General features: G+C 36.7%; 1 protein-coding gene across 2 annotated transcripts; it reads right to left on the bottom strand.

Moving 5' to 3' along the window:
* Positions 1-5,884: 5,884 nt before the first annotated feature.
* On the bottom strand, positions 5,885-141,707 carry LRP12 (LDL receptor related protein 12). Of its 2 annotated transcripts, XM_043974746.1 has the most exons (7): positions 141,500-141,707; positions 88,682-88,738; positions 37,007-37,142; positions 24,707-24,909; positions 19,737-20,841; positions 18,409-18,541; positions 5,885-14,660 (listed from the first exon to the last, which is right to left on the bottom strand). In XM_043974746.1, exons 1-7 carry the CDS (start codon positions 141,576-141,578, stop codon positions 13,797-13,799), a joined length of 2,577 nt encoding a protein of 858 aa, XP_043830681.1. In that variant the 5' UTR covers positions 141,579-141,707; the 3' UTR covers positions 5,885-13,796. The 2 variants fall into 2 exon arrangements, with proteins under 2 accessions (XP_043830681.1, XP_043830690.1); XM_043974755.1 differs by lacking the exon at positions 88,682-88,738.
* Between the last annotated feature and the right edge of the window lie 102,086 nt (positions 141,708-243,793).

Below are 243,793 nucleotides of genomic sequence, written 5' to 3'. Positions count from 1 at the left end.
AACTATGGTAGTTTGGGATCTCCATTTACCCCTTTCTCAACCAGACGGATTTAACAAGATAAACAAGAAAGAAGGTAAATACCTGAATACAATTTTGGAAATTTAGATATGATAAGTCTTTGGCAGTTTCCAAAAGAAAATAAAAAAGAAATAGACATATTGTTCATTGTTGAATGACATCTTTACAAAACCTGATTATGTTCCAAGGCATAAAAATTCACAAAAAATAAAAAAAATATTAGATATATCCTTTAGTAATGACAACAGAGTAAATATTATAGTCACTAGAGTACATTTGAAGAAAATGTTCAAATTTCTAGCCCCACTCTGGGGAATATAATCAGTAATATTATTCGTATGTAACAGATAAGGAAACTAAACTTAGAGAAATGAAAATGCAAGATCACCTAGTTTGGATGTGGCTGAAGCATCATATGTATAATACCATTTCAGCTGTATCATGCATTTAGCTTACTTAGTAAGCCTGTTAATTCATCCTTTAGGGTAGAATGACAATTTTTCTATAACTTAGTCTTGAGGGCCATATAACTAGTCAGAGGCAGAACTTGAATCCAAGTTTCCTCTTAAGACTGAGTCTCTATCCATTATATCATTTACTAGAGAGAAGTGAATAGACATTTATTAAGTCCATAACATGTGCCAGGTACTGTGCTAAATGCCTTACAAATATTATCTCATTTGATCTTCACAATAACCCTGAGGTAGGTGCTATTATTATCCCCATTTTACCATTGAGGAACCTGAGGCAGAAAGAAGTTCAATAAATTGCCCTGGGTCACACAGCTAGTATCTGAGGTAAAATTTGAACTCAGATCTTCCTGACTCTAGATCCAGCTCTATATCTACTGTGTCATCCTCTATTTTATTAGAATAAAATCTAATATACAGGCATTTAGGCTGATCATTTTCCTTTTGGAATCATCCTTCATGTATAGGGGTTCTTAACATGAGGTCTGTGAACTTGGTCTTTTAATATTTTGATAACTATTTCAACATAATCAGTTTCCTTTCTAATCTGATGTATTTTGTGCACTTTGAAACATTATTCTAAGAAAGGGTCTATAGTTGATTAGACTGCCAAAGGGATGTATGGCATAGAAAGGTTAAAAATTCCTGTTTTAGTGCATAGTTGTAAATCATTTAAAAGAAAAAACTTTGAGAATTGTTGGATGTTCTTTTTGGACTACAAGAGACTAAGGAAAACAAACAAACTATGTCCTTCCCCAGACCAGTTGGGAACAGAGGCCCCAAGACAAAGAAGGATGAGAACCATAGAAAAGCTAATGGGATACTGACTTTGGCTTACTTGCTACAATAGTGGCATAAGACCCATCACAGTTTTTCTGAACCAAAGTCATGTTCAGCATTACCACATTATGATTAGACATTATCTCTATGGGAAAATGTATTCTATGTTCTAAATTGGAACTTAGAATTAGAAATACCTTTCACCCTACTTTGACTCTGGCAGCAAAAGTGAATACTTCTACACCAATCCCAGCAGTGAGAGGAGAGCAAAGTTTTCAGTACTAATAATGGTAAGAAGATGTATCATGTTGTGGGGAATGTTCTCAGAGGATGAGGTATCCCTTCTCTTTGTCAAACCAAACATCTCCTCTTTAACCTCCCTTTATTAGTTATTACCCTTACCTCTTTCTCTTTGTCTTTGCCCTATATATGCTTAGGTCTTCACTAGCCTAAAAACTGGAGCCAGGAGGACCTGAGTTCAAATCTGACACTAGCTGTGTGACCCTGGGGAAGTCACTTAATCCCAACTGCCTTAAACACCCAGGGCCATTACCAATCATCCTGATGTATATCTTGCCATTGGACCCAGATGGCTCTGGAGGAGAGAATGAGCTTGGTGACTTTGCACAGTCTTCCCTCACTTGAATTCAATTCATTGCAAGTCATGACATCTGCCATGGTCCTCTTTGAGAATGAAGAACAAATAACAACAGCCAGAAAAACAAAACTACATCCAAAACATCAACAGTCCCTAAAACTCTACTACCCAATCAGGCTGTTTTCCTACCCATTTCCTCTCCTTCATTTCTCTAATATGCTCATTTTTGACCTCCTGAAACATGGCTTCCACCACAACAGTATGCCGGAGTCAGTACAGAGGAAGCATAGGGATTAGTAAAAGCCCAGAGATGGGAAAGCTCAGTCTTCTGGAGGTAGAGAGCTTAATGAGAATGTAGGATATGAGAACAGAAGGAGAATGACTCAAGTTTGGAGACATAGGGTAGTTGTTAAGTTGTGTCTAACTCTTCAGGACCAATACTGTCCATGGAGCTTTCTTGGCAAAAGCACTGAAGTGGTTTGACATTTCCTTCTCCAGCTCATTTTATAGAGAAGGAAACTGAGGCAAATGGGGTTAAGTGACTTGCCCAGGGTCACTCAGGTTGTGTCTGATGCTGAATTTGAACTCAGGTCTTGCCAACTCCAGGCCCAGTGCTCTATCCACTGAGCCACCTAGTTACCTTTTGACCAGTTTAGGGTAGTGCTATATTTAAAAATCAACTATCGTTGATTACTTTCTTAATCATCTCCTTCTCCTGCATTCATCTAATCAGATGCCAACTCTCAAAGGTTCTACCTCCACAATCTCAGTAATCTTTCCTCTCCTTTCCTCTGACACTGGCACCACCCTAGCTTGGGCCTTCATCACTTCTCACCTAGATGACTATAGCAAGAGGAGCTTTAAAGTTTACAAAGGCCTTTCCTCACAGAGTAGAAACATTATTACCCATATTTTTCAGGTGAGAAAACTGAGGTTCAGGAAAGTTGTGATTGATTCATTGTGTGACTAGTAAATATTGGAGATAGGATATTTTTTTTTAAAGTTTTATCAATGGATTTTGCTTTTACATTGAAATAGACTACCCCCATTTAGTGAGAGATATGTAATAAAATAATTAAACAAAACTAAAAATCTAATGATTTTATGAGAAATTACATACAATATTCCACTTTGGTAGCTTCTTTACAACCTTTTTATTTAAAATATTAAAAAAAATAATGAAAGTCCATTTTTTCCCCTCCAGTTCATTGAAAAAAAGAGAAAAATAAATTCCTTGTAGCAAATATACATGGTCAAGACAAATTCCTTCCTTTGCTCTGTGCACACACGTGTGTGTATGTGCCTGTGTGTGTTTGGCCTTCTTTTGACTAGTTTAGATGGAAGTGACATTCAAATAATGCCTACCGCCCCAAATTTTCCCATGTCTGTAGTTTTACTTGCACAACCTCATCATGTGTGTTAACAAGTTTCCCCATCTTTCTTTCCTCCAATTTTCCCCAATATATCCTTGACTCCTTTTCTTTTCTTTTTCTTATATCTTCAAAACATAAAAGTATTTGTAGGTCTTCTGTATCAATTGATTACCTCTTGTTACATAAAAGATCCCTTTTAACATCTCCACCATTAGAATATAAACAGCTCATCTTTATGAAGTCCCTTCTAATTTTTCACTTGTATTTATAATTTTATTTTCTTCTTGATTCCCATATTTATATTTTAGTTCTAGCTGTCCATTGGGAATGAAATCCAGGTCTCTCAGATCTTCAAGTACAGTCTGGGTTCCTTTTCACACCAGTCTTCCTCCTATCTCTCTGACCTCCAATTCATTCTTCACTGTTACTTGGATAACCTTTGGAATACTTTAACTACGTTTATTTCAATATCCTTATCTCCCTGATAAGATAAACCTTCAGTAACACATCTTGGCCTACTGAATATGATCTAAACTTCTTAACACTGGAATTCCTCCACAATTGATTTAAACCACCTTTCCAGTGATTGCATATGCAATACTCATTCTTTCAGCAGCTAGGTGTCAGAGTGGAGAGGGCACTGACCTTGGGGTCAAGAAAACCAGTGTCAAAATTCTGCCTCAGACCCTTTCTAGCAGCAAAATCTTGGATAGGTCACTTAATGTGTCTGAGCCTCAGTTCACTCATCTTTAGAACGTGGATAATAACAGCATCAAGAATTGGTATAAGGGCCAATGAGATCATATAGGTAAAGCACTTTGCAAAACTTTAAAGTCATCCATACTATAGCCAAAGTGTGCTATTTAGATTCCCCCATTCTCATCCTACTCTATCCATGTATACCTTGCTCATTGTTCTTTGTGTCTATGATTGGTTACTTTAATTCCGTAAATAGATACCTGTTGAACTTTTCTCTTAATGTCCAACTCAGGGGTCACTTCATTTATAAAACTATCTGTATACTCTCCAGTTGGAAATGATGTCTCCCTTCTCAAAGTTCCCTAGCTTGCTGGAACTGTCTTATTTGTATGATAATTTATTTGTTCACCTAACAGTCAACTTACTTTAGATTACAAAATCTTGGTGTGGGACTATGTAATTATTTAACCTTTCCCACTCTATTCCTTGCATAGGGATTTGTTTGTAGTAGGCAATCTATAAATATTGAATTGAATCTGTTACAGTTTGGTACTGTAAGGACATGGTTCTTAATTTCAAGGGATTTATAATTTAGCTGGAAAGACAAAACAATCGTGTAAGGAACTTTTTTTCAAAAAATCAGGTTAAAGTCAAGCCAGTCTATGCCTCTATATCTATAAATAATTTTAAAATAATCCACAAAATTATAGAATTTAACAGGAGAGCAGAGCAGTCTGTAAAACATTGCTACTTAGGAAAAAGTAAAAGGTAAACATTAGGTGTAATGATTGGAATGACGCCACCTACTGGAGACTTGCTGTGGAAAGCTCCACCATGAGGAAAATGCTTCAGAGGCATTGTGGCTTTTCCTTGGCGTCAGGAAATGACGTTTGCTCATGGGTGCTGTCTATCAAGGCTACCAGCCAATCAACTTGAGGAGCCTCCTATGGTCTGGGAGGAGACAGGAAGGAGGAAAGGGAGCCTGCGCAGAGAGCGCTGGCCTTTTTGGTTTCCTGACTTGATGGTGGTGGCAGCAGAGGACTTCACAGGAAATTTGAGGAAAGATAGGAATGCCAGGCTGTTAGAATTCTGTTCTCAATCCTTTTCTTTCTATTTTCCAATAAACCCTTAAAAACCTAAACTCGTTTTATCAGTGATTTTTAGTCAGTTTCCCCCAAACTGGGGGAACAGATTAGAATCCACATTTAGAATCTTAAATTACACATAGGTTAACTTTCCTTAAATCATCAGTGATGAGAATTATTGAACAAAAGCATAAATTACTGTCAGTCCCATCACCCTGCTATGCCAGTAGCTAATGCAAATCTTCTTCCCTACCCATTTTCATTGGGTATAACTAAGTCAGGAGTTTTGAGTTGTATGAACTTAAGTGAAATATTGTTAAAGAAGACTGTTGGGGAATGCTTCCTAACTATTAGAAAGGTTTCTTGCAAAACTGAAGAAATCTGATTTACAAAGGAACAGAAAGTCACAACAGATACTTCATTTAAAGTAGTACTTTTCACTTTGAGTTATGCTGTGACCTGAGATTTTGAACATAGTTAACACTTACCTTGGTTCCATTATAGCAAAAGTGATCCACATCTAAAATATTCTAGACAAACTAAGGGGGAGGGGATGATTAATACCTTGATTGAGTCATATTCTTGAGATATATTTATGGATCCATAATTTCACAGGTTTTTGCACTAGTAGGGGCCCTAGAGGTCTTTTAATTCAACACTTGACTTTTGTAGATGAGCAAACCGAGGCCACAGAGACTAAGTTCTTTGCCTAAGATCACATCTGTAATAAGTAGGTAGCAGAACAGCATTCTTTCCCATTGTACCAGAATCCTATAAACACTAGTTCAGAAAGGGAACAGAGATCTAAGGATATAGATATCTCTACAGGATAAAAAGGGTCAGAGGAATTATAAAGAAAATAAAGTAAATTCAGTTTATTTTCTTACAAAAGTGCTAAACATTTTATACATGATTTTGTATTTAATATTTCAGAGGAAAAGTATTGCTAGCATCATTTTTCTTTCATGGACATTATTTATATTACATGGAATATTGTTTGAGAAATAGCCAAGAGGTGAGAAGTAGACTGAACTTTGTGAAAAACACAGCATATTCATTCCTAGTAAAAATGTGCTTAAAAAAGAAGTGTTGTTTTTTTTCCCTTTAAGGCTTTGACTAAGAACTAATGAATGTCAAAAGATAAGAAATTCTAGATCCACAGTAGGAAAATGAGAAATTTGCTGTGGTATTATGTATGGTTCTTAATGTAAGACTAGATGAGCATGGGGAAACCCTGTTTTTTAAGTTTTCACTCAGGCTATGAGATTTTTTTCCAGTTTCTAACAATTCAAATTGAGAAAGTGAATAACTTTTAGTGTAGAAATAACCTACCCCCAAAATATAATTGGTGAAGCATTAGATCAAAAAAGAAACTTGGTAAAGATCACTTCTGGTTTCCCTGGCCTTCTTCAAAACTCAACTCATTCCTACCTTTTATGAGGCATTTTTTTTCATGTCTTCCTTCTGATTACCTTCAATTTATACCGCATATGCTATTTTGTTGTTTCCCTTATTAAAATATGAGTTCCTTGAGGTCAGGGACTATGATTTTGTTTCTCCAGAATTAGCATGGTGCCCATCACATAGTATACACTCAAATGCTTGTTGACTTAACAGACCTTATTGTAATTCTTCTAACTAGACCTAAAATAGAAACTAACACTTTCCAGGCCAGGACCCACCAAAGCTTAAGTTATTTTCTGGCTGTCTAAAGTATGAATAGCAAGGTATAAGTGCTGAAAGGCTCCCTAATCCCTTTATAATGAAGGAATGGTTAATTTAAAAAATGAAAACACCCAATGTACACAAGCTTTACTTATACATTGATTGTAATAGTGTGTAAATCTGAAGACGATTACTAATTACACTTACTTTTTTCATGGTTAAATTTAAATTGAAAAGCTCCAACAACTTAACTGGGGAAAACTGGTAGTTTTCATATGATCTAATGATCTATTATTAGGTAAATTGAAATGACAGGAAGTCAGGAGATCTAGCCTTGTGTCCTTACTCTGTTATTAACTAGATGGGTGAACTTGAGGAAGTGACAACCTTAGGTCCCTTAACTAAAAATAAAGGATTTGGGATATTTCAGGTTCATTTAATCGCTAATATTCAAGAAATGACTACTACCATCTACTTGGCTAGAAAATAGAAATCTTGGTTTTCATGGGAATAACTAATGAATAGCTCTTTTGTTGTGTTTCCTTCTGAACACTACAGATAGACATTCAATGAAATCTTATAGGGGCAGCTAGGTGGCGCAGTGGATAGGGCACCGGTCTTGGAGTCAGGAGTACCTGAGTTCAAATCCGGCCTCAGACACTAAACACTTACTAGCTGTGTGACCCTGGGCAAGTCACTTAACCCCAATTGCCTCACTAAAACAAAACAAAAACAAATACAAAATGTTATAAGCAACCATACGTACAGTACTTTTACATGGATGTTAGATGGTTAAGCAATTCTAACTGATTTATGAAAAAATAATGAGTGATTGTGAAAGAGGTTGGCCTAGAATGAGCAAAACCTGTCATAAACATCTGAATGGGATTAGATAAGCACATGTATACTGTGCAAAAACAGAACCTGACATCACCACACAATAAACTAAGTGGGGATAAAGCTCTAAACATTCTGATTGTATGAAAGAGCTTCAGGATCATCAGATAGAAAAGACAACTAAGGTATTAAGTCATAGATGGAAAGATTTACCCAGCCCACCTGTCCTAGGCAACTAACATTTTTTGGTTAATTGAACAGATGCATTTGTTAAGTTTTTTAGGTAGGTTGGCTGGTGGAAATCCCCACGGGGTGTGGTGAGATCTAACTACTATAGGAAAATTCAGGCTTCCTATTTTTAGCCCTGGAAGGGATTTTTCACAATCTGTCTAGCAGCAGGTACATAGGCCCCCCTGAATTGTCAAAACAAGGTGAGCTGGTTGACATATCAAAAAGCATTTCTTTCATTCTTATAGGGTCCTTGTGAGAAAGGAAGTCAGGGAGGCTTCCCATTTTATAGAGATACAAACACGAAAAAGATAAAAGACTGACATTCTTATCAAAGCAATTTCATCAACTGAAGTTTTTTTTTTTCCATTACTGGAAATGAAAAATGAACAGGGAAAGTCACAGTCATGGAGACTGAAGCAATTGTAATCTCCCTCAGGAAGGAGATTTGTTTATACTTCTTGCTATTATTGACATTATCTTTCACTTAGTAGGTACTCTATTCAATACTAGTTTGGCAAATTGTAGCAACAATTGTGTAGGCCTAAAACTGTTTTGCCAATCAATACTCAACAATTACTATATTCCAGGCACTGTGCTGGGCACCTTGTTTACAAGGAATGAAACAATTCTTCCTTTTAGGGAGCTTATATTCTAATAAGGGTTACTTATAAGCACATCTGTAACATATACACCACAAATATAAAGTGAATAAATATAATTACATGCAAATTAGCTAAATATAAGGTAGTTTGGGAAGGATTCCACTAATACTTTGGGGGAGGGACAGGGATTAGGAAAGGCTTCATGCAGAAGATGATGCTTGAGTTGTCTTAAAGAGGCTTTACAAATATTATTTCATTTTATCCTTACAACAACCCTGGGAGGGAGGTGCTATTATTTCCATTTTAGAAAAGAGGAAATCAAGGCAGATAGAATTTAAATGACTTGCCCATAGTCACACAGCTTGTAAATACTTGAGGTAAAATTTGAACTCAGGTCTTCTTGACTGTGGGTTTGATAGTCTATCTATTGTGTCAATTAGCTGCCTCTATGAATTGGAGTTAAGAAAGGAATATATTCTAGGCATATGGGATGGTCAAGGTAAAGGAAGAAGGAGTGTCATATGTGAGGAACAGAGTTAAATGACAGAGTTTAAGATTAGGAAGTAATACCCCATGTAGCTCGACAGTTTGGGGCTAGGTTGTATAGGGCTTTAAAAGTTAAACACAAAAGTTTACATTTTACCATAGAGCCACTGGAGTTGGCTGAGTAGGGGAGCCACATGATTAAGATTTACATTTAAGGAAATTATTTTCACAGCTGTGTGGAGGATGAAATGGAGTGGGAAGAGAATTAAGAGGTGGTCCACTTCTAAGTGAGAAGTGATAAGGGCCTGAGGTATGGTGATAGCTATATGAGTGGCATGAAGAGATATGAGAGATATTGTGAAGATAGAAAAGACAAGATCTGGAAACTGATTGTTCAGGGTAAAGGAAAGGGAGGAGTCCAGGATAATGTTAAGATCATGAACCTGGGAGACTGGAAGGACGGTAGTGCCAGAAATAGGGAATTAATCTATCAACTAGCATTTATTTAGTCCTTTTATGTGCCAGGAATTGTGCTAAGTGCTGGGGATAAAAAGAAAGGCAAAAAACACACCCTGCTCTCAAGAGGCTCACAGTCAAATGGGAGTAGACAACACACAATTAATTATGCATGAACAAGATATATACAGAATAAATGGGAGGGGGGAGGTAATCTCAGAGGGAAAGCATTGAGATTGAGGACTGGGAAAGGCTTCCTGCAGAAAGTGAGACTTTAGCTGAAACTTGAAGGAAGGCGGCAGAGCTAAGAGGCCAAGACAAAAAAAGAAAGAGTTCCAGGCATGGGGGACATTCAGTGAAAACGTTCAGATTTGGGAGATTGAGTGTTATGTACAAGGAAGATCAAAGACAGTATTATTGGATCATAGACTACATGGAAGGGAATAACATGTCAAATCACTAAAAGGTAGGAGGAAGGTGACAGGTTTAAAATTAAAAAGTCAGATGATTTTATATTTGATCCTACAGGCAACAGGGAATCACTGGAATTAGCTGAATAAAGGAATTTGTTCTTCAGGAAGATGTTAGACTGCTGAATAGCAAATGGTCTGGGAATGGGGAGAGACTAGAGGCAGGAAGAACCAATCTGGACACTATAGTCTAGATGGGAGATGATGAGGGAATGCATCATGGTGGTGGTAGTGTCTGGGAAGTCTGGAAGACAGTCGAGTCTATGGTCAATTTTTGACAGATTCGGGTTTAAGACTGAATATCTCTGGAACATCCAGTTTGCAGGGTTAATATAGATAGAAACCAGTGGAGATTGGGAGTAGATATACACAGAGTGTCTCAAAAGGTTTTAGTGATTTTAAGCTGAAGCTTGCTATGACTTTATTATCCATGTATGCATGCTTATGTGTGTGTACATGTAATGCACATATATACATATCATTATATTAAATGTTATTTGCATGGAACTCATTTTCTTGGGAATTCATGAAGTTATCTGGAGAGAGTGTGTAGAGGGAGAACTTAGTACAAAAATCTGGGGAACACCCAGAGTTAAGGGACTTCATATGGATGACAAGTCAGCAAAGGAGCAGTCAAGTAAGAGAAACATGAGAGCAATATTATGTAAATCCAGTGTCCCGGAGCAGATAGAAAGAGAAGGTGGTCAACAGAGTCAAAGGCAGCCAATCGATTGAGAAGGATGAGAACTGAGAAAAGACCATCAGTCTTGGCAGTTATCACTAGTAATTTTCCTAAATATGTAAATGATTAGTGCCATGCATGACTAAATTAAACTCCTTGTATTAGAGCTACAGACAGTGGGGCCAAAACCAATTAGGCTTCTAATCTTTTTCTCAAGCTACCACACATTGTTATCCATAATTTTTTTAATACCAGTAATTTTAATTACCTGAGTCTTCTTATTATAGAAACCTCCCCATATAAAATAACTATAACTATATATATGTGAAATTCATATATATTCAATTTTAAACTAAACATATATATGCATATGTTAGTAATAGTGCTTTTAAATTTTAGCATAAATACAAAAACACATTCAGTTTAAGCTTGTCATTCTGTTTCAACTATTGATAATAACACTTCTCAAAGCTGTTTCACTTTAAGAAGTTTAAGAATAGAAAATGGAGCTCTGATTTCACTAGTACAGGGAATTCCCATTTAAGGAAACTTTTTTTTTTAACCATTGTATATCAGCACTTTCTCTGAAACTCATTGTTATACATAGGAAAAGGTCTGGCCCCACACATGAATACAACTCAGTGAGAAGGCACCTTTTCCCCATCAGATTCCTTTAAAAAGTTAAGATTTTTGGTTTGTTTTATTAAAACACAAAAGCCATAATACAAAAATACTAAAATGACATCTGAAAAAAATTACATCAGAAACTGGGAGGCAACTTGTCATGGGATGAGCATGGAAGTCGGAAGTCCTAGATTCAAAGCCTTGTTCCATTTACTGTTTGTATGAACTTGGACTTAATTTCTTTGCATCTTAAGTCTCCTTCCCCCCAAAATGAGGTGTATGGGTTCAATGATCTCTGTCAATATTTAGCTCTAAATCTATTATGTATAAACACATACGCATATTGCATTTTCTTAGGGCAAAATCCACACCCTTATGCACCCTTAAATATAAGCTGTGGAAATCAAGGCAATTCTTCCATCAACTTTAAGTGAGGGAGTGACCTCAACTATGTGCTGCCTTTTAAAGCCTCATTATAAAGTAGCTGTTGTCCTTTAAACTTTTAAAGTACTGCTGCTTTTCTAAAAAAGTCCAACTTCGTCCATTCACATAGAGGTAAAGTAAGAGCCTTTCTACATCAGGATTAGTTCTCTCATTGCCCTGTCTATTTCCAGGCTGCCTTGTATAAATCAAGCTGTATTGATTCTTCTATGAGTTGTGATGGTACCACCTAATTGCACTAGCTCTCTCCACTTTATTTCAGGGTGAACTATTTAGAAGACTACTATCAGTACAATCAGCATTGATGAATATGTATAATATATGTAAAATATTCATCTATATGAATAATAAGTATGAATAGTAGTAACCATAACTAGTCAGTGATGGTATAAAAACAATTAACTTAAAATATTTTATTATTTTATTTGCTAAATTTAAGTATGTAGTTTTGCTGTCAACTTTTTGTGGGGCAAACAGCTGTTTATTAGACTGAAATAAGGTGTCGCTTCTTTACACCTGAAATTGAATGTTAGGACTGATAACTATATTATAGACTAACCAAACTTTAAATGAATGTAGTTATGTTTTGAGGGAATATTCTAGTCCATCAATTGTACTAAATCTCACTATATTTTTGACTTAATATTTATGTGAATTAGAGGGAAATGGCCATTCAATTTAATTTTTCTTCTAGGCAAATTGTGCATTTTACAGATTATACTTTTGTGTGCACCAATTCTAAGCAAAAACAAAGAACAATTTTGATTTAAAAAGTACCTCAAGGCATAACAAAAAGTCATTTTAATTTTGATACATATTAAAACATTTTAGTCAGTTCTGCCTGACAGCATAACACGACAAATGCACAAGACCTTAAACATGCTTTAAAATGACATTCAGCAAAGTATTTAAAATTTAATAAATAGCATAGTCACACACAAATACATTTTTTCATACTGAATCATTAAGCTACTAAAACAGATTGGCAAAGAATAAATAAACAGTAGTTGACAATTAAAAAAAGGATGTAGGGTCTTGTAATCTCTTATACTCTAGTAGCCGTACCAACCTTCTTATCACAAAATTTGAAACACTGATTTTCCCACTTATTTTTCTCCAATAAGAAAATTACAAAACCCTGCTCCCCAAACGAAAAACATATACTGAAAAACCCATTTTTCTTACAACCAGATAATTCAGTCTTTAAATACAATAAATAAATAGAGAACCAGCAAAGCAATTTAAATTGTAATAAAAATGCAACACCCCAAGAAAAGAGCTATGGAAATATATATTCATTGCAGTATTAGCGAATAATAGTATTTAAAGTGATAGTGCTTGTGCACTAAGCTCATTTGAGACCTTGATATGATTTTAGTGCAAATCCCTTCGGTCCAATACAAGCAGACCCCGTATATACCAGGGAAAGACATTACCAGCTGTAACTTATCTCGTACAGTATTTGTACATATTTTATAAAGTTCAAGAATTAATGCATAGTAGAATATCTTCGGCCACTTTATTCTGTCCCCATACAGAGATGAAGAAAAATGACTTGGGATTTTACATACCATTTGGTTTGTACCATGTTAGAGAGTACTGTATTAAAGTCAATGTTATAAAATCTATAAAAGGATTTTGTATTTGCCATCAGTTTATCTAAGTATACCTAAATTTCACACACCACTGCATGTTTAACTTAAGAAAAAAGATTTAGAGAAATTTTTCCTCCCTCTGATAAGTTCATATTATTAAGATGAAATTCAAGAATATTTAGACAAATGTTCTGTAAGTCAAAAATAAGGAAAAAAATGTGAATTTTTGCACATTAACAACTATAACAGCATTTAGTATATTAAGTTACAGGGTATGTGTTGGCAATAACACAACAGATTTAGTTTCTAAGGAAAAATATCACTCTGTACAAATAAATCTCTTAACATAGGATAAATAACCTGACAGTCAAATGAGTTTCCAGCAGCCACATTTCTACTGTGAACTACAGTACCAGGATAAACAAATTATAAACTAATGGGATGGACATTGGTTACTTAACAGTATGGACACATGATGTATTTGTAGCTGCTAAAATGTTCACTCTAGCAGTTCATAGAGTTGGAAGTGTTTATTGAACCATGCAGGCTAACACATCAGAATATGAATTTGCCCTGGACTTTTTTTTTTTTTAAACTAAAACTAGTTTTCTTAACTGTAAAGTACAAAACAATGACTGGATATTGCTCCAACTTGTATACAATCTTCCCTATTCAAATCGTACCTAACAAAGTAACAAAGCCTCATCGTCACTTGTTTCGCTTTTTAGTACTGGTTCTAAGCATGAGTCAGGTATCTGGGCAGTGTGAACAATACCACAGTGCTCACAAGGACCATCTCGATTACAAGGCCTTACTCCATGGTGCGTTGCACTGTAAGGTTGTCTAAGCCCTTGTCCTTGATCTGAAGCAAGATCAAGAAGAGGTCTGGAACAGTCATTCACATCAAAGTCTGATGCTGCATCAGAAACAGGAATGAGCATTTCAACATCATCATCGTCTTCTCTGCCACTCACCCCATTATCAAGCTGTCTCAAAGGACTCTGGTTCTGACTGACAGAGCTTGATCTCCCTAATGTAAAGCGCACCCAGCGTAAGCCTTGAGTCACTCGGCTTAGTGCACTAGTGAGCTGATGGCGAGCTGGACTCACACTTGGAGGCTCGGCACTGGTTGCTTCCCTTCCATTATCTGTGCTGCCACTGCGGGCACTCTGACTTGAGGAATTTCCACATGCTCCTACTGCTGCTTCTATGGCTGTTGTGGGAGGCACCTTCTGAGGCAAAGGGGCTGCGACTCCACCAACTGCTCCAGCAGCATCTCTTCTCTCATTCTCTGTGTCTGTGTCATCAGACTCAACTGAGAAGAGGTTTCTATGAGCAGTATTCCTTTCAGATTCTCTACTAGAATTTTGACTAGGAACATCATCTCCATCTGCTGAGACCAGAGCTAGCGATCCTGAATGACGTGATCTTGCAAAATTAAAAATACGATTCCAAATGTTGCTGGATCTGCCTGCTATTGGGAGCCTGATTGAGGTAAATCCAAGCTGAGATCGCACAGCTAGCCTTAGGTTTTCCAAAACTGAAGCCTGCAACAAGAGAAAAGGAAAAACATGTAAACTGTAATACTATATATGCTTATTAATGCTTACTAATAGTAAATATTAGAAAATGTTCTTCATGTATAACTTTTAATTTAAACATATCTTGAAGGCTTTTAAAACATTATAAACCAATATGAGGCAGTAAGACTAAATTATAATCATCCCTTCCAACAATGTGTATGGGAGAATATAAATACGACCAATCAGTCCTGTTACTGTTTGAGGAAAAGAATCAAATTTTCTTACTGAGAAAACCTACTAAGGATTTTTATATATAGATTTCTCTATTTTACACATTAGTCTCTAATTCACATTTTAGAAAATTTAGCTGTTTTGAGACAGCCTTAAAACTTATCTCTATTTTATTGATATAATTTAAGCAGAGAGAAAGGTGGCCTTGCAGTCAAAAAGACCTAGATCCAAATCCTGCCTCTGACGTGTACTGGCTTTGGAACACTACATAAGTCACTTAAAATCTCTGTGCTCTAGGAAATTCTCTAAGATTCTAAATGGCAGAGAAAGTGCTGATGTACACAGCTTGAGAGTTTCTTTCTCTGTTAGTTCTCTATACTAATGAAACCACAGATCTAGTTCCTATCATATTAAAGGTTATATACAAACATAAGAATAAACTTTTAATTTATTTTTAAAAAATCCCAGGACTCCTCTTCCATTACCCTGGATTTCCCATCAGCAAATCAATTAACTTAACGTATTGTCAAAACTGGAAAATTCAATTTCAAATCAGGAATATAAGGTATAACCCATTTAATGATGTATTGTTTCATAAACACTAGGCTTTTTTTTTTAAATGCAAACTGTTAAACTTTATAAGCAGGAAGTAGACGCCTGGTGACAAAGTTGTGATCTGCATGGGTGAAAGGCATATGAAAAAGATGAAATCACAGATCCAGAAGTACTGAAGAAGTGGGCAATAACAAAAGAATTGATCAATGCAAATAAACAAACAGAACTTCTCTTCATCCAGAATTGATATAACCATAGATTATAAATATCTATGATTTTTCATGGTATCACATCATAATAATTATTATTCATTAAAGATTACTCTGAGGTATTTGGACATGTGAATCATCAGATATTAAAATCATAATGTGGTTAATACTACTAATTGCCAATTCTGAAATGCTGTATTTATAAAATCTCATTTTATCTTTGTTATGATGATGTAGAGTGTATATTTCTCTATTTATTAGGGAAATGAAGTCTTGAGAGGACAATTTATTCAATATCCCACCCCTAGAAAATGACAGGGATTCAACTTGAATAAAGATATTCTGCTTCCAACATGGCTTTTTCCATCATACCACAGCTATCTAATTATATTCTATTTTTAAAAAAATAATTGTTAGTCCTTTATTGAATATATGTGGTAATGAATTACATAAAATTAACACACCATTCTCTAACCACTGTAGGTAAATGGGAGTTTGCTATATTTTATTTTCAAAACTCAACTTCCATGTACATAAACTACAGGCTCGAATCGCCACCTGGTGGCTAAGGAAAGCAACATTACAACTTCACACTTAAGAAGTTCACTTAAGAAAATCCTCCATATTCACAAATTTGTCATTTGTGGTTTCAAATATAACAAAGAATATAGTCTTTCCTTCTCTCCAAGTAATGACAGAATATCTCCTTCTCAAACTCTTGCACTTCATATGAAGGATAAAATGGGAGGAAGAAGGGAAAAGAAAGGTGATTATATGTCCACACCTAAGGAGGCTACTTTGTTTTCTCCCTCTCTATTCTAAGGACAATACAATATTCTGGATTTCTATGTATTTTCCATGGAAAATTCTCTCTACATCCAGAAAAAAAGAACTGTGGAATCTAGATGCAGATTGAACCATACTGTTTCTACTTTTTTGTTTTTATTTTCTCTTTTTGGAAGTTTTCCCCTTTTGTTCTGATTCTTCTTTCACAACATGACTAATGCAGAAATAGGTTTAATGTGACTGTACATATATAACCTATATGAGATTGCTTGCTGTCTTGGGGAGGGGGGAAGGAAGGGATAGGTAGGGAGAAAAATTTGGAACTAGAAATCTTATAAAAACAAATGTTGAAAACTATCTCTACATGTAACTAGAAAATAATAAAACGCTTTTATGATAAAAAAGAATAAATTAGAGGACTTAAAAAACTGTCACTTAAACTTAGTAGTACTATTGAAGATATCTGAACTTTTCAAGCTCAGAAACTTAAGATTTAATTAATTTAATATGTTTACCTGAAATTCTGAAGATTTAAACTACTTAAAACTATCTTTTGGTGGAGCCGTAATGACCCAGCCAATAAGGAAGTTTCTTTGACTGTCAAGTTGCCCCACAACAGAAATAAAATCCTTCTGAATGTGGGGCCACATTAACCAGAGGAAAAATTCTTTAGCATGAAATCCAGCTGTTTTCTTCAGAGGTATTGAACAGGAAAAACAGTAAAGTCATTATTTGAATTTGTGCCCCCCGCCCTCCCCGAGATACAATTAATGCCATTCTTTAAAACTCTTTAGGTTGTTGATTCCACCCTAAAAAACTGCTGTGAAGTCGTCATCCTACTATAAGATTTAGAAATAAAAGGGGCTTTTAAGTAAGGGAAGAAGCATGGCATAGTAGAAAGAACACTGGACAAGGCTAGAGACTTAAGCCCATCTCTGACACTCAGTAGTTGTAGAACAAGCCACTAATTCTGAGCATTAAATTAATCTGTAAGATAGCATATAAATTTTATAAAATCAAATCAATGAAGGTTCACAGCAAATATATCACCAGTCTTTATTTACTATCAGTCTTTCACTATATTCTCTCACATTCAGATGCGAAAAAAATCTTTTCTCCCGAATAGGTGAAAATGTCATCTTCATAGCCATTATTCTATCGGTTAATCTAGTATAGAATGACTAACAGATTAACTTTATTATTAATTTCTAGACAGATCATTAAAAAGAGCTGTTTGCTAAGCAAACAGCTTAACTCCTGAGCTTTATTTTTTTTAGTTTTACCTCAACAAATTATTCTAGCAGAGTACTCAAGAAACTCCTCCTTGATAACAAATAATTACAATAATTTAAGTCACTAGAAATACTGTTAATTTTATAAGATGCAACACTTATCTTAATAGGCATTATTTAAAATGTATTTTAAAGTATAAAAGCTACCAAAGCCTCATAAACAATAGCTTATTTAAATAGAAAAAAAAATAAAGTGATTTAAAAGATTACTGTAAAAGGGTCACTGTACAGATTTCTACAGGGTGAGCCAAAAGTCACAATGTTTTAATAACTTTTTGAAAATTATTTTTTCTTTATTTTTCACCACTTACGAGATTTGATTTTTCACATGTAATATAAATTTATTTCCTACATATACTGTATATGATGCTATAGTAATGTGAATTAAAAACAAAAAATAAAGGAGTTATTAAATACTGAAACCCCTTTGTGACTTTTGGCCCAATAACTTTATCTAATTTGTATGTGTCATGTTGTTATTCGTTTGTTTCTAACTCTTTTTGACCCCATATGGGGTCTTCTTGGTAAAGATACTGGAGTGGTTTGCCATTTCTTTTTCCAGCTCATTTTATAGATGAGGAAATTGCCCAGGATCACAGAGTAAGTGTCTGAGGCTACTGTGTCACCTAGCTGCCCCATATGTGTGTCTAACAGAGTATTTTTGATCATTTGATTTCACAATTATCAGATAAACCGTACCTGGTTAGGTGAACAAACAGGGAAATCTTCAACTGGGGGAATCAATCCTTGGGCTATCAATTGTCCATAAGAAGGAGGAGCTTCTCTTCTTAGTAATTCTGCTTCAACTCTTGACAACTGTGTTTCAAATGATCTTTTAAATGTAGAAAGGGAAAGATGAAAACAAGTTAATCCTACATGTATCAACAAATACCTTTTATTCTATTTTAGTGCATTTTACATTTGTTTTGAATGCTATTATAAAGGTGAAAATTTTTTTCCATTCTAAACTTTAAGGATCTCAACTAGGTTTGCTTTCTATTTCAGTGACTTTTGTACATTCTCTAAAGGACACAGTAAGAAATCTCTCATTGACTGTAACTTAACTAATTGCAGGTATTTAAAAAGTATCACTGACAAAGTGATGGGTTTCTGAATGTTCTTGTTTATGCAGCAGTATGGGGAAAGTTATTTTAGCCCATTTATTTATTATATGTGTAAAGATTGGGTCACTCAAAGTTTATTCTTTTACGATATTATATGTTTGTGTAATCACATATATACAATAGTGCCTGGAAATAAAGGGCACAAAATTGTTTAAAATTTCATTTGTAGCTTTTCTATAATCAAATATTTTGACATATATAAAATCTACATTATAAGAGAATATTAAAAGACAACTTGACTAGGTAGCACAGTGGATTCAAGTGGCCCTGAGTTCAAATCTGACCTCAGACACTTGACACTTACTAGCTGTGTGATCCTAGGCACTTAACCCTCACTGCCCTGCCTCCCACCCTCAAAAAAAAAAACCAAAAACTTGAAAACTTCAGCTCATACAATACAGTTCCTGCCCTCCCCCAATAAATAAAAATAGGAACTGTTGGCCATAGATGATTTTTTCAATAGTTTTTGGTAATACTTCTTTTGGGTTCTACTCTTTCATTTCTTGGGGGGCCCTCTGACATTCCAGGAAAAGTTGACATAATAAAGTCTATAAAGTTCATAATGCACATAAGCTCATTTAGTACTCACAATAATCTTAAGAGGCATTACTGAAGATATTAACACAATTTTATAGAAAAGGAAATTTATTCTCAGAAAAGTTAAGTGGTCCATGGTCACATAGCTAGTAAATGCTGGAGATGCATTCCAAGTCTAGTGTTCTCTTCACTCTACCACCATAGGCAACATCTACTGTTTTTCTATCTTTTCCAGGCCTTCCAATAAAACAACCCAAAATATTTACCATTATTAAGAGCCGTATTCTATTAGGGATAAATATTTAGCTAAGATTTTACTGTACAGAGTATAAATGCTGTAGGGTTAATTTGATACTGGGTACTGACCTTCGTTCAAACATTCTTAAAGAGTAGAGCTTACAAGTACACCCCAATGCAATGACGAGTAACAGTCCACAGATGAGACTCCCAATGACTGCTGCTGTTATTACTCTGGTAGGCACAATTACTGGACAGTTCTCCTCATCACTACCATCACCACAGTCATCTTGAGAATCACATACCCAGCTTTCAAACACACATCGGTTATTTTTGCAATGAAAATTTCCGGGCTGGCAAAAAAAGCAGTTTTTTTCATCAGAGCCATTGGGGCAGTGATTCTGGTAGTTGCAGCGGTCAGAGCGAGGATAACAGACACCATTTCTTGAACAGGGAAATTCTTCTTTTTGGCACATGGTACAATTGATTTCATCCCTTCCATTTGGGCAATGCCAGTACCCATCACAACGCTGCTGCTCAGTATAACAACCCCAATTACCCCCACAGGGTATTTCCCAGGGCAAGCAGAAGCCATCTACTTGATAAGTAGCATTAAAACCCCTGGCAGCATTCACTTTATCAGCACAAAAATGCACTCTTATCTGCCCAGAAGAAGAAACAACTGTAAGAGGTGCATGAGAGTCAAAAGCAGTTAATACACGTAAAAGCTTGTGTGGATTTTCTTCTAATCCATCATATATTTTGACATAATCGCCATAACCAGTACCATCAAGCTTAAAGTCAGTGAAGCGCAAAATTACTTTGCGATGATCACCAGTGTCTATTAGCCAGGTGCAATTGCTTCCTGGAGGATAAAAGTCTGGATAATTGGGAGAATTAAAAGTACCATAAAAGTATTTTAGCCACTGTCCACATGTTTGTACGTCACAGTCTATTTCATCTCCCAGGTCAAGACAGTCAATGTTCCCATCACATTTTAAGGATTCAGGAAGACAAGTGTAAACTTTGGTAAATCGAGATAGGCATTGGAATTGGTTGTAAGCACAGGGTTGAAAAGAGGAAGCCGTTGGAGGGTCAGCTTCTTTGGCACATATCTCTTCATCAGAATTGTCTCCGCATTCATCCATGTTATTACATTTCCAAGTTTCGGGAATGCATTTTCCATTACCACAACGAAATTGATCACATGCACAATTTGGTTCATCAGATTTTCCTGGAAGAGTAACAGGGTGAGAATATATATATATATATTTTTTACACATGTAAAATGCCATTTCAAAGATAAAAGCAAATGTAATTTTAATAATTATAAAATAATTTTATATTATTTGAACAAAAAGCTAAAATGGATGACCTGAGATGCTTTACATGAGGATGTTTTATGACTTAAAATTTAGTAAAAATGTCATAAAATGTCTTCAGTAAAAGGGCCTTTAGGTTACACTGTATGTTTAGGAATTTACACAGAGGTTTATATGAGACCGATAATAACATTAGAAGTTCTTCAATATTATGCCATTTACGCAACTGTCAAATGTTTGCATTTTCTTAACATATTCTTTACTTCTCCATGGATGATGTGTTATATTTGGCAGTTCTCTCATTAAAGGTCCAGTTCCTTCTTCTGAGTAATAGGAAGGGGTCACCTAATAGTTGGATAGACTTTCTTTGGGAAGTGGTAATCACAAAATTCTGTTAAGATAGACCCAATACTGGTTTCCGTATTAAGCAACTTATTCATTAATTGCATATAATACGTATAATTAATAAGGAACTGTCAAACTGAATTGGTATAGTTGACAGAAAACAGATTTCACAAGCAAATGCTTAAGTTAAACATCACAGAAAGCACATCATTTCAATAGTTAGGAGAATTATACTGATGGCCGAAGTTTAGTTATCTGCCTATGTTAAAAATCACATAAAATATTAAGAATTTGCATAGTATTTGCTAACTATATAAAAATAGAGGTTCATATTGACTGGACAGTTGTATTCTTACTAAAAGTTGCATCAACTCTGTCTAGAGAAAACTGAGTGTGAAATAAAAATTAGGTTCATTCATCATGTTACATGCTAGTATATATTCTCCTGGATGAGGCTACCATCAAAACTGAAATACAGTAGCATTCTTAATTTAGTTCCCATAAGGCACAAAGTATCATTCACAGTTACTTAAAACCTGAAACACTTCAGTTACTACAGGGAATAAGGCTTACTTACTCAAGTCTTTTGGTAAAACTGAAAAGTGCAACTGAGGTGAAGTAACTGTCAATCATGCTATTAAAACAATAAGGAAAGTCTGAAACATTTTGGTTATAACTGTTGGGTTAGAAGAAACAATATATGAAATATTTTATGGGACTCAACTTTTCATTTAATAATCAAGATCTGGGGTCAACCAAGTAACCTAAAAATAATAACATTAAGATTAATTCTAGTTGAAAAGATCCCACTTACTAATAAGATTACATTTTACCTATTTATTTGCAACCACAGGAAACTGAAGATTCATTATCTCCTCAATTTGTATTTCACATCTGCTCAATTTAATGTTTTCTTTTGTTGCACTTCATTTAAAGTCAGATATTTGTAAAAACTGCAATCAACTTATTATTTTAGACCTTCTTTCTTTTTATTATTAAATACTAAATTCCAATTAAAAGATGACAGCTTGTTTATTTCTCTGCATAGCAGCTATGAAATAGACACTCAACTGGAGCTAATTAAGTACTTCTTACAAATGGAGAGAGATTATATTGAATAAACTGAATGGTTACAAACTAGATAACCTCTACTTGGAGAGGCAGATTCAACAGTCAGAAAAGAGTTGTGCACATGCTCTGTCTATGAGGTTTGGGGATGGGAACAGAGCTGAACAATATGAGCATGGAAAACTCAGCACCATCTCTAGTTAAGTTGCTTTGCATAGGATCTGGTTCATGTGTGGTTTGAATCTCTACTTTATTGCTCCCTTCTTCCTTTTCTTCATTTACTTAAGACTCTTTCTTTCTTTCTTTCTTCATTCATTCATTCATTCATTCATTCATTCATTCATTTATTTATTTTGGTGAGGCAATTGGGGTTAAGTGACTTGCCCAGGGTCACACAGCTAGTAAGTGTCAAGTGTCTGAGGCTGGATTTGAACTCAGGTCCTCCTGAATCCATGGCTAGTGTTTTATCCACTGCGCCACCTAGCTGCCCCAAGACTCTTTATTACTGATTTCTTATCCTCCTGTCCTGCTTACTCTTTCTTCCTTGTGTCCAACAAAGAAAACACCTTTTCCCACCATGATTTAACGGGCTTTAGCCCCAGTGAGTTACTCTTATGTAGCTATTAAGCTATGACATTGTTAAATACAAACTGAAAAACTGGTAATAACTGAATATTAATTTTCTAAAGGGTTCAGAAAATGGTCTACCAACTACATACATGCAAAATAGGAAAAATGTGAGAAGAGAGAAGGAAAGGAAAGAGAGAAGAGAGAAAGAAGGAGAGGAAAAGAAGGGGAGAGAGAAAAAAGTGGGGGAGAGACAAAGAGAGTACAATCTTTCTATTCTTCCCATTCATTTGTTTGCTCTTCTACCTCTATAAACAACTTGGGCTTAAGTAACAACAAGAAGGCAAAAAGAAGTGGGGAAAAAAAGACATAAAAGATAAAAATTATGGCACAATAATATTATCCTTATCCTCGAATCATTTTTTCTCATGAATTCTCCAGGGTCTCTTCATCAAAAACATACACACAATATATAGAAAACATGTCCCGGTCCCTCCTGTAATTCAGTGTTTAGAGATAAAGAAGTCTTATTCTCCAAACTCTCTTTGTTTTGTTTTTTAATGGGGGGGATCAATTATTTCACTTTTTTTGAGATGAGTTCTGTTTAAAGGCCAAAGATTTGCAAGGGGAGAAGGGAAAGATAGAGTAAAGGTATGTAAGAAATAGATCTTAGATATTTAAAGAGATTTTTGATCATGACAGTACACTAAATTTATTCTTCTTCTGGAATTATATATATATATATAGCATGTCAACACTCCTACTCCAACTCTAGTAGCTCACTATTTCCTCTATAAGCAAGTATAAACATCCTTTGCATGGCTTCTAAATTCCTTTATGATGTAGCCCCCAACCTATCTTCCCAGACTCATTGTCTATTACCTTCATTCAGACACTCTGCAATCTAGTCAGACTGGCTTTTCTCTCTGTTCCTTATGTAGGTAGGGTACTTATCTCCCATCTTTGTGCTTTTGTATAACTCCCTATGCATGGAATACATTCCCTCCTACCTGGACCTCACAGAATCCCTCTTTCCCCTCAAAACACAGCTTAAGCACAGCTCTCCAAATTCCATCTAATGCTAGCACCCTCCCTAACATGTATTTAATTATTTCGTAAATATTTTACTTGTGTTCATTCTCCTTAAATGTATTCTATATGTATTTATACTTTTTTTTTTTTTTGCTGTCTCCCCTATTAGACTGTAAAGTCCTTGAGAGGATGTTTGTATTCCCTGTTCAAACTGCATCTCAGACACTTACCAGCTGTGTGCTCCTAGATTAGGCACTTAACCTTTGTGTGCCTCATTTTTCCCAACTGTAAAATAGGAATAATAATTGCACCTACCTTGCAGGATTGTTGTGAGGATCAAATAAGATAATATTTAGCACAGTGTCTGGTACATAGCAGACATATAATAAATCCTCCCTCCTTTTCTTTCTCATTCCTTCCTCTTGCCCTCCCTCCTCTTTATTGAGCATCTAGAGCAGCTGAATTAGTTTCAATCAGGCAAGGGATCCAGCCCCATAATGTCTTTGACTATGTAAATATCCCAAATGAATAAGAAGGTTCAGAGCTATCGTATCTGATCTCTAACAGCTTACAACACCCCCAAGCCCCAACAACCCCTGCTAATGTCAGATTCAATCTAAGGGAATGCTCCAAACAATTGTGCCACCTTCTGAAGCTAGGATTCAATTAACCTTTATGTGAAAGGACACGGTTAATCCTGTTGCCCTCTAGTCAAATAATAGCTCAATCTCTAAAGTTTGACATCTTTTCTTTTTAAAAACACACCTGAAAAATATGCCAGTCTGAATCCTTTCCTAGAGATGCTGTCATCAGAATGAAATTTGATCCAAACATGGTCCTGTGAAGAAATGTATGGTGGTGGAATGGTGGAGCCACAGGCTCTGTAACTTTCAACATTCTTGAAAGCTTCTATCGTTAACCAGTCCAAATTGCATCGCCTTGATCCCTGAATATCAAAATCCTGAAAACTGCAAAAAAGTAAGTCAGACAAAGATATTAAAGTGGAGCCAATTATAAATTAAATCAGTTTGAATTACTTTTAAAATATGATGGTAGTTCCAGTATTCCATAAATACAAATTGAAGAACATTTCTCCAAAGAAACATTCCATTCTTCTTTCAGGCTTACTATATACAGGATATAATACTATGATTTTTTTCTGTATATTTACCAACTGCCAACCTCAAATTACATTAGGGGAAACCACAGAATCACTGATTGAGGACAACAATCAATTTTTTATATTCTTTTTTTTTTTTTTTAGTGAGGCAATTGGGGTTAAGTGACTTGCCCAGGGTCACACAGCTAGTAAGTGTTAAGTGTCTGAGGCCAGATTTGAACTCAGGAACTCCTGATTCCAGCGCCAGTGCTCTATCCACTGTGCCACCTAGCTGCCCCAACAATCAATTTTTAAAAAAATTAATGTCTCAATTCCAAAGGACTCATAATGGAAAATGCTCTCCACATCCAGAAAAAAGAATTGTAGAATCTGAATGCAGATTGATCCATACTATTTCTACTTTTTTTTTTTTTACGTTTTTCCCTTTTGTTCTGATTCTTCTTTCACAACATGACTAATGTGGGAATATGTTTAATGTGATTGTATATCTATAAACCTACATAAGATTGCTTTCTGTCTTGGGGAGTGGGGAGGGAAGCGAGAAAAATCTGGAACTCAAAATCTTATAAAAACGAATGCTGAAAACTATCTTTACATGTAACTGGAAAAAAATGAAATACTAATAAGACTGAAAAATCTAAAAAGAAAAATAATGTCTCAGGGTAGCTAAGTGGTACAGTGGATAGAACGCTGCCCTGGAGTCAGGAGGACCTGAGTTCAAATCTGGCTTCAGATCTAACCACAAAATAAATAAGAAAGAAGTTAAAGGGGTAAATAGAATTTTAGAAAAGTTAGATATGACAGACCTCTGGAGAAAACCAAATGGAGACAGAAAGGAATATACCTTTTTCTCAGTGGTACATGGTATATACACAAAAACTGACCATGTATTAAGGCTCAAAAACCTCACCATAAAATGTAGAAATAGTAAATGCATCCTTTTCAGGTCATAATGCAATAAAAGTTACATGTAAAAAAAAGTTACATGTAATAAAGTGCCATGGAAAGATAAGACTGAAAATTAATTGGAAACTAAATAATCTCATCCTAAAGAATGAATGGGTCAAACAACAAATCATAGAAATAATCAATAACTTCACCAAAGAGAATGACAGCAATGAGACAACATAACAAAATTTATGGGATGCAGTCAAAGCAGTTCTTTTGGGAAATTTTTATGTCTCTAAATGCTTATGTGAATAAAATAGAGAAAGAAGAGATCAATGAATTAGGCATGCAACAAGTAAGGCCTCAGAAATTTACTAGATCTGCAACCCTGGGCAAATCACTTAACCACAATTGCCTCCCCTCACCCCCAAATTAATGTCTTACAAAAGCAAATATTGTTAGACCAGATAAAATTAATTTGAGAATCAGAACAAATGGTATTTATAATAGCTAACAGTACTCAAATGGTGTGATTATAATAACCTCAGACTTTTAATTGAGATGAAGGGTTTCTTAAAAAAAAAAAAAGAATTTATTTCCTTAGAGGAAATTCCTTAATGCTTTTAAACTTCACTGGTGATCCAATAATATTCCATACTATTCAAAATCTTTCTAGAGTAAAGGAAGTTGTGTATTGGAAAATTTCATTAAAAAAACCCTCTCTATATTAATAGATTCAGTTATACTGCAGATCAAATCAGGCAAGTACTTTATAGATAGATAGATAGATGTATAGTATCTCTTCTTTTGTTTTTGGCAGGGCAATGAGAGTTAAGTGACTTGCTCAGGGTTACACAGCTAGTAAGGGTCAAATGTCTGAGGTCACATTTGAACTCAGGTCTTCCTGAATCCAGGATCACTGCTTTAGCCACTGTGCCACCTAGATGCCCCATGATGCATAGTTTCTCTCTCATTACAACATTTACAGATGACTACTATAACACAATAAGGTTTTTTCCCCTTTATTTCCTTATAGTACTCTACAAATAACAGTGATTTAAAAAATTTATTGATCTCTATAAAGGAAAAAAATACTTGAACCAATATTAATAGTAGACAAGAATGTGTAATTCTACTAAATTATGTAAGTTAACAAGTTCTCATGAGAAGTTAAGAAACCCCTCACAGGCTTGCAACACAGGAGTCATCCTGAATTCCTCATTATTTCTCACTTCCTATATCCAAGCTGTTGCCAAGGACTGTTGATTTTACCTTGACAATGTCTCTCCAATATGCCCCCTTCTCTCCTCTGACACTGCCACCTCTCTGGTACTAGTCTTCATCACCTTATGCCTTGATTAGTGCAGTAGCCTGCTAGTGAGTGTGCCTGCCTCAAGTCTTTCCCTGCTTCTCCAATCCATCCTCCTTCAGTCATTAAAATGATTTCCTAAACCATAGGTTTGCTTATATCAACCTTGCCCTGCTCTCTCCTCTTCCCCCATCCCCACTCAATAAACTCCAGTGGCTTCCTATTGCTTCAGAAGCAAATACAAAATGCTCTATTTGGCAATTAATCCAATTTGACAAATGGCAGAATAACTGTTGTTGGATTATATTGTTCCAAATATATGTCTAACTCCTCTCCCTCAATAGCTCAAGCAAAACAGTATCACTTTTGGAGGAATATAATCATTAATTGTTTAAAACTTTACTGAGACTTCATAGCCATCCTTTATAAGTAGCAGAGCAGGTGCTAACCTGAATTGATACAATAAATTCTCCATAACGAATGAATCCCTCTTTCTCAAATACCAAATAACAGTGTCAACACACTAAATCTAGAATGTGGTACAATAAGGATGAAAATGATTTTGTTTCTAAATAAAACATATGAGGAAGAAAATTAGAAAAAAGACATCTCCATATAACACTACCTATGAAGATGTTCCTTGGTGACACAGTTATATTTTATGGGAATCACAGGTCTATAGCTGGAAGGTATGACCTCAGAAGTCATCTGGTTCAACTCTTCCATTTTATCCATGAGGAAACTGAAGCTTCTAGAAGTTAGGTGACTTTCCTAGGATCACAGAGTTTGTATCTGAAGTACAATTCGAACTCTGAGAGCCCAGAGCTCTATTCAATATGCCATCAGTGGCCATAGCTCCAGAGCTACAGACCGTGCTGCCTCTCCAACTGCAAAACTCTAGTTCTTTGGAAGATCTGGATCACCACTTGACATAACGACATAGTCTCAAGGATTAATTTTATATTATATAAATCAAAAGAGGTAAACATAATCAAATATATTATAAGCTTTAGAATATGATGTAAATAAAATGGGAATCCTGCTACTTGGGGAAGCTAGGTGATACAATAGATGGAGTACTGGCTATGGAATCAAGAAGATCTGAGTTCAAATCCTGCTTCAGGCACTTATTAGTAACTTAGCTCTGGACAAGTCACTTAACCTCTATAGCCTCAGGTTCTTCAATTGTAAGATAAGGATAATGACAGCATACAAGGATCAAATGAGATAATATTTATAAAAGGCCTAGCACATACTAGGCACTACATAAATGCTAGCTGCTGCTGCTATAACTACTAAGATCACTACTACTATCTGAACTGAAAACCCAAAACAAAACGAAACAAACCCTGGCCCACCCCCAAAATTCTGACATTACAAGAATAATAGTGTTTTGCAGATACTAAAAAAAAAAAATCTGAAGAGCAGCTAGGTGGTACACTACATAGAACGCCAGGCCTGGAGGAAGGAAGACTCATCTTCCTGAGTTCAAATCTGAACTCAGACAGTGACTACCTATGTGACCCTGGGCAAGTCACTTAATCCTGTTTGCTTTAGTTTCCTCGTCTGTAAAATGAGATAGAACTAGAAAATGACAAATAACTCCAGTATCTTTGTCAGGAAAATCCAAAGTGGGATCGTGAAGAGTCAGACACAACTGAAAAATTACTGAACAACAACAATAATTGAAATATATTGACTGAAAAATTTTAATTTAATAAATAAAGCATCATTAGGCAGCCAATATGTACCAGGCATTATCCTAAGTGCTGGGGTTACAAATTTAAATATGAAAAAGCTCCCCTCTTTGGGGAACTTACATTCTCTTAAGGAAGTCAACATGTACATAGTTAAACATAGTGAGGGAGGGAAGTGAGGTAAACCAATAAAAATCCAGTCAGTCAATATAAGAAATGACCAAATTCACTTTCCAATCCACCATTTTACCAGCAAAAATGAGAAAAAATGTCAAAGTATGTGAATTTGTACATATTTTCTTATCCACTTTTCATGTTATTACTCTCATGTTTTCATGCTTGTTATGCTCTCCCTCTTCAACTATTTCTTATGGAACACCAATCTCCATTTTTTTTTTTTTTTGTGGGGCAATGAGGGTTGTGACTTGCCCAGGGTCACAGAGCTAGTAAGTGTCAAGTGTTTGAGGCTGGATTTGAACTCAGGTCCTCATGAATCCAGGGCCAGTGCTTTATCCACTGCACCATCTAGCTGCCCTGCCCTATCTCCATTTAAAGCTCAGTTCATGACAACTTCTACAAGAGGATTTTCTGATTTTTCCATTTGATTTCTCAGAATAGTCTAAAAAATGTTTGTAGTTATTTTGTATGATTCTCAAATCTACCTTTCCTGCTCTCTGCTGACCTCTAGTCTCACATCTTCAAATGCCTTTTAGACATATCAACCTGCATGTCCAGTAGACACCTTAAACTCAATATGTCAAAAACAGAACTCATTATTTTTCCCTTCAAAACTCTTCTGACTTCCTACTTTCCCTGTTACTATACAGGATAACACCATGCTCCCAGGCCTGAGGCTCACAACCTAGGTAGGAGTTATCCTGGACTCCTCACTAATCTCACCCACCCCATATCCAAGCTGTTGCCAAGGCCTGCCAATTTTACTTTTGCAACATTTCTTGAATATGTCCCCTTCTCTTCTGACAATGCTACCTTCTCTGGCATAGACACTCATTATCTCTTGCCTGGATGACCGCAACAGTCTGCTGTTGGATCTGCCCACCACATGTCTGCCCACTCCAATCCTGCCTTCATTAAGCCACTAAAGTGATTTTCCTAAAGCCTAGATCCTACCATGTCATTACCTTCCTCAATAGATTCTAGTGGCTTCCAAATGCTTCCAGGAGCACACACAAAATGTTGTTTTGGCTTTATAACCTAGCCCCCTCCTACCTTTGTAGTTTCCCCCCAATATGTCCTCTTTGATCCAGTAACCCTCGTGTCTCCTGGCTGTTCCACAAACAAGACATACCAGCTCTCGGCTTTGGGCATTCTCTCTGGCTGTCCTTCATGCCTAGAATGCTCTTCCTCCTCCACTGTGACTACTGACCTCCCTGACTTCCTTGAAGACGCAACTAAAATCCTAACTTCCACAGGGAGCCTTCGCCAACTCCTCAATTCCAGTGCTTTTCTTCTATTGTTTCCAATTTATCCTATATGCAGCTCACCTTCCATGTATTTGTTGATATGCTGTCTCCCCCATTAGCCTGTAAGCTCCTTGAGGACAGATACTGTCTTCTGCCTGTTTTTGTAACCCCAGTGCTTAGCACTATGCTTGACACACAGTAGACACTTAATAAATGTTTACCAATTAATTATCCATGAACATGTTCCCCTATCCCTCCCCCCAGTAGGATGGAAGCTCCTTTAGAAAGGAACTTTTCTTTCTTGGCTCTGTATCCTTAGCACTTACCACACCACAGTACCTGGCATTCAATCAATAACCATTTATTAAGCCTTTGCTTTTATGTACTAGGCAATATCCTAAGTCCTAGGGATATAAAGAAAGGCAAAAATCGTCCCTACTCTCAAGGAGCTTTTAGTCTAATAGGTAAAAACACTATATACATAGAAGCAAGGTAATTAGAAAATTGCCTTGGGGGAAGGTACTGTTATTTGGGGGAATCAGGAGAGGTTACCTCTAAGAAGTGGGGCTTGAGTTGAGTCTTGAATGAAGCCAGAACTTTTTTTTTTTTTTTTTTTTTTGGTGAGGCAATTGGGGTTAAGTGACTTGCCCAAGGTCACACAGCTAGTAAGTATTAAGTGTCTGAGGCTGGCTTTGAACTCAGGTCCTCCTGACTCCAGGGCCAGTGTTCTATCCACTGCGCCACCTAGCTGCCCCAAAGCCAGAACTTCTTAAGAAGCAAAGATGAGAAGGGAGATCATTCTATGCACAGAGGACAGCCAGGACAAAGACACAAAAATGGGAAGTGGAGTGTCATGTGTGCAGAACAGCAAGCAGGTCTATGTAGCTGGATTATGTACTTGGAGAGGAGTAATGTGTAGGGGAAAAAAGTAAGAATTTTTGTTTAATATGTAGGCAAAAATCAGAAAGGGTCAGGCTGGAAGGGCTTTAAATGCCAAACAGAAGAGTTTATATTAGATCCCCCGGATAGGAGGGAGCCAGTGAAGTTTTATTGAGAGACAGACAGACAGACAGACAGACAGAGAAGGAGGAGGATCAGACTTAAACTTTAGGAAAATCAATGGAAGCTGAATGGAGGATTAGCGTACGTGTCCAACTGAAAGACTGTTAAAATGGTCTAGATAAGTGTTTACTTAGTTCAGAACTAGAATGGTGGTTGTCTAAGTGGAGAGAAGAAAATATGTGTGAGATATGTTGTAAAGGAAGAAATAATAACCTTTGGCAAATGATGATATGTGAAGTAAGTCACAAGAATTGAGAAGACTGAGGTTACAAGCCTGGGTGACTTGGAAATATACTAGTGCTTGATAGTAATAGGGTAGTTTGGAAGAAGGGAGCATTTTGGGGGTTGGGAGAAGACAAGTTCTGTTTTGGATATATTGAGTTTGAGATGCCTAGTCAAATATCTAATAGGTTACTGATGATGGATAGTCAGTACTGAAGCTCTAGAAAGAGACTAGGACTGGATAAGAAAGAAGCTTTAGAATTTATCTACATAGATATAACAGATGAACCTATGGAAGCTGATTAGATCCATAATTGACGAATTATAGACAAAAAAAGAATATCACTAAGGACAGGAGACATCATCCACAGTTAGGAGGAGTGACATGGATGGAGAAAAAGCAAAGAAGAACAGCGAGACACACAGAAGAAGCAAGGGCAAGTGATCACAAAAACCTTAAGGGAAAGTATCCAAGAGAAGATGTTCTACAGATTAAAAGGCTACAGAGATCAAGAAGGATTACAATTAGAAAAGGCCATTTCATTTGACAATTAAGACATCATTAATACCTGTGGGGAGAGAAGTTTTAGTTGAATGCCAAGGTCAGAAGGTATATAGCAAAAGGTTAAGAAGTCAGTGAAAGCAGAGGAAGTGCTCAGTTTAGTTGAGAAAGGGAGAAAAGATGTAGCATAATCTCTGGTGTGAGATTAAAATTGGATATTAGATCATAAATCTCCCCTACTTAACCTTTCCCTTAATTTATCTCCCAGACTAGTAAATGGAAGAAGCTTCTGGTTTTCTAGATAGAGCCTTTATTGTATGGTAGTCACAAGGTGATGTTGATTAGAAGGATAGGAAAGTAGAAATACAATACAAATCATCTTAAGTCTAGGTTTAGTCTATATTCTGTACAAAACTCACCAAAACCCAAGGCCACTTTTGAGGAGAGAGACCGAGTCAAGCACGTGCTGTTAAACCGAGAGCCGGGCCGAGTCAAACTCCAGTCCGTGTCTGTCTGTGCAGTGCAGCCAGGAGACCAGCGGAGCAGGAAAAAAGCCCCACTTCCGTTCTCTCCTTGCCTTTTCAGCTTGCACCCCGGAAGTCAAGTGCATAGCAGGCAGTCTGACATGCACAGCAGGCGCACTGGCGTGCGTAGCTTATGCCATTGGTTTCCTCCCCAAAAGGGTGGTCCTTAAAGAAAAACTGGCGTCTTTCAGTTATCCTAACCGACTGTTAAAAAACTTTCATATTTTTTTACCACACTGGCAAAGAATATTTTAAGGGTGGGGAGAACTTGAACATACTTCTAGGTAGCAGGGATGGAATCAATAGAGAGAAATTAAAGATTAAAAATAGTAAGGATAATGATCTGTGCAATTTGCTGGAGAAGACAGGCAGAGATGGAATGGGATGAAAGCGTGGATCTGGGCAAAAAGAAGGACAACTGGAATAAAGGAAACAGTGAAGAATAATGTCAGAGGTATCTGAGATAAGGAGGAGAGAAATTCTTGGCAAATGGTTCAAATATTTTCAGTAATTTATATGGCTGCAACACATAACCAATGAGGAACTCTAATAAAGAAGAGGAATAAAGGATGAAATCAAGGAACTTTACGACAGAGAGAAAATGAGTTAGTCATATGGCAGGGGTTAGGTAAGACTGATGGGTCGTCAGGGTGCTACACTGTGATATCAAGAGGAAGCAAGGAAGTCCTCTAGCATGTTGAGTAGAACCCCCATAGCACACTTTTGGAAGGTCATGGATAAAAGTTGCACAGGATGGGCAGGAATGGATGATTTATAATTTATTTTGCTGCCAAGAACTCCAAAACTGATGAGACACAGATACATTTGAATATTTTAGATACATGTTTAATTTTTTTTAAAATAATAAACATTTTAATTTAAAGTTTTGAGTTCCAAATCAGATCCCTTCTCCCCTCCCTGAGGTAGCAAGCAATCAGATATAGGTTATACATGTGTAATTATATAAAACATTACCATATTAGCCTTTTTGTGTAAGAAAACTTGAACAAAAGAAAAAAATGAAAGAAAGTAAAAAGTAGCATGCTTTAGTCTGTGTTCAATCAATAAGCAGTTCAGTTTTTGGAGATGGATAGTATGCTTTATCATTAATCCTTTGGGATTGTTTTGGTACACTGTATTTCTGAGAAAAGCTAAGTCAATTAACACTTTTTCATCAAACAATATTGCTGTCACTATGCACAATGTTCTGTTTCTGCCCATTTCACTGTACAAGTCTTTCTACGTCTTTCTGAAATCGTCCTGTCACTTCTTATAGCATATTAATATTCCATCATAATCATATACCATAGCTTGTTTAGCCATTTCCCACACTGATAGGCATTCCTTTGATTTCCAATTCTTAGTCACCAGCTCTTTTTGAGCTGCTAGATATATGCTTTTTTTTGGGGGGAGGGGGGAAGGGCAGGGCAATGAGGGTTAAGTGACTTGCCCAGGGTCACATAGCTTGTGTCAAGTGTCTGAGGCCAGATTTGAACTCAGGTCCTCCTGAATCCAGGGCTGGTGCTTTATCCACTGCACCACCTAGCTGCCCCCTAGATATACGCTTTTAAAAATAAGAAATAATAGAGTTGTAACAAGTTAAGTGAATGAGGAAATGCAGATTTCTTAAAAGGAAAACACTTTTCTCAAGAAATAATTATATTAAGATGATGCTTAAATTCATGAAGACAATACTTAGACTACATACTTACACATATATACACATACAAACACATATGTACATATAAAATTCAGAAAAGCTTACCTTCAGTTTATTTGATTTATTTTTCTGCTTTTAGACAAAACTGCACTTAAGCCAAACCTTTGAGAATCCAACCTACTCTAGGAACTATTCAAATGTTTAACTGCCAGAAAAGTAACGAATTTCTTCCCTGTATCTTACCCAAATCCTTCAGTTGCAATTTAAGCATATTTTCTTTCTTTCCTTTTTTCCTATTCTACATGGAGATACAGAATAGCTATTCACTATCCTCTGGGTAAGAGTCTGTCGAATGAGACCATTATTAAATCAATTCCCAGTCTTCTATAGGTTGAATTGGTCCAATTTCATTAACTTTTCTTTATAAATCTTATTTTCGATCCCTTTATTAATTTTTTGGCCTTATACTGAATCTTTTCCAAGCTTTTCACATCCTTCTTCAGTTGTGAAGCTCAGAGCTAGACAGCCATAATCCTGTTCTCCATTCCAGTACTGTGAATGCCTCATAGTAAGTATGTTTTGTTCATTTGATTTAGTTTTTCTTGATCTAAGAGATGTATCCCTGAATCAGGAAAGCTCCATATAACATCCTGTCTGTCAAGAATCTGTGAATTTACATAACCATATAAGTTAGAAAAGGGGTTTAATTTATTTTTTTTTAAGTTAAAATTTAGAATTTATTGGGCTATAGATTTCTTCATTTAAAATTTTTTTCCATTAATTTTGGGAGGAAAATTACATTATATATATGTGTGTGTGTGTATATATATATATGTATATATATATATATATATATATAAATTTAATTATACTATTACAAAAATTTAGACAATTCTTTTAGGATCTCATCACAGACAGTGGGGAAGGAATTCATAAAAGCCCTGAAGTAACCTTCAATGACAACCACAAGTTTTATACAGGGCTATCTTGCGGAAATATAATCAAAACACTGTACAAATAGGTAGAAGAGCAGGCTAGGACTGTTCCCGAGTACGGTCCTTTGGAAGGATATAGCCTGGGATAGGAGGCTATCATACGGTAGAGTAAGTCAAAGGGCCTATCAATCCATAGGTTATACTCAATGACTTCCATAGATGTCCTCTTTGCAAAGGCAAAACCAGGTGGGTACATTTCTCTCTTGGGAGCAGCTAGCCCATTAACTTGAATTCAAAAGAGGCTAGAAGTTATAAAAAGAACCTATTCACCCTCAGAGGAAGATGTTAAAAGCTTCCAAGAAAAATATGAATTGGTCTCAAGCCACAGAGGGACTCAAAAAGGACTTTGAAGATAAAGTGAAAGAGATAGGGGAAAAATGGAAAGAGAAATGAGGGGGACGCAGGAAAGACATGAGAAAAAAGTCAACAGCTTGAAAAGCCAAATTGGCCAAATGGAAAAGGAGGTACAAAAGCTCTCTGATGAAAATAATTGCCGAAGAATTAGGATTGAACAAATGGAAGCCAGGGACTTTATGAGAAACCAAGACACAATAAAGCAAATCCAAATGAATAAAAAAATAGACGGTAATGTGAAATATCTTCTTGGAAAAACAGGTCCAGGAGAGATAATTTGAAAATTATTGGTCTACCTGAAATAAGGAAATAGATGATTTAAAAAAGAGTTGGAAAGGCTTATATGAACTGATGCAGTGAGCAAACTATAACATCAATAAAATGAGCAGAAGCAGGAGAATAATTATACAATGACAACAACACTGTAAAAACAAATGACTTTGCAAGGTGTAAGAACTATGATCAATACAATGACCATTTTATACTTCATTATGCATATTTGTTATGAGAAATCTATTTTTTTCTTTTTTTCCAATGGAGTGGGGAGGGGGAGAGACAGACAGATTTCTTTTGATTAAAAAAACCTGAGACTTATGGGATGCTACAGATAGATATGAAATGTATATACTTTCAGATGAGGTCAGTGTATTATTAATTTTGCTTAATTGTTTTACGTTTCTGACTAGAAACCTCTGATTAAGTGGGAACAATCTATAAATGCATGTAATGTAAAAACCAAACAGATCAATAAAACTGAAACCAAAGAAGGGGGTTAGGGAAGGAGAAAAAGATTCATATAAGTGCCTTGCAAAGAAGTGGCACTTTCAATCTGTGTTGAACTGAATGCTTATTTATTGAAAGAAAAATGAAAACATTATCTCATAAGTTGGTTAATTCAGTGGGTTAGGAGTCTGTTAATAAGACTAAATGAACCCATTGTTGATGAGCCATTTTGTGATTCTGTAGCCAAAGGACACCTCCGCCTTCTGCCAGCAGTCTTACATATGAGTTTCTGTGGCCACAAGGGAACAAGTGGAGTCTGCATAACTCAATACAAACCTATCACCAAAATAATTTCCTATATTCAATGCATGCGCTAATGGAGATGGGTTAGAAGCATTATCTTTTTGTATAAAGGGAAATTCACCTTATCAGTGTTAGATGAATAAAAAAAGACTGAACAGCAATGTTTAATTTTAAAAGTAAAAGTAACTAATGCTATTACATTATTAAATGTTGAGCAGAGAAATTTGGTAATGGAATGTACAATAAAAGTTACATATTAATATGATAAAACATCAAAATTACCTTATAGTAATGATTTCCCCTGGGTTTGCCCGTATATACCAGCTACAGTTGATTCTGGCAGGATATTCAAAAGGCCACCCTGGACTTGTGATTATCCCGCTTGGTCCTCTAATTTGTTCTGGAGTCTCTCCACAAGCTGAAAAATAATGAAAACAAGCATAACTGATTATATTTTAAAACTATATTTAAGTGACTAGAATTTCTATTTTTAAAAAATCTTCAGACATCAAATTGTGCATAACAAAGCAATAATCCATTTTCCAAAGAATTACAAAATCTTGAGACAGAGATCACCTAGTTTAAGCCCTGTCTTATCTTTTACATGTAGCAATCAATACCTATTGTGACAGGAAATTCATGCTCTAACAAGGCAACTTTTAAAAAAAATTTTATTCCATTCTGGAATAATTATTAGGAAATTGAACCTTATCCTGGGATGAAATCTGGCTCTTCATGATTTCCATCTCCTAGTGCTAGTTCTCCATTTTAGAACCATTCACAACTTCTATCTATGAAGCAGGTTTGGTTCCTTCACTTAACTATCCACACGTTGATTTCTATTCCCTCATCATTTTTGCTGCCTTTCCCTGGACAAGGATCAATTTGTTAATAACCTTCCTTAAATGTGGGACCAAGAACTGAACATAGTATTTCAGATGTAGTTTTAGTAATATAGAATACAATGAGTTTATAACCTCCTTTATTTAGGACAATATTTTTAGTAATGCAAACTAATACTGTATTAAGCTTTTTTAAGTAGATACATAACAATAGTGAATAATATGCATGACAAATACAGAGAAACAAGGACAAACTTTAATAAACCGAAGTAAACTGTAAGTATGGGCAGGAAAACAATATATACACTCACTACAATAATATAAATGGAAAGAACCAACACTACAAAACAAGAGGAACCAGAGGCTTTGAAATTGCAAATAATCTTTGCAGAAAGGAAGAGATGAGAAAACACTTCCTGCTCCTCCTTTAAAAAGAGTGTCCAATACAGCTAGGTGGCACAGTGAATAAAGCACTGGTCCTGGATTCAGGAGGACCTGAGTTCAAATCCAGCCTCAGACACTTGACACTTGCTACCTGTGTGACCCTGGGCAAGTCACTTAATCCTCATTGCTCTGAAAAAAAAAAAAAAAAGGTGTCCACAATTGGGACCAAGTGACCTGCCCAGGGTCACCCAGCTAGCAAGTGTCAAATGTCTGAGGCTGGATTTGAACTCAGGTCCTTCTGAATCCAGGGCTGGCGCTTTATCTACTGTGCCACCTTAGCTGCCCCTTGATTTTGTTTTAATGAAATTTTCTCCTATTCTTCCTTCCTTCCTTCCAACTTTCTTTGTTATAAGAAATAGCTCTCTGAGAAGTAAAAAGTGAAGAATACAGGGGGAAATCTTGGTTATATAAGACCAACATATCAATAACTATCAATTACAAAAAATTGTTTTCCTTAAACTTCTGTGTATATATGATCTAATCCAGCTGCTCTTCTACTCTTGTTTTCTTTAGCACCAATTCTATTTCCTTATATGGTTCATCTGGGCCTGTGATGTTAGAATCTAAATGTAGTAGATCTAATGTCACTAATGGAACAATGAGTTTATTAATGGAAAAATCCTGTTGATGTTTAGCTTTTTGTCTATCATCCTTAAATGCCTTCAGGATGAATGTGCGGAGACAGGTCTTTTTCTAAGATTTCTTTAAATTTGTTTTCTCTCCAATGCTTCTTGTTGTTTCATGAGGTTATACTATTTCCAATCTTCCAGCATCTGGATTTTACAAATGAGTCTATATTCCAAACAAGTGCTATTTTTAGCTGTCATAGCTCTCTGCATGGAAAGAAGATCACATTTTCTCTGGCTAAAACATTTTCTAGGCTCTTTAGTCCTCCTCGAGGAGACAAATTTATATTAGTTAAACAGTCAGTATTAATGTGTGCTATTCTATTAATTTTTTCAGTGGCTAACAGATTGCTGAAAGAAAAGGTTTGAGAGAAGGCAGCTAGGTGGTGAAGTGGATAAAGCACCAGCCATGGATTCAGGAGGACCTAAGTTCAAATCCAGCCTCAGACACTTGACACTACCTGTGTGACCCTGGGCAAGTCACTTAATCCTCATTGCCCTGCACACCCCCTCCCCCAAATTGGAGAGATTTCATGCTACATATTCTCCTTTTGATTATTTTTAATTTGGTATTGATTTTTATCTTTGTTCTAACAAGCCAATATTCTTAGAATAGACAGATAATTGATTTTGAAATGATTCCCACATTGGCCACTCAAAATCTGTTAAAATACAAAGATTTTCTTTCTAATATTATTTGGTGATTGCCATGTTCAGCACCTCCTAATTCTCTTCTTAAGGAAAGCATTTAAAAATATATTTGGGTGTGTATGTATATGTGTGTATTTGAGATTTCTATATTTTTAAAAAAGATATTTGTTGATATCTTTTGTATTTACATCTACATTTTCCACTGTATCCCTTTCTTTCCTTTCTCATAGCAATCCCTTATAACAGACCACAAAAAATTTGAAGAGAAAAAAAATTCAGTAAAACTTATTAAAAAACAAAACAAAACAAAACCTGAAGATGGCAAAGTAGCTGAGTTTTCCCAAATTAACCTCCAAAAATTGTTTAAAAAAAAAAAACAACTCAAAATGAATTCTGGAGTGGCAGAACCAAAAAAAAGATGGGATGAAACAATTTTCCAACCTAACTACACTTGGAAAGCCAGCAAGAAAGGTCTAAAAAGGTCTATCCCACTGGGGTGAGAGTAGCGCTCAGTCCAACAGAAGCCACTTTTAGCCAGCAACAGGTTTTAGGGGTAATTGAATTAGTGGTGATAGCAGTGGCTTTTGAAGCTCTCAGCCCACAGAGAGTAAGGAGATCAAGTCAACTGGTGAGAAGATTACAGAGAATCCTTTGTTAGCACTGGTAGAACTCTGTTACATTGCCCATACACAGTTCCCAGACACAGTCCCAGGCCAAGGAGGGGTATTAGCAGGAGTGGCAGCCCTGTAAGTTCCAGGATGGAAAAGAGTATTTGTGGTCATTCACAGACAAGATACTGGACCAGAAAAGCAATGATCACTCCTCTCCTTAGATCATGCCACCTGGGATGAAGTGAGAGCTTACAGACCCCATAGCTTGCTCTCATAAGAATGGCTCAAAAAACCTGAAGTTTGGGACATTTCCCCTTCTACCCTCGGATAAGTCAAACTGTAACATAAAGTTAAAAGTCAAGAAATAATTTGGAAAAACAAACAAAACAAAAACAAAAACAGAACCTGACAATAGAAAGTTACTATGGTGACAACCTCAGAAAAAGATAATGAAATCAAAATATACAAAGCCTCAAAGAAAAATGTGAATTGGTCTCAGGCCCTGGAACAGCACAAAAAGGATCTTTAAAAAAAATTAAATAAGTAGAGGGAACATGGGGAAAAGAAACAAGAATGAAACAAGAAAACCAAGGGGAAAAAACAAAACAAGGAATAAAAAGTCAACTGCTTGGTAAAGGAGGCACCAAAAAATCCGAAACCAAATCAAACCAACCAACCAAGCAAACAAACAAAAAAAAACCCCACCTTATAGAAGAGACTAGGTCAAAATTGTAAAAGAGGCATAACATCTGCAGAGAAGAACTCCTTAAAAAGCAAAATTAGCCAAATGGAAAAAAGATATACAAAAATTCACTGAAGAAATTACTTACTTAAAAATTAGAATTGGCAAGTGGAAGCTAATGACTCCAAGACTTCAAGAAACAATAAACAAAATCAAAAGAACAAAACAAAACAAAAAAAGAAAATGTGAAAAATCTTATTGGAAAAACAACTGACCTGGAATATAGATGAAGGTGAGATGATTTAAGAATTACTGGATTACCTAAAAGTTATGATTAAAAAAGGGCTCAGATATCATTTTTCAAGAAATTATAAAGGAAAACTAATCTGATATCCCAGAAGCAAAGGGTAAAATAGAAATTGAAAGAACCCATCAATCACCTCTTGAAAGAAATCCCCAAGTGAAAACTTCCAAGATTATAATAGCCAAATTATAGAGCTCCCAGGTCAAGGAGAAAATATTCCAAAAAGTGAAAAAGAAACAATTCAAATATCTATCATGGAATCACAAACAGGATAATACAAGATCTAGTAGCTTCTACATTAAAGAATCAAAGGGCTTGGAATATGATATTCTGGAGGGGAGAGGAGCTAGAATTAAAACCAAAAATGACCTACCAAGCAAAACTGAATATAATCATTGAAGGAAAAAGAATAGAAAGTTAACGAAATTGAAGATTTTCAAGCATTCCTGATGAAAACCAGAAGTGAATAGAAAATTTGACTTTCAAATAAAAAACTCAAGAAAAGCATAAAAAGGTAAACACAAAAGAGAAATCATAAGGGATTCAATAAGGTTAAACTACATGAGAAGATGATAATTGTAACTCCTAAGAATTTTATTATTAAGTCAATTTTAGGAGTATCCATAGAGGTGATAGGTATGGGTTGAATATGAGTAGATGATTTCAAAAAAATAAGGGATGATAAAGAGGGATGCATAGGGAGAAGGGGGAAGGGATAAATAGAATGGACTAAATAAAAGAGATGCAACAAAAGACCTTTTAGAGTGGAGAACAAGAGGGGATGGGAGCAGTGGGAAACACTTGAGCCTTACTTTCATTGGAATTGGCTCAAAGAGGGAATTAACACATTAATTTGGGTACAGAAATCTATTTTACCTTGTAGTACACTAGAAAGGGAGGGAGATAAAAGACAGGGTAAAGGGGGGCAGATTGGGGAAGTCAGTGGTCAGAAGCAAAGCACTTTTGAGGAGGGACAAGGTGATAGGAAAGAGAAAAAGGATAAACAGTGGAAAAAAGGATGGAGAGAAAGAAATACAGTTAGTAATCACAACTATGAATGTGTATGGGATGAACTCACCCATAAAACAAAAGCAGATAGAGTAGATTTAAAAACAGAATCCTACAATTTATTGTTTACAAGAAATACACTTGAAGTAGAAAGACACAAACAAATTAAAAATAAGGGGTTAGAACAGAATCTACTACACCTCAGCTGACATAAAAAAAAGCAGAGGTAACAATCATGATATTGGACAGAGAAAAAGCAAAATAAGACCTAATTAAAAGAGATAAGGAAGAAAAATATATTTTGCTAAAAGGTACTATAGATAATGAAGTAATAGTTATAATAATCATAAATGCACCAAATGGCATAGCACCCAAATTTTTAAAGGAAAAATTAAATGAGTTACAGGAGGAAATAGTAAAACTACACTACTGGGGGACCTCAAGTTTCCCCTCTCAGAACTAGATTAATCTAACCAAAAAGTAAACAAAAAGTTAAGATGAATGGAATTTTATAAAAGTTGGATATGACCCTCTGGAGAAAACTGAAATGAATTAGAAAGGAATATATCTTTTTCTCAGCAGTACATGGAATCTACATAAAAACTGACCATGTATTATGGTATCAAAAACCTCACAATCAAATGAAGAAAGCAGAAATATTAAATGTATAATTTTTAGATCATAATGCAATAAAAATTACATTAAAATGGGCAGCAGTTAGTTATTAAAAACTGAAAACTGGGGGCATCTAGGTGGAGCAGTGGATAAAGCACTGGCCCTGGATTCAGGAGGACCTGAGTTCAAATCCAGCCTCAGACACTTGATACTTACTAGCTGTATGACCCTGGGCAAGTCACTTAAACCTCATTGCCCCCCACCAACAAAAATAAATAAATGAAAATTGGAAACTAGATAATCTAATCCTAAAAAAGTGCATGGGTAAAAGAATAAATTATAAAAACAAAGAATAATTTCTTTACAGAAAATGACAACAGTGAGACAACATTCCAAAATGTATAGAATTCAGCAAAAGCAATGCTTAGAGGGAAAATGTATTATCTCTAAACACATTACACCAACACAAACAAGAAAGAGCAGATCAATGAACTATACATGCAACTTAAAAAAAAAAAACAACCTAAAAAAAAACAACCCAGTAAAAATCCCCAATTAAACACCAAATTTGAAATCCCTAAAGTCAAAGGAGAGATTAACAAAATTGAAAGTAAGAAAACCATTAAACTAATAAATAAAAGTAGGAACTGGTCTTATGAAAAAAAGAATAAAATTGAAAAACCATTGATTATTTTGATTTTTTTTAAAGAAGAAAAACAAATTACCAGTATCAAAAATGAAAAGGGTGAATTTACCGTCAATGAAGATAAAGTTACAGCAATTATTAGGAGCTATTTTGTCCAATTATATGTAACAATTGTCCAAGAAATCTAATAATGTAAATGAAACTGATGAATATTTACATAAATGTTATTCCAGATTAACAGAAGAAATAGAATACTTAAATAATCATATCTTAGAAAAAGAAATTGAACAAGTCATCAATGAGCTCTATGAGAAAAAAAATTCCCAGGGTCAGATAAATTCACAAGTGTATTCTGTTAAAAAATTAAAAAACAATGAATTCCAATACTATATAAATTATTTGGAAAATAGGCAAAGAAGTCTTACCAAATTCCTTTCACAACACAAATACAGTTCTGATACCTAAATCAGGAACAGTAAAAATAGAGAAAGAAAACTACAGAACAATTTCCCTAATAAATATTGATGCAAAACATTTTAAATAAAATACTAGCAAGGAGGTTTCAGCAATATATCACAAAGATCATACACTATGACCAGATGAGATTCATACCAGGAATGCAAGGCTGGTTCAGTATTAGAAAAACTATCAGTATAACTGACCACATCGAGAACAAAATCAACAGAAATCATATCAATAAATGCAAAAAAAAAAGAGCTTTTGACAAAATACAATATTCATTCTGATTAAAAATAATAGAATGTATAGGAATAAATGGAGCTTTCAAAGAGCCATCTAAAACCACTGGCAAGCATTATTATGGGGTAAGATAAAAGTAAGGGTGAAGCAAGGATGCCCATTGTCATTACTATTGTTTAATATTATAGTAGAAATGCTAGCTATAGCAATAAGAAAAGAAAAAGAAATTGAAAGAATTAGTATAGGTAATGGGGAAACAAAACTATCTCTTTGCAGATTATATAATGGTATTCTTGGAGAACCCTAGAGAATCAACTAAAAAACTAGCTGAGATGATCAATAACTTCAGAGAAGTTACAGAATACAAAATAAACTCATATAAATCATCTGCATTTCTATATATTACCAACAAAGTCCAGCAGCAAAAGATGAATTCCATTTCAAATCACTGTAGACAATATATAATACTTAGCAGCCTACCTGCCAAGACAAACCCAGGAACTATATGAACCCAATTACACAACACTTTTCACACTAAGATCTAAACAACTGGAAAAATATTCACTATTTATAGGTAGATCAAGTCAATATAACAAAAATGACAATTCTACCTAAATTAAGTTACTTATTCAGTGCCACAGTCATCAATCTATATTTTATAAAGCTAGAAAAAAAACAAAATTCATCTGGAAAAACAAAAAGTTAAGACTATCAAGGTAGTCAATGAAAAAAAAATGTGAAGGAAGTCTCATAGTACCAGATTTCAAACCATATTACAAAGTGGTAATCATCAAAACTATCTGGTACTAAGAAATAGAGTGGTGGATCAATGGAATAGATTATGTACATAAAACACAACAGTAAATGACTACAGTAATCTAGTGTTTGATATACCCAAAGATCCAAGCTTTCAGGACAAGAATTCATTATTTAACAAAAACTGCTGGGAAAACTCAGAAGCAGTTTGGCAGAAACTAGGTACAAACCAACATCTCACACCATATACCAAGATAACGTCAAAACAGATACATGATTTAGACATAAAGGGTGATATCATAAGCAAGTTAGTGGAGCAGGAAATAGTTTACCTGTCATATCCATAAATAAGAGAGGAATTTATGACCAAACAAAATATAAGAGAATTACAGGATACAAAATGGATAATTTTGATTATATTAAATTAAAAAAGCTTTTGCACAAATAAAAACAGGAAAAACTTGGGGGATAATTTTACAGTAGTTTCAGTAGAAAAATTTAATGAATCCAATGTATAAGAATAAAAGTTATTCCCCGACGGTCAAAGAACATGAACAGGCAGATTTCAGATAAAGAAATCTAAGCTATCTATAATCATATGAAAAAAATACTCAATCATTATTGATTAGAAAAATGCAAATTAAAACAACTCTGAGTTACCATCCTATAACCTATCAGATTGGCTAATATGACACAAAAGAAATATGATAAATGTTGGAGGGGAAGTGGGAAAATTGGGACACTAATGGTGTGTCTGTTCTGAACTGATCCAGCCATTCTGGAAAGTAATTTGGAACGATGCCCAAAGGGTTATAAAACTGTGTGCAGCCTTTGACCCAGGAATACCCTTACTAAGTCTGTATTCCAAAAAGAACAAGAAAAAGGAAAAGGACCTATGTGTACAAACTATTTGTAGGGCTCTTTTTGTGGTGGCAAGGAACTGGAAATTGGAGGGACGCCCATCAATTGGGGAATAGCTGAACAAGTTGTGGTGGAAGATTGTCATAGAATACTAATGTGCTATAAGAAATGATGAGCAGGATGCTTTCAGAAAAACCTGGAAAGACTTACATGAACTGATACAAAGTGAAGTGAACAGAACCAAAAGAGCATTGCACACATTAATAGCAATATTATAAGGATGATCAACTGTGAATGACTTAGCTATTCTCAGCAATACAATGATCTAAGACAGTTCCAAAGGACTGATGATGAAAAATGCTATTCACTTTAAGAGAAAGAACTGGTGGAGTCTGAATGCAGATTGAAGCTTACTTTTTTAAAAAAATATCATTTTTCTTTTCTTTTTCTTTTACTTTTTTGGGGGCATATGTTTTCTTTCACAACATGACTAATTTGAAAATGTTTTACATGATTGCACATGAATATGTCAAATTGCTTGCCTTCTCAATGAGGAGGGAAAGAAGGGAAGGAAGGAGAGAATCTGGAACTCAAAATTTTAAATAACAAATATAAAAAATGCTTTATATGTAATTGGAAAAAATTGATGTTATAGGCAACACACCCTAACCTCAGCTAAGAAGCAGAGGGAGATATATTTCATATTTCTCCTGTTTTTCTTACTGTAACAGAGTACTGGTAGTTCTGAATGCTTCCAATTTCTCTCCACTCCAGCCCACCCTCCATTCAGTCACCAGTGATTTTCCTAAAATTCAAGTCTGATCATGACATCTGAAGGCTCCCTGTTTTTCCCAGGATACAATTAAAAATGCTCTGTTTGAAATTCAAAACTCTTCTTAATCTAGCCCCCTCCTAACTTTCCTGTCTTTTTACATAACACACTCTTTCATCTAGTGACAATGGCCTCTTTGGTTTTGCAAGTACAAGATGCTGCATCTCTTGGTTCTGAGCATTTTATCTCGCTAGCTCCAAGGCTTAGAATGTTCTCCTTCCTCAACTCCACCAACTGACTTCCCTGCTTTCCTTAAGGTCCCAACTAAAATCCCATCTTTTACATAAAACCTTTCCCAAGCCATCTCAATTCTAATGCATTTCCTCTGTTATTTCCTATTTATCCTGCATAAAGCTTGCTTTGAATATCTGTTTGTATGTTGTTTCTCATTAGATTGTAAGCTCTTTGAAGGCAAGGACTGTCTTCTTCCTGTTTTTGTATACCAATGCTTAGTACAGTGCTTGGCATGGAGCAGGCACTTAAATGTTACTGATTGTTTTTTTATAATTTCACAACATTCAGTTTTGATTACTTTGTGATTTGGTCTTTCCATGCAATGTTGTTGTAGTTGTTGTTTTGATGGCTCTGCTACTTCACTATGCATCAATTTGTCTAAATCTTTGCATCAGTTTCTTTATCCCAGATAGTATACTGAAACTGCTCTTTCCAAAGTTACCAATGATCTCTAAATTGCCAAATTGAATGGTCTTTTCTCCTTTTAAAAATAATTATGCTTTATTAATTTATTTTAACAGTTAAAAAATTTTGACTTCCAAATTCTCTCTCCCTTCCCAGCCCCTCCCCTCCCCATTGAAAAGGTAACCAATATCAGTTACACATGTGAAGTGTAATTTTTTTGCAAAACAGAAAAACGGCAAGAAAAATAAAATGAAAAAAGTATGCTTCTATATGCACTCAGTTTACCAGTTCTCTCTATATTGAGGTAGATAGCATTTAAAAAAATTATGAGTCCTTTCAAATTGTCTTGGATCACTGTACTGATTAGAGTAGCAAAGTTCATCATCCTTACAATATTGCTGTTACTGTGTACAATGTTCTGGTTCTACTCACTGCACTCCCAGGTTTTTCTGAAACTATCCCCTTGTCATTTACTGTACAATAGTACTCCATCACAACATAGAGTACGATTTGTTCAGTTCAAATAGCCTTTTCTCAATGCTCATCCTCATTGACCTCTCTCTATATATTAGACAGTACTGATCACTTTCTTGATCCTCTCTTTTTTCTTGGCTTTCATGACATTGCTCTTCCCTGATACTCCTACCTGTCTGACCTCTCCTCAGTCCTATGGTGGATCTCATCTAGGTCAAGTCCATTAAGTGTTGGTTTTCCCTCATATTCTACCTTGGGGCCCTCTTCTCTCCTTCTATACTATTTCACTGGATGATCTCATTAGCTCTCATGGAGTCAATTTTCTTCTCCAGGCTAATGATTTTCAAATCTATTCTTACCTTTTGCTGATGTCCAATATCACATCTCCAACTGCCTATTAAACGTCTTGAACTGGATGTCCCATGGACATCTTTAAACTCAACACATCCAAAAGTGAATTAATTTTCTTTACCCCTAAACTCTCCCCTCTTCCTAACTTTCCTCTTACTGTTGAAGGCACCAGCATCCTTTCAGTCATTCATGACCACAACCTAGGTGTTCTCAACTCCTCACACTCACCACCTATATCCAATCAACTACCAAGTCTTGTCATTTCTACCTCTCCCAATATCTCTTTTGGACACACTCTTTTTTAGCCAAGACCCTGCCATAGACCCTCCTCATCTTACACCCGGTTCATTGCAATAGCCTGCTGATCTTCCTGTTTCAAGCCTCTCCCCATTCTATCATCTACCTGGCTGTCAAACTGATCTTCTAAAAGCATAAGTCTGACCATTTTACTCCACTACTCAGTCAACTCCAGTGTCTCCCTATTACCTCCAGGATCAAATATAAAATCCTCTATTTGCCTTTTTAAAGCCCTCAATAACCTGGCCCCTTCCTACCTTTAGTATTTTTATACCTTATACCCTGGCATGTACTTTGTGATCCATTGAAACTGACATTTCCATTCTTTGTATTAGGCACTCCATCTCTCAACTCTAGTCATTTTCACTTGCTATCCTCCCTTCCTGGACCTCCCTATTGCCCTTATCTTCACCCCTCTCCCCAAGCTTCCTTCAAATATTAGCTAAAATCACACGTTCTTTAAGAAGGCTCTTCCAATCCCTTCTAATGCTAAAGCCTTTCCTTTGTACATTACCTCTAGTTTACCCTAGAAAGCAAGCACTATCTTTTGACTTCCCTTGGATCCATGGTGCTTACCATGGAGTACAGGCTTGATAAATAATAATTTGCTGACTGACAACTATTCTTCTCATTTTTCATAACTAATATTTCAGAACATTCATAACACAATTTATTTCTAGCTTTTTTCATACAACAAAAATGTTGCTACATATTTGGCAGATTTGGAGCCTCAGTCACTTTATTTGCATAATTCCAAATTGCTTTCTAAAATATAATACCAATTTACAGCTAACTAATTAGTATGGCCATCTTTCCAGAATCCCTCCAACACAGATTTTCCCATCTTACCTATTGTGTTGAGTATGAGGTACAACCTCATGTTGTACTGATTTATATGGGGCATTCATTCATAAGGCTGTTAATGATTTGGAATTCTTTTGCTTGCTCATATCCTTTAATCCCTCCTCTACTGGGAAAACCTTTTAGTTCTATATTTGTGTGTATATATAGCTTGGATGTGTGATGTTTAAAATCTAAATGTGTGGTCGCCTTAAATTAGAAGCTTTAGTACCAGTCTTTGGGCATTAAGCATTTATTAAAGCATACTAGGTATTAGAGAAAAAAGAACATGTGGAGTTAAGAAAAGGTCTATCTAGCCTAGAGTTCCAGCCTGGTCTGGTCTTCCTCTCAAGTCCTCTGCCACGAGCCAGCTTCAACCACAAATTCAGCAACTGAGTATGGAAGCTTTTTATAGGTCTGGGGTAGAGGTGGTCCTTACACACTGTTTCAAGCTGATTGGTTGGCATCATCCAAATCCATTGGTTCACTGGACTTGAAGGTAGTCTCAAATTGAGTTCAAAGTCCTTAGCTTATGAGAACAATACCTCTTTAAGGGACAGCCAGGTGTGGTTACAATCTAATTAACTTGAAGTGGGCTAATCAGCAAAGTCAATCACTCTCACTTAATTCAATCAGTTTAGATTAATCTCCAGGTGAGCCTTTGAATATCTGCCAAATCCCATTATTTTCTCACAGATGTCAACTCCTTATAAAAGATCTTTGACACAACCCCCCCCCAACCACTCCCCTTCTTACCCTAGATATATTAAATTATGTAAAAGGTTTTTAAATTCATGTAATCAAAACTATCTACTATATTTTTTGTAATTCCTCTATCCCTTATTTGGTTACGAATTTAACATCTCACCCCACCCCCAATAGCTGTGAAAAGTATATAATCTGTTTATCTCTTAAAACTTTCTACAATGTAGTCTTTAATATTCAGCTCATGTGATAATGTGGTTTAAGTCTAATTTCTGCCAGACTTCTTTTCAGTTTTCACAGTAGCTCTTATCAAATAGGGACTTTTTTCCTAGGTAATTTATGTTTTGTGGTTTATTGAATAGTAACCTGTCATTTCTCCCTTTTCTAGTATGTTTTATGATCTATTTTCCTATTTTTAAAAACCAATATTAAATATGTTTGATGATTACTATTGAATAGAAAAGCATAAGGTCTAGAAGTGTTACTCCCCCTTCATTCTCACCTTTTTTCATTATTTCCCTTGGTAGTCTGGATTTCTGCCCTGCCAAATGAATTGTTATTATTTTATCTAGCTCCCTCTGGTAGTTTGCTTGGCATCTCATTAAATCAGTAAATTAACTGGTAGAATTTTTATTTAGCCATGAGCTTTGAATAATCCTCTATTTAAGTTGTTCTTGAATGAGGAACATTTAAGGAACATTTTGTAATTGAAACTCTCCAGATATTGAGTGTACTTTGGCAATTTATTTCCAAATATTTTACATAATTTATAGTTATTCTGAATAAGGCTGACCTTTTTTATTATTGTCTCTTTTCTGCCCCTTTCAGACATTAGTTCAAAATTTCCCCTTCTCCTCTCCAAGTTTTTATTTGTAAGATTATTTTGCTTTCTTTTTTTTAACCTGTGCCTTTTTCTAAGAAGGTTTTCTTTATCTTGTTCTCTTCATTGATTTATTTCCTTTCTGTTCTGAAGTTTTATTTTATTTTTTTTAGTGAGGCAATTGGGGTTAAGTGACTTGCCCACGGTCACACAGCTAGTAAGTGTCAAGTGTCTGAGGCCGGATTTGAACTCAGGTACTCCTGAATCCAGGGCTGGTGCTTTAACCACTGCGCCATCTAGCTGCCCCGAAGTTTTATTTTTTTAATTAATGGTATACATGGCTATTCCTTCTTTAGTCACTTTGTGGGGTGCATGGGGTATTCAAGAGGACTAGCACCTCTGGTGTGAGGGTTTGACAAGCCCTTTTTAGGCCTCCTCACCTACCTTTGGCGTCTACTTGATTCACCCAACTCTCACCTGTGGCTCCAAGAAGCTGTGGCATATGCAGCAGCTATAGCCCAGTAAACTGTCTCAGGAGATGGGCTAAATCAGGTTGAGGGTAACTAACAGGCCTCAAACCTGTTGATGTGTTACTTCCAAGGATATGAAGACTTCCCTAGGCAGAATGTGTAATCCTGCCTCATTTAAATCCAATTCATGCACAAATCATCATCCAGTGATGCCAATGGTCTTCAAAAATGAAGGGCAGACAATATTCCTTATGGAATTTCTGAAATATCAAGTTTGAACTATTTCTTTTTTGTTTGTTTGTTTGTTTGTTTGTTTGTTTTTCTTTTTTTGTGGGGCAATGGGTGTTAAGTGACTTGCCTGGGGTCACACAGCTAGTAAGGGTCACGTGTTTGAGGCCACATTTGAACTCAGGTCTGCCTGAATCCAGGGCCGGTGTTTTATCCACTGTGCCACCTAGCTTCCCAAGTTTGAACTACTTCTAAGCAATCTCTTTGTTAATGTCTTCTTAGATCTTGTTCCACTTTCCTTTTTTTTTTTTCCCTGTTATGCCTCACCCTTAGAGGCATCAATTTATGAGAGAAGTAATAGTTAATAGAAAAATTGTCCCACGACAGTAATTATCATATGTCCCAAATGTGTGGTCTAGTTCTACTCTCTGCCCTCAGTATAATTATTCCCCTTCCTATGTGCTAAATAATCTCACAGGCAGCTAGGCGGAACAATAAACAGAGTACTGGACTTGAGTCAGGAAGACTTTAGTTCAAATTTGGCCTGAGGAACTGGTTTGTATACTTGTGTTTCCCTTAGTCTCCTTATCATTATCATTATGAGGATAATAATGTCTCCGAGGGTTGTTGGGAGGATAAAACTAGATAATATTTGCTATATCATAGTGTTTTACAAACTTTAAAGCATTACATAAATGCTAGCTATTATTGTTATTTCATCTCTAGGTCCTTGTCTCCCCACCCTTCTGAGTATTAACTGTCCTCTATAGCTCACATTTCCATTCTCCTAAGGCAGGATTATGTTTATAAAGACTCTCCAATTTAGTTCCAAAAATACACTAATTCCCTTGTAAGGGGGATGTGGGGCTTAGTCCATGTTTTAGGTCTGTTTCCCTAACATCACTTCTCCTATTTCTTTAAATTCCCTCATTCTTTGTTTCTTACCTTGTGTACTTTTAAAGAAACTCTTTATAGTTCCTCTGTTGTTATTTTTTAAAATGATAGGTCTTTAAAAAAAACCCTAAAGGTACAGCCATTTGTTTCATTATTTATTCTTAGTAGGCATGTTTATGCTTTTTCTGTGATTCTACTGGGGGAAAGAAGGGATTGCTAGTTGAATGATCCACTCACTTCTGTTTATATAATATATATATATATATACACACACACACACACACACACACACACACACACACACACACACACACACATATTTTGCAGGAATGTTTCAAATGACTCTTTTGTTAGATGTCTTTTTTTTTTAATGATTCATGATTATGTTCAGGTTTGCAGAGTATGCCATTTTTGGTTTACAGAGGCAGAATTGATGATCAATTGTAGTATGAAGGAGAATTATTTTCAACTGTGGTGGACAAAAGGGTTTAATTTTTTTCTGAAGTACCAAAAGGATCTCATCCTAACAAACTACTTGTGTATCCACAACAGAACTCATGGAAACATTATGTGAGGATCTGGTTTAATGAACCATGTAATATATATACTACTTAAATTTGCTCACAAAACATTTTCAACATTATTATTATATTCTTTTAAGAACTACATCTTTATGATTCAACTATCTCTTCCTTTTTCCTTCATTATTATCTCCCACCAGGAAATACGGTAGATGTTACAACTATTAAAGGTCTTAGGTAGAAGGGACTTTAGAGATTAATCATTTAATAAATTAGATTTATTTTGAATTGAAATTAAAATTTTTTATTTGGTAGATGAGAAAACTGAAGGTCAGAGAGATAAAATGGTAACAAAAATATCAAGTAATAAAGCCAGGATTCAAATTGTAGACTCCATGAGTACAAATCCTACTGTCTCCTTAGGCTTCAGCTTCCTTACCTATAAAATGACACACCATTGAGCTCTAGATCTATGAGTTTATGAATTAATTTTTTTAATGTAGCAGAGCAACTAAAATGTATGCTTTGTGATTTAAATATGGTTGAGAACATGCTAACTTTTTAATATAGGTTTTGAGAATAATTCTAAGAAAAACAGAAAGGAATTTATCAGTTGTTGATCTCAAAAGAACCCTATACCACAACATGAAATTGTAGGTCCTAATTTCTTGGAAGCCCTATAGGTGGCACTCTGTATTAAGAAATAAAGATACTACTTTTGTGTGGAAACCCAGAAGCACATAGTATGAATATTTTATTTTAATATTACTATACAAGAATAAGACACAATGGTTAGTGGGACATAGTTAATCTTAAGACTCACTTTTATTTTTCAACTTGGATCATCTATTGACTACATTTTCCAAAATAAGTGTTTTTTCCTTATTTGAAACATGACTGACAGGTTCAGGGTTTTGTTCCAGATTTGGTCAAAGACTTTTAGCTAACAAATTATGTATATACAATATATACATCATAGAGAGTTGATACAAATAATAGCATAATAGAATTAACATACCACATTCTTTATGTATCTTAGAAATGGAAAATATTAATTAAAAAACCAAAGAAGCCAAGTGCAACAATAAAAATCATTTTCCTTTTCTTCAGAGGATAGGGCAGCCTGGACCTTATTTACCTATATCAGTTTAATTAATTATATTAATGATTCTCATAAATTGGGATTAGTGAAATTATATGGAAAATATATATAAAATTTTATTTAACTGGTGGAAAAGTTTGTTTTGGGTTATATGAAAGGATATAGCTATGGATATCTACCTAAAAATGTGTCTCATTTATAAATATACTAATTTCTATCAGCGGCCATTTAGTTCAGCTCCCTCATTTTATAGATGAAGAAACAGAATGCCAGGGAATTTAAGTCATTTCTTCAAGGTCACACAGGTAGAATTTGTCATAGGTGGGCTTTTAACCCTGTTCCTCTGATTCTAAAGTCAGTCTTCTTTCTACTGTACCATACTACCATGTTTAGTGACCTGATTATTATCAAGGGGAAAGTTTGTTCATCAAAGGTATTTCTCACTTCCATGAAGAATGTCCAATACAGAGTTCAAATAGAAAAGGGATTCCTTATAGCTGGTGTATTCCTCCAGATGCTATTTGCAAATGACATTACCTTAATCAAATCAAGAACAAAAACACTAATGAACCTTGAAATTTACTACCACTCAAAAGATTTTAGCCTGATAATTTACATAAGAAAAATTAAACACACAAAGAATGTGTAATGTCCTGACTAGATCATGTAGTTGGATGGAAAAGTCTCTTGAGCTGGTCTATCATTATATCTTGTTGAATAGACAATGAGCCGGACCCAGAAACAAAATTTTAAAAGGAGGAGGAGGAAGAGGAGGAGGAGGAGGAGGAGGAAGATGAAGAAGAGGAAGAAGAAGAAAAGAAGAAGAAAAGAAGAAGAAGAAGAAGAGGAAGAGGAAGAGGAAGAAGAAGAAGAAGAAGAAGAAGAAGAAGAAGAAGAAGAAGAAGAAGAAGAAGAAGAAGAAGAAGAAGAAGAAAGAAGAAAGAAGAGGAGGAGGAGATCAGGCTTAATTGCATTTGGTTTTTTGGTTTTTGTTTTTCTGGGGCAGTGGGGGTTAAGTGACTTGCCCAGGGTCACACAGCTAGTAAGTGTCAAGTGTCCGAGGCCGGATTTGAACTCAGGTCCTCCTTAATCCAGGGCCGGTGCTTTATCCACTGTGCCACCTAGCTGCCCCCCTTAATTGCATTTGGGAAACTATAGAGTGCTTTTCCTGATCATTAGTTTGTACCTAAAACAGAAAGCCTTATTTTTAACACCAATAATCTTAGGGAATAGATTGACGAATCTACTATCAGGAAATCCTGCTTCTGATGTTTACTATCTATAACTTCAGGATGAGCAATTCTTCATAACAAGAAGTTATTGATGGGTTATAATCAACATTGGTCAAGAAGTTCGCATATTAGGGGCAGCTAGGTGGTACAGTAGATAGAGTGCCAGCCATGGAGTCAGGAGGACTTGAGTTCAAATCCGGCCTCAGACACTTGACACTTACTAGCTGTGTGACCCTGGGCAAGTCACTTAAGTCCAATTCCCTCACCAAAAAAAAAAAAAAAAAAAAAAAAGCTTCACATATTGGAATTTCCCAAACCCAATAAAAGTCCATGAGGTGTTATATTGATGTAATATAACCTACAGCCATAGGACAGAATACCCAATACTTGAAAAAAGCAAAATCGCAGGTCACCTAAAGGGTAATAAAAAGACATGCAATGTTTATAGACTATAGCAAATTACCAATGACACAGTCTATGCAAGGAGTTGTGAAAATGACATCAAAGAGACTTTTACCTGGAAAAGGATTGCGGCCAACATTAAGCAAAGGATAGCTAGCCAGTATACTACAATGGTACCTACAGAAAAGCTCCAGAATGTTAAGTTGGATCTATGGATGATTTACATTGGGATACAGGCCAAAGTCTCACTGAATAAAAAATAGATAGATTGTAAAGGACAAGTGATGATCAATGAGAATATAGATCCAATAAAGTATTCAGTAAATAAGCATACTAAGTTTGCCCCTTTAAAACTTCTTCTAGTTCTAATATTCTGAGATTTGGTTATAAATTTCATGATTTCTACTAGGGCTTTGTCTTTTCAAATTGAAAAGTTTAAATCTTTTTCAATATAGTTTCACATGATAGCTTGCCCATCTTCTTTATCATTTTATTTGCCCTTCTCTCGAAGTGGTTTACACACAGTAAGTGCTCAATATTTAGTGGTGTAAAAAATTTAGACCTTTCTATGATCCACTATTTTTTTTTTTTTAGTGAGGCAATTGGGGTTAAGTGACTTGCCCAGGGTCACACAGCTAGTAAGTGTTAAGTGTGTGAGGCCGGATTTGAACTCAGGTACTCCTGACTCCAGGGCCGGTGCTCTATCCACTGTGCCACCTAGCTGCCCCTATGATCCACTATTTTCCTGGAACTTTTTTGAATAAAAATACATAACATAATGGGAACTCTAAAGCTTTTAACATCTTTTATAGGGACTGCTATACATAGACTTTTATTATAATTAACACATTTTTCAAATGCTTATCATGCACATTTATACATCACTTTATACTTTACATTCTTTTTTTTTTTTTTTGGTTTGGCCTCCAAACGACTGTGTAAAGTAAGTAGTATAGTCTAACAATCTTATGAGGTAGATATATTTTATAAATGAAGAAATAATAGCTCAGAAATGTACCAAGACTGACTCATGGTTACACGAACAGTAACTAACAGAACCAAGACTTTAACCCAGGCTGTTTGACTCTAATCCTAGGTTTCTTTTTACATCATAAGTATTCATCATTATTAGCTTGGATAGAAACTTATGTTGGTTCCTTAGTACTATATTCACAACAAACAAGCTGAGATATTAACCAAATAGAGAAATGACTGCACATTTATAAAAAGGCAATATTTAACATAAGACTGATCAAAGCCTTTGTTATGACCACTGAGTTTTACATTTATACACTTGGAATTCTATATATGATGAATGGAATTAAAATATGACAGTGAATGGAGAATAGACAAAAGTGCTAAAGGTGAAGAGAAAGAAAATGTAAAGAAAGTAAAAAGGGATACACATGGTAGGGAAAAAGTAGCTGTTAATAGAAACTGCTACCAGTACTTATCAGCATCAATACTTATGGCAATGGAAAGATGGTGATGCTCACATTATCATCTTCCCTCTTTAAATTCTAAATTACTTCTTTCTAGTTGTTTGATATGAGTTTAAAAAGTTTTGTTAGGATTATAGAATATGGAAGGTAGAAAGAGTTACAGATAGATAGAGGGAAATTGCATATCAGCATAGTTAAACTATACAAATTATAGCTTCAGCTTTCCCAGCTAGTCCACAATTTTAATTTTGATAGTAAACTGACAAGTGAGAATTGGTTTGTAAATAGCACACAGTGTGATGTATTTTAGGATTAAAAAGTGACTATTACTTAAGAAATAAAGAAAACAAAAGTAATAAAATCCATAAACCCTATATAGGCTACAGCTACCAGGGGATGGAAACAGCTTTGTGATATAGTGCCCATCACTAACTAGGGATAGCTCTAGATGGTAATGATCCTTTAACATACTACTCCAGGGGGTAGAGGAAGGGCTTTAAGAGTTTGTATCATATTGAAGCCACTCAGGTGGCTGTGATAATTCCAAGCAGAAAACTGGGGTCAGCTTGTATTTAGTGACATAGATCATTATGATTACACAAATATGAGATTAAATATAATAATATCTTTAAATTGCTTTGAAGTCCTATATAAATTTAGGTATTATTATTGTTACAGATTGTGATTCAAGGATTGTTAGGTATTATTATTATTATAGAATGTGATTCAGCCTGTCTTAATTAAAAAAAATGACTAGTAATAGAAATGTTGAGCCCTGAGGTCTTCTAGAAATATCCTATCAAAAACAAGTTGTTTTTAAATCTGAGTGGTAACACATTAAGCCATTTACAGAAAAGCAATACAGTCCCTGCTCTCAAGGGAAAAAACACATATAGGAGATTTCAGTTGCAAGTCATAATGAAAAGTAATTCTTAGAGCACAGTAGCAAAACAGGTTGCAATGTACCTTTTAAAATATTATTTTAATTGATAAAATCATATCCATTTCTGCTTTTTTAGTGCTTGACAATGCCAAGGACTTTGGTGGCAAGAACTCTTTTCTGGGTCTTCAAAAACTGTTAATGCTAAGGAAGAGGAGTTCTGATTTGGACTTGGTGAGTTTAAGATGTCCATTTTGAGATGTCTGAAAGGCATGTCACTCCTTTATTCAATAAACTCCCCATCTCCAATCAAGTCCCCATGGCTTTCAGGATAAAATACAAAATCTTGTTTTACATTCAAAGCCCTTTATAAACCCAGCTCTGTCCTACCTTGCCAATCTTGTTACACCTTACTCCCTGATGCATACTCTTCAATCCAGTAATACTAGCATTCCTTGTTATGGCAGGAACAAGACAATCCATCTTTCCGCTGTCCCCCATCCCTGGAATGTTCTTCCTCAACTCCACTGACTTACTTCCTTAGCTTTGTTTCAGTTTTAACTAAAGTGCTTTCTTTATAGAAAACCTTTCCCAACCTACCTTAATTATAATGCTTTCTTTCTGTGATTTCCTATTTATCCTGTAGCACTCTCTATACATCTGTTTGTAGTATATTGTAAGCTCCTTGAGGGCAAGGATTGTCTTTTGCCTTTTTTGTATCTGCAGTATCTGGCACATAGTAGGCACTTAAAAATGTTGATTGATTGAATGGTCACTGAGCACAAAGTATATATTGATTTGGTATGAAGAAGCAAAGCAAATTTAATGTTCAAAGGGCATAGGGCTTTCTCCAGGATCGTAGATTTAGATCTGCAAAAGAGCTTAAAGGTCATCTAGCTCAAATCCTTCATTTTGCAGATGAGAAAACTGAGGTTTAGAGAGGTGATATTATTTGTTCCAGGTTAGACAGGATCAAGTGACAGAGCTAGAATATGAATCCAAGTCCTCTGATTCCACTACACTACAGGTTTTTATATCTATGTCTGCATCTACATCTATATCTATATATAAGGGGCAGCTAGGTGATGCAGTAGATAAAGTACCAGCCCTGGATTCAGGAGGATCTAAGTTCAAATCTGGCCTCAGACACTTGACACTAGCTGTGTGACCCTGGGCAAGTAACTTAACCCTCACTGCCCTGCAAAAAAAAAAAAAATTTAAAAAAAATCCTCCCAGAGATACTATACAATTTTTAATTTTGGAATATCACCTCCTTTGAGGAATCAGAGTTGTAGATGACCCAAAGAGTAACGGAGAGATGCATAATGGGTATAAATAGTTTGCAGCATATTTCCAATTATGACAAAACACAAGAATTGGTATAAGGTCAACACAGTGTCATGTAAGTCTATGATCTGGTCATTTAGTCACCTTTGTCTTCCAACTTTGTGAAGACTGGACTGAGTAGATAAATTCTGAAGAACAAAAAGCTAAGTGATTTATCCAGGGCTATAGAGCTAGTAAATATCAAAGGTAGGATTTGAATTTAGGTCTTCCTGACTTCCAAGCCCAAGACTCTATTTCCTATATCACACTTCCTCTATTATAAAAGATATCCTCTAGAAAATGTATGATCCACAATGATCTAGTAAATGGTCAGCAAGAAGGATAACAGATAGGCAGCCCAAGTACATTCCACCAATAATCATAAAGGATAAAAAGATCTACAGTAGGAGTTAGTAACATTTTTTTGTGTGTTATGCACCCCTTTGGCAGTCTGGTGAAGCCTATGCCTTTCTCAGAACAATGTCTTAAATGCATAAAATAAATAGGATTACACAAGAAACCAGGTATATCGAAAGTTATAAAAATATTAAGTAAACAAATTCAAGGACACCAGGCTAAGAACTTCTTATCTAAAGGAAGATATCCTGCAAACTGGGGAGATACTTTGCAGAGAACATATTGAATAAATGGACAGATAAAGCATTATTACATACTTACTGTATGCCAGACACCATCCTAAGAGCTGGGAATATAAAACACAAGCCAAAAGACAATCCTTGCCCTTAAGGAGTTTATACTTTTTAAAAAATCTTAATAGTATTTTATTTTTTTCCAAGTACATGTAAAGATAGTGTTCAACATTTGTTTTTATAAAATTTTGAGTTCCAGGTTTTTCGCCCTCCCTCCCTTCTCTCCCCAAGACAGAAAGCAATTTGATATATGTTGTATATGTATAATCACATTAAACATATTTCTGCTTTAGTCATATTGTGAAAGAATCAGAAAAAAAGGGAAAAAACTCAAAAAACAAAAGGACAAAAACAAAAACAAAACAACCAAAAAGTAGAAATAGTATGGTTCAATCTGCACTCAGATCCCACAGTTCTTTTTTCTGGATGTAGAGAGAATTTTCCATCATGAGTCCTTTGGAATTGTCTTGGATAATTATTTCTGAGAAGAGGTAAAAGTCTATCACAGTTGAACAATGTATGTTCTCCTGGTTTTGTTCACTTCACTCAGCATCAGCCCACTTAAGTCTTTCCAGGTTTTTCTGAAATCTGCCTGCACATCATTTCTTACATTCATATACCACAACTTGTTCAGCCATTCCCCAGGGAATTTACTTTTTAAAGTGGGAAAACAACAATATCAATTATCTTGCTAAGTTTTTCATTGATCTGATTCTCTCCCTGACTCAATGGCCTCTCTAATTGGACAGTTCCTCCTAGAACCTCTCTTTGAAAAGGGCACCTTGGCCAGCTACATCCCAGCCTAGACTGCACTTGGACTCCTACCATGCTTCTGTGCCAGTACCCTATTTGACCTTCCCTATTTCTTTCTTTCTTTCTTTCATTTTTTTTGCAGGGCAATGGGGGTTAAGTGACTTGCTCAGGGTTACACAGCTAGTAAGTGTCAAGTATCTGAGGCCGAATTTGAACTCAGGTCCTCCTGAGTCCAGGGCTGGTGCTTTATCCACCCCCCCCCCCACACACCTCCCTATTTCTTTCAAGGATACCAGCATTCTTTTACCTATCCAGGTTCACAAACTCAGTCTTCTTTGACTCCTCAGTCTCCCTCATTCCACATATTCAATCAGTTGTTAAATTTTGCCAATTCTTCCTCCATATCTCTTTTAAGTATTCTTTTCTTTCATGAGTCACCAAGATCATTCTCTCCTAATCACCTCTTAAACTATTATAAAAGGCTCCTAATTGTTCCCTTTACTTCCCAGTCTCTCCCCCTCCAAACTACCTTCTACACAGCTGTCAAACTGATACTCCTAAAGCACAGGTCTAATCATGTCACTCTGGCTCAAGAAGCTTCAGCATCTCCCTACTATTAGTACAGTACACAAGTACCTATCTAGAGCTCTACATTTTTTGGCTTTCAGTATTTATTAAAATTAAGATTCTTTGTTGTTTGTGACTTCCGCTGGCTACTCATTATTAAAATCCTACTGTCCTCTACCTTCTGTTTTTATTTTCTCTCTTCCTTTTTCCTCCACCTGACTTAATTTCCCTTTCATTTTCCTTTCTAATTTTCTAGACCAACTTCTTATTACATATCCTCAAGCCTGCCACTTTCCAGCAAAAATGACCTACTGATACTCCCAGTATATAACATTCCATCTTACTCATTTGTGCCTTTGCACATTTTCACCTTAGACACCCTAGTTCCCTTCAAATCTCAGCTCATGTGCCACTCCTAAAAGAGTCATTTCCTTATCTTCTTACTTGTCCAGTATTCTCCCCTTTCTTGGAAGTTACATGTATTTTGTATTTACTCATTTGTGTTTGTGTGGTTTTCTCACAGAAATCTAAGTTCTTTGAAGTCAGAGATTATTTTGTTTTGGTTTTCATGACACTAGTGCTTACCTTAACGAGTTGAACATAGTAGGTCTTTAATAAATATTGAATTGAATTGCACATCAGCAATTATGATTTCATATAAGAAATGGAATAAAAGATATCAAATACATATATGACTAGAAAAATAGATGGGCTAGTAACAAAAGAAAGATGAAGAGAAAAAAGATGGCTACATTTGAGTGCTACACTGTAACTATTCAAATTATTAAAAGAGAAAGAGGAAAACTTGTAGAAGGTTAAATGGATTCACTATGGTAGATTTATAGTGGATTTAGGGCATGTCTAAAAAAAGCATAGAATGAGAAGGCTTTGAGGGTGGATGGGGAATAAACCAATGAAATCACAGTACTATCAAAATAAAGTACCCCTGAAACATTTTTATTATATTCTTTAAGAGGCCAAAAGCTTGGACTCTTTTGTAAAAAGTGTTTTTGTCACTCTCTTCCTAGTAAGCTCACTGTTGTCTCTTAATAAAACTTATAGAATTCGAAAAGAACCTTTTAAAGGTTAAACATAAAGTAGAACTGGATAATAAATCTGAGTTTACATTTCCCCCTACTCTTTAGATGTTTTCCAAGGTCTATATTATTCAATATCCACTCCCACCCCACCTCCTGTTACTTGTTTGATCTCTCAGGACTCAGATACCTCTGTGGAAAGTAGGAAATTTATAATAGATTATGCTCTGTTTATCTTTATCAACATCAATTCTCCCCTCCTTCAGCACAGACAAATCAAGAGTTGACCATAAGATTTTGCAAGCACTAGAGCTTGTTATTTTTTGTTATTAAAGATCAATGATGCACAGAAAGAAAAAAAAACATTTTAATTGAAAACCACACAAAAATAAAAAGTAAAACTAAGTTCATGAGACATATACAGTGTTAAATGTGTCAAATTTTAAAACTAAAAAATCTGAAACATAAAAATGTATTTGATAAACACAGCAAGCATTTAAGAATATACTTTAATTCATAATATGGTGAGTTAAAAGGTCAGAGGAAAGGGAAAGTAAGGCAGGTGGAGGAAGAAGGAAGAGAGAAAACATCTGGCTAAAAACAGAAGATGGGGGCAAGAGGATTCTAATAGACTTTTTTTTGGTGGGGCAATGAGGGTTAAGTGACTTGCCCAAGGTCACACAGCTAGTATGTCAAGTGTCTGAGGCCAGATTTGAACTCAGGTCCTCCTGAATCCAGGGCCAGTGCTTTATCCCCTGTGCCACCTAGCTGCCCCTCAGCAGTAGGATTTTAATAATGAGTAGCCAGTGGAAGTCACAAACAACAAAGGATTTTAATTTTAATAAATATTGAAAGGTCACAGAATTTAAAGCAAGACGGGATCTCAGAAAATCTTTAGTTCACACCAATTTGTAAATGAAGAAAAAACAAAGAGGTAATTGCAAGGTTACTCAGTAAGTATCAGAGCAGGGATCTGAATCTGGTGCCTTTGGATTCTCTATCAAGTGCTCTTTCACTGCTTCCCCAAGGCAACTGTTCTCATGAACATAAAGACTGTGCCATGTTTATGTTCCTGTCATTGGCAATCAAAAAGTATGTGTGTGCTAAGTAAAAAATCCCTTGTTATGGAAGAAGTGTTATGTTGAAGTGGCTGGAGGACAAGACCTCCAGGCTTTCCCGTATATCAGGAGAGAAAACATGACTAGTAGTACAGAAAACTGACTCAAAAGTAAACAATATGTCTACAGAGACTTTTAAGGATATGAATGGTGGGACATAAAGGTCAAGAGATTATAAGGTGGAAGAATGTGATATGAGAGAAAACAGGAAGAAGAAAGATCTCTGAGTTTCTGGAGATAAAAACAAATCAATCAACAAGCAATTGTTGAGGGTTTATTTTCTGTCAGGAACTGTAGTTGGCACTAGGGATGCAAAAATGTAAGTAAAACAATAATTGATCTCAAGGAGTTTCCACAATAATAAGGGAAAGCAATATGTAATTATTTAAGTATGTAAGTAATATAATAGATACAAATATGTGTGTATATAACATGTATATATTATATGTAAAATAACATATGCAGAATATAACATGTAACATAATATAATATATACCAAATAAAGAAGGCAGATTTGGAAAGGAATGGACTAACAATGAGCAGTATCAGGAAAGATCACGTAAAAGGTGACACTTAAGCGTGGTCATGAAAGAAACCATGCAGAGATGAGGAGGGAGTACATCCTAGGCATGAGAGATAGCCATTGCAAAAGCACAGAGATAGAGTGTGATGTTGGCAGGCAGCAAGGAATCAATAAAGACTGACAAGTCTAGGTAGGGGTTGGGGGAGACTAAGGAAGAAATTTCTTGGAGAGGATAGTGTGTAGAAGGATTGGCCATAGAGAGAAGAACTACCTTTTCAGCAAAGATTGGAATAAAGGAGAAAATGGTGAGCTGTTAGATGAAGAAGAGGGGAATACATAGAGGTTTTGGTGAGTAACCTTGATCTTCCTGGTCACATATGGGAGAGGCTCAGGAAAAAGGGTGGAAAGATGGAGTCCTTAGAAAGGTCTGAAGAGAGAAGAGGACTGGAACAGCCTTTGTAGAGCATGGGACAGAGAATCCATTAAGAAGAGATTAACTTAATGCAGTGAGAGCCTAGTTAATATATTATAACAAATTTTTTGAGGTTCTAATTAGTAAGACATCTAGTTCTATTCAGTAGTCATAATGGAGGCAGATGATATAAGAGTAATGGTAGTGGAAATGAAAAGAAAGATTCAAGAGATATCAAGAAGGCAGAACTGACAAGAAACTGATTGGATTTGGGAGTGAAAGAGAGAGAACATCAAAGTTTCAAACCTAGGGAGTTCTTGTGTCATCAATGGAAAACAGGGAAGTTGGAAGGAAGTTTATGTTTGTTTTTGTTTTGAGGGGCAGGATGAGTTCAATATGCACACAGCAAAATCCAGTGAAGTAAAATTTCTTTATCCATTTATTTTAAAAATACATAGCAAAAGGCATTTTATTTTATTTTTAAAGATTTAGGGATGACAAAGAATAGATGGAATGAGGAGTAAAATTTTCAAGTCTCATTTGGGGGTAATTATCTAACGAACAACTTCTTCAGCAGTTGAAAGACTAATCCCTGGAGGTAAAATAGCTTACTGGGTTTTTCAAACATTTTCAAAGAATTCTAATACTTGAGAATTCTAAGGAAGGAGGGAGAAGCAGTGGAGAGCAGACAGAGAACTTTCCCCCAATCAGTTCTGTTCTTTATGGCTATGAACTCTCTGTCCCCTTGGATAGATGTAAAAATCAGTAGTGAAATACGTGATATATACATACATAAGAATCACCCCAACTGTCAAAACAGAATTTTAACACTATTTTTGTAGCAGATGGTTCAGACTAAATATTAGTGTTTTCCCAGATTATTATGACATACTTTAATTTTTTTTTTTACAGGGCAATGAAGGTTAAGTGACTTGCCCAGGGTCACACAGCTAGTAATTGTCAAGTGTCTGAGGCTGGATTTGAATTCAGGTCCTCCTGAATCCAGGGCCGGTGCTCTATCCACTGTATCACCTAGCTGCCCCGTTAAGACATACTTTATACAATTAAGAGCTGTGTCAAAAACTGTAGAAACATTATGCAGTAAATTTACTGTCTCAATATGTTCTCCCCCTGTCCTCAGGTTGAATGTTGCTTTAAAAATCTATCAGAAAAACTTAAAATGCTAAAAAATATGTGGTATTACAATATCCCTACAATATCAATATTTTCCAATCCAAATCTCTCTTTACAGTTAGTTTCATCTGGATTACCATTTATTTTGGAATATTTGAAAAGAAAATCAGAATACCATGAAAGAATTAAACTGTGTGTGTGTGTGTGTGTGTGTGTGTGTGTGTGTACACACAAGAAGGAGGAAAACAACACAGAACCTCAGAAACCATAAAAGGGTTCTACATAAACTGGAAGGAAAAAGAAAATGCCTTTATGAAGATGTCTAGTCCAGCTGCCACTCTGTAATTGCCAAATAACAAGAGGAGCTTTGATGTTTATTAGTGAAGCAGAAGACAGGAGTTGGGAAAATTCTTCACCAGCTGTAACTAGTTTGAGTTTAAGTGAAAGACTAATAACTATTTCCTGACTTTTCCCAGACCCCTTAAATATGTAGGATTCAAGATTATAGGCAAGAAACAACTTTTTAAGTGAGACATCACATTCTATCAAAAGATCAATTATCAAATCAGAGCTTAAAGTGACTATAGGTCATCTACAGAGGAAGAAAAGGAAGCCCAGAGAGTGACATGCCCAGGTTTACAGAAGTTATTCAAAATTACCACTACCCTTTTCCATTTGTATATAAGTATGGGAATGATGATAATGGTAATGAATAAGTGCTTCAAAGAATCACAAAATCTCAGAGTTGCAAGGGACCTCAGAAGCTATCTAATCTAAGCTGTACCGCCCCCCCCCCAAGAATTCCTTCTATAAGCTAACAAGTGGTTCTTTTCTTTCTTTCTTTCTTTCTTTTTTTTTTTGGTTGGGCAATGAGGGTTAAGTGACTTGCCCAAGGTCACACAGCTAGTAAGTGTCAAGTATCTGAGGTCACATTTGAACTCAGGTCCTGCTGACTTCTGGGCCAGTGCTCTATACAATGCACCACCTAGCTGCGCCCCCCCCCCCCAACAAGTGGTTGGGGTAGTTCTAATCATTAGAAAGATTTTCCTTAAGTAGAGGGGTTGGCTATGGAAACAACATTTTGTGCCTTCACAAATGTGCTTTTCAAACAAATACAATCATTATTTGATTATCATAGCCTTTCAAATACTTAAAGACAGCCATCTAACATGTCCCTCATAAATCTTCTCTAGGCTAAACTTTCTTAATTCTTTCAACCAACCTCATTTGGCACAATTTCATAGCCCTTTACCATTCTGAGCAACCTACTCTAGGTGTTTTCCAGCTTATTTTCCTTCCTTCCTTCCTATTATGTGGCACCCATAATAGATACTACAAATGTGGTCTAATCACGACTAAGTACAAGGGGATTATCACCTACCCAGTCCTGAATGTTACATACACATACACAACCTAAAATTATATTAGTTTTTTGACTGTCATATCAGACTACTGACTCATTAAGTGTGCAGTTAATTAAAACCAGACTATTTTTTCCACACACTGCTACTCTTATAGGAGGCAATTTTTAAAAAGTGTTTGAATTTTTATTTGCCACTATGAAATTTCATTATAACAGAGAGAGAGACAGAGAGAGACAGAGAGAGAAAGAGACAGAGACAGAGAGAGAGAGAGAGAGAGAGACAGAGACAGAGAGAGAGAGAGACACAGAGAGAGAGAGAGAGAGATCACAGACTTACAACTGGAAGATACCTCAAAGGCCATGCAGTCAACCCCACATTTTATAAATGAGCAAACTGAGGCCCTAAGATATTGACTTGTCCAAAGTCACAGTAAGCATCAGAATTTGGATGTGAATCCAAATCCTCTAACTTCAGAGTCAGTGTTCTTTCCATTTTACCCACATTAGATTCAACACACTGTTCTCACCTTCAGAAACCTTTTTGGCTACTTTATTTTTTTAAGATTTGTTCTAAATTGAAAATCACTCTTCCATTATAGTGAACAAATAAAAAAGTAGTTAGTACAGTTATTCTAAAAACTGATTACAAAACCAATGTGGCAGGTCCAGGTATCAGGGGTATGAGATGCAAAGGAAACAGGATATAGTAAGATACATTTGATGTAATCTAGAGGCACTTCACTAACAAAAAATAGATCAAAGTCTTTAAAATATATAGCAGGATATTCTCCTCTACCCTTTAGTGTAGTGTATACCTTTGGTGCAGCTTGAGATCTCTACTACCATGAGGAAAAATTTCATTTCAATAGATACTGACAACATTCAGTCTAGGAGAAGGATCTTTTGTGAAAGTAAAAAACAAAACAAAACCAAACCCAAACCAAACAAACAAACAAACCACTAGTAAACATTTGGGCAGAAATCCAATGTCCCAGAACCCATTTTGCTTAGGTCAGGGAAGATACATAACCCAAAGAAGACTTTATGATTTGTTAAAATACCATCATGATTATATTCAACTTCTTTTGCTCCCACTGGAATGACTGCAGCTCCCTGAGAGGGCACATGGGGCTAACTAGAGCAACTGCTTCTTTCACTTCCCACATTAGGTACTTCTTAGCATGCCCCAATCCCTAATCCCTAACCTGTTCTTTTTTTTGTTTTTGTTTTTTGGTGGGGCAATGAGGGTTAAGTGACTTGCCCAGGGTCACACAGCTGGTAAGTGTCAAGTGTCTAAGGCTGAATTTGAACTCAGGTCTTCCTGAATCCAGGGTCGGTGCTCTATCCACTGCGCCACCTAGCTGCCCCCCTAAGCTGTTCTTTACCGAGCCAAATCACAAAGTGGAATATCTTGATTAATGTGGTTGAGAGGAGAGGTCACAGGAAAGAATCAGACTGGTCTGAAATAGGAAAAAAAAAGAAAGAAAGAACAGGAACCATCAAATTCCCACCTAAAACTGTGTGTTGTGATTTCTAAGGAGATAGTGTAAGGTGAAGGCAAGGGAGAAACATGGCAGGGACAGGGGAATGGGTAGAAGTTGTCTATTACTTAACTGTAAGGGCAGCCTGCTTTTACTTCTTGGCTCTGCCTTGGACTACCACGGTCTCTATGACTTTGTGCAATAATATCTTCCCTAGAAACTACATGGGCTTAATGGGTTTCATATTATATGAAGAATATCTCATATTCTTGTCCAAATCATACTTGATGAGAATGCTAATAGACAAATTTATTTACATGAAGGCTTATTCAGATAGACCCTCAAGAAGTTTTACAATCCTGTAAAGGCTACTGCAAAGGGCTGTAATCAGAATAACTTTTTAATTTGAGAGATTATTTCCTTATTTCAGAAGGGTAGAGCCTGGGCAATTTTGTCTTTCCAGTTCTCGTGTGCATGGGGTGGCAGTAGGGCACTTGATCCTTAGTAATAGCTACATATGATGTGGTCCTTATTAATATTGTTCTAGAAGTGGTAGTCAACCACCACAGGACTTGGTGGCATCCTATCCTTCCATTATTCAACGTGTTTGCTAACTCACCTGGCTTTCTGCCATCTACAAATGTCATACCACTTATGTGTTTATCTAAGCCATCAATAAAAATATTAAATGACATTTTTCATATGAAATGCCAAATGCTAACATCTAAGTAAATGATATCTACAGGAAGTCTCTGATATACCAGTCAGGTAACCCTGGCAAAAAACTGAAAAGTCTGGCATCACCTGTTTTTGGATGAAGGTAGTTTCTCTGAAGGATCAGCTCAAGTGCTACCTTATATTTAAAAAAAAAAACAAAAACAAAAACAAAAAAACCTTTCTGAATGCTATATCTACTCCCCCCTCTCCTCAAAAAAAATTATCTTGGATCTACAGTTTTACCTCTTCAGTCTTCTTATCCTTTACCATCCTGCACTAACTCTACAGACTAGCACTACCCGCCTTCTTGCCTTCCAGGGCTACCTCCCCTCCCAAATCTATGCCTTTTCTCTTTACTTCCCTGGTTTCCAGACATAATAGATACTACAAATGTGGTCTAATCATGACTAAGTACAAGGGGATTATCACCTACCCAGTCCTGAATGTTACATACATATACACAATCTAAATTATATTAGTTTTTTGACTGTCATATCAGACTATTGACTCATTAAGTGTGCAGTTAATTAAAACCAGCTCAAATCAAACCTCCTGCATGAATCCACCCTAACTAAAAACCAAAACCAAAAAAAAAAAAAAACCCAAAAACCCCACTCTCTTTTAGATTGTATCTTGTATGTACATAGTTATGGCCATGTTTTCTCCCCTATTAGAATATGAACTCCTTGAGAGAAGAGACCATGAATTTGCCTTTCTCTGTATCCCAGCCTTTAGCACAGTGTCTGGCATGTGTTAAGTACTTAGGAAATATTTACTAAGTCAAAAAGATGAGAAAATAATGACTAAGGAGAATCAGCCTTGAGGCCAACTTAATATCCAGTTATTCACTTTCCAATTATGCCCATCTAATCTGAGGCCTGTGTCTTAGATTGGCAACAGTGATGAAAATACCACCTGTGTACCTAAGATTTTCAGTTTCTTGCCTAAGACTTCTTAAGCCTTAAGCATTGCTTTCTTGAATGTTCAGGGGAAGTTGAGCCCCTGGAATGGTCACTGACTCCATGGGAAAAGGGGAATATATGGCAGATATAAACTTTTGAAGACATGGTCCTTGTTGGCAGTGGGCAGTAGGACATGACAACAACCAGTAAAACAAAAAAAATTGTCAAAGGGGTCCATTTATTTCTGAGGCAAATCACAGAATTCTTTCTGACTTTATTACTGACAGCAGTCATATTACTAAAGCAATGGCACTTGCTTACACTCTATAACATTCCACTTTTGAATATCTCACTATTCCCTTGATCAAAAATCTTTTTATGTACTCTTGTAAGGGCCTAAAATTCTAGCTATGATGTCCAAAATCTAACGAGTGATCACCTTAAATTAGAAGCTTTAGCAAGAGTTTAGACTTTTAAATATTTATTAAAGTGCATCAGAAGTGAGGAGAGAGAGAGAGAGAGAGAGAGAGAGAGAGAGAGGTAAAAAGTAAACTTCATCTAATTATCTCTAAGAGAGCCCAGCATCTGTTTTTCCGCCAAGCCCAAGTCAGGAACCAAAAGAGCCAAGATCCTCCCCCTTCTCCCAGAAGCCACCTGTCAAACAGGAAGCAGGGCTGTCCTTGCACACAGCTCCAAGTTAATTGCCTGGTAACTTTGATTGACACACTAACAGGCTTCCGGATGCAAAGGTCACATGGTTTCTTTTCAGGCCAGAGCTCACAATGTTCCCCTCAGCAGGGGGTATCATTCCAATTCTCACACTCTTATGTATACAATTCAAAGACAATTTCAAAACTGATTTAAATAATATTATGTAATGTTTAATTTAATTGGGGAATACTTCAGGGCTGTCTCTATGAGGTATGTAATTGATCTTGGCTTTTCTTTAAACATCAGCAGTTACTGACCTATGTTTGCTTTCTTATTCATATAGATATTTATGAGAATAATCTACACATGCATTGAGGGAATTTTTAACAAAGATATTAGAAGAGACTAAGTGGGGCAGCTAGGTGGCACAGTGGATAAAGCACTGGCCCTGGATTCAGGAGGACCTGAGTTAAAATCACTCCTCAGACACTTGATTGACACTTGCTAGTTGTGTGACCTTGGGCAAGTCACTTAACCCTCATTGCCTACAAAAAAAAATTAAAAAAAAAAAAAAGAAGACACTAAGCAAGATTTCACAAATGATATTCCCTATGACCTCATACCTTTAACTGAATGAAAGATGTAAACACAACATCCCAATGGTACTTAATTACTACTAATGTATATTTGCTGAAGTTACAAAGTCCAAAAAAATAATAATGATATTAAATAATGATGTCATGATAATAAACCAAGCATTATTAAGGTTTAGAGGGCACTTTACAAATATTCAGATTTTATCCTCATAATAAACATGGGAGGTAGGTGCTATTAGTATCCTCACTTTATAGATGAGCAAACTGAGGCAGATTAAGTTTCAGTGACTTGCCCAGAGTTATATAGCTACTAAATGTCTGGTGTCTGATTTGAACCTAACTCTTTCTGACTCCAGGCCTAGTGCCCTATCCATTAAGCCACCTAGCTATCTATAGTAGAAAAGGAATTCTCTACAGAAGGGACTTTTATATTGAGTGAGATTTTATATCATTTATACTACATATTTACCACTTCTAAGGCTTTTAATTATTATGAGTTTGAATCCTAGCTCTTCCACTTACTTCTTGTATTGCCTTGGTCAAATTATCTATCAGGTTTTAGTTTCTTCATCTATAAAATGAAAAGGCTGGGCTAGATCAGGGCTTCTTTTTCATTTGCAACCCCTTTTTACCTGTGAAATTTTTACATATAAAATAGATAAACATAGCCTTTTCCTGTTGCCTAACTTTTCACGACCCCCACATTCAGTTATATGACCCCATATGGGGTTGCAACCCACAGTTTAAGAAGCTTTGGACTAGATGACTTTTTTTGGGGGGAGGGGGCAATGAGGGTTAAGTGACTTGCCCAGGGTCACAGAGCTAGTAAGTGTTAAGTGTCTGAGGCCAAATTTGAACTCAGGTCCTCCTGAATCCAGGGCCAGTGCTTTATCCACTGTGCCACCTAGATGCCCCCTGAACTAGATGACTTTTAAGGTCCCTTCAAGCTCTAAATCTATGATCCTATGATCTTAAATATTTAATACAAAAATTTCTCTAATTAAAACCAAGCAGGATAAATCTCATTACAAAAAACTGTAAAACATATTTTCATTTTTATTTAATAGAATTTTTGTTATAAACACAAATCTGCCAAGGGATGAAGTTTTTAAAGAAGTGGCAAGTCTCTGGTTTCCTCCTCTCCTCTTTATAGTTCTGCAGGCTAATATCAGTAACTAGCAGCATAGGGTTTTATGGGGTTCAAATGAGTTGACATATGTAAAAAACATTTTGGAAATCTTAAAACATCAGTATCATTTACAAGGTTTCAGAAAGAACAAAATGTAAGATTACCTAACCACTTTAGAAAGGCAACTTGAATAAGACTCTTGGTTACATTTTAAAAGGAATGAACTCCATTTCCCAATAAACAAGAGATAAGTGGTTAAAAGATAGGAACAAACAGTTCTCAACAGAACTGAAAAGTATTAATTACATGAATTATTAATCATTAATGATAAGAGAAATGAAAAAACAGTTCTGAACTTTCATCTCATACTTTGACAACTGGCAAAGATATTATAGGCACACTAATAAACTGTGGGCCTGTGAAATGGCACCACTATTTTGGAAATCAATTTGTAATTATTCAAATAAAGTGGCTAAAATGTCCATATTCTCTTACAAGGAAGCTTAATTATTACGTTACACTTCTATTTTTGATGTCTATGGCTAATGGTCATAAACTCAACAACTTAGTGCAAAACCAAAAAAAAAAAAATGGAAGGAATGCATTCAAGTAAAAAGAGTCTTCAGATACACCAAAATATTTATGGCAGTACTTTTTGTAATAGCAAAGAATTAGAAACAAAGTACATTTCCATGAATTGGGGAGATGGCTTGACAAATTGTGGTACATGAATATAGTAATAGAGTATTACTGTGCTTTAAGAAATTATAATTGTTGACAAATAAAGAGCAACATAGAATGATCTACATGAACTGATAGTGAAGTAAGCAGATACAAAAAAGAATATGACAAAATAGATACAAAATAAATGGAAAAACACAAAAATTAAAACTTAATTACCCAGAAATACCACTATTAGGTCTTTTCCCCAAAGAGATCATAAAAAAGGGAAAAGGACCCACATGTACAAAAATATTAATAGCTGCTCTTTTTGTGGTGGCAAGGAATTGGAAATTGAGGGATTTCGCATCAACTGGGGAATGGCTGAACAAGTTGTAGTATATGAATGTAATAGAACACTATTGAGCTGTAAGAAACGATGAGCAGGAAGATTTCAGAGAAACCTGGAAGGACTTGCATTGACTGATGATGAATGAGATGAGCAGAACCAGGAGAACACTGTACACAGTATCAACAACATTATGTGTTGATCAACTATGACAAACTTGATTCTTCTCAGCAATATGATGGTCCAAGATAGTTCCAAAGGATTCATGATGGAAAATGCTCTCCAAATCCAGAAAAAAAGAACTGTGGAATCTAGATGCAGATAGAACCATACTATTTCTATTGTTTTATGTTGTTTTTCTTTTTTGAGATTTTTCCTCTTTGCTCTGATTCTTCTTTCACAGCATGACTAATGGAGAAATATGTTTAATGTGATTATACATATATAACCTATATCAGATTACTTGCTGTCTTGGGGAGGGGGGAGGGAAGGCAGGGAGAGAGAAAAATTTGAAACTAGAAATCTTATAAAAACAAATGTTGAAAACTATCTCTACATGTAATTGGAAAACAATAAAATATTTATATGAGAAAAAAAACTTAATGAAGCAAAATTACAAGAACAAGCATAGTTAAAGAGATGTGAGATGAGGCTTCCAACTCAACTTTTTGCAAAGGTGTGAGGTCCACAAGTTGCTCACTATACATCTTTTCAGGCTTTTAAAAATATATTGAGGGGGCAGCTAGGTGGCACAGTGGATAGAGCACCAGCCCTGGAGTCAGGAGGACCTGAGTTCAAATTCACCCTCAGATGCTTGACACTTACTAGCTGTGTGACCCTGGGCAAGTCACTTACCCCTCATAGCCCTGCAAAAAACAAAAACAAAAACAAAAATATATTGATTGGTTGTGCTACTTTTTTTCTTTTCTGTCTTTAAAAAAAAGGGAGACTAGACTCTTATACTTCCCAAAAGGTTCAAAGAAACAAACTAACATCTTAAAACCAAAACACTTAGGTAAATTTTCACTCTTTTTTTTCTTGTTAAGATATGAGAAAATGTAAGACAACTGTTAGCAGCAATGAAGCGCTAAGGTAAGTCAGTGAAGCAGAAAGTGGTTCTCTCTGTGAGTCAGATCATTTCAGGTCCAATTCAGCACTAGTATTACACGATTTCAGGTAAAGCACATAACCTCTCTCTTTTTCAGTTTCTCAGAAAGAAGCTGGTCTAGATAATCTCTAATGTCATTTCCAGTGCTAAATCCTATGAAGTGGGGGCAGCTAGGTGGCACAGTGGATAAAGCACTGGCCCTGGATTCAGAAGGACCTGAGTTCAAATCCAGTCCCAAACACTTAACACTTACTAGCTGTGTGACCCTGGGCAAGTCACTTACCCCTCACTGCCCCATAAATAAATGGCTGGCTGGCTGGCTGAATGAACAAATGAATGAATGAATCCTATGAACCAAAGCAACAAACTTTTCCCTCTACATTCATTCATACTCTAAGTATTGAAGCAGGTTCTGAATCCAGGTCTTTCCTACATTAAAGTTCTAGTTCTCTTGCCGCTACTCATGCTACTTCTCCCCATTAAATCCTTTGCTTGGTTTCTTGACTCTTAAAATTACCAAATGATATCCCTAGCTTCATTTTAATATAGTGTAAAGCACAGTGGCTCTGGTTTTAAAGGATTTGGGTTCAAAACCTACTTCTGAAACGTACTACTAACTTGGGGCAGCTAGGTGGCACAGTGGATAGAGCACCAGCCCTGGATTCAGAAGGACCTGACTTCAAATACGGCCTCAGACACTAAACACTTATTAGTTGTGTGACTCTGGGCAAGTCACTTAATCCCAACTGCCAGACACACACACACACACACACACACACACACACACACACTTATTAACTTACATGACCTGGGGGAAGTCACTTATCTTCCCTGGGCTCCGGTTTCCTCACATTTAAAACAAGAAGGACAGATCCCATGGCTTCCAAGATCTCCTCCAGCTCTAGATCTATGACCTTACAACCTACTGCCCACTCTGGCTCAAAAAATTTGAACAAATTTTCAAGCTTTTTCTAAGTAGTAGATTCTTGCCTATGGTCTAAACTGATCATGCCAATCCACCAAACTGTTGACCCCTATCTAAGTCTAGCCTAATGCAGTAATAAATATATCTTTTGGGGGGGGGCGGGGCAGTGAGGGTTAAGTGACTTGCCCAGGATCACACAGCTAGTAAGTGTCAAGTGTCAAGCCGAATTTGAACTCAGGTCCTCCTGAATCCAGGGCTGGTGTTTTATCCACTGCACCACCTAGATGCCCCCAGTAATATCTTATATTGCCTCAGTTCTCCCAAGCTCAGGTGGGAGGGGACATGTCACTCATAGTCCACTGATACCTAAAGTTTGAGTACCAAAAAATACCTATATAAAGTTTTAGTCATTTAAAAAATATATATATACATATATATATATATATAGTTGTCTGTACAATTAAAAAAGTGTTACATATGCAAAAAAGTATGTTATATATCCCAAAAATGTTACATATCCAATTATACAATGTTCCACAAAGTATAATCTCCTTCAATACAATCACTGAGATTCAAAGACACATTTAGAAAGTCAAAGGATAGATAGAGATCCTGTGGTTTAACTGGTGTGATGAAATAATGGGATTCAGCAGATACTTAAAGACCCACCTGGAGATTAATCTATACTGATTGAATCAAGTGAGAGTGACTGACTGCTGATTAAGCCTACTTCAAGTTAATTGGATTGTAATCACACCTGGCTATCCCTTAAGAAGGTATTGTTCTCAAAAGCTAGACTGTGAACTCAACTTGAGAACACCTTCAAAACCAATGGATTTGGATGATACCAACCAATCAGCTTGAAGCAGTGTGTAAGGACTCTGTTCCAGACCTATAAAAAGCTTCCACAATCAGTTTGCTAGAGAGTTCGTGATTGAAGCAGGCTTGTGGCAGAGGACTTGAGGAAGAACCAGACCAGGCTGGAACTCTAGGCTAAATAGGCATTTTTTTTTAACTTTCTGAACTCCATGGGAATATCTGTATGCTTTAATAAATGTTTAATGCCCAAGGACTGCCCAAGCTTTTAATTTAAGGTGACCACAATTTAGATTTTTAAACATAACATTGGTATAAAGAACTCCAGGATAAGGACACTCTCTCTACCAAGGCAGATACTTTTTTTCTTCAATTTATAGCCTTAGAGAGTAGGCTAGGATACTAAGAGGTTAAATGACTTGCCAAAGATCACACAGCCAATATATCCCAGAGGTAGGATTTGAATTCAAGGCCTCAGAGCTCTTAGGATAGTTCTCTGTTCAACATGCCATTATAAACATTTCAATATCATCAATACCAGTGTGTATTCAATCATTTCTAGTTCCTGTCATGGGTTTTTTTTCCTCCCTTGAATTTAATTCTCCTATTAAATATTACAAGTAGCTAGGTGAAATAGTGCTAACCTTGAAGTTGAGCAAATCAGAGTTCAAATCCTGCCTCAGACACCTACTGAACCTGAGCAAAACACTAGCCTCTGTGCATCAGTTTCCTTTCATGTAAAATGGGGATAATAATACACCTACCTCACAGGGTAATTCTGAAGAGCAAATAAGATAATATATGTAAATTGTATACATGTTATTGATAATGATAATAACAGTAACAATAATAAATACTATTATCATCAATATTGTTATTATCTCTCTAATTCATCAAAGTAACACTGAATTCTCTGTCCAACTGTGAGAAAATGTGGTATAATGAAAAGAGTATTGAATTCTTAGAAAAACAAAAAAATTAGGTTTTGGGAATGGAACAAAAAAAAATAAAGCTTTGTGATTAAAAAAATCTATCCAATTAGGTATAATTTTCCATATTTCTTGATTTTGAAATATCCACTACCTCCACTATTTTTTTTTTGGCATTTAATCTTCTTTGTAGTACAGAATGGCCCAATTGATTATAAACTACATTCTTAGAATGCCCAAAATAAGAGGGAGACACTGGAATTTAAGTTTAATGTGGTAGTTTTTGTTTCATGAGTAACAAAAACTCGCATATTCTGCCTTTAATGTACAATAGTATGTAACTTGGTAATTTCTGTGATTGAATATATAAGTATCAGGGGAAAGCAAAAATTTCTTTTTATTCCTTTCCATTAATATTAGTAGAAAGTGGCATAATACAATTTGGATCACAGAAAAATTATAAAGGAAAGGAACAGATATTAAAACAATTCTCATTCAATAATGCTGTCTTTTTTTTTCCAAAAGAAAAAAAAACCTAAAATCTTTTTCATTTACAGGTAAAACATAATGAACTAAAAATGATTAACAAGAACCATGAATATCAAATTTAGTTCTTTGCAGACTATGATCTTTGGTGATTAATAGGCATAAAATATCAAGAGAAAAATACTAGTATTTAAAAAGATAAACCTTTAAGGAAGGTCAAGATTATTCAAAGCAATGTACAATTCCCCAAAGGTAATTCAGTCCATTCTCTTTCAGCTCAGCCCCATTCACTATCCATTTGCAGTGCCTAAGATATAAGGACTGATGTCCTATGTTTTTTCCATAGCCAAAATAGGCATTCTTCATCTCCTTGGTTTTTCCTCTCTGGATAGTTAGACCAAAGTATTTCAATGATTATGGACAATCTGCAAAATTCAGGAGTTTGATGTAATCAACACAATGTCATCTGCAAACAAAAGCATGTGGAGGACTTATTATCGGAAATCCCTTTTTCATTCTGATTTTGCACTTGATATGTACACCTTTGGTGAGAGTATGTTATGTCTCATTTGATGTTTATAATTAAAGGCCTAATGAACAATATTATCTCTTGTTACATATTTCAAGGAACCATGTATAATTTCAATATATGCAGGAGAGATGGAGGAAAGCCTTAAAGGACCTGCAATGTTCTACTAAACCAAATTCCTTAAAAAAAAAAAGTAGTCAAAATAAGCACAGTAAGATCTTATTCTCTATTATTCCCTACTATAAATTGTGACTCTAAAGATATAATCTGGGGTGGCTAGGTGGCACAGTGGATAAAGCACCGGCCCTGGATTCAGGAGGACGTGAGTTCAAATCTGGCCTTGAATACTTGACACTTACTAGCTGTGTGACCCTGGGCAAGTCACTTAACCCAAACTGCCCTGCAAAAAAACAAAAACAAAAAAGATGTAATCTGCTATCTAGAGTATCACTGGCAAAAACCTGCCTATTTCATTTTCATACATTCATTAAAGAGGCAGCATGCCATAGTAAATGAAGAGTGGGCTCAAGGTCAGGAAGATCCCACTTTCATGTTCTACTTCTGATACATACTGGCTGTGTAACTCTGGCCTGGACAAGTCACTTAATTTTCAGTGTCCTAGGTCCTAGCTAAACTGTGGGTCATGAATTCATGTGGGGTTGTCTAACTGAATGTGGGGGTCGCGAAAAATTTGGCAACAGTAAAGGATTATGTATATTTATTTTACATACCTATATATCCAGGATTGTGTAAAAAATTCTTGGGCAAAAAGGGGTCACAAGCAGAAAAACTCTGTTCTAGGCAACTCTCTAAGTCTGTTAAGTTGCAAGAAAGGTACTGATGTGCAATGGTAGTTTCCTCACTTGGGAAAATTCTTTGAAGCCACAGGTTCAGTCACTGTATATATATATATGTTTATCAGTGATGATGTTAACATGATTTTAGATTCTTCTCATATTTTGTAGAGATAGGAAAGTAGGCATGTGGGTCAGTAGTTAGTCAACAAGCATTTGTTAAGTGCTTACTATGTGCCAGGCACTGTGATAAGTGATACAAAAAGTAAAAATTAAAAAAACATGATCCTTGCTCTCATGGAGCACGACTTCTAATGCAGGAGAAACAAGTAAATAACTATTTAATTGCCAAAACAGTTATTGGAATAGTTACTGTTACTGGAAGGTAATCTCATAGAGGAGGCACAAGCAGCAGAGAGAACTGGTAATCAGCCTAAGGCAAAATTTGTTATGAATGCAGTTATTGATATTTTCTTGGTGGCCTATTCATTCATATATTTTCTTACTTATTCAGTATTTTTTTTAATTTGTTTGCACCTTTTGTTAATAAGAAGGCCCCTGATATTTTCTAAGCATTTGGTATCCTCCCTTTTTTCAGATATTTTAAGAACTAATCTTTCGATTCCTTTGAAATTGTGTTGCTTCTAGAATGTATCTCCTTTCTCTGTACTTGGTCACATCTAGCTGCTCTTTCCATCATTGCTTTTTTTGTATCATTTCTATTTCCTCAAGCAGTATACCAAGAATTATGATGCTGAAGTCCAAATGTGATCATTCAAATGTTTGTCACTCAAAGGACAAAGAACCTTAGTGGGTGAAGAGACAATCTGCTCCCAAAAAAGAACTGTGCAGAAGTAGTATAGAAGTTGACATAAGAGAAATGTACAACTTGGAAAAGCCATGGATTAGTCATATAGCAAGAATGAAGAATAAATGATGGATAGTAATATGTTCCACTGGTATCTACAGAATGTCATGAAATATAAAGGAAGATAACCAGTCCACTGTAGACCCCAGTAGATAATTTAGACAAGAATTGCACAGCATGAAAAGGTATGGGTGGTTTGCAATCTATACCACTCAAGGGAGTAATCCACATCAATGAGATCAGTGTTTAAAAGTATCAAAGTATTTAGACATTATTTTTTCCTAGTATTCCAGAGAAAAAGAGAAAGAATAGAAATCACCTTTTAGGTAAGTCCTGAGATTGCTACTGATTCAGTTCCATCTCATCCCATATGAATGAATGAATAAAGCATTTGTTAAGAGCATTTGTTAATTGCTCATGTACAAAGCACTGTGTTAAGCATAGATGATACATACAGAAAAGAGAAGACCCTACTCTCAAGGAGTTCAGTCTAATGGGAAAGACAAGACATACAGAAGATCTGAGCTTCATATCAGACAAAAAGGTCCCATGTTCCTGAAGATACAGTAAAGCAGATGTGAATGTCTCTTCTACAATTTCATTTTCACTGATAAAAGGATATTAGTTTCTGATGTTTGATAGTAGATTGGAAACATTGATATTTTAAAAACCCTTGAGTTTAAGACCCTGGGCTGTCTTAGTTGGGAAGTGAAAAGAGATGGTGTTCAAGGTGGAAGTGGTTTGAACTACCTGACACACACTGTCTCCTATGTCTCCCTCAGGATGTCTTGTGTGCTCTATGAGTAGCAAATGATTGACAATTGGTATGGATGGCTGTCCACAGTAACTGCCTCCCTAGACAATGGAATAGAAGGGTGGGCTAGGAGCAGGACTAATAGTCTAGTAGGGGTGGGGGGACATGGAGGGCTCTTGCATTTATCTACCCATTGGTAGCAGTTGTTCCTGGTAGCAAAAAGGAAGGAGGAACACTTTTCCACAATGATTTTTCCTCTCTGATGGCTGTGAAGCCTGAGCTGGAAGATCTAGGGGGCCTCTGAAACACTATTATTTCCAAGGCTCTTGAATTCAGGGCCCTAGACTGTCTATATCTGGATTTGTGGGGAGATGGTGGTCAAGTTGTTAGTGGTGGTTTGACTTACATGGCACATGTTGCCTACTATCTGTTCTTCATTTTGTTGCTAACTTTTATTTTCACATTTACTACTCTACAACCATGATTAATATTTACAGTAATGGCCCTCAGACACTTTAATCATTGAGACAGGATTAGACTAGGTGCAGTATATTCTACTAAATTCTCCCTAGTGGGGTATGTCTGTCTGTCTTCCTGTCTCTGTCTCAACATGGATGATGTCTACCTAGAAATCACTGAACCCATGTGAACTGACAATCGTCAAAAGAAAGAACATCCAGAAAAAACGGGGAAAAGGCCCAGAATGTGGTCTGCATTATTAGGTGCAGTTGCTATGTCACTTGCCATGATTTATTTTATTTTTGTTTTGTTTCCATATTCTCATTACTCCCTGACTGACTTTTTTTTTTAAAATAATTCATTCTGAACTTAAATACAAAAAGGCCAAAAAAACTTTTTTTCCAAGTACATAGCAGAACACTAGAGGACTCAATATAACACCAGAAATTTCCAATTTCACACTTACTTTTTTTTGAAAACTGTGTAATACTATGCATCATTTTCAAAGCTGCCCTGCTTTTCTGTGCTTCCTTCTAAGTCTTCTTTTGTTCTCTGCTGTGCACTTTTTTTCTCCCTCCCTTCCCAGCCTGCCCTAGAGAAGACTACCATTAGACACAAATATACATTCGTGTTACATATATGTGTGTGTATATATGTAAAACCATACTATACACACTTCTACTTAATAGTTCTTTCTCTGGATGTGGAGAACACCTTCCTTCATAGGTCCTTTGTAGCTGACTTGAATATTTATGATACACAAAATTACTTAAGTCATTCAAAATTGTTCTTAGAACAATATTGCTGTTATTATATACAATGTTCTCTTGGTTTTGGTCATTTCCCTCTTCATTATTTTGTGCAAGTGTTTCCATGTATTTCTAAAATCAACCAGCTCATCATTTCTTACAGCACAGTAGTATTCCATCACAATCATATACCACAATTCCCCTCAATTTCCAGTTCTTTGCCATCACAAAGAAAGCTGCTATGACTATTTTACATATAAGTTCTTTTTCTCTTAGGAAACAGACCAAATAGTGGTATTTCTAGGTCAATGGGTACACAGTTTTATAAATCTTTGTGCATAATTTCAGACTGCTATCCAAAAAAGGTTGGATTAGTTCACAATTCCACTGATAGTGAATTAGTGTCCCAATTTTTCCACATCCCAATATTTTTCACTTACCCCCTTCAATTGTTTTAGCCAATCTGACAAGTGCAAAATGATATCACAAAGTTGTTTTAATTTGCATTTCTCTAGTCAATAGTGATTCAGAGCATTTTTCATATGACTATAGTTTTGATTTCTTCATTGGAAAATTGTTCATATTCTTTGACCACTTATACATTGGGGAATGATTCAGTCTTATAAATATGACAAAGTTCTTTATATATTTGAGATATGAGCCCTTTATCTGAGAAACTATAAAGATTTTTCTCCCAATTTTGTTTTCCTTTTTTAAAATCTTGGCCACATTAGTTTTATTTGTACAAAACCATTTCAATTTACTGTAATCAAAATTACCCATTTTATACCTCACAATGCTCTATCTTGTTTTTTCATAAATTCTTCTATCCATAAGTCTGATAATATATGTTCCATGTTCTTCTAATTGTCATATCTCTCTTTATGTCTAGGTCATGTATCCATTTTGTCCTTATCTTGGTAAATGGTATAATATATTGATCTATGCCTAATTTCTACTGGATTGTTTTCCAGCTTTCCCAAAAATTTTTACCAAATAATGAATTCTTATCCCCAAAGCTTAAGTTTTTACATTTGTCAAACACAAGGTTACCATATTCATTTGCTACTGTGTATTATGTCTACTCTATTCCGCTGCAATGGTTTTCAATGTTTTTCTTTTACAAGGAAGTGTTGAAATGTATGTGGGAAGGTAGTGATAAGGAAAATTTAAGGGAAATCACTGTGGTAGAAGAATAAAAGGCAACACTAAAACTTGAATTTTTGAAAAAAGAACACAAGACAGAGTCTTGATGGGACCTAGGCTTAAGATATAGAAACATGAATGGTGATCTAAAAAGACAGAGGACTAATCAGATAGAAAGGCAAAAGTAGGAATAAGGGACTGTCAACACTGAGCACACTTATTTTATTGGTAAGAAGTTGAACTTTCAACTTCTGGTTAAAATAATCTGAACAAGGGGGCAGCTAGGTGGCGCAGTGGATAGAGCACTGGCCTTGGATTCAGGAGGACCTGAGTTCAAATCCAGTCTCAGACATTTGACACTTACTAGCTGTGTGACTCTGGGCAAGTCACTTAACCCTCATTGCCCCGCCAAAAAGAAAAAAAAAAATCTGAACAAGTTACATAATTGCTATTCTTCTTCCACAGAAGAAATGTATCAGTTTTACTACCTTCTGAAATGAAGTCTTTTATTAATTTGATAATAATTTAATGGGTCAGGCTCTTATGATTCAAAATCTAAGTATACTACTTCTAATGTAGAACAAACTTGGTTTTAAATCCATAAAAAAAAAACTTTAAAATATTTTAAACTGTTACATTAGGTTTTACACCATTAAGTTCCTACCTTGCAAAGGAGATTAACAGCAATGGCACTGCCTAACAGGCTAAGAACTTAATTATAATCAGGTCAATGAGAATTAACAACAGAGAATTTAATCTTTGCACTTCTGGAGATCCTTTAGAACTATAAAAAGTAGAACTAGAACTGCAATTTTTTTGTTTGTTTTTTTGGGGGGTTGTTTGTTTTTTGGGTTTTTTGGGGGGGGGGCAATGAAGGTTAAGTGACTTGCCCAGGGTCACATAGGTAGTGTCAAGTGTCTGAGGCTGGATTTGAATTCAGGTCGTCCTGAATCCAGGGTCGATGCTTTATTCACTGCACCACCTAGCTGCTCCCTAGAAGTGCAATGTTAATCCTGACTTTGCCATTTACTAGTTGTGTTACCTTTGTAACGTGGCTTGACCTGTCTGGGGCTGTTTCATCATCCATAAAATGACAAGGTTAAAAATCACAGATTTAGAGCTAGAAGGGACCTTAGGGACCACATAATCCAACTTCTTCATTTACAAATAAGAAAAGTTTAAGTGATTTATCCAATGCAATAGTTAAGTGGGACAGCAAAGATTTTTATATAGATTCTCTGCATTCCAAATCCATTATACTATTCCATGATCCCTTTTCATGGTAGACTGAAACCTGATCAATTCTAGGAGGAGTCACAGGCTTATTATAATTTGTGAATGCTGGCTCAGTGCTGGTATTTCATAACTTCTGATAGCCTCTCTTGGAAGCCCATGGCACTTCCCAAAGCTGGTCAGATTGTAGTTTCAGTAATAGGTGCCAATAATGAGGCACAAAAATATACAATCAAGAGAATTAGGAGTATCAAAAGTTCAAAGACTACATATGAACATATACATATATAAATACACATATACACATATAGGTATGCATACCTATGTGTATGTATATTACATGTGTGTATGATGTATACTGGGAAAAGGAAAGATTAAGAACATATTCAACTGCAAGAGAAAATGCGATGAAAACACTTTTAGAAAAATGAATGATTGTTATTATCAGAGAACTGTTCAGAATCTGAAAATCACTACTATAATATAGAACTCTTAATAAAAATTAGTAAAGACATTCTAAGAAGCCTGGAAAGGGCAATGAAATTAAGGGTGGACATTTCAGTTACATTTCTGGGAAAACCTCAAATACTAAGACCTGATTCTTCTCAGTGAGGAGTCATTAATCTATCAAAGATAAATTTACATATTAGGAGAAACAGCTGTAATTTTTCATCCATTCATTTTCTATTGCTTTTAAAAAGTCAATGTGAACTGTATAAAGGAGAAAAGTGTTCCTTTCTAGTAAAAGTTAAGGTAGGCACATAATGAGAGAGCTCTTCCTGGTACCCCCCGGTATTCAGGAAGACGTGTGAACCAAAGAGGAGTGACTAAAAAATATATTACTTGAAAAAAATTCTTCCTCAGTTCCCTGCTTCTCTATTGTTCAGGAATGTTAAAGTCCCAAATGAGACTGAAGTTGGTGATGAAGGCTGAGAAAAACTATATGGTTTATTTAGCTATGATGGAGGGGGAAAATAATCAATGAAGGGAGATGAAAACAAATGATGATGGTTAAGCTAAAGTAATTATTTTCTTTTGTTTTATTGTCTAAGGAGAAAGATCTAAGTTAATAAAAACAACAGTAGTTTTAACAAGTAGCTGAAATTCAAGATTAACAAAGAGATAGTAACAGAATACCAAAAGCTACCTTCAAAAGAGTTCAGGTTACCAGGTCTAGATAAACTGAAAGGACTTCCACATAGTATTTCTGGGCCATTTTTAGTGCTTTATAAGAAATCATGTAATAATAGTGGAGGAGGTAAAACATTCCATTTTTTTTTAAAGAGAAAAAAATCGTGGAGGCAGCAAATTATAATCCAGAAGGCTAAGCTGCTATTCATGACAAAATTCTAAAATACATTATTAATGGGGTACCTTTGAAAGCACTTAGAAAGGGAAACAGTGATCAACAAAAATCAGCAAGGCATCAACAAGAATAGCTTCTTCTTAAATAGTCTCTCTCTCTTTTTTTGGGGGGGGGGGGGACTGGGTAAATAGACTGGCAGGAAAGGAGAATGCTGTGTAGACACAACTGTTTTTGATTTCAACAAACCATTTGAAAAAGTAGCACATGCTCTACTGGTAGGCAACAATAAGAGACATAGGCTAATAAATAGGTTTGTTGAATTCACAACTGGCTTAACTAATTATTAATGGTTTAATTTCAACTTGAAGGTACAACTTTGCCCCAATCAGACTGCAACTGGCATGTTGTGTTTGGTTCCAGGTGTCATATTTTAGTAAAGACATAAATGAGCTGGAAGGCAACCAGGAAAGTATGAGAGACCATATAATAAGATGACTGGTTGAGGAAACTTCATGTCTGAGCTACAGAGAAGGCTTAGGAAGAACATGTTCTAAAGGGCACATCTGTTGTTTTTCTTAGGCCCAGAAGGTAGAACTAGGAACAAAAGGTAGAAGTGATAGAAAAGAAGTGAGTAGGTTCTATATAACATAAAGAAAAACTTCTGAGAAGTTAGATCTATGTCAAAGTGAAATGGACTGCCATAGGAGATGGTGTGTTTCTCATCAACAGAGAAGTGTTCAAATGAAACTGTTATTTGCATATGTCAACAATGTTACAGGACGGATTCTTGATGAGTTAGATATGAGATGGAATTAATACTTTGGGGGTTAGTTCCAACTCTTACATTATATGATTAAGTCATTAATTCTGAAGTAATATACACATTATACCACATTAAGACATTTCATTGGAACAATATACAGAAGATTTGAGAAGTCTTAGTGTTAAACTTTAATAGCTAAGACTAAATCTATTGGGATACTCAGTATAATAAGCACATCAAACTTGTACTTTTGCTCCAAATCAGGAAACTAAAAACATAGTACCAATTTGTAAAATTGAAAACCATGCATCAAAAAACTACCTATTGTTCTTTTTTTTTTTTTGGCAGGGCAATGAGGGTTAAGTGACTTGCCCAGGGTCACACAGCTAGTAAGTGTCAAGTATGTGAGGCTGGATTTGAACTCAGGTCCTACTGAATCTGGGGCTGGTGCTTTATCCACTGCCCCACCTAGCTGCCCCAACTACTTATTGTTCTTACATGTAATTGAGAAAAACATTTAATATATATATATATATATATATATATATATATATATATATATGTTTAGTAAGGTAATAAATACTGAGCTAGTGCTACAGAGAAAGGTAAAAAAAAAGTCCCTGAACTCAAGGATCTCACAGCCTAACTGGGGAGATAACATGCAAACAAGCTAAATACAGATAAATTGGATAAATACAGATAAATTGGAGATAATAAAGAGACTGAAGCCAAGAAGACTGAAAAGTTTCTAGTAGGTGAGATTTTAACTAGAATTTAAAGGAAGTTAGGTAAGCCAGAAGATGGAGATGATGAAGTAGGGCATCTCCAGGCACTGTCAACAATCACTGAAAATGCCCAGAGTTGGGAGAGAGAATATTTTATTTGAAGAGAGCAAGGTCACTGTCATTGGTTTGAAGTAGGGTGGGAGGGCAGCAGGGAGGAGTAAGATACAAGAAGAGTGGAAAGGTAGAAGGAGGCAAGGTTGTGAAGGTCTTTGAATGCAAAACAATTTTTTTTTAATAGTGTATCTTGAAAGTGACAGGGAGTCACGGGAGTTTATTGAGCAGAGGGGGATGACATGGTCAGACATGCTTTAGGAATATAAGTTTGACAGCTAAAGGAAGGACAGAATGGAGTAAGGAGAGATTTGTGGCAAGGAGACCAACAAGCAGGCTATTGCAATAGCCCAAGTGTGAGATGAAGGCCTTCACAAGGTGGCAGTATCATAGGAGAAAAAGAGGCGTATGTGAAAAATGTCACAAAGGTAAAACTGACAGGCCTCAGCAACAGATTGGATATATAGGAGGTGAGAACAAGGTGTCAAGGATGACAACTAAGTTGCTAGTGGGGGTGATTGGAAGGATGGTAGTACTCTCAAAAGTAAAAGGAAAATCTGGAAGACAGTAGGGTTAGAAGGGAAAGATTAGGTTTTGGACTTGTTGAGTTTAAGATCACTATGAGATATTCAGTCCAATGTCCAATAAGTAGTTAGAGATGAAAAACTGGTGGTCAGCAGAGAGGTTAGGGCTAGATAAGGAGATGTGAGAATCATCAGCATAGAGATGATAAAACAATCTACTAAAGCTAATGATATCACCAAGGGAAATTGTTCAGGAGAGGAGAAAAAGGCCAGGCCTGAAACTCTGTAGGACAACCATAGGTTGAAAGATGAGTACTAAATAAAGGCCATGATATTTGGTAATTGGGAATTGTTACTAACTTTGAAAAGAGCAGTTTTATTCTTATGATAAGATTGGAACACATATAGAGTGTTAAGAAGACAGTGAGAGGTGGAGCAGTGGATAGAGTCCTAGATTCAGGAGGACCTTAGTTCAAATCCGACCTCAGATAATATCTAGTTGTGTGACCCTGGGCAAGTCATTTAACCTAGATTGCCACAACAACAACAATAGACAGAGAGGAAAGAATAATTTGCAGGGAGTCAAATTGGGTCAAGTCAGAGAACTGAACACAATTTTGAATGAGCAAGGGTAGGAGTTAGTAAAGAGGAGTGAAGGCTAAAGAACATGGTTTAACAGATTTACATGAGGTTCTAAAGGGAAGAAATGGGATGTGCAAATAGCTTAGAAGTAAAAGATAATGTATAAGTGCAATGCAGAAGTTAATATATTTCTTTAGCTAGAATAGAGCATGAAAATTAGGATACACTGTAAGAAAGAAAGTAATGAAAGGGTAGCTTCCAATCTGTATGTGTGTGTAATGCCAGTGTAGACAAAATTTAGGACAGCTGTATTAGTAAATTCCCTGCTTCTACTCAAAAAAGCGTTTGCTTTTCTTTTCTAAACACTGGGTCAGTATTATATTATAATAGCACATAAGATTGAAATTCTTTAAGCACTTATCCCAACAAGAAGTGTCTCAGTTTCATGAACACCAACTTTTTTTATGTATTAAAGAAATTATATGGCCAAGTGTATGGTAGTTTAGCTGGTGCTACTACTTCAATCTAAATCAAGTAAAGTCTTTAATTTCTGACTCTCATAGGAACCAAAATCCCAAATTACATTTTAATAAATTTCATTTCATATAACTTCTTGAAAGTAAAATATCAATTCAACTTAGACTAACTTTTCTCTTAGTTCAATGTTTGTATGGGAAAAATAATTAAGCAGTCCGTTCAGAAAAACGTAATCAGTTCATGAGCATGCAGGTATCAATTTTATCTTATGAAAATTTTTCCATGTTCCAGTTGCTTCATTCCTTATTACATGCTGCAAAAGGCAGTAATAATTTTTATAGCCAAATATCACTTCATAAGATACCAGGTGGCTTTCAATATTTACCATATAAGTCATGCATGAAATTTAAACATTACAAAAAATGACTTACCAGTTGACACTCCTGAAATATGCACATTTTCAGAATGTTCTGCAAGAGCACCATTTCCTAAAATTAAACATAATGAATAAACTAATTTCCAAGATAAAATTTGTAAAAATTTCTTCAGATCCATTTTCTTTAAAAGGGCAAGGAAAGACTAAGATACTTTTATTAGTTTGCAACTTAAAAATTAAAGGCCCTATGCACTAAACTTTTTAAGGTTATTATAAAGACAAAAGCAATAAATATAGCAGAGAAACTGTTTTAGAAACTACCACAACACAGAATTATATACAATATATTATTTATGTTGAACATATAAGCTTGCTAATATCAACAAGTTTTATGTTTCTGTTAAATTCACTTCATAAAGTATTTTTTAAGAAATTTAATGGGTGAAGGGGAAGGAAGTCATGCAGAGTCCCTAGTGCGCTGCAATATAAAACAGTTAAAAAGAGTTTTAATTATGACAGTGAGAAAATTAGGGGGGGGGCAGTTACTATAAACATGAGAGAAATGGAAGATATTGTTAATGTGAAATTCCTCTTTAATATACATTGATATTCCCAGTAAATGAAGGCTAAAATGTTTTGGTGTTACTCTGGGCATTTTCACTGGATGTCCCCCAGCCTAGAATTCTCTCCCTCCTGGCTTTCCTGGCTTTTTTCAAGTGCCAGCTAAAATCCCATCTCTTACAAGAGGCCTTTCCTGATCCTAATGCAAGTACTGTCTCTCTGTTCATTATCTCCAAATTATCCCATATATAGATAGATACACACATATGTACGTATACATATAAGCATGTATATCTATATCTGTCTATCTACCAATCTTGTTTGTATAAAGTTGTTTGCATTGTTTTCTCCTCCATTAGGTTGTAAACTCCTTGAAAGTAGAGACTGACTGTCTTTTGCCTGTCTTTATATCCTCAGTACTTAGCATAGTGCCTGGTGCATAGTAGGTGCTTAATAACTACTGAAACAGCAATACGGTATGATGACCAACTGTGAATGACTTAGCTATTCTAAGCAATAAAATGATCCAAGATAATTCCTAAGGGATCATGATAAAAAATACAATCTACCTCTTGAGAAATAACTTTATTTTTTTTGTGGTGAGTTTTGTGTGTTTTCTTTTACAACATGACAAATATGAGAATGTTTTTCATAATTACACCTGTATAACCTATAACAAATTGCTTACTGTTTCAGGAAGGGGGGAGATGAGGGAGGGAAAGAATTTGGAACTCAAAAATGTTTTAAATGAATGTTAAAAATTGTTTTTTCATGTAATTGGGGAAAAATAAAATATTTTTTAAAAATTAAAAAGGGAGGGGGCAGCTAGATGGCGCAGTGGATAGAGCACTGGCCCTGGAGTCAGGAATACCTGAGTTCAAATCCAGCCTCAGACACTTAATACTCACTAGCTGTGTGACCCTGGGCAAGTCACTTAACCCCAATTGCCTCACTAAAAACAAAAAAACAAAAACCCAAAAATTAAAAAGGGAGAAAATATTAAAAAACAACTACTACTTGGTATATGAATGAATTCTATTGTGCTGTAAGAAAATGATGAGCAGGTAAATTTCAGAGAAACCTGGAAGGACTTGTATGAACTGATGATGAGTGAGATGAGTAGAACCAGGAGAACATTGTACACACCATCATTAACATTATGTGTTGATCAATTGTGATAGACTTGGTTCTTCTCAGCAATGGGGACTCATGATGGAAAAGGCTCTCCAAATCCAGGAAAAAAAAGAACTGTGGAATATGGATGTAGATTGAACCATAGTATTTCTCTTGTTTTTGGTGCTGTTTTTCTTTTTTGAGGTTTTTCCTTTGATTCTTCTCTTATGACTAATACAGAAATATGTTTAATGCTATTGTACATATTTAATCTATATCAGATTACTTGCTGTCTTGGGGAGGGGGAGAGGGAGGGAAAAAAATTTGAAACTAGAAATCTTATAGAAACAAATGTTGAAAACTATCTCTACATGTAACTGGAAAATAATAAAATACTTTTATAATTAACAAACAAACAAACAAAACCAACTACTGAATCACTTTTCAAGACTTTCCCAGGCCTTATTACCTATATCACATGTTTTGGGTTTTAATCATATTTTGTGTTACACTGTTGTTCATATGTTTCACAAAGACATCTCTGTAATGTAACTAAACTCCTTAGCAATAGCCACAATGCCATCCATATACTACTTCTCTCCCTACTACACCACATATTTACGAGCCTAGAGTGAAACCTTGGATACCTGTTGAAATAAATAACTAAATTTTATCTAAGACAAAAAATTACTGTCCTAAAGTGTCTCCCAGTCAAAATATTGGGATTATTTATTTCCTCAAGTTGAATTGGTAGTGACAATGGATAAATTTATATTTTATAAGTTTTGTTTTTGTCTAGTTTTTTTTTCCAGTCGTATCTGACTCTTTGTGACCCATTTGGGGGTTTTGTGGCAAAGATACTATAGTGGTTTGCCATTTTCTTCTGCTCATTTTACAGATGAGGAAACTGAGGCAAATAGGGTGAAGTGATTTGCCCACCAAGGTTAAACAACTATTAAGTGTGTGAGGCCAGATTTGAACTCAGGGAAACAAGTCTTCCTAACTCTAGGTCTAGTACTCTATCCATTGTGCCACCTAGTTGCTCTATTTTATAAATATACAAATTATTTTAGGAATATAGCTGAGAATAGTAACAAAATCACATTTTCAGCTTAACCAAAACTATATCCTTCTGCATAACTAGAAATGAATGTCTTCTTTAGCCTATAATTACAACCGATTGAATAAAATTTAGAGCCCAAGTGTGGGATTCATAAGTAAATTCAATTCTAATAACTTCATTTTTAGTTGTAAGCACTAATCTTCCAAAATAGACTATTTGATAACAAAAAAGGAAAATGTTGGATGCTGGAGAGGAACTGGAATGCTAATCCACTGTTGGTGGATTTATGAATTGATCTAACTATTCTGGAGAGTAATTTGGAACTATGTCCAAACGGAGATAAAACTGTGCATACCTTTTGATACAATAATACCACTGCAAGGTTTATATCCCAAAGACATCCCAGAAAAAGACCCATTTGTACAAAGATATTTATAGCAACTCTTTTTGTGGTGGCTAAGAATTGGAAATCAAAAGAATATCCTTCAGTTGAGGAATGGCTAAACAAACTGTGGCATATGACTGTAATGGAATGTTATTGTGCTATCAAGATATGACAAGCAGGATGATTTCAGAAAAACCTGGAAAGACTTATATGAACTGATGTATAGTGAAGTGAGCAGAATTAGGAGAACATTGTGCAGAGTAACAGCAATAAAATTCAATGAAGAACTGTGAATGATGTGACTATTCTCAACAATACAATGATCCAAGACAATCCCAAAGGACTAATGATGATGCATACGATACACCTCCAAAGATAGAAAGGACTGTTAAAACAACAGATAACAGAATAAAGAGATCTAAGAAGAAGAACTTTAATAAGAATAAATGTAAAATATTACACTTGGATAAAAAAGCACCCACCTTCCTAAGTACAAAATGGGAGATAGCTAGAAATCTGTCTGAAATTAACCACAAACTCAAATAAGTACACAAAGTGATGTGATAGACAAAAAACTAATGTGACTTGGGGTACATTAAAAGAGGCAAAGCTCTCAGGAATAAGAAGATGCCTTTATACTCTGCTCTGGTTGAACCATATCTGGAGTATGGTTTTCACACCTAGATACCATACTTTAGGGAGGATGGTGAAAAACTGAAGTGTCTAGAGCAAGACAATCAGGATCATGAAGGGTCTCTAGTTCACGTCACATCAGGATTAATTGAAGGGACTGAAGATGACACTTAGGGTGGGACATGGTAACTTCACTGAAGTATTCTGAAGGACTGCCATTTGGAAAACAGTATTAGACTCTCGTCCCAGGAAGCAGAAACAGAGTGGAAAGTTTAAAAGAGGCAAATTTAGGTTTGATATGAGGAAAACACTTGATAATAATTTAAGCTACTCAAAAACAGAATGGGCTGAAGTGGGCTGAGGCCACCTGTTACTAGGTTCCCCTCTTTAAAGGTCTTCATGCAGGGTGTAGAAATATTTTTGATGACTTGTGCTAATTTGGGGGCTAAAGCTGACTGGAGGACTAATCTGGGGACTTTTAACTGTTTGGCTATCTGACTGCGATTAATTTAATGTGGGCCACTTATAAAGTTCCACCACACTGCTCCACTCCCAAAATTGATAAGCAAAAGATTAAGAAGCCTCTTAACTAAAACATCAAAGCAGAGTTTATTTATGAGATACTATTTAAAATTAAGAATACAGGGAAATAAAATGTACAACCTAACTGCATTGTGGTGCATCTCTTTTCACTGTGTCTCTTTCCCACCTGCTGCACCAGGAACTTTTTTTTTTAATACAATAAGGGCCTTAGCCGCCTCTTGCCTTAGGGCACTCAGGTCCTTTATTCTAACTCTGAGCCCCTTTCACTTTGTAAATCCCCCTGCTTCTAACTTTCCTCTCCTTACTGTCACCATTGAACCCCTGTGTTTCTCTCTCACCAACCTTCTGTCTGCTCCGTCAGTTGCCCTTCAGCCTCTCTTTTCTCTGCTCATAGTCCTTTATTCTAATACCGCATCCTTGTAGCCCCCTTCTCTGCCTTCCTCCAGTCTCTTTATCTCCAACCTTTCTAATCTTGTCAGCCGCCTCCCAGTCCTCTTCTCTGCCCCCTGAGTCTAACCCCCAGGTCTATATATACCTTTTCTTCTCTCCACTCAAATCTTGGGGCTTCTTGTACCCACACGCCAAGCTAATCCGCTAGCCAGGGCTGTGGCTGGGGCTGTGGATATGTTCGAGCATCGTGTGCCTCAGCACAGGCTATGCCAGAGCCCAGCATCTCTTAGATACCTCCGCTCAGAGCGGAGGGAGCTGGGGGCTTTTTCCCCCAGCTGTCTGATCTGGCGTCTTGTACAGCCCACGGGACTTTTTGGCTCAGCTGAAGCAGAGGGGGAGGGGCACCAGCCCCTCCCACACAGAAGAGACCCTGAGGGCCTAAAGCTTTCTAATCTCAGCCCAAAGGTAGGGTCCCCAAATCAAAATAAATTTCTACAAGGGACTTCTCAGGTATGTTATAGTAGAGATTCCTTTTTGGGTATGAGTTAGACTCGATGGTCACGGAGGTTCCTTCCAACTCTAAAAGTTTATGATTCTGTTAGCTTGCACATCAAATATTCTCTCCTGATTATCAGATTACTCACTCTCAGTATTTCTGGTGAAAAGAAAAGAGCAGAGATCTTTGTATTTGCGCTCTTGTACTGGTTTCAGGTGGCCGTTACTCATCAACTTCCAAGACTTTCCTACCTCAGTTTTCAAATCACTTCTATCTAAATTCATGAAAAAACCTGTAGAATGATTCAGGAGCTAGAAAAAAGGAGATAGAAGAGAGTGCTTCACACATGCATTTATTCTGCCACCATCTGTACCTTGCTCTGCTCAAAATACTTTTAACTCACTAATTCACTTCAAAGACTGATGTGCTAAGTCACATTTAAGAATGTACAAGCCACTTTACGACACATACTATGAGAATGTAGCCTCTGAAGCTGAAATACAACAAAGTATGGATCAATTCTCTACTGTTTGTGCTAATTTTGGCCTAGCAATTAAAACCACCAACCAGCACCATACCATCCATACAGAAAATGGAGAAGCTTTGAATACTGTGGATAATAAGTTCACTTATGTGGCAGTATGCTTTCCAGGGATATACACACATTGATGATGAGGTTGATGCACACATTGTCAGAACTAGCTCAGTGTCTGGGAGGCTCTGAAGTGTGGAAGAGAAGAGATATTAGACTGACTGCCAAACTGAAGGTCTACATAACTGTTGTGCTGACCTCATTGTTGTATACCTGTGAAAACTGGACAGTGTACCAGCACCATGCCAGGAAACTGAATCAGTTTACACTTGAATTGTCTTAGGAAGATTCTGAAGATCACCTGGTGGAAAGGTACTGGATACCAAAGTCTTTTCTTGAACTAAATTGTGAAGCAATTAAACTCTACTGCAAAGAGCACAACTCTGATGGGCTGGCCACACTGTTCAAATGCCAAACATAAGCTTGCCTGAAAGACTTACAGAGAACTCACACAAGGCAAGTGCCCACATGATGGTCAGAAAAAGTGATACAAGGACACTCTCAAGGTGTCTCTGAAAAACTAATTGCATAACATGGGAGACATTGGTACAGGATTGCCCAGCATGGCGTTACCCCATCAAGGAAGGTGCTGTGCTCTATGAGTAAAACAAAACTGAAGTATCTAAAAAGGAACACGAGATACACAAATTTAGAGAATGCACCACAAATGTTCACATTTGTGCCCAACCTGTGGTAGAGCATTCCAATCTCATATTTGTCTGATCAGCCACAGTCAGACACACTGAAACTTGACTCCAACGTAGTAATGTCATTTTGGTCCTCCTCAAGAATGAAGAACAAGAACCATGATAAATTACTGGCAAAACATTAAAAGTATATAATTCTGAAATAAATTCAACTGACTGCCATTGGTCAAACATCAGAATAAAGGAACTATGAAAGTTCAAATTAATTTTTTGCTTGGGAAGAGTGAAGTGTGTGCGCTATTTTCATGTCTAACTCACTTGTTACATTTTTTATGATTCCTTTTGTTTCTTAAATCATAGATTTTTCTCAATATCCCTCCTACCCCACCCTTGTAAAAAAATGTTAATCAAAACTGAGACAAAAACCTCATCTGACACAGTTTACAACATTTCATATGTATAATCATCCACTTCTCTATTGAGACCAGGGAGGTGTGTTTCATAGTCTTCTCAATGCATTTAAATATATGTGTGTGTGTGTGTGTATACATACATAATTATTAGTAGTAGAGGTATTTTAAAATTTAATTTAATTTAAAATTTTAAGAATAAAACAGGGATTTCCACAACAGTATAATAAAGATGATTGCACATGAAACTGCAAATCTGTTATGTACAATTTGCTATTCTATTAAAATATATATTAAAGTTAACATGTATATTTCTTTTTCCCCCTTTCTTTCTTCCCTCCTGCCTCTCACCTAGGGATGGCTACCATTAGACAAAAATAGGCACATATATGTAAAATTGCTCTCTATATACTTCTATTTATCAGTGCTTTTTCTTCATGCAGATAGCATCTTTCTTCATGTGTCCTTTATTTTTAATTTGTTTTTTAATCACCAATATGACAGTTGCTCAAAGTTGTTCTTAAAACAATATTGCTTGGGGGCAGCTAGGTGGTGCAGTGGATAAAGCACTGGCCCTGGATTCAGGAGGATCTGAGTTCAAATCCAGCCTGAGACACTTGGTACTTACTAGCTGTGTGACACTGGCAAGTCACTTAACCCTCATTGTCCCCCCCCAAAAAACCCCCCCACAAATATTGCTATTATTTTATTTAACGTTGTCTTGGTTTGCTCATTTTGCTCTTCACCATTTTGTGCATGTCTTTCCATGCCCTTCTAAAATCATTGAGCTCATCTTGTAGCACAGGAGTATTACATCAACACACACCACAACTTATTCAGCCATTCCCCAACCGATGGGGATCCCTGCAATTTCCAGTTCTTTGCCACCACAAAGAGAGCTGCTATAACCATTCCATTCATATTAAAAGTTTTAATTACTATTTGTGAATTTCCCTCCAACTTATTTTTACTATTTTCTTTCTCAGCCTCTCTTTTTGCCCTATCTCTGTTATCTAATATTCTCTCCTAACCCTCCTAGTCCTTATTTTACCTACCCATCCAAAGGTCCCTCCCTCCCCAGAAACAACATGTATATTTGAAAGGCTGAAGAAGTCTTCAATGCTTTTCTAACAAAGTTTTACTGATCTCTTTACAGATTACTCCCACTTTGAATAATGTAAAAACAGTTAAGTAAAACTAATAATGAAGTGACCTCATCTCAAAGTGCATTGAACATTTCACATCTGTAACATCTTCCTTTCTAATAAAAAAATCAACAGAAATCTATTTTCTTTTCTTCCCAGCCATGTAGTTTTCTTTCACTTCCATTACTATATTTTGTATATTGTTCTTTGCTCTATTTTGTTCACTCTTCATTATTTCATATAAATCTTTCCATTTTTCACATTGTTTCTCATTCTATAGATAAGAAAACTGAGGCCCAGTAAATTAAGGTGACTTGCTGAAGGTCATAAAGGTAGGGAATGCTAGAGATAGATTAAATTGCCAGACTTAAGAGTGCATGCTATATAACCACATCACTTGGGCAAAGATGATAAAAGATAGACATAGGCAGTGTTGGAGAAGAACTGAGAAAACAGACAAACTAATTTAAGTGCTAAGAAGTTATGAAATGGTCTGTTTAAAAAAAAAAAACTGGCTTATTTTAACTGACTTTTTCTATAAAAATGTCTTGACCATATAGAAACTGTTCAATAGTAATATAACGGGGGCAGCTAGATGGCACAGTGGATAAAGCACTGGCCCTGGATTTAGGAGGACCTGAGTTCAAATCCGGACTCAGACACTTGACACTTACTAGCTATGTGACCTTGGCCAAGTCACTTAACCCTCATTGCCTTACCAAAAAAAAACCAAAACAAAAACCCAAAAAAGAACAAAAACAAAACAGAAAAACAAAATAATAATATAACATTAAGTACTACATTGTAAAAGGTAAGAGAATATAAAGCAAGTTTCGGTTACATCATCTTTTGTCTTTTAATTCTTTTTTTTCTGCACTGTATATTCCCTGGCAGAGAAAATAGAAGCAAAATTAAAGCTGAAAGTTATTCCTTCTCTTGACTGACTGTTACTATCTCATCTATCTTAATCAGCAGTCCTATTCTCTGTTTGATCTTCTTTTCCCCAACATATTCTCATAAGAATATACTCCACCTTTGTATATTTTCTACCCTTGTTTTTATCTCCTACTTAAGTATTTTAAGATTTAAGTTGGTCAATGACACTTTGCTATTTCACCATTCTTTTTACCTATTCTGTTTCTTTTTAATAAAGTATATAGGAAAAAGCACAGGATTTGAAATTACAGAATGAGTGAATCACAGCTCTGTTATTCTTACCTTTGTGACTCCCCTCTCTGGGCCTCAGTTTTCTTAACTGCAAAATGAAGGGCTGGACTGGTTGATTTGTAAAATCCTTTCTCACTCTTGATCTATGATTCCAGGGTCCTATTCTACTCATTACTATAGTGCTAAGACTAAGTAAGAATCATATATCTGACATTAGGAGAGAACTGGATTCAAAGCCTAATTTCAATAATTACTAATTTTGTAACCATTGTGGAAATTTATTTTGATTTGGGGACCCTACCTTTAGGCTGAGATTAGAAAGCCTTAGGCCCTCAGGGTCTCTTCCCCTCCCCCTCTGCTTCAGCTGAGCCAAAAAGCCCCGTGGGCTGTGCAAGACACCAGGTCAGACAGCTGGGGGGGGGGAAAGCCCCCAGCTCCCTCCGACCTGAGCAGAGGTATCTGAGAGATGCTGGACTCTGGCATAGCCTGAGGCACATGAGGCTCAAGTGCACCGCCCAGCCGCAGCTCTGGCTAGTGGATTATCTTGGTGTGTGGGCGCAAGAAGCCCTGAGATTTGAGTGGAGAGAAGAAAAGGTATGTATAGACCAGGGAGTTAGACAGCAAGGGGTTCGTTCGGTTCAGACAAGGAGACAGAGGGCTGAGAAGAGGACTGGGGGACCGGGGCTGATGAGATTAGAGAGGTTCCGAGGGACAAGATGAAGCAGAGAAGAGGTCAAGCGGCAGCTGACGAGATTAGAAAGGTTGGAGCATGGTAGACTAGAGACAGGGCTACAAGGACGCAGGAGAAGACTAGAAGGACTAGGAGCAGAGAAAAGAGTCTGAAGGGCAGACTGACGGAGCACACAGAAGGTCAGTGAGAGAGAAACACAGTGGTTCAGCAGTGGCAGTAAGGAGAGGAAAGTTAGAAGCAGGGGATTTACAGAGTGAAAGGGTACAGGAGGAGTTAGAAGAAAGTAGCTGAGCAGGGCCCTGAGGCCCGAGGCGGCTAAGGCCCTTATTGTATTAAAAAAGTTCAAGGCACAGCAGGTGGGAAAGAGACAGCAGGAAAGCAGTCAGGTTGTACATTTTATTTCCCTGTATTCTTAATTTTCAATAGTATCTCATAAATAAACTCTGCTTTGATTATTTGGTTAAGAGGCTTCTTAATATTTTGCTTATCAATTTGGGAGCAGTGTGATGGAACTTTATAAACGGCCCATGCTAAGTTAATAGCAGTCAGATAGCCAGTTAGTCAAAAGTCCCAGATTAGTCACCTCAGTCAGATTAGTCCTCCAAATTAGGCCTAGTCATCAAAATATTTCCACACCATGGACATATGTAATCATAAATATTGCTTAACCTATGGCTTAATTTCATCATCTCATACTTCACAGGGTTATTGTGATAATCATGTGTATATAAAGCACTTTTACAAAACTAAAAAATGCTAAATTTCTACTAGTATTACTAACAAATCACTCGTTTATTACTAGAAAATTAAATTATTCATAATGAATCAAATTTATATCCATAAATTAAAGGTCTCTAGGTCATCCCATTTATTACCCACATTTTGTATACTTGTATGCAGACTGACACCTGAAGCCCAAAATTTTATTCCTAGCTTTCTTCTTTGATAGCTCCTGTGAATAACTGGTCCTCTTTTCTCTTCTTCCTGTGTTACCAGGTTTGGAAGATCAATGTGAGCTATCTTTTCCTTCTTCCTTTTTTCAGTTTAAAGCCTTCTTGACCAGATGAGCAAAACTCCAGGCAAATTATGTTAATTATTCCTTCCTTGGTATACTTCAATCCCTGATTTAAAATGTACCATTCCTATCTATTGTAAGCTGTGGTTTAAAAATCCAAATCCCATTTGGAGAAATATTCTTAAATAGCTATTTATTTCCTGTCAACCTCTTTTCTGAATATCTTTCTATCACTAATAGTTATGGAGACAACCCTTAAGGTTTCCAATTTTTTAGTTCAGGCTTTAATTTTTAACAATTCTTCCTAAGCCACTCTTGGCATCAAAGATGGGTAATGACTGTCATGTTTGACAAATATTGGGAAGCTCATAACCTTAGATAGATGTACCAGTAAGAGAAAATATGTATTGTTTAGTTTATATTAAAAAAAAAAACAAACAATTAACTAGAGGCAGCTAGGTGGCACAATGGATAAAGTACTGGCCCTGGATTCAGGAGGACCTGAGTTCAAATCCAGCCTCAGACACTTGACACTTACTAGCTATGTGACCCTGGGCAAGTCACTTAACCCTCATTGCCCCACTAAAAAACAAAAACAAACAAAAAACCCTAAACAAAAACAATTAACTAGATAAATCTCAACAAAGACTTAAACATATCTACTTATCTCCTCTTCAGCTGATCAGAAATAGATGACTTCTCACCTTAGTCATACAGAAATATAAGGGAAGGTGAATAATTCAACATTAACAGACATCTTTTGTTAACTCATACTAAGTCTTCTTTAGGAAGATACCAGCACTTTTAGGAAGTTTGTTTAGAATAATTGGAAGGATATTATGGTGGTTTTGCAGTAGCATTTGCTCTGAAGTGTTCATAGTTTTCTTCATCAAATAACACATCTAAGAACATGATATGAAGCTAATTTTCCCCTCATGTTCCCCTTAATAACTGACTTCACATAATTCCAAGGACAACTGATAATAAATAATATATCCAACATTAAGCATTATAACAAGACGAAGTGCCTAAATCAACTTTTTTTTTTCTTTTTTGCGGGGTAATAGGGGTTAAGTGACTTGCCCAGGGTCACACAGCTAGTAAGTGTCAAGTGTCTGAGGCCGGATTTGAACTCAGGTCCTCCTGAATCCAGGGCTGGTGCTTTATCCACTGCACCACCTAGCTGTCCCCTAGATCAACTTTTAAATGAAATTCTTCTAATTAATATGTTCTCCTCAGAATAATATTCTATTTTACAGGCTGAACCAATTAACTAACATTTGCAGGCAGGAAGATGAGTTAAGTATTAACATATATATATATATACTAGTCCTGCTTCCTTTGGGTGAGCCACAAAATTACCTAGTAAAATAATTATTATTTTGCACTATTCAGATAAGGTTCTAAACTGATCTTTTACTATAGGTATGAAAATATGATAAAACTCATCAGAAAAAAACTGTTTATCCATTTTTTAGGTTAGGTTCTATTAGCAACATGTAAACAATATCGCTAGGTGGCACAGTGTTTTGTTAAAGCACTGGCCCTATAGTCAGGAAGACCTGAATTCAATTCCAGCTTCAGACACTTACAGTAGCTGTGTATCCTGGGAAAGTCACTTAGTCACTTAACTTTAGTTTACTAGGGTTGCTGTGAGGATCAAATGATAAAGTAAGTGCTATACAAATATTAGCTATTCTTATTCTTATTATTATGTGTGATAACTTTCAAAGCTCTAGAACAAACGCTAGAATTTTAATTTCAGGGGAACATGCAAAATTATCACATTTTAGAACAATTAAATTAGCCAGACACCATACTTGAGCCCACAGTCAGAATTCTAAAACTATTCAGGGAACAGACTATTTGAAAATCACTTTTCTAAAGATGCTACACTCTCCAGGTAGGCTTACCTGTAAACCACAGAGATGCCCTAGGGGAATGCAATTAGCCTTCTATGACTCCAAAGCTATTTTATCATGCTTCTGAGAAGTCAGCTCTCTTATTTTCTATAGACCCTATCTATTACTTGCTGCCACCTAAGGTCTATCACCAATTTCCCTCTGCTGTTAGCCACTCCCTTCTCTCTACTTTTTTCTTCTGTATGGTGTTTCTCCACCATTTCTCAACTTTTAAACAATTAGTTTGGTTTGGTTTTTAGGGATGTGCCTTTCTTTTTGGTCAGTGAAGTAACCAATCAGAATGGATGCATGGATGGATGGGTGTTTATTAAGCACTTACTGTGTGCCGAACACTGTGATATGCACTGCAGATACAAATAAAAAAGAGTGCCCACTCTCAGGGGCTCCCATTCTACATATCCCATCTGTTGCCAAGTTTGGTCATTCTTACCTTCACAACATCCCTCCTATACACTGCCCCCCCAACCCTTCCACTCATACAGCAACCACTGTGGTTCAGGTCCTCATTACTTCATGACTAGACTACTACAATGGCCTTCTGTTGGGTTTCCTTGCCTCAACTCTCTCTCTGCTCCAAACCATCCTCTATTGCCAAAGTAGTTTTCCTAAAGTGCAAATCTGACTGTGCCATATTAGCCCCTATTTTTCCCTTACTCTGCACTCCCACAACACATACACACTGAATAAAACTGCAGTGGTTCCCTTATTGCCTCCAGGATCAAGTATAAAATTCTCTATTTGGCATTTAAAGCCCTTTACTATCTGTCCCCTTCCCACCTTTCCAGAGTTCTTATACTTTACTCCCCTTTATCTATTTTATGATCCAGTGACATAGGCCTCCTTGTTGTTCTTCACAAATGACACTCCATCTCTCAATTCCATGCATTTTTACTGGATGTCTCCTGTTGCTGAAATGCTCTTTCCTCACCTCCATCTCTTGTCTTCCCAGTTAGTATTCCTTCAAGACTCAGTTCAAATCCCAACTTTTACAGGTCTTTCTTTGCCTGCTCCCCAACATAAATGAAATCATCTTCAATTTATACTGTATATCTTATAAAAACAATTTTGCACATTGTCTTCCCAATTAGAATGTGAGCATACAAAAGACAAAAAATTTGTTTTTGTCTTCCACTGTATCCCTAACCTGTAGCTCCATAAGCACTTCATAAATACTGACTGGACATACCAATAATCAAAGAGGTACAAATTCAAAGACCATTAAGGTAAATTGAATAGACCTTGAAAGTGCTATTTTTAAATGTTAAACAGCTGGGCATGGTTACACACATACATGCCTACCCTGAAACTGAGGACGCTGAGACTGGTAGATCATCACTGGAGTTTGAGAGTCCTGAGCTGCAGTGGGGCTCAAGGTGACTGATCAGGAGTCTCCATTGAGTCTGGCATTAATATATAAAGCCCCAAGGAACAACGGACAACCAGGCTGCCTTATGAAGAGCAAATCAACCCAGGCTGGTAATGGATCAGATCAAAGGCATCTTTATTGATCAGCAGCAGTGAAGGGGAAAGGGAGGGGGAGGGAGAGGAGGAAGAGAGAAGAGAAAAAAATATATCCAAAAATGGGGAGAATGGTTAAAAACACAGTAAATTAATAAAACAGAAAACAATTGAGATGGATATGTCTGAGGGACATATAGGAATATCTTTATGAAATAATGTCAAACAAAAAAAACCCCAGAAACACAAGAACAAAGTACATACCAATTAGGACTATATAAAAGGAAAAGTGGATAAATATGAATGGACAAGAAATGGAGACAAAGAAAATGATGGCAGTTTACTGTATGAATTGTGTTTATGTGAATGTAAATAGCTGTAAAGCATGCATATTTGATTATATTGAATTTCAATATTATTTTTTTATTCTAACAATAGCAGAAATAATGGGCCGGTTTCAATTTAGTGAGACAGGCACTTGCATTTTAATTCTTATAGCTTGGTGTACCACTAGGTTATTTTGTGTGGAATTATGTCCAATATTTGTGACCCCATTTAGGATTTTCTTAGCAAAGATACTGGGATGATTTGCCATTTCTTTCTCCAGCTAGATTATTAGAATATCACAGAAGTCATTCATTCAAACATATAGTACACCATTAATTTATGTGCACTTCTTTCAAGAATTAACCTTAACAACAAAAAAACAAAAATTTGAGAAGAGATTAAAAAAAAATTAACCTTAACCTTAAAGCTGTCTTTTACTTTCCTTAGTTCCCCTAACACATAGCACAGTGCCTGACACATGGTACATAATAATAAATGTTTACTGATTTAATATATAAATGCCATTTACCATGATTATCATTATCATCATCATCATTATCATTACAGAAATATTAAGGCTTAGATCTTTAAATTAGTTTTAGTCACATTTCTCTCACCTTAAGGTAAAGACAAAAGGTAGAATATGCCAGACAGGTCAAATCACCACAAGTAACCTGTGCGACCAGGTCACTGGCCTTGCTTCCAGTACCTACCACTGTTTAGGGGAACAATCTCTAGAGACTCTACTCTGACAACTGTCTCTACAGGTTCTATAGATCCATCCTCATCAGAAGTCACAGCTCCTTTAGACACAGAAAGGAAAGTTCTTGCCAACAGTCATATGCATTGTCAAAGGATTCAATGTCAGAAGTTGATATTGTTTTGCTCCTAATAATAAGAGCTCTAAAAAAGATGTTTTAACACCTGCCTTACTGCAAAACCCCAAGGACTACTAATCCTTTTCATCTGCCCTGCAACTGAGCTTCCTATATTTTGTATCCCCTTATTAGAATGTGAACTCCTTGAAAGCAAGTACTATCTTGCTTTAGCATTTGTAGCTCTAGTCTTTAGCCCAGTACTTGGCAGACAGTAAGTGATTAATAAATCCATTTTCATTCATTCATTCATCCACTCTTTCTATGAGGAGAAATAGTGTGACATAGCAAAGAAATGTAAGAAAAATATATGACATATTGAACTACTGATTTGGAATGTCTTGGAATACAGTGGTACACTCCTAGCTCTTCCTGTTAGGGAAACTGAGGGTGGTATATCTCTTGAGCTTAGAAGATGTGAGTTGCAGTGGGTTAAACTAATCAGTTGTCCACACTAAATTTGACTTTGCCTAAGGCAGGGTGAAGCGGCCCAAGTCAGAAATGCAGCAGCTTTGACCTGCTGCACCACAAAAGGACTGAGATGTAAACGGACCCTGAGTTTGAAGCCTAGGTAAGATACGGAAAACTAGTTTAAAAAAAAATGGAATGAAATTCTAGTTAATTGCAACTAAAGGACAACAAAATCTTAGTTTTAATTATCTTAATTTAAAAAAAAGAGATTCACTGCTGAGAAATGGGAATTTGTAGACCAATCTCCTACCCCCAAGAAATGAGAATTTGTAATGCAATCTCCTACCACTTGTATAATTCCCCTCTACCAAATCCTCAACAGATACCACACATCTTGTACTTGAACACTTTCAGGAAAAGGAATTCATTACCTAATCAAGCTTTTGGCCAGGTCCAAATTCTTACAAAGAGCTTCTTTTACACTGAATTGAAATCCATGTCCTTGTAACTAGTTCTAACTAGCCCCAAGGCTCTGCAAAAAAAAAAAAAAAATCTAATTCTTCCACACACAACACTTTTAGATAACATTTAAAAAGGATGATCATATTCCTCTCTTCTCCAAGTTAGATATCCCAAGTTCTTAAATCAATATTCAAATTCCTTAACTATCATGATACCTCTCCAGTTTGTCAAAGTGCTGTACCCTACAAAGAGGATTCCAGATAAAGTCTGACAAGGGAGGAGGCCAATAACTTGTTCTGAACATTGCATTTCTATTGATGAAGTACAAAATCACATTAGTTTTTTCTGTTGTTGTTAGTTAACCTTGGGTAAATCAGGAAATATTCTATTTTCATGTGCCTTAGCCTTCCCTTAGCCAACTAATACATCCAAAGATTAAAAATCACAGATGAAGAAGCTGAGGCAGCAGGAAATAAGCTCACTTCCCTAACAATCACCATTCTGGAAATTCTCCAAATGAGGAAATACCTGTTGGTCTTGAGCTTAAGGCTGATCCTTTATCATTTTTTAAATTGATCTTATTTAAAAGTAATAGATTTGTCTTGTAGCTGCTTTTGTGTTGTAACTGCTTGTCATGGTTCTTTGCCTCTACACTTAGTTCAGAATTTAGCTGGTCTGTAACGGGTTAATTATAGAAATCCAACTCTCTTGCTAATCACTGAGCTCTTCTTGCCTCAAGGAATTATGTTAACTTTGGGAAATATGTGTGAAAGAAAGGGAGTCAGGACTGATATTTTTACTCCATCAAGTTATTCTTCAAGGATGTCTAGTTTTCTGTACAAAAGTCTAGGATACCATTTTGCACCTGGTCTCAATGAATACTTAAATCTTAAAAAAAAAAAAAAAGGGAGGGGGGTGTTGCTAACCCCCATTACCAAACTTCCAACCAATCATGCTATTCCCTGCGCTTCAGCTCTGTAACCAATCAAGTTGTTCCATGATTTCATCTACCTTATTCTATTCTTTATTCTGTACTCCCCAAAACCTATGAAAAAAGAACTGTACTTTTGCTCAGGGTCTTTGGTATAAACCACTGTGTCTATTAATTGACAGGTAGCATGCCCCTGCTAATAAATGCTATCTTGCTCAGAAATCTGCTTTAGCAGCTTTACCCTTTTGTTAAATTCCGGTGGCAAAAGAATTTATCCAATGTCAAGAGTTCTTAGTGAAGGAGCCCAACAAGTTCAGTGGATACTCTTTGGAAGACTTATGGGAAGTCATGAACAAGAGAAAGCACAAGATGAGTAGGTGTGGCTGTGTTGTGATCTGTGCCCCTGGAGACAGCATCCACATTGAAGAAATCACAGATCAATAGAAATATCATGTAGAATTAGTTTTATTTTGTTATAATGGAATTGTGAAAACTATACATACAAATAAAACTATCAAATTAATTAAAGAACCCATGGTATGGTAATTTTTAAAGTAGTTTTTTTTAAGACTCTGGGACCTAGAAGAGAGTATCCACAGACATAAAAAGCTTAAATAAAATTTTAAAATAATAATAAACATTTTTATTTAAAGTTTTGAGTTCCAAATTCTATCCCTTTTTCCCTAAGCCAGTAAGCAGATATAGGTTATATATGTACAATTATGTAAAACATTTACTATATTAGTAATTTTGTATAAGAAAATTCCAATAAAAGAAAAAATGAAAGAAAATGAAAAATAGCATGCTTCAATCTGTGTTCAATCAATCAGTTCTTTCTTTGGAGGTAGATAGTATGCTTCATCATTAGTCCTTTGGGATTGTCTTGGATAATTGTATTGCTGAGAATAATTAAGTCATTCACAGTTATTCATCAAACAATATTGCTGTCAGTGTGCCCAACATTCTCCTGGTTCTGATCACTTCACTATACATAAGTTCATATAATTCTTTCCAGGCCTTTCTGAAATCATCCTGCTTAAAATAAATTATTTTAATAAAGATAATATGTAGTGACATGCAATAATGGCAAAATAGATGGAGCTGGCTATAAAGCCAGAAAGATCTGAAATCAATCCTGCCTCTGGTTATACAATCACAGGAAAATCCCCTAGGTAACTATATAAGGCTATAAAATGATGAGTTAATAATCTGAATGGGTACAGAAAGTTTCCACAATGAGAAGGCTCAAATCACAGGTGCTTTTTCCCCCATCCCCAAAAAAAGAGCAATACAGAAGAAACATTTGGTTGAACAAACTTTCATTCATGCACACAGGAAAATGTTGTTTAGCCATGTCATCTTCAAATACAAAGCAACACAATTATTAACTCAAGAAGATCCAATAAACTGTCAATTAAATTTTTCACTCCATTTTTTTTACACTGGGTAAATAATACAAAGCAAGAGGATAATGTCTCTACTATCCACTTAACTCCTTTTCCCTCAATTGGTGAAAATTTTTTTCCAAGTCATGGCGCTGGAACATTACTAGTTCCCTAAAGGAGCTACCAACAAGAGGATCTATGGTTACAATCCAAATAGCGACCATACTCAAAGGGTGCCTCATGACACACATTAGGAAAACACTGAGAATTCCATTACCCACCAGCAATGGAATTCCCTGAAACCTGATTAGGTAAGGAAAGTGGTTGTTAGATCAAAGATAGTCTGAAAAGAGGGCATGGGAAAATGTAACAGAACAGAGAGGGGAAAAAAGAGACTGGGTCATATCTCAAAACCATTTCTTCAAAGGAAGTATTAACACAAAGTCACTGAAATGAAATTTGCACAAAATACCAACCTGCTCCTCCCTCCCCCAAGAAAGTAACCAAAAAGTAACTTTGAATTGTAAAACCATGTGTGATAAGAATTGGTTGGTAAGGAAAGATCAGTATAAATGTATACTCCACTTCTTTGGTAAGATTAACAGCAAATTAACATTAAGATACTGAAAACAATGTAATCTTACATATCCTTTGCCCCTTTTCTTGTGCCATGACTATTCATCTTGGGTTATAAATATATTCACCGTAGACTGATTCTGTCTGGGTTCTCTCTCTCTTTCTCTGTGATTATAATGTATATTTCTAATTTATATTACACATATATAATATTACATATGTGGTTATATAATGTATATATGATGATATGGTGTGTATATAACATATAAATTATAATGTGTATGCTGTGCCTATATATAGAGACACAAAGTATGTTGTATATGTATCCTATATATGTGTGGATTACCCTTTCCTAACAAAGGACAGTTTTTAAATTTGTAAAATATACATGTGTATTTTGCTCCACAAAATTAATTCAGTTCTAGCTGATACCACACCATTCTTGAACACTGGATTTATATTGGCTAAAGCAGCTATGTTCTATTTATATGGCAGTAAATTTGAATGGCTTTAATTTATGCTTTTTAGAAGGCTTCAAGTATGCTAGTTCCATTTTTACATGATGATAACAAAAATCAAGAAATATATATGTATACATGTGTGCCTTGGATTTTATATAGATATTATATGCAATGTATATTATATATTTAAAATGTGTATATAACAGATAATAACATATACTTTATGTACACACATGCATATGCATGTATATAGCATGATATATACAAGTAGCCATATGTCATGTTTATATTATTGCATATATACACATATGAATACACATATGAATATAGAGGGAGGTTGGGAGAGAGAAAATTAGTTCTTGATATTTGTTTATAATTATATAAGAATGGAATGAGTATACTTGATGCTTTCTGTAAAGCATAAACTTATTCAGTTCCACTTTACTGCCATAAAAATGGAACATAATTGTTTTGCCAAATAAGTACAATAAAAATGTTTAAGAATGGTACAGTATCAGTTGAAATAGAATTAAATTTTGTAGAGCAAAATGCACAGCATGCAAGTGAATCTGTTTACAAATTTTAAACATTATCCTTTGTTGGGAAAGGATAACCAACAGTAGCAAAAATATGTTTATAGTGCTTTAAAATAGTTACCTCTGTTTTCTTGTTAATTAAAATAATGATCTGCCCATTTAAAAAAATGAAACAAATAAACAAACAAAAATTACCATCAATAACAATCATCCAACTAAGACAGAAAAAAGAAGGGTAACTGTACCAAGTCAGTACACTAGAGAGTAAAAGACAAATTTTGAACTCTACTCTAAAGGAATATAATTTTTAGCCTTTAGCCTATATAAGGCAACCTTTTTTGGTGTGTGATGTAATAATCTATCATGAAATATGGATCTTCCATTTTCTTTCTTTCTTTCTTTTTTTTTTAGTGAGGCAATTGGGGTTAAGTGACTTGCCCAGGGTCACACAGCTAGTAAGTGTTAAGTGTCTGAGGCCGGATTTGAACTCAGGTACTCCTGACTCCAGGGCCAGTGCTCTATCCACTGCGCCACCTAGCTGCCCCTTCCATTTTCAATACTTATTAGTCTTCTTGTATAGAAAATGAAGTGTGATCTTTCAAAAAAGTATTTCAAATACAAGAAGCTTATCTGAGATGGCATTTGAAGTATCTCACTGAAAACAGAGTCTTGCATGGATTTCTAAACAACCTGCTTATTCCCTGATCTTCCATAAATAGTAAAGGTGGTAAAGAAACAATGCTCTAGATGTCAGGTGCATTAAATAAACCAAGAGAGTGCTGTCAAGAAATACTGAGATCCACGAATCTTTTGATGCATACTTAACAATACAGCAATTTTCTTTCATTTCTTTGAAGAGATGACAACATAAGTCTACCTTTTTGTAGCACCTCTTTTAAAAGATTTTATTTTTCAGTCTACTATACTGAAAATCATTTTTTTATGATTTCAGAAACCTACATTGTTGCTTTTTTTGTTTGCTTCTATCTGTGCAATAACATCAAGACACGACTATTGATATCAGCAGGAATGGGAAAGTTCTAGGATCAGCCATGCATGAGTATAGTATTTTCCTTATTATTGTTATTATTATATTTATTATATTATTATATTTCCTTTTTATTATTATTACTATTATTGGATTCATTGTTTCTAAGTTAACTATGGCTTCAGAAGAGGGAATGAATACATCTTGGTATAACATGTTAACAAAGAACACTGAAGTGGCAGTCAGAAGACATAGTACTGAATACTAGTTTTGTTAAGCTAGTTTCTGTATGATTTTGGAAGTCATTTTATCCTCTGAGACTCAGTTTCTCATGTGTAAAAATGAGAAGATTGGACTGTGATCTTTAAAATCCATATCCTATGATGTCACTCTTTATTCAATCCTTAATGGGAATAGGGACTGGATCCTGTGATTTTACTGAAATAAGAAGTCCCCAGTAGGAACTTCATTCAACAATGTAGTCAGTCACCACGTTCTCCAAAATTTATGGTTTGGAGAGCTGCCAAGATCACTAAGAGGTTAAGTGACTTGCCCAAGGTCAAGTAGTCCGAGGTAGGATCTGAACCTAGGTCTTTCTGCTTCAAGGTCAGCTCTCTATTCACTCTGACATATGAACTATTCTCAACAATAAGAGAGGATGGTGAAAGCCCTGGATATTAGCTAGTTTTTGTAAATTTTTAAAAATATAAACCTAAGTCCCTATTTTTGTATGGGCTTCATGTAGGATATCTGAGCATATGTTCTCCGTGTTTTATGCCTCATTCAATACTGACAATCAGAGGATCATTTTTTAAAAAAAGTTCTATCAAAGGATCTGATCTTATCAATGATGATAAACCCACAATGTAGATTGTAACCTATCTGCCTGTCCAGTTTTTGTCCATAGCCTCTCAGAAATGCTCCCTAGGGTCCATACAATATACTGAAGTGGCTTCTCAAGATTTCTCTATATTGGGCAGATAACAATGTAGCATGCAGGATGCTCGTTGTTAATCCCTTGTCCTCACTACATACCTGGCCCACCTCCTTTTCCTGTCATACATCTCTTAGCCAACATTTTTATACCACTTCTATACAATGTGCCTCTTTATTGAAGATAAACCTCCAATTTCAATTTTTCTGAGACAATGGTATTCCATGACTTCAAGTCACAAAGTACCATGAAAAGAATAGTGATATTTAAAAGGTGTGTCTCTGTTTCATGGAGAAGTAAAAGGTCATTAAAAAGACCTTGAAATTTTACAAAGGCTTTTAGACAATGTATTTTTTTTTACTGCCTTTGGGGGCACTTTTCCACAAATACATGTTGATTATTTTGGAAGGTTTTATTAAGTTCTCAATAAAATTCTTCTCTTTTCATTTTATATGCAACAGCTACTGGTGCAAAAGCTACAATTATTTTCTTGGTGATCTTTTTTGTAATGCTCATTATAAGGTGAAATTACCAAGTGTACTATGAAATGAGTTTTCTTGTTGCCTTCGGATGCAAAATAAAACCAATTTTGCTCATATTTTCCTTTCCAAGGAAAGCATATAAGCTACCCTTCCTTCCATTTAGCTGCAACTATCTTTTGTTTTATGGTTTTATTTATAGTCATAATGTCAAGATCGATGATTCAGTTCTAACAGTATGTCAATTCATTCACTAGACAAGGATTTCATATTTAGAGCATCAACAACTGAATTAATATTTATTATTAACTTAAGAGTAAAATAATATAATAAATGTCATTTATTATTAACTTAGGAGTGCAAAAACAATGTGATTCTTAGCACTCAACCTTTTTTGCAAGCTGCTATAATCATAGCAAAAAGGGCTCACATGGAACGAAGAGTTATTTTGTCTTTTGTTTCATTCTGTCCTCACAAATTACCAACTTATTAGTAATAAGGCTCTCCATTCTTAACTAGTATACTCCCCAGGCAGCCGATTTAGACTATGGCCAGAGCCATATTCAAACTTTTCCAGCATAGTAGAGATTATTAAGAGTTTGTGCTTGGCTGATATAGTGGTCAACAACCCAGAGTCACCATCACACCATGATGAGGACTTAATAGATAATAGGACTTAATGGATGTGAATCAAATTCTCCACTGGAAGGCACAAACTATTCCCCTTGCCCCACAGACACACAAACAAACCCACAAATCTTCTTAAAATCAGTATTTTCCCTGGAATGCTATATGATTGTGAATTATGAAACATCAAGATCTATGAAGATCAAAACTGCAAGTGATCAGAAGATCAACAATGGGAATAAATAAATCACAGCACATTAATGATTTACATGTGAAGTGGCATAAAAATAATGAGGAGTTGTATGAAATACAGGTAGACTGGGGGATAATGGATAGTCTGAGTGTTGCGATGGTACCCACCTAGTAGGTTTTGTTGTTGTTTTTTGCGGAGCTATGGGGGTTAAGTGACTTGCCCAGGGTCACACAGCTAGTAAGTGTTAAGTGTCAAGTGTCTAAGGCTGGATTTGAACTCAGGTACTCCTGAATCAAGGGCTGGTGCTTCATCCACTGCGCCACCTAGCTGCTCCCACCCACCTAGTATTAAAGGACCTAAACATCTTTTCTTCTGTTGAATACTCTGGAGAATCGCCCCATAAATCATGCACACAGCCAAAAAAGTACAGATTGAGGTGTATATGGGCTGTGTTCTATATCATTAACACTGATGATACCTCAGCCACACCATGTATGAGTCTCTACTAAAGTCATATTCATATGGTTCATCATGACCCAACAACAGACTGTCATCCAAGGTCCAACACAATTATGTTCGGAAAGGCTCAAGGCCAAAAAGTTGCCACTCAAGTATGTTTCTGTCTCTTTGTCTGTCTGTCTCTCTCTCACACCCACATACACACACACAAACACAGAGGAATTGAGATCTGCATATATATGCACACACACATATATAACAGCTTTAAACCATATAACTTTTAAAGGACACATTTTAGTATTATTTTATACTCAAGATGAAGAGCTATTTTTAACAAAATGTTTCAAAATATTGCAACAACTTAATATTTATGCCTAAATACTATATGTTAAGAGATTCCTGAAAACCAATGAGGATAATTTTCAGAACTGTCAATGAAAACATAACAAAAAATGGATTTCGGGGGGAGGAAATAAGGATTTATTAAGTGTCTACTACCAGGACTGTAATAAGCACTTTATAAATATTTTCTCATTTGGTCCTCACATTACCTCTGGGAAGTAGGTGCTATTATTATCGTCCCTATTTTAAAACCAAGGAAATTGAGGCAGACAGTTAAGTCACTTTTATATAGCTAATAAGTATCTGAGTCAGAATTTGAGCCCAAGTCTTCCTGACTTAAGGATCAATGCTTTATCCACTAAACCACCTAAGTTCCAGGACATCTCTCTTAGTTATAAAAAAATCTATCTGGGATGAATAGGATAGCAAGGGATATTGTATGGGTAGTATTTTTTTTTAATCTAGAAATAAGCATTATATAAACTTACTGTTACTGTAATAAATTACTTTTAAAATCTTTATTATAAGTGATGATTCATTCTATAAATACTGGCAGATATTATAAGTAATAATTTCCTTTTCAGAATGGGTTATACTTCTATGCTTTCTGCCCAGGAAAACAAAAATAAAAAGGCTCACTCCTACAAGTGCAACGTTTGAAACAGGCTGAACCAAAACTTAATTTTAAAAAAAATGTCTCCCTGCTGCAAGGCCCTCCTCAATTCAATCTAAGTCTCTACTCAGCTGTCAAAAAGATCTTCCTAAAGCATAGATCTGATGATGTCACCCCTCCATTCAATAAATTCCAGTAGTCAGACATTTTGTAAATATTTATTAAGCACCTACTATTTCCCAGGCACACAAAGGATTCAAAAAGTAGCAAAGAAGGTTAGTCCCTGCCCTCAAGGAATTTATCATCTAATGCAGAGATGGCAATTAAATCCATAGGAACTGATAAGATCACTAGAGTGAAGTAGAATCAAAGGATGAGAGAAAAGGGGCCAGCACAGAACCCAGTAGCTCCCCATTACCTTCAGGATCAAACACACAATCCACTTTTTGGCTTTTAAAGCCACCCATAACCTGGCCCCTTGCTATGCTTTCTACCATTTCTTTCTTCTTATAGCTTAACTCTCTTTCACATAATTTATAATCCAGGGACACTGGTCTCTTTGCTGTTTCTTGCATGAGAAACACCTCCCAACTCCAAGAATTTTCATTGGTTGTCCACTGGAATTGTCTCCTTTCTCATCTCCATCTTCTGTCACACTAGTTTCCTTCATGTACCAGCTAATAAAACCCCACCTTCTACAGGAACCTTTTCCCAAGTTCCCATATTTCCATGTTCCCCTGACTGATTATCTTCAATTTCTGCTGTATATATCTTGTCTGTATGTAGTTGTTTGCATGTTATCTCTCCCTTAAACAAAGCTCCTTGAGATCTGGGACCCTGTTTCCCTAATATTTAGCATAAAGACTAGAATAATAAATGGTTTTTCATGTGATTTGACTTAAATTGTCACACAAAATACATTTTCCCCTTGAAATAATATTGATAATTGGGTTCCCAGGCTAGCCTATAAAATCCACAAAGTAGCTAATATATCAGACCAAACTGAATATTGCCATACTAGAAATTAAACTAAAAAAATTATAATTTAGTGATTACATAGCAAAAGAAAAATTTTAAAATTACATAAATACTACAATTCTAACATAACAATAATAGCAAGAGCAAGAAGAGATATTTTTAACAAAATGTTTCAAAATATTGCAACAATTTAATATTTATGCCTAAGTACTATATGTTAAGAGATTACTGAGAACTAATGAAGATAATTTTCTTTAAGTGCTTTAAAATTTGCAAAGAGCTTTAACTTGTTGTCTCAGTAGTTACTCACAATAACCCTGGTTACTATTATTATACTCATTTTACAGAAGAAACAGGATAAGAAAAGTTAAGTGACTTGCCCAGGATCAAACAGCCATTAAGTGTTTGAATCTAAATTTGAACCTGGGTCTTCCAGGCTCCAAATCCATCTCCCTATTATATGACCTGGATTCCTGTGATTATGGATAACAAAGTACTATAGGAGTTAGGATGATATGTTTAGGAGAAGGTACATTTAATTAGCTAGTATAATCAGGGAAGGATCACAGAATCAAAAATTTAAGAGTTAGAAGGAAGTTCAGGTAATCTAGCCCAACAACCTCATTTCACAGATGATAAAACTGAGACCCAGAAAAGTGAAGTAAGGCATCATGGGAGAAATGAAACTTTAGTTGTCTTAGAGGATAGGTGAGATTTCAGTAGGTGAAAACAGGCCAAGGAACAGGGAACAAATGATATATGAACGACTACTTGTGAATTATTGTACTTATTCAAGAGGTAACCAATGGATTCATGAGGTTTCAACTGCTAATATATGACTTCATATCACCTATATATAGTACAATGATGTTTTAAAACTATTCTAAATCTCCTTACTACCTGAAAAATATTCTAAAATATATTCTTGAATAGTATTCCTTACAATATAATTTGAGAATTTCTAAGGGGCATGTACCTTAGAAAAATAAAAATACTAAGTATAGGATGGGTAGGATAGTTTAGGAGAACAGAAAGAAAAAGGAGAAGCTAATATTTCTTAGTATCTGGAAATATGAAACAAAAATGCTAGGGGCAGGGCAAGCTATCAAAACAAGTATAGAGAAAAAATGTCTGACAGTGTATCTTTCACATGGATTGTTAGTAGAACTTTTTGAGAAAATTAGGATTTCATAAGATAGTTTAATTACCATTACACCAAGCAGGACTAAACCTAAACCAATGAAGATACTTAAAAATATTAACAATGCCCGTTGGCAGTCTTTTCTTCTGTTTAATTACTGTAGTTAAAAACCTGTATTTCACTAAAATCTCAACTGCTTCTATTTAAGTTCTTTTTTTTTCTTATGTATTATCCATGAAGATGTGGAACAAGTGAACATAGTCTTTTTTTTTAACTCTTTTAATCACTGCAAAACAGAGACATCAAAATTGAACACAACACTGCAATCTAATAGAACCTGACCCAAACTGAGAAGAATCACAGGATTTTACCAGAGTATCACTGACTCACAGAATTTCATAGTTTAAAGGGACTACAGAAGACAGCTTTATTCGCATCTCCAAAAGAATCTGCACTACAACAGATCCAACAAATGGTCATCTGGCCTCTTTGCTTAAAAGCCTTCAAAGAGGTGGAACCCAGTAACTCCTCAAGCAGCCTGTTACACTTCTGGATGGCTCTAATTTTTAGAACATTTTTCCCTTTATCAAACTTAAATTAGATTTTTTGCACATCCTCTTTCTGTTAATGTTCCACAGTATCACATTGGTAGTAGGAGTTCTTTTTTTTTTATGCAACAATTTATCCACCAGACAAAAATATTTTTCTGCTTTATGCAGGATTTGCTATCTTCTCTATTTGGCACTGTTTCTATCCGACTTTTTAAAGACCACCATTCAATAATCTAAAATACTAAATACAATAAATATATATATATATTTTTTAAACTGGAGAAGATGAAATTATGCTACTTAATGTAAGATACAATGCACTGGTAGTTTTTAAAACTTTGCTACATGCTGATCATTGTCTCTAGGTTTTCTCTCCTCTCTAGGTTTTCATGATTATTTTTTAGTCTTTCTAATGGGGCTGTAAAATCTCAGCATTGTGCTTCCAGTTTGCCAATTTCTAAAGTTGCTAGTATAGAGGACTAGACAGATTTTTAAAAGTTTTCAATTTAGTACAGAAGAAAAATAAAACACTTTCATACCATAGAATTCTGACCTAATTTTGCATCAGGGAAAAAAATCCATATGTCAAAAAAAGATAAAAACTCTCTATTCCTTGGGCTCAGGTAATATGTAATTTAAAGAATACAGAATAGACAAGCAGTAAGAGAAACGCAATACCAGTTACTAGTTGTTTCTTCTCCCAAGAAGATCTCAGCATAGTACCGTTTTATTATATGAAAACCAGACAGGAAGTTAAAATAGTCTGAAAACTGAATTTGTCAAAACTGGCTGGGGCAGCTAAGTGGTGCAGTGGATAAAGCACTGGTCCTGGATTCAGGAGGACCTGAGTTCAAATTCATCCTCAGACATTTGACACTTACTAGCTGTATGACCCTGGGCAAGTCATTTAACCCCAATTGCCTCACCAAAAAACAAACCAAACCAAAGAAACAAACAAAAAACACCTGCTAAGTGGGCAAATGAAATCCCCCAAAAAACTTTTAAAGTGAAGTTCCCATTATAAAGAATCGTATTTTCCCTTTAGCAATTTTAAAGCCCCACTATTAGGATAAATTAAGAACTTCTGGCCTAAGCATTAAAATGGCATTATTATAGAAAAACTGAATGGCAGAAGTTGTAGTCTTTAGTTAACTTGTTAACATTTCTTCCACCTTGGACCTCTTTCTTACTATTCGCTATCCAAATGTTCATTCACTATGGACAAGAAGAATTTATGCCATGTTTGATGAGCTGCTTCACTTCTGTCTCTTCCAGAACCTTGTTTCTATCTTTTTATGGTCATGTATATTAAGTATATCGAATTATATCACCACGCAAGAGCAGCAAGTGTTACTGACTAATGAAAAAAATTTGGCTAATGTATATCATAAATCTGAAACTTCAGGTTATACAAAATGAGATTTACCAAATTAAATTATTAAAATTTGGATTTAGAGTGTGGCGGGGAGAGACACACACCTTAAAATGATATCCACTTTGACTTTCTTTCAATAGAAGTCTTCAAACAAAAGGCTGAAAAACCAAAAATGCTATAAGGAGAGGTGAATTGATCAGGTAAAATGCTAGAACTGTGAGATTAAAATTGGATATTAGATCACAAATCTCTCCTACTTAACCTTTCCCTTAATTTATCTCCCAGACTAGTAAATGGAAAAAGCTTCTGGTTTTCTAGATAGACCTTTTATTGTATGGTAGTCACAAGTTGATGTTGATTAGAAGGATAGGAAAGTAGAAATATAATACAAATCGTCTTAAGTCTAGGCTTAGTCTATATTCCATATAAAACTCACCAAAACCCAAGGCCACCTTTGGGGAGAGAGACCGAGTCAAGCGCGTGCTGTTAACCAAGAGCTGGGCCGAGTCAAACTCCAGTCAGCGTCTGTCTGTGCAGCGCAGCCAGGAGACCAGCAGAGCAGAAAAAAAGGCCCCACTTCCGTTCTCTCCTTGCCTTTTAAGCTCGCACCTCGGAAGTCGAGTGCTCAGCAGGCAATCTGGCATGTGTCGCAGGCTGACTGGTGTGCATAGCTCATGCTGTTGGTCTCCTCCCCAAAAGGGTAGTCCTAAAAAAAAAACTAGCGTCTCTCCATTATCTAACCGACTGTTAAAACTTTTTACCACATCCCCCCCCCCTTTTGTTCCTCAAGAAACAAAATATTTCCTTGACAGAACAGTAAAAATAATATAATAACTATTGCTAATTAATAATATGTGAACAACAATATAGAAAAGGAAGAGAGGAAAGTTTTGTCCAGAGGGGTGATTTTTTTTTTTGTCCTCATGAACCAACGCTTTGACATTAGTCTTGCAAAGGGAGAGCCTCTGCAGAGAGTACATGTTACAGATAGTGTATATTATAATAGAAAGGAGATAGTAAAAACTAACAAAACATATAAAGTCTCTGAGTTCTCTTGTCTTCTTGAAGTGGTAAGATGTCATCAGGAGGAAACTGGATTCTGGACTCTGGTCTGGAAAGCTGGATTCTCTTCTTTAACTGTTTGAATTGCTGTATTTTTATTAAACCTTAGCATAGCATTGTCAATGATCAAATTAATAAATTCCATTACAGACCCCAAAATCCCTTCAAAGTCTGACATTCTGTGATCTGCAGGCAGTCACATAGTAGTGAAGAAGCAGAGTGAACCAGGTTCTCTTAACTCTAAATTCAATGTACTTTCCACCTCATTTTATGTGGCACTGTTAATAATATGGAGGAAATTTAAGAAAAATAATCTCTTTATATCAAATATATAACTTGTAAATATATATATGTACAAGTTACATTTCTACAGCACTTTCCAAAACATCTGCCTCACAAAAATCCAGTGAGGTGGGTGGCACAAATACTATTAACCTCACTTTACAGATGAGTTAACTGGAGCCCAGAGGAATGAAGTATGTTTGCCCAAAATGAAGAGCTGGGATTTGAAACCAAATCCTTTGATGCCAAATACACACTGTCCCTGGGAATTTAAGCATTCAACCTAATCTGCCATTTATCTGCTCAATAATTAGGACAATACTTTAGAAACCAAATTTTGCTGTAAGTTCTAATATTACAGGAGCAATATAATGAGTATTTTTATAATTACTTTATATCCATATATATATATATATATATAGGAACTCGATTTTCTGATCTGTAAAATGAGGGGGACTGAATTAAGACAATATCAAAAGTTCCTTCTAGTTCTAAATTGTATGATTCTAAACTAGGTGAATAATGTATATCAAGAAATTCCACAAAAACCTATATAATGAACAATTCCTACCTCTAGAAAGATAGAAGTAGTGCTATACTGAATATATTGGAGGGAGGAAAAGGGGGGGGTGGAGTGGAGAAAAAAAGGGAACTGAGATAAGATCAGGTGGAAGGCTTTTGAAGTATCAAAAGGTTAAGGCCTATTCAATGGCAGTGGGAACAGAAAAGGAAGAGGAATTCAAGAGGAATTTATAATTGTGATTGTAGTAGGGTGCAGCAGAGGATGCTAAAAAAAAAGAAATCACAATTTTTAGACCATCTATAAAAAGCAAATGTTGGTATTCTATACATGAGATCTTTGTCCAAGAAGCAATGAATAGAAATATTAGAAGAACTGAATCATATCATTATTGAGACATAAGAAGTTCACTTAAATTGGTGCAGTAGGTTTCACTTTGTGTCCAAAGGCAATCAAGAAATCTATCATGGAATGCTTGGTCATCATTAGCATAAGTAAAGGAAGCCTCATGAAGATAACTGCAGCTTACATAGTAGTAACATGTTGTTCAAGATGATGGGATAGAGAAATTCTATAAAGAACATGACAATACACTCCAAATCAACTCAATGTAGACTTTGATACTTGATAACTTCAAGTAATGCTACAGAAGAGAACTGCAAAAAATTTGTAGGAAAATACGGTTTCAGTTTAAGAAATGAAAGGGGAAAAGCCTAAAAGTCCACTCAGAAGTCTGTTATACTTTAGAGAGAGTAGTAAAAAGGAAGCATACAGAAACTTTGTTCTCTACTCAGCATCAAAGAACATTCTCTCATGTTCTCTATCATACTTTTTTTTTCTTCAACAAGAGTTCACTTTCTGCTTTGTTCTAACAAAAAGATTTGTGTGACTGCCACAGCAGCTGCTTGTGTTCTCTAGGAAGACATTTGACTATGAGCCTTTCAAAGTTGGTCAGTAAATTACTGATGGGGAGGTAGACTTAGTGAATACAGTCTCCTTCCATAGGCTGGGCATTATATGTAGCTTTAGATTTTAGAGGTGGCATCAGAGAAAGTACACCAGTCCTATCTATTCTAGCCATCATCAGTAGCTTCTTGGGTACAAGAGCTTAGATAATGCCAGTACCCATAGAGGTAGGGCTCAGGCACACCAGAACCAAACCACAACACCTAGTGAGCTTGTAGGGCACTATAAGGAGTTTTCCAATCTTGTTCCCTCAATAGTCATGTCAAACAAGAATGATGGACAGCTTGGCCAGTGTGATAGCATCAGATATGGCTATAGCCACTTCCTTCCCAGGTCAACATGGACACTGTAGCTGCACCTTGAACCTGGAATTATATAGAGCAAAAATCAAAACCAACATCAAATCAGAGGAATAAATATAAGAACAAAACACACCATACAACTGCAACAATCTCAGCATAACCTGTTCAAACCAACTGTCAATGCTAAAAAATGGTAATGGAAATATGTGAAGAGAATTATCACCATTTCCTACAAAAATTTGTTGACATAAAGCTGCAACTACAAGGAAAAGTCAAAAAAGAGCTCAGAAACACATCTACCTTACTAAACAGAAAAAAATGGTGGCCAACGGTAACATTAGTTTAAAATACAAATAGATTTGCAAAAAGAGAAAGATGGTAAAGACTGGGCAGTGCAATTTAACAAAGCGATGAGAAAACATTAGAGATATAAATAAGTCTATGGAAGCTTGGCATAAGATCTATGTAAGCCACATTATCCCCAAACCATTACTGCTACTGGCAAAAAGACAACAAATTGCAGTACAGATATGCCGATGTTTCCATTACCATCTAATATACTACAGTAGACCCAACCACAACTACAGTAGACCCAACCACATTTGGACACTAACACCCCAATGTCAATATGCTACACTACTCAGTAGAAATGGCACCAAAAAAAGGCAAGAAGGTTGACTAAATTCCATCAAGTAAATGTGAAGAAAATGAAATCAGAGCTGGAAGAGATTAAGCATTAGGGTATTATTTTATAAGATTTCTCAAAAGAATGGGGAAAAAGGACAAATATTATTGCCTTAAAAAAGCAATAATTACTGACCTCAGCTATTGCCTAATCTCTCACTTTTATGAAATCTTTATGAGAATGAGCATAGAGAATACTCCTGATGAAATTTAAGAAACAGGCAGGATTTTAAAAAATATTTACTAGAGTATGCCACAGCTTTACAGTTTACATTTAATTGAAAAGTAATGAGAATACAAGATCTTCCTATGCTTACTGTCAATAGAAAAAGCTCTTGACTCAACAGAAGAAAATATAACCTTAAAAAGGTCTCCTCTGTAAAGGAATCTATATAAATATATTAAGATTAATGAAGATTACTAAATAAGTGGAACCATATTAACCTTTTTAATATTAGCATCATTGCAGGCATAAAATATGAGGTATACTTACAAAAGACATTTGGCATTGTTAAGAAAGATATCTTGAGCAGAGTTCAAATAGAAGAGGATCCTCCTATGGATGAGGTTCTTCATCCAGTTTTACTTGCTGATTATATTCTGCTGGATACATCAAGATCCAGAATATTAGAGGGCCTCCACAATGAGATTTGTAATTATTTAAGGGATTAACCCAATAATCCACACAGGAAAAAAGTAATGCTTCATGCAAATATTCAAAGAGATCTGTGATCTCTTCAATGTGGGTAACTCCCTTAAAAAATGAAGACCACAGGGGCAGCTAGGTGGCACAGTGGATAGAGTGCCATACTGGCCCTGGAGTCAGGAGGACCTGACTTCAAATCTGACCTCAGACATTTAACACTTGCCAGCTGTGTGACCCTGGGCAAGTCACTTAAACCCAACTGCCTCACCAAAAAAAAAAAAAAAAAAAAAAAGAAGAAGAAGACCACAACCCATTCATTCTTTACTCTAGGAGTCACAGGTTTAGAACGAAAAGGGAACTTAGATATTTTGTCCATATTCTGTCATAAGTTTGTCACAGAGGGTTCATCCAAACTTCTAAGAATTTTCTTTGAAACTTTCTGACACTGGGAAAATACCAATGATGTTCATAAGTTATCACTCACTTTTTAACTTGTGAGAAAATAATGGGTTTTGGGGATCCCAGAGACTCACCCCTAACTCAAGGGCCTAACTGCCTGAACTTTTAAGATAGGCCCAGAGTCAGTCAAGTTGGACCGTGAACTGTGAATAGAGATAATAAAGATTAAAACCATACCTACCTGAAAGCCTTTTCCCTCAGAGGGTCTGTCCTCTGAGACTCTGACCTCAGCACATACTCCTAGACCACCCTCAAGTCCAGTAAGCCAATAGATTTGAAAGATGCTAGCCAATTAGCTTGGAGCAGTGTATAAAGGCCATCTCTCCTCCGGACCACAGAGAGCTTATGCTCTCTCACACTCTCTTGGCCTGGGACACTGAAGGAGCAGCCCCGAGGGCCCACTCTCTCTCCCCTCTATCCTAAGTAAGTAGGGCTTCTGAACTTTCAGAGCCATGTACTTTCTCTTTACTAACATTTAATATGCTTTAATAAATGCTTTTATGCCCCAAACTGGTGCTATAGCCTCTAATTTCTAAGTAACAATATATTAGAAATCCCAGCTAAATTCCCTAAAACTTGGGACAGATATAGGCACCCCCATCTAATTTCAAATGGCACAAACCACATGTCCAGTCAGTCTATGATCTGTTTTGATCATACATTTCTTTCATGAAATCCTTTAAACTGTTTTTTTATCAGCATTCCTATAAAGAATAAAACCCAACAGTAAGAAAAAGAAATTACATTTAGAATAACTACAGGATATGCATAAAAATATTAGGAAGTCGATTTGTGAAGACACACCCAAGAACTATATGAATCAACTATAAAACATTCTTTGTAGAAATGAAGAATGAAATAAGTAGACAGATATTAATTGCTCATGGGCATGCTGGACATTAAAATAAAAATAACAATGCTACTTAAATTAATCTACTTATTCTGTGCCATATTGAACTACCAAAGTATTATTTTACAGAGCTATGCAAAATAAAAATAAAATTCATCTGGAGGAAAAAAAGGTCAAGAATCTTATAAGGTGGGAAAGAAAGGAGTCTAGATCTACCAGACCTTAAATTAAGCAGGATTCATCAAAATAATTTGGTACTGGTTTTAAAATGATGTTAATCAGTGACAGACTAGTAATACAATATATATGAGCAAAAAGAATATAGAATATAATGTTCAATAAACCCAAAGACTCCAGGTACTGAGGTAAGGAATCATTATTTGACAAAAACTGTTGGGGAAAATGGAAAGCAGTCTGGCAGAAATTAGTTAGAGATTACTATCTCTTACAGTATACCAAGATAAATTCCAAATGGATACATGACTTAGACATAAAAGGTGACATCATAAGAAAATTAGAATCACATGGAAGAAATTACTTTTTAGATCTAAGGATTAAAGGAAGAATTCATGACAAAAAAAAAAAAGGACAGGATAAAATGGGTAACTGTGATAATATAAAATTTGAAAGTTTTTTTTCCCAATAAAACTAATGCAGTTAAAATGGGAAACAGGTAACAGAGAAAATCTTTGCAGCAAATTTCTCTAATAAAGGCCTCACATCTATGATATAGAAAGAAAAATTAAATTCATAAGAGTAAGAGTCATTCATCAAGAGGTATGAATGGGTGGTTTTCAAAGGAACATATACAAAGTATCAACAACCATAGTTTAAAAATGCTCCAAAACACTAATAATTAGTAAGATGCAAATTAAAGTAGCTCTCAGGTTCTATTTACCAAGATGACAAAAGAGGAAATGATAAATGTCAGAGGGTTTGCAGGAAAACAAATACACTATTGGTGGAATTGTGAATTTCTCCAGTCATTCTAAAATGAAGTGAGAGGGAAAGAAAATAAATGGTTGGTAACTGGAAAAATGATAAATTTTATAAAAATGAAGGAGATGCGGGCAGCTAGGTGGTACAGTGGATAGAGCACTTGCCCTGGAGTCAGGAGGACCTGAGTTCAAATCCAGCCTCGGACACTTAACACTTACTAGCTATGTGACCCTGGGCAAGTCACTTAACCCCAACTGAGGAGGAGGAGGAGGAGGAGGAGGAGAAGGATATGGGCTAGCTTACCTCTAAAACTGACCCCAATTTTAAATACTTGATCACATGACAATGAGATGGTCCCAAAACTGAACAGGAGGAGGAGAATAAACTGAATTTCACATGAGAATTATATTGCTCTTCCCTTGTTACCTTTCCAGTCTCCTACTCCTTACTCTTTTCCATGTACTCTGTGATTCAGTGACACTGGCCTTCTTTCTGTTCCTCACACAAGACATTCCCATCTCTCAACCCCATGCATTATATCACTGTCTATATATCTAGAATTAACCTTTCTGTCCTCATGTTTATCTCTCAGCTTCCCCAATTTCCTTCAAGTCTCAGTTAAAATCCCACCTTTTGGAAGAAGTCTTTCCATATACCCCATAAGGCTAGTAATTTCCCTCTGCTGATTAGCTACAATTTATCCTTGTTTGTAGATTATCTCTCCCATTAGACTACAAGCTCCTTGAAAGCAAAGACTATTAGTTTCGAAAGCAGTTTGTTTTAAGATTTGTTTTTGTTTTTTGCATTTCTTTGTCTCATCGACACAGTACAATTGCATGGCACAAAGTAAGCATTTAATAAATGCTTTTTGACTACCTTTCAATGATCCCAAGCTGTTGCCTAGTACAAAAACCCATCATCGTTTTAAATATAAATTTATTCATGATGAAGCCATATGGTTGAAAATCACCGAATACCACAATCTTCAAAGAAACAGTTTCAAATAATCCAAAGAGCAATCAAAAGATGCATGACAAGTTTGATTATGTTGTAGCATATTTCCAATGATAACCTACCATGGCAGGTCACACATATGTAGTAAGCAGCAAAACCATCACTTGAAGTCAAGTGATCCACATCCACTGTACCCCAACTACCCACTGAATCCTCAAGTCTACAGTTTAACACTGATACTTTTATCTTCAAATCATATTTAACTATCAAATAATTATTGTTAGAAACAATAAATGCCATAGAAAACTGAAACCCATCCCTATGAGAAAAAGAAAGGTAAAGAACCTTCCAACTTCACCAGATAATGAGGGCTAAAAATGTCTAAAAATAGTTCTGGAATGTCCAGAGTTCTGAATCACCTCTAGGTTGGTTTGGGGCACTCACATATAGTTAAGGTTGTTTTATAGCAGAACTGAGATCACTGGGGTACCAGTTTAAACAACGTAAGAGGAGGGAAAAAATAATGAAGAAAAGTGAGAAAAAGCTTAGCTCCAAACTTAAAAAGGGCTGAATTAGCTGTAGCAACTGATGAGGCAATTTAAATTATTCAAAGGAACTCATGAGCATAAAAAGGATTAGAAGCACAGCCAGTAAATAGGGTCTATTTTCAAAAGCTGAAGGTATTCTCTTTTTTGGTACATCACATAAAACTTTTTTCTTACCCTAACCATAATGAATTCCATAAACCTCAAGTAAATAGATTGATCAGAACAACATGTTGATTCTTTGCTTCATTTAGAAATGTTTTATTATTAAAGACTTACTAATTATGATGATGATGATGATGATGATGTAAGTGACTTACCCTATCCCTACTCTCCATTTTTTGGGCAAATAAGTTTAAATTCTAGTAATTTGAGTTAATTCAGTTGGAAAGATACAAATATCTTAATTAAAACTACGTAATATGAATATTTTAGAATTTATATGAAGTTTAAATTGAGTAAGATTCATAAAAGAATATTATTTACTTGTTCTAAGGTGAAAAGGAGCTGAAGTGGATACACATGAAATATCCACCTGTAGCTCAAGGACCTCAGCAGAGCCTCAGGGTGCTGCTGTTCTCGCTAGCCTGTACTTTCTCAGGTCCATGGTGACACCTTCCAATCCTTTTCTTCTCTAAGCCTTAGTGTATTTCACTAAAGGCACTCCTACAATAAGTGAAGAGTCCTTTGGAAACAATGTAAAAGGAGGTATATAAAAATTTAAATGCCTTTCCATTTAGGAGTAAGACTAGTCCAGTCTTGACATGACCAAAAGTAAAGAATGAATTATTACTCACAACTTCAAAGGAAGCATGATAGTGCAACATAAAGAACTTTGGGGTCAAATGACCTGGGTTTATACCCAATCTTGGAGCACAAAGTTGCTACTTGTGGAACTTTAGGGAACTCACTAATGTTCTAAAGTTCTCAGTTTCCTCATCTGTAATAAAAGAGGACTAGATGGTCTTTCAGGTACGTTCCATATCCTGGATCTATGTGATCTTTTTCATATATGCTAAGTAAGAAAAATTAATAATTAATTGTACTTCTATTTACACTTCTATTTCCCAAATGATTTAAAGAACTTTTGTCTTTATCAAATGAAAGTATTTTCATTTCATGAGTATGTTGTGCTTTTACACAGCTCATTTCCTACAAGGAGTTCATATGCTAACAATCTTATCAAAAAAGAATTACTTAAATAATTAGCCCTAAGTTTGAGTATAAACAAAACTATAGTCCATGAATTTCCTTCAAAATATGGCAATCAGGAGTTTTTTTTAATACCTATGCTAAAGTACAGAGTCATCAAGGAAGGGGATAAGTCTATTAAGCTCCTATTACATGCCAGGGACCACGCTAAGCACTTTACAAATATTGTCTCATTTGATACTCAGAGTAACTCTAGGAAGTAGATGCTATTATTATTTCCATTTTACAGATAAGAAAATTCAGGCAGACCAAGGTTAAATAATTTTCCCAGGGTCATACAGCTAATAAGTTTCTGTGTCATACAGCTACTAAGTTTCTGAGGCTACTTTTAAACTCAGGTCTTGGTGACTCCAGGCCCAAAACTCTATCAACGGCACAATCTAGTAGCAGAACTCTCCAAATCCTATGTTATACTTGGATTTTTAACAGCAAGGAAAATTTAGCCTCATCAGGCTATGATCAGAAATTTTATTATCAGAGCACATTTATCTTCTACTCCTAGAGTTCAAGAAAATCAAAAGTAGTTCAATGTCACTTATTTTTAGTATATACTTTTGCTTCTAAGGGGAAAAAAATGGACCTAAATCATCCTCAGAAGGTAAGAATTTCCATAGAATACACACACACACACACACACACACACACACACACAATTATATTGAGTTAAGTTTTTCCTAGACTCTTTTTTTCTTTTGTTTTTCATTTTATCTAATTTTTCAATTAACAATTTACCCTTGCTCTAAAAAGATAGGTCAGCATTGGCCTGTGAAAGAAAATGTAAACATATCTTTAGCTAGTTTTTAAAAAGACAGGGACAAAAGCCCAAGAAATTAAATACTGTTGCAGAATAGAACAAATAGAAATGACAATGGAAGAACCAGCAGTCTTCTCCATTCTAACAATATACAACACAACTATAAAATAGTGCATGATAATTCCCATTTCATAGTGAGGAAAAGTGAGACTGAGAAAGGTAAACTGGCCTGTCCAAGTTAAAAAAGATACCAAGTGATAGAGATAAGATGCAAATCCCAGTCTTTCCATGTCCATTTCAGAACACTTTTTACCCTATAGCATCCTGGTTTATAACTGTGCTTTAGGTAGTTTCACTAAATCATGTCAGGTAAATAATTAGAACATTCTCCTTCATACATTTAATAAGGAAGGTAAATTCCAATAGTAATCTCCTTCTACATTCCTTAATCTTCTGTGATACTAAAATGTTTCACTTTCTTGACTAAGTAAAATATAAGAGTTTAATTAAGTTACTCTCATTTCACTCGTATATAGGCTAAAGAAAATTTCACCTCTTGTCAAAATTGTTACTAATAGTGTGGTAAGGTGAAAGATGACAGTTAAACTAGAAAATTAGTCAAACAGCTTCATCCACTTTGGAGTTTCCTGTCCCACAAAAGCTATAATCATTCTAAATAAACTACACTATGCTAAGGTGGCAACTAAAAAAAATCATTTTATAAATGAGCATTACAATTTACAAGTCACTTGTGTATAGCTAAATAGATATAGAGACAGACAGAAAGACAGATATACCTTCTCTGAAAGATAAAAATTATTCTTTACTACTTACTAAAGAGGACGGACACCATGGCATAGTGGATAGAAACCTAAATTTGAAGGCAGGAAGACCTGAGTTCAAGTTCCAATTTCGGACACATATATACTTCATAACTCCGGGCAACTCTTTTATTCTTTCAGAGCTCTAGGCAACTCACAAAGACTATAAGTTACAGAGAAGATGCCAATCTGCAGAGTTCCCTCATTTTCAGGAATTCCCTATGCCATTCAATCACAGGACTAGTACCTAGTCCATGACACTCACCAGGCAAAAAATATTCAACCTGGGCAAAGTTATTTGCAAGGCTGATTACTAATACGATCTTCAGCTTCCTGGACTCCTTTTTTAAAAATCTTTCATTTTATTTTGTTTTTCAATTAACAAGCTTCAATTAGCAAGCATTTTTTCTCTCCATCTCTCCAACTTAACAGAAAATAACAAAAATAAGCCTTTGTACATAATTAAGCAAAATAAATCTCTACACTGTCTGCTTCTTGAGTCAATCACCTCTCTGTCAGGACATGGATGGCATTAATCAAAACTTCTTAAACTGTGGATCTTGACCAGGTAACTGAATGTGAGGGTTGCGAAAAATCTGGCAACAGTAAAAGGTTATGTATATCTATTTTATATACCTATATGCCTGGAGTCGTGTAAAAATTCCTCAGGAGAGAAGGGGTCAGAAGTGGAAAAAGTTTAAGAAGCCCTGACCTAGATCATAGTCTACTGGAATCAACATAAGTTATTACATTGCACTGTTCAGAGTTCTTCAACCAGTGAAAGGTGTTTAACTAGATTCCTCAAAAAATACTAGTTCCTTTAAGTCCCGTTCCCACCTATCTTGTCCCCAATGAAAGAGAACTATTAACTAAAATATTTCTTCATGCATTTTAAGTTTCCTAAGCCTTCTCTTCTCTAGGTTAAATAATCCAAATTTCTTCAGGACTGGACCAGAGTCCAAAGTGTTCCCAGAGTAGAAGCTATGGGAATTCCTTAGAATCCACCAAAGTTTCATGATTGCATGGAACTAAATCTAACAAAACAGTATTTCCATTATTTTACCAACTTAAAAACAGTAGGTCTTTTTTTGGGGGGGGGGAGGGGGCTGAGGCAATTAGGGTTAAGTGACTTGCCCAGGGTCACACAGCTAGTAAGTGTCAAGTGTGTGAGGCTGGATTTGAACTCAGGTCCTCCTGAATCTAGGACCAGTGCTTTATCCACTGCTCCACCTAGCTGCCCCAAAAACCAGTAGGTCTTAATGACATGGCCATGGAACTTTTGAAACTTGTGGTTATTTTATGGGAAATAAATTGCTAGGATAGGAAGATTGGGGGTTTGGGGAAGTGGAAGGAGTAGCCATTTTACAAAAGGCAAGGTAGATGAGAAGAGAGTGAAGGAAAATGCAATGTACTTTCCCTGAAACAGTCCTGTGAGATAGTGTTAGAAATATTGTAAACCACATTTTGGTTGTTCAGTCACTTCAGTTGTGTCTGACTCTTTATGACCCCATTTGGGGTTTTCTTGGCAAAGATACCAGAGTGGTTTGCCATTTCCTTCTCCAGCTCATTTTACAGATGAGTTACTAGGGCAAACAGGGGTAAGTGACTTACATAGAGTCATAGTAAATTTCTGAGGCTAGATTTGAACTTACAAAAATAATTCTTCCTGACTCCATACCTGTCACTCTATCCTCTGTACCACTTAGTTGCCCACATTTTACAGATGAGAAAATTGTTATATAGTCACGTGTTATATAGCCAGTCTCAGTCAGGACTCAAATCGAGAATTTCCAACTAAGTACAGTGTAATTGAATACAAGTATTAGACTCTACTATATCATATAGTCAGAGTTTTCTCATCCATAGTGGACAGAGGAAGGAAAAATTACTTTTTGACAAGGCTTTATCAAGAAGATAATCAACATAACCTCATGTTTTCATTCAAGATTACTAACACTGTTTAAAAAATCAGGGTTATTAACTACTTAACCTGAAAAGTAAGCATATCCTGACACCTTACATCTCTCTAAAAAGATTAAAATTCTCAAGTAAAAATACCAAATTTCATTTTTCCTACTTAAATTTCCAATCTTTTCTCCTGCTCCCAAGGTCTCTTAATTTAAAAAACCAAAAAACAAAGGTCACAAAGATCTCTTCCTTTTTTGGCATTAAACCTATAAAAACTTTCTAAATACCCTATCAAGTTCCTGTTCAGCTGAAACTCCAGCCCAAATATCTTCTATGACTTCCTCTAATTTTTCATCTCCTATGTTTCACCTTTGTTCTCTCTAAATCTTATCTTCAGAGTTCTTCCGAGTTCATTTACTTTCCTTCAATTCTCTTCTAGGAAACCTTCCTTCTCAAAATGTACCCTAAAATATGACTATTCTCTGAAACCAATTGATAGTAGATTAGTCCCAGCCATTCACTCAACAAGCATTTCACTATACAAAATACTATGCTAGGGGCTATAGGAGATAAGAAACTTTAGATAAGTCAGTCTCAGCTCACAAAGAGGTAAGATCTATGTGGGATAAGGGGGATTAGGGGAGAAGATACATTGGTAACTGTAATACAGGATAACAAATGCATTATGGAATTAATTGCAAAACAAAGTATTATGTGAGAAGATATAAGGAGAGAGATCAATAACAGAAAGAAAAGGAGAATGGAGGAAGCCTTCATGTAAAAGGGCAGTATTTAAGGTGAGTTTTAAAGGACAAAAATATAGAGAATTAAACAAGTGAGGGGGGGGAAAGAGGATATTCCTCGCATGGGGATCAGCATTAGCAAAGACAGTGTCTGAAATGTGCAATTCAAGTTTAAAGGGAAAGGAAGTTATCTACTTGGCAGAAATGTAGCATTCTGAGAGGGAAATACCATGAGATAAGCAATCAGTCAGCAAACATTTATTAGGTACCTATTATGTGCTAGGCACTGCACTAACTGCTGAATACACAAAGAAAGGGGAAAAAAAGATGGAAAGACTGGGGGTTTGGCAGATGAATTATAAATACAGGTTTTGAATGTCAAACAGAGGTTTATATTTGATCCTAGAGATAAGGAATTTATGGGGGGTGAGGGCTGGGGAGAGAGGTTGAGAAAGGAAGGCAGACTCATCAGGAGACTATAATAGTCCAGTCATGAGGTGATGAGGGTTTGATGAAGTGTCAGGAGAGAAGGGGGCATCCTGGGGAGATGCTACAAAGGTGACATCTACAGGCCTTGGAGATGGGGAGTGAGAATGAGGTATTGAGTATGACACCTAAGTTTCAAGCCTGAAAGACTGGGAAGATGGTGGTGCCCTCAACATTAACAGGTAAATTTGAAACAGGGGAGGAAAAGATGATGAGTTCAGTTTTGAACATGCAGAGTTCGACATGTCTCAGGACATCTATTGGAGATGTCAGAGGTCAGCAGAATGGGTAAGGTTGGATAAGTAAATTTGAGAAGCATCAGCAGAGAAATGACAAGTTAATCCATAGGAGTTGATGAGATCACCAAGTGAAAAAGTACAGAGGCAGAAGAGAAGAGCCCAGAACAGAGCTCTGTGGGACATGGCAAGCAGGTATGACCTACATGAAGATCCAGCAAAGGAGATAGTGAAGGAGAAGACAGGTTGGAGAACCAGAAAGTACAGTCACAAAACCCTAGAAAGAAGAGATTATCAAGGAGATGAGATTAACTGACAGTGTAAGAGGCTGAAGAGAGGCCAAGAGAGATTGAGAAAAGGTCATTAGATTTGGCTATTAAGACACCATTAGTAACCCTGGAAAGAGCAATTTTTGTTGAATGATGAGGTTGGAAGCCAGATTATAAAGGGTTAAAAAGAGTCTGAGAAGAGAAAACCTGAAAGTACCTATTGCAAACAGTCTTCTCAAGGAAGTTAGCAAGATAAAGCAGGCAAATTATGGATCAACAGTTGATGGAGGAAATCAAGTAGGGGTTTCATGAAGATGGGGGAAACATGCGCATGTCTGTAGGCAATAAACAGGGAAAGGTTGAAGGTAAGAGGGAGTGGGGATCTCTTGAGAGGAGGTGATCTCTTGAGAAGACAAGATGGAACAGAATAAGGTAGGAAATATAAGGAAGTGGAAGGCTTTGAATATGGGGCAAAGTCTAATCTTTACTCAATAAACAAAATGCCATTTAAGATTTTCTAAGCAAGGGAATAACCTAACTGAATCTATACTTGGGTAAGTACAAACCTTGAAAACTCTTTATAAATATCTCTTACTATTGAAAGGTTACTAAAAAACAGCCCAGGCAAATGACATGCATGAGAATGGTGGTAGTAGGAATGGAGAAAGGAGACAGATGGCTTCCTCCAAGATTCATCTCACATTCTATAGGGGACCTTTTCTAGTTCATTCCACTGCTAGTTCTTTCCCTCTAAGATTACCTCCCACAAATATTGAATGTATCTTGTAGGTATAATTCTTGGCATGTTGGTATCTCTCATTAAGGTGTGAGCTCCTTGAAGGAAGAGAGTATTTTAAAATTTCTCTTTGTATCCTCAGGGCTTAGCATAGTGCCTGACAGATAATAAGCACTCAATAAATGCTTGTAAACCATTACCCTCCAGTATCAAAATCCTCTGACATTCAAAGCCCTCCTCCACCCCTAACCTTTCCACCTGTCTTTTTCCTTTCTTTGTATCTCCAGCACTTAACACAGTGCCTTGCACACAGTAAGCATTTAATATATATTTACTGACTGACTAATATACAAGAAGTACATCAATGGCATAATCAAGAGAGAAAGCACTGTGATACAATGCAGAGTATTATGCAGCTCTGCAGTGACCAAAACTATCCCCAAGATTTAAAATATTGGGGGAGGGGGGAGCAGGGGAAGTAATACACAAACAGAAAGAGTGATATACAGAGAAACACATTTAAGGGGGTAAAAATAAGCATGATTTGGAGCATTTTAAGTTTGAGGTGCTAGCAGGAGATCAATTTGTAGATAATTCTATTGTATATACACTTCTTGGAGCTTGGAGAAAAAGTCTAGAAAATTGGAGATACAGATTTTAGAGTCATCTGCATAAAGGTGGTAGTTGAAGCTGAAACTTCAAAGTGAGTGAAATTAGATGGCTGAGAGAGAGTGTGTACAGAAAACAGAGGGCCAAGGACAACAACTGTAAAACACCCACATAAATGGATCAGGAAGATGAAGAGCCAACAAAGAAGACAGAGAAGCCATTATAGACAGAAAACAGTAGATTTTGATAATGCTAATAAGGAAAGATGAAGTAGACATAAGGAAGGGTCAACAGCATCAAAAAACTAAAAGGTCAAGGAGATGAAGACCAAAACAGCCTATTGGCTTTTGATAAGCTGACCAATGGGGACCTTAGATCTCAGAGGTTAGCACAGTTCCTGCCTGATACATGGCAATCACTTAATAAATGCTTGCTGACTGAATGAGGGGAATGGAAGTCTGATTATAAGGAAATAATGAATGAGTAGACAGTGTGGAAGAAAAGGTGAAGAAACCACTTTTTCTTTTCTTTTTATCACCAGACCTATGAGTTCACTGGCATAGAAAGTCCTGCCTCCCATAAAATTCACCAAGCAACTAATTGACAACTTAAAGAGTCTTAGAGAATTGCCTGGAGTACTAAAAGGTTAAATAACTTATATCCTGTCACAATGCTTAAAGTCAAAATTTTCTATCCACAGCACCATACTATCTGTTAGATATGAAAAAAAGGGATACTTCTTATCTTCTTGAATAGATAATGAAGCAGAGGAATTTTAAAGAATAGGGAAAAAACCAGGATGCCGAGGAAATTTATACTACATGGTCTCAGTCTTCTTAGTGAATAAGTCATCTACTATAATAAATATGGGGAGTGGGAGTAGGAGGTAAGAAAGAGGGAAACATCTGGAATAGTCATAAGAAATGAGATAGGGACTCAAGTCATTTTTGGCACTTCACTTTCCCTCAGCCCATCCCCACATCCAATCAACTGCAAAATCCTATTGATTTCATCTCCATGATATCTTTTTCACTCTCAATCTAACTATCCTAGTTCAGGCCTTCCTAATTCTTCTTCCTACATTTTACCCTTTTCCAAAGCATTCCTCCAAATGCACTGCCTATGTCACTCCTCTACTCAAAAGAGTTCAGTAGCTCCTTATTGCCTATAGAAAAATTATATTATAAACTCTTGACCTTGGCATTCTAGACCCTCCACAAACAGGCATCAATGCACCTTCCATGTAGGAACTTATATTTATCTATCTTATCTCATGCTATTTCCTGTTAAGTACTCCATATTATAGATTATTTAATGCCCCATCCCCCAACTCTAGTTTTCATTTTGCTCTTTTCTGTTACTGTGCCCTTACTCATGTTGTCCACCCTGCTTAAAATGGGCTTCTTCCCCATCTTCATCAGTTGAATTTTCTCTTTCTTTCTTCAAGGTCCATCTGAATCGTCATCTCCTCTATGAAGCCTCATCTATATTTGTATCCCTAGTCAAGTCAAGTCATCAAGCATTTAAGAGTTTACCATGTGCTAGGCACTGCGCTAAATACTGAGGATACACAGAACAGCAAAAACAGTCCCTGCCATCAAAGAGCTCTCAATCTAATGGGGAAGACAACATTCAAACAACTCTGTACATACAAAATACATAAAAAGTAAATTGGAGATAATCTCAGAGGGAAGTTACTGGAGGAGGTGAGGGGGGTGAAGCAGGAAGGGAAATTAAATTAACAAGAAAGGCCTCCTGCAGAGAAGGTAGAATTTGAGCTAAGTCTTTAAGAAAGCCAGGGAAGTTAGGAGATAGAGAGGGAGAGTATTCAAGGTATGAGAACAGCCGGGGAAAAGGCTTCAAATTTTCTGTGTGTTATATCTGAGGAACAGCAAGAAGGGCTCTATTGCTGAATTGTAAGGTATGTAGAGAAGACTGAAGTATAAAAACACTGAGAGGGAGAAAAAGGTCAAGTTGTAAAAGGCTTTAAAAGCTAAACAAAGCATTTAATATTAGATCCTGCTGGTAATAGTGAGTCCTTGACATGACTTGTGGTTTAGGATGATCACTGGGACAGCTTGAGGTGAGTACAGACTGTGAGTAGTGAAAGACTTGTGGCAGACAGACTTCAGAAGGCAAATGTAATCTTCCAGGCAAGAAGTAATGAGGGCCAAGTACCAGAGAGATAGCAGTTGTCAGAGGAGAGAAAGAGAAGTATACCAGATGTTGCAAAGATAGAAACAAGACTTGACAACAGATAGAACATGTGGGGTAAGAGTGAGGAGCTGATAGTGACAAGGAGGTTTCCAGCATGGACAACTGGGAGAATGGTGGTATTCTCAATGGAAAATGGGAAGTTCGGAAGAGGATGACTTTGGAGGTAAGATAATGAGTTCTGGTTTTAGACATAATGCATTTAAAATGTCTATGAGACATTCAGTTTCAGGTGTCTAATAGGTATTTGGTGATTCTAGAGTAAAGATCAACAGAGAGATTAAGGCTTGACCAATAGATGGAAGAATTATCTGGATAAGGATGATAATTGAACCCCTAGGAGCTGATAAAATCACCAAGGGAGAAAGTGTAGAGTAAGAAGAGAAGAGGGCTCAGGACAGACCGATAAAAGGTATTCACATTTAGTTGTTATCACCAGGAGCAAGATCTGCCCCCCAGCCCTCCACAAAAAAAGAGAGAGAGAAAAAAGAAAAAAAAAACCCTGAGATGTAGTCAGACAGGTAGAACCTGGAGAACCAGGAAAGTGGTGTCATGAAAACCTAGACAAGGGAAAGTAGGTTAAAATGGAATCTCTGGATAATGGATTCAGAAGGTCTAGGCTCAATTCCAGGACCTGCTACTTAATACTTGTTTGATCTTGGGCAAGTTTCAACTTCTCTGGGCCTCAGTTTGATCATGTGTAAAATAAAGAGGTTGGGCTAAATGATTTCTAAGGTCTTTTTCTGGATCTATATAGATGCTATTTCTGTAACTTACAGAACATTTTGTGTTTTCTCACTAACCAGAGGTCACAGTAAAAGCAAATATTAATTAGATATAATGTTTTGAGGTCTACAAAGCACTTCCTCAAAGCCATTCTGTGAGACAGATATATGATTCATTATCCCATTTTGTAGATAAGGAAACTGAGGTTCAGATATTAAGTGACTTGTTCAAGATCATATAACTAGAGGTGGAAGAATAGAAAGCTGTGGACAGGGTGAGACTTCAAAGTTGTAGGTCTTGGAGATATGAGTGATAGTAAGAAAGATCTTTGGTGTCACCAAGTTATATGGCTCAGTAGAATGGGCTAAAATACGAACAAACAAGGCTGAATTGGGATAAATAAGACTGAATATCTGGGAGAACAACTTCCTACTTGATGACAAATTAGAATTCTATAGAATATGCTGTTTCCATCTGTTTTTCACACTGGTCTTGATGTTCTATATCATTTTTTTTGTTTGTTTGTTTGTTTGGCTTTTTTGGTTTTTTGTGGGGCAATGAGGGTTAAATGACTTGCCCAGGGTCACACAGCTAGTAGGTGTCAATTGTCTGAGGCCAGATTTGAACTCAGGAACTCCTGAATCCAGGGCCGGTGTTTTATCCACTGTGCCACCTAGCTGCCCCTGTTCTGTATCATTTTGATTGTGAATTCAAACAAAGCAGTATGCTGCATAAAATATATTGAACAAAAATGAACTGACTACTGACCAGGCTCAAGTTCAGGTTTTCTTTCCCACCTTCTAGGAGGTTCTACATTCTCTCCAAAATTTGAACTTTTAGGTGAATTTTTAAAGAAATAATTTATAAAATGCTATTGACTCATCAGAAAGTAACATAAGGATAATACTAAATATACAAAATAACATATAGAATACTTTGCTATCTTCTTACATCTTATATCCTTCACCCTCTCTTTTTTCCTCCTTGCTATTTCTTCCCCCCCCCTCCCTTTTGATATTTCTTGAACAAGATACTCCCTTTTTCCAACTCAGGGCATCTTCAATGACTGCCCCTCATGTATGGAATGCTCTCCTTAATCTATACGTCTTGGCTTACTTTAAGTCCCACCTAAAATCCCACATTCTATAGGAATCCTTTCCCAAATCTTTTTAATTCTAGGCCCTTCCCTCTGTTGATTATTTCTTTTTTATCCTGTATATAGCTTGTTTGTTTAGTAGTTTGCATGCTGTCTACTCCACTAGATTATGAGCTCTTTGAGAGTAGGAACTATCTGCCTTTCTTAGCATCTCCAACGGTTAGCATAGTGCCTGGCACACACCAGGCACTTAATATTTATTGACTGACTGACATGCAAAAGACTTAAATTTAAGTGTAAAACTCATGTCCTTTATCTCTTCCCCCATATATATAAATGTTGTCCATAGAACAGAGACTTAACAGTCTTTATTGAATTAATTTGCAAAGTCAGCAAAACATTATTGGTCGACAGTCAGCTTAGTGATAAATGCCATCAAATATTAAGGAAACCTTCATTTTCTTCCAAACATTAATTGCAAGCAACATTTCTCAATCTTCTCAGGGTTAAATAATCCAGATACAGAATTCTGAAATCTGCATATAGTTCTCAGAGATGCATGTACACATAGAACTAATATATTCAACTTTCATCTGGGAGATAAAAAGGCTTTTAAAAACAATAAAGCTATTCCCATTTGCTGAGAATGGGGATACATAGATAGAAACAAGACTGCTACATATGATACTTGATAGCCCTAGAAAACACATTCATATCTGGGATTCTAGAAAGCACTTAAAAAAAAAACTGCTAATAGTAAGAGTTTAGCAAAGTGGACAAAAAGCTCATTTTTTTAGAGTCAAGAAGACCTGGGTTCATGTCCCACCTTTGACATATACTATGTGATCCAGGGCAAATTACTCAACTACTCTGAGGACTCTAAATTGTAGATAGGTGACAACCTGCATTGGTAAAAGGAATTTCCTCATCAAGGAGTTTCCTATATATATACCAATGAAATTACTGGTCCAGTCCTTTCCCCTTACTGCTAATAGTACCAGCAGAGTTCCTGGGGAGAGATCCTGATTATCACTAGTGATCGCGTCCCTTCAAAACTACAAGCAAACTTACAGGTAAGACAAAGAGCATGCCCCTGCAATTCAGTCCTTTGCTGCTCGTTCCTTTGAGCTTACAACACTGTGAAGATATAGCAACTGTTAGTAGGGAATTGTACCTATTCAGCTATTTCTTCAAAAAGAAAAAAAAATTCTCCTTTATATAATAATTCAGAAATTGCAAATAAGGCTTTGGAGTTCAGAAAAGTTACTTGTAAGTATCAAAGCCACACATCTGAGTTCACCCATAACGGTCATGTGAGAATATGCATGCCAAAGCAAATAAATGCAGAGAAGCACATAAGGCAAGCACATGAAATGTTTCAGAGTTATCAAAGTAAAAGTCAAAGCTATGCAACATTAAAGTTGATAGCCAAGAAAGGGCTGTGTGAAGCAGTTAAGAGATGGAAATAGCTCAACATAAGCCAAACATCATGGTCTTCATGGCAGGATCCATGCTACAGTTACTGGGAAGAATTAGTTCTTTTAAGGCACATTAGAATTCCTTTTGAAGACATTTATACTAGTCAGAAAATGCTTTTTAAACAAAGTCCCAGAAACTCGTGTATTTTTCAAGATACAAAATATTCCAGTCTTTAGACTGTGACATAAATCCAGATATGGTTGGATAAATGAAAAGAGAAAATGTACAAACACAAATATAAGTTTCCCAGATAGATGTAGGGCAATGGTTTCCTTTCATCACAGTAGAGGCATTGCTTGATGGTCTGCCTGGCTCTCTCTCCTCCTCTTTTCCTGCACACTGAAATTCTTAAATGGCTTGGGAAGTCATGCTTGGAATAATCATTCCTAGTTTTTAAAAAATAGCTTTTATGTCTATGCTCATATTTGGCCTTAAAGCTATTTTCAGAAAAGTGAGTTTAGGTCTTTTCTTTTGTCACAACTGGGAAAGCAAACTGAAAAACAAAATACTTTTTAATGTTTCACTTAGTGTAAAACTTCACTTTTTGGTTAAGACTCAATTGATCAGTATATGTATGAAGAAAGTAGAACAGAATGCAGGAAAGCAAACAACCTATGTACATATTTCCTGTTGGCCCATCCCTAGAGGCTGAACTAATTCCTGTGTAAACTCAAGGGATAAAGATAAAAAAATAGTGGTACCTAGGCAAACCAAGCAATTGTCTTTTCTAGTCTAATGTAACCTAGTAGTTCAAGTCAATGGCTTGGGTTTGTTTAAACGAGTAAATATAGTTGAGGAATACCCAAGTTCTTAGACTAAGTCTGACAACCACCACTCCCTCCACCTTTCTCCTTACCACCTTTGCTGCCCAGGACTACCCTAACCCTCCAACTGCTAAATCACACAGTTAGGCTGAAAAGAACAAGGCAGCTTACTAATCTTTGGTGTAAAACTCAGATCCATAAACTGAAGATCACTGTTAATTCGTGCAATGTACAATCAGGAATTATGTATGTTGATCTTAAAAAGAAAAATTATGAGGTTTACAAAATACTTTTCTCAAAACTCCTGTGAAACACTGTACAGGTATTATAACTGTATTACGGTTGAAGAAAACATGGTTCAATGTGGTTAAATAAGTTATAACCAGTCATACAGCTAAACAGTAGGTATAAAGATGGAATTCTAAACCAGGATTTCTTAATCCAAGATGAGGTTTTTGAGACACATAATGCTAAACAATATGCTAACAATAATCTCAAATCCAAAAGACATCATATTAACCCATTAGGACCAAGAGTCATTATTTGAAAGAATATCTAAAAGAACTGCTAACAAACAAGAAACAGTAGATTGATTCTACTTTAAGTAAATAATTTTACTCTGATACTTTCTAACTTGCCAGGAGTTGACAGCTACCACATATACCACTGGTGGGTGTTTTCAGAAAAGACTATGACAATGCTCATCTGTGACATATGATCACTGGAATCCTCTGAGAAGATATTACTATTCAAATGAAGTGTACTTATTACCGACATAATCAGACTCCAAAACAAATAAAGTTAAATTAATTTTCCCTTTTTTTTTTCCTGTTCAACTCTGGGTACTTTATGTGCTGACCCCAAGTGTAGTGAGTAGTCCGACATGGGATAAGAAGCTAGAGTCAAAAGGTGGAACCGGGTGTCCCCTCTCAGTCCTCCTTTCACTAGACTAGGATATCCCCTGGTTTACTCTTAGTCCTCTTCCCAGGCCCTATAGGAAGCTTCAAATTTGAAAGACATTTCTGAATTGTTGTTCTCCTTTCCTAACCACGGAAGGTAAAGACACCTCTATCCCGTTTCAAACATTAGGAAACAAAGCGGAAGAAAATCAGAGGATGCCAGGGGTGCTGAAGTGACATCGGGGCTCTGGACTTCCAAGGAAAGACAGAAAGAAAAAGGTAAAAAGCACTCAGGAGGCAGCGTGCGATGGAGCTGGAAACTATCTACAGGCCTTCCTGTGCGAGCAGGCTTCTCCCAAGTGACTAGGATACCGCATGCCCGTACGAAGTGCGCCTCTGCCCCTCAAGGCTGGGGAGAAGGGAGCCCGTGAACACCGGGGAGCAGGGGGGCTCGGGGGAGGAGAGAACTTCCTGAGAGGGTGGGGAGGGGGTGCTCGAGGGTGAGAAGTCGGATCCAACAGCCCACAGGGAAGGAGGGCTCTGTTCCCTCCAACACTTTTTCCTCTTTTGGGGGGGTGGAGGGGGGGTGGGGGCAGGGGGTTGGTTCGGAAGGGAGCCCGGGCCCTCAAGCCCAGGACAACTCCGATGCTCCCCCGCAGGTGGGAGCACAAGCGCCGCCTTTGTGAGCCCCGTAGCCGGGCTATCCTCTGTCCGTCCCGGGGGAGGCCTCGGGGAGGGAGGAAGGGGGAGTCCAGGAGGGGATAGAAGGGGGGGGGGTCCCCGGCTCTGTTCAGTCACTGACCAAGAGGGGGTGCGGGGGGAGGGAAGGACACTTACCGCCTACACTGACGAGGAAGAGCAGGAGCCGCGCTGACCTCCAACCCGGGGGCTCCTTTGTGCTCCCGCGACGGGCCATGGCCACGGCAGATGGATGGAGGGAACCGGGAGGAGGAGCCGGATAGAGACGCCGCTGCCGCCGCTGCCTCCGCCGAGCCCCCGGCTGCTCCCTCCCTGCACACACCGCGGCGGGGGGGGGGGGGGGGGGGAGGGGAGGGAGCCCGCGCCGCTGCCGGAGCCGCCGCCGCCGCCGGAGCCGCCGCCGCGACTCGCGCGCACCCCCTCCCTCCCTCACTCTCTCGCACTCTCACTCACACTCTTCCCCCCCCCGAGCCTCGCTAGGACACCGCGCGGAGTAGGCGGCGCGGAGGAGCAAGGCAGCGAGCGCTCGGGGGGCCGCCGGCGTAGGGGGGAGGGGGGGCTTGCACCGGCCTCGCGCCACTGAGACAGCCCCCCCACCGCCGCCGCCGCCGCCGTCGCCGCCGCCGCTCGCCAGACAGAACGCGAGCTCCCACACACACTCATCCGTGCGTTCGGCAATCCCTCCACCCCGCCTGGTCCCGCTTTTCCTCCCAGCCTCTAAGCTAGAGGCTGGGATTCTGTTTCGAGTCTCAGGAGGGAAGGGGGAGGGGGAGATGTAGGAGCCAGACCGCGACAATCGATGACCGAGCGCCTAAACGCCCGCGACTGTCTTCTCTCTTCCAGCTGGGGAGCCGGGAGCTGAGCGGAGCGGAGCGATGGGGGCGGGAGGTGGGGGCGGGTTGGAGGTGAGGCAGGCTGTCGTGCTTGGTCTCCGGTAGTGGCGGCTCCCCTTTGACCGGCCTCGTTGGGGCGGGGGCTCTAGGGTGAATGGGAGGAACCGGAGTGACCGTGAGAGAGAAGAAGGGATTGCTGGGCTCCCAGATGGAGAACTGATGCGACTCCAGGGAGGAGGAGGTAGCATTCACGCTGCGGGACGGGGAGCCCCCATCTGTGTATAATGTTTGCACACATTTTCGGGCAGAAGAGGCTGCGTCACACGCGCGCGCACACGCTCACGGTCACTCTCTTGCACCCTTGAGTCAGGCCACAAAGTGGAGGCGCTTCCCAAGCTGAAGACAGTCGAAACTGCTGGGGGCCCATCCCAGCTTGGGAGTTCCAGGCTGGGCCAGGATGCGGAGGCGAACCGCTCCCGGAATTCTGCTTGGAACTGCAAAAAGTGTGGTAGCATCTTACAGACCAGTGTCGAGCGTCATCCAACTCAATTTTGCCCACTATCCAAAAATGACTGGCGGAGCTTCTAAGCAGCAAAGTTTTGAGCAAGTCGCCTGGTGTTTGGGCCTCAGTTTTTTCGTATGTAAAATGAGGGATTTGTGCTAGATGATCGCCAGGGTTTCTTCCTGATCTAAATCCTCTTCCTCCCGACTCTGAAATTCTGAACGTGACAATCAGCTGTTAGCAAGGGCTGTTTAAGAAACCTTTTTCATGCTAGTCCTAGCTGTGTAACTCGGCAATAGATTTGAGCTCAATGGTATTTCTGTTGACCTACTAATTGCTCATTTCAGTATATTTTCTTTTCCAGCAACTGAGAGTATCAAAAGAATTTAGTATAACTAGTACAGAGCATAACAATTGACTAACTTGTAATTACATACCGAGAAATTTCAAGTCCAAGAAAAATATTTAGCAAGAACTAGCACCATTCTCCTTGCAGTGAAATGGCACTCTGTAATACAGAGGTTCTTCTTAACAAGCTCCACTAAAGGCAATCTTAAAAGGCTCGTCACAACAGGGAGAGAATCCTTGAATCTTACAATACAAAAATAACAGGGTGCAAGCTCTGGCAAGTTCTACAAAGCTGGAAAGCAAGTTCTACAAAGCAGGAAAGTCTCCAGTAAGAGCTGGTAAAGGACCTATGTCCTGTCAGAGGAAGAGCAGCCTAACCAGGTCTGGAGAGATTTTATCACCAAGTTGACCTCCAGCTACTGTATCTCTCAAAGATTTGATCTTTGAAGTATTCCAGTACATTTTGTAGTTGCTTTGCAATGTTGATTGCATCCTGGGATTCCAGGATTCCCTTACTGACAGCCTTTATAAAATAAACAAATGTGGTGAACCACTGTGGTAAAGACTGGCCCCTAGACAAAACTGTGAAGCCAAATAAAGTTAACTTTAGGCACCCCCGTCCCCCCCACACACTTCATTTTCATTATCTTTTCACCCACTCTTGGAGTTCCCCGACCCCCCCCCCCCCCCCACACACACACCAAAAACAACAACACACTGGATGTTCTCATGTTACTACTTGGCTGCCAAATTTACTCCCTGGGGGGAAAAACACTTCTGGGACAGTGTCAGCACCCTAATACTGCCCTCATCTGCCCTCATTCCCTCACACCTAGCCTTCTGGGTCGTCGTGCACGCGCGCACACGCGCGCGCGCGCGCGCGCGCACACACACACACACACACACCTGTAGTCCATCCTCCACTTAGATCTCTCAAAGTGATTTTTCTAAAATATGAGTCTGACTATATCTCACTCCTTCGTTCCTCACTACCTTCAGGATCAAATATAAAATCCTCTGACTTGGCCAGCCCCTTTCTACCTTTCTGGTCTTATACTTCATTCCCCTCTGTATAATCTATTATCCAGTGACACCGGTTGACACTGACCTCCTTGCTGTTCCAGGGAATAGATATTCCATCTCCCAACCCCAGGCATTTTCACTGGTACTTCTCCATGCCTACAATGCTTTCCTTCCTTCACCTCCCACTCTGGCTGCCCTGGCTTCTAGTCTCAGCTAAAGTTTCACCTTCAAGAAGCCTTTACTCTCCCCCTTAATGATAGTGCCTTTTATCTCCAATTTACCCTGTTATCTATCCCTGTTTGTACATAATTATTTATATGTTTTCTCCACCTCATCATTATGCTGCAAAATTCTTTAAGGGTAGGGACCTTTCCTTGTATCCTGGACACTTAGTCCTGTACCTAGCACATAGTAGGTGCTTGATAAATGCTAGTTGACTGACACAATCTCCCCCACCCCAATGCTGGTGTCTTCCCTCTGAGATTCCCTCAGATTTACCCTGTATATGTTTTGTATGTAAACAAAGTTATTTACTATTTGTTTTCCTCTTTAGAATGTGAACTCCTTGAGGGTAGGTGCTGTTTTTGCTTTTGTATTCGCAGTGCTTGGGATAGTACAAAGTAAGCTTAATAAATATTGTAGATTTGACCCATCTCAAGACTGAACTTACCTCAATCTCCTTTCTTTACTGCATGTAAAATTTTTCCTCTTGTGTGACATTCTGTCAAGAAGCTACAGCATCCTCTGCAGTTGTCACTTTGGAAATAACCAAATAAACTAATTCACTCCAACATTTTAGTAGCTCAACACAAGTGTCACCCTCTCCTAAGTGAACTGGTGTTTTAAACTGGGAACATTTCATTGAATGAAAGGAATTAAATTATGATGATTTTCCAAAGTCAGTAACAAGCTGGTAGATGAGACACTTTCAGGGTAGAAAGTACTCTTGGTATCCTTCAAATCACACCACATAGACTAAAAATCAATTCTTCTGACCATCTATAAGACTGGCCCTAGCTATAATCATATGCTCTGTCTATGACAAAAGATTGAAGTGAGAATCAGATAAGATAATACCAAGTCACACAAAAGCTCAATACAAGTGTCAGTGTTTGATAAACATTAATTAAGAGCCTATTAGGTGGGGCAGCTAGGTGGCGCAGTGGATAAACCACTGACCCTGGATTCAGGAGGACATGAGTTCGAATTTGACCTCAGACACTTGACACTTACTAGCTGTGTGACCCTGGGCAAGTCACTTAACCCCCATTGCCCCGCAAAAAAAAAAAGAGCCTATTATGTAACAAGCACTATATTAAACTGCTAGGGACACAAATTCAAAAAAGGAAGAGTCCCTGCCCATGAAAAGTTTACAATCTAAGGGAGAAGGAATACATGAAAAGAAAAAGGGGTGGGGGGAGCAGTGTTAGAGGGGACTCAGTGCAGGGACTTGGTGGTGAAGCCCTAGAAGTTCAAAATAATTACAAATGCAAATGAATGGTAATAGCATCCCCCATCATCAATCTCAGTTACATTTTTATAAGACTTTGTTCCAAGAAAGTTCGAGCAATCCAATCAAAGAACCACTTATTTTGATCCAGATTCCTAGGAGCACAGCAAAATGGAATGAATAGACATTTTTTTTTGAGTTCGCTAGTACTGAAGTTGTTTCAGAGAAATTCCCAACCTCACCAGTGTTTGCAAAACAAATGGAGAAAAGGGTGATGTGTCAACTATTGAGCAAGAGAACTTTGCTGCTTTTTTTCCCCCGCTGAATTATCTTGATGATTGCCTCAGGGTTTCATTTGGGTTTAGTTATGAAGCCACTTGATCTTAAATGACATTTTAAGTTTTATCTTGGCTCAGGCCCATCATTCTTCCATGCCCCTATTATTGTCCTGCATTATAGCTGAAGTCTGACTCAGGGAATATAATAACAACTGGCATTTACAAAAGGCTTGAAATACATTATCTCATTTGATCCTCACAACAGCCGTGAGAGTTAGGTACTCTAGGAGTTATCATCCCCATATTATACGGAAGAAGAAAACAGGAGTAAGAAGTATTAAAATCTAACTCTTTCTGAATTCCAGTCCCAAACTCTACCCACTAGATACTGTGTCAACAAAACAAATGCATACATCATAGTCCCTCTCCTAGTCCAGACCCAGTTCCATTTATTAGACTCTGAGAACTTCATCAGTGCTGTGGATATATGACTGGAGACTCAAATATACCACTCTGAACAGCATGGTTTTATTGAAAATAAAGTTGACAGTGGTAGTTCTTCTACATGGCATATTGTCATATAAAAATTAAGTCTCTGAACTTCCCCCAAGGAAGACTGTATTATAAAATAATCTGATGGATACATATGAGTAACTAAACAGGAAAGATTAAAAAACCAACAATAAAAGATTTCACTTTAATGAGATTTGTTTACAAGTAAATTGTTATTTTCATTACAGTCAAATAATACAGGATAGCAAATGAAATCCATCAATCTAAAGGAATATCCATATCAGTTTGCAAGTACATTTGTTATTGTTATTATTTATTATGTTCCTTGCAATGACAGGATATTCAGCATTTTGCCAAATTGTCAGACATAATCTTGCTCAAAAATATGTGTACCACATTCACAAAGATATAATTGTGCCCTCAAAAATTCACCTGCACTTAGATAAAGCAGGAAAATCTACTTCCTGTTGCCCAAACTTCCTGTCATATAAACACACCACTAATTATGATGCTGACCTGCTGTACAAGAGCACACAAATATGGGTCAGTTATCCCCACTAACACAAAGAAGAAGAAGAGTCTAGAAAATGAATTGCAGCAGTTGGCATTTACCAAAATGAAGACCGTGTATTTATTTAAACTCCCCCTTTTTTTTTCTTTTGGGAGGTGTGGTATAGACTTATTTGGGGAACTCCCAGTTATGGAAACTCCTTCCACAAATGGAGAGTAGCAACTCATTCATAATTTAATCTGGTAGAATTGCCTGGAGCATGAAGAGATTCAGTGACCAGGCCATCCAACTAGTTTGTATCAAAGGAAGTTATTGAACCTTCAACATCCTTCAACAGGTTGATTTTCTTATGTAGCCTTTAAGTTCCAAAACATAAAAATGTTCTGTCTCAAGTCCATTGCTTTTACAAAATTACATCATCATATTTTGCTCCAAATCTATGATCTTGTCATTGTCCCGAGTGGCATAGTGGCAGTCCTTTAATATTTCTGCTTCGGCACAATTTATTTTATCAAATTCATGACATGAGTAACTTTTAGGTAGTTCAAGTAATGTCAACATCATAATCATCTTGATGATTATAAGAAGGCTTTACTCTTTTTCTTGCGTACAAATAGGTTCCTTTGGAAATCAAAGAATTTGAGTTTGTTTAATGCCATTATCTTCAGAGAAGATCTAGGGAAATTTTTTTTCTATCAAAAAGATTATTATCAAATCATATTAAACTACCTGGTTAGCAGGCCAAAAAACACAGGTTATTAAACCCCAAAATAGATTGCCACAGTTTCATCAGAAAAAAAAACACCTTAGAAATACCAAGGTAGGTTTGCATTTTTTTTTTTTAGTGAGGCAATTGGGGTTAAGTGACTTGCCCAGGGTCACACAGCTAGTAAGTGTTAAGTGTCTGCCCCATGATTTGCATTTTTAATGCATAACAGCTGTGATGGCAAAGAGCAAACATCCTTTGATTCCAATAGTTTAATATTTAAATCTAATAAAATAAGAAAGAAAAGTATACTCTACCAGTATTCATTCAAAATATCTTGAAAGGGCAATACTCCATGGTGTTGTGGGTTGTTTTTTTTTTTTTGGGGGGGGGGGATCATGAATGCCATTACTTAATCAAAAAGCCAATCAAGAAAATATCTACTCAGCCATATAACAACTTTCCCATCTCTAAAAGGTCTTTAAGAGAGTAATGTTTAGATGAATCAAGGATATACTTGATGAACGTATGAGTAATTTTCGCAAATAATATTCTAAGAGATTATGCCACTAAAGTGGTATACAAGCTATAGTCAATACAAGAGCCCATGGTCCTTATCATTTACAGATTAAAAAAAAATCCTATTCAATGAAATGAAATATTTCCTTAAACACTCTCCTTCATTAAGGTATATTCTATACATATCTCAAAATCATACAAGATTCCTTGAAAGATGAAACAACTGGTTCAATGCCTCCCTAATTATAAATATGAACTAAGGGAGATGCATACTCCCCAAAGGGGTTTGTCACCATGATGGAGTTTATCTGTTCCACAGTACAAATGAAGAAGCATTCCCTATAGATGGTGAGGTTCTCCATAAGCGCTCTATTATATATGGTGTATCAAGCTCTGAAAAAAACAAGTTTCCAAAGGAGATTAGTAATCATTCAAAAGAGTTCAGCCTAACTATACACATGGGGGAAAAACACAAGGAAAAAACACCTATTATTTAGGCTATAAATATGCAATGAAATGGACAGCCCAAAGAGCTGGTCATCAGCACCAGACAGACATTGCATATGTACAATGTAGCAGGTCTTGAACTGAATAACAAGGAGAGCAGGCTAGTTTGCCTATGGGAGATTGTGGAAGGATATTTTTCACCTCCAAGATTCTCCCTGAAATTAAAGTCCATCTTTTAACATCAGTTTTCTTTTAATAATGTCATAAGGCCACAAAACATGGAATACCACAGTCTTCAAAGAAATGGAGTTGAAGGTCACCCAAAGAGCAATGAAGAAGCAATAGGCGTTAATCAATGTTTGTTGTATGATATTGAATCAAATTGGAGAGATTCAAAGTGGACAAAAGTTGGCTAGAATGAAGAATTATGCCAGATAATCAGCATGAAGATGGACTATAAAGTCCCTTCTCACTGTAAGTTTCTGAGCCTATCTGCCTTGGTATACAACTGGATAAGGAAGTATGTCAGTCACATGTGTTCCATTTGCTTCTATGCATGTCAAAAGAAATAGAAGTCCAGTAGCACTTGCGGTGGATCCCCTTTGGAAGATTTACAAAAGGACATGGACAGGATTATACAACATAAAAAGGTGTGGATAGTTGCAATATATACCACTGGAAAGACTACCCAGATCAGTGAGATCACAGATTCATCTAAGTATTGATGTCTACACAGTGAGACAATTTAACAGTTTAATTAATTAGAAGTAAGTTAATCAACCTCATATATCACATTGACTAATTCTGGTCACTAGCATGAATTAAGGTAAAATTCACTTGTCTTTTGTCATCACCTCATTAGTTGAAGTACGGGTAGACCTCTAAAATAAAATATTAATTAATAAAAATGCCTATACAAGAACAAAGCTCCATAAAATAATCTCAGTAGTTAAATTTCACTAAATCATTTATCTGAAGTCAGTATTCTGAATTCATGACGCTTGGTTTTACATACCTTTCTTACATCATGCATTCAACAAATTCTTATTAAGTGCCTACACATGGAGAGAACTGTACTAAGTATTGGGAGAGAGTTTAGCTGAGACATAATTCTTGTTCTCAAGGAGCTTAATGTCTAATGGTGGGATAAGATTCAAATAGATAGCTATAATATAGAGTATTAAATGATAGAGGCTTAGAGTTACAAAACAAAGTAGTATACAAAGTCCAAGAGGGAAGGTCATTGATGACAGGGAGATCAACGAAAGTTTTAGGGCAGATGGTATTTGACTTGGGTACTAAAAGATGGGTAGAAATTCAGTAGATAGAAAAAGGAGGAAGAATGGTATTGTAGGTGAAGGGAACAGCATGAACAAAGCCATAGAAACAGGTGACTACAGTACAAGTTCAGGGGACAGAGCATTTTCTGCTTAGCTGGAACAAAGGAGAGTGATATAAGTCTTGAAAAGATTGTAGTTATTGTTGTTTGTCCTTCATTTTTGAAGAGGACCAATTATATCATGTGGTGATGTCTTGACTTGCTTATTATTTGGATTTAAGTGAGACAAAATTGCATAAAGTCATCACCCTCACTATGTGTTCCAGAGTCATCACAGTTCAATGATAAGACCAAAGTCAAGACAATTGGCCATGACCTGGGGATGCAGTAAAAGACCTTAGCATTTTGATGTCTGACCAAGCTCTAAGTGATCTACACATCCTGCTTTAGCCACCTTCATGGCCTATAGAACAAATTGTTCCCATCTGTCCATCCCATTAAGGGCAGTCTTCCAATGCTTGGGGTAGACATCCCCCTAACTCACCTACAGGTTTGAGGCCTGTCAATTACCCTCAATTAGTTTTAGCCTCTCTGCCTAGACTGTTTTGCAGGGGTGTAGCCATTGCACATGCTACAGCTTCTTGGAACCACAGGTGAGAGTTGGGTGGTAGGTAGACACCAATGATGGTTAAGCAGCTCTGAAAAAGACTAGGCAAGCCCTCCACCAGAGGTGCCAGTCTTTCCTGAACACCCCATACATGCCAAATATTGTAGTGCTAGGCAGTAAAGATCCTAAATGCCAGGCAAGAAGGTTTAAATTTACTCAGTACTCAAATGGCACAACTAATGATTCACATCAGAAGAATAATGTGGCCAACTTTATTCATAAACAAAATTATTCTAGAAGAATATCAGAGAGGGAAGAATAAAGTAAAGGGATGTTTTAGGAGACTATTACAATTCTAGAAGTAGATGGTAATGGGGGAACTGAATTAAAGTGAGAACTATAATTATAGTGGCAATGGGAACTGAGATGAGGGGAGAGATGCAAGAAGTGTTACGGAAGTAGAATCAATGTAATTTGGTAATTGACTGTGAAAGGTGAGGGAGACAGAAAAGTTAAAAATAACTCAAAGGCTCCTGAACATGGGAAATAAGGATGAATTGTGATGCCAGACAGGAATAATAAAGTCAGAGGGAGGAGTAGATTTATAGAGAAAAGTTAATAAGTTCACTTTTGGATATGTTAAATTGGAAGTGTCAGTGGGATATCCAAGTGGAGATCTACTATGGGCAATTGGAGATGTGAGTCTGGAGTTCACTGAGAGAATTCATGAATGATGGGCTTGATCTCAGTGAAGTGGGAGATAGTTCATCTACTCAATGTGAAGAGCTGAGGGACAATCAGAAGTAAAGAGAGAGAAAAAGTTTGTAACAGGTTTGTACTGTGGAGAATGACTTGATAAGGGTTGAGTAAAAGAATTATTAAGCAGCAGCTGATACCTCAGCTGAGATTATGTGCCATAAATTTATACTGTGTGAAATCAGCTTGATTTCTTGATTCTCTTCAGTCATGGTCAGCATCAGAAAGAGAGAAATCAGATACTGAAGGTTTCCCACTTTCCACATTCGGCTTTATCTTTCACTTAATCACATCCATCTTATTTTCCTTTCTAAATTATAAAGTCCTTAAAATCAGAGCTAACAATTTGCTTATATTTGTTTCCCCTTTAGCACTTAGCACAGTACTTTGTACATAGTAGGTATTCAACAAAGATGATTGAATTGAAGGTAATTTATAACAAGCAATATAAATTTAAATGTATCCAAATTCACTAGGGAAAAGGCTGATTGAATTCAATTCAGAAAACATTTCTTGACTGCCAACTATGTATAAGACCAATGCAGCAAAGTATTCCATTGACTTGTACATTCTCATTTCCTATGAAAATTTGCCTCAGCTTGGTGGGGGAAGGAGGGAATATACATTTCTCTAAATGGCCTTGTTCAAGAACCACAACAACAAAAAATAAAGATGATAAGAATAACACCTCACATTTATACAATGTCTAATGGTTTCCAAAGTGCTTTCCTCCTCTGTGCCCTTCTACTCTGGATTGACCCAAGCTATTAGTTGTTTCCATGTGGAGTACATTCCCTTATCAGTGAATAAAGTATAACACTGATAAGGTTTGATCCTCTATCCTAGCTCTACCAGGAGCCTCTAAGGCTAGGGTTCATAACATCTGAGTATAGATTTTAGGGAGGTCCATGAATTTTGTTGGAAAGAAAAACAACATTTTATTTTCACTGATCATTGGTCAAAAATAAAGAGCCTATATATAAGGTTTTAAGAAATTATAAAGAAAAACTTAGCTAGTATCATAGATTCAGAGGTTTAGTTGTTGTTTTTCATGATCAAATGAACCAAAATGACATCCCTATGTCAGAGTCAAGGTACAGTGTGTCCAACCTTGGCTGATCAGACCAATACAGGCTCAGAATTCTACCACAGGTCAGGAACAAGTAGTCCATATGAACATTAGGAGTGGAGATGTCTCTAAATTTGTGCCTTTCACGTTTCTTTTGAGCTACTACAACTCTGCTTTTCTCATATTGCACAGCACTTTCTTTGATGTGGGCATACCATGCTGGTGAAAGAAGTTATTATTTTCTATTATATTAATAACTCATTATTAATTAGAATCCAGGTATTTTATTTCCTTATTCAGGGACCAGCCCCTATAGTCTGTGAAGGGCATGGATGATAGAGGAGATTGCCCTAATCCCAGGAATACAAGCTCCCTGATTTTGGCCAGGATCCCACCCAACTAGGAGATCTTACTTCTGTTTGAAGTGTAAACAGAATCTAACCTAGGTGAATTCTTTCTCTGAGGGAATAAATCCATGTCCTTGCACCACCACCCCCATTGGAGTTTCGGGTGACTCACATCATGAAGGAGAAAACCAACAAGAATGGTCTGAGTGGAGATGGATATCAGCAGAAGGAACTGAAGATGTTTAGCTCATTTCCTCATTAATTGTTCACCAATCAGGGTTGATTTTCACCTGTTGAAGCACTCCTTTTTCCAAAGGTATTTAAAGTATCTGATGTCTCCATGGTTTTGTTTTTAATTACTGAGAGAAACCATTCATAATAATTTATTGATTATTAGCTAGCTTAATTAATAAATTGATTATTAATTATCCAGAAACTCTGTCTCTAGGGTTTTTCATTTATCACACTGGGCAGTCCTATGTTAGTGTCTCCCATGTCATGTAATCAATTCCAAAGTTTTTCAAAGAGACATTGAGAGTGTGTCCTTGTATCTCTTCTGACCCCCATGTGAGTACTTGCTTTGTGTGAGTTCTATGTAAAATAGTCTTTTAAGCAAACATATTATTGGCATTCAAACAATATGACTAGCCCATGAACACTGAACTCTCTGCAGTAGAATTTGAATGTTTGGCAGTTCAGCTCTAAAAGGACCTCAGTGTCTGGTACCTTGTCTTGCCAGGTGATCTTAAGAATCTTCCTAAAATAATTCAAATGGAAGCAATTCAGTTTCCTGACATGGTGCTGGTAGGATGCCCAGGTTTCACAGTATTCAGAGGGTAAAATAGAAATGTAAGGAATCCAATGATTGCCTCCTGAAAGAGATGCCGAAATAAAATTTCTTCAGGAACATTATGGCCAAATTCCAAAGCTCCCAGGTCAAGGAGAAAATATTACAAGAAACCAGAAAGAAACAATTCACATATTGTGGTACCACACTCAGGATCACACAAGAATGAACAATTACTATGTTAAAGGAGTGGCAGTCTTGGAATATGATATTCTGGAAGGCAAAAGTAAATCTAGGATTACAACCAAGAATAACCTACCCAACAAAACTGAGTATAATCCTTCAGGAAGAAAATGGATATTTAATAAAATAGAGGACTTTCAAGCATTCCTGATGAAAAGACCAGAGCTGAATAGGAAATTTTATATTCAAATACAAGGATCAAGCATAAAGAGATAGATGAACAGAAGATAATAGGATGGGAGGAAATACACAGTAATCATAAATATGAATGTGAATGGGATAAACTCACCTATAAAACAGAAACAGCAATACATTGTTTACAAGAGACAAACTTGAAATAGAAAGAAGTTAAAATAAGGGACTGGAACAGAATGATTATGCTTCAACTGAAGTAAAAAAGACAAGGAAAGGAATCATGATCTCAGACAAAGCAAAAATAGACCTAATAAAAAGAGATAACTAGGAAAACTACATTTTGCTGAAAGGTACCATAAACAATAAAATATAAGAAAAAAGTTCTTACAGTAAGCTTCTCTAATAAAGGCTTCATATACATATAAAGAACTGAGTCAAATTTATAAATATAAGAGCCATTCTCCAATTAATAAGTGGTCAAAGGATATAAACAATTTTAGAAAAAATCAAAGCTGCCTATAGTCATATGAAAAAATAGCCATTATTATTGATTAGAGAAATGCAAATTAAACAACTCTTAGGTTTTACCTCACACCTATCAGAAATGACAAAGGCTGAATGGAATTTAGGAAAATAGGTTTATTAATGATTTGTTGGTAGAGTTTGAAGTGGCATAACCATTCTGAAGAACAATTTGAAACTATGGTAAAAAAGCTACAAAACTGTGCCTACCCTTTGACCCAGCAATACCATTACTAGTTCTCTATCCCAAAGAGATCAAAGAGAAAGGAAAAATATCTCTATGTTTAAAAATATTTATAGCAGCTCTTTTTTGTATTATCAAAGAACTGGAAATTGAGGAGATGACCAGCAATTGGAGAATGTCTGAACAAGCTGTGGCATATGATTGTGATGGAATACTATTATACTATAAGAAATGACAAGGGGAATGGTTTCTGAAAAACTTGGGAAGACCTATAATATGAATTGATACAAAGTGAAGTGAGAAGCATCAGTAGATCATTATACACAGTAACAGCAATAGTGTAATAATAAACTGTGAAAGCCTTAGCTATTCTGATCACTACAATGATTCAAGACAATTCCAAAGGACTCATGATGAAAAATTCTATCCCCCTACAAGGGGCATAAAGAGGTGATGAACTCCCAATGCAAATTGAAATATAATTTTCTCACCTTATTTTTCTTGCTTTTTATTGTGACATGGCTAATTTGGAAATGTGTTTTATATTATTTCACATATATAATGCCTTCTCATTGGGTGTGGGAGGGCCTGGTGGGAGGCAGAGATTTTTGAACTCAATTTTTAAAAAATGAAATCTTAATAATAAATTGAGAAATTAAAAAAGCCTAATCTTTGATTTTCCTTGGAATCCTAGACACTTTGTTTTATACTTTTTAAAAGTATTGTTCTGAGAAGGGGTACATAGGTTCTACTAGACTGCTAAAGAAGTTCATGAAAAAATAAAGGTTAAGAACCTTGACTCCAAGATAATCGCAGGCTTAATGTGTGACAGGTTAGTAGACCAGATAAGAAACATACATTAATGGTAATAATAATAATACCTGATATTTCTATAGGTCTTTAAAGTTTCCAATGCACTTTAGAGGACAATCTCTCTTTTATCCCCACAATGACCTCATATCACCTTCATTTTCCAATGGATCCATCCCTTATAACAAATTATCAATAGGAAAGAGAACTGAGTATGTCATTATATACGATGGAAAATACATTTTAGAAGTAATATTTAATTAGTATGAGGCAATTAGCAAAAGAATAGGGAAACCAGTCTCTAACACACATTCAGCGATTAGATTCTCAATCTCAAGTGAATAGTATGAGACAAAATCAACTCGGAGGCTCTTGCTTTGGCGTGAGAAAGTATGGTAAATGTCCCTTGTATGTTTGTGGAGAAGGATGGGAAGAAAGACTCACTTATGCAGTATTTGAATCTTTTCACTGTCAATGGGAGGCTGCATGGTATAGTGGAAAAACAGCTATTATATGGAGTCAGAGGACCATATCACCTAAGTAGCTCAGTTAATAAAGTCCTGGACTAGGAGAGAAAGGAAGACCTGAGTTCAAATCCTGCCTTAGAAACTTATCAGCTGGACAAATCATCTCACCTTTCTCAACCTCAGTTTCCTCATCTGTAAAAAAAAAGAAAATGCTAAAAATAACATCTATCTCTCACAGCTGTTAGGAAAATCAATGAGAACATAGGTAAAGAGTTTTGTAAACCTTAAAGTGCTATTAAATTCTTATTATGTATCAGGCATTTAGTAATTCATGAAAATTGAAGCTCTTAGGTATTTAAATTAGGCCCATCCTTGAGGTATAGTGTCTTTCCTTGGATATACCCCCATTACATTCATAAAAAGCAAAGGAGGCAAATAGTACAAGTATAATTAATTCCATTTGATAGATTCAACAAAAGCAGTGTAGTACATGGAAGGAAGCAATGTGATATGGTAAATAAATCCGTGGACTTGGGAATCAGGAAAACCTGAGTTCAAATCCCACTTCAGAGTCTTAATAGCTGTGTGATATTGAGAAAAATCACTTTATGATTCTAAGTCTCAGTTTCCTCAGCTGTACACTGGGGTTACTTCAAAAGGTCATTGTGGGGATAAAAGAGAGATTGTCCTCTAAAGTACATTGGAAACCTTAAAGACCTACAGAAATATCAGGTATCATTATTATTATCATTATTACAGCTGAAGAAACTGAGGCTCAGAGAGATTAATTGACTCACCTTCAGTGTACAGTGTCTGGACTACCTGTCGCTCAAATACATAAATGGGTCCTTATTCCATTGGCTCCTGCCAACAATGCAAATTGTAACCCCTGATACTTGCCCATTTTATGCAGCTCTTATCCATATCCTATCAAAAACATTTCCTTCAGGGATCTGCCCAAAATGTTGGGGGCTTTCCTTATATGTTCCCCAAATTGAGAGAGGGTACCAGTGGTGCATTCTGGCTGTCTGCCTGGTATCCTTCACACACACCATGTGAGCAGTCCATCTTTTCTTTTTATCATACAATTATTTGGTGACCTCCTCTACTCCTTTTCGTAGAGCTCCTTGTTGGTTACATACATCTTGCAGCTGGCTCATACCTACCATGTGCCTTTCTTTTGCTACAATCTTTAATATATCTTGCTCAATTTTTATTTGTTTTGTACTGAAAACTGTTATTTTCTACTATTTTGTTGCAGACAGTGGGTATTTTAGTTACACCATGAGTTAAACAGGATCTTGCCAGGGCAATCTGGGAACTTAACCACTATTTGTAACATTGTTTTTCTGGGAAAATCTATTCCAAATTCCACACAACTGGCCTGTAAATGAACTTTTGAAATACTCCACTTTTAAGCAGAGGAATTACATGACCCATTAATAAACTGGGAACTGCCTATATTATGCTTTATGAAATAAATAGGATCCTTGTTCTCTGGTCTAGCAAAAGTTGAGAATAAGACCTTTTAAGCCCATTAACATTAGGGGAGATGTGAAACAGCATTTTCTCCTGGTTTTCAGGGAGAGCCCAACTCTGTGTTAGTAAGCCAGCCCTTAGCAAAAGTCTACAAGGTATTGCTGTCAATAACCAGAATAAAATGGCAAAGGAATAGAAAGAGAAAGTTGGAAGTTGGATTTCAATGATAGGATTTTATGATATTATTTAAAGTATTATGAATTCCCAGGTTATCAGCTACATGTAAATTTAAATATAAGTATAAAAATGCTTTCCGAAGAAAAAGAAAAATCATTTGGGGGTTATAATTTGGAATCATTGAAGCATTTGTCTTTTTATATGGATGATCTAGACGTTGTTGTTGTTGTCCTTCATTCTCAAAGAGAACTATAACATCAGGGTGATGTCATGACTTGTAGTAAATTGGATTTAAGTGAAGAAAGGCTGTGCAAGATCACCAACCTCACAGAGCTATCTGGGTCCAGTGGCAAGATATACATCAGGACAACTGGAGATGCCCCCAGGTATTTAAGGCAATTGGGGTTAAGTAACTTGCCCAGGGTCACACAACTAGTAAATGTCTGAAGTGAGATTTGAACTTGACTGCAAGGTCAGTGCTCTATCCACTGTGCCACCTAGCTGCCCCTTATCTAGAGGTTAGTATGCAACAAAAGTACATACTATAATAATATTGAAATATGAATTAGTGTACTACTAATATATTTTAATTGTTAATTATTAATAATTATCCATCTATATCATTACTAATCAAACTTTTTTTAGTACTAACATTATGCTAGCTTCTGAAGAAAACATAGAATTTGGTTAACCTTCCACCTAATAGGTCAAATGTCATTGCAGAAATCTATTCAGCATTTGAAATGAATCAGAGTAGAATGGTGAAAAATATTTCCTATGTCATCAGGTTTCATTTTGCTATATTTTTTCTTAGTTATACACTATTCTCTAGGTTAGGTTTTAGCTTAAAAAATTAGTCTTTCTTAGGTCAGATCCAGATGAAGACAAAATCGTATGAGTATTGTCTTCAATAACCTCATAGAATCTCTTTTTTTACCCCTCCCCCACAATTAGTAAGCATGTCACCACATCTTCCACTTATTTAGAGCTCTATCAGTTCCCCTCCCCTCCCCTCCCCTTCCCTCCTTTCTAAGGAAATCTGTGGTCAGGAAAGGATCATATAAACTTATTCACATTAAGATGTAAATGGTTATTAAAAAAAACACCCCAATGTGGTATTTCTCCTAGGGCAAAAAATCTTAAATCAAAAGAATAGATCTCTAATTGTAGGATTTCAGGCATCAGGGAGCCAAGATGTAGGAATGGGGAGAGGGAAGAAAGCTTTCCCAGTACCTCTAAAATCACACCACAAAGTAGGTAGCCTACTTTGCCTGTACATAAGATCATTCCTGCTTTAGGTTATAGATATGGAGAAGCTATAATGACAAAATTTCTTATGAGACCCTTAAAATGTGGATATATTTATAAGTTACAAACATTTGTTATATCTGAAATGTCTCTTTTGATATGATATTTCTGGTTGGTTGTACTTCAGTGTACTTAGATATGAACATAATAGCCAAGGACCAAAGATTCTGTATCTTGTTTAATGTCACTTACTCTATCATTAATATACTTGTCATTATTGGAACCATTTCAATATGGTTGGGAATAGGCAAGTTTACTTCTGCCTACAAATCATAGACCACTGAGGTGTTTAGATACATAGAAATGATAGCCAACTGGGTGATACCCATGTTCTGATTTCTCATGATACTCTGCCTTTAGGTGCTAATGATCTTCAAGAAGTTATAGGACTGTTTATCAAGTATGTTGAGAAAAGGATTTACATTCAGGTATAGGTTGGACTAGTTGTCCTTTTAGGTCTCTTTCAATTCTGAGCTCAGGTAGTCATATGATGTGAATAGGTGGGTGCCATATCTTTAATTTCTCCTGAGATATGGTCAACTTGTCTCCACTGCATTTAGCGCCATTAGGAAGTGGTCCTTGTTGCTCTAGTGACCAGGAAACAAGCAGAGCTTTGAGAGTAAGTGTGAATTTGCTCAAACTGGCTCATTTCTTTCTTTCTTTTCCTTCCTTCCTTCCTTCCTTCCTTCCTTCCTTCCTTCCTTCCTTCCTTCCTTCCTTCCTTCCTTCCTTCCTTCCTTCCTTCCTTCCTTCCTTCCTTCCTTCCTTCCTTCCTTCCTTCCTTCCTTCCTTCCTTCCTTCCTTCCTTCCTTCCTTCCTTCCTTTTTTGGCAAGGCAATTGGGGATAAGTGACTTGCCCAGGGTCACACAGCTAGTAAGTGTTAAGTGTCTGAGTAGATTTGAACTCAGGTACTCCTGACTCCAGGGCCGGTGCTCTATCCACTGCACCATCTAGCTGCCCCTCATTTCTAATGATATATCAACACCAGATGTGCTGATAAGTACAGACAATCCACTAGATCCAGTCTAATCAATTGGCTTTTTCTTGTTCTCACTTTCCTTCCTAATACCAACACAATTTAATTGCAGCTGTGATGAAATAATGGGATTTAGCAGATACTCAAAGACCCACCTAGAGATTAATCTAGACTGATTGAATCAAGTGAGAGTGATTGACTGCTGATTAGCCTACTTCAAGTTAACTAGATTGTAATCACACCTGGCTAGCCCTTAAGAAGTTATTGTTCTCAGGAGCTAGACTGTGAACTCAACTTGAGAACACCTTCAAAACCAATGGATTTGGATGATGCCAACCAATCAGCTTGAAGCAGTGTGTAAGGACCACCTCTGTTCCAGACCTATAAAAAACTTCCACAATCAGCTTGCTGGAGAGTTCCTGATTGAAGTAGGCTCGTGGAGGAGGAATTGAGGAAGAACCCAACCAGGCTGGAACTCTAGGCTAGATAGGCTTTTTCTTAACTTTCTGAACTCCTTGTGAATATCTGTATGCTTTAATAAATGTTTAATGCCCAAAGACTGGTGCTAAATATTCTAATTTAAGGCGATCACACAATATAGATTTTAAACATCACACAACTCAAGTCAAGTCAACTGCTGGTCCCACCCTGACTTTGTGTACTGGTTCTTGTAATCCAGTGTCACATTCCTTGTGATCAAGGTCCCACCCATTGTACTTGGCTCCTTGCCTTGTTTTCTAGTGCCTGAGTCCTCATTTTAAATCCCTGTTTCTCCAAGTCCTCTCAGGTATTAAAATCCTATCCACATTCTTTAGTCCCTTTGCCTAATTCCCTCCTGTTTGTGGTCCATGACACTGCTGATCTATCTACTTAGACTTCTATTATTGCCTACAGACAGACTCCCTGATAATGTGCTCCTCCTACCTATTGAGATATCCACCAATAGTCTCATGGACCCCTAGGATGTTTATTCACTTTCCATCTGGACCTCCATTTATTTTCTACTTCCAGGCTCTCTAATGCCATCTGTGTGAACACCCTCCAAACTGCTACTAAGAATTTATTACTTATCCTGCCCCATTGGGTCTGAATAATCTGTACCTAGGCCCTGACCAACTTTGGATACATCATTTCCAACAATCACAATGTCCCAATGATAGAACTATAGATAATTAGAGTTGGAAGGAACTTTAAATGTCTCATCCAACTTCATCATTGTGCAAATGAGGAAACTGAGGCCCAAAGAAGTGAAATGAATTTGTTCTGGGTCATATAGTGAATTACTCTATAGGACTAGAAGTCAGACCCAAGACTTCCTAATTACAGGATCACATATTTAGAGCTGGGAAGAAACTTTAGAAGCCATCTAGTCCTCATTTTCTAGATGAGGAAAGTGACTATTAGAGATATGGTCACACTGGTAATCAGTAGCAGATCTGGGATTCACATCCAAATCCTTGGCTCCAAATCCAGTGTTCTTTACATTGCACTACTCTCCATGGCATTATCACCTTTGACTCTTTCTTTCCCTCATTCTCCACATTTAGTCAGTTGCTATGTTTTACTGGTTTGACCACCATGGTACATCTTGAAAGTATCCCTTGCTTTTCATTGCTGCTGCTAAAACCCCAGGAGAGGGATTCAGTCCCATCATTGTATGCTATTGTGATAGCTATCTAACCCATTTTTAAAAACTAGTATTCCTCTAACTAGGAGTTTTCTCCTTTTATCCATGAAACACAGGACTGCATGGCATGAAGGAAAAGAAGGACATGAAGAGTAACTGGACCAACAATAAATGACATTTATGTAGTGTTTAGAAATTTGCAAATGATTTTACATGTTATCTCATTTGAGACTACAAACAGTGCTATGAATAGCAATTATCCGAATTTTACACATGAGGAAACTGAGTCTCAGAGTGGTAGTGATTTGCTGATGATCACACGGTATCAGGGGGATTGTAACTTAGATGTTCCAGACTCTAAGTCCCACACTGTACAACATACAACCCATGTTCTCTCTCTATTATATACAGAAGAAGGGTACAACTTTTAGAATATTGAAGGTATTTATGTGGACTGTGTCAGTCCCATTTGTCTTTCCCTATTACTTCCAGGATCAGATACAAATTCTTTGTTTGGCATTTAAAGCCCTTTATAACCTAGGTCCAATCTACCTTTGCAGTCTTGTTATATTACTCAGTTTTATGTACTCTATGATCTAGAGAAATCTGTCTATTTATTGTTCTATATAATACCATCTATTTCCCTCCTCCATGCCTTTTAATACACTGAACTTCTTCCTCACCTCTACTCCTTAGAATCTCTAGTTTTATTAAAATTTTAGTTCAATTGCCACCTTCTAAATTTATGTAATAAATAAACTGTGAAGAAAATTAAAAGTGAATAAATTTTTTTTTAGTGAGGCAATTGGGGTTAAGTGACTTGCCCAGGGTCACACAGCTAGTATGAATAAATATTTATAAAACAGATATAATGGGGGCAGCTAGGTAGCACAGTGGATGAAGCACTGGGCCTGGATTCAAGAGGACCCGAGTTCAAATCCGACCTCAGACATTTGACACATACTAGCTGTGTGACCCTGGGCAAGTCACTCAACTCTCATTGCCCCCCCCCAAAGACACTAATAAAACAGATATAACTTTGATGATTCTGATTATTATTGTCCAGTGAGGCATAAAACAAAGATACACATACATATATGTGTGTATATATATATACACACACACATACATACATATATACATGTATATATGTATGTATGTTTGCATGTATATACTCATCCCCCTGTGTAATTTAAAATTCTAAATGTGGGTTCTAATCTATCCCCCCAGTTTTGGGGGGAAACTGACTAAAATCATTGATAAACGAGTTTAGATTTTTAAAGGGTTTATTGAAAGATAGTAAAAGAAAGAGAAAGATTGAGAACAGATTTCCTATAACCTGGCAATCCTAACCTTCCTAAGATCCCACTTCTGAAGTCCTCTGCCACCACACCAATCTCTCCCACCAAAAAGCCCGAAACTCTCTCCCCAGCGTCTGCTTCCTGCTTCATGTTCCCCTCCTGGAAATGGGCAGTTTTTCAAGCTGATTGGCTAGTGTCATTCAAATTCATTGGTTCACTGAACCTGAAGGTAGTTTCAATGTAAAGTTCAAAGTTTTTAGCTTCTGAGAACAATTATTTTCTTAAGTACCCTTAAGTACCTGCCAGATGTGTTTACAATCTGGTAAACTGGAAGTAAACCAATAATCCAGTCAGCAGTCAGTCACCTTATCCAATTCAATCAGTTTAAACCAGTCTCCAGCTGGGCCCCTGAGTATCTGCTAAATCTCATCTATCACATTCCATTATCTTGACACACCCCTCTCATGAAAGATGCCCAGTGCAGAAGTCCAAATGGAAGACTGATTATCCCAGAAAGACTTGTTTGTAGAGGACTTAGATTTAACTGCATCAAACATTGGAATACTGTATAGCCTCCTAAATAACATCCATAATCACTCAATATTGTTCGACATGGCTATACTATGGGAAAATATAATTGGACAAAGAAGTTGGTTGGAACACCTATAAAGCTAGTTCATTAGTACATATACCTTAGACTGGGGTAGCTAGGTGGTACAGTAGATAAAGCACTAGCCCCAGAGTCAGGAGGACCGGGGTTTAAATCTCACTTTAGCCACCCACTAGTTGTGTAACCCTGGGCAAGTCACTTAACTCCAATTGCCTTAAGACATCCAGGGCCATCTCTAGTTGTCCTGATGAATATCCTGCCACTGGACCCAGATGGCTCTGGAGGAGAAAGTGAGGTTGGTGCCCTTGCACAGCCCTCCCTCACTTAAATCCAATTCACTGCAAGTCTTGATAGAATCCTGATTTCATGGTCCTCTTTGAGAATGAAAGACAAACAACAACAACAACAACAACAGCAACAACATTTTAGCTAGACATCATTGATGGAAGTAGACTGAACCCAGAATTGAATAGGAGGATTATATGGGTTGGATCATATTTGGGAAATTGCCTAGCACCTTCAGTGATTCACAGGCAGAGCCTATGTCTATAGTCCCCTATTGGACAAAGCAAGGAGGATAGACAGAAGAACCATCTGTGTCGACCTGATTCACCACCCTGCCCTTTTTATCATCCTTCATGTCCAGTCAGTCACCAAGTCTTGCTGATTTGATGTCTGTACCTCTCTTCTCTGTCCCTTCTCTCCACTCACCCTGCTGCCACCCTAGTCCTGGGCCTCATCAACTTCCCTCTAGAAAATGGCAATAGCTTCACAATTGGTCTCCCTGCCTTCAACCTCTCCCCTTTCCAATCCAACCTCCACAGAGTTGCAGAAGATAATCTTCCTAAAGGACAAGGCCATTCATGTCAGTCCTGTGCTCAAAAGCTAGTACTCCCCACTGCCTCCAGGATAAACTATACAAGCTCTTTACCTTAGCATTTGCACAATTTGGTTCCCGCCCTCACCTTTCAGTAGTATTGCATATTATTGTCCTTCATGCAATCCATGACACAACCACATTGAATTGCTAGTAGCTCCCTGAACTCAGTACCCTATCCTTTCTCCACGTATTTATACAAGGCATCCCTTTTGCCTGAAGGATATTCCCTCCTTATTTCTGCCTCTCAGAATTCAATACCCAAGGTATTCCCATGGACATACGCAACACGCAGGGGAATAAATAGACATAGATATGTATGCCATGCTCTAAAACACCAAAACTCCCCAGCGCTACACTGTTTTGCTTAGAGGGATCTTATCTGGCTCCCTTGCTCTCTCACTTTCTATCATACATAGTTCTGTAACTTCAGAATGATGGACCATTCTGAGCTCTGGCCCAAAGGTGTTGAGAGCCCCTAATTTTATGTGATATTTACAAGCAACCTTAGAAAAACTGCTTCTCCTTGGTAGAGCTATTGCCAGCAACTGCTTTGCATCCTTGATTGGATTAATATAACTAATTCCTGGCATTCGTTTCTATATTCAGCCCTTCAGCCTTTGCCCAATCCTGATGTAGGTTACCATTTGTCCAATGACACAATGGGGACAAGGATTGGTACTAGAATGTATATGAGCATACTCATAATCCCATATAGCAGAACAGAAATGGATGCTTTATTTTGATGAAATGCGTGGAGTTTAGAGGAAGCATTATGTTTCAAGGTGGGGTTTTCATTGGCACTTTTAGTAGTGGGTTTATGATTTTAATACAGACCTCTCTGCCTTGAAAGTCTCATTGTAACACTTGTCTTCCTGATCCAGATTCAGACTTTGAGATTTGGAATTCCTGAGAAACTCAGGTTCCTGACTTAACTTAGCTTTTGTTTTATATTCTCATTTTGGATCACATTTCCTCGAGAAGGACTGTGCACACAAGCCATGAGAATGCCCTAATACCTGAACACCTTTTGGCTCCCTATGGAGAACAGCACATCTGACATCTTTGGGTATTTTTATTTTTGCTTTTCCCTGTCTCTCTCTCTGCCTTGTACTTGACACTCGAAAATATTAATTGAGGCAAAATTTGTTGAGTCTCTGATTTAATTTATCATTTAATGATTGATTAAAAATAATTACCTAAATTCCTAGTTTGCTACTGTTTAATTTGTGAATGTTCAATAACTATTAATTAATGATGACCTAGGCTGCTTATACCCTTAGTTTTTTAGAATCAAAGACTAGCCATAGCATTTCAGCTTTTTAAAAAATATATTTCTCCACTAACACTTGGCCAGAAAAGTTATTGAACGGAAGAATGCCAGTCATTCAGGAGATGACGAGATCCCTTATGACTCAAATTAGGATTAAACTAACAAAGCTTTGGCATAGTGAATTGGTGCACTCTGAAATGAAAAGTGTTGTCTTCCTAATGAAATTGAAAAAATAAATTTCGAATGATATTGGACTGATCACTTAAAGATATTAAAAATACTGAGTGCAGGTATTCTAATTATTGGTTGATTATTAGAACAACAATTTAAATTTAAGTATTCAATATAAGTTTAACAGCTAGTTGCCAACTGAAAATTTTACTTTCTACTCTCCTGAAGATTCCTGTGAAATTGCATAGAAGATCAAAAAAAGATCTTTGAATGACTCCTATATATTAGCAGGGTAGTTAGCAGGTGGTGGGAAAGAAAGGGAAGGGAAGAAGAATAGGAGCTAGTAAAGAAGAAAGAGAGAAAGAATAGTCAGAGATATAGGAGGACAATGAAAGTGCTGTGTCAGTACCCTATCCTTGTAAATATCACATAAAATCAGGGGCTCTCAACACCTAAGATATGAGAAAGGTTAAGAAGGCTAAAGGCTAAAGTCAGTTGTATCTGACTTTTTTGTGACCCCATTTGGGGTTTTCTTGGCAAAGATAATGGAGTGGTTTGCCATTTCCTTCTTCAGTTTATTTTACAGATGAAGAACTGAGACAAACAAGGTTAAGTGACTTACCCAGGGTCACACAGTTAGTAAGTGTCTGAGGTCAGATTTGAACTCAAGAAGATGAGTCTTTCTGACTTCAGGCCTGTCATTTTATCTAGTTTATAGTGTGTCAAAACCAAGGAAAGATTAAGGAGAATAAAGATTGTGAAGAGGCCCTTGGATTTGGTGATAGAGGTCCTTAATACAATGAGAAAAAGAAGTAGGAGGAGGAGAAGGAGAAGAGGAATAGAAAAAGAAGGAGGAGGAGAAGGAGAGGAAGGAGAAGAAAAAGGAGGAGAAAGAGGAGAAGGAGTAGGAGAAGGAAAGGAAGAAGGAAAGGAAGAGGGAGAGGGAGAGGAAGAGGAAGAGGGAGTGAAAGAGGAAGATGAATATGAGGAGTATGAGGAGAAGGAAGAGGAAGGGGGAGGAGGAGAAGTAGGAGGAGGAAGAAAAGATCTTAGCAAAGTGGAAGGCAATCTTTTGCTAAGGGTGGAGGGGTTGGGGGTGGATATATGTGCTTAAGGAGGAAAAAAAGTTTGGAATTGCAACTGTGGAGATTCTGTAGTCAATATAAGATGAACTGGGTTAGGTGTCAAGAAACCTAGCCAAGCAATTCTGGCCCTGCCACTGAGTAGTTATAGGACTCTGAGAAAAACAACACGTATTAAATGTCTACTTTGTTCCAGGTGCTGGAGTAGATGAAAAAATTTACATAAAACTTAGTCACTGTCTTCAAGGAACTCCCAGGTTTTTGGAACAAGTTACTTCAGTTTTTTCATCTGTAAAATGAGTAGGCTTGATTAGAGTGGTCTCTGAAGTCCCCTTCATCTTTAATATCTATGGGGTTTTTTTATTTGTTTGTTTGTTTTAAGGCAGTGAGGGTAAGTAGCATGAATTTGTAGTGAAGCCAAACAATATAGATTTCTGACTTCCTGTTAGTCCCTTAGTAAAAGAGAAGGGAGGTTGTGGGGGTTAGCCAGGGTTTGTATTGCCTGCTATGATCCAGCTCCTGGGAAGGACTAATACCTGAATTGTTAGAAAACATGGCTGTGTGGGGTCTGTGTATGCCAGACCCTTGCCTGTTTCAGAACAGAACAATTGTCGAATTCCAGACATTGTGTGCAGTTAGATAAACCTAGTGATTAGAGGGAAAAGAACAGAAGCCACATGAGTATCATGGTAATAAAGCCAAAAGCAGATGTTGAAAGTCTGACTCCACAGCATTGCTCAGTGACACTATCATTACTGGAAAATTTTCAATATGACCTCAGTGCCTATTCGGGCTGGATTAGAACTCATATGAAAGGAAGGGACAGAAAAGTTAACATTCACGTGGAGCTGGAAGATGTCTGCCAGCCGTGACACCCAAGGCTTACAAAGATTGAAGGCCTTTTTCTAACCCCTCTCTTGGACTCTGGCAGCACTGTGAGGATTGATTTTTTTTCCCATGACTAAAAGGTTTATCTAGGAGAATTCTGAGGACAAGTGGAATTTCTGAGACCATAGAGGAAGAGACAGAGCTAGTCCCTATGTATTCTTTTCTGAGTAGCTCTGACTAAGAGAATGATGGAAACTTTGCCAATTTGCCCCAGTTCCTGCACTGTCATGAAGAACTAAGCTATTTTACCCTCCTACTGTGGTAGGATATAGAAAGATTGTGAAGAAAACTAATTTCCTCATTCTGTCAAATAGAAGAAGTAGGAGAGAGAACAAGAAGACTGAACCTAGGTGGTGCAGTGGATAAAGCACCAGCCCTGGATTCAGGAGGACCTGAGTTCAAATCCAGCCTCAGACACTTGACACTTACTAGCTGCGTGACCCTAGGCAAGTCATTTAACCCTCATTGCCCTGCAAACCAAACAAACAAAAAAAGAAGACTGAACCCTATCCTAGGTGGGTGGAGTTTACAGTTTATGATTGGTGTGAAAATGATGAGTGAGAGAAGTTTGTGAGAAGATAGCCAAACTATTCTTTCCCTTCTCCTTCCTATGACAACCTTAACCTTTGGGTGGGTAGGTGGGGGGAGGGGAAGGGGAAAATTGTCTCTGATGGACTCCATTCTGCCTGTACCTGCTGTTGCTTAACCATGCCTTTCCTAACTAAATTTGGTATCTTCCAGGGTAGAAATTTTTATTACTATGATCTGAGGAATAAGCATTTTTAAAAACAGATCTTAAAGGAGAAAGATTTTCCTGGTGTTACTGCTCAACCAAGAATGACCTAGAATCTGGAATAATAGGAAGACAGTGCCTGGGAGATGGTAGCCCCCAAGAACCTTTCACATCCTGTTACTCAGAACCACAAAAAAGGTTTAAAAGAACATTGGAGGGGGTGGCTAGGTGGCACAGTGGATAAAGCACCAGCCCTGGATTCAGGAGTACCTGAGTTCAAATCTGGCCTCAGACACTTAACACTTACTAGCTGTGTGACCCTGGGGCAAGTCGCTTAACCCCCATTGTGCCGCTAAAAAAAAAAAAAAAAAAAAAAAAAAAAAAAAGAACATTGGAGGCACAGTGGATAAAGCACCAGCCCTGGATTCAGGAGAACCTGAGTTCAAATCTGGCCTCAGACACTTGACATTTACTAGCTGTGTGGACAAGTCACTTAACCCTCATTGCTCTACAAAAGAATAAAAAAAGAAAAAAGAATGTTGAATATATATATAAAGTCAGGTTTCAGGGTACAACATTCTGTTCCAAGAGATTAAAGGGATATCCAGCTAGACAAGGTATATGACTTTAAGCCAGACAATATGATATTCCATCCTCTTCTTTCAGCTTGCCTAAATCCCATCAATTCGCTAACTTTATGACATTATGGTCTTTCTTAGTTTTCATGGAATCTATGGGTTGGTGAATAGGTATTATATTAGTAGGGTATAGACCTGAAAGATAATGGGAGAAAGGGACTCAAAAGTATAGGCAAGTACTTTGATGAAATAACTGATCATATTGTCAAGAATGGTTAGGGAGATAACTGAAATTATAACAGTGTTGTTGGTCTAAGAGAATAAGGAAAGGTGGAGGTGCTCATAAATCAATCAATAAACATTTATTACAGCCTACTATGTGCCAAGCATTCTGTTGAGTACTGGGAATACAAAAAGAGATAAGAACTAGTCCTTTTCCTCAAGGATCTTATAATCTAGTGGGGGAAACAAACAAACAAACATATACAAAATAAGCTATATAAAGAATAAATAGGCAATAATATACAGAAAGAAGGAATTAGAATTGAGGAAGATTTCCTTTAGAATGTGAGGTTTTATTTGGGACTTAAAGAAAACAAGGGGGATCAGTAGTAGGGGCAGAGGAGAGAAAGTGTACCAGGTATGGAAAACAGCCAGGGAAAATTCCTGGAGTCAAGAAATGGTGTGTCTAGCCAAGAGGTGGAGTGTCATTAAGAGGGCTAAGAGGTGGTTCAATAGGAATGAGAGTTTAGGAAAGATAGAAGAATAAGAGATGATGACTAGATAGAAGAATTTTAGATGTGGAGTAGTTCTAAGTGATGGTGACATCTAAGGCATAGGTCCCCAATGTATGGTTGAAGTAGAGCCAAGAGATGTGAAATAAGTTAGGAAGTAAAAAATTTAAGGCCGGGGTTTTAGCAAAATCATAAAAATGGGTGCTGAAGTCATTTAAGACAATGACAGAGGATGGTGTGGAAAAGATGACTGCAGACCATCACGTAGTCATAAGGTGGGAGGTAGAAGGTGGGGAAGTATCCTTAAGGTTAGTAGATTAAAGAGACAAGGATGGAGGATAGTAGTAGAATGACTCCTACCTCTAGCCTGAATCAGTATGAGTGGGAGGAGTGATCCTCCTTTTTTTCCCTTTTTTTTCTTTTTTTACAGGGCAATAAGGGTTAAGTGACTTGCCCAAGGTCACATAGCTAGTAAGTGTTAAGTGTCTCAGGCCAGATTTGAACTCAGGTCCTCCTGAATCCAGGGCTGGTGCTTTATCCACTGTACCACCTAGCTGCCCCCAAGAAGTGACCTTCCTTAGAAAAAATTGTCTGGAATTGACTTTCTTCCTTCATTCTTGAAGAGGACACAAATGGCATCACTACACTGGAGTCAAAGTATAGTTTGTCTGCCTGACTGACCAGACTGATATAAACTCAGAAGGCTCCACCTCAGGTTGGGCACAAATAGTCCATATGAACATTAGGAGGAGATATCTTTAAAATTGCATATCATGCATTTCTTTTGAGTTACTACAATTATGTTTCACTCATAGACCACTGTGCCATGTCATGCAATCAATTCCAAAGTTCTTCAGAGAGAGTGTCTTTGTATCACTCTTCTGACCTCTTTGTGAGCACTTGCTTGTATCAGTTCTCTGCGAAATAGTCTTCGAGGCAAATATGCATTTGGCATTAGAACAATGTGAATAGTCCACCAGAGTTGCACTCTCTGCTATAGTTTGAATGCTTGGCATTTCAGCTCAGGGTGTGACCATGTGGTTTTATTGCATGTAGGTAAACAGAAGACAGTGTTGGTGATGAGAAGGTCATGAGATGCACAAATCTTCATAATTGCTCATTGCTGTTTTTTATTCTATTCCTCCCCATGACTTCCTGCCATGTCTGGTTGTCTTTGTCTACCCTTGCATTAAAGTTGCCCAGAATCATAAGTTTGTCCTCCTTTGGCACATTGATGATGAAGGTCTCCAGGTCTTCATGAATTTTTTCTTTGACCTCATGACAGGCCCTGGTCTGTCATGGTGAGAACATAAGCCCTGATGATGGTGGCATGTCACTTTCCTGCAAGTGGCAGTTGCATTGAGATGAGCCTGTCCTTCATTCTTTTGGGGGGACATACAAGCTTGTTCACTAGATTAATTTTGATTGCAAACCTATGCCAGTTTCATAGCATTCTCCTTCACTGGCTACTCCAGGAAAATGGGTATCCTGCTCTCATTTCCTTAAGTTGGCCAGCCTTGTTTCATTCCATGATGCTATTTGGATACAATACCCGCTAAGTTCTCTTGCAACAAGATCTTTCAGGTCTACTGGATTTCATGTTGTCTGTTAGCGTGTGCACATTCCATGTATCAGTGATGACTGGGATCATTTTTGCAAAAGTTTTTGTGTTTTTTTTTGTGTGTTTTGACTGCAGGATGGGATCCCCACTTGTCACAATAAACAGGGCATGGCAGGGTAAAGCAGACACTTTTTAGAGCACCTTTTCTAGTCTCTTTCTCACACTAGGAGGTGAGCAATGCAGTCCTTAAAAAAGGCTGCTCAGACACCCAGAAGGCTGCCCAATGCCACTACTGCTTCCAGTGAGAAGATAACCCTGTTGCTACCTGTGTGCGGGGCTGTGATTACAGCTCTTAAAGTATCTGCACCTGCTTCTTCATCAGTTACCTGTTACCACAGGACTTTGAGATAGGTAAAAATGGTAAAATGGTATGGGTGATGTCTTTTGATTTATGTATAAATTGGCTTTAAGGGAGGCAGAGTTGTGTGAAGTCATTGGCCTCACTATCTTTTCCAGAGTCATAAAAACCCAGTGTCAAGACAAAGTCAAAATGACTGATGATGGCTCAGGATGCAGTATACAACCTTTGTGTCTCCAATGTCTAACCAAACTCTAAGTGTTCCATAGCATTTGCTTCAGCTGCCTTCTTGGCCACTGGAACAAACTGTTTTTATCCACCCATTATGCTGGAGGAAGTCTTCACATGCTTGAGGTAGACACCTCCCTAAATCACCAAAGGAATTTAGGAACCTTTGGTTATCCTCAACCTGCTTTTGGCCATCTGTTAAGAGTTGGGTGAATCAGGTGGACACTAGAGATGGAAATCAGTTCTGAAAAGAACTTGGTGGTCCTCACATTAGAGGTACTAATTCCCAGAACACACCCTACACCCCCATATGAAGATTTTGGAAGACAAAACTAAGTTTTTGTTGAAGAACAAAGGTAGAGTACAAAAAAAGATTAAAGATAAAGGGAAGTTAAATTATTGATAATAAAACAAATTCCAATGGATAGAATGCAATGATCTAGGACAGAGGTATGGAGAGGGCTGGTTGGAGTCTCATTAAAAAAAAGTAGTTCTAAGCTAGATCAAGATAAGAACATAAGAATGGACAAAGCTGGGAAAAGGAGTTTTTACTCATGGTGATATTTTAAGATAATAGTGATTAGAGGTTTGGGAAGGAAGCTGAATGTATCATAAAGAGTCATAGGTAAGGTTGATATTGAATAAAAATATTTAGGTTAAGGACAATAGAATGATGGTGAGGTCTAATGGTGAGATAGAGCATTGGTATTAAAAAGCCTCTATAGAAAACATTCCCAAATATGTCTGAGGTGATGTGGACCAAGATCAGCATCTTTCATCATTAAAGGGGAGCTAGGTTGGTGAATGACTTCTATAAACTGGACTCTATGGGAATACATTTTCTCTGGCTAGCTCAATAGTTTAAAAAAGTTAATAAAGAGGGAAGACAAGAGAAAAAATAAAGAACAGCTTTGCATTGTGAAGACTCTGTGGTGGCATTTGATTTGTCTAGGACAAAGTAAAATAACTAAATATATTGACATAAAAAACCTTAAAACTTTCTATATCTTTAATAAATGTTTAATTAGTTATTTCCTCCTTTATCTGAAATCAATTGTATTTATATGATTTAGCATCAAGTTCACAAGATTTTTATACATATTCTATAATTTTTCAATATGAAACCACATATTTTTCTAAGTCTAACCTTTCTTTTAGCTCATGGGCTTTCTTTTGGGGGGGGGGCAATGAGGGTTCAGTGACTTGCCCAGGGTCACACAGCTAGTAAGTGTCAAGTGTCGAAGGCCACATTTGAACTCGGGTCCTCCTGAATCCAGGGCCAGTGCTTTATCCACTGAGCCACCTAGCTGCCCCCAGTTCATAGGTTTTCAGCGGAGTTTAAATCAGACAAGTTTCTAGGACATTGAAACATATTTATCTCTATCTCGGATAATTTTCTTAACCTTTGGTGATATATGGAATGGGACATGGTTGTGTTGTAATATTCCGTCTCTATTTGGGAATTTCTGTTATTTCAGAATAATTATACTTCCCAACATATCAATATAAATCAGAGTTTATCATTGCCTCTATGGGGACAATACTTCCCAGGCCCACCTGAAGAAAATAACCCTGATCAGTTCTGGGGTGGATGTTTTATAGTATGATGAAGCTATTCAGCTAGACCTCTGATGATGATTTTGTATAATCTTGAACAAGAAAAAGGTTTTTTCAGTATTATTTAGTATTCTAGTCTTTGTATTCTTTTGTCCATGAAATATTTCTTCTTCATGGCCTTAGTTAGCATCTGCTTTTTTTTTTTTTAATTGGTCTCACTGTTCTTTCAAATTCAAGAAATCTATGATGTATTTGTAGAGGAATCAGCAGTAATTCCTCCAGCTACCAAGTCCTTCTGAAGGTCTTTGCTTGTCTTCTGAGAATTAATCCAGTTGTTCTAAAGCAATAGTTTATCAACTATTGGGGTAATTTTTCATTTTTGACCACACTTTCCTTGGATCTATGGTATAAATAATCCTGTTTCATTATGGGTTTGAATGATCCTTGAAATGCTTGAGTTCCCTATGCTGACAGTTATTGTAATAGCTCTAACTACCACTGAAATGTGCTCTTTAAGAGCTATTTTTTCATATTTCCTGGGAGTAATATCCATTCTTAAAAACAAAAATTAAAAATATAACAAAAAACCAATGAAACAAATGTATATTGCACAGAATCCAGCACTCAACTGAAACAGAACTAACTAAAAGTGGGGAAAATAGCTCAATCTAGTTTCATGGGGCCAAAGTCAAATACTTTGAGTCAGTAGAAGTCCATGTATATGACCATTGCTATAATGAAATTATTTTTGACTATAATGATTTGCACATTGTCAAGTTTACTGAAGGCATCTAATCTAAACATTTTATTTCCCCCAGCACCTAGCATAACACTCCATATACAGCAAGCTTAACAAATGTTTGTTGCATGAATGAATGAAATAAAACAATCATAATGCAATTCTGGGAAGTGGCTATAAAAGATAAATTCCATTCAACAATCCAATCAGAAATGGGACAGCTTTTTTCCCCACAAAAGACAGGAATTTGTAGTTTTCTCACTTCTTACAAAGATTAATTATTTCAAGGTGACACAGTAGATAAAACACCGGACCAGGACATCAGGAATATCTGAGTTCAAATCTAGACTCAGACACTTCCTAGCTGTATAATCTTGGGCAATTCAATTAACCTTTGTTTGCCTCAGTTTCCACAACCACAAAATAGAGATAATAATAGCACCTACCTTCCTGGATTATTGTAAAGATCAAGTGAAATAATATTTGTAAAGTATGTAGAACAGTGCTTGGCATATAGTAGGAGCTTGGTATGTCATTCTTTCTTTCCTGGACCTCTAAGGAAACTCTTCAACAAAGATATTTTAAGGTATGTATGTCATAAGGATGATAATTGAAACCTCTGCTCTTCTCTTTCCTAAATACCAATTATTAGAGATAGCAAGACATAGTGTGTAGAGAGCTGGTCTTAGAGGCAAGAAATCGTGGAATCCAAATCCTACTTTTGACACAAACCGGCTACATGATCCTGGACAAGTCACTAAATTTTGCAGTGCTCTAGGCAACTCTCTAAAACTAAATTGCTGAGAAGGAGCCCACTAGCATTGGTAGAGAGTTAGTTGTTCCTCATCCAGTAAATTGTTACATCAGGAAAATCTCTGGTACAATCCATATTTATAATACCAAGGAAACATCAGTGCTACCATATCAGTCATTCAAGTAGTAATGGTTTGATGAACTGAACACTATTAGTCCATATATCAAGTTTCAAGAATATGATGAAACCTGCTCTTAATCACCACATTCTTTCTTCACATGCTTTCTTATTGATAGTGAGCTTAGCAATTTGTTTACTAGAAAACAATGATTCAGGCATACAGAGTCAATGCACAGAGGAATCATGATGGTAATTTAATTGAAAGGGGAGTTCAAGACCTGAATTATCCAGGTAATTACTTGGTTCTCTATGTGTGCAGGTAGTCTAGAATGGCAAGTATTCTGTATTTACAAAGCCTCTAAGGACACAATTTTCCCTTTTGAAGAAAGGAGCAGAATCTAGTTTCAAGCATCTCAGAATGTTATCAACAGTGGAGGAAAAAGGCCTCACAAATAGGCAAAATATGGATACAATTCCAACATGAAGGTATCTGTCCTAATTTTAAATATTATTGAATCAGTACAGCTGTTGTAGAATACATTTTGAAACTGAGAAGTCTCCTGTTACCTAATGTAGTTTCTGTTCTTGGAAACTGAAAACAGACAAAATAATGCTCATTATTAGATTTCCTTTCAGTATATGTGTGTGAACAAACTTTTTTCTTTTTTTAAATTGGGGGTGGTATTTTATGCTGCTTGTCATGGGGTATTTATTATTGCAGAAAATTATTTCTGCCTGTAAACACAGATCTCATTTTGTTGCATGCACTAAGAAAATGTATTTTTGTGATTTGAAGGAGGCAGGGGGCCTAATTATAAGCTACAAGTCAATTAAACAAATCATGCTTATGCCATATGGCTGTGGCAGGTATTGGAATGTAGACATATTGGAGACATTTGGAGCAACCAAAGTAATTAGCAGCAGACAAAATTTCTTAAGGAATTTTTCAGAAAGTCCTTGAAATTGCAGTAGACTTAAGACTTAAAATAACAACAAAAATCAAGGGGAACATTTTATTATTCTTGGAGAAATAACTTAAAGGCAGAAAACTACAGGTAGTAATGAACAGAGTTGAAGGAAATGTAAGTAGTTGGGTTTCCTAGGGTTCAGACCTGCCACTGATTGAATTTAATTTAGTTTTCTAAATAATCAAAAGGAGGGAGCATGCAATGAAAGTTTGAGATTTGAAGAGGATGTTAAGGTAAATCAGGGGTTCTTAACCTGGGGTCCATGAATTTTACTGGACTGCCAAAGGGTAGTCCAGTAAAAGAATACAAAAGGTAAAGAATTCCTGCATTCAGCAGTAACATGTTGAACCTACTCTAATAAGCCCCGTGATGACCTTTAGGTACTAAATTAAGGTACTAAAGTAGCAATAGAGATGATGGATTATCTTATACTAGCCCACACAGAAATATTATGTATACAGAAAAAAAAAAGATCTAAATTGTGTTTCAAAAATTCATTGGCTTTAAGTTGTGACCTGACAAAAGTGGTTTTGAGGCAGCCAAGAATTGTTAGCTGCTCCACATATGGCTTTCAACAAAAAGGCCAACAAAAATTTAGCATCGGCACAAAGTGAACTGGATACAAAGTTGAAAGCACACTCTTCCCGTCTCATAAAGATTGAAATATGATACAAAGTTCTAGTCAACACACCTCAAAGTAAAAAAAAAAGCTAGAGAAGATCCAGAGAACAATAACTAAATTGGTCCAAGAAATGGAAGGATTACTCAATGAATAGACTTTAAAAAGGAAATTTATTAGTTTGGAATGACAAAGTCCAAGAAAGGACATGATGGGAAGCCCATAAAATCATGAAGGTAGGTTTAAAATTAATTTTAGCTGAGAACAGGGGTATATACTTTACAACTTGAAATAAGTAATCTTAGGGAATACCAATTTTAAACATAGGGGCAGCTAGGTGGCAAAGTAGATAGAGCACTGGTCCTGGAGTCAGGAGTATCTGAGTTCAAATCCGACCTCAGACACTTAACACTTACTAGCTGTGTGACCCTGGGCAAGTCACTTAACCCCAATCGCCTCACTAAAAAAAATACTTATATTTTAAATATATATGGTACTTAAAAAAAAGTCAATGGTAATGTTTTTCACATATGTAAGAACGGAGGACACCTGATCACCCTTCCCCACTTAAAGTAACTAACATAGTGCTCTAGCTCTGATACCATTGTCAGGTGTGAACAATTCTGTGGCAAGTCTAATTATTAACCCTTTTACCAAAAGAGAAATTAAGGCCAAGAGAGTTTAAGAGCCTTGTCACAGCTAGTAAGGATCTGAGAAGGAATTCCTAATTTCAATATACTAGGCTGCTTCTCTTAACAAGGAAAAAGGAACAGCTAAGTTGAAAATTGAAACAGTCAAAAGACTGATTTTAGGAAATCAAAGTTTGAAGGATCCAGCAGGTCTACAAGGTCAAGGCAGGGAGGTTTCAGAGTCTGAGATAGTTGAAAGCTACAGTACTAGCAAAGAAAATTTCATCCTAAGGACTCTTTTCTTTTTGCCATGAATATTTCCTGCTGTGTGTGTATGGGTAGCCTTGAGCCAACAGAAAAATAATGTCAGCCAGGGGAAGACTCTTCTCCTAATTTGGACAGTCTCAGACGTTTTAGGATTACTAAGAATTTCTTAAAACATTAAAGCTTCAAATTGAACAGCAGAAATCTAAGTACAAGGTCCCACATGCTGAACCTCAGGAACCAAGCTTTTCCATCAGCTCTGGAAGTCTCTTATTCAATGAATATATTGAATATCACATTATTATTTAAAAACAAACAGATTCTAACTCAACTAGTATTTAGATATAACTATAGCTACAACTAGAACTATAAGTATATATGCAAATACATACATACATATATACATATATATATGCACAAAGAGAGATATATGACCCAGACCTGATTAATACATGTATATACTTGTACACACCTATTTATGTAGCAGGGTCATACTTTGTGGTCAAGAACACTCACTTCTTGGTCAAATGTTTTTAACTGCCTATTACTTCTGTATTATTCTCATATTTAAACTCATCATCACAAATTCCAAAGTAATAAGGGGGTATATTTGAATATTTTCTAATTTGTTACTAAAATATCAATATCTTCTTCAATTAATCACCTAAATTGTAAGCCCCTACCCCAATTCATCAAATATTAGTTAAAGTGCTAGAGAAACTACCTTTATCTTTATACATTAAAACCCTGTAAATCTAGAATTATATAAAATTACTGAACATACAACTTATTAACATTGAAACCAATGAAAATGCATCTGTTTTTAAATACTTTTGCTGTGAGAAAGATAAATATCTCAAATCATCATTGTAACTGAAGATGACTTTTCTTCACTTTTGAAAACACAGTTCCACCACTTAGTTCATTTATACTACTAAGCAATGCCATCCTCTTCTCAAGATAAAGGTTGGAATAGTTTCATCAGGAAAAAAGGATATTTCGATCTTCTCTACCTCTGTCTTTTCCAGCTTCTCTCCAGTCATAACAGTAAAACAGTCTCTTCAGCTTCTTTTAAGCCATCACTCTTAACAGTCTTTCTCCAGACTCACTCCTCATAAAATTCTCTTTATATTTTTTCCTCATAAAATAATAGTTATGATAGTTGTCTCATGGAAAAAAGTATTCCCCTTCCTATTTCTCTCTGAATTCATAGTTTTTCTTAAGAAATCTCCAATAATTCTGTATTCTCAGTTTCTAAAACAAAGTAAAACCAACCAACCAACCAACCAACCAACCAACCAACCAACCAACCAACCAAACAAACAAACAAACAAAAACAGCCAGTCTAAATGACCAAATCCTAAATAGTCCATTTGGTTCTTAAAGCTGTACTTCATAGTTAACTATGCTTTAAACAGGGGTTACATATGTGAGTGTTAGCTATCATTCTCACAGTAATATTCTAAAGAGGGAAACAATGGGCTAAGTGGAAGGAATACTAGATTTGGGTATGGGTTCAAATCCCACCTACTTTCAACCTTGGGCAAGTCACTTACCCTCTGAGATTCAGTTTCCTCATCTTAAAATGCCTAGATTAGCAGAAAAGAAAATAGAAATAGACCTATTTTAGAAAAAAAGAAATTGAACAGGCCATAAATGAGCTTCCTAAGAGAAAAGCACCAGGACCAGATGGATTTGCAAGTGAATTCTATCAAACATTTAAAGATCAACTAATTCTAATATTAAATAAATTATTTGGAATAATAGATAAGGAAGGGATTCAACCAAATTCCTTTTATGAAACAAATATGATACTGATACCTAAACTAGGAATAGTAAAAAGAGACAGAAAATTATAGAACAATTTAATTAATTAACATGGATACAAAAATACTAAATAAAATGCTAGCTAAAAAATTACAATGCTATATTACAAAGATTATACATTATAATCAAATGGGATTTATACCAGGAATGTAGAGATGGTTTAACATAAAGAAAACTATTAACATAATTAACGACATCTATAATAAAAGTTTTAAAAATCACATGATTAAAAAAATAAATAAAAAAAATATTATCTTAAAAGAGGGCAGCTAGGTGGTGCAGTGGATAGAGCACCAGTCCTGGATTCAGGAGGACCTGAATTCAAATCCAGACTCAGACACTTGACACTTACTAACTGTGTGACCCTGGGCAAGTCACTTAACCCTCATTGCCTCGCAAAAAAAAATATTATCTTAAAGTGCCATATGAAAATCACATGATTATGTCAATAGATGCATAAAAAAGCTTTTGATAAAATTCAATACTCATTCCTATTAAAAACATTTGAAAGTATTGATATAAATAGATTTTTCCTTAAATTGACAAAATTTTAAAAACCTAAATCTATGCTCCTAGTATCACCATCCAATACCTTTTGGTGGATAGGAAGTGACCCTGGGTTCTAGAACGACAAGTCTAAAAGAATACTAGTGCAAGCTCTGGATGGTACCAGAAGGAAAGGTTTCAGAGGGAGATCTAGTAATGGACTGACTATATTTGTTGTCTGAAAACCAGCCTCAGTAAATTTGGAGAGGTTTATCATCAAGTTGGCTTCATGTTCATGAATTTTTTGGATATAATTCTTGAAGACTACTAAATAATAAGGGGATAGCAAACTGTTGGCAGTGGAAGCAGCCATGCAGATAAAATTATAGCACCTTAAAGAATTATAGTGAGCATTCTACATAGCCTTTTCCTTAATTCTTTGTTTGGCCATACTGATTTTTTTTTGTTTTGTTTTTAGATTTTTATTCTTCTTCTGAAACTTAATAAGATTTTTTTTTGGTGAGGCAATTGGGGTTAAGTGACTTGCCCAGGGTCACACTGCTAGTAAGTGTCAAATGTCTGAGGCTGGATTTGAACTCAGATCCTCCTGACTCCAGGGCCAGTGCTCTATCCACTGCGCCACCTAGCTGCCCCCTTAATAAGATATTGTTGCCTGCTTATTAGTTATGTTTTCAGTTTTTAAAAATTGGGAAGATGCAGTCTTCCTGGCACATATCTTTACAAATTAAGGGTTATTAAATCAACACTAGCTGAAAAGCCCTGATTGCCAGCTTAATTACTTGCTTTAATTTTCACAGTTGTGTGAGTATTGGTATAGCAAGGCAAGCCCTAAATGTTAGATGATTACAGAAGTTCTTCCAATCTAGGGACCCAAACCTCAAAGATTGAAATTCCACTCCTTACTCTATGTATTTATTAAACATATACTATGTATAAGGCACTAGATGTTAGAGATACAGAGATGAGTTTCTTCACACAAAAGCTTACATTGTGTTTCACTGATCTTTTTATCTTAAAACCTGGCCTTCCCATGACCTCCAGGATCAAATACAAAATGCTCTATTTAGCATTCAAGGCTCTTCATTGCCTAGTTCCTTTCTACCTTTCCAGTCTTCTTATGTCTTCTTACTCCCCAAATGTACTCTTCAATCTAGTGACACCAGCCTCCTGGCTATTCCATAAACAACATACTCCATCTCCTAGCTCTAGGGATTTTCTCTGACTGTCCTCCATGCCTGAACTGCTCTTCCTCTTCTGCTCTGACTACTGACCTCTCACCATCTTCCTTTAAGGGTCAACTAAAATCCTATCTTCTATGGGAAGCCTTCCCTTCTTAATTGTAGCATGTTCCTTCTATTAATTATTTACTATTTATCCTGTACATTTGCATGTTGTCTCCCTCACTACTTAAGGACAGGGATTGTATTTTGCCTCTTTTTTTATCCCCATAGCTTAGTACATTGCTTAGTATATCTTCATTTTGGTCATGCCTGACTCTTTGTGACTCCATTTGGGGTTTTCTTGCCAAAGATACTGGAGTGATTTCACCATTTCCTTCTAAAGATTATTTTACAGATGAGGAAACTGAGGCCAATGGGATTAAATAATTTGCTCAGGGTCACACAGCTAGTAAACGTCTGAGGCCAAATTTGAAATCAGTAAAATGACTCTTTCTGACTCCAAGACTGACATTCTATCCACTGTGCCACTTAACTACTGCTTAGAACAAAGTGGATAATAAATAAATCTTTATTGATTGATTGATTGATTGAAGACACTGCAGTACAAGTCTGTTGTTTTTTAGGATTTTCATATTCACTCATCTTTAGAGAGTTAGTAATCCCAGCTATTTCATGGACTCAGTGAAAGTAATTTTTGCTCTTGCATAGTGTTTCCCAGAAGATGAAATCATGGTACCCTCTTCTTCCATTGCTACATCCAGTTCTAACCAGTTGCCTTTGCCTTTAGCTAAGCTCATTTTCCCCACTTGAAGTAATTCTGATCCACCACTATGTAATATTTTTATTGATGCCACAAATAAGAATATGTTCATCAAATTAGTCCATGCCAGCAAATTGGGTAGTTTGACCAGAATACCCAGGGAGATACACACTCAGAAAGGTATTTGCCATTGTTGTTGAGAATGCTTTGTAGAAATCTAAAATTAAAATTCCTATTTACAATATGAAATTCCTATCAATGACAAAATGATCCAAATGCTGCTGTTCTTAGAAGACATTGCACTGATTTTACTGAGTCCCAAAATACTGCAGAGCTTTCTCAATGATATCTAAAGGTCATTTAAATAATCAGCCTGGATATTTACATTGGAAAAACAAAGTAGATGAAGAACACATTGCTCAGATTATAACATGTGGTTAGGCATTCATTTAGTTATAAGTACTTCTAACTTGCAGATGAACAATGAGTTGAGCCCAGAATTGAACTAAAGAAGGACATAGGACTGGATCATTTTAGGGAAATTTTAAACTTCTCTCAATGATCTCAAGGTGCTCCCTGCAATTGCAAGAAAAAACTAGCTTTGTAACAATTATATTTTCACTGTGATACTATATAGTTGCGTGAGAGTTGTGTGAGTCATAGAAATCAATTTCAAAAGGATCAAAACCTCATGTGACCTAAAGGATGGTAGAGAAATTCATGCTGGGTAAGATGTTATGAGAAATCCCTTGAGTCATCATGAACCAAAGGGAAATGGGCTGGCCAGATGGTAAGGATAAAGACTGACAGATGAATGGACCCAAGTGCTGCTTTTCCCCCAGCCCCCCACCCCCCAAAATTAAATAGCAAAAAAGAAAAATATCCAGTGAATTTGGTAGATCTTCAGTGGAATATTTAGAGGAAGAAATGGACCAAAATAGCTGAGTAGGTATATAAGGGATTCAATCTTCTTCGTTGGAAGGCAGTGGACATATCAGTGAGATCATGTGTTTGCTTAAGTTCTGAGGTAAGATATATACCCTGAAGATTGATTGATCGAATACCATAGGATCATAGCCCTGGTCCTGTTAGAGGCCTTAGCAGGTCTCTTGTAAAACCCCCTCTTTTTATAAATGAGAAACTGAAGTGCAGAGGTTACAATGACTTTCCCATGATCACTTAACTAGTAAGCTTTGTTGTCGTATAGTCAATTAGTCATGTTCAAACCTTTATGATCTCATATGAGGTTTTCTTAGCTAAGATACTGGGGTGGTTTATCATTTCCTACTCCAGATCATTTTACAGATGAGGAAATTGAAGCATGCAGGGGTCACACAGCTAGTAAATGTCTAAAGTCATATTTGAATTCAGATCTTCCTTACTCCAGGCCCAGCATTCTTCTTCACAAAGTCACCTAGCTGTCTCTAAGGACTAGGGGTGTGTAAGCACAATTAAAATAAACATTATCTAATTTGATAGGGGTCTATGTTAAGTTAAATATTCTCCATTTTTCCAGCTGAAAATAACATATACAAAACCTAACTTCAGCTAAATATCTTTATTCAATGTAACTATTAGGACTATAGATTTAGAAGTGGAAGACTTGAAAGATCATCCAATTCAACCCCTCATTTAACAAATAAGGAAACTGAAGGAGGTGAAATCACCTGCCCAAGGTCACAGAGGTACAATGAAACTGAACCTAGATTCAAATCTAGTTCTTTTGATTCTAGATTCAGAGTTCTTTTCATTATGCCACATTGCCATGAGTGCCCTCCCTCCATGTTGAGGATGGGCCTATGCTGTTCATATATTTAAAAAATAATTCCACAAAATTGAATTCTGTGTAATTATAATGACTACAATGTCTGTAGGCTTTTATGTCTGTGTCCCTGTGCCTATCTGGCCTGGACAAATGACTCACTATAAGGTTTTTCTGAATTTCCTCATCAGTATTTGGTCTGGTCCATTGTCTAGATCTTTTTGGAGGAAGCTCATTATTCTGCCTTCTACTATTTTGACATCTTGACTCTAGATTCCCTTGTGAAGCATTTTCTACAAGCATTTTCCTCCCTAAGATCACTTCTGAATTTATCATATCCAATGGATGAATTGCTATAGTTTTCTCTTCACCATCTTCCATCACCCCAGCAGAGGGTCATATAGCTTGTTCAAGTGTTTATCCTGTAAAAAATTTTTTTTAACTATAACTAACCTGAAAAATTATATAACTGGATTTATATGAAAAATTATAAGTTTAGAAAAATTATAATTTGGGCCGTAAATCCCTTCGTGGTCACCATTTAAATGTAAAAATATTTTTACTGATTTACTGGGGTCTAATCTGACTAGAGGACAAATCTGGGGACTTTTGACTGGTTATTAATTTAGTATGGGCCATTTAAAAAATTTCTCCGCTCCCAAATTGATAAGCAAAAGATTAAGAAGCCTCTTAATTAAATAATCAAAGCAGAATTTATTTATAAAAATCAATGTAAAAGATAAGGGTTAAGAAATGCAAATTATACTACCTGTCTGCTTTTAATTAAGGGGCTTTGCTGCCTCTTGCCTTAGGGTATGCTCCAGCTTTCTTCAACTTTCACTCTTTTTCTCTTTCACTCCAGCTCCCTTGAGCTTTCACTTTTACTGCTCAGCTCCTTTCTTCTAACTCCAAACCCCTTTCACTTTGTCGACCCCCCCTTACCATCTAACTTTCCTCTCTGTACTGCTGTTGAGTCTCTCTCTCTCTCATAGACCTCCTTGTGTTCTCTTAGTCCTCTGGCATCCTCCAGTCTCCTTGCTCTTAGCTTTTTCTCCATCTCCATCAGCCCCTCTCTTTACATAGCCTCAGTTTCCTTAGCATCCTTGTAGCAGCCCCTCTTTTGTCTGTCCTTTCCTGCCCTGTCTGTCCGACCCCTGTGTCTTCTCTATCCTTAGCTTTCTCTGATGGACTTCTCAGTGTCTCTTGCCTTCTCTCCCTTTCTTTATCCTCTGGCGGCATCCCTTCTGTTCTCTCAATCTTCCGGCCTCCTCAAGCATCTCTAACTCCCCGGTATATATCTTCCTTTTCTCCCCTCAAACCTTGTTCTCCCCGTGCCCCCGCACACGCCAAGCTAATCCTCCAGCCATGCTAGGGCTGCGGTCAGGGGCGCTTGAGGGGCCATGCCCCCTGCTGTGCACCTGGGACCTCCTCATGGGCTGCGCTAGGGTCTGGCAGGACAAGCCTGGGATCTCTGGGGTAGATCCCCCCAGGGTGGAGGGAGCTGGGGTTTTTTCCCCCAACTGTCTGACCTGTTATCCCATAAAGCCCATGGGGCTTTTTGACTCAGCTGAAGAGGAGGGGGAGGGGCACCAGCCCATTTTACACAGAAAAAACCCTGAGGGCCTATGGCTTTTTAATCTCAGCCCAAAGGCAGGGTCCCCAAATCAAAATAAATTCCCACAATCTCTAACTTTCTTGAATAGCTGAAAAATTGGTCATAAATTTGGGTTCTTAGACCTCTGGTGACTTGCCATTTCTATGTTTTGAAGAATAAAATGTCATAACTTGAATATTCCTTTGTCTGATATGATAGGCCTCATTACTCATATACTCCCTTTGAGAAATAATTGTCATATCAATGATTTCCTAATTGCCAAATATAGTGTCTTTTTCTCCACCCTCATTTTACTTGAATTCTTTGTAGCTTTTTATACTGAGGTTCACCTTCTTTTCCTTCTTACTTTCTTTTTTCTATGTTTTCATGACATTGTTCTCTCTTCTTTTTCTACTTATCAAAATATTCTTTCTCAGTCTCCTTTACTGGATCTTCATCTAAAGCACATCTAATAGTGGGTCTCCCAACGCTCTGTCCAGGTCCTTTTGATTCTTCTTTCTCTATTGCTATCTCACTTGATGATAAAATCAGCTCCCATAGATTCAATATTTATATCTATGCATTTCCAGATCAATATATCCAGTCCTAACCTTTCTCCTGTATTTCAAATCATCAACTGTTTCTCGGACATCTCAAATTTAATATGTCCAAACAGAATACATTATCTTCCTCACAAAATGCCTTTCTCTTCTAATCTTTCTTATTACTGTTGAGGGCATCATCATCCCCACAGTTGAAGTTTTTTCTTCAACTCTTCATTTGTACTCATCTCTTATCTTTAATATATTGTTAGGTCTTGTCATTCTTCTTTTCACATCTCTCATTATGTCTCCCTTCTGTTCACATAGCCACCACCATGGTGCTGTCCCCTCATTACCTCTAACCTGGACAGTTGCAATATTTAACTGATTGGTTTGTATGCTTTAAATGTCTTCCAACTCCAGTCTATCCTCCACTCAGCTGCTGAACTGATCTTTCTAGAGCAGAAGTCTGACCATGTGATTTATCCAGCTCAATAAATTCTTATGGCTCCGTTCACCTCCAGTATCTAATATAAAATCTTCTGTTTGGTTTTTGAAACTGTTTACAACCTGGCCTCTTCTTGTCTTTTCTTCTTATACTTTAGTTGTTTCTGTACATTCTACCATTCATCACCATAGGCCTTCATGCTATCTCTCACACAGGAAACTTCCCACTTCCCAACTCCATGCCTTTCACTTGCCATCTCTGATGCCTAGAGTGCTTTCCTTTCTCATCTCTGACTCCTGGATTCTCTGTCCTCTACAGATAGGTCAAATCACATTTTTAACAGTTTCCCTTTCCCTCTAATATCACCTTCGATTTATACTGTTATACACACACATATGCATATAGCAGAGTATCTATATATAGCATGCATATATAGTTTATACAGATATAATATGCATATAAATACATACATATACATAAATATGTATGTATATACATACATACATACACACACATACACACACACATACACACACATATATATAAACATGGATATATACACATAAATATATTTTAAAACATGCCTGGACTATTTAAAAGCCTGCAGCTTTATCTCCCTGCCCAAAGTCTCTCCCCACTCCATTCTATTCTATCCTGTACTCAGCTTCCAATGTTTTTTGCATGTTTTCTCCTCCATTGGAATATGAGCGCATTAAAGTCAGGGATAATATCTTTGCCTTTCTTTGTAGCTCCAGGGCTTAGTAGAGGGCTTGCCACAAAGTAAGTACTTAATAAATGCTTATTGGCTTACTAACTGACTGACTGAGAGGACAGAGAGGAAGCTATGGAGAGTTGTTTAGAAGGAGGGTTTTTCTTTTTGTGATGCATAGTTCTCAAGGCAGGAAGAGCTACTAATTCCATTAGTCAATAAACCTTGGTCAGAGTCATAGTATCTAAGTGCTTCTACACCTGGGCTTCAGTCATGTTTGAACCAGATGCCTGCAGCTTCTATAGAGGGTGAGAAGAGGGAATGTTTTAATATTCTGTGGTCATACATTTTTAGAGATTAATGGGGCCTTAGATATTATCTAGTTTGACTCCTCATTTTACTCATGATAAGACTGTAGCCCAGAGGGGTAGAGGGATTTGGCCAATGATCTATCTTTGGTAATGATGTTAACCTGCCCCCCTCCTACCTCTCCAGTCTTCTTACACCTTACTCCTCACCACATGCTTTTCATTCTGTGCCACTGGCCTCCTTTCTGTTCCTGGAACAAGAAACTTCATATCCCTTCTCTGGACATTTTTTCTGGCTCTCCCCCATGCCCTTAACACTCTCCTTCATCTCTGTCTGCTGCTTCCCTGGCTTCTAAGTCCTATTTAATTTTTTACCTTCTACATGAAGTCTTTCTTCATCCCCCTTAATTCTAGTGACTTTCCTCCATTGCTTATTTCCAATTTATCTTCTATATAGCTTGCTTGTACATAATGTTTGCATGTTGTCTCTCCCATTAAACTGTGAGCTCCTTGAGAGCAGGAACTGTTTGCTATTCTTTGTATCCCTGGTGTCTGACACATAGTCGGTCCTTAATAAGTGTTTAATGACTAGCTGACTACTTCTGAAGAATGTGATGATATGGAGGGACTTGGCTCCCAGTTCAGAGGATGCACAGATATTCTGTGATTTTTTTCTTATTTACTTACTTTATGCTATAGAAATGTCATTTATCTGGTTCTGAGGCCAGAATTTTGTGCTTAGAAAAAATTCAAACAGATAATCTTAACCTCTTTCTTTTCTCCTTGCAGTGAAGTATAAAGTCAACTATCTAAGCTCCAGAGGGCTTGTAGGTATATCTTTTTCCAATTCAGGCTGTTCAGTACAAACATGTCCTCCTAGGAAATTTTATGTGGTTTGAAGCTTCCTCCTTCTTGTGTCTTCTTTCCTTTGGTACAGGGCCTTGTGAAATCTTGAAAATTCAGAAGATTGACCAGAAGTCTAGTGGCCAAGCCCAGGAAGGAACCTTTTCTAAGAACTAACCTGCCTGAACTATTGGAGGAGCAATGCATTTACCAGGCAATTGAGACTCTGTGTTCTGCAAGCAAGGGGATAACTTCTCCATAGTCTATTCTATATCTGAAAATGAACTCAATAGTGGACATATTTGAGCAAAAACTTTTAATATGAGCCCATACTCTCCAGGGTTTGAGGTGGAAAAGGGAAGAGTATAACCAAATTCCAGGAGATATTGGTACATGTCAAATTCTGAAAAGAAGGGGCAGCTAGGTGGTACAGTGGCTAAAGCACTGGCCCTGGATTCAGGAGGACCCGAATTCAAATCTGGTCTCAGACAGTTGACACTTACCAGCTTTGTGGCCCTGGCTTAAAATAAAATAAAATTCTGAAAAGAAATGACCAGAGAGCCACAGAAGTTATTACACCAACTGTTAATTCTGAAAAACAAAACAAAACAAACAAAAAACCCAAAGAGCTCACAGAGGTTATAAGTAAAAAACTTTATTCCATTGGAGGAGGGAAAGTAGACATGTATGCTGGGGGCTTCTCCAGAGAGAAACCCAAAGCAGCAAGGGTAAGCCTTGATAGATATAGTAGTGGCCAGACAAAGAAACAAGTAATGAATTATAACCATGGCAATGAGGGAGTAACAGTAACATTGAGGCAGGTTTGATTCATAGCAAGGCTCTATAACCTGAATGTGGTTCCTGAAAGTGCTTGTCTGAGCTCAGGGACTACCTGGGGTTGATGTGAAACAATTCTGTGATTTTGTTACAGCAGAATTCATCCAGAAGGTGAATGCAAAGGAGTATTGTTATGCCAAGCTCAAGACACAGATTGCTTCCTGGGTTTTAGCTCTGAAAAACAGGGTGTTTCCTAATAGTAAAAAGAGAGGAGTGAAAAGAGAGGTGTGGTCTTGATAAGGGGATCCTGATATACTTCTGTTCTTGATATGTCTTTTCAGTAAACATCCCTTTGTAAAAAAGCTTATCTTAATTGGTTATCATTGATATAAGGGAAATACTAACTGGTTAAAAGATACTGGAACACTAATCTCGGATGATGATATAGAGAATAAACTAGAATGAGGGCTTAAACTGATAGCATTAAAAAATACCACTGCCCTTCAGGGGGTAGGTAGTTTTTAGAACCTTGAGGCAGAGATATAGCCTGACCAGCTAGTGAATGTGTGGCTTGGGAGAGTAAGTCCAGAGTCCTACTACTTTTTCTCCTCAAGATTCTACGTGCTCTGTTGGTCTATATTCCTAAATCTAATAGTTTGTTACACTTGCCTTTAATAGTCAGCAGTTACAATGAGCTCAAATCAAAGGCATTCACTAAGAAGTCAAAGTAAATGGCTAAAAAACTGTGCTCCCATAGATCTGGGATATACTCTCATCCAAATACATGCAATGTCAATGGCAAGAGAGGGCACATAGATAGAACACATTGGTAGTTGAGGCACACATATAAGGAATACATATGGCCAAGTCAACCAATGCCTCTGTCACTAGAGCACTTTGATGTTCTTCCTCATATTGCTCCCTCTTGAGCACCTAGGATCTTCTGGGTGGTTCACTCAGCTGCTTCTGGACCTATTCCTTTTTGAATTTCAATTCTCAATTTCCAGGGTTAGTTCCTTCTTGGAAATATAAATGATTTTCTTATCTGCTTCCAGAGATCACAATCTTCAGAACTTCCTGCACTTACTTATGGCCTGCTCCCAGCTGAATGTGGTGTCTTCATTTGGGCAAATAGTTGTGTTGCAGTGTATTGGAGTTGATAGGGTAGGGGTAGAAGGAGAAATAAATCCCTGTCATTCACTGACTTCTGTTAGAGCAATATGGGGAAAGAAAAAGAGCAACCTCTCTCAAAAGCTGGGTTTTTCTTTGACCGTTCTCTCTCCTTTAGATTGCCAAAGGGTCACACTCTCTGAAGCTGTTTCTTGTCTCCTCTGCTTCCAGAGATGGCAAACTACTTTTACAAAGACCACCAGGAATATGTCCAAGTGTCCTTCTAGTTCTATAAGGGAGAACTCCTTTAAAAAAAAAAAGTAATATTTTATTCTCCCCCCTCCCCGAATTACATGAAAAACAATGAACATTTACTGTTTTTTCAAAGTTTTGTGTTCCAAAGTATCTCTCTCCTTCCCTTTCCTCCCTCTCCCTGAGACAGTAAGTAATATTATAGGTAATAGGTAATTATAGGTAATAGGTTAGTAAAGGAGTAGCATAGTGTAAGCACTTTGCACTTAACACATTAACACCTTGTTTTCTTTGTTATTTATTATGCTACCACTTTTGTGACTTTATCAACTGAGAGTTGGAGAAATCTGTTGATCAGGAATGTTCTGATTAACTTTCCCATTTTACTTCTATATGTCCTCCAATAGAATGTAAACTCCTTGAAGTCAAGAACTATTTCAGTTTTATCTGTGTATTTCCATTGTGCCTGGCACATAGTAGGGCTTAAATAAATATTGATTATTGATTCTAATGGGATCTTTTCTCATAACTTAATTATATATACATATATATGTTATACATCTAAGTTATATAGTTGGAAATAATATAATTTATTTTCATAGAAAAAGAGGCTTAGATTTCTAGTGGCTCTATACAGGGTGCTGACTATTGAATGGGTTTTGTCCCCAGAGTTCATTTGTAAGTCAATTATTTGGAACTCTGAAGGCATTTATTTTTCTCTGAAAACAATGAATGCTGCATGGTTTTGAGACCAGCTATCAGAAATTTAATTATACCATGGTAAGCAGTGTCTGGTATAGAGAAAAACAATGAGAATTAAAATTAGAAGACACTTACTTGCTATTCAGAAATGGTCAAATTATTAAGCTTTTCCCAGCCTTAGTTTCCATATCCATCAAATGAAATAATGTTTATACAGCACTTAGCACAATGCCCCACATACTAGGTGATTAATACATGCTCGTTCCCTTCTCCTTTTATTCCCTTAATCAAATTTGTAAAATCTGGATAATAATACATACTCTTCCTCACAGGGATTTTGTGAGAAAAATACTTAAAATCTTCAAGTACTATATCAATATGAGCTATTATTATTAGGGCAGTAATAGTCTCAAATGAGAAACACCCATCTCAGCTCCAGGCATTTTCTCTGACTTTCCCATTCCTAGAAGGCTCTCCCTTCTCATCTCTGCCTACTAGTTTCCTTCAAGCTCCAAATAAAATCCAATTTTCTACAGGACTTTTTTTTTTTAGTGAGGCAATTGCGGTTAAGTGATTTGCCCAGGGTCACACCGCTAGTAATTGTTAAGTGTCTGAGGCCAGATTTGAACTCAGGTACTCCTGACTCCAGGGCCGGTGCTCTATCCACTGAGTCACCTAGCTGCCCCCTGACTATTTCTGATTCCAGTGCTTTCCTTTTTTTAATTGTTTCCTATTTTTTCTGCATATATATATATATATATATATATATATAAATTTTTTTTTTGCTCATTAACACCACCATTGGATTGCAAGCTCCTTGAAGGCAAGACATGTCTTTTGCTTCCTTTTGCACATCCAATGCTTAGCATAGTGTCTGGCATATAGTAGGTGAATAATAAATGTTTATTCACTTGAGGAAAGTATCTGAAGCAAGACTTCAAATCACATCTTCCAGATTCTGTGGAGGAAAAGCATCTCAGTTCTCTTTTCTGAAAGAATGCTTTGTGTGGGATAATGTTAGATAGCAATGGATCATTGCTCAACCAGAAGTGATCAATGGCATCTCTAATGCAATTCTTTCATCAGAAATAATAGTCAATAAAGAACATAACAGATCAGCAACTCAGTGTTCACTAGGAAGAATATGTAAGGAAAATAATAATAGCAATAACAATAACCAGCATTTGCATAGCACTTTTAAGTCTGCAAAGAGGTTTTCAGACATTATCTTATTTGACTCTCTGTTCTCTGGCTCGCTCTCTCTCTCTCTCTCTCTCTCTCTCTCTCTCTCTCTCTCTCTCTCTCTCTCTCTCTGTCTCTGACATTCACACACACCACACACACTATTAGGTAGGTTGTATTTTTAGTTCTCTTTTACAAATGACAAAACTGAGGCACAAAGTAGTTAATGAATTGCCCAGAATCAAATAGCCAGTAAGTATCTGTGGTGGGATTCAAACTCAGATCTTCTCTTTGCACTTAAGTCCAGCCTTCTATCTACTATGTTGTGCTATACATCAACTACTCAGGATAGGAGATTTATCAGGAAATTCAGACTCTTAAAAAGCATTTGAAGAACAGATAATTAAAGATAAATGCAAAAGATCAATGAGATGTTGTAAGAATAATCCCAGAAATTCTAAAGTTCAAATGGAGCCAAAGTTGGCAGTAGATTCTCAAGACACCAAAAATGGGCATTTTACCTCTGTAGGGAGCAAGAGAACCACCAAAGAATAATAAAGTTATTCATTCCACATTGCTGAGGTTAGGGGCACTGGGCCTCTCACAATCTGGAAAATTCATGTAAAATGTTTTGGCCCTCCCTTTGTACCAGAGAAGAAGTCTGAATTATGGCATTAGAAGATAAACTGTGTTGATATTATATGCACATTTTATGCATTTCTGAGTTTCTAAACTTCTTCTGTGTCAAGTGCTGGCTTTCATGTGTTGTCTGGGGCTTCTGCAAACTGCCCCCAAATTCCCATTTAATTCCTTGTGCTAACCTGTGTTATATCAAAACCATGATGGGGAAAGTCACAATGTAGAAGGGATAACTGTAGTAGCTTGCATTTATAGAGGTGCTTTAAAGTTTATAGACATTTGACATGCATGATCTCATTTGCTTTATCAGTCTTTATAATAATTCTGTTAGGTACTATGGATGTTGCTATACCCATTTTACAGATGAGGAGACTGAGGCTCAGACAAGCATGTCTTTCCAAGTATTATGCAACTGTCAAACACTAGGGGCAGGATTTGGATTAAGGCTTTCTAAATTCATGTCCATTGCTCTTTTTATAAAAGGGATGGATTGTGAACAAATTCAGCAATATGAAAGGGAGTCCATGATTGCTAAGGGTCACCCTAGGTTCATAAAGTAAAGGTTATGTTAATACACTAGAAACAACACTTAATCTGGAGTGAAAGGACTGCATTTATTTAAATCCTCTCCTTGCAGTAGCAAGTGATCTTGGTCAAGTGATCTTGGGCAGGGTATTCAATTTCTCTGACTTTTTTCCTCATGTATAAAATTAGGATACTTAGCATCATAATATCTAAGGGACCTTCTAGCTCTAAATCTTATGATAATCTCATTTCCTCTTTAGACAGGGTTATTAGAATGTCATAACAGGAGAATGTTATAGACATAGTATATCTGGGTTTCATAAAAATGTTTGATAAAGCCATGATATTCTTGTATCTGTTGTAGAATGCACTGGGACCCCAAATGACCTGAAGATCACAACCCCCAAGGAATCCTTAAAAAATTTTCCAAGGGAAAAGCACCTCAGGAATAAGGTGTTGCCAAGCATGACCCTGGTAGCTGATAAGCTATACCAAGGTCTACAAGATGATGTGCAGGATATGGATGGATGCTACATATCTGATTGATGCCCCATTTTCCCCAAATTCCCTCCCTGTTGTTGCATTCCCCTCCCAGTACTTTGTAATATGCTTCCTTCTCTTTGTTTTGTAAACCTACATAACACCAGGTCTTCTCTTACTCCAGGGGGACAGTCACTGTGGTGATCTGTTCCCCAGCCACATTTTCCTCTCTCCTGATAAAACTCTTTTTATTTTACAATATTTGTGATGAGCCTGCACTTCTTTGGGTGAGCTAGCCCCTGATCTAGGTTGCAAGAGCCCCCAACATATCCTTGCTGGATGATGATACAAACAGATGGGTTCAGAGCTAGTTGAATAGCTGGGTCCAAAGAATAGTGATGAATATATGTCAGCCTCAAAATGGAAGGGCAACCAGGTCTTTAGTGGTATGCCCCAGGGTTCTGGCTTAGGCTCTGTGGTCTTCACCATTTTTATGAGTAATTTGGATTAAGTGATAGAATACAGTCATCAAATTTGCAGATGATACAGCTGAGAAGAAAAGCCAACACATTGTGTGACAGAGTTAATACAAAATGATCTTGACAGACCAGATCTAATAATATTGGCTGACTCTAATAAGATGAAATTTAATATGGGAAAAATGTAAAATCTCATAAAAGCAATTTCTTAAATAAAGGTTAGCATTAGAAAACAATTCATGAGAAGGAAAAAGAGAACTTGAATTTTAGTGAATCACAAAGCCAATAAAAATCAACAGGGTGGCATGGCAACCAAAGAGCTAATCAATCCTAGGTTGTATTAATAGTGTCCAGTGATAAGAGAGATAATAGTCTCTCTACTCTCTGTCCAGGTTGAGTCAGACCATATCAAGAGTTCTGTGTTCAGTCCTCAGTGACACATTTAAGGAGGGGGAAATGTTGCTGAGCTAGAACACACCCAGAAAGGGTAACTGGTAACTGGAATAGTCAAAGGACTGGAAACCATTCCTGAAAAAAAAACAATTTGTTGGAGGAACTTGAGATGTTTTAGCCTAGAGGAAAGGATATTTAGGAAGTACATAAATATCTGGAGGCCTGTCAAAGGAGAGGGTGATTAGACTTGTTCTGCTTGGCTCCAAGGAGAACTAGGAACAATGGGGGAATGTTGCCAAGAGGCTGAGATACCATGCTGAAGTGGATAGAGAGCTAGCCAAGAAACCCCAAGGGTTTTCCCCTCCCAGACTGATTCTTTTGGTAAGTCAAACTAGGCCATCTTTTGCCTCAGTTCTTAACTAGCCTTTAAGCACTGAATGGGTGTTGCCTCAGACAAACTGAGACCTGGGAAAGACCTTAGCTTCAAAAGGTCAAGGTTTCTCATTGTATCTGGAGCCATCACCAGTGGTCCTGATCTATGTCTTGCCATGGGACTCGAATGACTTTGGAGGACAGAGTAAAGCTGATGACTTTGTACAGCTCTGTGTCACTTAAATCCAATTCCTTTGTAGCTCAAGACATCACCCTCCTGATGTCATCAGTCCTCTTCAAGAACTAAGGAGGAACAACAGAGAGCTAGCCTCAAAGTCAGGAAAGATGTGGGTTCAATTAATTCCCTTCTCAGATCCACATTGACTTTGTATCCCTGTGCAAGTCACTTAATCTGCCAGAGCCTCAGGTAACTTTTTGAAAGCACAAATGTCAGAGTAGGGACTAATCTGCATGGGTCAAGGGATTTTCTTCACAAGAGTTTTCTATATCAATGAAATCACCTATCCAGCTCAAAAAATAAAGTTAAACAAGGACAATTTCCTAACTAGGAAATCAGGCTGTCTCAAGAAGTAGTGAGTTGCTTATCATTGTATGGCTGTCATAAACACAACTGACTGAAAACTGACTGATTTCATCTAGTTTTGTTCCCAGGCCAATAAATTGCTTGGGCTGACCAGACTTTGTCAATTCCAGAGTCTGATTATTTTGTAGATCCCCACTCCAGAGATTCCCAAGTTTTCTCTTTGTACTTTTGCTTGTTATGTAAAACAGCTTACCTGAAGAACTTATGACATATTTACCCCTCACTAAGGAAAACTCTGTCACTCTCAGCTTGTTATGTAAAAGAACTTAGCTGGTGAAACTATGAGGTAAATTAACCCTAAAGGCAAGTCTCTTCACTCACACTGTCTTTGTACCCTCTGTAAGTTCTATTTCCAACTTCATTCTTTGGGTACTCCTAGCACTTGCAATGGCAGTATCATGAGTTAAAACTCCTCTTCCCAAATTTAAGACCTTAGTTTTATTATATTGATTGTGTCATTAATTTTCAGGTTGACAGCTGTAAAAACAGACTAACTATCACTTGCCAGACTCACTAAACCCTGTTGGCCTCAGTTTCTTCATCTGTAAAATGAGCTGGAAAAGGAAATAGTAAAACACTTCAGTATCTTTACCAAGGAAACCCCAAATGGCAGCTAGGTGGCACAGTGGATGAAGCACCAGACTTGGATTCAGGAGGACCTGAGTTCAAATCCAGCTTCAGACACTTGACACTTACTAGCTGTGTGACCCTGGGCAAATTACTTAACCTTCATTGCCCTGGGGGATGGGGAACACAAATGGGGTTGTCACAAGGGAATTGGTGGTTGGTGGGGATCCTTAGGTATTTCTCTTTAAATAATTACACCCTCTTATACACAAATCCAATGAGAATAAAATAATTTTTTTTAGGTGCTAGAGAAAGGAGTCTTGATGGGAGATGGCACAGAGATGATTCTCTGAGATACCTATCTCCTCAAAAAGGAGAAAGGCCAGAGCTTTTATAGATGGTTGGTGGGGTGATCACATGAGCCCTTATTGGGGGTGGGCTGGGAGAAGTTGGGTGAGGGGCAGTTGCTTCGATCTCTGGAGCCATATCTGTCCCTCTGGTGCCACTCAGGCAGCAGCCACACCTAACAGGCTTATCTCACTTACTTCTCAAAGTGTGTTTGTCCTTGAGTTTAGTTTTCAAGCAGTTACCCCAGACACATGTTCTTTAGTTTAGCGGGCCAGTTTAAACTTCAATCCTAATCCCATAACAGGATCATAAATAATTGAACACAACTGAAATGACTGAACAACAACATGTTCCAGGGACTTTGCTAAGCATTTTACAAAAAATATCTCATTGAGACAGGCAGAGATTACATGACTTGCCCAGAGTCACAAAGCTATTAAGTGTCTGCAACTGGATTTGAACTCAGTTCTTCATAATGCCAGTCCCAGAACTTTATCCATTGCACCACCTAGCTGTTTCATTCTCATCTTCGTTTTCACTCTTGCTCTTACGTTCTTCCCCCTCTCCCTCTCCCTCTTCTCCTCTCCATTCCCCTCTTGCCTTTCTCCTCCTCCTCTCCCTTTTCCCTTCCCCTCTTTCTCCCCCTCTCCCTCCAGCTTTTAGCATTTCTAGCCTCCTCCAAACCACCTTCTACAGGAGGCTAACCTGTTGCCTACAACCTCCCACCTCCTCTTGCTCCTCCCCCACACCACTCTGTATTTATTTGGATATATTTGTGTGGTTTTTATTTATACCTGTTGTCTCTCCTGATAGAATGTAAGCCTCTCCGATTTACCCTGTTTATATTTTGTATGTGAAAAGTTGTTTGTTGTCTCCCCCATTAGATTGTGAACTTGAGGGAAATATCTGGTTTTGCTCTTTTTTATCCCTGGAGTTTAGTATGGTTCTGGCACAACAAGAAAGACTTAATAAGTGCTTTTTTAACTTGTCTTGACTCTTTTGTCTTTGTAGCCTCAGAGTTTGGCATTATACCTGCCATACAATAGGCATTTAATAAATGTTTAGTATTTTTCAAGCTAATTGCTGATTTTGAGCATCTACTGCCTGAAGCTAGTATCGCAAAGAGAATCAGGATAATTGAAGACTATTCATAGATAGCCCCATGCTAAGGACACTGAACTTACCGTTTCTGGTTTCAGGGCATTCATTATTTGGAATTACACATACATGCATGGGCGAATGGTAAAATTACAGGTTTTGAATCAGAATGAATTACAAGGTGCTCACGTAATAAAAATTTTTGTATATCTCACATCAGTTCAATTAACAAATATTTATTAATCTCTTGCTATATGAAAGGAAGTGTGTTAGGTGCTAGAGAGACAAAGACAAAAAATTCTCTGCCCTCAATGAGTTTGTGTTCCACCGAAGACTTACCTTATGTAAACAGAGAAGTAATTTGAGATAATTTGAGGGGGAAGAGAACTCCAAAACAACTGCAGAGGGAGATGTTGAGAAACCAATAGTAAAACTTCAGAAGGTATAAAGTCCTATTTGATTGTAGTACTTTGGGAAGGGGGTGGGAGAGGAAGAGGGAAAAGACTATTGATTTTGTTAGTATGGGGAATTCATGATATGCAACTTGTCTGTAATTTATAATCTTCCAGCATTGACTGAAGCACTGAGAGTTTAAGTAATTTGCCCATGCTCAAATAGTTAATATGTGTCAGAAGCTCAATTTAAACCCAGATGTTTCTTCTTCCAAGGTTGCCTACCACACAATGCTCTTTTAAAAATCCCAGTTTTGAATTCACATGAATTAGATTCAATCATGGGGGCATCTCACTGATTATTCTCTTTGGTTCAGGGACCCCACCCAGGATTTCTCCTTGGGAATTTAAGGGCAAAAAAATAGATTTCCTCCTCCATTGGTGGTATCAAATGTGGGGGCAGGGGGAGAGAGAAGAGAAGCATTTTGACTTGGTAAACCACAAATTAAAAATACCTATGTTGTGTTTGTATTTATTTTGTTAAACATTTCCCAATTACATTTTAATCTAGTTCAGGGCACACTTGTGAGCATTGTGGCTGCAAATTTGACACCTCTGCTCCATACCCTGTGTTTTTCTGCTTTTCATTTGGGGAGTGGGGGAATGGTCTTCCCTTGCTTAGGGGTGTGCTGGTAATGTTTAACAGTCAACCCTCCAAAAATGTACACACAACATACTTTTAACTTTAATCTGAATTATTAATATTTTCTCCATCACTTTCATAAGTCTAGACGATTAACGAAACAATAAACCAAGTTCTAATTGTTAGTGTTTGTGATTTCTGAGATGTTACTATTCACACCAAACAATTAACAACCAGCTGGAAAGATCCTGTCTGGTACAATGATGCCTGGTATAGAAATTTATCATGGGTCAGGAATTTCTCTTTTCTCCAGGACTTCTCTTCTCTTGGACTAGGACTCCTTTGCTGATTGATTTTCTGTCCAGGAACTCATTTACTACTGTACCATTTTCTCTCCCCTGCTACAATCTCTGGGACCAGCCAGGTTCCCTGGGAGGTTGGGGCATAGAGAAGGAGCCATGTGGATAAGCAAGTTATTTTTCAAAAAGGGACCCAAATCCACTCCCAGTATACTGACTCTCGCTCTAATTGTATCTCTCAGCTCTGGTTTTTAGCCATTTCTTGTCTAACACTGGACAACAGTATCATGTTTCAGTATCAGTATCCAAGTATCACTTGGACCTCAACCATGTGGTGTCACTTAGAAATGAGGTCAGCATTATTAAAGATCAGTAAATAGACATTGAAAATTCTCTTTATGACTCCTTGCAATTATACTTTCTGGGTAGTATTTTGTTATGTACGCACACCTAGCAATCTTGGAAATAAACATTAATAATGATATATTTTTAAATGGTGCTCTGGCCAACATTTCCATGTTCAAGAAAACCAGCACTGCATTAAAGTTATGAAGGCATAATAGCTGCACAATTTGCCTATAGGCATCTCTCCATAGCTGTTTACTTTATAATATGCTTTGAGATACTCTTCAGCATAAAAGGTAGTATATAAAAATCCATATTCCATTTTTCTTGCTAACCAATTAGTTAGAATGCCTGCTGAAGAGAATTAAATTAAGCAAAATTCATCCATCAGCAAATTTTGCATCTAGAAAAATAGACGCTAGTATTGCAATAATGTAGTAAAGATGAAAATTCTGACAAACTGAAAAAATGGAACATAAGATGAAATTTAATCAGAATAAATGTAAAGTTCCCCATTTAGGCACAAAAATCAACTACACAAGGAATATTCTGCACCAAGATAGTGAAACTGAGGCTAGTTAGCGATTGGAGTTTAAAAAAAAATTTTTAAGACCCTGAAGATATAGGACGTGGCAAGCTCAATGTAAGTTGTAAATGTAGCATGGTAGCGAAGAAAGCTAACTCAAAGGTAGGATGTGCAAAACAAAGGACATAATTCATATTCTGTTCTATGAACTGCCAAGATCAGATCATATTACAAGTGTTGTGTTCAGTTCTGGATAACATGCTTTTTAAAAACTAAAGCATTCTCTTTTTTTTGTTTCTTTTAGAGTAGGGTTTCTTAACCTAGGGTCCATGAGCATCTTACATAATATTATATTTCAATAGAATTGTTGCCTTTGCAATCTTAAGTATGCTATCTTATGCATTTAGAAATATTATGAGAAAGGGTCCATAGGCTTCACCAGATTGTCAAAAGGGTTCATGAAACAAACTCCTCAAAATGTTAAGAACTCTTGTTTTAGAGTTTTATTGATGCCTTTTGTCTTTTAACAAATTAATACAACCCTCCACCTTTTGCATTTAACATTCTACTACATCTGGCATTGCTCAGAACCAACGTTATTTTAGTCATTTATATATTGTTTTCCTGGTTCTGCTTTCTTTCCTCTGTATCAGTTCATACAAATCTTCATCATCTTTCTCTGAATCTTCACATTTCTCTGAATCTCTCATATTCCTCATTTTTATGGTGCAACAATATTTCTTTGTGCTCATTTGCCACATTTTTTTTCCAGCCAATCCTGAATTAATGGGCACCTTCTTTTTTCTAGTTTTCACTAACATGAAATATGAAGCTATGAATATATCTTGGTATTTATGTAACCTTTCTTTCTGTTTTTCACATCCCTGAAACATATATGGAGTAGAAGGACCACGGGGTATGAACAAATAGGTGGCTTTTCTTATATAATTCCAAACTCCTTCACTGGAAGAAGCATCCAAATGGAAGAGAATAGGTCTATTGGTGTATTTCCAGGCCAATCTCATCATTTTATATATGAAGACAGAGACACCCAAAGTAATAAGAAGTCTTGTCCAATGTCACACAGCTGGTCACTGAAAGGTAGATCTGGCATTCAAACCTGGGTCCCTTCCTGCCTCTAATCCAGTGCTCTTCCCTCTTTACTACACCATTCCTCTTGAAGAGGAACTCTATCCTCTCTGTAAAATGCTAAAACAGCTAATTTTCTGACAAGCAGCATGTCACACAATGAATAATTTTTCTCTTGTATTGTGAACACTATGGGCATTATTCAGGTCAGATCCACTGGTAGAGAACAGCTACCTATAAATCCAAGCTGCTGACTTGCTCTGCAGAATCTACAACAATCAATTGTCATCCCTGCTGCAAATAATGATGCATGATTCTTCCTTGAACACAGCAGGTAATTGATTCTCTGGTCTGGGGAGGCCCTATGATAATGATGTTTTTTCTTTCCAAGTAGCTCCTCAACTGAACTTACAGTCTTGTTTTTATCTAACACTGAGAAAAGAGGTTGTGAATTTTTTTATTGTGTGTCCCAACCTCCCTGGAACAGATGAGTAGCAATGTGTGACTGTGGAAATATTTTTAGTCCTACACATTTTTACCATATGGTCATAGCTACACTCACAAAGAAATGCAGAGAGTCTGCATGATTACTGATGTATCCAGAGCTAGTTGGAAGTCAAATTAGTGAAATTAAACAAATAATCCTAACTCTTCCTAAATGTTCAAGATTAAGACAACATGGAAGCCCCAAATGATCAAATATTCATGTCTCACCTTCCTACCTGCTTCACTCTGTCTTTTATGCACTTAACCTATATTACCTATTATCTTTTTCTAGATTCATCAGACATTTATTACATGTTTACTATGAGGGGGCAGCTAGGTGGCACAGTGGATAAAGCACCAGCCCTGAATTTAGGAGGACCTGAGTTCAAATCCGACCTCAGATACTTGACACTTACTAGCTGTGTGACCCTGGGCAAGTCACTTAACCCCTGTTGCCCCACAAACAAAAATGTTTACTATGTGCCCGTGGCTGTGCTAGGAGCTGGGAAATTCAAAGATGAAAGGGTCTCTGACCTCAAGGAGCTTACATTCTACTGGGAGCCTATACCATGCATATACATAAGTAAACACTAAGCAACACAAAGCAATTTTTTTTTTTTGCAGGGTAATGAGGGTTAAGTGACTTGCCCAGAGTCACACAGCTAGTGTCAAGTGTCTGAGACTAGATTTGAACTCAGTTCCTCCTGAATCCAAGACCAGTGCTTTATCCACTGTGCCACCTAGCTGCTCCCACAAAGCAATTTCAAGAAGGAGAAGACTAACAAATAATCATACCAGGAAAGGCCTCATGTCAGAGGTGATACCTGAACTGTAGAAAACTAAAGATACTATAAGGCAGAAGTGAGGAGGAATGCATTCAAGACATATGAGGGACAATTTATCCTGGGAGTTTCATGAATAAGGAATAGATGGCAGTCAACTCACCTATAATGGAGAGTGCATTGTTCTTTTGAATTTTTTGAAGCCATTTTACTAATTCTACTTTCAACCTTCTCTAGAGTTCAATATGGTATAGTTAAACAGATTAGGAAGTAGTTGAGTTGGAGAAACAATTCTTGTATGATGAGAAATTTCACAAAACTGAAAACAACTAGTTAAAGAAAAAAAATAATCCTGACTAATTGCAGGGTAAAGTCAGAAAAGAAGTAACAAATGAAAACTAAAGACATTTTTAAAAAATAGAAAATTGTTTTCTATGCCCATTAAGATAATTATAACAGAAATTGTCTCATTATCAGATGGACAAGGAAAATTCTTAAGTGATGGTATAGAAGAAGTAGAAGCTTCTGATGAGTGTTTTCTTTAACTGTTTCCAAACCAGATAGGTCATCTTTAATTTTATTTTTAGAACAGCCAAATCTGGAGATGTGAGGACAAGAAGGCACAATATACTATCAAAGGCACTAGTTAGACATTGCTTAACCACACAAAAGTCTATGATCATCAAAACTGCCAGGGCTTGGCAACCATTAAGATATAATGCCACAGTGATCGTAATTTCCAAGTAAAAGCTCTGAACATAAGATCTGACAAGGATTTATTTGGTTTATTGCGACATTAGGAAAGAAGATTTACAACTTATACTGTTCCGGAAAATTCAAGTCAAATCATCAAGCATTTATTAAACCCCATACTATGTGTCAAGCATTGTGCTAAGCATTTTACAAATACAGTAGTGTCTCTTTTGTTCTTCACAACAACCCTAGGAAGTAGTGCTATTACTATTTATTATCCCCATTTTTATAGTTGAAGAAGCCAAGGCAGACAGAGATCAAATGACTTGCCCAGGGTCATATGGTTAGTAAGTGTGGAAGGCAAGACTTGACTCAGGTTTTCTTGGTTCTGAGGCCAGTGTTCTATCCACTGAGCCATCTAACTGCCTCATTTGTAAGCTGGACATACAAGGACAAAGATGAAAAGTATCCTTCTCCTCAAGAGTTAACATTCTAATGAAAGAATATAACATATGCACAAATAAGTAACACAAAATATATACAGAGAACATAAAGTAATTTCCAAGGCTGGGGGAAAGAAATGGGGAGGGAAGGAACAGCACTGGAAGCTATTCATCAAGAAAGGCTTCATGTGGGGGCAGCTAGGTGGCACAGTGGATAAAACACCGGCCCTGGATTCAGGAGCACCTGAGTTCAAATGCAGCCTTAGACACTTGACACTTAGTAGCTGTGTGACCCTGGGAAAGTCACTTAATCCCCATTGCCTGGCAAAAAACAAACAAACAAAAAAAGAAAGGCTTCATGTAAGAGGTAGCACTTGAACTGAGCCTTGAATGAAACTGAGTTCCAAGAGGGAAGAAAGCTCATACTAGCTGGAGGGATTAACAAAGGACCTGGGATTCACTATGGGTTCTGTAAAATAGAAATAATATTACCTGTACCTCATAGGGCTATTGTGGAGAAAGTGCTGGCTACATGCAAACTAACATTATTGCCTCCAAGTACACTTGGCACATTCTTGCTCATATTCTTGCTTATTTACCTTTCACCAGAGACGTCCTCCTCTTCATCAATCCAAATACTCTCAATTTTTAAAGATTCATTGCCAATGTCACATCCTCTTCAAAGCCTGCCCTGACCACTCCACTACAAAAATAGCTCCCTGGATCCCTGATGTCCAATTCCCATTCATTTGGGATTAATAATCATTACCTTATAATTGAGGTAGTAACATCTCTGTGATTTTCCTATACTACAGGTAGATCCTGTCTAGTTTGGATAATGAGTCTTATAAAGCATTCACATTATTTCAAATTCAAGCTGTGCATTTCCATTGGGTTAGAACCAATGACTATATTTACGTAATGTTATAATCTATTATAATTCTATATTATGAATGTAATATATAAATGCATAATGTCATAATATAATTAGTATTATAATTACATAAAAATTATAATTTAGAATAGTGTGAATTCAACTACATGCGGCCTCTTCACTAATATGGATCTATGTATATTATTGAAATCTTGTATTCAGTGAGGATTAGGAAGGAATGTAGGAAGGGATTATCTAAGCCTGTGATTTTATCCAAGTAGGAAACTCCTGCTATGGAAACATCTTGCTGCCAATACAGACAGGCTTTTTCTCATGGTCTCACAGCTAGTACTGTCAGTCTTCCTGTTGTCAATGCTAGCCCTTCAGCCATTATGCAATGCTGCCCCCCTCTATTATTATTTATTTATTGCTTATTTCTCATTTTACAGACTCTATTGTAAACTCCCAAGGACAGGGATTTTGACTTGTACTTCTTTCTATTCCTCAGAGAACTGAGGTCATAAGTATTTCTTGATTTGATCTTGCTCTGCTGCTTCATTAGAATCCTGTTTTAAAAAAAAGTCATCATTACATATTATGAAAAAGTTAGTTAGATTTAAAGAGTCCATTAACATATTTAAATACTAATCATATTGCTGGAAGGAAGTAAATTGTTCCTTTTTAGACAATGTACTAACATTTTCAGGCTACTAAGGTTCCATTTAGTAATTTATAAAGAAGTAATTTCATTCAACAAATATTTATAGAGTGCTACTTACAACATGCAAGGCATTATGGATCCAAGTGGCCTAAAGATTCTAGCACAACCTACTTTCTATTGCATGGTGTGATTTCTAGTCTGCTTATTGTTTGGAATATAATAATGACTAGTATTTATCTAGCCCTTTAGAGTTTGAAAAACCTTTTCATATATTATCTCATTTGACCCTCCCCTTCATGGGCATTTTAACTCTTATTTCTCTAAGTACATCATCATCATCGTTAGCTTGTATATACATGATTTAAAATTTCCAAAGTGCTTTATAATATTATTTCATTTTATCCCCGAACAACTCTATGAAGTAGATACAACTATTACTCCTACCTTACAAATAGGGAAACTGACCTTTAGAGAGGTTAAGTAACTTGCCCAGAATAACATAGCTAGTAAATATTTTAGGTACGATCTGATTTTAAGTCTTCTTCATTCCAAGTAGAGTACCCTCTCTCCCAAACCATGTAGCTTTGTAATCTTAGGATTGTTGTTCAATTGTTTTTTTTTCAGGTATAAGCTTAAGTGAGGAGGTACAGTTTTGCACATAGGTAGTTGCCTAAACAAGATAATGTGAAGAGTTTTTCAAGCCCCCTTCCCCCCCAAAAAAATCTCAATTCAATTCAATTCAATGAATATAAGTACTTATAATGTGCATGGCACAAAAGTGTTGGGAATACAAAGACCAAAAAGAAAAAAAGAAAAAAAATGGGCCTTGTCTTAAGAGAGCTTACATTCCACTGGAGAAATAAAATTTACCCAATTAAGTAAGAGGACAAGAAAAAATAAAAAGAGACAACTTAAACCTAGGGGAATTGATGAAGGCTTCATGGAAAAAGTAGCAACTGAGCTACATAGTGCAATGGATAGAATGTTGTGGTTAGTGATGTGGGGATGAATTTGATTGATCAAATTGATCATGAGGCATTACAGAGGATTACAAGACTCAGTGACTCAGTTTCCCAAGTTTTATTATCAGACTATGATGACCACAGGGAGATACCAAGGAGAAAGGTGTCTTGATTTGGGAAATGGAAATGGTTATATTGATAGTGAGAAAAGTAAGTTATCTCCTCATTATCTGAGTCTCCTCTTTAGGGAGAATCATATCCTAATTTGGACTTCCTGATGTCCTAAGATGTCCTCCAAGGCAAGTACCTTTTTCACTAGGGGTGTGTTTTGGGGGTTTACATGTCATAAGATGAACCTAAGAACATATTTGGTCATCTCTGTGCATGTTTATAAAGACATGCTTAAACTCGTCAGACCCCAAGGGTCTCTCTGTTTATGGTATCTCTTTACTTGAAGATCTGATTTCTTGGTGCATTTAATGTCTCCTGTCATCTAGGAATATTAATGGCTATTCATAGTTAATGGTCCCTGGTTACCTTCTCTAGGTTTCAGTTGATAGTGTTTGTTGATAATAACCCTCTGGTTACTCAGGTCTTAGTTTTAGCTACTATTGAGCAAGTCTTAGGTTATCTGTTTATCCTTTTTAGCTATAGTTGATAGGTTATGTTAACTCTTTTAGCTTCCTCCATGAGTTAGAAACAAGGAGACCCGAGTTCAAATTTGACCCCCTATACCAGCTATATGACCCTGGAAAATTAAAATATCTCTCTACTTCAGTTTCCTCAACCATAAAATAGGGATAATATTAGCCCCTCCCTTCCAGGGTTATTATGAGAATAAAATGAGATGATATTTGTGAAGTGTTTTTCAAACCCTAAAGGAAAATGAGGATTCTGATATCAAGATGAGGAAGGAATGAATCCTAGGGAAAAGACAAATGAACAGAAGCAGGAGATCAAATGTTGAATTTGGGGAATAGACAGGGGCCCTCTTTGGCCAGTGCTACCTCAAAACTGGATCTGAAAATATCGATCTATCAAAGAATTACTTGAACACATGATCCAATCAAAATTTAAATAAAAGTTTTTATTATTCAGCATACAGAGACATGGCCAGGAGAAGACATCTAAACTTCAACTCCCCTAACAAAGGAGAAGATGGTAGTTTATAGAGGATAGAAGGGGGTGGGAGAGACTTAGGACTGAAAAGTTATAGCTGTTTGAGGAATGAGGATGCTAGCTATTTGGGGAGTGGGATACATGAAATTGTAAATATGCCACATTCCTAACTTGAGATTATTGTCATTACCTGGTCCTAATCACATAGCAAACACAACTGGCTCCCAACTAAGCTCATACTATAAATTTCAAGGTGCCTAGCTTTCTCAGTGTCCGTGACATGTCTACTTTGTTTTCTTGTTGACTAACCACTTTACTTTGACTAACCACAATTACTTTGTTCTTCCAAGGAAAGAGTAATCTCTAAATGACCCCAGCAAGTTGATCAACCATATTTCTCCATGATCAGAGTGTCCTTCTCATGGCCAGAGCATCCCCAATTGGACCCAGGCCCACCAGACTGCCACTACAGCCAGGACATAATATTTGGGGGGACTTGCAACCTGGATCAGGGAGCTAGCTCACCCAAAGAATTGGAGGATCATCACCAATCTTATAAAACAAAAAAAGAGGTTTGCTAGGAGAGGAATATATGGCAAGGGAACAGATCACCTTGGTGACTGTCCCATTGGAGTAAAAGAAGACTGGTCTTTTGTATCTTTACAAAACAAAGGGGAAGGAAGAGTATCACAAAGAAATAAGATGAAAATACAACAACAGGGAGGGGCTTTTGGAATGCTGGGGTATCAGTAAGATATACAGCACCCATCTATATCTTGTATATCATCTTTAAGACCTTGATATTGCTTATCAGCATATTGGGGTCATGTCCTTCCACACCTCATAACTGAGGTGGGAGAGAGATCTGCTTTTCCCTTGGCATTGGGGGTTGGGATCTTTAGGTTTCTTGGGGTCCCACTGCATTCCCATAACAATAAGATTGTAGAAAGTTGAGGCTAGTTGACCATTTGCTAGGTAGTTAGATGGAGATTTCTTCTGTAGTTTGAACTAGATATCCACTGAGGTCTCTTTGGGTCATATTGTGGAAACCCTAAACCCTAGGCTGAGTAGTTTGTATTTTGGGGAGTGCCCACAGTTTTTGAGAGGGAAAGTAACATGGTCAGATATATGACTTAAGAAGATTATTTTGATTGCTTGTTGAAGATGAATCAGAGCAGAGAAACTGGAAGCAGAGAAGCCAATCAGGACGCTATTTCAGTGGTTCAGGTGAGATGTGATGGGGCCTGAACTAGAAAGGTGACTTTATGTATGGAAAGAAGGGAAGTCCAATTTGACTGGATAATGAGGAGTGAGGGAGAGGGGAAATTCAAAATTCAAAACCTAAGTTATTGGGAAAAAGTTTACAGGGAAGGCTATTTCAGGGGAAAAGATGAGTTTTACTTTGGTCATATAGAATTTGAAGTGACTATGAGACATTCTATTGACACATTAGTAAGGAGTAGTGCATGCTATTAATTAATTTTCACCTTAGGTGATACTATTAAACTCATTTTCATTAAGGAAACCTCCAATCTCAATGATCAACAATTGTATGTGATGAAAGGAAATGTCTTTGGTATCCCAAATGTTAATTCTAAATGAATTTTCCCAGGTGGTATCATTAATAGAGTGCTAGACCTGGAGTGAGGAAGATCTCAGAAACTTGCTATCTATGTAACCCTGGGCAAGTCATTTAGTCTCTGTAAGCTTCAGTTTTCCTACCTGTAAAAGGGGAGTTGTGAGAATCAAAAGAAATAATATGTGTAAAGATTTTTACAAACCTTAAAGCACTACTACGTAAATGCTAGTAACATTTTATGGATAGTGGTATGAGAACCAGGGGCCCCCACCCTCTGCCAGGAAAGCATGAGATGACCTTTCTGAGGTTTCTAAGGTCAAATTGGCATCCCAGAAGTTGCCTTTTCAATTCATGGACCGTCTTTTAGTCATGTCAATCAATGGATTTGAATGCTACAAGCCAATTAGCTTGTAGCTGTGTGTGGGGACTGCCCCTCTTCCTGTTCCACAGGGTTCTTCCAGTGGAACTGACTGGGACCCTTTCTCTTTGGAAGTGTGAGCTGCTAGGTGAAGGAGCTTTTTTCCTCTCTCTCTCTCCAGCATATATCTGAGCTAGGTTTTTTCCATTCTTTCAGAGACATGTGCTCTCTCTCTTTACTAACTTCTAATATACTTTAATAAATGCTTAAAACCTAAGCTGTTGCTGAATTTATAAGTAAATCCTAGTTAGTTTTACCCCCCACACACACAATGGGGGGCAGTTAAGAACACACACATTAGATTTTACTCATCACAGAGAGAATCAGAGAGCCAGAGAACAAACAGAGAGACAGAGTCAAATAAGATAATGTCTGAAAACCTCTTTGCAGACTTAAAAGTGCTATGCAAATGCTGGTTATTGTTATTGCTATTATTATTTTCCTTATATATTTTTCCTGGTGAACACCGAGTTGCTGATCTATATGTTCTTTATTGACTATTAGATCTGATGAAAGAATTGCTTTAGAGATGGCCATTGCTCACTTCTGGTTGATCAATGATCCATTGCTATTGTGATGTTTAAAATCTATATTGTGATGAATGGATCTCCAGGTGGGTCCTTGAGTATCTGCTAAATCCCATTATTTCATCACACTATCTAATATAATCCCACACAAAGCAATCTTTCAGGAAAGAGAACTGAGAGGCTTTTCCTCCACAAAATCTGGAAGATGTGATTTGAAGTCTTGCCTCAGATACAGATAAACATTTATTATTCACCTACTATATGCCAGACACTGTGCTAAGCACTGGATGTGCAAAAGAAGCAAAAGACATGTCTTGCCTTCAAGCAGCTTGCAATCTAATGGTGGCGATAATGATATATATATATATATATAAAAGCAGAAAAAACAGGAAGCAATTAAAAGAAGGAAAGCACTAGGGGAAGCTAGGTGGTGCAGTGGTTAGAGCACTGGCCTTGGATTCAGGAGGACCTGAGTTCAAATCCGGCCTCAGACACTTGACACTTATTAGCTGCATGACCCTGGACAAGTCACTTAACCCCCATTGCCTGCAAAAACAAACAAAAAAAAGAAGGAAAGCACTAGAATCAAGAGTAGTCAGGAAATGATTCCTGTAGAAAATGGGGTTTTATTTGGAGTTTGAAGGAAACTAGTAGGCAGAGATGAGAAGGGAGAGCCTTCAAGGAATGGGAAAGAGGCAGAGAAAATGCCTGGAGTTGAGATGGTATGTCTTATTTGAGAAATAGAAGTTTCTCAAATAAGCCAGTGTCACTGGATTGAAGAGTACATGGCAGAGAGTAAGGGTAAGAAGATGTGAAATGTGTGTCTGGGAAATGATGAAGGGTTTTGAATGACAGGGGATTTTTACACTTGATCTTGGAGGTGATAGGTAGCCACTGGATTTTGTTGAGTATGGAGGTGATATGATTGGACCAACATTTTAGGAAAATCATTTTTGTGGCTAAATGGAGGATGGATTGGAGTGGGGAGAGTCTTGAAGAAGATAGACACACCAGTAGGCTATTAAAATCATCTAAGTATAAGTTGATGTGGACCTGTACAAGGTTGGTAGCAGTATCTGGAGAAGATGGAGTATTGAAGAGATGTTGTAAAAGAGAAAATGAAGGTCAGTGGTGTTTACTTTTTTCAGTAAAATATAGGGCAAGGTTCTTAACTGAAAGTTTAAGGGGAGGAGAGCCATGGGAGGTTAGAAGAAGGATAATAAATAATAATAATAGCAGCTAAAATTTATATAGTGCTTACTCCCTGCAAGTACTTTGCAAATATCTAATTTCAACCTCAAAACAACCCTGGAAGATAATTGCTATTTTATCTTCATTTTACTAAGGAGGAAACTGAGGCTTGGCAGATGAAGTGAATTGCTCGAGGTCACTCAATTAGTAAGTGACAATGATGAGACTTAAACCTCAGTTACCAAGTTTTATTCTTTCCACTATACACCATTTTCTTTCTCTAATTACATTGTTTTGAATTTATTATTTATGAAATAAATTCATGTGCATGTTGCCCTGTTAAACATCATATATAATTTAATCAAAAGGTCAATGCCCACTTTTAAGAAATTTAATAATTAATATGGACAAGACATGTGGAACAGAAATGACATGGCCCTTTTAAAGTTTTCTTTCTGCTTGAAATCTCTGTATCACTTGGCAATGTTGACCACTTCTTCCTTATTATTACTCTTTCCTCCTTTGTCTTCTGTGGCATTTCCTGGTTTTTCCTTTTATTTCTCTAATCTTTCTTTCTTATTCTTCTTTCTGGGTCATCATCATCTCTCTCTCTCTCTTTTTTTTTTTAATCTGTCTTCCAGGACAGTCCTTTATTTTTTCCGTTACATGTAAAGATAGGTCTCAACTTTCGTTTATACAAGCTTTACAATTTCAGATTTTTCTCCCTCCCTCCCCTCCTTCTCCCCTCCCCTAGACAGCAGGTAATCTGATATAGGTTATATCTATATATCTCTATACATATAGATATAGATATATACACACACATATATATATACACATAATAACATTAATCCTATTTCTGCATTAATCCTGTTAAAAGAGAAAAAATCAGAGCAGTGATGCAAAACCTCAAAATAGAAAAAAAAAACAACAGCACCCAAAACAAAAGAAATAATATGGTTCAATCAGCATCTATACTCCACAGTTCTTTCTTTCTTTTTTTTTCTTGGATTTGGAGATCCTCTTCTATCATGAGTTCCCTGGAACTCTTCTGTACCATTGCATTGGTGAGAAGAATATAGTCCATCACAGTAGGTCAACACTCAATGTTGATGATACTGTGTACAATGTTCTTCTGGTTCTGCTCATCTCACTCATCATCAGCTCATGTAAGACCCTCCAGGTTTCTCTGAACTCCTCCTGCTCATCATTTCTTACAGCACAATAGTATTCCATTGTATTCATATACCACAACTTGTCCAGCCATTCCCCAATTGATGAGCACCCCCTCAAATTCCAATTCCCTGCTACCACATAAAGAGCAGCTATAAATATTTTTGTACATGTGGGTCCCTTTCCCCCTTCCATGATTTCTTTGGGCAAAAGACCTAAAAGTGGAATTGCTGGGTCAAAGGGTATGCACAGCTTTATCGCCCTTTGGGCATAATTCCAAATTGCTCTCCAGAATGGTTGGATCAGCTCACAGCTCCACCAACAATGCATTAGTGTTCCAATTTTCCCACAGCCTCTCCAACATTTATTATCTTCCTTTTTTGTCATTTTAGCCAATCTGATAGGTGTCAGGTGGTACCTCAGAGTTGTTTTAATTTGCATCTCTCTAATCATTAGAGATATAGAGCATTTTTTCATATGGGAATAGATAGCTTTGGTTTCTTCATCAGAAAACTGCCTGTTCATATCCTTTGACCATTTCTCAATTGGGGAATGACTTGGATTCTTATAAATTTGATATAATTCCCTATATATTTTAGAGATGAGGCCTTTATCAGAAGCACTGGCCTCAAAAATTGTTTCCCAGCTTTCTGCCTCCCTTCCAATTTTGGATGCATTGCTTCTGTTTGTACAAAAAATTTTAAATTTAATATAATCAAAATCATCAATTTTGCATTTTATAATATACTCTATCTCTTGTTTGGTCAAAAACTGTTTTCCTTTCCAAAGATCTGATAGGTACACTATTCCTTTCTCTCCTAATTTACCTATGGTATCACCTCTTATGTCTAACTCATGTATCCATTTTGACCTTATTTTAGTATAAGGTGTAAGATGTTGGTCTATGCCTAATTTCTGCCATACTATCTTCCAGTTTTCCCAGCAGTTTTTGTCAAATACTGAGTTCCTATCCCAGAAGCTGGAGTCTTTGGGTTTATCAAACACTACATTACTAGTGTCATTTACTACTGCATTTCCTGAGCCTAGCCTATTCCATTGATCTACCACTCTATTTTTTAGCCAGTACCAGATAGTTTTGATGACTGCTGCTTTATAGTAAAGCTCCAGGTTTGGTACTGCTAACCCACCTTCCTGAGAATTTTTTTTCATTATTTCCCTGGATATTCTTGATTTTTTGTTTTTCCAGATGAATTTTGTTATTATTTTTTCTAGCTGTAAAAAATAATTTTTAGGTAGTCTGATTGGTATGGCACTGAATAAGTAAATTAATTTAGGCAGTATTGTCATTTTTACTATATTAGCTCTGCCTATCCATGAGCAATTGATATCTTTCCAATTATTTAGATCTGATTTGATTTGTGTGAAGAGTGTTTGGTAGTTGTGTTCATAGAGTTCCTGGGTTTGTCTTGGCAAGTAGACTCCCAAGTATTTTATATTATCTACCGTTACTTTAAATGGAATTTCTCTTTCTATCTCTTGCTGCTGGACTTTGTTGGTCATGTATAGAAATGCTGATGATTTATGTGGATTTATTTTATATCCTGCTACTTTGCTAAAGTTGTTAATTGTTTCAAGTAATTTTTGACTTGATTCTCGAGGATTCCTTAAGTATACCATCATATCATCTGCAAAGAGTGATAGTTTTGTTTCCTCCTTGCCTATTCTAATTCCTTTAATTCCTTTCTCTTCTCTGATTGCTAAAGCTAACATTTCTAGGACAATATTAAATAATAGGGGTGATAATGGACATCCCTGTTTCACCCCTGATCTTATTGGGAAGGCCTCTAATTTATCTCCATTGCATATAATACTTGCTGATGGCTTTAGGTAGATACTGTTTATTATTCTAAGGAAAGCTCCCCCTATTCCTAAACTCTCTAGTGTTTTTATTAGGAATGGGTGCTGTACTTTGTCAAAAGCTTTTTCTGCATCTATTGAGATAATCATATGATTTTGGTTGGTTTTCTTATTGATGTGGTTGATTATGTTAATAGTTTTTCTAATGTTGAACCAGCCCTGCATTCCTGGTATAAATCCCACCTGGTCATAGTGTATTATCCTGGTGATCACTTGCTGTAATCTCCTTGCTAATATCTTATTTAAGATTTTAGCATCAATATTCATTAGGGAAATTGGTCTATAATTTTCTTTCTCTGTTTTTGCTTTGCCTGGTTTTGGTATCACCACCATATTTGTGTCATAAAATGAATTTGGTAGAACTCCTTCTTCACCTATTTTTCCAAATAATTTGTATAATATCGGAATTAATTGTTCTTTAAATGTTTGGTAAAATTCACCCATAAACCCATCTGGCCCTGGGGATCTTTTCTTAGGGAGTTCATTAATAGCTTGTTCAATTTCTTTTTCTAATATGGGTTTATTTAAGGATTTTATTTCCTCTTCAGTTAACCTGGGCAGTTCATATTTTTGTAAATATTCATCCATTTCATTTAGATAGTCAAATTTATTGGCATACAGTTGGGCAAAATAATTCCTAATTATTGACTTAATTTCCACTTCATTGGTGGTAACATCACCCTTTTCATTTTTGATACTGGTAATTTGGTTTTCTTCTTTCTTTTTTTAAATCAAATTAACCAATATTTTATTAGTTTTTTTCATAAAACCAGCTCTTAGTTTTATTGATTAATTCTATAGTTTTTTTTGCTTTCAATTTTATTAATTTCTCCTTTAATTTTCAGGATCTCTAATTTAGTGTGTAATTGGGGATTTCTAATTTGTTCTTTTTCTAGCTTTTGAAGTTGCATGCCCAATTCATTAATCTCCTCTTTCTCTTTCTTATTCATGTAAGCATTTAGAGCTATAAATTTTCCCCTAAGCACTGCTTTGGCTGCATCCCATAGATTTTGGTATGTTGTCTCATTATTGTCATTCTCTTGGATAAAGTTATTGATTGTTTCTATGATTTCTTGTTTGGCCCATTCATTCTTTAGAATGAAATTATTTAGTTTCCAATTGATTTTCATTCTACTTTTCCCTGGCTCTTTCTTACATGTAATTTTTATTGCATCATGATCTGAGAAGGATGCATTTACTATTTCTGCCTTTCTACATTTGACTATGATGTTTTTGTGCCCTAATACATGGTCAATTTTTGAAAACGTGCAATATACTGCTGAGAAAAAGGTATATTCCTTTCTATCCCCATTCAATTTTCTCCAGACATCTATCATGTCTAACTTTTCTAGTAATCTATTCACCTCTTTCACTTCTTTCTTATTTATTTTTTGGCTAGATTTATCTAATTCTGAGAGGGGGAGATTCAGATCCCCCACTAGTATAGTATTACTGTCTAATTCCTCTTGTAACTCATTTAACTTCTCCTCTAAGAACTTGGATGCTATACCACTTAGCACATACATATTTAATATTGATATTACTTCGTTATCTATAGTACCTTTAAGTAAGATGTAATTTCCTTCCTTATCTCTTTTAATGAGATCTATTTTTGCCTGCACTTTGTCTGAGATAAGGATTGCTACCCCTGCCTTTTTTACTTTAGCTGAGGCATAATATATTCTGCTCCAGCCTTTTACCTTTACTCTCTGTGTATCTCTCTGCTTCAAATGTGTTTCTTGTAAACAGCATATTGTAGGGTTCTGGTTTTTTATCCACTCTGCAATTCACTTCCGTTTTATAGCAGAGTTCATCCCATTCACATTCACAGTTATTACTGATTGTCTATTCCCCTCCATTCTATTTACCCCCTTTGTACTTTTCCCCCCTTCTTTCACCCTATTCCTCCTCACTGACGTTTTACTTCTTATCCCTGCCTCCCCCGATCTGCTCTCCCTTTTTATCACCCCCCTCTCTTTTCTTAACCCTTTTCTCCCTTGCTTTTGTCCTCCCTTCTATCAGTCCCCCCTTTCCCTTCCCCTTTTGTTTCCCTAAAGAATGAGTTAAGTTTCTTTATCCCAATGAACGTATGTTATTCCCTCTTTGAGTCAAATCTAATGAGAATAGGGTTGAAACAATGTTCCCCCTTCCTTTCTTTCCCTCTATTGTAATAGGTTTTTTTCCACCTCTTCATATGATATAATTCATCCCATTCCATCTCCCCTTTCCTCTCCTCCCCATAGACTCCCTTTTTAACCCCTTAATTCTTTTGTATCATCACATCAAAGACAATTTATATTTATACCCTCTATATAAAGTCCTTCTCTCTGCCCAAATACATTTACAGCTCTTAAGAGTTATGAGTATTATCTTCCTGTGTAGGGATATAAACAGTTTAACCTAATAGGGTAACTTTTTTTTTCCCCCTGTTTACCTTTTTAAACTTCTCGTGAGTCTTGTATGTTGAGATCAAAATTTCTATTCAGTTCTGGTCTTTTCACCAGGAAAGATTGAAAGTCCCCAATGTCATTAAATGTCCATCTTTTCCCCTGAAAGAAAATGCACATTTTTGCTGGGTAATAGATTCTTGGCTGCAATCCAAGCTCCTTTGCCTTCCGGAATATCATATTCCAAGCCTTGCGGTCCTTTAATGTTGAAGCTGCCAGGTCCTGAGCAATCCTGACTGTGGCTCCATGATATTTAAATTGCTTCTTTCTGGCTTCTTGGAGTATTTTCTCCTTCACCTGATAATTCTGGAATTTGGCTACAATATTCCTTGGAGTTTTCCTCTTGGGGTCTCTTTTAGGAGGTGATTGGTGGATTCTTTCAATGATGATTTTATCCTCTGATTCTATGATATCAGGGCAGTTCTCCTTAATAATTTCCTGGAATATGGTGTCTAGATTCTTTTTCTGGTCATGGCTTTCAGGCAGTCCAATGATTCTCAAATTGTCTCTCCTCGATCTGTTTTCCAGATCAGTTGTCTTTCCAATGAGGTATTTCACATTTTCTTCTATTTTTTCATTTTTTTGATTCTGTTTGACTGATTCCTGGTGTCTCATGGATTCCTTATCTTCCAACTGTCCCACTTTAATTTTTAATGCATTGTTTTCTTCAGTGAGATTATGCACCTTTTTTTCCATTTGGCCAGATGAATTTTTTAAGGTATTGTTTTCTTCAGTGAGATTATGCAGCTTTTTTTCCATTTGGCCAAATGAATTTTTTAAGGCTTTATTTTCTTCAGCTTCCTTTTCCAAGCTGCTGATTCTTTTTTCATAGTTTTCTTGTTTTGCTTTCATTTCTCTCCCCATTTTTTCTTCTATCTCTTGCAATTGATTTTTAAAATCCTTTTTGAGCTCTTCCAGGAAGGCTTTTTGTTCTTGCGACCAATTCACCTTCCCTTGTGAGGCTTCAGATGTAGACAATTTGAGGCTATTGTCCTCATCTGAGTTTGTGTTGGCTTCTTCCCTATTGATACAGAAGCTCTCAATGGAGAGGGCTCTTTTTTGCTTCTTACTCATTATTGCAGCTTATTTATTTATTTTTTAAGTTGAGGTCTGCTTTGGGGGCACCAGGGTCCCTGTTTTGGGCTTCTTGTGCAGGGGTATAGGTGCTGTGTGACCGGGCTTTTACTCTGAGGCCTTTATGGTGTGTGGAGATCCCCTGCCCTGCACTTCCTGTTTGATTGTGCTCAGCCAGCCAGGCGCCAGACCCTGGTGTCTGATCCCGCCTGACCCGTTCATGGCCCTCTCAGCCGGTGCAGGTAGGTTTTTCCACTGTCCTTCTTGGCCACCAGATTTTTGAACCAGGTTCCGGGAGCTTCAGTTGTTTGGCTGTGGCCCGCAGCTCCTGCTGACTTGCCCTGACCCCCTCGGCGCTGGGTTGCTGCCCTGCGCTGGGCTTCCCTTTTTCCCGAGTCAGACTGACCTTTTCCTGAAGTTTCTAAATTATCTCTGGTTGGAGGACTGTGTCTCTCTGTTTCTTTGCAGGTTCTGTAATTTCAGAATCCGTCCAGAGGCTTGATTTAATGTTTGTTTTGAGGGAACAGAAGGAGAGCTCAGGCAGCTTGCTGCTTCCTCTCCGCCATCTTGGCCCATCATCATCTCTTTCTCCCCCTTAATCCATGTTTCCTGATCTCCCAGAAATCTTTTTTTTCTCTCCCAGACTTCTAAAACCAATCTTCTATCACCTGAACCATCCATCTGCCTCTTTGTCTCAGCCTGGTTTCCCAGGGTCATGTGACTGGTTGATGAAGCCAGTATACTATTGTTGTTGGAGGATTAACAGGATTTTTTTTTCTACTGCAGTAATAATACCAATCAACCACAATGATACCAATTCTTCTCTTTGCTCAAGAACATTATGCCAAGTACTGAAGAAAGCAAGGTAAAGAATAATTTACCTTACGTAAAATTAGGATGTCTTAAGCTGAGGAAGAGATAAAGTCATGATTGTTTTGTCTGAGAGGTGAAAAATGCTACCCACTTTGCCTATGGAGTTAGCCTAGATCTCCTTTTCTAAGTGTCTTAGTCATTCCCAGAATGGGCCATATGTTGTACTTCTGAATAATTCCTTTTCAAAGGTTTCATGTAGTCTAGAGATGGCAATGCCAAACATGCATCCTGGCTGGAATTTTCCTGTTGAACTTATTTCAAAAAACAACAACAAATTCTCCTTAACCCCGTCTCCTGTAAACAGATTGACATTCACTCAGGGAGAGGGGCTTCACAGTAATTCATATACTGAAATGTGGCTGAGGTAACTAAGAAGGGGTCATTTGCTTTGGGTAATACTTCCCATTGATACAAGTTTAACAATCTCAAAGATGGGTCATTGGAATAGGCTATAATAATAACATAAAACAGTATCATGGACTTAAAACATAAATATAAAACTTATTGCTGGTCTAATAATTCAACTGAATTTTTATCTAAATAATCTTACATTGAAAAACTATCCCCATCCTTTAGCAGTTCTGGCATTCTATAATAGATACATTCAGAAACCAGTATAGAGTAGTTATCACTTTTGCTCTCACACCAGTAATTACTTCAGAGAACAAATGAACTATGTTGTAAATAATAATTTCCCCAACTAATTTCTAAACACCAATATAAATCCAAATTTAAAACTGCTCAATCTTAAAACTTGTTGCATGATTCCAGCTGTTTTTCCACATAAACAAGAATATCAGACTCTGTGAAATTACGTTTGGAAATCATCAGTGAAATCTAACCCTGAATCCCTGAAGATGAAATAAGCATATCTCCAAGTTTCACAGTTTCACATGCATGGCAATCTTACTATTACCTCCTTATCTCAATGAGGTCTACAGCTTTCTTAAACTTTCATTACTACTTCCCTCAAACCTTGGGCTTCTTTTCCCCTTGCCATTTTTTTTCCTAAGTAGGTCTTTGCAGGAGATTTTAATAGTTGGCAAAAGCAAAGACTGTGAATTGTTAGAATGAAAAGTTCCTAGTCTTATTTTCCTCCTGTTGGGGAATCACACATTTAAGTCACTCATCTGGGGTAGAGATGAATTAATATCATTGTATATAGAATTATACTTTTAGAATATATTACTCTTAAAAGCAACTTTATGCTTCTCATTGTGTTTTGGGGGTCATGTCTACACTGTCGATGTAAACTATCTTTAATTTCTTTTACTTATTTCATTTTAGTTTTTGTATGATTAACCCAGATTAATCTTTGCAAATCAGAATTGCACTGCCTTATATTGATTCAGTATTTCACTTCCTAATACTTTGAATTCTTATACTTTAGCTTCTGTTTTCAAATTGTTTTGGATTTTTGCTCCATCAAATCTCCTCTGTAAATTAGCACAATTTTGTTTCGCCACTCATATTCATGGGAAAATTTTGCTTTCACTAATCTGAGCTAAAATTTCCAGGTTGAGAGACAGTTTCTAATTTTTCTATTTAAAACATTTCCAATTTTATTTCTTAGGAATTTGTACATGCATAGTTCTATCTGATTCCTTTTAGGTGATTTTGATTCTAATTTACTAATTTACTTGGCAATTAAATTCTCCCAAGCCCATGTCAAATAAAATTAAATCCTAAAATGAAATCTTGCTCTTTTAAAAAATATTTTTTTACTTATTTCATTAGATAGTTCCTAATTATATGTAATCTTTAAATAATCACTTAAATTTTTTTGAGTTCTAAATTCTCTCTCTCCCTTTCACCCCTCATCTTCCTTGAGAAGGTAAGCAACTTGATATCAGTTATACATGTGAAATCATGCAAAATACATTTCCATATTAGTCAAGTTCCACAAGAAAACACAAAATAAAATAATAAAAATAAAGGTTAAAAGGAAGTATGCATCAATCTGTATTCAGAGTTCATAAGTTCTCTCTTTGGAGGTAGATAACATTTTTCATTATGTATCCTTTGGGATTGTCTTGGATCATTGTATTGCTGAGAATAGTGAAGTCATTCACAGTTAATCATCTTTACAATATTGCTGTTAATGTGTGCAATGTTCTCATGATTCTGCTCCCTTCACTTTGCATCAGTAAGTCTTCCCAGATTTTTCTGAAACCATCCTGCTCATCACTTCTTACAGAACAATAGCATTTCATCAGAATCACATACCACAACTTGTTTAGCCATTCCCCAATTGATGGGCATTTCCTCAATGTCTAATTCCTTGGCACCACAAAAAGATCTGATATAAATAAGACCTTTTCCCTTTTCTCTGATCTCTTTGGTATATAGATGTAGTAGTGGTATTGCTGGGTCCAAGGGTATGTATAATTTTATAACCCTTTGAGTGTACTTCCAAATTGTTTTCCAGAATGGTTGAATTAGTTTACAACTCCACTAACAACAGTGCATTACTGTCTCATTTTTCCACATTCCCTCCAGCATTTGCCATTTTACTTTTCTGTCATATTAGCCAACCTGATAGGTGTGAGGGGTATCTCAGAATTCTTTTAATTTGAATTATTCTAATCAATAGTGATTTACAGCATTTTTGCACATGACTATTGATAGCTTTGATTTATTCTCCTGAAATTTGTCTGTTTATATCTTTTGATCAGTTATCAACTAGATAGTGCTTTGTATTTTTTAATCATAAAAGTATTTTATTATTTTCCAGTTATATATAAAGATAGTTTTCAACATTTATTTCATAAGATTTTTAGTCCCAAAATTTTCTCCCTCACTCCCTTCCCTCCTCCCTCCCCCAGACAGAAAGCAATCTGATATAGGTTATACACACACACACACACACACACACACACATATATACATACACAATCACATTTCTGCATTAGTCATGTTGTGAAAGAAGAATCAGAACAAAAGGGGAAAACCTCAAAAAAGAAAAAAAAACACAAGAAAAAACAGTAGAAACAATATAGTTCACTCTGCATTTAGAATCCATAGTTCTTTGTTCTGGATATGGAGAACATTTTCCATCATGAGTCCTTTGGAATTATCTTGGATCATTGTATTGCTGAGAACAGTTAAATCTATTACAATTGATCATTCCACAGTGTTGCTGTTGCTGTTGCTGTGGACAATGTTATTCTGGTTCAGCTCACTGCACTCAGCATCAGTCCACTTAAAAACAGATTTTTCTGAAATCTGCCTGCTCATAATTTCTTACAGCATAATAGTATTCCATTACATTCATATGCCACAACTTGTTCAAACATTCCCCAATTGATGGGCATTCCTTCAATTTCCAATTCTTTGCCACCACAAAGAGAACTGCTATAAATATCTTTGTACATGTTGGTTCCTTTCCCCTTTCAATGATCTCTTTGAGACACAGATCTAGCAGTGATATTACTGGCTCATAGGGCATGCACAGGCCCACAGTCCTTTGGGCACAGTTCCAAATTGCTCTCCAGAATGGTTGGATCAGTTTACAACTCCACCAATAATACATTAGTGTTCCAAATTGTCCACAGCTTCTCCAACATTTATTATTTTCTTTTTTTTTCATCATATTAGCCAGTCTGGTAGGTATGAGGTGGTACTTCAGAGTTGTTTTAATTTGCATTTCTCTAATCAATAGTGATTTAGAGCATTTTTTCATATGGCAATAGATAGATTTGATTTCTTCATCTGAAAACCATTTAACCATTTCTTAATTGGGGAATTACTTAGTACTTTGTATTTTTATAAATTTGGCTTGACAACCTACATATTTGAGAAATGAAGCCTTTATCAGAGAAAATTGCTATAAAATGTTTTCCCCTTTTCTTGTTTGCCTTCTAATTTTAAATGCCTTAGTACTGTTTTTGCAAAATCTTTTTTAATTTCAGATAATCAAAATTATATATTTTACTTCCCATAATCTTCTCTATCTCTTGTTTAGTCATAAATTCTTCCCTTATCCATAGATTTGGCAGATACATTTTTCATACTCCCATAATTTATTTATGATATCACCCCTTTATGTAAATAATTTATACATTTTGACCACATCTTGGTATATAGTGTAAGATGTTGATTGATGCCTAGTTTCTGCTGAACTGCTTTCTAGTTTTCCCAGAAATTTCATATGTTGAGCTTTTACACTAAAAATTTGGATCTTTGGGTTTATCAAATGCTAGATTACTATGGTCATTTACTACTGTGTACTTTGTACCTAATGTATTCCACTGGTCCATCTCTCAATTTCTTAGTCAATACCAGGTTGTTTTGATGATTACCCCTTTGTAATACAGTCAGAAATCTGGATCTGCTAGATTGCTTTACTTAACCTTTTATTTTCGTTGATTCCTTTGATATTCTTGACCTTTTCTTCTAGATGAATTTTGTTAGTATTTTTTTCTAGCTCCAAAAAATAATCCTTTGGTAGTTTGATTTGTATAGTACTGAGTAAATAAATTGACTTAGGTAGAATTGTCATTTTTATTATATTGGCTCAGCCTACCCATGAGCAAGTAATATTTTCCCCAATTGTTCAATTGTCTTTTTTTGGGTGAAAAGTATTTTATAGTTGTCTTCATATAGTTCCTGGTTTGTCTTGGCAGGTAGACTTCCAAGTATTTCATATTGTCTCCAATTATTTTAAATGGAATTTCTCTTCCTATTTGCTGCTACTCGACGTTGTTGGTAATATGTAGAAATGCTCTTGATTTATGTGGATTTATTTTATATCCTACAATTTTGCTGAAATAGTTGTTTCAACTAGCTTTTTAGTTGATTCTCTAGAGTTCTTAATGCTATCATGTCATCTGCAAAGATTGATAGCTTTGTTTCCCCATTGCCTAATTTTATTCCTTTTTCATGTCTTATTGCTATATCTTTAAGCATTTTAGTACAATACTAAACAATAACAGTGATAATGGACATCCTTGCTTCATTCCTGGTTTTATTGTGAAGGCTTCAAGTTTATTCCCATTACAGGTAATGCTTGCTCCTGGTTTTAGGTAGATACTACTTATCATTTTAAGTAAGGTTCCAGAGGCAGCTAGGTGGTGCAGCGGATAAGGCACCGGCCCTGGATTCAGGAGGACCTGAGTTCAAATCTGGCCTCAGACACTTGACACTAGCTGTGTGACCTTGGGCAAGTCACTTAACCCTCATTGCCCTGAAAAAAAAAAGTTAAGTTTCATTGATTCTTTTGCATTCCAGTGTTTTTAATAGGAATGGGTGTAGTATTTTGTCAAAACCTTTTTCTGTATCTATTGATAAAACCATATATTCTTTGCTGTTTTTGTTATTAATGAACTCAATATGCAGATAGTTTTCCTAATATTAAATCAGCCCTGCATTCCAGGTATAAATTCTGCCTGGTCATAGTGCATGATATTTGTGATATATTGCTATAATTTCCTTGATAATATTTATTTATTTTTTGCATTGATATTCATTAAGGAGATTAGTCTATAGTTTTCTTTCCCTGTTTTTTCTCTCGCTAGTTTAGGTATCAAAACGCCATTGTTTCATAAATGGAATTTGGTAGGACTCCTTTACCATTTTTTCAAATAGTTTATAAAATATTGGGATTAATTGTTCCTTAAATGTTTACTAGAATTCACTTGTAAATCATTCCATTTGGTGCTGAGAATTTTTCATAGAGAGCTCATTAATAGCTTGTTTAAGATAGGGTTATTTAAATATTCTATTTTTTCCATTAATCTGGTCATTTTATATGTTTGTAAATACTCATCTATCTCACTTAGATTATCAGTTTTCCTGGAATATAATTGGGCAAAATGACTCCTAATAATTGTTTTTATTTCATCTTCATTGGTGGTACATTCATCCTTTTCATTTTGATATTAATAATTTATTTTCAAAATAAAAATAACCTATGATTTATGTTTTACCCCCCAATAAAACTAGCTCCTAGTTTTATTTATTAGTTCTTTTTTATGTTTTCAATTTTATTAACCTCTCTTTTGATTTTTCAGGATTTTCATTTTGTTATTTAATTTGGGGATTTTCATTGTTTTTGCAATTTGTTTAGTTGCATGCCAAGTTCACTGATCTGTTCTTTCTTTGATGTACAAATTTAGAGATAGAAATTTCTTCCTATCTATAGTTTTGGCTGTATCCCACAAATTTTGAATGTTGCCTTATTGTTGTCATTCACTTTAATGAAATAGTTGATGATTTCTATGATTTGTTTGTAGATACACTCATTCTTTAGGATTAGATTATTTAGTTTCCAATTTAATTTTAATCTATGATACCATGGTCCTTTATTAAATGCAATTTCATGCATTATACATTTATCAAATGTAATTTTATTTCCTTATTGCATTATATATTTCTGTTTCTCTGCCTTTGGTTTTGAGGTTTTAATGCTCTAATAGATAGTTTTTGTGGTGCCACATAAAATTGAGAAAAGGTATATTTCTTTTTATTCCCATTTACTTTTCCCCAGAGTTCTATCATACTTAATTTTTCTAAGATTCTTTTCATCTCCTTAACATTTAAAATTTTATTTAATGGCTAGATTCATCTATGTTTTTTGAGGAAATAACTGAGGTCTCCCACTGGTATAGGTTTCGTTTATTTTCTCCTATAATTCATTTAACTTTTCCTATAAGAACTTGGAAGGTATTTGGTTTGGTGTGTGTGTTTTACCTTGATATTACCTCATTTTCTATGGTACCTTTTAGTGAGCTGTAGTTTTCCTCCTTCTTTTTAATTAGGTATATTTTTGCTTTGTCTTAGATAATAATTTCTACCCCTGGGTTTTTGTGTTTTTTGGGTTTTTTTTTTGCTTCAGCTGAAGCATGATAGATTCTGTTCCATCCCCTTATTTTAACTTTGTGTGTTTTATGCTGTTTCAAGTTTGTTTCTTTTACACAAGATATTATTGGATTCTGCTTTCTAATCCATTCTGCTTTCCACTTTTGTTTTATGGGTGAGTTCATACCATTCACCTTCACAGTTTTGCTAACTGTTCATTTCTCTCCATCCCATTTTCTTCTATTTATCCTTCTCTCAATCTTTATCTTGTCTTCTCTAAAGTCTGTTTTGCTTCTGACTGCTGCAATTTTTTTTTATCTGCCCTATCTTTTATCATCCTCACCTTTCTCTTATCCCCTTCCTTTCCTACTTCCCTCTTGGGTAAGATAGAGTTCTATTAATAATTGAGTGTGTATACACACACATACACACACACATGGCTATATATTCTCTTTGAACCAATTTAGATGTGGGAAGTTCAAACATTGCCTCTCCCCTTCCCATTATCTCCTCCACTGTAAAAGGTCTTCCTTGTGTGTCTCTTTTATGTGATGATTTCCTCCCTTCTTCCTCTCCCTTGCTTCTTCTTCCAGGCATGTCTCCATTAATACATTTTTTTTACATCATTCCACCATAATTGACTTACTTCTACACTATCTTTCCTTGTAGAATCCTTCTAACTGCCCTAATAACGATAAAATTCTTAGAAGATACATATATCATCTTTCCATATAGAAAGGTAAAGGATTGTACTTTATTTAGTGCTTTATGATTTTTTCCATGTCAACCTTTTTATGCTTCTCTTGAGTCATATTTGAAAATATTCTATTCAGGGGCAGCTAGGTGGCATAGTGGATAAAGCACCAACCCTAGATTCAGGAGGACCTGAGTTCAAATCTGACCTCAGACATTTGGCACTACCTCACTGGGTGACCCTGGGCAAGTCAAATAACCCTCATTGCCCTGAAAAAAAAAGAAAAAAGAAAAGAAGTTTTAAAAATGAAAATATTCTATTCAGCTGTGGTTTTTGCATCAGACATGCTTGACAGTCCTCTATTTCATTAAATATCCATTTTTTTCTTGGAGGATTATACACGGTTTTTCTGGGTAGATTATTCTTGATTATAATCCTAGCCCTTTTGATTCTAAAATATTATGTACCAAGCCCCCTCCACTCTTTTAATGTGGTAGCTACTAAATCTTCTGTGATTCTGACTGTAGCTGCAAGGTATTTGAATGTTTATTTTATTTATTTTTTTCTGGCTGATTGAAGTATTTTCTCTTTGATCTGGGAGCTCTGGAATTTGGCTATAATATCCCTGGGAGTTTTCATTTTTGGATCTCCTTCAGGTTATGATCAGTGAAATATTTTAATTTCTGTTTTATACTCTGGGTCTAGAGTATTGAGGCAGTATTCCTTATAATATATTGAAATATGATGTCTAGGCTTTTTCCTTGATCATGGCTTTCATGTAATCCAATAATTCTGAAATTATTTTTCCTTGATCTGTTTTCCAGGTCAGTTGTTTTTCCTATGAGATATTTTATATTTTATTCTATTTTTTCATTCTTTAAACTTAGGGTTTTTTTTTTTTTTGTTTCTTGGTGTCTCATGGAGTCATTATCTTCCACATGCCCAATACTAATTTTTTTTGAGGTCAATGAGGGTTAAGTGACTTGCCCAGGTCACACAGCTAGTAAGTGTCAAGTGTCTGAGGCTGAATTTGAACTCAGGTCCTCCTGAATCCAGGGTCAGTGCTTTAACCACTGCCCCCCAATACAAATTTTTAAGGGATTATTTTCTTCAATGAGCTTTTATAAGTCTTTTTCCTCCCATGTAGCCAATTCTACTTTTTAAGTAGTCATTTTATTAGTGAATTTTAGTACCTCTTTCTCTATTTGGCCATGTTTTATCATGTTTGGCCAATATTTAGGGTATTATTTTCTCCAGTAATTTTTGTGCAGTTTTTGTAAGTGTATGTTAAGTCATTTCAGTCATGTCCAACTCTTTGTGACTTTATTTGGGCTTTTGTTTGGGGAAAGATATTGGAGTAATTTGCTATTTCATTCTCCAGCTTATTTTACAAATCAGAAAACCGAGGCAAATAAAGTTAAGTGATTTATCTAGGATCACAAAGCTAAAAAGTATCTGATACCAAATTTGAACTCAGGAAGTTGAGTCTTCTTGACTCCAAGCCTGTCACTCTATCTACTGTGCCACCTATCTGCCTCTTTTACTAAGCTGTTAATTGTCTTTTCATAATTTTCTTTTCTCTGCTCCTCAGGGTCCTTATGACCAGAGGTGAACTTCCTCTTGACTGAAAATACTTTTCTCTGCCCTTGAACTATGACCCAGAAGTGGATACAGGCAATAGAGTTGTTGAACAGTGTCTGCTCTTATGCCAATTGCTAGAACAGGGGGACCATATTACCTCTTTATGACTAGTTGCCCAATCCCTTTAACATCACTGACTTGAGAACTCTGGAAACTGTTGTTGCTTCTGTCAACACCACCTAGCCCCACCAATTGTGCTTCATCCATGTGACCTCTGGGTCAGCCTTTTCCCCTGTGTCACAGATTTCTTTTTCTGATCTCCTATGTTATCTTGGGCTGGAAGAATGTCTTTGAGTTTAGAGGAAAACCTTTCAAATGGGCTTTATTTCTATTTATGGAACATTTAAAAAAATTAAACAGCTTATAAGCACAGAATCACAGAAAAGATAAGAAAAATATTTCCGTGGTTAGCAACATTTTTGTCATTCATACAACCAAAGAACCCATTGAGAGCACTTTTAATTTGGATTAAATGAAGATCCTTTTCAAAAACTTTAGTCAAAAGCTTTTTTTGTCTAATAACTTGAATGCTTAATTTTTCTAGTGGGTAAAATACAAATTATGCCTTTTCTATGGACAGAGACATTTTTTAAATGCTCTTCTTCATGGTCTTAGTTTCCCCCATTTTCCCCCAAGTTGGACATTTAATAATGATTTTGTCTTCAAGGTGGTAGAGGATCTATTCCCAAAGCTCACTGACTCATAGAATCCTGAGTTGTTTGATCACTGTAACAGGGAGCTTGGTCTTTTTTCTGGGCACAGAGACACCTCTAACCTGATTTCCCATAGTTGAAGATCCTTTGATCTTGAGGTCTGGGCATGAGGTGAGATGAGGGGTGGGAGGGTGGGGTAGAATTGAGTTACTGTCCCAAACTTCAGGGGTTTTTTTGGTGGTCTGTCTTCACAGTTAGTTCTGGGAATCTTTAAGTTTTCAGTCCTACCAAGTCTGGGGAGAGGTGTAGTCAATGCTTTTCTGGTCTGTAGTCCTTACCCAGGAAGGGCCTCTGTTCCCTTGCAACTGCAGGTGTTCCTTTCTGCCCTGGAACTGCAACCTGGAAATGGGTAATGGGCAAATGGAATTACCAAGTGGGCATTTGTTCCTGAACCCATTCTCCACATAGGGGTCTATTGTAATCTCTGTCTTACCAGTTGTCCAATCTCTTTATTTGACCAAATCCCCATCTCAGTGTCACAGACTTCTCCTTCCAACCTCGAAATTGTCCTGAGCCAGAAAAATGTCTTATCCTGGTCTTTTGTTGTCTATGCTGCTCCAGAATTCAATTTGACATTTTCCTTTAAAGTAGTTTGGAGGAGAATTTTGGGACAATTTGCCTAGAATGATCCTTCTACTCCCCCATGTTGGTTTGCCCCATCTGTGTATTTGCAAAGCAAATAATATGCTCATGCCTTTTTTGTTTGTAGCAATGATTCAAATGCTTCTCTTCATTGAACATGTACTTTTTTCACTGATGATTAAGTTCATATTTGCAGGATAGGTCATTTAGAGTTGCATCTTGAGTTTCTTTGCCCCTTAGAACTCATTATTCCATCTCCTTTGGTTTATGGTGGGTGCTGACTAATCTTGTATTATTCAAATTGTCTTTCTTTAATACTGAAGGTCTTTCCCCAGGTTACTTGTCGCAGGATACTGAGAAGGAGTGGCTAGATAGGTTGCAGAACAACAAGAGAGGTGTCCTGAAAACCAAGAGAAAAGAGAATATCAAGGAGAAAGGGGTGATCAACAGTGCCAAAGGCTGCAGAAAGGTCAAGAAGGATCAGGATTAAGAGAAGTCCATTGGATTTGTCAATTAAGAAACCATAGGTAATTTTGGAGAGAGCCATTTAGGTTAAATGATTAAGCTGGAATCTACTGTCTGAAGATTGTAGAAGAAAGTAAAAGGAGAAGTGAAGGCCCCCATGACCTTCTAAAGGAATTTAAATAAAGAGAGGAAAAGAGATGGGGTGAGTAGTTAATAGCAATGGAAAGATCAAGTACAGGATTTTGTGTCTGGGTGGCAAGACATAGACGTATGTTTATACACAACAAACAAGGCTTTCTATGCTAGTACACAAGGAGTAATTGAAAATAAGTGAGAGAGTGGAGATGATAGAAGGAGCAATCTGCAGGGAGGAGATGGGATGAAATGGGATTGCTAGTGCATATATGGGGATTTGCTTTGGCAAGAAATAGTGTCGTGTGAAGGTGAAGGAGGAGATAGTGGTAGAAGTAATCTGAGTCATGATATAAGATGAGGAGGTGAGAAGGAATGGAAAAGAGGGAGCTCTTTATGAATGGGGTCAATTAAAATGGCAAAGGTGTTACAAGATGAAAATAGACAATGGTTCTGGAAACCAATTTGAAATTTTGCAAGAAATGTCTTCAGACTCTTTGGCATAGCAGTCATACTACTAGACATTTACATCAAAGAGTTCAAAGATAAAAATAACTATTTCAAAATGAACAAGGATTATCAGTTGCAAGGTTGTTCTATACTTAGACTAGCCAAAAATGTGGTAAAAAGAGTAGAAATGAAGTAGGTGTCTAGCAAATGGAGAATGTCTAAACAAATTCTAATAGATAGGATTGTAGGACTTCAGATTTCAAACTGGAGAAGACCTTAGAGAACATTGAATCCAACTCATTTTATAAAGAAAAAAAAAGCAAAGTGACTTACTAATGGTTACAGAGCTAGAAAATTTCTGAAGGGTGGATTTGAACTCATCTTCCTGACTTCATGTCCAGAACCCTATTCCATATTATTTGTACCATAAGAAATAAAAATGTTATATGTGTATGTGTATGTGTATATGTATATATGTTTGTGTATGTGTGTGTATATGTATGTATGTGCATATGCATAAGTAAAGACAACACTAGAGGACAACAAAAATCAGGTCAAATGCAATGATCAAAATTTGGTTCTAGATGACTGATATTTTAATGTACTTTTCAGTGGAGAGGTGATGAACAGACTATTGGTGAGAATTGTTGCAGTAGTAGAAAGTTTTGCTATTTTGTTGTTAATGTGTATAAGTAGAGAAATATTGAGAAATCATTGCCATGTTGAAAACATCTATTAAAAAAGCAGTGTTCTGTTTTGAAGTTTATGTCATGTACTCTAAATTCTTTTAAATTTCTTCTCTTTGCTGAACTATGTCATATATCATATCTTTTCTGAGTTTAAGGATCACAGAGAGCTATAGACTTATCTGCAAAGTTCTCCTAATGGTAAAAATGTCAGTGCTTATAAATGAATATGATCCTGAGTTGTATAATCATTCCTTAATCACGAAGAACACAAAGAAGAAAGTGAATGTTTGTGCTAAGTGATCACTATTATGAAAACTTATGAGTAAAACTTCTGGAATCTATTTTGGTGCATAATTGGCTATGTACCTGGATGGAGGAATTCATTTTTAATATTTTATTCCTTTGACTAGTTAACTTCTAGAACAACCATTCAACTACTGATCTTTACTCAATAAATCCATAATTTGTTGGCAATGTTAGGAGTAAACAACATGGCTGCTTCTTTTAATTGCATACTCTTTAATGAAAGTTTTGTCAACAAACACATTGGTGAACTGATATTTAAAAAAAAATATCTGAAAGATTGGATTAGATTTTCTAATCAGTTTTAAACATAATACCTGGTATACAGTAGGTGATAGAGATAATTTTAAATTTATTCTTTTGTCATTCCTTCCATCTATTAACTCTTACTGAAATCTGGCTTTCCCATGATGACATAGATTCCCTGGCCACACTTTCCAGTACCAAACCTTTATTTATTCTCCTAAACTCACTGGTCAAGGCATGCGAGTTGGAATACAACTTGCATCCAGTTGCTACTTCCAGGTTCTCCCCTCACTCCTTCATTCAGTAATCTCTTTTCCTTTGAGGTTTATGTTACTCATATCTACCATCAAATCAAAATCCTTGTAGTGGTTGTCTTTAGACTTCCTGGTCACTCCCCTTCCTCAATGAGTTTGATACCTGGCTTACCTGTTTTTCTTCTCTCCCAGACTCCTGCCCTCATAGTAGGGGGCTTCTCCTCCACCCCACCTCAGCTACATACAAAGATGGTCATACCATCAATCGTGCCATTGCCCAAAAAATGCACCATCTCTATGTTCAAGAATTCTGGGTTCATTTTATCCAACCATTGGTCTCTCACCTCTCCTTCTGCCTTCCCTTAAATAACCTAACTCTTCATCCTCACCATGACTTTCAATCCTTTGATGCCTCCCAGACCATCATCCATATACTTCTCTCCATCTTTACTTGATGGTGAACCAATTAAATTCTATACTGTCTTCCTTTCTTGAATGCCTAGCCCCCTTATATCAACAATTACACGCTGCCAAGCCTCAGCTTTAGATCATTACCACTTCTGCATATGCTGCTGAACAAAGGTGGAGAAAATCAACTACCATTCTGACTGAATACGCTAAATTTATGTTACATAACTTCTACTGGGCCCTCACTGATGCTAGGCAATCCTTTTATACCTATCTTATTCATCATGCAGCTCTTCCAAATCTTTACATCCCTCTTCAAACCTCTCATGGCTCCCCTTAACCCCCTTCTCTCAGTTGAGAACCTTGCCTCATATTTTGCAGAAAACATTGAAGCCATTTGCCATAAACTCCCTCTTCTTCCCCCTTACTTGTTTCCCATCACTAAGGTGCTTTCTGCCATTTTCTTCTCCTTTATTCTTTTTTTCATATGATGGAGTGACCTTACTCCTTACCAAGGCTAACTCTTCTACTTGTTTAAGTGATCCCATTCCATCCCTTCTTTTCCAAAAGATTGTCCCCTTTGTCATTCCCGCTCTCTCACTTATTTTTGATTTCTTCCTTTCTATTGGCTTATTTTCTATTGTTTACAAACATACTAGTGTCTCCACTATCTTGAAAAAATCCTCAAGTGATTCTTCCATTCCTTCTATCTCCCTATTTATCTTCTGTCCTCAAAAAGGTCATCTAAAGTGGGTGCCTCCACTTTTTCTCCTTTCACTCTCTTTCTAATCCCTTATAATTTAGCTTCTGACTATATCATTCCACTGAAACTGATTTCTCCAAAGTAACTAATGATCCCTTAGTTGCCAAATGTAATGATCTTTTCTCAATTGTACTCTTTGATGTCTCTGTAGCCTTTGACATTGTTGATAACTTTCTCTTCCTTGATATTCTCTTCTCTCCAGGTTTTCAGGACACTGTTCTCTTCTGGTTTTCATCCTACCTTTCTGACTGCTCCTTCTCTGTCTTCTTTGCTGCATCCTCCTCCAGATCACACTTTCTAACTGAAAGTGTCACTCAGGGTTCTGTCTTGGGTCCTCTGTCCCTCTTTGCTATTTCACTTGATGATCTTATCAGGTCACATGGATTTAATTATCACCTTTATGTTGGTGATTCTCAAATCTTCTTTTCCTGTCCCAGTCTCCCTGCTGACCTCCAATTTTTCATCTTTACCTACCTTTCAGACATCTTCAGGGATGTCCAGGAGACATCTGAAACTCAATATGTTCAAAGCTAAATTCATTATCTTTTCTCCTAAACCCTCCTCATTTCCTATTACTGTAGAGGGCAACACTATCCTTATAGTTTTTCAGGGTTGTAATTTAGATTCCTCCTACTATCTCCTACTCCTCATATCAAATTATTGCTGAAGGCTTGGAAATCTCACCTTTGCAACATCTCCTGAATATATCCCCCTCTGTCACTGCTATAATTCTAGTGCAAGCACACATCATCTTATGTCTGGACTATTGCAATACTCTGCTGGTATGTGGGCCTTCCAAAAATCTCTCCCCACTCCAATCCATTTTCCACTCAGCCAATAAAGTTATTTTCCTAAAACTCAAGTCTGATCATGTCACCCCACTAGTCAGTAAACTTCAGTAGCTTCCTATTGCCTCTAAGTGCAAATATAAATGCTCTATTTGACATTCAAAGCCCTTCATAAGCTTTTACCTTTCCAGTCTTCTTATACCTTCCTCCCCAACAAGTATTCTTAAATCCAGTGACACTGGCCTCCTAGCTGTTTAAGACTCCATTGTTTCAGCTTTGGGCATTCTCTCTGGCTATTGCTTACACCCAGAATGCTCTCCCTCCTCCACTCTCTCTGACTGCTGGCTTCCATGATTTCTTTAAGTCCCATCTAAAATCCCTTCTCATTCAGGAAGCCTTCTCAAGCCCCTCTTAATTCCAGTGCCTTCCCTTTATTGTTTCCTATTTTTCCTGTATATAGCTTGCTTTGTATATATTTGTTTGCAAGTTGTCTCTGTGTTAATTTAAATTATTGGGGGGTTAAGATGGGTTTTCTAAAATATAGCTACTTATAATTTTTTGGCTATTGTACCCATTTGGGCAGTAAGTATTTTATATTAAAGTATATTAAATATTACTAAAGAATTGATTTCGAGGCATTTAACACAAGGAGAACCCCCCCCCCCCCCGCCCCGCCCAGCTGTATTTTGTTTCTACATTACCTATACTAGCCTAAGAGGAGAGTGCTCACCTACAGGACAACATTCCGAGCCTAGAGTGGCTCTGGTCCCATGGTCAGGTTTCTTCTTTATGATAGAGGTGGCTCCGTACACACTGATCAAAGCTAATTGGCTAGCATCATTCGATCCCATTGGTTGAAATGACTCGAGGGTGGTCTATATTAAAATGTGCTGTACCATGGTGACGTCAAGGGAGACAGACCCCCAAAGGGGCAAATGGCATTCAGATAGGTATGGTATAATCCATTGATTATTTGACTAGCTCACTGAGCTAGTCAAAAGAGTCTATTCTCCATTTCTATTGTACTCACCCAGAACAGGATTAAGCCCTGAAAGAGATTAAAACTTTCTCTAAGGACTGAGCTTTCTGACGTGGGGGGATGAAACTGGGTCGTTGCATCCCCCCAAGAAATCCATTATTAATAATTATTTTCTTATACTCCTCCATTAGATTGTAAACTCCTTGGGAAGAGAGACTGACTTTTGCCTCTTTTTTTTGGTATCCCCAGCACTTAGCACAGTGTAGTTGCTTAATAAATATTTATTGAATTGAATATAGAGATGTTTGGTAAATATTGAATAGACTCTTCTCTCTTCTAGGAGGAGTGTGCTCCTTGAGAGCAGGGACTATCTTCTTTTTCTGTTTGTGCCTTAGGACTTGATTCAATTGTATTAATGACATAATAAGGCTATAAATGTGTGAGGAAATGGAGATTGGTCTCATCTCAGTCTGAACCTGTTTGAAAAAAAGGTCTCCTTCTCCCCACTCCCCCCACCCCTTGCAAAAAAAAAATCACATGGTTCAGGGAAACCCTGATCTGGTCACAATTAAGTCCACTCCTGAGCTGTGTCCAAATAAGGGAAGAATTGAAGAATTGTCCTTTTATCACCTCCCCCATTAGCTAAGAAATACTGTGTTCTGATTAGCTAGTTTTTGCTTGTAGATTGTAACCCTTGAGTAATAAGACCAATGATGCAAAAGGGGAGGGTCCATTTGTATTAGGGACTAGGGAATAAAACGGGCCTGCGAGCCTCCATTTTTGGTCACCCACCAGCTGCCCACTGGGTGGCCCATTCTCGCGAGAATGACAATAAATGAGCCTTTGACACATGACCACTGCTGAGTTCCAGAATATTGTAGGAGTGATTTTCCTCACAAAATGTTTTTCAGTTGTTCCTTCATCCACTGGACTTGGAGGAAAGATGATGTCCTCTAGGAAATTCAGTGCCCCCTGCCTCTTAAGGGCAATGTGGTATCAGCAAGCAGAGAGGCACCAGGCAGCCTTTTGGTTTTCAGGTGCAGTCATTTAATTTTCACCATATTCCTATATAATCAACCAGGATCCTGGCAGAATTTCTACATGGGTGTTGTCCGTGGCCTCTCAATTATGTTGGAGGAAGAATAGCACATTTGATGTAAATGGGCTGCCATTTTCTTCTTTCTTAACTTTGCAAAGGCTAAATGTTAGCTACAATTTATCCACTGGACTAGCACAGTGAGTTGGATATTGTAGGAGAGTAGTGAATATGTGGGACACAGCCACATACCCTATGACGTGTGGATGAGGCCAAATAGTTTAGGTTATCTGTGAATGGAATGGTCTAGTAAAGATCTATTTTGGCTTCTCCTTCTTCCCTTCCTTTGTCCCCAGCATACATATAAAAAACATATTGGTACAGTATTTTGTTATTCTTAGAGCTCCAATAATTAGGTTATGACCAGTCATCCTTCATTCCTCTCCCAGCTCTGTTTCAGATTCTCCAGACTTCACTACCATGTCTTAGTTGTTTTCACCATGGAACTTTCCTCAGCTCTTGTGACCTTTTTACCATGGAACATTCCTTCACCCCTATGCTCTCCTATTGGTGAATTCCTCCTAAAACATCTATTTCGAGGAAGGGTCCATATTCGTCATTCTTAATTTTTCTTTTGGTTCTGTTTCTGCCTCTTTGGACTTTGTCACCACACCTGCAGTTAGGTACTTTTATCTTTCCTTCCCCCTTCCCCCTTTGAATGTAAGCTCTTGAAGACGGGGGCTCCCCCCTCCCCCACCCCACCACCACCATTTGTATGTTTTGTGATTTGACTTGACTTGATTGTTGTTCATCTCACTCAGCTTCCTCATTTTACAAATGAGGAAATCAGAGAGGAAGAGAGTTAGCCAAGATCATACAAGTAGTTTAGTAGCAGAGCTAGGATTCAACCTCGGGCCCTTGTCTACAAAGCTAGGTTCCTTCCCAGTACAGCACACAACTACCATTTTTTCCCTCCAGGAAGAAGAGTAATCTCTAGGGCTGTGGTGCCAAACTCAAATAAGAACAGAGCCAGTAAACACATCCCTGTGGGCCACATATTGACCTAGAAAATCACATACTGGCATGATCTGTGTCCTTTTATTTTTTAATTTATTTTGTTAAATATTTCCCAATTATGTTTTAAGCTGATTTGGCAGCACTGGGGAGTTCTGTGGGTCTCATGCTGCCATCAATATTTGACACTTCTGCTCTAGGTCACCAAATTTAGTGCTATTAGCTATCCTTTAAAACCCAGTTCAGGAACCATTTATCACTGCACCCCCTCTGACTTCCCAAAATAAATGGCATTTCCCTAAAAGAATATTTAGCTGAGGACTTTTTGAGAAGGGCATTACAGTGACTAGAAAAGATTGTTGACAGATTTGGTGATTTGAATTAATCACACATAATTGCTTGAAAGAATTTCTTTAGTACTTAAGAGAAACAATTAGGGATATATTGAGGGGCACTTTGACCACTACTGAACAAGTAGGAAATGAGAAACAAATACCTCCCAGGTGTGAGGAAAAAAGGACATTAAGATTTGTAGTTGGTGTGCTTGAACTTGGGCGCAAATGATAGAGGATCTTTGGAAGTTGGTACTCTATTAGGGACCCTGCTTCCTCGGTAAATCCTTATGTGGGCAGAGGTCACTGGGTTACGGCAAAGGGAGAGGAAGTACCTATTTTTTAATCCTTAGAGCTGAGATTTAGTGAAAACTGTCTCCTTAGACAGGAAAGTCCCCTTCCCAGATCTTTGTTCTGTGATGGTTAAGACTAAGACCAACAAAAATAGGGCACCCTATAGAGAGTACTATACCTGAAGCTTCTGCTTAAAGAAATAGCATGAAAAGATAGCCAATATCTAGTGACCTCTTTGGGAGAAATGTGTAATTTTCAGAAGAGTAGTCCCAAAGAACAATCTCTGATATCAGCAAGCATTGATATTGATGCCTGATGTAGTCAATGAGGAACTGAAAATAAAAAGTAATGCCTAGAATTGTTTGCTGGGTGTTTAGGACTACAAGTGACTAAGAACTTAGGTCTTTGGAGGGGTGAGGGGGAGGGTTTGCTCATTGGAGGGTTTTTGTTTATTTTCCAAGTATTGTTTTCTTTTCTTTGATCTTCCAATAAAACTTTCCTTTTCAAAATGTTGCCAACTGTATTCTTGCCAGTGAAGTTGGTGGTAGCATTTAGGATGTAATTAGGTTGTGATTTTCACAAATTTTTTGGGTGGGATCTATAAGTCAGAGATGTGAGAAATATCTCAAGCATACTCAAACGCTTTGTGTTATGAAAGTGTGTCTGAGACAAGGCTTACACTTAGTTTTAGTGAATGTGGCAGTTTGTCTCTTTGTTCTTTGGAGTAGCACACTGGGAATTGACAACAGCAGCAATAAACATTGGGAAACATGGGGGCATTTTGTGGCTACCCCATCCCTCTCTTCCCATGGAGCCCTACAGGTTCAAACAGATCTGTGTTTGATCATGGGAGCTGGATTCTAAAGTGGTCGAGTTTTCTTTCACTCATTAATATGGCCTCCTGAATTTCTCTAAGAAAGTCTCTAAAACAGTGCATAGGTATGACTTATGTCTAGGCTTTTCCTTAAAGTGGGTAACAGGGTGCCCTTCCACAAAGTCACCAATGTACAACATGAATGTATATATGGGGCAGTTTTCTATTTCCTCTGCCACAGAAATTGCATCAGATTAAAAATACTCACAGGAATGAATGAAGATCTACAGAAATTAAAGATATACAAATAGCTCATTATTCTCATTATACTCCCATCAGAAGATAAAGAGCCTTTGTAGTATTGATGAAGAGATATTTCACATTCACTTCAGGGCTGTACTGTTAGAGTAACTCATGACAATTATGGAGGATTGGCAAAGGCCAGATTTTCCGGCTAGCCAGGCATAGCTCTTGTCTTTCAATTACATGATTCTTCTGTTCATGGTCTTTTTCTTTTCTGAAAAGTGTGCTATTAAGGAACTCTTCTCCCTCTAGATGACTGGTAATCAAATATTAGAACCCAGAAACTCTCCAGTGCAGGATTATCCATGAGGTGACTGACAAGGATGAAAACATCCATTTCTTAGCATGGTTAATTGCTGACCTGTGCTCAGAAAGGGAAAAAGAGTAATAAGGAGTAATAGTATTGCTCATGAATCCTCCCCTCCCCCTTCCCACCAAATGTATTGGATCATTCCTATTTCAGGTATTTTGAGAATTAATGTCAGAATATTTACAAAATTGTATGGCTTCCAGAATGGATTGTCTTCAAAATTCATTTGTTTTTGTTCAGATGCTCTTCTGACTTTTGTGTTTTAAAATACAATTTCTACTTCTTCATATAGCACATAGGTGATGTAGGTATTGAATTCTAATGCCATGATTCCACTGCCATGAATAATTGGCATAGATGATTATTAGAGAATTGCTAAATTTCCATTTTCCATTAATTCGCTGTTCAACTTTTATCTTTAAAAGTTTGGGGGATTGTTTGTTGGGTCTCATATCAAACTTTCTGCTGCCTTGTTTTCCTTTTACTGCTATTTTTTGAGGGGATTCTGCTTAAAATCTTCCATTAGTGTCCTCTGTAAGATTTTCATTTGAATCCATGTTCTAAACTGGTATTTTTCTCAGCCTCACAGATTTTCCCTGTTGGCAAGGAGACCAAGTATTTGCTAGTTGGATTAGTTTCTGGATTATGGCCTCATAATTGTTATAATTATTTATGTTGGTTAAACTTCTGTAGTAAATAGCAATAGTCTTTCACTAAGTATTTATTAAGCACCCACTATGTGCCAGATACTGTGCTAAGCACTGGATAGTAATAGTTAGTTAGCATTTATAAAGCATTTTAAAGTTCATAAAGCTCTTTACAAAACTCATTTTATCCTTCCAATAATCCTCTGAGATAGGCACCATTATTACCCCCATTTTATAGATTAGGATGTTGAGCAGTTAGGTAACTGGCCCAGAATTGCACAGTGAACATCCAAGGCAGGATTCAAACTCAAATCTTGATTCCAAGTCCAACCCTCTGTGTACTTTTCTTTTTTTGGTATCCATAGATTCTTTGGATAGGTTAGATTGGAGCTGTTATAATTGTATGATGTATATCCTTACCTTTATCTTTTCTTGTAGTTTCAATTTTGACCTTTGTTCTAATAAATTGATGGTCTAATTGCATATAGATAGTTGATTCAGAAATGATTCCCCTATCAGTAATTAGTCATTTCTGGTCTAAATCCATCTCAGTTTTTGTGATTCTGTTTGGTGCTTGTGGTCCTTAAAATAAGAAACATTATTCCATAGGATTACAAGGCCTTATTGGAGAAAGGAGCATCACATTTTATCTTATCATTAGTCACTTTTTCTTCTCCCCAGTACAGTTTCAAAATCCATCAGTCAATTGTATTTCAAAGCCTGTGTATTACATTTGACTGTAGCATAGATTATCCTCCTTAATCCTTCCTCTCTCTTGGTTTTTGGGACAACATTCTGGTTCTCCCCATTCTCCATTCTCCTCCTATCTATCTGATTTTCTCAGTCTCCTTTGCTAAATCTTCATCTGGGTCATGCCTGTAAACCTTGGGTTTCCCATTTGGCTCTATTCTAGTCCTCCTCTTTTCCCTCTAATCTATTTCAGTTGGTGATCTCATCATCTCCCATGGATTCAATTATCATCTCTATGCTATTCATTCTCAAATCTACTTATTCCACCTTTAACTCTTTGCTGGCTTCCAGTCTTGCTTCTCCAAATGTCCATCAGACATATTGGATTAGATGCCTTGTGGACATCTTAAACTCAATATGTCCCAAATTTAACTCATTGTCTCCCCCCAAACTCTCCCCACTTCCAAACTTTCCTATTAATGTTGAAGTTATCACCATCCTTCTACTCATGTACGTTTGCGATTTGTGCATTATTTTCTCTTCTTTATTATCTTTCAGCCCCAATTTATAACCCCAGTACTTGGTACATTGCCTGATACATCATAAACGGTACTGGTACTTTATAAAGGCTTATGGACTGACTTGGAATAGATATATTTTGGCAGAATTATTGTAGAGCAAATTTTGGAAAACTAGATCAGAGATTCCTAGTATATTCTACTATATACTTGTGATACTTTTCCAGGGACAAAAAGGTAAAAAAAAAAACAAACAAAAATAAAATAAAATAATGTAAGAAGCTTTTTGGCAAGAAAAGGGCTTAGCTTAATATTCAAGGCCTTCTACAATCTTTCTCTGACCTATCTTTCTAGTCTTACTTTATACCACTCTCCTTCTGTCACCCCAGGCTCTAAGCTTTCTTCCACACTTTCTCATCTCTGCATCTTTGCTGTCAGTGTGATTCTCTACAAAGTCCCTATTCAAATGCTACCTGGCTATGAAGTCTTATCCAGCTTTACTAGAAGCAAGTGATCACCCCTCATCTGAATACTTTATACTCCTCTTACATGTGTAACATGGGATATCCATGTTACAAATACTTATGACAGTTTAATTTACATGATATTTATCTATGTTATCTTTCCATTCTGTAAAGGGGGAGGGGTAAAGCAAACTCCTTGAAGGTAGTACCTATGCTCTCTGTGTATTTTTGTGATCAATAGGTTCTACCCTCTCTGGATTCTTCTACACTTAGGCTCAAACTGAAGGTAATTCACCTCATCTGACTCATTTGCCTCCCAACTCAGTTTGAAAATGGGATTGTAGTTTAAGATATTCAGTTGCTCACCATAAAACTTATCCAAGTAAAGGATGTCATTGCTGTAGTAAAACATTTAGTTGGGCATGAAACAAACAGTAAGCAACTGGTAACCAGTACCACACATATTCCCAAGGAAGTATAATTTCATTGTCTTTCTCTCCTGAGTAGTTTGGAAAATGAGTCTCTCCAAACTCATTACTCCTCTAGTGGAAGGTCTTCCTGTAGGCAAAAGTAAAGGGTGGAGAATTTCATACATGTAAATCCAACTTCTTCACAGGAATAGTTGATTTGTATCTATAGCTCTTTGACACCTCAGATATCTTCTCTCCTTGTTCTATGAAGTTTCAGGAAGGCCTCTGAGATCTTCAAGATCCCCACATGGTCTCATCCTTTTTCTAGAAGTCTCTTAATTCCAATATCTACGTTTACCATCAATATATATCCTCATGGGAAATGGAGTCCTTGGGAAATTTTCCAAATGGGGCAGCTAGGTGGCCCAGTGGGTAGAATGTGAGGTCTAGACTCAGAAAGATCTGTATTCAAATCCAGACTCAGAGAATTACTAGCTGTGTGACCCTGGGAAAGTAATTTACTTTATTCTTTGTCTCAGTTTCCTTATCTGTAAAATAAAGATAATAACATCTACCTCCTAGCCTTCTTGTGAGGATCAAATGAGAATAACTGTAAAGCACTTAGCACAGTACTTGGCACATAATAAGTGCTATGTAAATGTGAATTATGATTATGATTATAATTATAATTTTGTTCTCAAGGTCCCTAAGCAGACCAGGAGGTATAGTTTTACTTAACCATGCTTGTCATATTTATAAGTTCTTCAGCTAGCCTGAGCAAGCCATTGTACATGGTAAATGCTTAATGAACATTTGTTGAATGAATGAACTTAGAAGTTGGTCAGTCTCATGGTATATTTTAACATCATATACTAGCAGAAAAATACCTTAAGGGAATGGTCCTGGAAGTTTCAGCATATTTTTTGGGGGTGTACTTTTCCATCTCTGTGATCTTATTTATATTATCAGATTTCTTTCTGTCCTCACCAAGATTAAAAATCTGCATTACACACTGAGAGCTCCAAGAATTTGGCTCCTTATTTGAAAAGGTATTTGCAATCTGTAATACAATTTTACTATCACAGAATACCTACTTTCCATGATCTTATCAGTGTTTTCAGTTAAATATAGGATCTATAGATTCTTGATAAGGCTAGGATCATGCCAGAGTTTAAGGAAGAGCAGAACAATGAATACCCCTTCCCCCTCAAAAAATATTGAGAAGCATAGTCCCTGATTATCAACCCAGTGATTCAAAGGGCCAGGAGATCTACCATGGAGTGGGTGGGGGGAATGGGCATGGCTTTAGAGAAGCAGTAGGAGATACTGGAAGTATAATCCATAAGATTTAGACTTGAGAGTTAAAACACTGGAATAAATGCAACAGGGAAAAATTAGAAATCAAGTGACAAAGGACAGGTTCCACAAGCCACCAAGATAGTGGTAATCATGGGGAAACTGTCCATCCTAGCTTCCTGATTTTTTTTAATGTAAGTGCTGTCCCTGATTCCTGTTAAATGTTGAAATGCCAGCATGCAGTAGGAATAATCATCAAAACTTGATGTAATGCAGACTAAAAATTCCATAGGTTGTATATTTCAAGTCCTAAAGGAAAAGATTTTTTTCTTGAAAATTTCCTTTTATAGTAGCATGCAACAACAATTTTGTTAACTTATTTTTGACTTTGTTGCAAATTGGTCTAGTTCCTTTAAAAAAAGTCAGTTGCTAAATTCTGTCAGAAACCTGACTATTATTTCAATAACCTGGGCTAGTGATTCAATAGACAAGTATCCTGAGGAGAGAAGATTGGAAAGAGAATTAGGAACAATTGGGGACCACACAGTGCTATTAGGTACCTCTGAGGTATTAGACAGCTCATCTGGCTTGAACAAGAGAAAGAACAGAGAGAGACTAGTTTCCCCAGAAGACAATGGAAAATGAGGCAAAGGGAACATAAAAGATTCAGAGACATTTTTTGTTCTTCATAGTACGTGTTAATTTGATTTTTAACACTTGTAGTCTACTTAACAGCTGATAATGAAATGAAACAGATGGGGCCATAACTGGGAAATGACCTGAGGCTGCCTGCATATAGCACTGGTGTAGAGAAAGCAAAGGATGAGAAACTGAGCCTTTATCACAGTTACATGACTCAATGCATCCTTTGTGCTTAGAAGTTTTTGTTCTTTCCACTCTTAGTGATGTTGAATAGTAAATATATTTAAAAATTTAACTTCATTATTTCTTGTTTGTTTTTTTCTTGAAAAGTTCCATTTTCTTGTGAAAAAGCATGACACATATGAAAGAGTATATGCCCTCAACCCTCCCCCCCACCTTTGTAAATACTTTTTCCACACTCAAAGAAAACTCAAACAACTTTGCCACTGTTAACCTATGGAGGCAGCACAAATTACCTGAGGGTAGCTACCAGATAGTCCTAAAGGAACCAAAAACGAAGAAACAAACAAGCAAACAACAAAATCTTCTTTTGGATATGGCTTAAAACTTCATTGGGAGTATCACACAGATATGCAAAAGGTGCTCATGTCTTTTACAGTTTAGCAGGTTCAATTGACTTCATGTAAGGAAGGTCTATGATATTAGAAGGCCAAGGTCTGCCACTGTTACAACCAAAGTGATGTTGGGATATTCCTATTTGTGCAACACAGAAAAGTGCAAATTGAGTCACAGGATCCCAGAATTTTAGAATTGTAAGGATTTAGTTCAACTTATACCAGAAAGCCCACTATAACACCAATGAATTAATCTACAAGTATTTATTAAATGCCTCTTCTGTACCAAAGCATCATGGTTTGCTCTCAAGGAGCTTACATTTGATCAGGGGATACAACATATAAAGTACATAAAGAATTGAGTAGAGGCAGCTAGATTACTTAGGAGATAGAGAGCAGAACTTGGAGTTCAAATCCAGTCTCAGATACTTGCTATGGGATCATGGGAAAGTTACTTAACCTCTGTCTGCCTCAGTTTTCTCATCCGTAAAATGAAGATAATAATAGCACCTACCTCCCAGGGTTGTTGTGAGGATAAAATGAGATAATATTTTCAAAGTACTTTGCAATCTTTAAATCATTATATAAATGAAAGGAAAATTACATATATAAGCATCTATATTATATACAAAATAGATGTAAGGTGATTTTGTGGGGGATGGCACTAGCAGCTGGGCAGATCAGGAAAAGCTTCACATAAAAAGGGATGCTTGAACTGAGTCTTGAAGCAAACTAACTAGGAGTCCTAAGA

Source organism: Dromiciops gliroides, chromosome 1, assembly GCF_019393635.1.
Source record: "Dromiciops gliroides isolate mDroGli1 chromosome 1, mDroGli1.pri, whole genome shotgun sequence".
Lineage (NCBI taxonomy): Eukaryota > Metazoa > Chordata > Mammalia > Microbiotheria > Microbiotheriidae > Dromiciops > Dromiciops gliroides.
The sequence above is the reverse complement of the archived record's forward strand: the minus strand, read 5'-3'. Positions and strand labels throughout refer to the sequence as shown.

What these genes read in the sequence shown, in the direction of transcription:
- LRP12 (XM_043974746.1), bottom strand. Translation starts at nt 141,578, where the DNA reads ATGGCCCGTCGCGGGAGCACAAAGGAGCCCCCGGGTTGGAGGTCAGCG. An exon ending in TATTTCAGGAGTGTCAACTG is followed by an intron (nt 37,143 to 88,681) that starts GTAAGTCATTTT and finishes ATTATTTTTCAG; the next exon opens with CTTGTGGAGAGACTCCAGAA. An exon ending in CTGTTTGTTCACCTAACCAG is followed by an intron (nt 14,661 to 18,408) that starts GTACGGTTTATC and finishes CTCTTGTTGCAG; the next exon opens with GCTTCAGTTTTGGAAAACCT.